The 288,358-nt window shown below is 41.6% G+C and overlaps 3 protein-coding genes, 2 long non-coding RNA genes and 1 pseudogene across 14 annotated transcripts; 3 read left to right on the plus strand and 3 right to left on the minus strand.

Annotated features, from left to right (window-relative positions):
* Positions 1–1,709: 1,709 nt before the first annotated feature.
* LOC125394221 (sequestosome-1 pseudogene) lies at positions 1,710–2,610 on the minus strand (annotated as a pseudogene).
* Positions 2,611–13,634: 11,024 nt separating this feature from the next.
* On the minus strand, positions 13,635–35,287 carry C20H4orf33 (chromosome 20 C4orf33 homolog). Of its 4 annotated transcripts, XR_015735765.1 has the most exons (8): positions 35,214–35,287; positions 33,200–33,328; positions 28,239–28,419; positions 26,388–26,448; positions 22,811–22,862; positions 22,523–22,722; positions 16,805–16,962; positions 13,635–15,613 (listed from the first exon to the last, which is right to left on the minus strand). XR_015735765.1 is itself a non-coding variant. In XM_087899510.1 (7 exons), the coding sequence occupies exons 3-7, from the start codon at positions 28,417–28,419 to the stop codon at positions 16,857–16,859; spliced, it is 600 nt and encodes a 199-aa protein (XP_087755636.1). In that variant the 5' UTR covers positions 33,200–33,328; positions 35,214–35,287; the 3' UTR covers positions 13,635–16,856. The 4 variants fall into 4 exon arrangements, 3 of the variants coding, with proteins under 3 accessions (XP_087755636.1, XP_087755638.1, XP_087755637.1); XM_087899510.1 differs by having other exon boundaries at positions 13,635–16,962; XM_087899512.1 differs by having other exon boundaries at positions 13,635–16,962; positions 28,239–28,442.
* A 142-nt stretch (positions 35,288–35,429) lies between these two features.
* Sclt1 (sodium channel and clathrin linker 1) lies at positions 35,430–146,198 on the plus strand. Of its 3 annotated transcripts, XM_085682418.2 has the most exons (22): positions 35,434–35,857; positions 41,099–41,166; positions 50,119–50,211; positions 51,162–51,220; positions 51,714–51,786; positions 57,405–57,460; positions 63,010–63,145; positions 65,793–65,915; positions 67,759–67,824; positions 72,664–72,734; positions 87,318–87,408; positions 89,875–89,966; positions 96,109–96,286; positions 97,895–97,993; positions 102,844–102,915; positions 106,881–106,955; positions 109,194–109,339; positions 114,650–114,842; positions 116,310–116,506; positions 141,299–141,377; positions 143,758–143,853; positions 145,902–146,198. In XM_085682418.2, exons 1-22 carry the CDS (start codon positions 35,824–35,826, stop codon positions 145,962–145,964), a joined length of 2,160 nt encoding a protein of 719 aa, XP_085538544.2. In that variant the 5' UTR covers positions 35,434–35,823; the 3' UTR covers positions 145,965–146,198. The 3 variants fall into 3 exon arrangements, 2 of the variants coding, with proteins under 2 accessions (XP_085538544.2, XP_048280641.3); XM_048424684.3 differs by lacking the exon at positions 50,119–50,211 and having other exon boundaries at positions 35,438–35,857; XR_014999338.2 differs by lacking the exons at positions 116,310–116,506; positions 145,902–146,198 and having other exon boundaries at positions 35,430–35,857; positions 143,758–143,782.
* A 13,649-nt stretch (positions 146,199–159,847) lies between these two features.
* On the minus strand, positions 159,848–222,327 carry Jade1 (jade family PHD finger 1). Of its 4 annotated transcripts, none has more exons than XM_085682417.2 (11): positions 222,307–222,327; positions 197,929–198,006; positions 188,401–188,486; positions 185,639–185,796; positions 183,706–183,893; positions 180,716–180,927; positions 176,951–177,118; positions 175,869–175,985; positions 172,407–172,928; positions 167,243–167,360; positions 159,848–163,529 (listed from the first exon to the last, which is right to left on the minus strand). In XM_085682417.2, the coding sequence occupies exons 2-11, from the start codon at positions 197,978–197,980 to the stop codon at positions 162,646–162,648; spliced, it is 2,505 nt and encodes an 834-aa protein (XP_085538543.2). In that variant the 5' UTR covers positions 197,981–198,006; positions 222,307–222,327; the 3' UTR covers positions 159,848–162,645. The 4 variants fall into 4 exon arrangements, with proteins under 4 accessions (XP_085538543.2, XP_085538541.2, XP_085538540.2 ...); XM_085682415.2 differs by lacking the exon at positions 222,307–222,327 and adding an exon at positions 214,787–214,919; XM_085682414.2 differs by lacking the exon at positions 222,307–222,327 and adding an exon at positions 214,437–214,735.
* A 7,451-nt stretch (positions 222,328–229,778) lies between these two features.
* LOC125394047 (uncharacterized) lies at positions 229,779–240,850 on the plus strand. Of its 2 annotated transcripts, none has more exons than XR_014999336.2 (3): positions 229,779–229,845; positions 234,057–234,173; positions 240,790–240,850. It is a non-coding gene; the product is annotated as an uncharacterized LOC125394047 (long non-coding RNA). The 2 variants fall into 2 exon arrangements; XR_015735731.1 differs by lacking the exon at positions 240,790–240,850 and adding an exon at positions 239,164–240,716.
* A 13,872-nt stretch (positions 240,851–254,722) lies between these two features.
* Positions 254,723–263,677, plus strand: LOC125393983 (uncharacterized). Its single transcript, XR_014999334.2, has 4 exons — positions 254,723–255,733; positions 257,018–257,107; positions 262,142–262,289; positions 263,356–263,677. It is a non-coding gene; the product is annotated as an uncharacterized LOC125393983 (long non-coding RNA).
* Positions 263,678–288,358: the final 24,681 nt, after the last annotated feature.

A 288,358-nucleotide genomic window follows, 5' to 3' on the forward strand; every position in this document is an offset into this window, starting at 1 on the left:
TTATAGACAGGGAAATTTTAGAAACAATGTTTTTTTCTAAGAATAATCTATTAAGAACATCCCTCCCTTTTCTGGATTATGCAGTTATCATCTCTTTGTTGAATTCCTCTTCCATATTTTGTACTGAGTTCTTTGTTTTATTGTAATGTTTGTATTCTCTTTGAAATAACTCAGGAGTTTATGTTTTCATTGAAGGATTTCATGTAATTTACTCCCACTGAAATGTTACTATGGAATTGCCTAGCTTTTTCATGTCTTTCATATTTGCCTTGGGACTTATGCATTTAGAATGGGGTGTTGGTTGGATTTTTAAAAAAAAAAACAGTGGTGTTTTTTCAGTTGAAGTCTTTGCAATATTTGCATCAGGTGAGGTTAAAGCATTGTTCCCCACTTAGATGGGGTGTAGCACAGTAAACAAACCCTAAACTTGAGTTCTAGATATTTGGCTCTATTTTTAGCAGTACTCCAAAGTCAGAACACTAACTGAGAAAGCAACCACAACTGATGGAGGCATCCATTCTGAAGATACAGTTGGTGATCAATTAACAATTTCCTCTACTCTAATAATTTTGGAGTAATAAAGAAACAGGAATATATAGTGTGTACTAAGGTATTAGTTTCTATGGGTAGTGATAGACTAAAAAGAACAAATCTGGTGGTTAGTATTAAGAACAGTAGATTAAAAAGTCAAAGAGGGAAAAGTAAACTGAAGAAGGGAGCAATAAAGATGAAGGAAGAATGAAGTCACTTGTAGCTAAAGGTAGGCTGGGGGTGGGAGTTAAAGAAAAGCAACCAGACCATCTAAAACTACCCCAGCACTCAAAGACTGAGGTAGGTAGACCCCCCAGTGCCTCTCCAGGCCAAGGCCATACATGTTCTTTGGTAAAAGTTTTTAAAAGAAGAAGAGGAGGAGAAGACAACATCGCTGCTCTCCAGCTACCTAGCTTCATCCTCGGGGATCATAGCAGTCAGTGTTTAAGGGCCATCTGCCACCTTCTTGCTGCTCATTTTCTTGTCTTATGCAATAAAATTATTTTAGACGTTTTCAGAGGTACTCCAGGTAAAGTTACCCCAATTTAGCAACCGTCGCTGCCACCTCGACTAGCAAGGAGGACGCGACACCGGAACTCTTCTTGCACGCAGTTTTTATTCAGGACCTTTTACAATGGCTTCTTCTCTTGTTTCTCTCGCTTCTCTCACTGGGCAAGCCCCTCCCAGCCCTTAAGTAGGCCTGGGTTGCCAACCCTGGATTTCCATGTAGGCGCTGTCCATAGGTCCACACACGCACACGCAAGCATCTTGCGATCATCGGGTGAATAAAGCAAGAGCCTGGCCTCCTCCAAATATGGGGTTGTTTACCCCGGAGAGCATCCGCGGAGGGGGGGGGGGGGAGCGGAAGCCAGTGCCATTCAAGGTGCGGCTCCACGCAGCTCTCCACAAGCAACCATTCAAAAACAATCTGCAATAAATCAGTATTTCTGTAAAACTTTAACAATTAGAAGTATTCACTCTAATCGCCAACATATTCCATTTCTATGTCTTAAATAAGACATTTATTGCGCTGATTATTATAAACATGGGATAAAAAGTAAAAATCTCAGGAGAATCTTCACAAAAAAGAATTATAATCATTCTTTTTTCATAACCTATTGTTTTTATTTGTTGAAAATAACTTTTAACAAAGAAGACACAGAAGGTCATCAGGCAGGAATTCTGGAATGCCGGTGCACTGCTGGCGCAAGAGCAAGTGCCCTGTGCCTCTGCAGCTCGCTGGCAAAGATCAGACTTAGAGAAGGCAGAGGATGCTCAGCCAAAAGTACATGGCTCTGTTCTCAGGAGGCAGCACGTGCGCTCTTGGAGCTCTCCCGTCAGGTCACTCTCCTACTGCCCTAAAAGGCTTCACACACTCCCACCTGCAGGCTCTGGAAGAATGCCAAGAAACTGGCCTTAAAGAGGCCCTGCTTCTCTACTGGATGCAACTACAAGACAAACAGGGTGGGTCACGGGGCTTGGGCATAAGCACTGTCCCAATGGCAGAGAGTGCTTTGAATACTGATTGACTGAGCAGCTGCGATGTCATAATTCTCGGTCTGTAGAAGCCTAGTGAGCAACCACCTTCATCAGAGAAGCCCATGGACAGCATCTGCGAGAGCGACTTGATCAGTCGAGGATCAGCCTCTGGTGGGAGATGTGGGTACAGAGCAGCTTCCTTCAGCCCTGCGGGTCCTTCCTGTGAGGGTCTACAGGGCTTGGCCCTTCTGATTCCAGCATCTGTAGAGACTGGCGTTCACCTGGGGACGCGTCCACTTCTTTTGAAGTCAGATATGTCCAGTCCTCATCTCCTGAGCAGTTATCAGACTCCATCTGCTCCCACTGTCCCACTGACTCCAAAGCGATCTCTCTCATTTGCTCTGTCAGAGACTGCGAGGGGCCTTTGCCTGCCTTGTCAGGTTTGCTGACTTCTGAAGAGCGGCTTCTTGTCTTCTGTGCCCATGCTGGAACTTTCTAGGGGGTCATCAGGTGGCTTCTCTCCCTTCGTGTTCCACATTAGTTAATGAATAGCTGCTTCCCCACAGGATTCAGAAATGACAAAAATGAGTCAGATACGTTTTAGCAAAGCATATCTATTCAGGACCTTTGCAGTACACTATAATATAAACTAGGATTAAGATAACCTTCATGTTTAATAATCTTTGTTTTTATATCTCTTATCGAGGTATGGTACTAAGTTTCACTAATTACTCTCAGCTTATGATTAATAATATTTACTATCCTTGGATGCATTTGTTTATTGATAACATGAGAGACGTGTGATAAATAACTAGTCAGAACATGATAAGACCAATATCATAAAGCCTAAGTCAGAAGGTAATTTATAAAATATATAAATAATTATTATTTTGAGATTCACTATTCTCTAAAAATGAGAACTTTATTAATCAAGAGAAAATAGTTACCTATATATTTGCATAAGTTTAAAAAACATTTTTAGTACAAGGCTTTAGTATTTAATATTTAGTATATTTAGTATTTAGTATAATATTTAGTATATTTAGTATATTTAGTATTTAATAGTTATATATTATACATTAAAATTGAAGAACTATATTAAATATCTTACATTTACTCGAAATTATTTGCAAGACTTCCTAGTTGTAAACCTTCTCTGTATGGGGAAGGTGTTATTCAGGCATAATTCTGACTCCTGGGAGCTTATCATTTAATTGGTAGATGACTGACTAGATAAGCTGACATTCAAAATTTGAAATAGAGCAAGAAAGATGTGCATAGAGAAAATTTTACTAAACTTTTGGAAAGGGTTTTTTTTTTTTTTTTACTGGCAACAGAGCGTCACATGTTGAGTAGAATGAAGTCATGTTCTAAGGGAATGGCTTTCATTCTTTCTCTCTATCATGTTTGAGCCAACTGCTTGAGTGAGATTTTAATTTACATTTCTCTATTTTGTGAGAGGAAACTGTGAAACTGTATTTTCCCGTCTCACTAATCATAACATAACTAGACTATGTGCATGGTTCTGAATGTCTTGACTTCTGCGTTATAGAAGAAAAGGGTAAAGTTCCCAAGTGTAGCACCTGCGCAGCGGGACAGTTCAGGCATCGGACAACGGGCTGGAGATTAAAGAGCACAAGAGACGTGGGTCATTCGTGAAGTGAGAATGCAGAATGCTGTTTATTCAAGCTTAGAGAAAGCCTTATATACCGAACTGCAGCACGGTGAAAATCCCCCAGGCAGGTGGGAAATAACCAGGCTCAAAATGGGGCAAACAACTCCCTTAAAGTTAACCACCAGGGCGGGCAGAGGGAATAAACAAATGTTTTGCCAGAAACTGCAAGCTATCCTCAATATGAACTGTGGGAGGAGAGGTAGACCTTTGGGTCCTACACCCAAGTTCCCAAAATTAAATCTCTCTGTCTCTCTGTCTCTCTGTCTCTCTGTCTCTCTGTCTCTCTCTCTCTGTCTCTCTCTCTCTGTCTCTCTCTCTCTCTCTCTCTCTCTCTCTCTCTGTGTGTGTGTGTGTGTGTGTGTGTGTGTGTGTGTGTGTGTGTGTAAATAAGATTAAGGGCTCAGAAGTATGTAAGTGATCACTCCGCTGAAAGACAGGTTATATTGACAGTTTTATGACCAAAAGTCACCAACAGAGGTTACAGAGATTATAGGGTTTATACTGAAGTGGTCCATGCCCTAGTCTTGTGAAAACCCTTGCCAGGAGAAAGAGTCATTGATTGAGTGGTAAAGAAATACTGTTTAATATAAAGAGAAGAAATGACCTCTGAGTCCAAGCTTAGATTTACCAAAGAGAAATTAACGTTCACAAAAAGATGCATACAAATGTGATTGGTAGCTTTATGTTCTGAGCTACAGGAAAATTTAAAATTTACTACACTAAGAAAACTTGGAGCAGATATATGCAATGTATTTTCGATCACCATATTTTCTGAGGTAACCAAATCAGCTCATGCACAGAAAGTAAAAGTTTGAATACTGAGTCTTGAAGAATCTGATTCTTAAGGTATAATGAAGTAAGGAACTGGCCAAGAATGAGGACTGAAAGAGCTACGAACCAGAAACACACAAGAGAATATCTACACCACTACAGAACCACCAGTCCAATGCAATGGCACTAAGTGACTGTGCTCTAAAGCTCTGAAACAGTCTTACCTTCCAAGCTGTCTCATATATTTTGTCACAATAACAGAGAGCTGACAAACACAAGACAACAGTGATCCAGTTTTCTTCTTTTGTGTGTGGATATCCTAGGAAAGGAACAGTCAAAGCATCCTTATAAGTCAGATTGTGACAAATATCTTGGCAAACAAACTAATATTTGCTCCAGAAAAGCCCTTACCTATAGGTTTCTTTCAATAGGATGTATTTAGTATACTTAAGGTTGTTTATGATGAAAAAGGTTAATAGTTACTTTTGAGAGATTTGTCTTTAAAACTTAATACATATGCATTGTGATTAAAGAATCATAAAGCATAAAAATGAGCCTAAGGTTGGGAAATCCTTTGGTGGGTAAAATCATAAGCATGATGATCTGTGTTTAGTCTGCAGAACCCACATAAAAAGACAGACATAGGAATGCTCGTCTGTAATCTCAGCATTCCTATGTGGAGATGGGAGCTGGAGAGAGAAAAGTGGCCAGAAGCTCATAGTCCATCTACTCCAGATTTGCCATGGCATATATGCATACTAACCCACTCATACACACACACACTCAAATAAAATAAAAGTATACATGTGTACTGAGTAAAATACCCCATCTGTGCTAAATTGCTGTCTTTATGAAGGATAATGGTTAAACTGACTCTTTATTCTATTTTAATTGGTTATAATAAATTAAAAAGTTTAGAATTTCATGAGTCATTGGGTAATAGGGCAACAATGGATCATTGTTCTAATTAAATGGCAGAGAAAGGTTTGATTCCTATTAACCCTCTTTCTTAATCATTCTTCAAGCTACCACATAATCTAGGTAGTTACTGAAAATACACAACATACTGTCAAGGACCAAATGAGGAGGCCTCCTCTGATTGCCTCCAGTGTACATACTGTTAGAGATCATGGGAAGTAAAAGAGGCAAGGAATGATGCTTCTCTGCACAGGGCAGTGCTTTCTATCGATGTCCAGGCATGTATCCACGGTATAAAATCAGTGTCCATTCACTGTTACCATAGCAATGTGTAAATTTCCTGGCAGGTTGCCGGGGTCTAGAGAGTGAGTGTCTTGCCCTGAATAACCATCAAAAGCAATTTAATGCACTATGCTGACACTGTTGAGCTAATTACATTCTTAGAAGAGGTGTTATAGTCAAGACGAGTTAAGGATTCAAAGAACCAGCTAGGCTCCATATTTATCTCAATCTGAGAAATTCTTGAAATAACGTAAGCTATTCTTTAGACTGAGAAATGAGTCATTCCCTCTCAGAGACCTTTAAGCCTGTATGAAGCTCAGATCTAAGAGTGCTGAGTTTTGGCAAAATCTTATTACTTCTAAAAGAGCAGTGTTGTGCTTTATCACAAGGTCATTTTTAAAAATATTTTTCTAAATCCTTGGGAGATAAAAGCATTGAAAGACTTACAAGAATGTTGGTACAGGAAGCCCCAAGATGACTTCATGATCCAGCTGCTCAGGTGGCCCTAGAATACCTGTTCTAGAGCGTATGCATATCAAAAGGCTGGGGGAGCAATCAAGTGGGACTTACCCAGCAATGTTCTCCTTGGTTTGGGATTTGAAAACTAACTAAATACTAAAGTTGCTCTTTGCAGTCCATTGAAAGATAATTGCTGTTGCAGGGAGTTGATAAAAGTGACTCTACAATCAAGTCAAATGATTCTAAGAAATATATCAGCCTACCCCGAATAATGGCAGGGACAGCATGTCTAGCCTTCTTACAGAGGAAAGCTACATAGATCAGTGTAGAAAGGTGCAGCACTAGGAAAGAGAATACGGCCCACGAAAGTTGATTCTATCATAGCTCCTCCATCTATGACTCAGGGAACATTTCAGAAGAGCAGGCAGAAAGATTGTAAGAGCCAGAACACAAGGAAGACTGCTATGAAACAGTCTCACCTAGAAATAGCTGTATAGACAAGACCGGAAGAATGCAATATCAATAGACATGCTAATATGGAACGTAGAAAATTTCAGAGGGAAGCACCCTAGATTAAAAATTATAGGTAACTAATGACTGCTAAGAGGATGAGAACTAGCATCTCCCAGGCTAGTTTATTAACCCCTTTACTAGAAATCCATCATTAAGTGGCCAACCCTGAAGCCATATACATACACACAACCAAAGTGGACTCAGCAGATAATATTTATATACTGTGCATATCTATAGGTGTATATATAATATATATTACATATGTAACAATAATAATAACAATAATAATAATGAGGCTATCAATTTCTGAGTCAAGGGCATGGGAGGGGTTGGGGAGAAGAGACCTGGGAAGAGGAAAAATGATGTAATTCTATTTTGAGTAAATTTTTTTTTAAAAAAGAAAAGAAACAAAATTTAGAAAAAAATAAACAGCAATTACAGTAAAAACAGTTTGAAGCTGTCTCCGTGAAGCCTCCAAGCTTCCCTTCCCCACAGGCTCTGGGATGTGATTCTTTCATGACTGATGCAAAGCATAGACCAAGAGCACTGATGGAGATCCTGGCTTGAGTCTGGAAATTGACAAATTGTGTGTCTTAGAAATGGGAAAAAAAATCCTCGAGGAGGGACTATGAGATAGTTCAGAGGGTAAAGTCTTTCCATACAGGCGTCAAGGCTTGAGTTTGAATCCCAACACCCATATAAAAGCCAGGTACAGCAGTGGCGTCTCTAACCCCAGTGCTGGAGGGGCAGTGACAGGTGGATTTCAGAGGTGAGAAACTCAAGGGCCTGCCAACTTAGAAAAAAACAGAAAACTCTAGGTTCCATGAGAGCCCCTATCTCTGTTGATGTCTGGTCTCCACTCGCATAAGCTCTGGCACATGCGCATTTTGTTTGTTTTGTTGTTGTTTTACTCTTTGGAGGGCCTGCCACCCAGCTCCCAAATAAATCACAAACATGAAGGCTTCTTCTTTCTTATGAATTCCCAGCTTTAGCTTGGCTTGTTTCTAGCCAGCTTTTCCTAACTTAAATTATCTCGTACACCTTTTGCCTCTGGACTTTTACCTTTTTCTATTTCTGTATACCTTTCTTTACTTCTTACTCCATGGCTTGCCATGTAGCTAGGTGGCTGTCCCCTGATGTCCTCTCTCCTCCTTTTCCCATTCCTTGATCCTTTCTTTCCAGATTTCTCCTCCTATTTATTCTCTCTGCCTGCCAGCTCCACCTATCCTTTCTCCTGCCTTGCTATTGGCCATTCAGCTCTTTATTAGACCAATCGGGTGTTTAAGACAGGTAAAGTTAACACAGTTTCACAGTTAAACAAAGGCAACATAAAAGAATGCAACGCATCTTTGCATTATTAAACAAATGTTCCACGGCATAAACAAACGTAGTACATCTTAGAATAATATTCGACAACATGCACATGCTTACATGTGCATGCACACATGTGCGCACACACTCAAGAATGCATGCAAACACAAAAAAAAATAGAAAAAAAGAGAAGGGCAAAGTCCGAAAATCTGGCAGAGTTAAGAGCTGTTAAGCTTTCAATGAGATAAGAATTGGGTGCTTGGTCTCAGAGGCTCTGCTACATATTTACCGTCTGTAGGCTGCTCTAGATGACTAAACCATAGAGAACTACCTATGTGACACTCAGATAAAAGAATCTCTCTGGGAATTAACGATGAAGGTAGGCCATGTGGACTTCAGTGACTACCTCTATAACGGAATAAGGCACCTGGGAGAGAGCACTTGTACTGCTAGGAATAGTATCGTTATTCAGAAATAGCAACTGTCCTGTAGTGTGTGGGGCATTAGCCTCTCTTCAAACCACATGGCATAACATATGTGTGTATTTCTTTACAACATAAAGTAAAAGAAAAGTTCGTGTAGGCATCAGTTTCCTAGAATTTGGCTCTCCTACAGATCTGATACTTAGAAACTTTGAGGGGCAGAAGAAAGGAAAGTTAGCTTTAGAAAAACTATGAGCTCAATTTATATGTGCCTCCATCAGCATATATAATAAGTTATACATATATAATAAATAATAAAATGTACAGCTGTAGATGAAACAGGATAGAGAATAATTGAGTTATTAATAGCAAAAGAATATCAAGTGATCTACACACAATGTGTGAACATTAATTCGCTTTTATAGAAATTTTCAGTCTTGGACATGTTATTTTAAATTCTGATGATGATGACAGTTAATAAACTTATCCTTGGTGACAACATTACAGAAACAATTGAAAAAATAATGAGAAATACCTAACACATCCAAGGCCAAGAGATAGTGACCATGATCAGGAAGTGGGCTGGGAGAGAGGAGTTGCAGCTGTCGGTCCCTGATGTTTCTACTGACTGGGGAGCACAGGTAGCACAAAGCACTCTAAGTAACTTCCTTAAGCTGGAGGTACTTGCTTTCTGGATTGTCCCTATCTATGGAGTGATTATATTAGTAGGGCTGTCCCTAGACTCAACTTATAATATGTATTTCACAGAAAAATATCATAAAACTCCTTTACAAATCAAAATGTAAAATGGGATGTTTTCAGAATTTGAAAAAATCCTTACTATGTGGAAACATGTATCCTTACTATATGAGAACACCTGCCCTTACTATGTGGGATCACCTGTCCTTACTGTGTGGGATCACCTGTTCTTACTATGTTAGATAACCTGCAAAACACATTTTAGGATTTCGTTTATTACTCTAAATCAAAGGGTATGTCCAATATAAAAAATAAAAGTTCATCAACTCTCAAAACATAAACCCATTTGTTTCATAATCCTAGCTTTAAATTTTGTATTGGTCATTTCTTTTCAGAACACTAGAAAATGAAAGGCTTTTAATACTGCTAAACAAAAAAGAGGAAGCAACATTTTGCCCTGTAAAAACAGCATTACATGGAATCAAAAACACTTTTGTTTAAAGAAGTATTGCAATTGTTATTGTGAGGTTTTTAAACACTTCTGAATTTTTCTAAGATACTTAGCGCTGCCACAATGGTGTGCAGTCATGAAGATAAAGTTCTTTTGATAAATGTCAGGTTCACATTACCACAGCGATTTTTTTCATATTGACAATATATTCAATAAATGAAGAGAATTAAGCCACCTTTATCTAACATTGCTGATTGTTCAATGGATAAAAGCAAACTCAATGCAACCTTGACATATGTAAGTCCAGTTATCTCTGGTTTATTTTGCTCAAGTTAAGTTTTTGAGCATCATCTAGAATGCTACATATATCGTTTAATTTTTAGCTTATTTTACTTTCATTTTCTTAAGACAAAATTAATGTATGTCCTGAGGAATGTTGACAAATACTCCAATTCATACAGTCATCATCTTATCAAATTATAAAACACTGAGGCTAATGTCTGGAGAAATGGCTCTGTGGTTAAGAACACCTGATGCTCTTCCCGAGGTCAGGAGTTAGTCACCCAGAATCCATGTGTGACTCCCAATCACTTATAACTCCAACTCCAGATTTTGTGCCCTCTTGTGACCTCAGGGGCACCTTACACACATCACACACACACACACACACACACACACACACACACACACACACTTAAAAAATAATAAATCTAAAAGTATAAAACATTTCAAACACCCCAGTTAACCCTTTTTTGGCAAATGGAGCCCTCTACTCTTACTCAAAAGAATTATTTTGATGTCTCTGTCAATTTAGCTCACATGTACACATATGTGGTAGGCACATGGGTACACATGAATGTGTCATGTACATACAACTACATGAGAAGATATGGAGTATATCATGTGGAAAGTGTACACAGGTACAAAGGCCAGATGAGAAGGTGGAGGGGAGTGATCTATCACTCCCTTTTTTATTTCCTTAAGAACAGCTTCCTTGCTGAACTTGTGAGGTTGGTGGTTGACAGGCCCCAGCATTCCTCCTGTGTGCCCACTACTCCTAAAGCTAGAGTTACAGGAATGGCCGCAACTGGCATTTGACATGTTGTGGTGATTTGAAAGAAAATGGCCTCCAAATGAGGTGGCACTATTAGGAGGCGTGGCCTTGTTGGAGTAAGTGTGGTTTTATTGGAAGAAGTGTGTCACTGTGGAGGTGTGGAGACTTTGAGGTCTCATATATGCTCAAGATACCACCCAGTGTCTCAGACCATTTCCTGTCGTCTGCACAATGTAGGACTATCAGCTATTTCTTCAGCATCTTGTCTGCCTGCACACCACCATGTGTCACATTATGATTGTAATGGACTGAATCTCTGAACTGTAAGAGAGCTACCCCAATTAAATTTTCCTTATAAGAGTTGCCATGGTCATGGTGTCTCTTCACAGCAATAGAAACTCTAAGACACATGTGTTCTGGAAATTAAACTTAGGTTCTCATTCTTTCCAGAAAGAGCTTTTGCCCCCTGAACCACCCCCCTAACCACAATAACTGATTCTAATATGACAATAATTTCTGGGTGTGATAGCTCATCCCTCTTGGGAAGCTGAAATATGAGGGTTGCTATATGACTGAGACCACCCTTTACTATTGTGCTGGCTAATCTTATGTCAACTTGACATAAGCTAGAGTAAAAAGAGCAATTGAGAAAATGCTTTCATAAGATTCAGTTGTAAGGCATTTTCTTAATTAATGATTGGCGGGGGAGGAGCCAGCCTATTGAGGATAGTGTCTATCATCCCAGACTGGTAGTTCTGGGTTGTATAATAAAGCAGACTGAGCAAGTCATGAAGAACAAGTCAGTAAGCAGCTCCCCTCCATGGCCCTTGCATCTGCTCCTGCCTTCAGGTTCTAGCCTTGCTGGAGTTCCGGTCCTGACTTTCCAGTGATCAACTATGATGTAGAAGCACAGTCAAAATAAGTCCTCCAACTCTCCCTTTTTTTCAGAACAATCTAAGTCGCTTTTAATCCCTCTCTATTGCCATACAATTTTAAATCCATTAGTCAGTTCCTTTCTCTTCCACCAACAGACAACACAAAAAGCTTTAAGGATTTCTAACTGGGATTGCACGGAATCTACAAATCAATTAAAATACATCTTAATAATATTTATTTTAATAAGTACAGAGGTTCTATACACTGTGATTACATTTACTCTTCATTTTTTATGTTTTGATTTTATATGTTATTTTGAACTATGAATTGTTTATAATAGACAGAAATACAATATATACTCATATATTGGCTGTGTTTTGATACAACTGGGCTAAACTCACTTTTATTTATAGAAATCTGCTTTAAATACCTTCATTTTCTATAAACTATAATAATTTTTTGTATTAACAATAAATGTTTTGCCTATACATATATATGTGTGTACCATGCATATGCCTGGTACTCTTAGAGGCCAGAAAAAGGCATCAGATCCCCTGGAATTGAATTTACAGATGGTGTGAGCTAACATGTGGATGTGGGTCTCTGCAAGGACAGTGACTGTTCTTAACTAGTGAGCCACCCCTCCAGCCACTAATTTCATTTTATTATTTAGTATATGTTCTTATAGTGCTAGAAATTACACTAGATTTTCTGACATGATGAATAAGTGTTCTACCACTGAGTCACATTCCCAGCTCTTAAATTATAATCATTTCAAATGTAAATAATACATTTGAAAATATTTTAATTCATTTCCTTATAATACCTGTCTTATTTCTAAATCATCCTGATGTAGGTGGGTCTTCTATCTATCTGCTGTTTCATTGGTTAATTAATAAAGAAAACTGCTTGGCCTGATAGGTCAGAACATAGGTAGGTGGGGAAGACAGAACAGAATGCTGGGAGGAAGAAGGCAGTGAGGCAGACGCCATGGCTCTCCTCTCCGAGATGGACGCAGGTTAGGATCCTTCCTGGTAAGCCACCACCTCGTGGTGCTACACAGATTACCAAATATGGGTTAAAGCAAGATGTGAGAATTAGCCAATAAGAGGCCAGAACTAATGGCCCAGGCAGTGTTTAAAAGAATACAGTTTTCATGTAATTATTTCAGGGGTAAGCTAACCCAGGATCCAGGCAAGAAAGCAGCCCGCTGCTCCTTCTGCATCATCCCTTCACTGAACTGGCTAGAATGTTTCACACAGGGTTAAATGAGAGAGATATTACGTGAAACTGTGTAAGTTTAGGAAGAGAACCCAACTTAAAATTTTCTATCTAACTGGAAATTAGGAGTTCATTAGACTAAGTATTAGAAACATTTGTTCTTTTTAGTTTTGTGAACAAATTAGGCAGTTTTCCCCCAGGTAACAATAAGTCTGATGGTAGGCAGTCTAGCTGTGATATAGAACACTACTGTGCTTCCTCTGTCTTCTGACAAAACTCTCCATGGGTTGTCTTCACAGTATCACACATACTTTGTAAATTCATAGGCAAGCAGTCGAAGGGCAAAGGATTAAAAAGTACTGACTTAGCTTTTATAAAAACTTTCTTCTTTCAACATTTTTCTTTTCCCCATTCTGGGATCAAATGAGGGTCTTGCACATTCTCGTTATACACTCTACTACTGAGGTATATCCCCAGATTGAATAACTTTCTTCATGCCCACTTAAGACCACATAACAGCCTCATGCTACTTAATACCATGGGCATTTTCTCAGAGACATGTCATCCATATTTGATTTTTTTATAACTTATAGTGTATAGTTACATAAACTCAGATATTAACACTTGATGTGACCTATTGATGCTACCAAGAAATGCCCTAAAAATGAGCTGCTTAAAGCATATTATTCTAACAGAAAAATTTTAATAAAGAATATGCTCCAAAATGATAAAAGTACAGTATACTAAATGAATAAACAAGTCACACAGCCATTTATCATCATTGTCAAGCATTTTGTGCTGTACACAACTGTGTTGTTACACTTTAATAAAACTGGCAGCTCTGTAGGTTTCTTTATATAAACATCAACACAAACACATAGTACACTGTGCTGTTAATATTACAATGGCTGTTATCACTAGAAAATATCACGTTTCAGCTCAATTAAAACTTTACAGAAGCAGTACAACACATGACATGTATCACATTTATTGTACATCTCACTGACACAAACCATTCCATGGCCATACTACCTACAAAGGAATCTGGAAAAATACAGAGGTGGATTGTTTTTGAGGAAATAACATTTCTAAGAAAAGCCTCTAGAAGTTCAACTTCTGTTACTAAAGAAGAGGAGAGGAGCTGGAGAGATGGAAAAGCGGTTAAGAACTCATGCTGCTCTTGTAAAAGACCTGAGTGCAATTCCCAACACCCATGTCGTCAGGCACCTCAAAACTGCTTGTAACTCCAGTTGTGGGGACCCATAGGCTTCTTCTGGCCTCCTGGTCTTCTGCATGAATGTAAACAATAACAAACACACATGCACACAAATAAATCTTTTCTTTTTAAATGGGAAGAGAGATGGCAAGAAAGTGTCTATATAAGTGATAAGCTTTGCCTTCTGTAAGTCTGGCCTCTGAGTTAATGATGTTGAGAAGGAATAAGTATGATATGAAAATTCACAGATCTATTAGAAAACAAGCTCTGAAACACAGTACAAAATTTGAGAGTTCTAGACCAAGAAATTTTAATTTGCATACACTAATTACACAGAATTGTAGATTTTACTTTGGCAGATTCATACATGTATACAATTGAAGACATTTTTATTCCCCACGTCTTTTCCCCCATCCTTCCCTTCTACTCAAATCCTGTCACACTTTTCTAATAACCTCTTGTCCTATATTCACACATTTTGTTTTCTATGACTTTCATAAATAAGAAAAAACAGGAGTTACTTATCTTTCAGAGTCTGACTTAATTTATTTCCATTTTCCTGAAAATGACATAATTTTGTTTTCTTAAAGCTGAATGGTATGTCATTTCTGTCTCTGTCTCTCTCATGCGTGTTTTCTTTAAATGGGAGGGGAGATGGCAAGAAAGTGTCTATGTAAATGTTAGACAGATACCTAGATGGATGCCATAGCTTGGACATTGGAAACACAGCTATACAGGTGTCTTTGCATTATGCTGATTCTGATTCCCTTGGGGATGTACTCAGAACTAGTAGAGCTGGATCATAGGGAGGCTCTGTTTTCAATGTTGATGAGGAATCTCCATACTGATTTAAACAGTTGACAGTGCTAATCCCCATGACTAGTGAATAAAGGCTCCTCCTCCTCCTTCCCTTCATCAGCACTTGTCACTGCTTATTAAAGATCCATTGTCCTAAGATGAAATCTCAATACAGTTTTAACTTGCATTTCCCTAATACCTAACGACACTGAGTTTTTATAATTATTAGACAGCTCTACAAACTCTTTTGAGAACTATGTAGATGACCTGCTTATTTATTGAGCTTTACTGCTTAGCTTTGTTATTTTTTTCTAAGCTCTTTGTATACGCTGGATACTAAGCCTCTGTGGGAAGAGTAGCTAGCAAAGATTTTCTCCCCTGCTGTAGGCTGTCTCTTCACTTTATTAACTGTCTCCTTTCCTGTACAGTTTGTTTTAATTTGATGGAATACAATTTGTTGATTCTTCTATTCCATAGACAATGGAGCATATTCCCAAAGTTACTGGCTATAATTACATCTTGAAGCATTTGCTTTGTTTTCTTCTATCAGTTTCAATGTTCCAGATCTTACATTAAGGTCTTGGGATTGATTTATGTACAGGGTGGGATATGAGGATCTAGCTTGAGTCTTCTATATGCAAATATCCTATTTTCCCAGCAACACTTGTAGTCCATTGGTCTACTGCTTGCTTTTGTGCTGATCCCAGAGAGCTGCAATAACAATAGCTCTAAAGTATAACTTGAAATCCGACATTGGGAGACTTCCAATAATGTTCTTCATACTTGGGACAACTTTACCTATTACAGGTCTTTGTGTTTCCATAGACATTTTAGGATATTGTTCTAATTGTCTGAATAATGGAATTCAAATTTAGAAGGTGATCAAATGAACTTCTAGATATCTCATTTTCATACGGCTATTTTCTCGATACTAAATCTGTGGATACAAGAACATGGAATGTCTTTTAATTTTCTAATTTCTTCTTCAACTTCTTTCTGCAGTGTTCTTTCATTATAGAAGCCTTTTACCTCCTCAGCAAGGTATGACAACTACTCTTCACTATGAGTTTGACTGGACTTAGAATCACCGAGAAGCCGTACTCCTTCAAAGAAGTTTGATAATGGGAAATACACCCAGAAGGTCCAAAGGTAAAATGAAAATAAGAAAGTAAGCTGAGCACCAACGTTCCTCTCTGTTCTCTGACAGTAGACACAATGTGACCAGCCACCTCACAGTCTTGTTGTCATGCTGTCCTCATCATGATGGACTGTATCCTCACACTGTGAGTCGATATGAAACCTCCCTTCATGAGTCGCTTTTCTCAATTATCTCATAACTACAGTGAGAAAAGTAATGAACAAGGCTTGTTCCTAGATATTCTTTTTGCTGTGAATGGGAGTGCTTTCCTGATTTCTTCCTCAGCAGGGTGGTTATTAATGTGTGGAAAAGCTATTATTTTTGCTTGTATGCTGATTGTGTTGTGTATCACTTGGCTGAATTGTTTATCAGATCTAAAATTCTGTTATAGAAAAACCCAAGCAGCTACAGCCATCTGGACTGTAACAAATGGTCTCATCTGGAAAACATCAGCTTATCCTGCAGCTGCTGGTAGAACACTCTGCAGTTGTGTCTACAGAATCGGTGATGTGGTTTCACTCTGTGGCTCTTTTTGTTGACATTTTTGTCTGCATGATCCATTTATGTGAGGGGGTACTGATTTAGTACTTTGGGATCTATCTTCAACCAGGAAGGTGTGGTACTTCAAAAATCAAATGAAGTTTTCTAACATCGTACTTAGAAGCATTAAGAAAATGTCCTTATCTGTAAGTAAAAGTATCAACTCTATTTCCAGAAATCAAGACCGTTTCATTTCTTCCTACACAGTAAAGATATCTAGGTAAATAATTCTTCTATCTCGGTATCTTAGCAGATATAGACTGTCTCATCAACTGAAAGAGATTACTAATTTCAAGGATGAACAGGATATTTAAGTAAAAATTATTTTATGTTACACATAGTTTCTATTTCTATGTTAACATATGCAATTTGACACAGAGATGCTACATTTCAGTGACCTCTGTTAAAATGTTTGTGGTTGAAATGTGTTTACGTATTTTATTAGAATACCTTAAAAGCACAGAGGAGAAAAGATGGACATGCTCGGTTATCTACTATACTTCTACACATCAGGTGTCTCTATTAGCCACATGTCTGATTCTGGCTGCTTCCATTCTTCTCCAAGCAGCGTGTTAAGACTGAAAGGCTTGAAATATTCCAGACGATGGCTAAAAGTAAACAAAGGAAGAAATGGAAGTGAATTATGTATTTGTGAAACCGTGGTCCTATAGAGCTATTTGTTTTGTCGCACTGATGATAGTACAACACTCCATTTTAAGGAATAACAAATGCTAGATGTATTCTCTGTGTACAATTTTCTCATTGTAGCTATCAAGTACTCGGTTCTAAAAACATTCACCCATATTTCAAAGCAGTCTTCTACAGTTCTACACATAGTTCCCTCACAGCTCAAGGGGAAAGTAAATATCAGCTCTCAAGGGGCTCAGTAAAGTGTCTGCTAAGTAAACATGAATTCAATCCTCAAAACACACATAAAAATGCCAGGTGTAGTGGTGCTGGCTTGTAATCCCCGTGCAGGGAAGGCAGTGACAGAATGATACCTGTGACTCACTGGCTAGGCAGCTCGTTCTTAGTGGTAAGCTCCAGGCCAGTGAGAGACCCTGTCTCAAATGATGTGGGCAGCATTCCGCAAGAACAGCACATGAAGGTATCTTTGGGACTCTATCTGCAAGGACACAAGTGCACGCGCATGCATGCGTGCAAACGCACACGCGCGCGCACACACACAGACAGACAGACAGACACACACACACACAGTCTAACTCATTTTAGCTGTAAACAAATCACAAGTTCTTGAATATGTTCTTAAACTTTGATAAATTCTGGTGAATAAAGGACAAAGACAGATGTATGTTCTTTCTTTGCCAAAGTAAAGGAGGCTAACAAAGAAGAGCAATAATCTTTTCTTTCCAGAAAAACCATTATTATCCTGAAGTGTTCTCTTTCGGCTTAGTGAGCAAAGAAAGGCTTTCATCTATGCTTCTGTAAAGCTCAGAGCTATAGGAAATCGCTCTGCCATCCTTCCTCCCTAGCCAGTGTGCACTCTGGGAAGGTACCAGCAAGTGAAAGGTAAGAGTGGCACAAGGCCTTGGTATGATGGCTTTCAGTGAGTGGCACCTAGATTTCTATTCCTGTCTGTGCACCTGGCCAGGGTGAACCAGTTTAGAGTAACATCAATAAATCCCAGAGTAAGATGCTAAGGATCAGCAGTGAAGGAAGAGGCAGAGAAAAAGAGAAAGAGCTGAAAGTCCTGAAAGAGTCAGGACTGGGGAGAAAGGAAGAAAGAAAGTAGATGTTTAAGTGTGTCAAGCAGAATGCAAGCATCTGCTAGCAGAAACGAAGGAAAAAGAAGTCAAGTAAAAGCAAGAGGAGTTAAATGTAGAGAAGAAATATGGTGTCATATCAAAAGGGTTAAAAGGCAGGAATGTCTAGCAAGCCTGGTGGTGCCCACTAGGAAGTCTTTGCTAGGCTCTGCTAAACATCCAGACTTTCCAGGGCTGACCACACTGAGTACATTAAGAGACAGACAGTAGGAACCAAAGATTGCCCTACGAAAGTACTAAGTTTTCCTCCTTAAGGGACTAGTCCTTGCAACAATGAATGAAGCATTCAGAAGGCTCTCTAAGAGCTATGACCTTCCTAGATGAAAGATTCAGATGCCAGGAGGCAAATAAAATAGGACAAGTGTTGAAGGTGCCTTGTCTTAAATACCTGCTGTCTCACAGGAGCCACGACCTCTGACAACCACTCAGAGGGCATCAATGTGAGTCCCCACAGATAACATAACTGTTAAAGAGGAATCCCTAAGCCACACAGTCTCCATCATATATTTACAGGTCATTCAAAATTACTTAATGTAGATGTCATTTACTAATTAAGAAATAATCTTATCACAAGCATGGTTACCTAGAAATGTAGTTGATACTCTTATTCTAATGAGGCAACCAAAAAAGCAGAGATATGACTGAGTACAAGATATTTAGTAACAAAAAAGAGTTCCTAACACCTCTAGCCATATCACAAAACACAGATCCCTCTGGCCACCACATTTAGGAAAAGGATCATAAATTAATTTGAAGCCATATCAGTATCTGATGTGGGATTCCCCTCTGTATGTTGTGAATATGTTTTATTACCATTGATTAATAAAGAAGCTGTTTCGGCCAATGGCTTAGCAGAGTAAATTCAGACAGGAAATCAGAACAGAGACAGAGAGCGAAAGTTGGTAGAGTCAAGGAGACACCATGTAGCTGCCAAAGAAGGACACACCAGAAACTTAGAAACCTTACCAGTAGCCACAGCCTTGTGGTAGTACACAGATTGACAGAAATGGGTCAATTTAAGATGTAAGAGCTAGCTAGGAATATGCTAGAGTCATTGGCCAAGCAGTGTTGGAATGAACATAGTTTCTGTGTGAGTATTCGGGTCTGAGAAGCCAGGAAACAAATGAGCAGCATCCATCTAAAAAAGTGCCCAGCGTGGGGCCAACATACATGGTCTGCCACCCATTTCAGGTCCGGGTCCTTGTACACCTGCTCAGGGTTAGAAGGAAAGTAGCTGAGAGCATACCAGCAGCTCAGCAGTCTCTGTCTGGGCAACCTGTCAGATCAAGTCTGCTAGGTATGCACAGGCAGGAGAGCATGGTGGATTCCTGCCTCTATACACAGAGATATTTCTAGGTTCCCAGAGTTCAGGCAGTGAGCACGACAGTCCCAGAGGTGGCAGTAAACGTACCTCCATCACAAGAGATGAGGGGTAAAGTCAGCATCCAGGGCTGCCACAACCAAACTGCTTACTATTTTAAAATGTTCCTTATCAGAAAATGATTTCAGACACACAACAGGACCAATTCAGACATAAAAGACTGATGTGGGAGTTCCCTCTGCGTGCTGTGATTACCATTAATGATTAAAGAGACTGCTTTGGACCTATAGCAAGGCAGAACGTAGGTAGGCAGAGAAAGCTAGGCTGAATGCTGGGTAAAAGAAGGGAGGAGTCAGAGAGACACTATGAAGCTGCCACCAGAGTCAGATACGCTGAAACTTTGCCGGTAAGCCACTGCCACGTGGCGATACACAGATGACTAGAAATGGGATAAATTAATATGTAAGAGTTAGCCAATAAGAAGCCAGAGCTAATGGGTCAAGCGGTGAATTAATTACTACAGTTTCTGTGTGATTATTTCAAGGGTCTGGGCGACTGGGAAAGGAACAAGCAGCCAAGCAGCCTGCTGCTACAAAAGACCTATAAATGGGACACAGTGTGTGTAAAAATGTAAGTAGGCTTGGGAGAGAGGAAAAAGAGTATAGACAGTTACAAAAAGAAATAAGTCTTTAAAGAGACAGTAAAAGTAATATAAAAGAGTACAGACAATCATAGATTAAAGAAGTAAAGAAAAATAAGCCACATAAAGATGGAAAATACACAGAGAATCTGGATTATGTATATTATTGTATTTTCTTTGCATTTTTTTTGACTGCAGAGAGACATTTGATTCTGAGGGGTGCTAATTTAAAGCAAGATATATTTAAAAGTATAAATTTGATTTCAAAATTTTGTCTAAGGATATTTTGCTTTGGCAAAGAGGTTCTGCTTTTGCTTCCAAAGAAGATGAGAACCTGTGGGTTCATTCCAGGTTAATGTGGTTTGATGGAGCAAGACTCCCCCAAAAGGTCTCCGTGAACCCTAAAAATACTTCACCCAACAAACAGCAAAAAGCAGTTTGGAGAAAATTACACCCAAATTCCAAAAACAATTATTTATAAATGTTTGTTTTCATTTAAAGGGAGATAAGATATAGAGATGATTACTTTGCATTGGTATGGACTTTGATCTATTGATACAAATTTAAGGTCAATTTTGTTATACTGTGTATATGTATTTCTGTTCTTGTTTAAAGTATTGTGTTTTTGTAGCTCATTTTAAAATGTAATGTATAATTAAGAAATTCAGATTATAGTCATTTACAATAGTCAAATTTGTAGTCACCTTAGTTAAAGATCTAAGATATGTAGAGATCTATTTTAGTTAGACAGATAATCTTTAAATCCTTCAAAGACCTACAGAATATGACATTTAAAATAGTTTAAGAGCTTAGACTTTCCTTAACAGTGAGACATGCCTGCTTCTGGCAGCTCCAATTACTTCAGAGAGGTTGAAGGACTTTGAAGAAACTACACTCAGAGCTTGTTTTCTTCTTCGCAAAACTGGCCTTTGGGCAAAGAACTGCCCCTGCTTCAACCACTGATAAAATGTATAATGTCCAGACCGGACAAGCAGGATACAAGCAGAAAGACTGCCAAACCTTTCTAAGACAGGGTAAAACAGTTTTTAAATTGTTCTTGCCTCTGAAAATGATTTGCCAGTTACCCTAGGCCTTAGCCAAAGTTGGTTGCTCCAACATTGCAAATAAGACTGTGGGCTGTGGCTGATTTCCCAGGTAGCCAGTTGTCTCTGTCATTTCTTGTCCCTTTTGAAAGTTGATTGATAGCACTTCCTGTTTACTCAAGTAATATTATTTCCCTTCTCAGGTCTTTGATTAGGTTGAAGACTAGATAGTCATAGTTAGTTTCTTCTCATGACTTAGCCAAGCCATTTTTAATATAAGACTTATAATATAAGACACCTTAGGATAGGACAACTATTGAAACATTTAGCATATGTTTCTTGCTTGATGTTGTTCATGCTGGTTGTAATTCTAATTTTTATATACGTTTTTGCCTCTTCTTTTCCCTGGACAATACTTGATATTTGTTCTTTTTTTTTTTTTGTAATTTTATTAAATTATAAAAAGTTTCCATTTACGCCCCTCCTCCCAACGCCCTCCCACTCCCCCCCTCCCTCTCCTCCTCCCTCTTTGTCCCCTAGGGAAGTCAGGGTCTCCTGCCCTGTGGGAAGTCCAAGTTCCTCCCCCCTCACTCCAGGTCCAGGAAGGTGAGCATCCAAACAGACTGGATCCCAAAAATCCAGTATATGCAGAGGAAACAAGTCCCAGTGTCATTGTCAATGGCTTCTCGGAAAGACTGCAGGCCAGCCACATTCAGAGAATCCGGCCACATTCATATTTGTTCTTATTGTATATAGTTTTGTATTAGGTTTAGAACTCTCTTATTTAGACAAAAGGGGGAGGTGCTATGGAAATTCCTTCATCCAATAGTCTTTAAGATACCGGCTCACTTTGGGCATAGCTTCACATACTATAAATGCAGTCCGCAAAGCATGTGCGGGCCTCTTAGCTGCTGGATTTGGTCCTCGTTCCTGGTGCATGCAGAGAACTACAAATCACTACTCTTTCTGTGAGTTTACCCCTAGATAAATAAACCTTTGTTATACTCCATTCCAGGTTAGTGTGAACCTCTTTTGTATGCCAACAAGTATCAGTTGATGTGCACTCACTAATTAATATTCTTCTTATATAATCATGAAAGACTAAGAGCTTTGCTGAAAGTAATGAGATAATCTATCATGGTCAAAAGTAGAGGTGCATGAGGGAACACAGGGCCTTTCATATGTACCCACACGTACCATCATCAACTGTGGTGTGTTACTGTGTGTTACTATTTCCCACCAGGTGGAGGTAGCCTTTAGTTCCAGCACTTGGGAGGAAGAAGCAGGCAGGTCTCAGAGTTTGCAGCCAGCCTGGCCTACAGAACAAGTTCCGCAGCAGCTTCTGTAGTTGGAATGTACCTCCACTTATTTTTTACTTACAAATCAGGCTTTTGTCCTTGCTGCAGTTCACGCTGTGGCACAGGGTAAAGAGCTTCATAACTTCTTCTATCATTTGATCCATGAATTGCAAATGAGTTGAATTTTGTCACATTTGGTGGAAAATAACTCCAAGGAAGAAGAGCTATGCCTTCCCAGTTTGTCTCCCCTCTGAACACTTTGAATGATAACTCAAGCTCTTTCTATGAGAGACATAAAAAGGCAGATTCAAACTTACAGATACACATGCTGTGCATTATAGGATTTGGTTCCATATGTTTGTTTACTCACTTTCCAAATATTTCTTCTTCCAGAGAGTAAAAGAACTAAATGTTGTCCATGTCTGTCAAAATTAAGATTCCTCATGAGTGTTAAAGAAAAACAATAGTAAGACTATACCTTTAGGGATCATTTCTATCCTCTATTACAGGGAAAACAACATTATCTTCCTTACTTTCTTCTCTATCTGTAATGTGTGTGTTTGTAGCTAAATTTCCAAATAAACAAAAAACTACAATACAATATTAGATAACTATAGGGAGAGCCAGTGTCTCACACTATTTAGAAATGGCAGCTTTGGAATTACTGTTTCCTAAACAACTGCTGACAAATCATAACATTTTGCTGGCTAACACTACTTTTCATATTCTTTACCCACTGCACAATCTCACTGGCCCTTGCTTTTCATATTCTCTAGATAGGAAATTATATAAAATACTTCATTTGGTTAGATAACACAACGTATGAAAAAAAAGATAATCATAATACTCACGGCTTAAAATAAAAACAGCTGTAACAACTGAAGCAGCCAAGAAAAGCTGGAGCTGATTTCCAAGTCCTAATCTAATAGCTTAACTAAAGGTTATTTCTGTAAGAAGCATTCTTGAGGCCCATTAGGAAGACAGAAAGCATACAATAGAGATTGGCCAGAACTAGTCAACAAGGCACAGACTTTAACCTATAGCTGTTTTTTCACACTGCTATCTCTGAACAGTCTGCACCTGTTTCCCAGCTTCCTACCATTTGTTCAGGCACCAATGCCACATCTCCAAAAAGAAGCACATCAGAGTCTCAAAAGGAAATTCTAATGGGAATGAATAAGTGGGATTATCGAAGTCTTTAAGAAGCAATGGATTGCATGTATTTACGAGAAGTAAATCTTCTGCCTCTGGAAGTCTATCAAACATTTCCACCCAGATGGTCCTTTGTGAGCTTTTGGAGGGAGCATTTTCTGCAATAAAGAACTCTAACAGAAGACAAGTAATGCTTTCCATTTTAAAATTCTCTGATTAATTTTATGCTTTTATGGGGCTTTAGGAAGATCCTAGAATTCGTAAAAGTTCTTGCAAATTAAAACAATGTTCTTCTTGCTGCTTCTCTAGCTCTTAATTAAGCAGGATAGGAATTGACTGCCTGAGGCAGAACCATGATTCTTGATAATTAACTATTCTGAGGTATACAAAACCAAACTACCCTGAGGATGCTAATTTTAAAAACTTTTATACACAATGGCTACCATGCAGTTTCTTAATGAAAAACTATTTTTTCCATGTATCCAATGTTAGACTGTCACTTCATGAAAATAATCTGATACAATCTAATAGAAGAAAACTGCAGGAGCCAGAACAATGGCTCAGCAGGAAGAGGAGATTGCTGCCAAGCCTGATATCCTAAGTTCAATTATAGGAACTTAGAAAGAGAGAACTTACTCCCGCACATTGTGCCCTGACCTCCAAATACATACATACACATATCTAAAATAAATGAAGAAGTGCTTTTCAAAAATGTAAGACAAATTTTAAAAAAATCTAAGCTTAAACTTGAGAGTTTTGGTAAATCTAAGTTCTTTGTTGTCTTTTAGTCAAATTAGAAATGTTTGTCTTAGCTTGTGGGGCAAAAGTCAGCACATAATAGCTAAAACTTTCCTACATTTCATAATAGCTTATAAGAACTAATCGTAGCTTTAAATAAAATATTTTGACATGCTAGTTGGAAGATAACATGAAAACATATCTACTTATTCTGATTTTTAAAAATAATAGCAGGCGGTCAGGTGGTGGTGGTGCACGCCTTTAATCCTGGCACTCAGGAGGCAGAGATAGGAGGATCTCTGTGAGTTTAAGGTCAGCCTGGTCTACAAAGCCAGTTCCAGTACAGGCTCCAAAAGCTACATAGAGAAACACTCTCTTGAAAAACCAAATAATAATAACAACAGAAACAACAACAACAATAGCAGGCTTCATGTGGTAATTTGCATCTTCATTCACAGAACTTGCAGGCAGAAGCAGGACAATTTTGTGTATTCCATGCTAGCCAGGGCTGCAAGCTTAGAGCCTGTCTCAGAACACAATACAAAACAAAACAAAAACAAATAACTGCATTTTTTCCATGTTAGAGTTAGCAAAAGTAAAACAAAATAAAAAAAGAAACAACTAACAAGTGGGAATCTAAATTTTGTGAAGATTAATTGGTGCTCAATTGTCAGTTTACAAAGGAATAAATACTACTGGACACTAATACTGAGAAATATTTACGTGACATCTAAAATAAATAAGCAGTACAGAAACATCTCATGTATTTAGAGCATGCTATAATTTAGATAACTGGTAAGCGTAAGTTTCCTTATTTTACATCTACTGAGGAGCAGAAGTCTGTCACCATGTAAAGCAAGTTCCCAAATAAATAGTTAAGCTCAAACGAAGAAACTCCAAGACAGTGAATATGTGCTTAAAGACAAGACAAAAAAAAAACAAACAAAAAAAAACCCAAAACTTCCAAAGATAATATTTTTACTGTGACTCTTGGAAAATTCAGGTATGATTTAAATTAGCTTCTTGGCATTAAATGAGAAAATGATATACTATATACTCAAAAGAATGAATGACTACTAAATGAATAAATACATGAATATATAATTATATAATATTTAAAATTAAAGTTCAATCATTCAAAAATCTAAAAGAAACATTTCTGTAAGCTAGAGCTATCTTCACGTGTCCCATTTTTACTAAAAATAAAAATTTTCATCCAATATATTGTGAACACAGTTTCCTCTATCTCCTGGTAGATTCTCCCCCACCCATCTAACACCACACCCCCTTCCTCTCTTTCTTCAGGAAACAAACAGGCATATAAAAAAAATCAGACCAGAATAAACACGTGTGCACATGAGCACAAGCTCCAACACACTCAGAGACACACACACGAACAAAAACAAAACCCATAAAAGAACAAAATTGGAAATCATAACATACAAGCAAAAGACAAGTAAGATTTTTTTTAATGCCCTCAAAAAGCAATAGGAGACAAAAAAAAAAAACCTACAAAAATACCATTGAATTTGCTTTGTGTCAGCCACTTACTGCTGAGCATAGGGACTGCCCTTAAATGTAGTCTGTGTGCCCACTGAGACTCCACTGAGGAAAACTAATTTTTCCATTGCAAGTGGTTGTGAATTAGAGATAATGTCTTTGTTAGGGATCAGAAATCTCCCTTTACTTCTAAATAGCTAATATATCACGGTGCAAACATATAAAGTAATGATTTATTCAGAGTATTTTTTTCTACTTTGTAAAAAAATTATCAAGTTTATTACTAAATCATTTATATCAATAAACCAAAAAAATCACATCAACATAATACACTCAAACATGTAGGATATGTGTGTGTGTGTGTGTAGAATACATATTATAAACATAAATTCTGAAGGTATGCATTGTACAAGACAGTATAAAACAAGATTTAAAACTGACTCCAGTTAATATGACCTCGACTTAGCTGAGCTTTACTACAACCATACTATTTATAACTAGAAAACAAGCATGTTCAAATTATGCAGTAATAGTTAAGATAAACAGTTTATACTTACGGACAAAGTTCAACTTCTAAATACTGCTCAGTTGTATCATTCAAGAAAAATGCTTCCACAACTTATGAAAATAAACAGAACATGGGAAATTTTATTTTGCTTACATAGTAAGTAATTTATTCCTTTCTAATATAAAGTGAATTACTAAGTTTTTAAATCATCATACCACTGCCAGTAGGAAACACAAAGTCTAGTGATGGTGAGACCACAGGGAAGTGAACATGTCTACACAGATGGACTCTGGCCCAGTTATCTTCCTCTTGGAATTTATCCCAAGGAAACAAATCAGACAATTAGAAAAAGAAGTTAAGTACACTTCTACCCATCATGGTATGACTCAAAAAACTAGAAATGATACATCTCTTCCTACACAAAAAATATTTCCTGGTACATAAACAGGCCACCTATTATTCAACAAAACTGACTGGGTACGTTCAGAATGCATACATTTCATGTAATAGAATACAATAGTGCCATGAAAATCGGAGACAGTGAAATATGTACTGGCATGAGAAGACTTCCATGATATTTGCAGGCTGGTTATAGAGCAGTAACTCAATGTATGAGCCAATGAACTGAATGTACATGAGATTTAAACTTGTGTGTGTATGTGCATGTGTGTGCCAGTGACTACCTGTCTACAGCATAGGCACAACAAATATGAAGCGTTGTGAGGATAGCATTGTAGCTCAGCAAAGTGCTTGCTACCAAGCCTAAGGACCTGGGTTAGAGCCCCAGAATCCACATGGTGGGTGGAGACAACCAACTCCCACAAGTCCCCTGACCTCCGCAAGCATGGAAATGTTTTTTTCACACTAATATTTTAAAACTAACTAAAAAAATACTAGTTTATTTGTAAGTGGTGATTTTTATTATAATTTCAGGGGTTTTTGAGCATTAGCTGTTTTAAAAATTAGTTGACTGTGGATGAAGTGCCTCTTTCTTGTAAATAGTTACAACTGCATAAAATACATGAAGGAAAACCCAAGTCCTTTTCTTTCTACATTAGTCTAAAACTTGCCAGACCTTTCCTATGCTTCTATAAATGATCTTACCTCTTAAGATATTTAAAAATAAATATGAAATCATACTTGAGTACAATTTGCTTTTTTTGCATTAAAAACTTTCAGCTGAAGGGTAAATTAAATTTTCATTTAGAGAAGTAACAGATCACTCTGGCTTAGGAAAAGAGTTTACTTCGAAGAAAGGCTCTCTGCTAACCAAGTAAATAAATGCCAATACACCGAGGGAGAAATCTTGGGGTAAATTCTTAATTTCTCTGTAATGCAGTGTTTTATATCTATGGGGATGACACCAAGAACAGTATTTCACAAAGAACCCTGCGTCTTGATGAGGATATAGCACAAGAAGGTCGGAGAACAAACCTGAAAGCATTTAATTTCCTGGAATGTCTTTTGGCCTTAATTTGATATGTGAGATTACTTGACAGCAGAAAGTAAATATTAAATCTCAAGCTGACATTGTTTCTCCAGTAAGTAACACACCCTAAAATTCCCATTAAGGAGGCTTGTAAGGTAAAGATGGTGATTTAAGTAGTCTTAAAAGACAGAACATGATCTCTTTTTAGAGCAAATGACGTAAGAAAGGAAGGAAATGTGGCAGCAACACAAGCATCTGGATTTGGGACTGCCATTTTCCTCTGCTCTGTTTATATGCTGGAGGCCCGCTGTAATGGGAGTAAAGTCAGAATGACAGATGGTCAAGATCAGAAACTGAACGTCAGTTGTTCAAAAGCACATTACTTCCTAACAGCGAGATAAAATAATAGCTCTCTGAGAGGTTATTAGAAAAAGATTTATGTTTCTAATAAAACACAGTACTTCTACCTACCTTCATAATTCCACAGTTCACTGAAAGGCTTTCCTGGTTCTCCAAGAGGAGCTGGAGGATCATTGAAAAACGGAGCACTGACCTCCATCTTCATGCCCTCGTCCCCTGGACTCAGCTTGATACACACTGGCTCATGCCTCACTGGAAAACCATCCCAAGTGTTTTCAATTTTAAAATCCATCTGAAGAAGCAAATTAAAACAAACTTGTTAACAGCATATAGCACTGCCCTTTACTTGAAAATTGCAATGCCAAACAAGAGACAGTTAGGCAACAAAATGACAAGAACAGGATCCTAGGAGTCATAAGGCCATCTGGGTTGTGACAAATCATGGAGCCAAGAAGATTTATGACTTTTAATCTTGGTGTTGCTGTTTATTTGTAGTATGCAAAAGTCATTGTAAAATGTTATGACTAAGTTCACTGCAGAAATTGTAAATGTACTAACTATGCGTGTTTATGTGTTTTCCATATTTAGCCAAGATTAATTCTTTGTGTAAAAATAAATATATCCATCTCATTAGTATACAACTTTGCTTTTTAACAGATGGCAACATTATATGTGTGTGTATCAGTTATCTGTAAATGTTATTCCATTTTCTTAGCATTTATTAATTGTACAAATGATGGGTTTTATTACGACATTTCATACATGTATATATTATATGCTGATCATCTTCAATCTATACTACCATATCTTGTTCTCCCCTCAATGTTCCCCTTCTTCTACTTTCAAGTATTCTACCTTCATGTATTATCTCTCGTTCTCTTTTTCTTTAATCATTGATAAATTAATGCATACATATTAATATATAAATCCTACCTGCTGAGTCTATTTAGTGTTGTTTATATATTCATACACGTTTTTAGGGCTCACTACTTGGTATTGAAAACCAGTTAGGGGGTTCATCCCTGGGAAAGATGACTCTTCCTCTCTTGGCAGTCATTAATTGCCTATAGCTCTTCAAAGAAATCAAATTGAAGACCCAAATATCAATCTACATACCAGTGAACACCTGCTTTTTGATAAGGAAGCCAGAAATACAGATTGGAAAAAAGACAGCATCTTCAACAAAAGAGAAATGTAAACATGAACCCAGCCACACAACCTTTGATCTACAATGATATCCTGCCTGTCAGATATGCTAGGGCAATGGGAGCACAAAGCTTGAGGCAGTGACCAATATGTGATTTGACTTAAGGCCCACTTCACATGATGGAACACATACCTGACTCTGCTTGAGTGGCCAAGAACAAGGTACCAAATAGGCCATGGACCAAGGGGCAAACTAAATACTGTAAGAAATACAGTGACTCCTCACAACATTCTGCTATACCCATAGATCAGTGCCTCACTCAGCCATCACCAGAGAAACTTCCACTTATAGTAGATAGGAACAAACACAGACACAAGGTTGGACAATATGCAGAGAGTGAGAGATCTTGGAACACCCAGTCTAAAAGGGATGTCTCCAAAGAACCTTTTCCCTCAGAGTTCTGAGAACTTTATGGAAGTAGAAGCAAAATATTGTAAGACCCAGTGAGGGTGGAAGGCACCGAGGAAACAAAGCCTCTAAGACACAACAGGACTGATGCTCACATAAATTTAGAGATGGTGGCAGCATGCACAGATTCAAGCTGGATGGGGTACCGGCTCTGAGATGGGGAAGTAGACATGATCTCACATCCCTAACCAAAAACCAACTGACAACTGTGCAGAAAGGAAAAATTAGTCTTCTCCATTGGAGTTTCACTGAGCATGCAAACTATTCTCAAGGACAGGCCCCATGACCAGTAGTAGATGATCAACTCAAAACGAACCTAACGGTATTTGGGAAGGTGTGTGTGTGTGTGTGTGTGTGTGTGTGTGTGTGTGTGTGTGTGTAGGTGTAGGTGCTTCTCAAACTTCTTATTTGTTGTTGTTGTTTATCCTTGTTTTTCTGTTCTGTTTTCTTTTTATTATCATTGGTTTTTGGTTTTGGTTTCTTTGTCTGCCTGTTTTCTAAAGAGAGAGAGAGAGAAGGGATGGAGTTGTATGGGTAGGGAGGCGGGGAGGATCTGGGAGGAGATGACGGAGGGGAAACTGTGATCAGAATACATTATACAGAAAAAAATCTATTTTCAAACGATAATGTATAATCTTGCTTACTTAACAATCTAAAGATAACATAAGCTCACAGACAACTAAACCTCCTCTCAACTCCCTTAGCCATTTCCTAAGACCTTACTGTCTTTCTGTTTCTTTGCACACAGGCCAATGAAATAGACATCTTAATTATCCATGGCCTTCCTCACCTGGTGTAACCCTCCCTGCCATTCTCTATTACACTGCACTGATCTAGTTTGATTCACACAACTAATACACATGTATTTATTACCTCACAGTCTAGCGAGAATGCTTGAAGTAGGAGCTATTTATATGTCAAGTGAATACAGCTCTGATGTCCACAACTTAAATTCTGAGTGTACACTTTTAAGCAGGAGAAACACACTGTGCCAGTTACGTCAATGTCTTGTTAAAATCTGTGTATTAATAAGGCATCTAAATCACATCCTTAAGGAAAAGGGGATAGTAAGACTGCAAGAGCCAGAAGTGATGGATACAGGAGCAGACCAGTGTATTCTGGACGTGATAGGACTGCTGTACTCATGAACTCATAGTAGCTGTGGCTGTGTGCAAAAGACCTGGACAAGACCAACTCTAGTGATATTTTGTTTGTAATATAACAAATAAAGCTTGCCTGAAGATCAGAGTGCAGAGTTAAGCCACTAGTTGGCAGTGGCGGCGCACACCTTTAATCCCAGCACTCAGGAGACAGAGGCAGATGGATCTCTGTGAGTTCAAGGGCACCCTAGGCTACACAAGATTGAATCTGTCTAAAAGAAATACAGAGCTCACACAAAGGTGATCCCAGTACTCTGGATTACATGCCTTTAACTCAAGCACTACAGAGGTGGATACAGGAGTGATAGGGCTGGGCAGAGAAAGGTATATAAGGTGGGAGGAGACAAGAGTTCAGATGCAGTCTGAGGATTCAGTCTGAGCAGTCAGTCTGAGGATTCATAAAGAGAGGATCACCCCTTTGGTTTGAGTATTGGTAGAGGTAAAATCTCTACTGGCTGCCGCTCTGCTTCTCAGATCCTTCAGCTTTCACCCCCTAATATCTGACTCTGGGTTTTATTATGAAGAACAATTAGAAAGCATGCTACAATCAATACATACAATATTTCAGCATGAAGGAGATAGGGACTCAAATGTCCCCAACCCCTAGCTGAGGAGCAATTGACAGTTGATGGCTTCTGGGAGAAGAGCTGGTTTTCTTTAAAGATGTGGCCCCTGGTACACTGACCCAGATCCAGTCATGGTCCTATACGCAGGAGTGTATTAGCAGCACAAACAAGATGCAGTGATTCTTTGGGGGAAAAAAGAAGGACATGAAGTTGGAAGGGGCCCAAGAGGCAGGAGTGGGCTCTAGGAAGAGTTAGGGGAAAGAGTATGACCAAATTCATTATATGTGTATAAAAAATTCTGAAAGAATAAATTATGATATATGCATGTATCAGTGTGAACATATTAACTATAGGCACGTGTTATATATAATGTATATGTGTAAATATGTGAACAGCCTTTAATGTATACATGTATATATGGACACAGCTGTAAGGGTGGCTACTGTGTAACATTCAGAAAAAAGACTAAGAAAGAATAATACTAAGGGAAGAGGCAAGACAGATGCAGAAAAGGACACTTGAGTCATCCAAGAATATAAAAGCTACTTATTTTTCTAGCCTAAACTCTGTCATAGGTGTGGGGGCGGGGGTAGAGAAATGCATAAAATTGTAATGGATAGTGAAGGAGTAAAACCTTGAATGAAGGTCCATGGCTCTGGAATGGCCACTCTAACAGTTTGAAGTTAACTGCACTGCAAAATAAAGACAGGGAGTGTGGCTCTGTATGTTTGAGAAGCTACATCAATTTGAGTTCATGACAGTAAAATATTACAAATGATAACTTGAGAATATTTCAGAGTTCAATTTAAGGATAAATGTTGTCAGAGTTTCTGTCCTGCCCAGTCCTATTCTGCCCAGTTCCCATAATCATTAAGTCCCAAAGAAATCACACAGAGGTCTACATTAATTATAAACTGATTGGCTCATTAGCTCAGGCTTCTTATTAACTCTTATAATTTATATTAGCCCATTATCCTTGTCTATGCTAGCCACATGACTTGGTACCTTTTTTCAGCGAGGCAGTCACATCTTGCTTCTTCTGTGGCAGACTCCACACCTGCAGAAAGAGCTTCCTTCTTCCCAGAATACTCCTGTTCTCATTGACCCACCTCTACTTCCTCCCTGGTTGTCCCGCCTATACTTCCTGCCTGGCTACTGACCAATCAGCATTTATTTAAAATATAATTGACAGATTACAATTGTCTCACAGATAAATCTCTTAACTCTTAAGTAGCACTATGATGAAACATTTACAGAGTCAGAATTAATCTTACTAGCCGTTCACCATCCCACTACACAATCTCACTATCAGTTGCTTTAGCTTTCTTAAGACAATGTTGTTAACCTGTAGTTTTCACTTTTAGTTCATCTTCTTCAATTGACACTTTAAAAATTCAATTGTTTTAACTTCTATACATGAAAATGAAAAGTGGTGCATTCACGTAGAAGACAAAAAAAAACACCTTAAAAACTTAAAAGAAAGGTTTTAAAGAATGTTTTTCTATAAAACAATCTCCAAGAAAAATTCCAAGTTCCTTTACTTACAAAAATAAAATCCCTTTTCTATAGCACATACTTCTTTCCAGTTTGTATGCTGCAGTGCAGCACACATTGCTAAAAGAAACCGAGAAGTAAGTCAGAGGAAGCCATGCCAGCTGGAGGCAGGGGCAAAGCAAACTGTCTTTGGTACCAGCGTCTGACAGACTTTAAAGAGGAGATGAGAGGACTTACCAATAGAGCACAGGCCTGGAGGCTCTTCCTTCTAGCCTGGCTGTGGTCTCTGGCCTAGGCCAAAGAAGAGAGCTCCCTCTTAGGCTCCACCCAGCACACGTTCTTAGGGAGGGACTTGGAGTTCTGAAACTGACAAACCCAAGTTTTCAGGGAAAATGTTTCGAGGTCACACAAACGCACATTTGAAGGCTTTTAATCGTACTATTGAAGTCTGGGAGTTTACTGCTATTATTTTGAGAGGGAGGGATAGTTCAGCATTACGAACATGAAAACATTTGAAATTGATCTGTAAATGACTGAGACTGTGTTAAAATATGTAACATAGCAACCCATTTATTTCAAGTAGAAACTAACTATAAACATCAAAACATTAGATATAATTTATATTACATGGTGATTAAAGGTTGTGATATTGAAATCATACTGGACTCAGATCCTTGGTATGATGAACTATCTTGAAACTTGCTTACTTAAACTACAATTTCCTATCTTCTTCAGGTTTATTTTGAGAATACTAAGTGTTTAGTGTCAACTTATTAAAATTAGTAGGGAAACCAGCCATTAATTTTTCAATGCATGGAAGTTCAAATGATTTGTGTTTGACTATGATCGTATAAAATCAAACAGTTTAAATGTAAACGTAAGTCCTATTTCACTATTGAATTCAGACAAAAAAAAACATTCATCATTTCTATATAGAAGTCACACTTTGCTTTTTCCATGCCAATATATTTTATTAATGCTGAATGTAAATATTAAACTTATAGCTACTTACTCAATGCCAACTTACAGTGCAATACAGGGTTCAAATGTAGGTAACTCTCTTTGAGGGGAGGCAGTGAGAAGTTTCATCAGAAAGTACTCTACACTCAAGAGGTGGAGCTTGCACAGCCAGTGTAAGGTATTACGTTAAGTTTATGACCACTAAAAACCAGACCAGGTTCAATCTTCACTTATTCAAAGTTAATTTAAACCCTTGTATGACTGCTACAGACATACACACATTTTAAAGCCATTCTCTTTAGAGGACCGAGGCTAACACTGTCTATGGTATTTTATGGTTACTTAAGTCATCCAACAGGAAGCCCAACAGAACTTCACCCAGAACATACTTTTGTTTTTGGTTTCTGTGTGCCTGTGGGAGAGTGTGTTTGCACCTGTGTGTGGACTGAGATTGAGGTGGGGATGCCATTTAACCTTTATTTCCACCAGGTATTTTTCTCACAGAACAATCTTATTAACACACCTGACCTTACTTTTTGAGTGTCTTGCTACCCTGGAATTTTTAGATTTGTCTAGGCTGCTGGCCGGAGAACGCCCCTTTCCCCTCAACATTCTGTCTGCACCTCCCTAGTACTGGTATTAAAGGCATACAGTGCCCTGCCTAGCTTTTTATATGAGTGCTGGGAATCCCAAATCAGGCAAGCACTTCTTAATCAAACCGAGCCATCTCAGGACCAGGACATATGTAATGAAACTTTATTTCAATGCATAAAAATATATCAATTAAAAAGGCTCTATAAAGCCAGTGATAGGCTACAAGTAAACTTTTTTTTGCTATTACTTTCTCCAGTGTGTGTGTGTGTGTGTGTGTCTTTTAAGCTCTATGGCTCAAACATACAACGTCACTTCTTAAAACTGGGAATGGGAATTTATCCGCCAAAACAAATTTTGCCTTTTCTCTTTTGCAAAATGTTATCCTTCCTCAGATTTTTAAGTACCTACAGGATTTGCAGGCTTCCCAGAATCCTGATTACGTGACAGGGTTAAATATCCGACAACAGCTCTCACTACTTCAAGACCTAGAAGCGACAGCTCGAAGCCGACTTGAGGGGACACCTCAGCCGCAGGACCCACAGCCCTCCCTGCACACGGCCCACAGACGCTTAGTGTCTGCGAAACCAAGACTTGGAGATCAACGAAAATATCTATCTAGTGCCTGCTCCTGTCACTGTTTTCGGTTTTCCTACAAAAAGAAAGGAAGAAAAAAAAAAATCAAATTGCGCCACACTACCTCCAGCACCCGCCACGGCACTGCGGAAGGCGCCAAGCCAGGGACTCAGCCCCTAGCGCGCTCAGGGATCCGCCCCGCGCCTGACAGATAGCCAATCGCCTGCCGGATCCCCAGGCGGCGCGATGACGTCGGCGCCGACGCTCGCGTGATGACGGACGCGGCGTCACCGTCTCCAAGGAACGGTCCGGGGCACCGCTTTCAAAGTCGCAGGGCGGGCCGAGCGGACTCGGCGGCGGCTCGGGCTTCCCCGCGGTCCTGGCGTCGCCCCTTAGCCCCGCGGGGACGCGGCGGCCGAGCCCGGTGGTGCCCACGTCGCCCTCCGGCAGCCCCGCCGCCCCGCCGCCCCTTCCCCCGCCCGGGTCCGGCCGAGCGAGCGGACTCTGACGCGCGTCGCCTGCCTTCGGCGGAGCTGCGGGCCGGGCTGCGCCGCCGCGTGAGTGGGATGCTGATGCCTCCGCGCCAGGGCTCGGCTGCCCCGGAGACCCCTTAGCTTTTCGTTTGCCCTCACATCGGGGGGCTGTTTTTATGTTTGTTAAAAAAAAATCTTACTCCCCCCCACCCCCGCGAGGAATCGATAAAGGTGATGAAAACTCCAAAGTAAAATCTCGAAATGGCCACAGAATTCGACTTACTGAGAGACCAAAGTAAGCGCCGTATTCCCTGATGGCAAATTCATCTGTAAGGTGGAATGTCGCTGTCGTTGACCTACTAATATGTTTTGGTTGTGGTTGGGTCCCAGCGTGGAAATATGTAAAAACTGCAAAGAGGTCCGCTTCACAAAATGCTCGGTGATGCACATGAGATTATGTATGTACTTAGCGAAGCAGAACCGCTGGTAAATACTCGTCGATTCCTTAAGCGTGCATAGTAGTCTGCTAGATCCGAAACTGGTTTGTGTTGCTTCTCTTGTGCTCGAAGAAACTCAGCGCTGATGGGCCAGGAAGAGTTTCCAAGTCTGCAGTAAAGGACCTGCAGGCATTGCTCTGGTCATTAGTTTAAAAGATGTGTGTTGAGCTGCTGTTTGATTACGTGCCAGGGGCTAAACAAACATAGCTGATGTCAGGATGAAGCTATTCTTGTTCTCCCAGCATGTAATTGGCAGAGGGAGATACATAAATCCCATAAATACACGGACGCGGCAGCAACTGCTAGCTCGTTTGCATCAGTTACCAAGGAGAGTTGATGGAATTATTGGGTAAATATTGGGATGTAAGGGAGAATAGCGGCTGACACCTGGCGCTGAACAAACATTGACCATTACGCCGTTATTAAACCATGGCCAGAGGAGATGCCGCTTGGACAGAGTTGGCATACCAATATGTGTTTACTGATCAGGACGGTTTAGGTATCCCAAGTATTTGCAGCGTTGAAGGGACTGGGAGTATGCTGTGTTTAAAGACAGTCTTGGACTGGGAGTATGCTGTGTTTAAAGACAGTCTTGTTAAACGTTGCCTTGAACAGGATAGGGAGGTTTATCGAGGAGGACAAGTCAGTTAGCTACAGCTATCATAGTTAAGAAGTGGCCTAAGGAGGATGTAAGAGATTGAAGACGGAGAGATTTGAAAAAAATGACGAGAGCAACCCGAGTTTTTTATCATAGACTAGAGGTTAAGGCATAATCTCTATATTTGTGTCTGTAAGTATATTGCTTAACTCCCATACTTCCTAAGTTCGATCCTGGGCAAAATCTTTGGCCTCCTGTCTGTGCCTTTGGTTTGGTTTCCATTGTTTTTCACTCGTGAATAAGAACACCCTCACTGTGTAGAGTTGTGGGACTTAATTGGAATGATACATGCCCTTGGCACGGTAACTAGTATATATTAAATGGTCTTCTCTCACTCTCTCCCTTTTTTCTCTCTCTCTCTTTCTCTCTCTTCTTCCCTCCCTTCTTGTCTTCTCCCCTCCCCTCTCCTCTACACACACACATACCATAACACCACAATAAAAGCATCATTTCATAGGTTTGAAGTGGGAAAAACCTCATTCTATAAAGATATATAAGTATGGCCACAACCTGATGTGGGACAGGAATTGCTTGAGTGAGTTTTGCTTGGTGGTGGGATATCTGAATTTTAGAAGATGACTTTTAGAAAAATAAGGCACCGTAATTCTTAGATAAAAATTGAATTCCAAATACTAGCAACCCTAAGTAAGAGAATTTATTTTGAACTGAAAACTGGATGGTAGTTTATTAAAAGACAGGTAGAGTGGAAGCAGACATTCTCCAACAAGCAGCAAAGCATTCTTGAAATTTGTGTATTCAGGGAAGGGAGCATGGAATTAATTGTAAGTTGGTATGAAGAGATGACAACCTGTGTGCCAGGTAAAGGTATGGCTTGTCCTTCTAGCCTCAGCACCTGCTGTGATGCAGATGATGCTGTCCATCCCCCCATCTGTCTCTGTGCTCTTCTGCATTGGCTTCTGTCAATCTGATTTACTTCTCACGCTTCCATTTGTTTTTCTTTTGTTCTGAGAAGATCTGGCCTCAAACAAGATACAATAAATCTTTATTTTTTTCAAAAATTCTTAAGTTTGCATCTTCTTATGTCTTCAGAATACAAGAGAATTTCTTTAGTAGATTTGAATTTTCTAAAAGAAAGTGATACGTTAATAAACTTTAGTATTACATGATACCACCAATGTCTCTAAAATACATAAAAGCAACTGGTTAGCACATTTGCATATTTATGTGCATTCATAACATACACAAAAGAAAACAAATAAGCCAAGTGCACCATTGCAAAGTGAAAAACTCTTGTAATACAATTCAGGTCAAGAAATGGGAATGGCTAGGACCTCAAAAAACTTAATCCCCCCTCTTCCTCAAAAATAGTGAAAGATAATCACTCTCTTTAATTTTATTCCTTAATTTTGTTTTTATGTGTGTTTTAGTTTTAAAAAGTAAGATCATGAACCATGTATTCCTCTGCTTCATCATTCATGATATTGTTAAAATTATCTGTATCATCACATGTACTAGAATTAGTTCATTTTAATTGCATACACACTTGGCCGTTTTTAATTCATCACTTTTCTATTATTTTGGTGGATATCTGAGATAGTTCCAGCTAATGGGCCATTAGGGATACTACTGTTACTTTTTTGTTGTTATTATGGTTCTTGTGCCCAGATACATACATTTTGGTTGGTTATACTGCAAGAATTGTCTTTATATTTAATTTTAAAGTTTATTGATTTTAAACTCCCATTAACAATGTATGGAAGTTCAGTTTGTTCCCCATAGTCACCAGTTCTCTGTGAGGTTGCAGAGGTGCTTGTGGAGGCCAGAGGCTGCTGACCTCTGATGCTCCCTCTCTCTCTCCCTCCCCCTCTCCCTCTCTTTCTCTCTCCCTTTCTCCCTCCCTCCCTCCGTCCCTTTCTCTCTCTCTCTCTCTCTCTCTCTCTCTCTCTCTCTCTCTCTCTCTTTCTTCCTATCTTTTTTCTTTCTTTTTTTAAGACAAATTCTCTGACTGGACCAGGATTTGCCAAATAGGCTAGGATGATTGATTAGGAAGCCCCAGGGATTTTCCGTCTCCACCTCCCCAACCCTGAAATTACAAGGGTGTTTCACCAAGTCCTGCTTATTGAACTCAAGTCTCTAGCCTGAAAGACAAGCACTTTACCGACTGAGCCGTCTCCCGGTAGCCCCTATTTTCACCAGCCTTGGATTTAATTTGTGCTAGTTTTAATTTATACTCCCGGTGTCTACTGAGCTATTAGTTGAACTCTTCAGAATATTTGTTTGTTTTGTTTTGTTTTTTTAATTAATTTATTTATTTGTTTATAAAAATTTCCACTTCCTCCCCTCCTCCCCATACCCTCCCATTCCCCCCACTCCCTCGCCTCCTCCCCCCCACTCCCTCTCCTCCTCCCTCTCCAGTCCTAAGAGCAGTCAGGGTTTCCTGCCCTGTGGGAAGTTCAAGTTCCTCCCCCCTCCCTCCAGGTCTAGGAAGGTGAGCATCCAAACAGACTAGGATCCCAAAAAGCCAGTGCATGCAGACAAATTCTCAGCTGATTAGAAGTTCTTTATTCTAGATACATTACCTTTGACCATTATAGATCTTAGAAATATCTTCTGTTTACGTTGTGCTTTTATTTTCTTAACGTTCTTTTTAATAAGTATGGTATAATATAGTCCAGTTTGTTGGTATTTTTATTTTAAATGTTGTCTTATTTTCATATTTGCTTGGATGTGACACCATGACCAAGGCAGTGTATGGAAGAAATGGTTTATGGGGCTTTCGGTCTCTAAGGGTTCTGACTAGCGCGGGGAGGAACCTGGCAGCAGCAACCATGGTGCTAGAGCAGTAGCTAAGAGTGCACATCTTGATCCACAAGCACAAGACAGACAGACAGACAGAGAGCCCACTAATGGGAATAGCTGTGGTTTTTGAAACCTCAGAGCCCATCCCAGTGACACACCTCCAACAAGGCTACAAACCCTGTCAGCCTGTGGGGACATTCTCATTCAAGCCACCTCAAATATTTGTTTTTTTCTTTTTTTGATTTAATTATATAATGTTAAGTCTTAAAGTTATAGAAGTGTTTCTTGGTTCTTTTCTATCAATTTATTTTATATTTATGTCTACAGTTCACTTGTAATTGATTTTAGTGAATAAGTTTAAATTAATTTCCCTTAGTTGTCCGCTTGACCTAGATCCATAAACAAAAACATAGCTCATTCTCCATCTACCCCTGCCCCAGTTCTGGAGTATTCCTTTGATCGTAACTTATTAACATGCATGTGTAAGTGTGTATCATTATATTTATGAATTATAGATACCTTTTAATTGGCAAGTTTTGTTTAGCCATGTGTATATTGCTGGTAGAGACCAAAAGAATGTTGAATTCCCTGAGGCTGGTGTTACAGACAGTTGTGAGCTACCATGAGTGTGCTGGGAATTGAATTCGGATTCTCTAGAAGAACAACTAGTGCTGTAATTGCTGAATGATTTCTCTAGCCCCTCTTAAAAATTTTCATTTCTTTGTGCATGTACTTGGACACATGCATGGCAGGGAGTGTGAGTGATTGCATATGTGTTCGGGCATGCATGCCTGTGTGCCTACAGAGTGCAGGCAGAAGCCAGAGTACAACAGGAGGGAGTGGTTCTGTTCTTCTACCCTGTTGGCTCTAGAGACTGAACTCACATTGTCTAGCTTGATGACAGGTGCTTTTATCTACTGAGCCATCTTGCTTTCCCAGTCTCTTTCCTGATGTGAATACAGATGTGACACATTAGTGAAAGCTTCATTCTGGGCCGTCTTTTTCATGGTCTCATGTCATTTCCATTGAAATTGGATTCTGTATTCTACAGTTTCTCCTCAGTATAGAATGGGTACTCTTTCCAGCTGACTTTAAGAATTCTAAATAACTGGTCCACAGCTAGATGTGGTGGCTTGTGCCTGTAGTCCTAGCACCCAGAAGGCAAAGACAGGATGATTCCAGTGAGTCAGGCCAACCTGGGCTACATGTGAGTTCTAGATTAGCCTGAGTGGAACCCTGTCTTCAAAAATGAAGAAAGGAAATAAAGAACAAAGATATGATGTGTACCTTCCCAATCCTTTTTAGTGATAACAGTGGGAACAAAAAACAATGGAGACTATGTTTCCACTTCTGCCAGAAGAGACTGAGAATTCAGATTTATAAAGAAAAGGATCATTTCTTTGTAGCTGTTCTGTACTCGTTTGGGAGTTATTATTTGGCTTATGAATATTAAAAAGACCTAGTTTTGCATTCCAAAATGATGTGCTGAAATTGATGATTCATCTTATGAGAAGCAATCTTAGAGACTAGAAATCTTTCATTGGATACCTTAGATAGTAGATGCTGTTTTCTTAGTTTTGCCAAAGAGACTTACTGAAATTGGTTTTCTCCTTTGTTTCAGGTGATAACCTAAATCATATTCTCAGGCAGTATCAAATTGAACATATTTTCCAAGACCCAAATATGCAGGTATGTGGAATGATTTAAGTGTAACAAACTAGATTGAAATTTGGTTGTAAATATATCTACTTCCTTATGAATTATTGATTGCAGTCAATACAAAGCCTCAATATAAATTCTACTTAGAATTGTTAACATTTGAAATTGCCTGTAATCTTTAAAATTTTGCTTATAGCTTTGATTCTTGTACGGGAAATTTTGATTTTGCTAACTCTATATAGTAAGTTCTTTGTCCATAGAAGTTGATCTTTTTTTTCTATCTTTGGAGCTAATGTTATATATGTTAAAGTATCTGAGATCCAAAATGGGAATTCATTCACGCTTTGAAACATATTAAAGTTATTTCTCAAGATGTGTATAACTATTTCAGTTCTTACAGATTATGATATTGAAAACCCTGGGAATGCTGGTTAAGTGTCCTGCTTGTGTAAGTCCCTGAGTTTGATTCCTGTCTCCCCAATTAAAAAAAAAACAGAAATTATGACTGAAATATAAACTAACACAGACAATAATATACATTGATTTTTAATGTTTTCTTCCTGAGGTGTTATTTACTTTTAGATTTACTTTAATTTTAGATTTTATCAGCAAGGTGAATTTATTCTGGTAAATATCTTACAACATAGGTCTGAAAGCTCATTTAAGCGGCAACAGCAGCAAAGACAGATTTTTGAAGCTCCAGCAGTTCCGTGGACGTTTACTGCAGCACATCTGCTGGAAGCTATAGCTGGTTTGATCCTGAATGTGTTTTTACCAGTAACACAGCAATGGCTGCAAGACAGCCATTAGAGGTGTCTGTATTACGCATTGTGATTGTAATTATTGGAAACCTCAAGGTAGCAAATGAGTGAGGGACACATCTCCCCTTATCATCCCAAAATATCCCTGCATTAATTCTTAGCGGGTGTAGGCTCTTTTCTACCTGTACAGTTTTTATAATCATATAACAGATCTTGATTCCTGTTCTTAATCTTTGTGGCAGAATATTGTTTCTGCCTCCTCAGTCCTGTGTAGTCCTCCATAGCTGCCAGAGTTCCATTACACATCTTGCTTTTCACCGTGCACTTTGCAGTAGTGAGAGAAGAGGTGATGTGGTAACATAAAGTGAGTGTTTATCTCCTTTCTGGCAGCCGTGCCTACATCCTTGACCATGTGTACTTCATCCCTTGGGGATTTGTTATCCTTGTAACAGCGATGGAGAAAAGTGGAACACAGTCTGCAGATTCAGACCTGGCGCCAGAAGTGGAGTGGTGAGAGTAGAGGGGCTGGGGCTGCAAGTAGAAGTTGTGTCTGGAAGTCCTAGTGACATAGTGGCAGTCTTAACCACAGGGGAAGCCTACAGCTCTTGAGAACCTTAAATCCTTTGTGGGATTTGGTGTGGCAGTGGCTCCTGCTGTATGGTAGCCTAGCATTGGAGAAGAGGGCAGTTGCATTGCTCTTAATATCAAAGAGCACTATAAACATGCACTACCTTTAGATGAGGCTACTGTTTGAGATGGAGCATTCTAGAGATGCAAAAATAAGGATCAGTAATAAGTCATGAAGCTAGTGGACATAGGGCCTGGTAGAAGACAGGCAGGAGAAGTGGCAGGGGCAGGGGCATGGGGAGTAGGCAATCATTGATGTGCTAATAAATTTAAGGAGCACAGTGCTCAGGCTGTGGAGGACATGACAGAAGATAGCCCTCAGCACCCATGGCAAGGAGTCAATCCTGTTGCCAGTGGTTTACAGAACTCGTGACTCTCAGATTACTTGGCCTCTGGAGCCATCTCACTGCTGCCTCTGGCTCACTACCAGCACCTTACCCTGCTGCCTCAGCTTCTTCCCCCCACATTGTGTTTACTGCTAAGCAAGATGTAAGAGCCAGAGAATGCTGTGTTCCATCTAGTCTCCCTCTCCTATGTAAAACTTAGTGGTCTTGTACTTTGCCAGCTTTCTAAGGTTACCCATTCTCCATTTGAACATTTGTCACCCTTTGGTGCATAAACTTTGGAGACTCTGCAGTTCAGAGAAATCTATCTAGTAGGTAATAAACAAAATGATGGAATAAGAATTTTATAGCATCATCTCTGTATAGTACATAGATTTTTATAATCATCCACAGACAGTATTAAGTCCCTTTTTAAGAATCCAAGAATCCAATAGAGAAGTTACAGCATACTGTAAAACAAAGTAAAACTAAATGAAATTGGAGATTAGAGGCATCCACTGTAGTGAAACTGTCACCTACCACATCAGCTCTCCCTCAACACAGCCTAATTCCACCTGTGGGTGGGAGTGAGAATGTAGTGAGTGGTCTCAGTGAGCAACAGGAACATGCCAGTAGGGACCTCAGAAATTTTAGAGAAAGGATTTGTGGCAAACATTCCACACCCGAGTCTGCATCACCACCCACCAAGTATGGACCGCGACTCCATACCTTCCACGAGCTGAGTAAGGTCCTAGGGGTTAAAACACAAGACGCACACACAGAGAGTTCGATTCATTCCCAAGAGGAGGAGAATGCTCGTTTATTCGAACTTAATCTAGGGTTAAATACTTTGGCCCCAGAAGTGGAGAACCTCCTCCCAGCCAGAGGGGGATGGGGAAACTGGCACCAAGTGAACTTCTCCGCAGGCAGGTGGGCGAGGGGTGCAGGGCAGTGTCAGACAGGTTGGAGGGATCTTGGCACCTGGGCTCTTCTGGGCAGGTTGAGAAATTACCATTCCAAAGTAATATAGAGCCCTAGGCTATTATACCAGGCTAGAGCAGAACAAGCACAGAACTTAGCAGGAAGCTTTAGCGGGTTGCCAAAACAGTCCTTGATTTGCATCCCAGGGAGCAAGGGAAGGCCCGGGCCTTACAAGGATTTGTGTAGCAAAAGGTGAACAAAATATACAAAAAGACAAACTGAAAGTTTTAGAGGTTAAAAGCTACAATATATAAGATTTGTAAAATGTAATTAGTCTTCAACATCAGACTTAAAATAGAAGTAATCTGTAGACTTGGAAACACCTAAATTGTCTTTTCAGAGGAATGAAAAAGAAAAGACTGAAGAAAACATTTATGGGACACAACCAAGAAAAATCATATACAAATTTCTGAGAGTCTCAGGAGAAGGATAAAAAGAACTGCAAAAGCTACTTGAAGAATTAACAAAAACTCATAAAACACCTAAGAAAATCTAGACATTCAGGTTTATGTTTCCAAAATAGGTTCAACCCTAAAATGGTTTGTCTAAGATATGTTGTAATTGAGTGTTCAGAAATTTTGTATTCAGAGAGTTTTGAAAACAGCAGCATTAGACAATGACTCACCATATACCAATTACAGAGATGTTGTCTGGATCTAATTGGTTTTAATAACAAAAGTCCAGAGTCAGATACAAGGGTTAATGCTGAAAGGTCAGAGAAGCAGAGCAGCTAGCCACCAGTTCTTAACTCTACAGAATCCTCAGACCAAAGGGGTGATCCTATCCCTATGAAACCTCAGACTGAATCCTGAGCTCCTGTCTCCTCCTCCCTTATATTCATTCCTCTCTCCACCTCCCTAGTGCTAGGGTTAAAGGTGTAAGCCACTACAGCTTTGCTCTGTGTCTCATTTAGACTGATTCAACCTCGTGTGGCCTAGGGTGACCTTGCCCACACAGAGATCCCTCTGCTTCTGTCTCCCGAGAATGCTGGGATTAAAGTGTATGTCACCACTGTCTGGCCTCTATGGCTAACTAGTGTGGCTAGCTTTGTACTATAATCTTCAGTCAAACTTTATTTGTTAAAGCACAAATAAAATATCACAATATTTCCCCTTTTTGTCTAAAATAAAAAGTTTATAACTAATATTAGAAAAAGTATATACAATAAGTACAATGAATATATATACAATATATACAGGCAATAAGTACATCGACAATATCTAATCCATTTGCATTTGACAAATTCAGAGAAAATACTCCATTATCTATCCTATCTTGATGAGTCTAAAGTGTTGTAGACTTTACCTGATTTACTTTTTATTCTAAAAAAAACCTATCTTTTTATATCTCTCAACCTTATAAACTTTACAGTTCTCTAGTGAGTTTCTTTTTTGAGTCTGGTAAACAAGAAAAACTATAACTGTCTAGTCTTCAACTCCCTCAGAGACCTGAGAAGGAAATAATATTAACTGAGTAAGCAGGAATTCCTGTAGAAGGAAGCGACCCAAAAAATGTAAGAAATGACAGAAACATCTGGCTGCCTGGAGAGTCACCCAAGTTCCTCTGAAACATTGGGGCATCCATTTGGGGTTTACAGGACTAGAATATTTGACAGACTTTTATGAAGCAGGATTTTTTTAAGGACTGTCCTGCATTGTCTGGGCAAGGTTTGGCAGTCACTCTCTTTTGTGTCCTGCTTATCCATTTTGGATAGCATACTGTCAGCAGTCGAGGCAAGAGCATGTCTGGACTGGACAACAAATGGTGCAGCTATTTTTGCCACAAAGAAAGTAAACTCCATGTGGAGTTTCTTTGATGTCCATCATCTTCTCCAAAGTAGATTGCTGCTGCCAGGAGTAGACATGTCTCACTGTCTTAAAAAAGAACTCATGTTATTAAGACATCTTAAATGCCTTATTCTTCAGATCTCTGAAGTGTTTGAAGATGACCCATCTATCTAAACTATATCTGTTTGATCTTGAAAATATACCTAACATGACTATAAGTTTGATTATAATAAGTAACTAATTTCTAATTTGCATTACCTTATTATCCTAAATAGTTGGTAATAATAACTTTCAAGGGCTAGAAATTTGCATTACATTGTTAAATGAGTTGTATAGGTACAATATCTTGAACAAGATTAGAAACATATGTACAGTATGTTCTAATAAAAATAATCTTAAATTTGTATCAATATGCAAAAATCCATATCAATGTAAAATATTTAAAACTAGTAGTTGCTATTTTGGTTTATAAGTAGATTCAATAATCTACCTTTTTATCCTATTTCTATATTACCCCTTTTTCTTTTCAGAGTATATTCAATAATGTACCCTTATATCCTATCATAATTATAACCTTATTTTCTTTTCAAATAAGAATCCTGAATCTAAACTCTTTTGTTCAGCTTTTTTCTGACCATTACCAATAACAACCTGTAACCAGCTACCCTAAACAATGACAAATATCCATAACCAATTGAATGACCACAAACCACCTATCCTACCTCTTGGGAATGTGGGTATCGTGTTCTAAAGTTTACTTTCTGCTGTCTGGGGGTGACAGCATCTTTAGGGGATCCTGAAAAGAAAAATTTCTGATTAGTTTTCAAGTCCTGGGAGAGGTATCATTTGTTGTCCAGTCTCTGTGTAGTGGGAAAGTGCAAGGCTTGTCTCAAGTCCTGGCTAGAGTAGTCTGTGAGGCTGGATCATCTTAGCTAGCCATCTCGAAATTGTTCTGAGCAGTTTGTGGTCCAAAGCCGATCTTTAGGTGGCATTTTTCAGTTTAGTGGTGTTATCATCATCCTGGTGAAATCGTCATAACTGTGGGACTCCATCATCCTTTTGGAAACCTCAGAGTTTGCTGTAGCATGGTCATGGTTCACTACAAAAAATGATAGAGACTCAAACACAAAATCATATACTGGAAACTAAATGAATGAAACCTTTTTCTAGAATTAGTTAGTACTCTATATAACCATTAATATCTTGAATTATATGTAACAATTAAATACGTATATTTAAATATATGTGTTTTAATTTTATTTAATATATATTTAAATATTTTAAACTAAATGTTTATATAAATCTTATAAGTTTTGTGAATATTTATACCTTAAGAAAAGCTTTAAAGAGTTAAAATAAAACCAAAGGATTATGAGATTAGTGGCAATAAAATAGTTCCTCAATTTGGTTCTTCTTCTGTTCCATATCAGGTGGCTCTTCTGACATGAGACAGAGATTTTGGATTTTCCTTTAACAAGCATGCTTGAGTTTAGAGAAGAAGAGAGCTACACTCCAACTCCAAAGCCAGCTTTAATTTTTTTAATTGGACTGATACTACAAAAAGAGCATTTGTATTATATGTCTGTAGAGAACAGAAGAAACAAACATTTAAAAAGATTTATGAAATTTTATCCTGTTGGAAATGTGATATACCAATAGATCAATTTACTCTTTTTTTGGGACATTTTTTTTTCTGGATAATTTGTCCCTTTTCTTCAGGTGTCTCATTTGTCAAGTGGTCTTCAAATTCCTTAGCTGAATACCTTTATTCTCCTGAAAAGACAGAAACAAAACCTTCCCTGACTGTAATTTTGGGGAGACTCTCTTTTGGCAAGTTGTATCTGATCAAATGAGAGGCATTTACTAGTCATATAAGTTAGTTTAGATTGAATGGTCACCCCTGATTGGTGACCTATCAACTCTTCTAATCAAGAAGTCTCTTGATTCATATCAAATCTTTATCAATTTTGATTCATGGTTTCTCCTGATTTTTTTTAACCTTTTAAAGCTGTTCTATCATACACAGAGTGTGGGATTTTACAGTAGGCAGTAGTTTCTTCAGTTGTCCACAATGACAGGAGCCAACTGACTTTGACATGGGGCCTGCAAGAAGCCTTTCTTTTTATTTTCACAGTAGATTCAATAATCTATCTTTTTATCCTGTAATTTCTATATCTTTTTTACTAAGTAGATTCAGTACTCCACCCTTATATCCTATCATATCAACCAGGTAGCGTGGGATGGTTTATTTCAAGTAGAACAAAGCTATCAACAAAGAATTTACTTGTCAAAACTGCCCATGAGAAATAAAAGAGATAAAGAATAGCTGAGAGACTTCATAACTCTCCAACTGCAACACTGATAACAGTTCATTAAGCTAAAGTAAAATAGCACTGGTTGTTACCTTGTTGAACTATGAAAGTAAAACTTACATACAAGAATATTTTGTTATTGGGACTGTGATATTTAGGTCACTTTTAATTCTTGTGTAGAACTAAAAAAGCAGAAATGCTAAAAAGCAACTTTAACTACATTTGCTTCCTGAAGAATACACATAAAAACAATAATTTGTAACTTGGAAACTTTAATTGTATGGAAGAGAATAACAATATAAACTTTTCGTACATCATTCTAAAAGATCAGTTATAAACACTCTGAAACAAGTTTGAGATGTTTTATGTATGCCTCATGCTCAATACAAAGCCAAAGCACTTAAGAGATACACAAATGATAGAGAAAAGAATCAAAACATACTTTTTATAGAAGTCATTAATCAGGGAGAGAAAGCAAAAGAAGCTGAGAACAAAGGAACGTCAAAACAGAAAATAGCAAGATTGCATTAGTAGTATTGACAGTAATTACTTGTGAAGTAAGTCTCCAGTCATAAGACACAGAGCAAGAGAATGCTATTTATAAGATAGTCAACTGTGGCTTTAAAGGACACTTACAAGTTAAAAGTAAAGGGAGGGCAAAAGTATCCCATGCAGATGAAAAAGACTGGGACTCTTCCCGCACATCCTGTTACTGCCCTGTGTCATGGACATCCTGTAGCCCTGGGTCTGCAGGACTGCCCACCCCCATCTGTGCGCCAACAGATCACAGATGGAGTGGATTTGGAGTGGGCCAACATTTAACCTCAGTTCTAGTTCAGCCCGCCAGCTCTCCCCTTCACCACCAGGGTGAGTTCTCCAGCCTTGCCCCAGCTGGTTACCTCTTGCAGCAGTGAGCAAGAGGTAGGGTCTGTCCTCACGTTTTCACATCCTCAGCTTCAGTTCTCCCACACCTACACCTTCAGGGCCAACTCTACTATGTTGTCCAGGCGAGGTGTAGAGGTCACTCTCCCGAGTGCTGCAGCTAATGAGGGGCAGGGATAGCTCTCCTGCCCTTATGACCTCTGGACCAGCTTTCCCATGAGGCAGAGGGGGCGGATCTCTTCCCTGCCCATGCTCCCACATAACAGATGAATAATGGTGACAGCTCTCTCACCTGCCTCAGGCACTGACTGGGCATCTCTCCCCAGGCCGTGCTGCCATTTGGCAGATGAGGAACAGGTCCAGGTCTCCCAAGCTCATGTTCTCCAGCAACGTATCTGTTCCCTGTCAACAGGATCAGCTCTGTTGTACTACCCAGAGAAGGTGCCGGGCCTGCTTTCCTTCTCTAGCTGGAGTTATTATAGGATGGGGGAGGGGCACATTTCCTCACCCCCACCACCACACTGCAGACTAGAGAGGCAGTACCAGCTGTGCCCCTGTCGTGACCTCAGGGGTGTGGCTCAGGGCTAGTTTTCAAAAAGAGTTGGGTCATGTCCCCCCACCTGCTGCAGGTGTCGAGGGGTGAGGAGAGGAGGGCATCTTTCCCTCACCCATGCTACCACCGTGGCCGATGGGAAGGGTGCAACCAGCTCTCCCGTTCTCAACCCCCACAGGATTGAGCTCACCTATGCCCCTATGAACAGTGTCAGCTTCACGGTGCTGTTCGGGCCTTCTCTTCTGAGTGCTTCTGCTGATGAGGGCAGGACCAGTTCTCCCTAGTGTTGCAGTCAGTGTAGTGTGAGGCTAACTCTGTATAGCCATATCCTCTCTTCCTTTCATGGTATCAAGGACCACAGACCGTGACTTCATCAGGGCTTGAACCTAGGCATGGACAGCAGCCCAGACCCAGACATCATCTGTCACTGTATGACTATCAAGCCTCCCACCTCTGCTCACTCCTCACCGCTCTTACTTCAGATGTGCCTGTGTCCACAGGAAGTAACCCATTCTATTCCCCTCCCCATAACACCGTACATTTGCTAACCATAACAGTGCCCCATCTGCCCTGCACCAGAAGGTGCCAGGCGGGCCCGGGATGCAAACTTTCTTATCTTCATGTATGCAGTATCTCTGTATTGGTTATGTCATTATACTATAGGAGGTCCCCAGGCAACAGTGGTTTGACACACAACCTTGCAGCTTTTGCTAATGTGAAAGTGATACACATTCATATCTTTTCTTGAATTAATAGGTGGTACAGTGCTCTCCCGTGATGATGGGCAGCAGCAGTGAGCCCAGCTTCTCAGCCAGCTCTATAATCACAAGGATGAACATACTCTGCATGGTCTGTGTTGCTCAGCCACCATGTTAGGGCAGTGTATTAAATGCATCTTCAGCTTTTCTCGTTTTCAACCTCAGATGAAATTGTCAGCCATCTTAAGCTAAGGAATATCTATATTTAATTGTGACTTAACAAAACGTTTCCATTGAGGAAAGTTGCCCAAATTTACTTATCACTATTTCCCGCAATCCCATGTGAATCCACAGTTATCTCAGAAAGAAGGAAGATTAATAAATACTTTTAAACTCATACATTGGAACTGCATTTATTTATTGTAGAAAAAGAGAAAATTAAATTCATCAAAAGAAGAAAGGGAGTACAACTTGACTGATGAAATATGAGCATAAACATTAGGAAAAATTACAAAAGTAAAAAGATTGGCTGTTAAAAAGAAAGTATGCAAATCATTTTCAAAGATTAAAGAAAATGGCTGTTACTGTTTGAGAAAACTACTGAATTTCTTTTGAGTGTTATCTTCTTCCTAGGACTTAGTGTATTCCCTAATTTACTCTAACATATATTGTATTATGTGGTGTTTTCTAGGTACATGGCTATATATCTGTTTATCATAATAGTGTCTCATGTTCTTCAGCCCTTGAATCTTCGTGACACCATGTTCACCAGAACTTTTAGCAGCAATAGTAAACAGCCTTGTATTGTTAATGAGCGTAATGTAAGCTTCCTTTGTTCACCACAAATGATGATAATTAGTGTTGATGGTTGGTAGATAGTTCAGCAAATAGAATATTTTTATAGTTCTAATTGGCCAATTTTTATCCTACATGGTTAAATTTATCAAATGCAAAATCAGCTTTTTCCTTTTTTCTTTTCTTCTTTTTTTAAGTTTTTTTATAAAGTTATAAAAATTTTAATGACATTTAATTTTAAACTTGTTTAAATTTTAACTAGAATAATTTGAGAAAACATTTTTAAATGACTATTTTCTTTTATAGACCAGCATGTCCAAAGATGGCAGAAGTGACGTTCTAGTAAGCTCAATAGATGACCAAAGGTAAAGTATTATCAGATATATACTATTATTTGCTTGATCATTGAAAGAGTTCCTTTAATTTAGGGATGTTTAGTTTATGGGTCTGCTGTAATTAAGCATTAATGGCATGCTATTGAGTTCTAGAAAACTGGAGTCTAGAAAACTGGATTATAATGGAGGATGATCTTACTTTCCCGCCCTGCCCCCAGGAAAATTTGGTATTATCTGGGAGCATCTTTGATGTGTTTACAAGTAAACCCTATAGAAAGTGAGGCTTCCTGTGACAGCAGCCAGAGAAGCCATGTGTCACCCGTCAGTGCCCAGACCTCTCCTCCTGCCCCTTCCACACAATCAAGGTTTTATTCCAAAATATTACTTGTGCTAAGGTTAAGAAAGCAGCAAACTTTGATTCCTACTAAGCACAAATTTCTATTTTAGGATTTATTTTACTTGTTAGATACTTAAAGTAAGTGGAACTGAATACACTGTAATTTAATTTTGTATTTTCCTACAGTTGTTTACCTCCTCTTATTGCTGAGTATGAGAAACGTCTGGAAGAACTAAACAGACAGCTGACCTATTACCAGGTATGAAGTCATAATCACCAAGCTTCTGTATGGCTTTACTGTGAGAAGAAAATATGAAAGTTTCGTTCATTTTTAAATCTGTATAGTTAGACGTTATCTTCAGTATTCTTTTAAACCTAGTATTTCATTGTTCTTGCGGTCTGGCAGAAGTATCTTTTTGAAGCTTGGAGCCGTGTCCTGATTGCATTATTATCTGCTTGTGTCTCTGTGCTCAGAACTGTCTCATAGCCTTTCATACCTTACCCTTACTCTGCTCGTACTTATCACTATTTACGGAATGGTTTTCCCCATTTTCAGATCTATGTCTACCGGATCTCTTTATCTTGTGTCTTTTAGATAAGATATTACTAACCTACTTTCAGTATAGGCTTGGATTTTAGTACATGTTTTTCTATTACTAGTGGAAGTTTATTTTAAGAATAACAGAAATACGCTCAGGAAGCTGTCTACAGGCAGATCTGTCTCAGGGTGTCTGAGACTAGGCTCATAAAAAACTAAAAATAATACAGGATTGTTATTTCAGTTACTCACATTTCAATTCCTTGAACTGGAAATTCCTCCCAGAAAAACAGTATAAATATTTCATTTTTATAAAAGGGTTTTTATTTGGTGGGTGGTAGGAGGCAGAGGCAGGCGGATCTCTGTGAGTTCGAGGCCAGCCTGGTCTACAGGAGCTAGTTCCAGGACAGGCTCCAAAGCTACAGAGAAACCCTGTCTCAACTCCCCCCCACACCAAAAAAAAGAGTTTTTATTTTTAAAATTAGCTTACAATGTAATAGATTTCCATATGGGGTTTTCCTACATACTATGTTTTTGTGTATGTAGGAAAACCCGAGCTCTCCTGGCTCTAGCTCCTAGCTCTCCCTCCATGTGTTCCTGTACTTTCCCGTAACTCCTTTTCCCAGCTATACACTTTGGCCCTAGTGTTTCCTTTTCTGCTTTTGTTGTTGTTGTTTTTCTCACTGTCTTCTCTTAAAGTTGCTGCTGCTGCTGCCACTGCTGCTTCTTTTTAGAATGTATAAAGAATTGTACAAATTAAGCACTAAAAACAAAGCACCAATCAAATAATCTTCAGGTCTCAAATGGAAGAAATACAAATGGAAGATAAATATTTAGAAGTATTTCTTAAGCAGAACTTCTGGGTCTCAGGCTAAACCCACCTGCTGACAGTGGCTCCTCCTTATTAGAACTTGAATATACTAATGATTGTATTTGGCTTGGATACCAGACTTCGAATCAGTTCACTGATGGTAAAGAAAGCAGGGTTAATTTGATGCAAATGTGAGAAAGCACAATAGGTTTGTATGAAAATAACCCCTGGAGACTGATTTTCTCAGAGGAAGAGATTCTGTGCTGTGCCTTATAGTATAGCACATAGTAAGCCTTGGCGACTTCCCGTCTCTGTTACAAAATACCTGAGAAGTAACCTGAGAAAAATCAACTTAAAGGAGGGAGGTGGGTTTTGGCAAATGGTTTCAATCTAGGCTACCTGGCTTTGAAGAACGAGAGAATATGGTAGCTGGAGAACGTGATGGAGGAGTCTGCTCAGTTCATGATATCTGGAAGCAGTGAGGGGAGAAGGGTGCTGTGACTAAATAAGCGCTTGGAGGGCATACACTGGTGGTCTGTCTCTGAATCGTCCATGAAGCTATGGATTAATTTGATGATAAAGTTAGAGCCCTTATGATGCAATCTCCTTGCAAGTTCCAACCTCTGAACATAAGCTTTCAAACCCAAGGGGCACTTTATACGCAACCTTAACATAAATATATATATATATATATATTTGAATATCTGGTAAATCCCAGGGCTTTTGGGAACAAGAGAGAGCTAAATTAATGTTTTTTACAGTATTATTTTTTTAATTAATAGATTAGTATATACCTTTACTAAGAGAACACAATGCTTTCAACTCCTAAGGATAAAGTTAGATATTTTCTTTGCATAAAGACTTCTATAGACTTTTTTCATTTCTGTCGAGGTTTATTGGGGTGCCAGCCCCCTAAACCTTTATCATCCAGAAGGAACACTTAGAGCAAGTGAAAATGGCTAAAGGGGTTTGATGGTGAAAAGAATGAATCAGCCATATGTAGTTCCAGTGTTCTCTCTTTCCATGTTCTCTGTGTCTGTTAATTGTTAATTGTGTCTGTGTGGGTATATAAACTGTAACCCACAAGGTTTCCACACAGTCACAATTAACAATTCTTTGGCAATAGTAAGGGTATCAGGCATGCATTTCTTAGGGCCAAGACAGATAAGGCTGGCAAAAACAAATACCTGTTAGCTTGAATGCCTGTTAGCTTACTTATGTCTCAGAGGGAGTATGGCTGTGGAACACCCAGGCATATCTGAAAAGGGTAAATAGAGGAAGGGGCTATGATCTCTAAGAGGGGGAGAGGGACTTTATGTGTTAAGCACATTGTGTGGTTAGGTAATGTAGAAGTTTGTAATTGATAAATGTAGAAAAAAAGGAAAACCGCAATGCTGTGCATTCTCTGCGCACTTCTGCTTACTTCCAAGGTAGCTGTGAACACAGCACACAGCGTTTGTGGTAACCATGGCAACTAGCGTAAACAATGGGAGGAAAGTGGATGGCACTTGATCCACATTTAACATTTTCACCAAATGCTTACTGATTAAAGGGTTTCTCTTAGTACTAGATCAAGGTGAAAAGCTGCCACTATGTAGTAAAATCGGGAGATTGCAGCTTCCAGCCCAGGGCTAAGTGGCGGTGCTTGTACCCCTGATGCCCAGGTGAGAAGGAATTCCTTTCTCTGGGGCTACTACTATAAGAACAAAGGTTTGACAGAGCGAACACTTTCACACCAGGGCCCCACAGTGTGGGAAAGGTCATCCAGTCACCAGTAGAGAAGAGTTATGCCCAATAATCCATTAATACACTGCTGAGGGTTTTTTTTTTTGTGGGGGGGAGACAAATCCCAGTATGGAAAAGGGGAACACTATAAATGACATCACAAGGGTTTTAGAGAAACGACAGCAACTATTCAAAAGACAAATATTTCCAAAGCTTTGAAAATTGGGTTTCCTCTACTGGAATACTCGTGATTCCCGTGGGTTGGCCTAGAGATTGCGCCAGCTGTACTCTCACGGTATAATGCTATACACCACAGCATATTTCCCAGTTTGTTTCTTTACAAACCTATAAAGTGACGGGGTAGAGCCAGATTCTGTTTCTGTATTATTATAAGACAATTCTTAAGTTAATTCATTTTCCATTCTTTTTGATGTGTTTTTTAGCTTTTGGCCATTTAAACTTAAACCAACCACAACAATGTCTTTTTTCCTTTAGATAAGCAATCAAAGATCAACAGAAGTCCTTTTTGTGTAAATGGTATTTTAGTTTTAGGAATAACAAATCTAAAGTTCCTGCTGACTGCACTTTCTGAATTGCTGTGATGATGTATTGTGTACTTCAGTTGTTGCTCCAGAACAGCTAGTTGTCTGGAAATTAAACTCTCTTAAAACCTCTTATCACCTATCTGGTTCCTGCGTCTCTTTAATGAGCTATTTTTCTGAAGTGCTTGCCTTAAATTTCTCATTTGGTGTTCTTACCGCCTGTGGGTGATTACTGACTTAGATATAGGAAGAAACTACACCAGAAAGTCCAAGAATCTTCAATGATAATAATAGTATTATATTTTTTAGAGAAAGAAAAAAAAGATGTCAGTATCTACTTCTAAGAATAGTTTATCTTTGCTCGCATAGATATTGTTAATAAGTAGAGCTAATTTTAAGAATTACAGATGTACTTGGACATAATGGCGAGTGCCTTTAGTTAGACTCAGGAGACAGAGGCCTTTGGATTTCTGTGAGTTGAGACTAGCCTGAGCTACATAGAGAGTGCAGAACAGCCAGGACTATATAAACTCTCAAAACAAACAAACAAAACAACCAACAAAATCTAACTCATTGAAAGAAAAAAGAATTACAGATATGACCATGAAATAGTACACCTTCAAAACAGGAAAAGCATGCTGTAATTCTATGTATAAAGATTCCCACCCCCACCTCACCAAAATCATGTATAGTAGGGAAATTTTGATGATATAAGATCTAAAATCTACTGTGTAGATTTTCTTTCCTTTCAAATAATTAAATATTTTTAAGTATTTTATGGTAAAGTCCTTGATGTGACTTATATAATATGCTTATATAAGAATATATATAATTCTTATAATTATATAAGAATGTTACATATAATATATAAGTATTCTATATAATCATTTGCAGTACTCGATATTTTTCAAGGGATACTGTCTCTGCAAATATGATCAATACTCAGTTATCTGGTAGTTCATAATTCATTTAGTTTAACTGAAATCCTGGCCTAACTAGAACTTGGGAAAAATTCAGCTTTGATGCCAATTTCATATTAAAAGGTGGTTAGTGATTTCTTAAGCCAAGCTGCTTTGAGCCTCTCTGAGTGGGAGAGAGACAGACTTGGAGAGCTGCCTGTTCACACATCTCTTGCCAGGTCGGCTTCAGGCTTGGCTCTTCTCCTTTACCCTAGAGTACCCAGTCAAAACTGATGGATGTATTTTGAGCTGAGTGCACCTTTGTTTTAAACATGTATTTCCATGGCCAGCTCTTATTGAAAACTGACTCCTTGTTTTTCCCAGTTTGCTTTTATTAAATTCCCTCTTCTTTCCCTTTGAAATGCTAATAATTTCTCTATTATTACCTCAGAGAAAATCAGTGAAACTTTCATCTCATTCTCTTTACAGTATGGATTATAACCTTCATTGTATTTTAGTTAATGAGTTTTTAAGTCATCTAACCTGCTAAATTATTAACCTTGTCTGTTTACCATAGCAACATTGCTTAGAACAGAGTTCAGATAATTACTAAGGGTGGTGAGGTAGAGAGTGAATAAGTGCTAAAGAAGACCTTAATATTCTTTTTTCACCATTCCCATTTTACCTCTTGAAGTAGGAGGAAATCTACATATTGATATGGGCTTCCCCAGTATAGATGAATTAATTAAGATATAAATTTAAGGTATAGTGATCAACTGGTTTTTTTGTTTGTTTGTTTTGGTTTGTTTTTCTTTTCTTTTTCTTTTTTCTTTCTTTCTTTCTTTCTTTCTTTCTTTCTTTTTTTTTTTTTGAGATAGGGTTTGTCTGTGTACTAGCCCTGGCTGTCCTGGAACTCACTTTGTTGACCAGGCTATCCTCAAACTCACAGATATTTACTTACCTCTGTCTTGCAAGTGCTGGGATTAGATGCATACACCACCATGCCCAACTCAACTGGTATTTTTAGTATAATGAAGTGTATCTTCTTTTGTTTTCTTGGATATATATTTTTAAATATTTCTCAATTGTTGCATAAAATGTTTTTATTTATTTACAATCTGTTGAAAATGAATGTTCTATTATGTTTGTTAATTATAATTAACAAACATGTTAATTATAATAGAATTAAACATGTCTATTATAATTGTTAAGCTATCTACATGTGATACTGCTTGTTAAATGTAATGAGTAAATTTTATCTGTAAATATCAAAAAGTCTTACTGCTTGCATGTGGATTGAGTACTAAATGGAGATCTAATTGTCTCGAAAATGTATTACTACACCGTCTTTTATTCTTGTAGAAACAGATGGGTGAGATGAAACTACAGCTTGAAACTGTCATCACTGAAAATGAAAGGTAAATCAATTAGCCAGTTGGTGAAGATCTTCTCCCAGTCAGAAGGTAGCCGTTTTGTCTTACTGATGGTGTCCTTTGCTTTACAGAAGCTTCTCAGTTTCAGGAGGTCCCATTTATTCATTGATTCTCTTATTGTCTGTGCTACTGGGGTTCTACCTAGGAAGTGGTCTCCTGTGCCTATGTCTTGTAGACTACTTCCCACTTTCTCTTCTATCTGGTTCAAAGTGGTCAGATTAATGTTGAGGTCTTTAATCCATTTGGACTTGATTTTTGTGCATGGTGATAGATATGGATCTACTTTCATTCTTCTACAGGATGACATCCAGTTATGCCAGCACCATTTGTTAAAGATGCTTTCCTTCTTCCATGGCATACCTTTAGCCCCCTTGTCGAAAATCAAGTGTTCATAGGTTTGTGGGTTAATATCTGAGTCTTCTATTCGATTCCATAGGTCGACTTCTCTGTTCTTATGCAAATACCAAGCTGTTTTCAATACTGTAGCTCTGTAATAGAGTTTGAAGTCAGGGATGGTTATACCTCCAGAAGTTCCTTTATTATATATTGATCTTATTAATTTGAGTGTTCTCTCTCTGCCGATTGATTAGTTTGGCTAGGGGTTTGTCAATCTTGTTGATTTTCTCCAAGAACCAACTTTTTGTTTCGTTGATTTTTTGTATTGTTTTCTGTGTTTCTATTTTGTTGATTTCAGCCCTCAGTTTGATCATTTCCAGTCTTCTACTCCTCCTGGGAGAGTCTGCTTCTTTTTTTTCCAGAGCTTTCAGGTGTGCTGTTAAGTCTCCAATATGTGCTTTCTCCGTTTTCTTTAATTGGGCACTTAATGCTATGAACTTTCCTCTTAGCACTGCTTTCATTGTGTCCCATAGGTTTGAGTCTGTTGTGTCTTTATTTTCATTAAATTCAAGGAAGACTTTAATTTCTTTCTTTATTTCTTCCTTGACCCAGGGATGATTCAGTAGTTGAGTGTTCAACTTCCACGCGTTTGTAGGCTTTCTGGTGTTTGAATTGTTATTGAATTCTAACTTTATTCCGTGGTGATTCGACAAGACACAGGTGGTTACTAATATTTTTTGTATCTGTGGAAGTTTGCTTTGTTACCGAGTATGTGGTCAATTTTCGAGAAGGTTCCATGAGCTGCAGAGAAGAAGGTATATTCTTTCCTATTTGGGTGGAATGTTCTATAGATATCTGTTAAGTCCATTTGATTCATTACCTCTAGTAATTCTCTTTTTTCTCTGTTGAGTTTCTGTTTGATTGACCTGTCCATTGGTGAGAGAGGTGTGTTGAAGTCTCCTACTATTAGTGTGTGTGGTTTGATGACTGCCTTGAGTTCTAAAATTTTTTCTTTTACATAAGTGGGTGCTTTTATATTAGGGGCATAAGTATTCAGGATTGAGACTTCGTCCTGATGAATTGTTCCTGTTATGAGTATGAAATGTCCATCTCTATCTCTTCTGATTGATTTTAGTTTGAAGTCAATTTTGTTAGATATTAGAATGGCCACACCCGCTTGTTTCTTAGGTCCATTTGCTTGGAAAACCTTTTCCCAACCCTTTACTCTGAGTAGATGTCTGTCTTTGTGGTTGAGGTGTGTTTCTTGTAAACAGCAAAATGTTGGATCCGGTTTTCATATCCAATCTCTTAGTCTGTGCCTTTTTATAGGTAAGTTGAGTCCATTAATATTAAGTGATATTAATGACCAGTGGTTGTTGATTCCGGTCATTAATTTTGTGTGTGTGTGTGTGTAGTAGAGTTTGTGTGTTTCTCTTCTTTGAGTTGTGGTTGTAAAGGGTCGCTAGATGTCTGGGTTATTGTAGGCAGTGATGGCAATGTTGGATTCCTTGGGTTGCGATTTTCCTTCTATTACTTTCTGTAAGGCTGGATTTGTGACTACGAATTGTTTAATTTTAATTTTATCCTGGAATATTTCATTTTCTCCGTTGATAGTGAATGATAGCTTGGCTGGGTATAGTAGTCTGGGTTTGCATCCATGGTCTCTTAGTTTCTGCAGTACCTCTATCCAGGATCTTCTGGCTTTCATGATTTCCATAGAGAAGTCCGGTGTAAGCCTGATAGGTTTACCTTTATAAGTTACTTGACCTTTTTCCTTTGCAGCTCTTAATCTTTCTTTAATCTGTATGTTTTGTGTTTTGATTATTATATGGCGAGGGGATGGTTTTTTTTTGATCCAGTCTATTCGGTGTTCTGTATGCTTCTTGAACCTTCATAGGAATATCGTTCTTTAGATTGGAAAAGTTTTCTTCTATAATTTTGTTGAATATATTTTCTGGGCCTTTGATCTGCAGTTCTTCTCCTTCTTCAATTCTATTATTCTTAGATTTGGTTTTTTTTTATTGTGTCCCAGATTTCTTGAATGTTTTGTGAAGAGAATTTGTTGGATTTGCCGTTTTCTTTGACCAGAGCGTTTATTTTTTCTATGGTATCTTCAGACTCTGAGATTCATTCTTCTATCTCTTGTATTCTATTGGTTATGCTTGATTCTGTAGTCTCCGTTTGTTTACCTAGGTTTTCCATATCCAGCAGGTTCTCGGTTTGTGTTTTCTTCATTGCCTCCATTTCCGTTTTCAATTTTTGAACTGTTTCCTTTACCTGTTTGATTGTTTTTTCTTGGTTTCTCAGGGTATCATTCACGGATTTACTTAATTTCTTCAAACTTTTTGTTATGCTTCTCATCCATTTCTATACTCATTTCTTCAAACTTTTTGTTATACTTCTCGTCCAATTCTTTAAGGGAGTTATTCATATCCTGTTTAAGGGACTCTATTGCTTTCATAATGGCACTTTTTTCCACTTCTTCTGGATTAAGGTCTTCAAGTCCTTCTATTGTAGGGTCGTTGGGATCTGGTGTTTTCATGTTGTTTTTCAGATTGTTGGAGGAGGTCTTGCCTTGGCGTCTGCCCATATCTTCCTTCAAATGCTCTCTGTTGGATCTTCTGGTACCGGATCAGGTTTCTTTGTTGGGCAGGGAGTTCACTGACAGAATGCCCACCTTTCCTCAGGCAGGCCATTGAAGCACAGGCTCTCCCTCCTTCCGGGATGTGCCTACAGCCCAGGCCCAGCGCTCAAGGCAGCTGAGCTGGGGAAATTTTATGGTCCCAGAGGGAAGGGAGAAATTTAGGAATTTGTAACTGGATGGAAGCTGGGATGGCAGGCGGGAGAGCTTAGCAGGGTGGAGCCAGCACTGCAGGTTGACCTGGGAGTCTATGGGGTTGGGGAAAGTCTGAGCTCCTCCTCACCGGGCCCCTGCAGCGGGCCAGAAGCAAACTCACCCCTCCGATGGCCCTCTGCTAGAAGTCAGGGCCCCTTGCTGGTCAGGAATGTCTCTGAGCAGACACCCAGTGCATGGACTCTTAAAGTTTGACTTTCTTTTGTTTGTATTCTTCCATATTATATAGTAGTTTATATTTTATTGTTATGTTCATCTTAATGTATTTGTGTTTAAATAAATTCACGTTGTTGTGGTTTTTTTCTGTTGCTGTGATAAACACCATAATCTAAAACAACTTGGGGAGGAAAGAGCTTATATGACTTAGAGCTCATAGTCCGTCACTAGAGGAAGCAGCAGAGGCACTCGAGTAGTTCAGACTCCAGAGTCAGAGAGTAAAGCAGAGATGGTAGAGGAGTGCTCTCATGGCATGCTCACTCTACTGCCTCATGCACCCAGGACCACCTGCCTGTGATGGGCACTGCCCTCTGTGGGCTGCCCCACAGGCTTGCTTACAGGACCAGTCTGATAGGGGTGTTTTCTCAATTGAGGTTCCCTCTTCCCAGAAGATCTCAGCTTCTGTCAAGTTGACCAAAAAAACTAAATAGTGTGTGTTCTTTAGAATTTTATAAAGTTCCTATGGAATTATATCTTAATTTTAGCTATAACATTTTGTTCCTTTAAAATTATTTTTATTCTCTTCTAATTTTGGAACCCTCTTATATTTATGTTGTGGATTCTTATTAAATTTTATAATTGCGTAAATTTTTAAATTTGGTTTAAATTTTTCATTCATTGTGTTTTTTTAATTTATGCTTTTTTAGCTTTAATGTTCTTTCTCAAAGTAATTATTGTTAAACAGACTTTTAATATCCTAGTAAAGAGTATTACAATGAATATTTTTCATTTACCAATATACTTAGGTTTAGCTTGATTTTTAATGTCCTGGAAAGACAGGACATTTTATGGTATAATGATACTAACAGGTCTGTTTGGATGCTCACCTTCCTAGACCTGGATGGAGGGGGGAGGACCTTGGACTTCCCACGGGGCAGGGAACTCTGACTGATCTTAGGACTGGAGACGAAGGGGGAGGAGGAGTGGGAGGAAAATGGGAGGAGGGAAGGAGGTGGAAATTTTTAATAAATAAATAAAAGCTTTGCTTTTCTAAAGGCATGTTGAACTGCTAACGGAAATCTAAAACCATGTATCTTTTGAGTTAATGTTAAGTGAAGCAGTAAAATAGTCATAGTTAATCTTTTTTCCCAGCTTGATTTGATTTAGAATCACCTGAAGACACGTTTTAAGGGTTGTTGTATCTGAAGGCTTATCCAGAGAGGGACACACTGAATGTGCACAGCAACATCTCATGAGTTCTGAACTGAATAAGGAGGGAAAGATAGAAAGCCAGAGGAGTGCTGGCATTCCCATTTCTTTGTTTTCTTTGATCTACTTGGAGTTGAGCACTAAGCCTTATACATATACTTCCATGGAACCACCTGCTCTATGCCTTCCCCATTGTAGTATGGTCTGTACATATGTACATCATAAGTCAAAAATAAACCATTAAGTCTTCTTGTTAGGTATTTGGTCACAATAACAATCAAAGTAACTATTCACAAATATTTGAGTGCCTCTTAAGTGTTGGGCATTTTCCATTGTTTGTTCTCACCCAGCACAATTCCTTCCTCTTCCCAAATAGTCTCTCCTATTTTTATGCCTTACCTATTTCTTTACAATCTGAATTTAACCTGGACTATTATCATGATGATATCAGGGTCCATTCATTTTGTTCCTTGAAGCTGAGTAAAATTCCATCTGCTGAAACAGACAGACAGACAGACAGATAGATAGATAGAGATATATAGATATTGATATATGTTGATATATATATATATGTTGATATATATGGGTTGATTCCACATCTTTGATATTGTAAATGCAATACAAATGGATATACAAATGTATCTGCTGTAGGTCCATCAAAATATATCCGCTGGAGTGGTGTAGCTGTTCCATATGATAGTTCTGTTTTCAGCTTCAATTAGTGGCTGCACTAAGTTACATTCTTACATCCTTGTCAACATTAAAGAAAAGTAACCCTGTCTCAAAAAAAAGAAAAGAAAAAGATTATATTTTTATTCACATAGTATTTAATGGTTATTCCTTCTGTTTTTATTTGAAGTCTACTTAAATGGTTTTGTATGAAGAATTTTGTGTGACCCATGTTGATTTAATGACCCTTCCAATGGTAATGACACTGTTGTTATTAAAATGAGTATAATGCTAACTGCTTATTGCAAAGGTTGCACAGTAAATTAAAAGATGCCGTTGAAAAGAAATTGGAAGCCATTCCCTTTGGCACAGAGATAGGAAATGACAGCTGTGCAGATGATGAAACCATGAGGAACCTTCAGGAACAATTGCAACTAGCCAATCAAGTAAGTGGCATATTATTTTTATTTACTGAGTTTAAAGTCATCAGAAATATGTGTTAATCCTTGTTTTACTTTTGATATTATAATTACATTATTACTTTCTTTTCTTCCCTTTCCTACTCCAAACCCTCCAATGTACTCTTTTTTATTCTCTTTCAAATTCATGACCTTCTTTCATTAATTGTTGTTGTATCAATATATGTTATACATATATACTCTAAATATAACCTGTTCAGTCTGTATAATGTCACTTTTATATATGATTTCAGGACTGACATTTTTATATAAATAACAAAATTTATATCACTTGATTTTTCTGTGACTTAAAACTTGTAGTAAATGCCCTATTATAAATGTATTTTCAAATATATTTTAATTGAATAATGTAACATTTGAATATTTTTGTCCTTTATGAATAATTAATGTTAGAAGAAAATTCTAAAAAAAGGAATAATCAGTAGTTTAATTTCCTTAAAGTAACATTTTTATATGTTTTCTTCTGATGCCATTTTCAATTTTCAAAGATTATAACAAATATCCTTCTAAAATTATACTTTCTCTGGCTTTTTTTCTTCCTTCATAGTTTTTAAAATTTCTGGTATTCTGTTTCCTGTGTATTTCATTTTTCAGTGTTACCATTTTTGTGAATTTGTTCATCAGGAAACTTTATCTCACTTTATAAATTTTGATCCCTGTGTCTCAGACCTTGTATGAGTTTGAATCTCTGCTCTTCTACTTTGTAGCTCTGTGAGTGAAAAGTCTTTGGTGCTCCCTATGACGCTGTCGAGGAGTGGTGGAGTCATTTCTACATTTTTCTCTTTTGTATTTTTTTTATTCTTTTTTCTAGGCCTTCCCATTTCTACATTTTTGAGTGCATGTTATTCTTTAGTAATTATTTTATAGAAACGTAAAATCCAATACTTATTCTGAAAGTATACTCGGTATGGACCAAAAATGCCTGTCTTTAAGCTCTACCTTCTCAGGAATACGACAAGTAATTCCTTAGCCTTCACCTGCAATGCCAAAGCTTAGACTTTAGAGACAAAGAATGTATGAGTGACTTTTCTCTTGTTATGATCAAGTGCAATGACCAAAACCAACTTAAAGAAGATTTATTTCACTTATGGTTCCAGAGAATTAGGCCCTATAATGGCAGGGAAGCCGTGGAGACCAGCATCAGGAACAGGAAGATGAGAGATCTCAACTACACACAGGAATCAGAGGCCACAAGCTAGAAGTGAGATAAAGATAGAAACCTTCAAAACCCTCCTCCAGTGATGACTTCTTCTAACAAGACCCATCTCTTAAAGTTTCTATAACCTCCCTAAACAGCACCCCAAACTGAGAACATTCTAATAACAACAAAGAGAAAATGTTTTGTTTTCCATTCTTAGTCAAAACTTGATAAGGACCCTAGGCGGTTGGTCTCATTGGGTTACTGTTAGCTTTCCTTAGCCTTTTGGTTTCAAAACAATACCTGGACCCCTTACTTTAGTATCCTACAGTACTTTATTGTGAGTTGTATCTGTCAGTATTTAGTCTACTGTAAATTAACAGGCTTTATTTTTTGAATAATGATATAAGCATACTTTGTAGCGGCCCTCAGCACAGGAATGACATGTCATATACTTTAGAAAATTCCACTGTGATGGCAAATGTCTTCCTAGTGTTATAAACATAATTTTGACTTCAACATCTTCTCTAAGTCTTAAACCCTGAGCTCCCTTACCATGCCTTGGTGAGACTCTATTAAAAAGTTAATTGATGAATTAAAAATAATCTCACTATAAAATGCCAAGTGAAGTAGTGTTACATTATATGTAGTATACATTTTGTGATTATAATTTTGCTAAAAGAAAAACTTAAAAAATTGTATCCCAGAAGTACACTTATAAAAATTGTATAGGCATGAAGAGAGTCAACCTTTATAAAGATGATTATATCCAAATAGTAGTGTTAATTAATTAGCAGGGCTAATACCTATAGTTCTAAGTAGGGTTTTATTGTTTCTGTTTTCCATATTTTCCTAGTTTTCTGCAATAAGCACTTAACTCTTTACAGTTGGAAAATCATATTGTACTTTCTCAGAAAGACTTTTTTCCTTTAGTAATACCAAGACTTAATTTGTACTTTTTTATAGAACAAGTAGAATAGTTTTTATATGTATTGCTGATAACATTAATTTTAGCTATTAAATCTAAGTAAAATTCCTAAATGAAATTTTAGTTTTTAAATTTGTTCTCTGAAATACTATTAAAATTTTTAAATCACAGATATTATTATAGACCAGTCACATGCCACAGAACAACCTTTCTGTCAGTGATGGACTACATATATGATGTTACTCCTTATGAATGCATCACCTGAGTGTAATCATTATAGTTTGTGTTGCGTATATCTGCTATGGTCACATAATGGTTAGACTCCCTAAGAGTACATTTCTCTGAAAGTGTCCCCATCCTTAAACAATGAGTGACTAATGTCTTTATATATATATATATATATATATATATATATATATATATATATATTCTAGTTTTACTTTGTAACTTTCTAAGAACCTAATAGTAAAAGAACGTGATCCATTTATACTATCATTAAATAGCCTGCTGATACTGTAATAAACTACCAATTTTTTGTTGCTTTATAGGAGAAAACTTGGGCTCTGGAACTCTGGCAGACTGCTTCTCAGGAGCTGGAGAATGTATCGAAACTTTACCAGGAGCATATGACTGAAGCCCAGATCCATGTCTTTGAGAATCAAAAGCAAAAGGTAAACTCAGGTTTCATGATTTTCTTAAATATTGGTCAGAAATCATAAAAATCATGAAAAGAAAACTGTTTTGGGAAGAAATTCCCAAGTCTTATGTTTTTTAATTAATTAACAATGAAATGTGTCTCAGGTGAGTAATCAAGGTGCCTCAGTGCTGTTGTGTTTTTAATGTGATTAGAAATAAAAGGTGTATTAGTTTGGGGAAGAAATATAAGATTGTTCTTTTATAAAATGATCTCTGAAGTTTTAATTGATTAATTTCCTACCTTTTTTTGAAACTTAATGAAAATTGGTCATTGAGTTACAGTTTTATCCTAGGAAGAAGGCTTAGTTATTGGATGTCTTCTGTCTAAAACAAGAGTGCTTTTACGTTAGCCTTCTAGCTTTTGATTTATACCTTTAGAAACAAAACTGTTTCATAAAGACCACCTGTCCCATTGGGAAAGCTGCCTTTGTTGATGGAGTTTCTGTCCCACCTGGTTCCTGTAATCGTCAAGTCCCAAAGAAATCACACAGAGGTCTATATTAACTGTAAACTGATTGGCCCATTAGCTCAGGCTTCTTATTAACTCTTATAACTTATATTAGCCCATTATTCTAGTATATATTAGCCACATGGCTCGGTACCTTTTTCAGCAAGGCAATCACATCTTGCTTCTTCTGTGGCGGTGTCAGGACTGCACATCAAGCTTTCCTCTTCCCAAAATTCTCCTGTTCTCCTTGACCCGCCTCTACTTCCTGTCTGTTGTCCTGCCTATACTTCCTGCCTAGCTACTGGCCAATCATTTATTTAAAATATAAGTGACAGAATACAGACCATTCTCCCACACCATGCCTTCATTGTTTTTCCGTTGGTTTTTTATTGCTAAGTACATTTGAGTACAATGGCCAGCTTATTCGTCTGAGCATTTTTGCCAGTCTTGAGGAGTATCTATTTAAATAAGTGGGTTTTCTTAACTCTGATTTGTTAATTCTTCAAATTAAAGTTTGTGAATATTCTTATCATCATAGTAAATTTCTGCCTGTATAATCATAATGACACTTATGTGATATTTTAGTTTACAAAATACCTTTTTATTTTTTATCCATGCTATGTTTTGAAATAACATATATAATCTGATCCATAGAACCTGTGCTTCTGAGATTTAATATAAACCATTTTTAATAAAAGTTCATTCTTCAAGACAACAGCTAAGCTCTTAAATTTTTATGTTGTTTTCACGTAAGATCATTCTTCTACTGTAGTTATGTCATTTAATTTTTTTGTAAATAACTTTACAAATTATACTTCATCTCTCTTTTCCTAGTTGCCTTTTCATTATTACTTTGTTATCTAACATGTTAACAACCAGTTCCAACTTTATGTGATTTGTAATGTTTGAAAGGACCATAAGATTTGACCAAATGGTTTTAAACTTGTGAAACATGGGAACTTTACAACAGTTGGCCAGTCAGCACAGTTTATCCTATCCATTTGGAGTGTGTTTGAACGTGTGGTTTCCAGTGTCATGCACGTACTCTCTAGGTTTTGAAATTTCTGGTCACTTAGCAAATGTTTGTAAATGTATATCTTTTATATCTAAAATAGTATTTATCAGCGGATAAATTTATAAAAATGATTTTACTTAAAACAAATTATTATTATTGCCATTACCTCCTTTTTTAAATTCTTTATCATTGAAGGTTTTTTCTTATTTATTTGACTACTGAATTCACATGATAGAAGATATAATGCTGATGTCATATAAATTTAAATATATGATTTTGGATCTGATTTTAGTTTTATTTAAAGTAGTATTTTATTTAAACAAAAAACGATGAACTCACCTTACTTTCCTATTAGGATCAGCTGAATAATTTTCAACAACTAACCAAGAAACTTCATGTTGCTAATGAGAACATAGAAATGGTAAGTGGAAATAACCATTTTCTGTACCTGATTTTTACAAATTAGAAACTGTATATTTATTTATACTTATTCACAGCAAAGCAAAAATCATGTTGTATTTATTAAAACATCTAGACAGTATCTTTTTTGGTTATCTTACATATTCAGTATGCTTTCAAGATATAACCAACAAGTATTTGAATTACATTCTAATCTGAAAACTATCTTAGGTTATTTGACAGGGTCTCTTAAGAATAGAGTTGTCTAGACCGTCATCTCCTCAAAAGTAATGCACACATCTAATCTTTAGTGTTTCTTACTACACACAGCCAGAAATATGATAAGAATAACATAAACCTGTGTTGAAGGAATGGTTTACTTCTTTAAAAGAAGTTAAACTAAGAGTGGTCTGCAAATTAACCATCAATATTAACCTTAATATATATAAATTCCCTTACATTTTCTAAAACAAATATAATTCAGGCTCTCAGTTCCACTTAGTCTCTATTAATTCTCTTATTTTCCTTTTGCTTTCCTTACCTCCTTGGAATTTTATTTTTTACTCATTGTTGGGTAATAGAATTATAGCACTCTGGGTGATCCCTCCCTTTGCTTTTCATTCTTCCCTAGTTACTCTGCTAATTCTTGCGAATACCTAAACAATCTCTATGCTTAAGAGTAATTATGTCATCAAAAGTAAGTCATCCCATTTTATTGCACTGTTTTATTATCCTTTAATCAAATGTCTCTTACTTATGCTAACACTTAGGAACTTGTTTGTACTGTTTTTGAGACAGACTTATACTGTAGCCTAGGCTGGCTTGCATTTACCAAGGCTGGCTTCAATCTCCTGACAGTCCTCTTGCCTCACTTTGGTTACAGACATGAGGCATCACACCTATGCTTTCTAATCGTAACTTGTTTGTGTGGTTTTTGTTTTTTGCTTCTTTTATGATATATTTCTGAGAAGTCTTAAAATTCAAGTAAATGCTTCAAGACAAAAGGATTTCTGAGTTCTATAATTAAGAGATGCTTTTAATAATATATTTGTACATGAAAACTAGTACTTACCTAATATAACAATTTTTTATCATTTCTCCCAGTGTATCTTTCAGAACTATGGGAATTATATAATCCTTTGATATTCCTACTGAAGATACATTACTGTTCTAATAACTCATAAATATTTTTAAGGAAAGTCATAGAAAAAGGATGTTTGAGTATTTATAGGATATATTAAATAAACCATTAAAGGTCGTACCTTTAATTCCAACATTTTTGAGACAGAGGCAAAGGCAAGCAGCTCTCTTTTCAGTTTAGAACCATGATTGTCTACATAATGAGATGAGACCTGTCTTTATAAAAAGGAATAATTTGTAGTGTCAGACCAGAACTGACACTATATATTGTATATAGTGGATGTCAATTAACTACTAAGCCATAAGACTGGCATTAAACAATTGTGTACAAATCAAAGAGCATTCAGAGCTTAGTTGCAAGAGCAAATCTGAATCAAGATCAAAACAAAAAGGAGCATGCCCAACAAATGTCAAGCAGTTCCCATTTTACAAGGTTGCTCACTAGGTTCCTGCAGATGCACAGTAATGAGTAATTTATGGTAAAGTTTGTTGTAGTGAAACTTGAGAAAGATGTCAAGAGTAGAAAAACCTGACTCCTTTTACCCACAAACACATTGAGTTAGCAACCCAGAACCCATTAAAAAGTTCCTGTCTCCCGGGAGAAGATGACACCAGACACAGTAAAACTAGTGAGTTGGTTTTGGTTGTTATTACAGGCATGGTTCCCAGTATAGCACCATAATATGATAAAATCAAAAATAAGACTCTGTAGCTCCCAGCCTCCTCCAAAGGAAATAAGAGATTGGTGTGCACATCTAGAGTCTCAATCTGAAAAGATTGACTTCCATCTTTGTAACAGGAGTTGTTACAATTCCTGGACAATTTGGCCACTGTGCAGAGAACGATGGTGTGCTGCTGGGACTAGATGTCGTTGGCCACCATTACCAGCTCATGAATGACAGCTCAGCTCTGACTTTCTCCTGCATGAAAGAATAGATCTTTGCATCCAGTACCCTGTCAGTCTTACTAGTCTTCATGCTCTGTCCAGTGCAGTGTGACTGCCTGAGGAAATGCGGGGTTATGACATAGACTGATGCATACCATAGTGCCTTGTCCGTCATCACAGAGCAAGTACACAAAAGCTATTGCTGCCACTCTCTCTAGGGGGTGGGAAATAGTCCATGGTTCCTCCGAAACCTGTGACTAGCTGCCTGGTGGAGTCCTCTCTTTTAAGGCATCAGTCTTTGAAGTTCAGTAGGATTCCACTTTTCTTTCGTGTCTTAAAACCAAAACAGTTGCCCCAAAACATGAAAAAACAAAGATGTTTCAAAGGAACCACATAAATCTTCAGAGATCAACCCTAAATAAAGGACATGGGGTTTAGATATAGATCTCTCTAGACATACTAGTTAGGGAAATATAAAAGTAACTCTTATTAAGATCAGTGAGGTCAATGAAAAAATTCATGAAACATGAACTTTGAACAAAGAGAACTTTTTTAATTCCAAAGACTATATACTAGCCTGACAAATTCATTTTAGGAGTTTAGATCAAGTGAAAGAGTAAGAGAATTTAAAGAGAGGAATTAAAATCTTAATGAATCTAATAAAAAATAGAGAATCAGGAATTGAAGATAAGTTTAGAGCTAATTGCTAATTCCTGGTAGCAGTTAGAGATAATTTTTAAAAAATGCCACAGTTTCAATAACTGCAAAACTGAATAATTTTTTGTTTGTTTATTCAAGTATCCGTAAACACTCTTTCCACTTCCTCCCCTCCTCCCAATACCCTCCCACTCCCCCCCACTAAAACTGAATAATTTTAAGGGCAAAAGAAAGAGCTAGGATTTAAAAAAAAAAGCAAATAGAGATGTATAAAATATGTTCATTATAGAAGAAAATCTACAAAAAGATATGGCAATCCAAAAATAGGAACCATTAAGAGCTTCAAATAGGACCACAAAGAATGTCTCCATGTCACATTGTCGTTAAATGCTAAGAGTACAGAACAAAAACAAAATAGTGAGAACTCTAAAAGCAAAATCCCAAGTTGCTCCTAAAGACAAACTCATTAGCATTACATCAGACCTCTTCTCTCAGGAGAAGCTCTAAGCCAAGAAAACATGGGTAAATAACTGCCAACTAAGATTATCAGCTCCAACAATGTTATTTAAGATCAATGGAGAAATAAAGACCTTCCAAGATCAACAAAAATGAAAGCAACACATGCCAACTAAGCCAGCACTGAGGATTAGATTTAAAAGATTCCAAAGCAGAAACGAGGAAAGAGAATCATGAAACCTAAGAATAATTTTCATGAGGAAATATGAACAAATAAGAATTAGGAATGAATCCTGCATGTTCAACTCAGGAAAAAAAAACAAAACCACAATCCTCTAGAATTAACAACAGCAAGCCAAAACTAGTCTGAAGAGCTTGTAAAGGTTTCTACATATTGACAAAGGGAACAATCCATACAGAAAATGTAACTGCCATTTATATGTGTGCAACAAATGTCAGTGTATCCAGTTTCCTAAATATTATCAGTAGATATAAAAGGATGTAATAATAGTGGGAAATGTCAGTATCCCACTCAATAGATAGATCATCCAGATGGAAAAGTTAACACAAACTTCAGAGTGAAATTATACAAGGGGCCAAATGGACTTAACAGATATCCCTTAGATGAATAGCTACAGGTGATTGGAAGCAACTTAGAGAAGGATTTGTCTTGCCCAGAAATGAGTACCCTAAATGGTTATCCAATCACAAGTGCCCATCCCTAAAAGACTATACATATAAGCAACAGTAAATAAAAACTCCTGATTGACTGACATTTAAGACGAATTTTTTAGGAGATAATACAGGACAGAATACGGAAGGGGAGGAAATGGTGTATTTTAATTTTGAAAGAGATTATAGAGATGTATAAGAGTAAAGGGGAGAACAGACAAATTATAACAAAAGGTGTAAATCTGATTGAAGCACTTTTTATACATGCAGATGTCATAGTGAAACCCATTTTTTTATACAGATGAATATTTTTATAATCCTAGCACTCTGGAAGCAGTCAAAAGGATGGAAAATTTGAGACCAGTCTGAGCTATATGGCAAGACTCTATCAAACTTTTTAAATTTACTTTAAAATAAAATAAATTGGGCCAGAAACATGAGTTAGCAGAAAAAAGGTAGTGCTGCCAAACTAAAGACCTGAATCTAATCCCTGAGGCCCGTGTGGTAGAGAGAGCTGATTCCCACAAGTTGACTTTTGACCTCTAAGTGCTGTGACATGTGCTTTCCTTCAATAAATATATGTAATTTTCAGTTTTCAGTTTTTAAGAATAAATCAGATAAATTAGCCATGTTTCTGGAGCTTAATCCCAGTAATAGACATAGGTTTTTGTCCCACCCGTGAACATAGGGTTTTACATTATTTATACCTCAGTACCATCAATATTGTCAGACTGTTCTACAAGAGTCAACATTCATCCCATAACCTATAGCATTTTTCAGTTTCCCACACTTGAAGATGAATCAAAGATCAGCCAGAGAAAGCCCTCAGACAGGAATTCAGGGCCAGGTAGTTTAGAAGGATCCATAGAAGTAAAGGTAAGAAAGGAAGAACCAAGCTTACATTTTAACCTCCAAAAAACATAGTAATTATTAAGAATCTTATCTTTTTTGTTCTTTTTTTGTTTTTTGCTTATATGCTTTTTGTTATCTTTGAAAATACTGTTCCTAAATGTTCTAATACTGAACGTTTCTGATTTGTTCTTATGGCAGACTAACCAACACTTCCTGAAAACGGTAACTGAACAAAATATGGAGATCGAGAAGCTTCGAAAACATCTTAGGTACTTTCAGGCATGAATTTTGTTTTTATTATTAATGATATTCATTCAGAGAAACTTCCTTATATTTCCATAGAGTTTCCTATCTTTTTTCTTCTTCCTTTTTACTAAACCTTTACCAGAAACATTCTGCATATATGAGCATCAGCCATGGGGAGACACTGAAAGCAGTCAATCAAGAGGTGACCCTGCCATGAAGGGATCGTAAGCCAGTGCTACAATAGAAAACTAACTCCTAGAAACATCTTCTGCTTATCTTTATCTTTCATTGGACTCTGCCTGAGGAACAGGAGCTCCAAAACCTGTTGTTTCTTAGCAGATAATCACAGAAGTACCAGTAGGGAGTGAGGAACTGAGATTGGGAAGAGAAGATATGCGTAGTACAGATAGGCATTGACTTCCAGTCTTCTTTTTTTCTGCTTTTATAATAGAACTTCAAACTAAAAGCAGTTTCCGAAAGAAGGGGTTTCTTTTACATGCTACCCTTCCATTGCACTGTCCATCACCAAGGGAAGACAGGGCAGGAAGTATTGCAGAGACTATGGGAGGAACGGTGCTTACTGACTTTCTGTCTCTGGCTAGCTCAACTACCTTTCTTGCACAGCCAGGGCCAACTGCCCAGAAATGGCACTGCCCATGGTGGACTGTGTCCTCCCACATCAGTATTAAAAAAGAGAAACCCCACCCAGATTTGTGTAAGGCCGGTCTGCTGGAGGCAATTCCTATTTTCCCTCTTCTCAAATGACTCTTAAATTATATCACAGTTGACTGAAAAGCAAACAACATAAAAGCAGTGAGCACATTTGTCATCCATGGAACACTGTGCACTTACGAGGAGGAATAAAGGGTTTGAGGTAGGATTGGAGATGGAGGGGTGCATGGCTGTGGATCAGACCCAGAGCATTGCAGATGCTAGGTAAATCCTCTCACTGAGCTACACACTCAGCCCAAACAATATGTAAAATTAAAAAAAAAAAACAGATTTCAAGATGAGTTTTTTATATTCTCTAGATTTTTCTAATTTATTGTAATATAAATTCAGAATATTCACGGGTAATTATCTAGAACTTACTGAAAGCTGCTGTAATATACTGTCCCCCTTCCGTCTCTGGTTTTGACAGGCCTTCTGACTAGTTTGGCTTAGGGCTGCCATTTGTCAGTTTACTTGTCCTTCTCAAAGATCCCACTCTGTCTCGTAATCTTTTGTGCTGTTCTTTTAGTTTTTCATTTCATGAATTTAAACTCTGGTCTTTATCATTTGTTTCCTTTTGCAGATTTGAAAAAAAAACTTTTCTAAGACCTTGAGTTTATTATTAGATTATTTATTTGGGATCTCTAATTTTTTAATGTAGACATTTGTTACGACAAAGCTCCCCGTTGTCACTGCTTTTTACCGTTCCCCCGGTTCTAGTATGCTGTGCTTTCATTCTCATTCAATGCTAAAAATGGTTTTATTTCCTTACTGATGCCTTTCGTGACTTCAAACATTCCTTTAGTGACTCAAAAATGTGTACTTTGCTGCTTTGGGGTGGAATAATTTGTGATGTCTATTAAGTCCATTTGATCTATAGTTTAACTCTAAAGTTTCTTAGTTATATTTTATCTGGATGACTTAGTTATTGATGAGAATGAAATATTATTGAAGTCACCCATTATTGTTTTTTTTAAGTCCGTTTGGCCTTTATGACCAGTAGTTTTGATTTATAATAATATTATAGTACTGTTGAGTACATATATTTTTGCAATACTTATATCCTTCATTGATATAAATTGACTGTTTTGGTTTGTTTTGCCTTCTTTTTGACAAAGATATTTAAACAAATACAACAAAATAAATAGTTAAGAAACTAGGAACATCTTCAAAAAACTTAAACAATAGTGACTAGGGAGGTGATTCAGTGGGTAAGATTTGCAAGCATGTGAACTTAAATTCAGATCCTAGCAGAGGTATAAAAAGCTCAGCATAGGTGTGCATGACTGCAACATCAGCACTGAAGCGGAGAAAGAGGAAAATTGACAAGAGTTTGAGACCTTTATCCTAGCTGAGAAAATGGGGACCTTGCTTTCTGTAAGAAACCAAGAATACAACAGGGAGCAATAAATGGAAAGATTTGATGGTCTCCTCTGGCCTCTACACGTGTGTGTGTATGGGGCAAATATATCTATGTACACACATGAACAAACACATGACATTTTACTCAGATAAGTAAGATTGAAGAAATAGAAAATTGCAATGATAGATTAAGAAATCTCAGCAAAGAAACAGAAAATCTAAAAACAAAACAAAATTGAGAACTACTACACCAGAATTAGAAGCTTCAATTCTTTGGTAAAAATATTTTCCCATATCTTTATATTTCAAAGTAATGTAAGTTAGAATAATTTGTTTAAAAGAGTGTGTTGTATATGAGACAGAAAGATTGAAAGAGGTATAGTAGTCTAGTGTCCCCTTGATAAAATAGTAAAATGTCAATTGCCGTGGAAAAAAATCTTATTGTTATTTTTAAGGGTGAGATTGATCAAATAAAACAAAACAGAATATATTCATGGAAGTGTACATATCTTTAACATTATAATTCAATAGGAAACTGTCATGTTGGGAATAGTTTCTAAATATAAGAAAGTTTTATGAGAGTTTCTCCTTCCTCATTTATTTTTACATAGGTTTATGGATTTAATATCTAAATTGAGAAGCAAGACTCCAGAGTTTTTGTAAATAAGATAATCTAAATATTTCGCTAGGAAAATATTTCTGTTTTTAATTTTATAGTTAAATTTAACTGGTACATTAAAACATGAATGTTGTACATATTCATTCAGTGATGTTTCTTGTTTTAAGTCATATACACATTGAATATGGGAAGATATTTCTAATTCAATATTTAAAATATAAACCAAAATAGAAAAAAATGATAAATAAGAGCCAAAGATAATTGGGCATAGACTGTGAGCAAGCATTTCAAAGGTCACAACATTCTGGAAAATGCAAGCTAAGCAATATAACTGAGGAGTTGCAGATTTGAGTGTTTTGAATTTCTTCTCAAAATTTGGTATATTTACTTATAATGAAAATACGATGAAACAATGAAATAGCTTTTAAGTGGAATTAAGTCTAAAAGCAAAATTAATTTATTTTGTGTATCTTACACTCAGAGTCTAAAAGTAGTTTAATACAGTATCTTTAGTTTACAAACACTTTTGCTAAAAGCTAGCACATGTGGTCAGGTGTAAAATGTTCCACGTGTTGCTTTGCCGTGGTGCTGAAAATGTTTATAATTTCTTAGTGTTTCATATTTCATAGTTTTGGATTAGGAATTCTTAACCTATAAACTGCCTTGCTCAAAAATTGATGTTGGGTCGGGCGACGGTGACAAATGCCTCTAACCCCAGCACTTGGGAGGAAGAGGAAGGCAGATCTCTGAGTCCGAAGCCAGCCTGATCTACAAATCCAGTTCCAGGACAGCCATGAATGTTACACAGAGAAACCCTGTCTCAAAAAACAAAAACGAACAACAAAAAAAAAGGTCAAAATGTAAGATAGAAGCTTCGTATGATGGCACACCCTGTAATCATAGCACTTAGTAAGTAGAGACAGGAGAATTTTGAGTTTGAGGCTAGCCCATTGTAAAAACCCATCTCAAAAAAGTCAATCTTTCTCTCTTTCTCTTTTTCTGTGTGTGTATGTGTATGTATGTTCATATACATATGCATAGATTCAAAGTAGAATATAATAATGAGTCCCTCTAGAATAGTATAATCCAACAATATATAGTGAATATATATAGTCTATATTCATTATAGACATTTTAGCTGTGGAGATGTATCCATATTTAGTATGTATAGTACAAGAACAAAAGATATATTACATATATTTATTTGTTTCTAAAATAAAAACGTTGCCTAACTTAGTTGATCATTAAAAAAAAAAAGCTTAAATGTTATTAAAAAAAAAAAAAACTAAAACGAACCGAAGACTTGAACTGTCTCACCCAGGGTTTCCCAACAGACTCAAGGAAGAGCCAAGTTGGAACTCATAGCTTTTTCAGGGTGAGCTGCTAACCCTGGCTTCCTGACAGTATTCGCAGCCGTAGAGAATCAAGAATGATAGTTGATTGGAAAAGAAAGGATGATGAGTGGGTTTGTTGATTTTTGACATCTGTGTGGAAGATTCATTTGGGTTTTGGACATTTGGTGTAAAGACTATGACTGAAGATTAAATGAGTTGAGAATGATAATTCTAGTTGTGGTTATCTGAAGCCTAAAAGGTCTTGAATGTTGCACTGCCCGTAAGTAATTTTGCCATAATATTTACCAATGGTATTCTATAGCTCAACATTAAGCAGTTCAGAGCTGTATACATAACGCTATGTATGCCTGCTTTTGCTGCCACAGATTTGAAGGAACATAAGGATAAGCAGATGCTTCATTCAGGGAAAGGATGTTGCTTTCAAGTTTGACAGATTCTGAATGATGGGCATATTGACATTACCAAAATTCAGTTTTGAAATGCTCTATAATACCATGCCAAGAAAAAGTAAATTAGAAATTCTTTAAACACATTTGTACTTACACTGAAACATAGTTTCATTTGTTGTCTGATAATACGATTCCAAAAACTAAAATCATGTGAATATATAATTAAAGCTTCTTTTGTTTTCCTTTTTGAGAGTTTTGTGATACTCTGCCATAGCAAATGAGACTATTCTGGCTGTTTTCTCAGAGCCTTCATTCGCCAGCTGTCCTTAGCCCTCCAGTGTAAAGTGCCCAGGGTCATTTTGCTGTTTCTCAAAAACCTCTTGCTTTCTTCTCTTTTCCTTTTGATTATTATTCTTTCTCGGAAAAAAATGTGTACACTCTCTGGCTACACTTGCTTTCTGCAGGAGGGTGTTCTTCATTGCACCAGAATTTTACTTTTTTCCTTGCAGATCTTCTTATCACTCACTCATTTAATTGAAATTTTATGTTATTTCTCTGTAGGTGCTTTTTTATTTCATTATATTTGCCTAGTAGCAAATATACTGAGCATAGTACGCTCAAATCCTGCATGTTGGATATGTCTTTGAAAGAAAGGGAGCCAAACATGGTGGCACACACCTTTAATTGCAGCACTGGGGAGGCAGACAAACAGATATCTGAGTTTGAGACCAGCATGGACTACATAGTAAGTTCTAATAGTGAGATCTTATCTTAAAATGTATATATTGTCATTTGAGTGTATCTTTTAGGAAGGATGGATTTTATCAGTGTAAAAGTATTTGTTCAAAACATGGCCCGAGTCTAGCATATGGGTTCATCATATTAACCTCTCAAACTTTAAACAAATATAGTTTAGGAAATTGAAATGAGGAATGGCCCAAGGTCAGATCGTCGAAGATTTGATGTCGTTCTGAGCAGACACGGACATGAAATAATACGCTCAAATTTTATTTTTGAAAGAATATTTTTGTAATGTAATTCTTTATTGATTCTTTGGGAAATTTCACATCATTCACCCCAATGCTGCTCACCTTTCAGTCCCTCTATATCTTCCCTTCACCCCAACAGCATCTCTCCCCAAAAGAAAGCCCCCCAAAAATTAATTGAAAACAAAAAAAAAACTCCCTCGCTCCTCCATTTATCCCACCCCTCCAACACCTGTTCACTCACCCTAGTGTCCTTGGCAGCTGGGGTGTGTCACCACAGTGTATCCTTACACAGACAGGCCCATCTGCAAATGTTCCTTGTAGTGAGTCATTGAACTGGTTCAAGACCTCTGGCCTCTGGCACACCATCATCACTGAAACCTCATCAAAACTGCTCTCAGATAGTCTGCTGTTGCCCTGAGTCATGGAGATCCTGCAGCTATCGTTCCGCACAGTCAATCCCTTCACATATAGATGGGGTAGATGTTAGAGTGGACCAACCCATGGCCCAGGAAGTGGGTTTGGGTGGTGATGGAGCTGGTCGGTCCTTGCCACTGGGACTGCCTCCCCTCAGGCAAGAGGTGGAGTCAGCTCTCCTGTGCCCTGGTGAGGGGTGCACCTCCCATGGTGGGGAGGGTCAGCTCTCCTGCTGCATCATCCAAAGAAGAGCAGGCCCAGTGACGGGCCCAGGCCAGAGCTCAGCATGGCGAACAGATTTCAACATGCATAATTCCTATTAACATAACATAGGCTGTGAACATCAACACAGACCCCAGCTGCAACAGTACCACAGACCCAGAAATGGCCCTTGACAGCAGCTTGGGCCCAGATGTCTCCATTGCCCCATTGGCAGTGCAGGCCACCCAGATCAGTATGGCCCTGGTGGCCGCATGGCCCTGAGACTCTAATGTGGTCTGAGATGGCTGACCAGACTCCAGACATCTACATAGCCCTTATTGGTAACACGAGGTACAGACATCAACTCTGTACCCAATGTCACCCTGGCCCCAGGTGGCAAACAGGCCACCCATGTCAGCCTGTTTCTCACCACTTTCACTTCTTCAGTTCTGCTTCTTTCCCTTTCTCTTTTGTTTCTTCACCGAGTATTTCCTCATTATAAGGGCACCTCCCCAGCCAGAGTCCCAAGGTGCCAGATGGGCCTGTATATTTAGCCGGATATCTTTAGCCGATCTGGACTGTAAGAACCCAGGCTGGCCCATGGGTGTCTTTGAAAGAATATCTTAAAGAAAGCACAAAAAAACAAAAGGAGGTAAGAATTAAAGCAATTTTTAAGTAACTTTATTTAAAATAATTTTAATTAACTGGATTTGACTTGGTGTTAAGATATGTGCCTAGCTTGTTCAGTGCCCTACATCTGGTCTCCAGATAATATATATTTTTAATTAATTTTAGCCACTCGTTAAAATACATTGATATTATTTTTACATGAGGAATGTGTGATTTTCTAATCAGTATTGACTGAGAATTGGGAGGTAGGTATGTAATTCAGTGATAGGGTTCTTATTTGACACATGCAAAGCCTTGAGTTTACTCCTTTGTATCACTCCCAAAAATTATTGTAGATTTAACAATATAACATGGTTTCTGAACCAGAAAAGGTTCTTATAAATTTATGGGTTATGTGACATGATCCTCCTATCACTATTTGACCATCTCATCCCTGACTTTTTCAGTAGTTTCTATGAGTGCGATACCATTAAGTTTTTCTTAACTCATTGTACTGTAGGCTGTCTCCATCCAAGTGGTCAGAAGGCCTTGAAACGCAATGGGCTGTAGACTGAGCTTATTGTTCTGTCTCCCAACCCTTTTTTCTGTTGGTAAATAATGCCATCCAGTTGCTGATTCAGAAGAGCAGGAGGCATCATACTTTGTTATGTTTCCCAGCTCTACATTTAAAGGGTCTCTCTTTCTTACCACTGTGTTGGCACTGCCCTTGCTGCCTCTCCCATGTGAGCCACTCACTCTCCAGTTCCCTCCCCCTTTTCTGTCCTTTTCCTAAAATACTCTTTCAAAAGAATTTTTGATGCTGCTGCTTCATGTCAGTGACTGCCCAGAATAACAGTCTTCTGACCGCAGGCCACGCCTCACTTCAGCTTTCTGAACTAGTTTCACTTTTCTGAACAAGCCATATTGTAGCTTGTTTTGCTCAAGTTTTTCAGATTGTCTAAAATTTCTTCCTTTAACAAATGTCCTCCCAATTTTAAAAGTTCAGCTCAAGTGTCACATAATTTTAGATGACTTTTTCTGAATCATTTTATTTCTTCCCTGTTGTAAAAGGAGCGGTGGGTGGGCCACTTCCCACAGCCCAGCTAGCTTAACCCCCAAAATAACCACATGGAAATTGTATTAATTAAACACTGCCTGGCCCATTATCTCCAGCCCCTTATTGGCTAACTATTATTATTATTAATTATTAATAATTAATATTAAACTAACATACTAGTTTAACCAATCCCCATTAATATGTATTGCCACTTAACTGTGGCTTACCGGCATGAGTCTCGGAGAGGAGAGCCATGGCGTCTGCCACACTGCCTTCTTCCCAGAATTCTGTTCTGTCTACCATGTCCATCTAAGGGCTGCCCTATCAAAAGGCCAAGGCAGTTTTCTTTACTCAACCAATGAAAGCAACACATAGAAAGAAGACCCTCCTACACCACTTCCCATTCAAAGCTCAGTGTGCGTCCTCTGTAGTAGAGTTGTAGGAATGTTGGTCTGTTACAGTATTGTTAACACTTTATTGTATGTAATTTGTCCATTTTCATCTCACCAACTTGTACGGTCCATGAAAGATGATAAGAAAATATTCTGAGTGATTAACTTATCAAGTTACATAACTAAATTGCCCTTTATTGAATTGATAAAATAAACCAATCTATTTTTATGAGTTTTCTATTTATGCCCCTTGCTCTAGAATCTTTCAGAGGCACAACTGCTTTTTTAGGGTTTCATTATTCAGAAAATCTTTGTATTATACTCTATATTCAGCTACTCAGGAATGGATGACTACATAGTGGTGTGATTTCCAAATGAGCACACCTACCTAATCAATCATTTTGATGTAGTAAACAGAAACATTGTACCAATAGTATCAGAAAACCTTCCGTTTTGTATTAAAGATCCACCTTTTAAGCTGTATTGCCCTTTATCTCTGTTTTATTGCCAGTAATCCGAAAAGTGATAAAGGTAAATGCTTAGTGCTGTCAATATTTATCTTGTCTTTTCTTAAGTTTATTTATTTATTAAAATTTTCCACCTCCTCCCATTTCCCTCTCACTTCTCCCTCCCTCTCCAGTTATAAGAGCAGTCAGGGTTTCCTGCCCTGTGGGAAGTCCAAGGCCCTCCCCCCCTCCATCCAGGTCTATGAAGGTGTGCATCCAAACAGACTAGGCTCCCAAAAAGCCAGTACATGCAGTAGAATCAAAACCCAGTGTCATTATCATTGGCTTCTCAGTCAGCCCTCATTGTCAGCCACATTCAGAAAGTTCAGTCTGATCACATGCTTGTTCAGTCCCAGTCCAGCTGGCCTTGGTGAGCTCCGATTAAATCAGTCCCACCATCTCAGTGAGTGGACACACCCCTCACGGTCCTGACTTCCTTGCTCATGTTTTCCCTCCTTCTGTTCTTCATCTGGACCTTAGGAGCTCAGTCCAGTGCTCCAATGTGGGTCTCTGTCTCTATCTCCATTCACCGCCAGATGAAGGTTCTATGGCGATATATAAGATATTCATCAGTGTGTCTATGGGATAAGGCTAGTTCAGGCACCCTCTCCTCTGCTGCCCAAGGACCTAGCTGGGGACATCCCCTTGGACACCTGGGAACCCCTCTTGAGCCAAGTGTTTTGCCAACCCTAAAATGGCTCCCTTAATTATCTTCTTCACTGCTCCCCTATCCACCCTTCCTCCATCTCAACCATCCCATTCTCCCAAGCTCTCCCCAATCCTCCCCTTCTCCCTTCTCTCTCCCCATCTCCCCTTACCCCCACCCCCATGCTCCCAACTTTTGCCCAGCTATCTTGTCTACTTCCAATATCCAGGAGGATAAATATATGTTTTTCTTTAGGTTAACCTTATTATTTAGGTTCTCTAGGATCACGAACTATACGCTCAATGTCCTTTGTTTATGGCTAGAATCCACTAATGAGTGAGTATATACCATATTCATCTTTTTGGGTCTGGGTTATCTCACTCAGTAAAGTGTTTTCTATTTCTATCCATTTGCATGCAGAATTCAAGATGTCATTGTTTTTTACCGCTGAGTAGAACTCTAATGTGTATATGTGCCACACCTTCTTTATCCATTCTTGCATTGATGGTTCTTGCTTTTACAAATAGTGCTGCTATGAACATAGTTGAACAAATGCTTTTGTAGTGTGATTGGGCATCTCTTGGGTATATTCCCAAGAGTGGAATTGCTGGATCCTGAGGTAGCTTGACTCCAGAGGCATTACCATCCCTGACTTCAAACTCTATTACAGAGCTACAGTAATGAAAACAACTTGGTATTGGCACAAAAACAGGTATGTTGACCAATGGAATTGAATTGAAGACCCAGATATTAATCCACAAACTTATGAACACCTGATTTTCGACAAGGGAGCTAAAAGTATACAATGGAAGAAAGAAAGCATCTTTAACAAATGGTGCTGGCATAACTGGATGTCAACCTGTAGAAGAATGAAAATAGATCCATGTCTATCACCATGCACAAAACTCAAGTCCAAATGGATTAAAGACCTCAATATAAATCTGACCACACTGAACCCAATAGAAGAAAGTGGGAAGTAGACTGCAACACATGGGCACAGGAAACCACTTCCTACATATAACCCCAGTAGCACAGACAATAAGAGCAACAATGAATAAATGGGACCTCCTGAAACTGAAAAGCTTCTGTAAAGCAAAGTACACTGTCATTAAGACAAAAAGGCAACCTACTGAATGGGAGAAGATTTTCACCAACTCTGCATCAGACAAATGCCTGCAAAATATATAAAGAACTCAAGAAACTAAATTTTAAAATTCTGAATAACCCAATTAAAAAATGGGGTACTGAACTGAACAGAGAATTCTCAACAGAAGAAGTGCAAATGGCCAAAAGATGGTCCTGTTCAACTTCCTTAGCAATCAGGGAAATGCAAATCAAAACAATTTTGAGATAACATCTTATACCTGTCAGAATGACTAAAATTTAAACCACCAATGATAATCTCTGCTAGAGAGAATGTGGAGTAAGGGGAACACTCATCCATTGCTGGTGGGAATGCAAACTTGTGCTGTCAATATTTAAATAAAATCCAAGACATTCTAAAACTGATCATGAAATCATTTATAAGTAAATGGTTTTATTGAAGATCATAAGAACTGATGATATAAAATGCAATTCTTGATCTCATGCTATCATATTGGATGTAATATATAAATTATGTAAATTGAAGTTTATGTATATTCATTGTGTTCATTTCTAGACATTTTTACAAATGCATACTTTTTCCCAAAAGTATGTGTGCCAGTAACTTTTATATACCATTTATTTTTAAAATGTACTTTTGCCAGGTAATGGTTTTATTTTAACTCAGATAACAGATTTTTCTCAGATGTTTCATGTTTCAATTTGAATAATATTGTGTCTTCTATTATAAAATGCTGTGGAAATCTGGAATTCATGTACCACTAGTTTTGATTCATCGTGTCTCTTGGAATCTCTCCTATGTGAGTAATGGCCTTGAGCAGATGTGCTTAGTCATAGAATTGCCAGACAGCTCCTTATGTGTTGGCAGCTAGCTTCCTGATCATAGAAAACGAAAACAGGTTCTAGGATGAGGATAGGGCTTGCCTGCCATTTTTCTGTCTCTTCACAATATTTAACCTTAATGTTATCTAAGGGATGGTTATATTATATGTTTTCTTTAAATTTTTATTTTTCTTACTCTTTGAAGAACAAAGACTATGCCATTTTACTTGTAGAGGACATGCATGGGTCATGAATAGAACTTGGCAGCAACTATTTAATATTAAGATTTCTTGTTTCAGGAGTTGGACAAAGGTAAAATAAAAATATACAGTGTTATCCATAAGTTCTAAATCTACTAAGAGATGACTGATTATTTAAGAATGTTTTGCTGATATTTAAAACTGTCTTTGGCAAATATTCTGCACGTTTGCAGCTATTTAGGCTGTGCTTTGGTCTAGTATGCTGTGTGAGAAGCATAGACTGTGTGCTCTGCCCTACATTTACATTCTGTTCCTACATAGCCTTAGTCCATTTCAGCTATTTAACAGGACCATAGAGTGAAATAGGTTCAAAACACTATAAAGTTATTTCTTTATAGTTCAAGAAGATGGCAAGGCCAAGATCAAGATACCAGCTGGTTCAATGTCCATGAGGGCTCTGGCTTACAAATTGCACCTTCTTGGTGCATCTTCACATGGAGGAAGGGGCTCCACTACCACCTCATCACCTTCCAGAGCATCCCACCTCCTGATACCATCACCTGAGATTGTCTCAGGGCTGGACTGTCACAGGAATTTAGCATGTAGGTTGTGAGAGCACGGGGACATTCAGCCAAGCAGCTGTTTACTGGTGGAGGGTTTTGAAAAGTTGCTAATTGCATGAAGCTTTGTTTTCCCATCTCTAGGGGAGATAAAATGCCCTCCTCCCCATTTTTCAGTGGGTCTAACACTATCTTAGAAGCTCATCCATTGTCCTTTAGCATCCAATCTATCTAGGTAGGGAAGTATCTTCTCATAGCATTTCTATAGCTATGCCTTGTATTCCTAAGGGTTAGTTCCCTTTTGCAGGGTTCTTTTGAATCCTCCTATGTCAGAACTTGCTGACAGTTCTCAGGTTATAGTTTTCCTCTTCCATCCTCTGAAATTACCTTGAAGAATCTGTTTATTTTACTTACTGTAGAATTTTCTCTTCGATTTTGTATTTGTTTCTGACTTTCTTCTCTGACCTTTGGGGCTACTCCTCAGCCTCCTTTGTCTTCCTGATGTCCTCATCTGACCCACTGAATAGATATTTCTTAAACTCCTATTACTTTTACTCAATTTTTCCTTTCCTAAAGTCTACCCTACCCAAGTTCATTAATATCAAAAATGTTTCCAAAATACCTATCTTTCATATTGGTCTCCTTTGGTGACCTCAAAACTTGAATTACTAGGTCAGCTATTTGGGGGTTTTATTGTTTTGTTTTGCCAGGGTCTTTCTTGGTAGCCCCAAGTTGACCTCGAACTCATTAGATAATCCAGGTTGGCATCCAATTTGTTATCTTCCAGTCTCAGCTTCCTGTGTGCTGGGATTATATTCATATACCACCTTACCTAACTAAACTTGGTATTTTTCAATAGCAGATACTCTGCTTCTCGGAGGAAAGAATATTTTATTTTAGGGAGCAAAGGAGATTTCTCAGTTAGTAAAGTCTTCCTATGCAAGCATGAGAAAATCCTTATAAAACAGACAGATAGGCAGGGTGCTATATGCTCATGATTCCGGTGCTGGGAAGATAAAGATGGGGATCCCGAGGCTCACTGGCCAGCCAGTCCAGCCTTATAGGAGAGGCCCAATACTTCTATAGTAGTAGATCTGCTTTAAAGAAATAGTGTGTGCATTTTAGCATGCACGGACACACATGTATGTGTCTGTGTGTGTTTTATTAAGGCTTCCAGAAATCATTACTCTGGGATTGTCCATACCTGAACAGTGAATGAGTAAAACATGAAGACGCAGCAGTGCTTATAGGTGATGTTTTCATCTTCTGCTTTGCACGCATTTATTTGAGTTGCTTTCCATCTTCTGTGAGCTCATAGTTCCACAAGGTAGAATCCATGTAGTATTAATTTTAATGCAATGTGATCTGTTAATATACAAGGAATTATTATTATTATAAGGATTGCAACTGGGATATTATGTAGACAAAACCAATGAGGACTTGACAAAGGAAAACTTTTAATTTGGTAAATGCTGAAAAATTAAGAAAAGAGGGAGAGACTTATGCAATAAAAATGGAAAAATAAAGTGTGTCCTCAGGAAGCACATGACTTTTATGTTCTCTGTTAAACCTCAACAGAGTACATGGGAGGAACTTCCAGATGAGACTTTGGGGCTGACTGATAGTGACCTTTTGTCCATATACAGCAGTATAGAATTTTATTCAAAAATAATGAAAACCAAACTTTCCATTTTGACTGAAAAATCTAGAAATAAATTTTAAGGTGGAATTTTAAGCCTGAAGCTGGGCCTGGTGACCCCTGCTTATAATCTCAACACTTGAGGGTAGGGAACGGAACCCAGGGATCATTGTTCAGACTAGCCTCTGGCCTTTAAAAATTATCTCAACAAAAAACAATAGGAGTTTGGGAAATCAGTCCTAGAAGTGATAATGGTGCTAAAGGTTGATCCATAAAAGCAGAGAGGAATACAAACTTGAAATTTAGAAGTTGCCTGATTACTTAAAATCAGATCAAAATAAGGAAAAGATCTATTAATAAGAGAATTTTTGTTCTCACGGCCGTTGGTCAGGTGGGTTTCATCACCAGTAGTAACAACGCTGGGCTCAGGATGTCAGTGCTCAGCATGCTGAGATTTTCCCAAAAGATGTTTGCTGTCTTATATTTAATTAGAGTTTACTGGGCTCTTTAATGTACCTTACTTTCATTGGCCAGTGACCCATGAAACAAATAGAAAAAAAACAACATAATGATCTTTCTGAAGGTAAGAAACCAAATTGCTATGGGTATTCAGATTTTACCCAGTTTTGTAATCATTGCTCCAGGGACTGATAGACATTCAAGCTTTAAGTTCATTCTCACAGAAGCCAATCAGCAGTATTTTTCTAATTAGATATTGAAGAAAGTATATAGTTAAATTCTTACTATACTGAAATTCTTGCTTAAAGATGACCAAATTTTTCTTAATTAAATGCATAAGATTGTTTGTACATTAAATGTGATTTGTCCAAATAAAGTATTTTTCATTATACCCCTCTATAATTAGCTATATTTTTCCTATTTGCTTTTACATGTACCTTATTAGCAATAAGAAAATTATTCCAAATTTACCTTTGGGATCCATTTTTAGTTACATAAACATTGGTAATGATTTTACGAAATAGAGATTTTGAACTTTCTAACATAACACATGAATTTGCTTTCTTCTTCAGGGAAGCCAAGTTAGATTTGAGAGTTGCAGTCACGAAAGTGGAAGAGTTAACTAAAGTGACTGAAGGTCTTCAAGAACAGATGCTGAAGAAGGTATAACCTTGGCAACTACTTATTTCCATTGACTAAAACATAGTGTGAACAAATCATTAAAATTACAATTTATAGTCAAATTTTGCTTAACTTATGCAGATAGAAGATAAACATCTAATACCATAGTGTATATTGTTTATTAAAGTTTTTATTGTCATAACAGGCTGATAAGTCATAGAGGACTTTAAAAACGGTATTGAGGAAATGTCAGGCTTTTGATTTAGAAGGATATTATTCTTAAAACTCTGATAGTTACTATCAGTATAATATCTAAGCCTTATTTCCTGATTTCTTAGAAATGTATTGTAGATTTCCTGTACTGATAGAGTAGTATAGAGAAGTATAAGAGCTCTCCCACAAATAATCTTTTTCAGACATGTAAAACATAAAATAGGAACAAAAAAAGTAAGAATTCCTGGATTTTAGATTTCTAGCCTGATGTTTCTTCCATTTGACTTTTCCAAAAAATAGCTTTTTACTGGATTAAGCACTCAAAACCAAAGTTTAGGACTACAAGAGCCATTCGCCATTTTAAAAGGACACACTGGCCACAAGAAGACCATGAAAGGAAAAGAAACCATTCCTCTTGTTCAGATTCTTTTTATTCTTTTGCCTGATAGCCAGGTTTCACATATGGAGAGTCAAGAGCAGACTGAAGCCTCACTCAGTGAGGTAGAAAGACAATGATCAAGTACATCCTAGAAATACGTATAAATTGAGCTTCAGAGAATATCTTACTTGAAGTATCTTATAGAGGACAAACCCCAAAGTTGGAAATTACAGAAATTAAATTTCTAGTATCAAGGAAATCACAGAGAAAGTAAACCCTACCTCTGCCCCATCTGGATTTCCTGCCCCTCAGATTAGGTTGGAGACACTCCATAGAACTTGCCCATATAAAAACAAAGGTAGAAATCAGCAGGAACTAGTCACAGATACCAACTGTCGTGCACTGTAGAACAAATTTCAGAGATTACTTATAAGCAAAGTTGTTTCCCACTTGAATAACACCTCGTTGTAGTCCATAATATCAGTCTTCAATATATTGTTGACCATAGCCAGTTTTCAACCAAAAATTGCTAAACAGGAAAGTATAATCTGTGCTTGAAGGGCAAGAATTGGGGGGGAGTAAGGATATGCCATCAATAATAGTTTTCTTTCAATGGACTTGGTTGTTTAATGTAGAAGACAGAGCACTGAGAATTTATGTTTAAGATGGGTTGGAGACACAAATCAGTAGTCATTGGTGTGTTATTTGCCTTGCGTGAAGGCAGAAAACATTCCCAATGTATGGAAAGTGCTGAACAGCTCTCAATGGGCTCTATATCCAGTGAAGCTGCATTTCAAAAATGAAAGCAAGACATTCCAAATAAGTAAACAATTCATTCTCGAAGACTTGGGTTTCCCACCATTCTGAAGGAAGTTTACGTAGTGCTTGGTTGGTTTGGTTTCGTGGGGTAGGAGATACCGGAACTCAAGCTGTGCTCAGACTGCTCAGTCACATGTCTCCCTGAGCCTGCCTTCCTGACACTCCCATCTGGAAACTCCAAAAGCTGGGATTACAAGCATGAACCTCCGTGCCTGCTGCTTTTATTTCTCCCTGATATGTTTGTGACTCCAATGGAAATAGTACTAGGTAACAACTCAGGTATAGGAAATAAATCACAACAAGTAGTAAGTCCAAAATAGTATTTCTTACTACTGCTTGAAACATTAATTTTAAAAGAATCTGTTAAGCCACACTTGGTAGATTGCACCTGAAATCCCAGCACTTGGGAAACAGAAGCAGGAAGACTGCCCCAAACTGAAGGCCTACCTGGTTTACACAGTGAGTTCTAGACTAACAAGACTAAATAGGAAGACACTGAATGGGAAAAAAACTTTTTTAAAAACTTTTTTAAAAAACAATGAATAAATTAAAATGATATCATTAAAAGTATTTACTATAAAGGAAGGCAAGCAAGGATGGGCAAGAAGCTTTTCTAGAAAGATGTCTTAAATAAAACCTGTTGATAGTTCAAAGCATCACTCTGTCAGGAAACGCCCTGTTACTTTGATAGTTCATGGGAAATAGTTAAGAGCATATTGTTAACAGCAGAGTGACCATGTTGGAACCTTTGCCTTGTTTGGCTGGATGTGCATTGGAAACACTGAAACATTGCCAGAAATCTACTTGCAGTAATCTTTTTGATTATGTAATATAATAGTGATAAAATTTGCCCCCAAACTCTTTGTACTATATGTGTTTACTTAACAAAGTGTGTGTGTGTGTGTATACGTATATATGTGTGTGTATATGTATATATATATATATGTACACACACACACACACATATATATATACTTGCATATTAGAATTCTGCTAACATAACTTGGTAGTCCACTGCGTTCATCCTGCTGGAAAGTGGCGCCTGTGTACTACATTATCAGATGCTTCAAGTAAGCTTCTGGTTCTCTGCTTTCTAGGATGAAGATATTCTGTCTGCCCAGGGAAAAGAGGAAGCATCGGATAGACGAGTTCAGCAATTGCAGTCAAGTATAAAACAGTTAGAGTCAAGGTAATAGTTCTGTATCTGTATGCTTCATATATGTGGAATATAGTAGAGTTTCAATTTTATTTATTGGAATGGGTATTTTATAAATGCCAAATCAAAACTGTAGCCCATTATATTATTATTATACTTTGAACATATGTTCAAAAATCATTTAGTTGGGAATAGTGGCTCAGACCATTAGTTCTATCACTCAAGAGATAGAGGCAAGAAGATTTCTGTTAGTTTGAGATAGCTTGGTGTACATAGTGAATCCCAGAATAACTCCTGTGTAGAGAGACTCTCTCAAAAAGAAAAAAATTCATTTATATAATGCATCTAGAGTCTAGATACCCAAGCATTGATTCATTTCAGTTTTGAAAGAAAACAAACACTTGCACCAAATTTAGACTAATCCTTTTTTGAAAACAAATAAACTTTTGGTTACCAGGACATTCTGTTAGTATGGTTACTAGAGTCACCATCTATAAAACCTGCCTCTGGATTTAAGAAAAAACAGTATAATATATAAATGGAAAAAATGTGCATACACACACACACACACACACACACACACACACACACACACACACACATTTATACACATACAGTTTTGTCCAAGCCTGGGAGAAATCCTCAGTCTGTTTCTGCCTTACCTAACAGTACTGCAACTTAAACAAAAGATGAAATTAAATCCAGAAGATAGGAATGTGTGAATTTAGCCATGGTGCCTGCAAAAGAAGATAAGCTTTTCCCCTGGTGCCAGGGCTTGGGTTTGCTGGGAGAAATACTTTGACCCCCGCCTGGTCTCCATTATGACCTCTGTTATAATGCTATAGCACCAAAAACATCTTCATTTTCAGTCCTCTTGATGTAAGCTTACAGATTTTGAAGTATTTCAAGGTTTTTTTTTTCTTTTTTAGAAACAGAAAGTCCTTCTGAAAAATGTTTAAAGTTTCTAAATCATAGTATCTGAGGAAATTTGATGATTCACTAAATCCTCCATAATTCTGTGTTTTAGCAGATAATACAGTTAAGGTCTAAATAACCAATGAAACAGCAATGAAAATGTCAGCTTTTAACTATTCATTAATGTTCTTAGGCCATAAACCCTACCAGAAAGATTATCTCTAAGAGCTGAATGCTGTAGATTATTCTTGCTTCTTACGTTAAGTCTGACAGGAAAGCCCTGTAGGCTGCAGATGGATCCTTAACTTTATTGTTACCCAGAAATCAAACTACCAGTACCAGTCTTTCCTATATTCTTAGAAATGCTAATCTCCGGTTGTTCTTCTCATCCATCACTGATCTCTCCCTCATGACCATCTTAAAATGGTGTTTTTGACAATCCTGTTGTGGGATATTATTTTAATATGTGTTCCATTCATTTATGCTATGGAGTATCTGTTTAATAATGCAAAGATGTGTTGCATTTGCTTAACCCTGTAAATCTGTGTTACTTTGCCTTACCAATAAAGAGCTGAATGGTCAATAGCAAGGCATATGCAGGCCTGGCAAGCAGAGAATAAATAGGAAAATCTGAAAAAAGAGGATTAAGGAGCAAGAAAAAGAAAGGAGTACTCCAGGGGCGAGCCACCCAGCTACACAGCAAACCCACGGAGTAAGAAGTAAAGAAAGGTATATAGGAAAGTAAAAACCCAGAGGCAAAAGGTAGATGCGGTAATTTATGAAAAGTTGACTAAAATTAAGCCAAGCTTAAGCCAGACTTTTATGAGTATTAATAAGACTCTGTGTTTTTATTTGGGAGCTCAGTGGCGGGCCCCATAGAGTATAAAAGTTATAAAAAAAAATGAAAACAACAACACAATACCATTTGCCTTTTGTGAGGGACATTTTTTTAATACTTTAGAACTGTGTCAATACTTATGAGATACCTAGTATTTCAGGCATCAATCACTAAATTCTAGCTGCTCCTCTTACCATTGTAACTGCCAAAAGATTAAATGTCAAACCTGCTTCTTATTGTAGACTACTGAACTATACAAAAGCATATCAAAATGGTTCCTGAGTTCTTTTCCTTAATCCCTTTTTTTGTACAAATTGAATAATATAGCTTGAAAATTAGATTGTAAACTTTATTTAAAGTGGAGACTGTATTTTTCCTTTTTAAAACTTAAGAAGTAGATTGTAACATACCAGTACTAAAATGATGTCTTATTTTAGATGTCAGTTGAGTATTCTTGGGTTAGTAGTATATCCTTATTTTAATATTTAAGCTATTAAATCATGGCTATAATTTATTTTAGTAAACTGATGATACATGCTCATAGTTCTGGTACTTCGTGTTTATTTGTGTAGGTACATATGCACATGAGCACATATTTGAGGAGGTCAGACGTCAGAATCAGCTGTCTTCCTCTGTTGTTCTCTACCTTATTTTTTGAGGCAGAGTCTCACTTAGAACTGTAGCTCCCAATGTGACTAGCCTGACTGACTGACAAACACCAGCTTCCTTTTGTCCTTGCATTCATAGCCCTAAGATCCTGAGACACTGCCACACCTCTCTCTCTTATATAGATACTATGAATAAAACACAGGTCCTCGTGGTTATATAGAAAGTCCTTTTACTGACAGAGCTATTGTCCCAGACCCCTGATAGTTCATATTTTTACCATAACACTCCTTTAAAGTTTTTTATTGACCCAAGTTAAAAATGATGTGATATTGATATATATATATATATATATTCTAAGAACTTTAATGATTTTATTTACTTGTAAATGAGTAATTTGGTTTAATAAAATTTTATTGTTGGCATATTCATGATAATAAAATTGACAATAATATGTCTGCCCATTCTAACTTTAAAATATACTGTTTATGCTAAGAATTTTGCCATTTAGGATTTAGAATAGCTAAAATAGGCAGAAAAAAATGGATATAACCCCTAAAGGAATCAATAATGATTATATCTAAGAGAGATAAAAAGAGGAGTGGTGAGCAGTTTTGTCTTTGATAGTTATGTTTTGGATGGCTTCAGGAAATACGTGTAAGGTATGTTTGGAATTCTTATTACTGTGCCTTCTCAGCAGAAATAATGCTGAGAGATCTATGAAAGAATTTAAATAAATCCCAGGAAGACTAGGTATAATTTTCCATGCATTATTTGGAGAAAAACTTTGTACATATGGGTGTTATGCCTACATATGTGTCTGTACACTGCTTTCCTGCTTGGTATCCACAGAGGCCATAGAGAGTATGAATTCCATTGTAGTGGAGTTGCAGATAGTTTTGAGCCACTACATGGGTGGTGGGAATCAAACCCAGGTCTCTTGAAGAGCAGCCAGTGCTCTTAACCACTGCGTCATGTTTTGTACCCTGAAGAAAAAGTTAACGTTCACTGGTGAAACCATTCACTCAACATGCATTGAGTACTCATTGTATACACTCAGAAAAAGAGAACATGCTGTCTTTAAGAACAGTGGTGTGAAAGTGACCTAAACATAGAATTTTCTGTTTGAGGTTGGAGGGATGTCTAAGCAGTTAGAGATCTTGTTTCCTTTACAGAGGATCCGAATTTAGTCCCAGCACCCACATTGGACAGCTCAGAACCACCTGTAACTCCAGCTCCAGGAGATTCGATGCCCTCTTCTAGCTGTTGTGATTACACATACACATAACCACACAGAGATATGGACATAGACACATAACTTAAAAAATAAAAATAAAATCTTAATTTTTTCCATTCAAGATTTTATTGGGTAGTCAAAGGACTCCCTATCACTGTAAAAACCAAAAGCACCAGACAAATCAGACTTTGCATTAGTAAGGATGATAGTAATGAGGAATTCTTTTTTTAAAATAGAGATTTCACACAGGCAGTTAAACAAATGAGGAATGGCTCTTACGGGAGACATCAGAACGAATCTTAGCATACATGAGTGCAGGGTTTGCCCTTTTCTAGAAAGGAATAGAGGAACTTTTTAGAATAAGTATGGAGGCACTACTTAAGTCCCTCTGTCTTCCTGGGATATGGAGCTCAAGTAAAGTCCAGCATTATCGACATAAGGGAAGAAGGAAGGCCAGGTCACTAGCGCACCTCAAAGAATAGTGATTGACAATGAGTAGGTGGACTATTCTGATCACGTAATAGCTGTCTGAATATCCTCTGGAAAATAAAGCCTTAAACATCTTCATAATGAAACAAGGTTTTCTTAGGAACTAAGCACTGTAATTGCTGACCTAAATTACAGCTCTCATATCAGAAATAATAAGAGTGAATCTGTTCTGAGCTAAATGTGAATAGCCATGACCTGGGAACACATTCCGATTACTCTAGATAGTATTTTCCAAAATAGAAGTGAAGTGGTTACATAAACTTCTGTAGTCATAAAACAGGAACCTGTTTTAATCATAAATGAAGGCATGTTATGAATGCAATGATGAGAGCAACAGGCAGGCTTCAGGTGCTGTCTGATGACATCCTGGGGTTTTTGGTTGGTGAAGGAAAGTCAGATATAGATCCCAGTCAGGAAGAGGTGTACAGGAGACAGTACAAGCACTGGGAAACTAAGAGGTCATGAGTTCAAGGCCAGCCTTGGATACATAGCAGACCCTGTCCACAGCATGAACTTCAGCTAATACAATCATAAGATAGAGAATTTGGACAATTCAGGAAGCTGTGAGGTATCTTCTTCGTATACAAGGAAGTTGTTCACTGCCTTTAGCTTTCCGCAAGGCAGCATAGCCATTCTTAGTTTCAGAATCAAGTTTTCTTTCCATTTTAAAGCAGAAAATAAAAGGATAATGAAGGTGAATAAAAATTTATGCTAAAAAATATCTAAATAGTTACACAAATAAAAAAGTACTTGAGAAAATATAATTTCCCTCGAGTTTTTGGGGGCAATAACTTTAAATTATCTTTGAAAAACTGAGCTTCTTTTTAAAATATATTCTATAGCTCTGCCTTAAATTGCTATTTTACTCCAAACACTTATGCTAGAATATTTTGGTTTTGTTGTTCTATTTAGATCTGTAATGTTCCATTGAGGATTTTGAAAGTGGTCATTAGTAAGCTATGAAAGATTAAATACTCACAGCTCATGAATATACATTGTATTTATGGCTGAAAGTCAAATACATGATTGTAATCTGTTATGCGTATAAGTTATCTACAACTCTGAACATGCCAAAAGACTTGTGCTGCTCTCAACCTTGGTCAGAGAAGATTCTTCCTACAGAAGACAGTGGTTACTTCACAGACTCATAACTCCTCAAAGTTCTGAGAATAGGTATTTATTTATTCTCAGAATGCTCGGCAGTAGGTAGAACAAGTATATAAACATCCCTACCCACCCCTACTCCCAGGCTGGGATAACACCACAGAGAAGGGGCAGAAAGAATCTAAGTGCCAGAGGATGAGGAGGTGCCCTAAAAGGTTGGCTTCTGGATTTGACAAGAACTGCTGCTGTAGTTGCCTACGCAAGACCTGCAGATGATCGAGCCAGTTTAAAAATCTAGCATGGAATGGAGAGGGACTCTTAGTGCCTCATCCCTAGCTGAGAAGCTAATGGCATTTGATGACTGCTGAGAGAGGGAAACTAACTGTTTTGGGGGTAGCCATTGGTGGGTTTTACCACATCCCAGTAAATGATCTTTCACACATTCCCATATGGGTAGCACAAAATGGACTTAGTAAAAGAAAAAATAAATATGAAATTAGGGGATAGATGGAGGACACGTTGAGGGAGGAGTAATGGAGCTGGGGAGAGCACTGGGAGATCCATATGTCGAAAATACATTGTATGCCTTGATGAAATCTTCCCAAAATTAAAAAGTATGGGAGCCATGTGACTTCTTCCTAGGACAGAGCCTCAGAATAGCACAAACAAGTTCTCCTGTGTCAAGGCCAAAAAAGACACCAAAAAACATAAGAGTCATCACACAATTGTAGTCAAATATCTTACCTCAGTCTCAGATCTGCTGCTCTTTTTATTCTTAATTAAAAGCTGAAGTTCTCTAGATATGGTTTACTTTAAAATGGAGTTTGTAAAAATCTACTTTTATCGAATTATAGCAAGGTTTAAATGAGAAATACATGTGAAAATAACAAGCATAATACCACCCTATGGTAGTGTTTAGTAAACCTCATATGCCATTTCTTTCCTTTAAAATATTTAACTTTCATATTGTGGTTATTAATTTCTAGATTGTGTGTAGCTATTCAAGAAGCCAACGTACTAAGAACAGGGAAAACACATTTGGAAAAGCAGATCAAAGAGCTACAAGCAAAGTGTAATGAATCAGAAAATGAGAAATATGAGGCTATTTCAAGAGCCAGAGATAGCATGCAACTCTTAGAAGAAGCTAACCTTAAAAAGAATCAGGTGAGAAAATGTGCAGACGTGTTCATAAGCAATGAGATCCTCACATGCCCTAACAAGAAAAGGATCATCAGCTACCAAATCAGTGCATGGAAACAAAATACTACACTTCCAATAATTATCAAATAATCATGCTATATTTTAGATGGTAAGAGTAATATCATAAAATATGCTAACATTAGTCATTTTTCAGAAATAGTATTTAGATATCAGACTTTTATATCCCCGAACCCCGAGTCACTCTCCTTCATCCTCTCTGCTGTCACAGTCGTTTACCAGCGTGTCCTCAGTCAGATGACTCTTACTCGTGTTGCTGCCCTTTGTCCCTGCACAGCTCCGCATCAAGCAGAAGCTTAATTGACACAGTTAAGTGCAGCTCAAAGACTAGATGGACTCGTCAACTCACCCTTTGATTTTTGTACTTTTCTGGACTATGCTTTGTTTCGTGTGCTGTTTCCCTATAAATAGGTATAAACAATAGAAGACAGAAATTAGATAATTTTGTAAAATGTTACTCCTTTTTTGTAGAACTCTTTATAGCATTAACGTGTATACCAGCATTTCTGAACTTTATAATATATGCAGAGTACTCCAGTAGGGAATGCACAGGGAATAAAGGAAGTATATTATTAAGGTTTCCTTCTTGAAGTGGTAGATTTTTCAAGAGAGATACTAAAAATGGAAATAGTATAAGTTGGATTTTACAAGCCTAGTTAAAAGGAAGCTGGATGAGGTGCCACATGCCTGCAATCCCAGCACTTAGAGGAAGTGGAGCAGTAGGATAATGAGCTTAAGGCCAGTGGGTCCCACAAAGTAAGACGCTGTTGGGGTGGAGGGGAAGGTATTATCTCTTCAAATCCAAACTACAGAAGTGCTGAAGTACTTATGCCTTTCAGTTAGTTTTCCCATCTGTGACTTAAATTCTGTCTCTCCACTCTTGGATTAGATTAATGTATGCAGTAGGTCTTGAGATACAGCTCAGTGGCAGAATGGTTGCCTGCCACCTGGACACCGAAAGGAGACACATTGTGCCTGTAAACTGTTCTCAATGCCCAAGTCAGATAGGAAATTTAAGAACAGGGCAAAGTGATTTGTCTTTACCCTCTGAAGCATAGTTGTGTAAACACTTATCAGATGTCATGTGGTGTGTAATGGAGAAAGGACAGGGCACCGTTACTTGGCTCACTTCAGTCCAAGTCAATAAATCCTTCAGAAGCTGACTACGGCTATTATATTAGTTTTCCTCTTGACTCATTTCTTAATTGCTAGAGGATTTCCATCTTGTGGTTGCTGGTTTAAAGTCTAGAATTCTCTTCCTTTTTTTTTTTTAAAAAAAAAGATTTGCTTATTTTTATTTATGTATAAAAAGAAAAAAAGTTCAGAATGACCCTAAGACTTTCAGTTGTGGAGATGAAAAAAATGGTGAGAAACTCTGCTAAGACTTAATTAGGAAAAGGTGGGTAATGCTGGGGAGATTGTTTATCATTCATTATTTATGTGAGATCTTCAGTGGAGGCATTTCGGAAATCTAGAATGAGACTCGGCTGTCAAAGGTTGTATTACGTTCCCAGTGAAATGTGATGTTTAACATGCCATGATTATCTTCTGAAGATTCTACTTGAAGAGAAGCAAAAAGAAGATGACAGAGAGAAAATGAAGAAAACAATTTCCCAGCTTATACAAGATGCTGCCATAAAAGCAAGGAAAGAAGTAAGGAGTTTTTAATTATACTTAAAATACAGAATTTAAGAATTTAAGTCCTAAGACTAAATGCAATTTAAATACTTTAAAATTAAAACCTTGTGCACTCACTCTTAAAGACTATGTGAAACTATGTATGTAAGTAATTAAAAACTGATGTTTCCGTCTTTTAAATTGAACTGCTGTGGTGTCGTTCAATACTACATAGTCTTTGACTGCAAGTGAGTTTTTTTCTCACCTATATTTTTCGTGCTCAGTATTTTTCCCCTTAATGGACTATAATTTCAAGTGACTTTTTTATTATTATTTAAAGACACAAAGTCAACATATTTGCTTTCAAGCAACTAAATAGTAGGTTTCATTTTATAAATCCATTGCAAATATATCCCTTAGAAATATTCTTAGTCATGCCTTATAAAATCATATTGGTTGAGAACAAGCTATGTATGATGTCAGTAATTTTATGAAATTATAATAGAGCTGAAACACCTGTTGCCTGGTATTCTTACAGTACCTTTTCGTCTTAAAATACATTGAGGTAGACAACACCACTGCATGTACCTTACTCCATCATTACCATGCTGTGTAGTTTCACAGCCTGTGAATCCTGAACCCGCTACGTTTATGCACATACACTTTTGTTACTCACAATTATCACACTACCTAAACAGTGTTTCAGAGCAAACCCTGTTGTTACATAATGTGTGATTGCACTTCATTACTTATTGAAATTAGGTAATTTCCCAAAGTAAAAATTCAAATTTAAGACAGAGTCAGACTAAAGTCTTTTTATTTTAATCCTTCCTGCAGGTACCTTCCCTATATGTTAGCTTGAGAGTATTCTAATTTTAGACTATAGCTTTCAATACTCTTGACGTACTTTTTTAATGGCTAATAATAAATATTGGTTGTTTTCATTATCTTTGTAAAACTATTTTATCAAAGTATTTTATTGTGTACTAGCATTCTAGGTGCATTTTTAAGATCAATTAAAATACATTGATTTTTAAGGCTGATTCAAGTTTCACTCATGTTAACCTATAAGTTCAGTGCATTTTTAAAAAGCATTGTAGTCTCAATATTTATCCTAAATATCTTTATAAGCTGTGGTATCTGTCACATAAACTCTAGGTATTTCCTATTTATAAGCAACCCAAGTGGACATCTGAGGCTCTTGTGTCCGTCCCTGGCCCTAGTTACCTCCCTATCTGTAGGCAGCCCAGGTGCGCCCCTGAGTCTGCCATGTCTTAACTGAACATATCCTCTTAATCCCAGACCTTTCCTTTCATGCATGTTCCTATCTGCTTCCCTAAAGCCAGCCTTCCCCTGCTATTCCAGGGATTCGGTGTGTTCCAATCATTTTATTTATTCTTTACCTTCTGTTGGTTCTACAATTATCAGCTTTTTATATCTAAACTTTAAAAGTAGTGCATTCTCATGATAAAGAGAAATGGGAAAATACTGGAAAAAGGAAAATTCAAATTACATTATTTTTAGCCTTTTCTTTGGATAGTCATTTAATTATTGTCTATGGCATATATGAAACGAAACTGCATATACATATATACATCCCCAAGCAAATATTAGAATCATGAAATTCTTTACTATCTACATCCTTATATTCCTGCAGTGTTTGTAATTTCAGAGGATAGGTGATATTTTGATAAATAAAGAATATATATTTATTCATATTGTATTTCTTATACAATAAGCACTGTAAATATTTATGTATATTTACTTCTGATTATTCAGCTCTAGCTGAAAGTATTTTCCTTGAAAATGTCTGTTCTCAATCATTTTCCTATTTATTACAATTGACAATTGCTTTGTCTCTATTTATTGACTATAGTAAATATAATGAGCATAATTTCGTATATTTCTGTTCTAGTTATAAATTGTACAAAAATGTGTCAAAGTTTACTTTTTAAGGACAATGACTTATCTCTCAGATATTTCAATTTAAATTTTTTAAATAAAATGTTGGCCAGTATTATTATTATTATTATATGGCCATTATTAGTCTTGTCTATTATTAGGTAGTTAGTTGGTATTTCATTTACAACTATCCTTTTATTCATAAAACTATAAAAGAAAATGTTTATTTAAAGAATATGTTTATATGTTTGTAAAAACCAAACTGGCTGTAGTGACACAGCGCACAGTCCTATCAGAGGGTGGCTGACACGGATTTGTGTGTTCAGACCAGTCTGGGCTACATAGCGAGAAACTGGAAAGAAAGTGGAAGGGAAATGCAGAGGGGTGGGATGAGAGAGATTTTAGTCTCTGTATAAACTTCCTCAGTCCACACTTCCATCAGGTCCCAGTGCTAAAAGTTCTCTATGAACCTTACATCATTGATAATATAGTCAAGGATAATACCTCAGAAAACTCTTTTCAGAAAATATACTTTGCTTCAACTGAATTTGACAGCATTACAAAATACTTAAAATATATTCTTATTATTGTTGTAAAGTTTCAAGTTAGTTGTATCAGTATTGGACACTAAAAGGAGCACAGTTCAGAAATTATGTCAGAAGACAGATACAAGTTTGCTTTTAAGAATTCAATTTATTAAATTTATTTATTTTTAAAAAAGTCTTTTCTCATTTTGCACACCAATTCCAGTTCCCACTCCCTTCCCTCCTCCTGTTCTCCCCCACCTTTCCCCCTACCCATCATCCATCCACTCCCCATAAGAAGTCACCAAAGTCAAGTACATTGCTTTGAAGGAGGATCAAGGCCTTACTATATCTAGGCTGAGCAAGGTATTCTTCCAAAGAGAATGGGTTCCAAAAAGCCAGTCCAAGCAGTAGGGGTAAATCCTGGTCTCATTGTCAGTGGCCCACAGTCTGCCCCAGCCACGCAACTGTCACTTGTATTCAGAGGGCCTAGTTTGGACCTCTTCTTGTTCTCCTGTTGTAAGGCCGGAGTCAGCTTTCCATTGCTATAACAAAAATATAAGAGATTTAACTTAGAACAAGAAAGGTTTATTTTGACTCAGAGTTCCAGTGGCTGTGGTCTGTGATTAGTTGATCCCATTGTCAGGGTCTCAGCAAGACAGCATATTATAACAGGAACACATAGTGGAGCCAAACAACTCATCACATAGCCAGGAAATAAAAGATAGGAGAAAAGGGAGCTGAGGTCCCAACAACCCCTTCAAATACTTATCTCATATGAGCAGAAGATTTCCCAGTAGACCTCATTTTTAAAGATTCTACCATCTCCCAATAGGGCCTTGCTGGGCACCAAGCTTTTACTAACTAGGATTCTAGCACTTAGCCTCCTCATCTGTAATGGAGGTAATAACTCATGGGGCTGCTGTAAGAACACATAAAGCATTCTGAACAGTACCTGCTGCACATGATCCTCAACACACGCTGTGCTCATGTTACTGACCTGTAAACAAACTAGAGTGATCCTTACTGTCCTAATTCCTGGTTTGTATAAAGTGTCAACAAATTATAACCCAAAGTAAAGCCTAAAATCGAGCCACTTACTCTGTTTGGCAGGTCTTCAAAAAGATAACGAATATTTATTAATAAAATAAAGTGCATAGCAGGCAATATTAAATGTATTCTAAGGAAAGTTTGTGCCATATCATTAAAATAGGTCTTTATATATGAGAAAGTTTCCAAAGGTTTTTAGATCATGAAAGTTTCCTGTTGATCTATATCCTCATCAATAATCCTCTTAGTCCTTTAAAAACCCTGAAAAACCCTTAGGAAAAATGATTGTTACAGACATGTTTATTCAAACTTTCCTTGAACCCTCATTTACTTAGCACTAGTGTCAGTGTACACTGGGCAAAGACCCTATAAAGAGAACATAAGAGCTGTAAAAGTTATTAATTGCATGTCCAGGGTATAACTCTGCTCTTCTCCTCCTTGCTCTCTGACACGTTCAGGGAGACTGCAGACACTGGTTCTCACACTCTTCTCTCACAGGCGCAAAGTGCTTCTCGGCTGTGTGACAGCAGCAGCACCTTCGAACCTGGCTGTCTCTCTCCAGCCGGGCATTCAGGAAATATGGAGAAACTGGAAATGCACTGTCCTCAAAAGTTTTAGATTGGGAGAATATATTTATTTTCATTTAAAAATTACTTAATGCTGCTGGGCAGTGGTGGTGCACACCTTTAGTCCCAGCACTCGGGAGACAGAGACAGGCACCTCTCTGTGAGCTTCAGGCCAGGCTGATCTACAGAGCAAGTTCCAGGGTGGGCTCCAAAACTACACAGAGAAACTGTCTCAGAAGAGAGAGGGTGTGTGTGGGGGAAATATTACTTATGCTATCTAAGGTAATGATTAAATTATTTGGGGGACATAATGTTAAAGCTTTTATGATTTTCTGGTTTCATTTCTAATAATGGTAAAATGCTAGTAAAAAAATCCATTATAAACTAAAGCTCTGTTTTTACAATGTAAAAGGATTTTGAGACCAAAATACTTTACAGTCACTGTCCTGAATATATCATCTTCTATCCTTAGTTCTCAATACCATTCTTTGTTTTACAATACTGAAAGTTCTAGAGCCTTATGTATACTAAACCAGTTCTACAAGAGCAGATCCTGTTCTGGTCTGGTCTGGTCTGGTCTGGTCTGTATGACTTGTAAAATTTAGGGTAGCATGGAATTCACTATACAATCCAGGCAGAATGAACAGAATCTCCCTGCCTCAGCCCATCTGTGTGCATGCTCACTACACACAGTTCATGACAAATTCTTAGATAAATCATATATTATATTCCTGTTTATCTTTTATGCCATAAAAGCTGTTTCTTTTTTAATAAAATTCACCATGCTAAGTTTTGTTAGTAATCATTTTTTTATTCTTTACCTAAATTGTGTCCTAATTCACAGGTTGAAAGCACAAAGAAACAGTATGAAGTACTGATTTCACAATTAAGGGAAGAACTTTCAGCTCTTCAGTTGGTATGTTTGAAAACCTTGTTAATATTTTCCTCCAAATATTGCTTGCTTTAAAGACCAGTATATATGTTATTGGGAATGCATTTGTTCCATATACATTTGTTAAGAATGACCTAGGCTAAACAAAGTAAAAATTCACAGAAATGTTTTGTGTTGTCTTGGCTTGTGGTAGATAAGGTCGAACAGGTAGCATTCATCACAATTCATTTGCTGTCGACAGAACACAGGGCCGCTAAACCAGCCAGCTGCAGCTCCTGTGGTATGCTGGGTGGATCTGAAAGGCCAGGAAGGAAGAAAAGTTATATATGTCAGTGGGAAAGAAGAAAGACAGTAAAGCTTCCTACAAATTAATAAATAAGGATGAGTAGGCAAAGGGGAGCAGTTAGGAAAGGAGTTTTTGTGTGACAAGAGATTGGAAATTTAAATTTAACTGGAAGGTTTAATGAAATTAAATGTAATGACTGTTCCCAAAAGATCAAAACACAAAAATTTCTAGGGATTAGAAAGATACTTACAACTTCACAGATACACCTGTTTTGAATCCTTCCATCACTTTTAATCTGGTATAAAATTTATCAATAGTTTTTATATTCTGATAAATAATGTGCATTAGTGTATGTTCAACATATCACCGTTTGTGCAACCATGCTCCTTCCAGGAAAATATCTCCAAATAGATTGTAACACTCCAAGGAAAGAGATTCCTAGCATTCATAGTTTTCCCTATTGCACAGTATATTTTAAAGTAAATAATCATCAACAGAATAATACTTAAATGCCTCTGAAAAATTACAAACCTTGTGGTTTACTTTACCAGACTTTATATGTAACAACCAGGAATGGTTACTTTCTGCTTACTTAGTTTCACTTGTAGTAATAATGATGTAGGAACCTTTGTAAAAGCAATGGGATGCAGAATGGCCTATTAGTCAATAATAATTATCCTAAATTCAAATAGTTATAATTCCCCAATTAAAAGATTCAGACTAGCTATAAATTTCTTTAAGAAACTCATCTTACTGGCAAAGACAGACTGGAAGTGAAAGAATGGTAATTGATATACCCAGTGAGTGAAATTGAAAAATAAGCAGGATGAAGTAATAATGAACTCTGACCTAAATAGCTTTCTAGCAAAAATTACACAAAAGGGATAAAGAAGACCACTTCATATTAATAAAGGGAAGAAATTATCAATAAAATAAGTAAAGAAACAGGACTTCCAGTTTCATAACTGACATCAGATGTACAGTGTGGTCTTTATAATGGACGACTTCCCCATTTCTTTCACATCGATGTTGAGTCTTCCAGACTAAAATTTGGTAAAGAAACTTCAGTGTTGAAGCACACTATAAATTAGTCAATGCACTTCTATAGGACACACAGTTTTCTCAGCAGCCAATGGAGTTTTCTCTAAAATTGTTCACAGTGTAGTCCATAAACAGCTCTTAAAAAGTACAGAATAAAGATAAGAAAACCAGCCTACAAATCACAATCCCAGAGAACCTAGACAACAATGAGGACCCTAAGAGAGACATACATGGATCTAATCTACAAGGGAAGTAGAATAAGACAAGATCTCCTGAGTAAATTGGGAGCATGGGGACCATGGGAGAGGGTTTAAGGGGAGGGAAGCGGCAGGGAGGGGAGCAGAGAAAAATGCATGGTTATATAAAAACAAAAAAATACAGAATAATTGAAGTAATTCTTATTACTTATTAAGTCATAGAATAGTAAAACTAGAAATGAGTAGCAAGGGAAATTATAAAAATAACCCTGCAGATATGTAAGAAGTACACCATTGAAGAAGCCGTAGAAGTTTAAAGCTTCCTAGAATCAGGTGAATATGGAAGTCCGTCTTGTGAGAACCTGTAGAATACAGCAAAGACAGCTAGTTCTAAGAAATGTGCAGCTGGTTTTCAGTCTCCAAATGAAAAGGTGTAGGCTATCTTTTTTTTAAAAAAATAATCTCTATTTTGTTTGAATAGGGACTGGTAAGTGTGACTTCTGTGCTATCAACTTAATATTTGCTAACCGTTTATAAAGTATGATTTTAGAAATATTTCACAAATGCCTGAGAAATTAGTATATGTCTAAAAGCAGGTATGTCAGTGGATATCAGCAAAACTTTTAATAAAATTTATAGTGTTCATTTTAATATTATAGTACAGTTTAATAGAACTAATATGATAGTATGTTAATCGTAAGTATTACAACTTTTCTGTTTCATTTTATTCATTTTTAACCCAGGTTAACCAAATACTGTTGGACCCATCATCACTTGATGTCAGAGAAATCAGATGGCTTATGTAGGGGCATAGATACATGCATAGTCATTCTTTTCTTTTATAGTCCACTTCCTGGATCTACAAGTATGATCCAGCTTTGTTATTAACATATCATCCTATTTTGCTTTCTATTGCTGTGATGAAACACTGACAAAAATCAACTAGAAGAAAGGACTTTATTTTAGTTTATAGGTTACAGTCCATTATCCAGCAAAGCCAAGGCAGGAGCTCAAGAGAGGAACCTAGAGGCAGGAAATGAAGCAGAGACCATGGAGAAATGCTGCTTACTGACTCTTTATGATTTATTCGGCCTGCTTTCATATACAGTCTAGGACCATGTGCCCCAGGGTGGCACCACCCACAGTTTGCTGGTCATTAATCAAGAAAATGCTCCAGCATAGACCTGCCCACAGGCCAGTCTGATGCAGACAGTTTCTCAGTTGAGAGTCCTTTCCAGGTGACTCCAGTTTTGTCAAATTGGCAGAGACTAACCAGCACACATATTTATTAAAATTACGTGAGTAGCATTATGAACATAGTAGAAGTCACCAGTTTAGCATCATAAAACTGCGATTCAGCAGGCAGAGAGACACGAGGGTTTTGAGATCAAGTTTGAGGGAAGCCTGGGCCATGTAGTGATGCTGTGAAAAACTAAAACCTTTTATAGATAAGTACCTTACTGTGTGTGTGTGATGAAAAACAAGTTTCCTACAAACTGAGTCCATTTTTAACAACAACAACAAAAATGTCACTTTATTTGTAACAGGGTTCAAAGTAATCAATTCTGACTAACAATTTAAAAGCTTGCTTTAGCCAGGCAATGGTGGCACGCGCCTTTAATCCCAGCACTCGGGAGTCAGAAGCAAGTGGATCTCTAGTTCCAGGGCAGGTTCCAAAACTACACAGAGAAACCTGTCTAGAAAAAAATTCAAGCAGTAAGGTAGACCTTTTGTATAATTATGAAAAAAATGAATATCACTCATAGTGTACTGTCAACAAAGCAGGTTCACAGTAAAACTATACTTATTCACAAATAAGTAGAAAAATAATTATGAAGAACTCACTGGTTGATTCTTATACTTTTAATATCTTGGCAAAATAATTGTATTGATTAGTTGATATACTTGTTGAATTACTAAGTAAAATGTTTGACTTGTAAAGTCTTTTAAGTGTCAATGTTTCAATGTTTTATACTAATGTTAATAGATTTCCCTAGATATTAGGTATTTTATAAAGAAAACTTGTTAGAACTTTGCACTTCCTATGCCAGATGCATTCCTTGGGATATTGTGACACTGTATGGTTCCTTTTGCAAGATAATTTGATAATATTATATGAAAAGGGAACCTGTAACATCCAAAAAAAATAGGCTCATTTTTTTTTTCTCCCATGAGTACCCCAGCCTCTACCTCTTACATATTCCGCTAATTCCTTGGTATCCTAGAGCTGAAGGCAACTTCTGAATTCCTGGGATAGGCCGCTCTTTGAGTTTGACGGTTCCCATGCCCAGTAGTTATCCTAACTTAGTTGTGAGTACTGTGTACTTACGTAAATCTATGGCCTTACTTAGTTGATGAGGCAACTGAGGTATTCTTGTTATGAACAAACCATTTCACTTTTCCATTTTCTCTCACCTTAATATTTTACCAGATATATTTATTTGCATTTTGACTTGATTTTACAGGACTGTGATGAGAAGCAAGGTCAAATCGATCGAGCCATTAGAGGGAAAAGAGCTGTGGAGGAAGAACTCGAGAAGGTGAGAAGGAGGTGCCACTGCCTCACGGCCACTGCGGGCTTCTGCATTGCTGCCTGCTCTGCTCCTCTGGCCTCATAAGTACTCTGGACAATGTCTTTACTCAACTATAACTGAAGTCTCACTTAATATTTATATCACCTACATTCATTTTTTTCTAAGAATACCCGTATTCTTTGAACTTCGCACTTCAAGGTATACCTTTCTTAGGTACCTATTTTTATTGCCTCATCCCAAAAGTAGTTTTCATTTTTTCTTCTTTTTTTTTTTTTACTTTATTCCAACTTACTGAGGCTAGACTGGAGTATGATTAGTATATATAACCAAAATATTATAGGATTGCTATGAATTTTACCTTTATGTGTGTGTGTGTATGCACGCACACGTGCACACATACACACAATGCGCACTCACATGTATCCACGTGCATGTGCAGGTGTACATGTGTGCACGTGTGTATAGAGGCCAGAGGTTGACATTGGTGACTTCCTCAGTCTTTCTCCACCTTATATTTTGAGATAGAGTCTCACTGAAACTGTAAGTTACCAACTTAGCTGGAGAGTTGGCCAGCAACCCCAGACATAACACAAATCTCTCACCCTACAGCTGGGATTACAGGCACATGCTTTCATAGCCAGCTTTTATGTGGATGTCTACACAACAGGCAGTTTACGGACTGCATTATTTCTCTGCCCCAGATTTTTACCTTTTAAGAATGTAGTAATTAGGGGGCTATAGAGATCAGTGGCTAAAGGTACTGGCTGCTCTTCCAGAGACCTGGGTTCATTTGCTAGCACCATGTGGAGGCTCACAACCATCTGTAACTCCAGTTCCAGGGGACCCAGTGCCCTGTCCTGACCTCTTTAACAAAATACACAACCCTACTTGCAGGGAAACACTCATGCACATAAAATACCATACTTTAAAAGAATATAATAAGTAGATAAAATACCCTAATGATATTTGAAATAAACTTCATCTTAAAAACTAGTTGCATGCTTTTTCATTAACAGTGAAGGTCCTGTTGTTGTAAAGTGCCTTGAGAAAGGGCAGGCAAATAGGAGCGCTTACGTTGAAGGTGCTGTGTTAGTGGCTTGCATAAAAGGCTAAGTAACTTACACAGTGTTAAAAAAAAAAAAAACACTAAGCAATGAAGTCAGGATTTGATTTTGAAAGGCTAATTCCATGGCATTCAAAGATTGTGATATAGCCATGTTGTCAAAAATCATGACAAAATCAGGTAGTAAGACAGTAATTTACAAAGCAGAACAGCTTCATTTTGGAAAATAAGCATATGCAAATCTGCTCAAAGGTAGACACTTGCAGATTTCCTTCATGTCATGTAAGTTCTATTTAGAATGCTGCCAGCTGTATATCAGACTTCAGGATGGATTTTTTTAATATTACATGGTCAAGGTTATAGCAGTGCAGTGGAAAACATAGAAGACATAGCAATTAATTCTCTATTATCCACACAGCAGTGAGCCAAGGCCATAGCACTGTAGAACTGCAGTCCCAGCAAATAGTGCGGACATACTGCTGTTTGACCTCTAAGGAAGGGCGGCGTAGCCTTACCAGTGGGACAACATAGGTAGCCCAGCAAAGCAGTCTTCTTGAGAGGACTGTTGGATGAACTGTTTGTCTAAAAATGTGATCTGGACCTCAGGGCCTGCTAGGTAGTTAACCTGTGTGGTATAAGAGGAGGCTCAGGCTCTAGCTGACCTGCCCCTGAGAAAGGTAACTCTGATCTTAGCTATGTTGTTTTCTAGGTAACCCAAAGCAAATTTCTAGAACTTTAAGATCTACTAGTTACACTAAAACACATTCTTATCTTTGAGTATTTTGGTAGAAGATTTTTTTGAAGAATATTTACTACATAGTTACTACACTTTTTTCTGTCTTTCTTTTTTTGATGTTTTAGGATAAAACTGGGGCCTTGTATATTCTTAGCAAGGGCTCTACCATTGAGCTGCATATCCAGCCTTACCACTAGTTGTTTTTAAATTGACGTTTAAAGCATTTTTTTAAGTTTTACATTTCTGTATTAGTGAGCATGATTTCAAATTTTTTAGTTGTCAGTTTATAACATTTCATTTTATAAATGAATCAATCATGGGTTTCTTTAAAAAAATCTCTTCCAGTAGGAAAAGGTGAACACACAGTCATGGCTATTTCTCAGCATCATGTATTTATTGAGATAATTTCTTCCTATAAGGTAATGTTTATAAGCCTCTTCCTCAGATTTACCGTGAAGGCAAACAGGATGAAGGTGATTATAGAAAACTGGAAGAAATGCACCAAAGATGTCTTGCTGCAGAGCGTTCAAAAGATGATCTTCAGCTAAGACTAAAGAGTGCAGAAAATAGAATAAAACAACTTGAAATTAAGTAAGTTTTCTTTTGGACTTCCTGCTAACATTTTAAGCATTCATATGGGTTTTGGTGAATTATTTACCTTTTAAGAGAACTTATAAAAACATCCAAATATGTTTTTTATAATTTATATTTTTATTAATTTTTAAGTTGGTGTACAAAATAATGCATTAGTGATAGCATTTTCATACTCATGAGCCGTACACTTGTCATTGGTTCCCCTCCCACACTGCCCTCATTTATGTCCCTTGCCTACTCTATGGTTGGTTTCCTTCCCACCCTAAATAGTCCCCGTTTCTGTTTCCTCTCCCTTCCCTAAGATATCCTCCTAGCACCCTCAGGGTTCCATTCCATCTTACATACACACTCACACACAAACACATACGCCATATATACATGTGGTAATGATTATCTTTCTTGGTCTGGCTTGCTCGACTTGGTATGATGATTTCCAGTTGCATCAGCTTTCTTGCAAACATCATGATTTCATTTATCTTTCTTGCTGAATGAAATGCTGCTGTATCTCTGTACATTTTCATTATCCGTTTGTCTGTTGGTGAACATCTAAGCTGGTTCCATGCCTTCCTGTCTATTGTGAGTAGAAATGCTAAGAATGTGCCAGTGTCTCTGTGGTATGTTGATTTAGAGTATGTGTATGTGAGTACATATACGTGTATATGTCTCCAACTTAGATTATATAGTGTTTTTTTTTTTTAATTTGGAGACTTCCATGCTGATTTCCATAGTGGCTGCACAAGTTTACATTTCTTGTAAGTAACTTAAGGACTCTTCCTTCCTTGCAGCCTTGCCAGCTTTTGTTTTATTTTCTTGGGTGAGATGGAAATCACAAAGCAATTTTGATTTGCATTTTCCTAATGGCTAAGGATATTGAATATTTGTCCATATATTTACTGACCGTTTATGGTTTTTGACATCTTTTTAGTTCATTAACCAACTTACTGATCAGATGATTAGTTTGTGTTAAGTGGTTTTGTTTCATTTTCAAGTTCTTTTATGTATTCTAGAATTTAATCCTCTACTAGATAAATTGTTAGCAAAGATGTTTTTACCCAGTCTGAAGCCTGGATTTCACTTATAGTTTATTTTTCAGAAACTTTTTTATGTCATGTAATCTCTTAGATCAATTCTTAGTATTATTTCTTAATAATAAGGCATTTTTCAGATAGTCCTTGCAATGCCTGTATTTTGAGGTATTTTCTGTGTGTTCTCCCCTAATGATTTTAAACATTATGAAGTCTTTACTTCTAATTGATTTTGTACACAATGGAGGAAAGGAACCTAACTTCTTTCTACGACATGTGACTTTCCCAGCCCCATTATTGAAGAGGATTTTTGGTTTGGTTTGGTTTTTTTTTCCTCTAAAGTATGTTTTTGAAACCTTCGTCAAGAATCAGGTGACAGGGTTTATTTATGGGTCATCTATTCAATTCTTTTTATCTATATGTCTGTAATACTTACATGCTGTAGTACTTACATGCTGTTTTTCTTTTTGTGGCTATGCAACATAACTTGAAATAAGATACTGTGATACTTCTAGCATTGTTCTTTCTGCTTAGGATTACTTTACTATTCAGTGTCTTTTGTGCTTCATGAAGTTTAGGATTTTTTTTTGTAGTTCTGTGAAGAAGGCCAGTATAATTTTTATGGGGATTACATTAAATATGTAGGTATATTACTAAGGGGATTTTTAGGGGAATTGTTTCCCTTATGTTTTCTCAGTGTTTGTTATATATTGGTATATTAAAAAGCTACTGGTTTCTCTCATTGACTTTTGTATCATGATGCTTTATTGAAACTGTTTATCAGTTCTCAGAGGTGTTATGTTAAGTTGTTAGGTTCCTTTTTGTATGACACCGTACATCTGCAAATAGAAATAACTTGGCTCCTTTGTTTTCACTTGTATCCTTTCATTATTTTCTCTTGTTGCTGCTGTAGTTAAGACGCCTTTCACTACTTTGAATAAGTGGAGAGAGCTAATACTTTGTCTCATTCCTGATTTTTGAGGAAATGCATGAAGTCTTTTCCCATTTACTATACTGTTGTCTATTTTATCGTGGTTAGCTTTTACTATATTGAGGTATGATTCTTGAATTACTGTATTTTGGGAGTTTTTTTATCAAGGCATTTTGAACTTTATTGAAGGCCATTCTGCATCTATTGAGATGATTACCTTATTTCCATTCTTGCATTTATAATTGTAATGTATTACATTTATGGATAAACATGTCAAAACATGCTTTTATTCTAAAAAGAAGCTGACTTGGTCATGTTGAATGTTCTTTTTGATGTGTGGTTGAATTCAGTTTGCAAGTATTTCATTGAGACCTTTTAGATCCTACTTCAGGAATAAAATTATCCTACAATTTCTTCTTTGGTAATGTCTTTATCTGATCTTAATATCAGATAATACTGACTTAGTTAATGAACTTAGTACCATTATTTCCTTTTCCATCTTATACAATAGTTTGAGGAACATTGGTATTAGTTCTTTAAACGTCTATAGAATTTAGTTTTTTAATTGAGAAAATTTTTATTACTGATACATTTTCATTACTACAGATCTATTGTAGTTATCTAACTTCTGGTTTAATTTTGGTAGATCATATCTAGAAATTTTTCTAGATTTTTTTCAAATTCATTAGAACATAAACTTTTCAAAATATGCCCTAGTGAAGCTCTAAAAAAATTTTATTGTGTTTGTTGTTGTCTCCCTTTTAAACTCTAATTTTATTACTTAGATCTTCTGACAACACACAAGCCCACAGAAATTGAATATTATTTCATGAGTCATCAAAGAAATCAGGACAGAAGTAGAAAATTTTTCTAGAATTGTATGATAACAAAAACACAGCATTTTCTCTGTCTTTGAATTAGTCTGGTTAAACATTTGTAAATGCTAGTTTGTCTCTGAGTTTATTGATGTATGTTGAGTTGCATAGTTGATATAAAAACGTTTTTCTAATATGCTTGCCATGCATGAAGTTTTTCCATGAGTATAAACAGAAGACAGCATTTTAGACTTCCTAGTGTCTTAGTTACCGCTCTATTGCTGTGAAGAGACACCATGACCAAGGAAACTTATAAAAGAAAACATTTAATTGGGGTCTTGCTTACAGTGTCAGGGGGTTAGTCCATGATCATCATCATGAGAAGCCTGGTGTCAGGTGGGCAGACATGACACTGAAGCAGTATCTGGGAGCTACATCCTGATCCCCAGGCAGGAAGCAGAGAGAAAGAGCACTAACTGGACCCGGTGGACTTTTGAAATTGCAAAGCTCACCCCCAGTGACACAGCTCCTCAGCAAGACTATTATGCCTCCTGATCCTTCCCAAACAATTCTACCAACCCAGGATTATGCATGCAAGTATATGAACCTATGCAGACCACTCTCATCAAACCACCACATTACATAATGATGCTTCTTTTCTGTGTGACTTCTTTAAAATTATGAATGAAATTTATTTAAAGGATTTCTGTTTTGCATACTTTCATACTGATTCTCCTCAGTGTAAATTCATTTTCATTGTTTTCACATCCTGCATATGGGTTGTGAGCAAGGAGAAAAAGCTTTTCCATATTTCTGACATGTAAAATCATCTCTTTAGAATTTTAAATGCCCCATAAAGGGCAAGTCCTAGTCCATCTTTACATTAGACTTTTCCCTAACATCAGTTCTTTTGCTTTGATGAGATGATGGGAAATCTCAAAGTGTCCAGCTGTCTCCACAGCCATGTGCTTCTCTCCAACATCATTTCTTCTGTCCTCCCGACCCACAGGAAAGCAGTGGGGCTTCCCATGCCTTCCACATGACAGGCTTGTTTTTGTTTTTCTCCAGTCTGTCTTTTCATGTATCCTCCGTGTATACTTGATAAATATTTGCTTATGATCACGTCATTCAGAGTATTCCTTTTAAGTGTGCATTCTCTTGCCCAACTCTAATTTTAGAAATGCTAACGTCATTGTTTCTCAAATTTCCATTAATCTCTAATGATCCCTCTTTTTTCCCCCTGTTTTGCCCTGCTGCTGCTGGTACATTATGGACTTCTGTTAGCAGGCTCACACATGGTTGCTTCTGTTGTTAATGTCCTTTTATGGCCAGTGCTTTTGTATGCTATTTCATTGAGAAGTTGATTATGGAAACTTTACTATTTAAAAAGAAAACATAGCTACATGTGTTATAGGAATGAATGACTTTATGTAGAATTAAAACTCTATGTTATAGAAATTAATGATTTCATATAGAACTTAAAACTTAGAAGAATGTTGGAAGAACTAGAAAAGCAAAAGTATAAATAGGACAGAGATGAAGATCAGAGCCGACTATAAGCATTGGAAAGTTAGGGTTGGAATAGAACCATAAGCTATGGTTCATGGTTGTAAAACTACCATCAGGTAAAAACTATTTGTGCATCTTAGGAATTTCTCTCCTTATCAGTTATTTTAACCAGTAATTGAGATGTTTGGCTTTTTATTTTGAAACTAAGTCTCATGCTATAGCATATAGCTTGGAGCTTACTATGTAGCCCAGGCTGGCTTCAAACTCAAGGTAATCCTCATGCCTCAGGTTTCCAAGTGCTGGGATAACAAGCATGAACCATCATGCCCAGCAATATTTCTATTAAGCCATCTCAATATTAGTAGCATTACTTATTTCCTATGACAACTAGAAACCAGAGTATGTTCAGAGTGACTGGTTATCTGGAATTGAAAGATGGAAATTTCAGAAAATGGGAATGAAAGTTAACAGTATATTGATTGAAACATAAATATTAAAGAATACCTGATCTAATAATCCATGGCTGGGAAAATTCAAGAAATCAATCTATTAATCTGTGCTAAAATAAGCTAAGGTTTTAACAGGAAATATGCAGATTGTTTTTACTTTAATTTGTGATGTGGTCAGCTGTTGTGTTTTTCTTTGGTACTAACATTAAGTAAAAGTTTGATTAGCAGCTACTTCATCTGCTAACTATTGGGTTTACATTGTTTTCTTGATGTAGCAATTCTCAACATTAGGGAAAAAATTGAAAAAAATTTCACATTGATTTTCTAAGTGAGTAATAGCAGGTCAGATTGTCTGTCCTTACTTAAAACTGTTAAATTAGATGATTTTTGCCTGGTTACATACATTTTGAAACCACATTAGACTCAAGTAAAAAGAGGACTGCGGATATAACCCTGGGCTCAATCTCCAACACCATGTTGAAGTGAAAAGAAGTAAGTCAGAATAGAAAAGTCTAAATTGTAAAATGTATACATATTGATCTTTTTGTTTTGTTTCATTTGTTTTAAAAAAAAAACAGTTCCTCAGAAGAAATATCACGTTCCCATGAAATGATCCAGAAACTTCAAACTGTACTAGAGTCTGAGAGGGAGAACTGTGGCTTTGTCAGTGAGCAAAGGCTGAAGCTTCAGCAAGAAAATGAGCAGCTGCAGAAGGAGACTGAGGATTTGAGAAGAGTTGCTCTGGAGGCTCAAAAAAAAGCAAAATTAAAGGTATTTTCAAAATGAGTTAAATGTATTCTTGGGAAAAATCAAGGTATAGAGAATATTAATTATAGTTCTAGTAAAACATTCTTCAGGTTGTGGTGTGTGTGTTTGCGTGTATCTGTGTGTGTGTGAGCGCACATGTGTGCACCTTGTTATCAAATAATACAAAATCCTAATTCAAAGTATTGACAAGTGGAACTTGGCAAGATTCCATAACCTGATTGTCTTCTCTTTATATATACAATTAAAAAATAGTTATTTTCTAAACACACAACAAACTAATCTTCCTGCCAAAGCAACTTAAGCAGCACTAGCAGAACTGTAGTTTAGACAGCTTTGTAGTCTGCCATCCTCTCTCCTCCATTAGCTTCCCAGACACTGAATTTCTTCAAGATCAGTCAGGATGTTCCATCAGTTTTCTCTCCGAGCCCCTCCTAGCTAGTATAAAACATCAACAAGAAGACTGCACAGGGCGAAAGTCTCATCTGAGAAAAAATCCTTGCCTTTGACTTTCTCTCCCCTCTCCTCTTCAGGCATGTTCAGGAGACACAAGGTGTTCCATCAGCATCTCTTCACCTTCCTCCATTCCATGACATTTTTGTCAGTGGCACTAGATGTGTATAATAAAGATCTTCACCTTCCAGGCTCACAGTGAGGATAAAAAGTATCATTGTTTTAAAGAATCATAAGATGTCATGTTATGACCTAATTCCTACCAACATGCAGTTATTGACTATTTTCTATTGCAGATATCCAAGACTGTGGGCATCCATAAGAGTATGAAATCTGAAATGAAGAAATAGTCATGTATCTTACAAAGATATTTTTACTCTTAAATATATGAAAAGGAAGCACATCAGTATAAAGCTACAGTAATTAAGACAGCATGGTCGACATTAGAATAATCATATTTATAAATAGCACAAAATAAGTTCAGAAGTAAATTTTGTTTTAATGATGACCTAATTTTGTAGCAAAGGCACACTGTGGTTCAAGAGGAAAAGAATTATCCTTATAATTATAATACTAGTTCAGTTAGATCCATATTTAAAAGATAAATGACATTTCATCATATCATATATGTAAATTAATTGTGCTACCTTACAGTAAAACATATGGGCATATATGGGCACACAGCTTCAATCCCAGCACTTGGGAGGCAGAGGCATGTAGATCTCTGAGTTCGAGGCCAGCCTGGTCTGTAGAGTGACCAGGGCTACACAGAGAAACCCTATCTCCAAAAATCAAAATAAATAAATAAATTACAGCCCATGGTAGTTGTGGTTTCATTAAAATATACACATATTTCATTTGTGGTGGAGACCAATTGTAAGTTTAACGGCTTTCTTGGGTGCTTCACCCCAAGGTTTCTAAATCTAATAAGCACAGTGGATTACTCTTTTTGTATGTGACATTGGCTGACACCACTCCTAGAGTTCTGAAAGGAAAATGACTGTTCCTTTTACTCCTCAGGTCAGTACAATGGAGCATCAGTTCTCAATAAAGGAGCATGGGTTTGAAGTTCAGTTGAGAGAGATGGAGGACAGTAATCGGAATGCTATTGTTGAACTGAGACATCTATTGGCAGTTCAACAAAAGGCAGCCAATAGATGGAAAGAAGAAACAAAGAAACTTACCGAAAGTGCAGAAATGAGGATCAGCAATCTAAAGTAGGTCCACTCTTAGTAGTTGCTTGATACTTGTTTTACAAATCAACAAAGTAAGTTTACTATTAATAATTGTTGAGCAATTGATGTTTTACAGAAGAAATGATTTTAACCTGTAGTTTACTGTTCTGCTCTGTTTTGTTTTGTTTTTTAATGTATAATTCTAAGGAGTGGGTGACCAGTCTCTCAGTAAAGTACTAGCAAGCATGGGGACCTAAATTTGATCCCCAAAACCCGCATTTAAAACAAAAAGCTTTGCTGTGGTGCCATGTGCACCATATTTATGGAGAGACAGATGCTTGGCCTCACTGGCCAGCCATCCTTGCCTGCTTACTTAGTTCCTAATCAGTGAAAGATTGACAAAAAAAAAAAAATAGTAGACGGCACCCATGGTTGCCCTCTGCCTGCACACATGGACAAACACACATACACACACATACTACACAACCAGGAATGGAAGTCCGGATGTTATGTTTTTATTCAGAAAATTTCACTGAAGTGCTATAAAATATTCAGCATGGGGCTGATGAGACAGCTCAGTAGCTAAACTGCTTGCGGCCCAATCATAAAGACCCAGATTCAGATCCCCAGCACGCAGGAAACAAGCTAAGTACGCTGGTGGTGTGCAGCAGCCCTGAGCAGAGGGCGTCCTGGGCTTGGCCCTCCCCAGCCAGCCAGATCAGTAAGCACCAGGTTCACCGAGAGGTACAGAGTAATTGAGGAAGACATTAGACGTCGACCTCTGACCTCTGCATGGACGCATACCTACACACAGAAGCATACATGTATACACTACACACACACACACACACACACACACACACACATCCTAAAGAGAAAGAAAACATGGCATTATAAATAAAATAAAGTACCTTGTTTTTATTAATTTAATGAATATTTCACATAATACAGTGGCTTGGGGAGGACACCGAAACATAGAATCTTACATGTATGTATTTAACACATGTAACATTTGGAATTCATTTGGCTTATAAAGCCTGAAATGTTTCCTCTCTGACCCTTTAAGAAAGTTTTCATGGACCAGCGACATGGTTCAGCCAGTAAAGGTGCTTGTGCTCAAGCCCAGCAACCTGAGTCCCGTCCCCGAGTCCACGCAAAGGTGGGAGAACTGACACCACATGTAAGCACTGACCTCGACCACTAGAAACACACCCCCCTCATGGGATTCCTCTGAGATATGTTGAGTTTAGGTTTCTCTTTTCCCAGTAAAGAATCCTAATGTTTACCCAGTAAGAATCTGGTTTGCATTAGGTCCTGGGCCATCATCTTAGGACAATGTCAGTAGCACTGCCATTATGCATGGGGGCGCTGCTTTGTTTCCTAACACCACAAAGTTGTCCTCTGCCCTACACACACTGTGGCTCATGTACATACATAATAAATAATTTTTAAAGAAAGTTTTCTGATGCCTCCTCAGAAAGAGCTTGAGATTGTTCCAGTGACCTGGGATGCTCAAGAGTTTCAAGATGAAACTGTTGAGTTTCTATCCACTTAAAAGTTGAAGTAGATGTTATGAAATGGACTGCAGAAAACCTGAAATTGTTCTGAAAAGAGTAAAGTGTGTTTTAAAAACAAACCATAATGGGTAGAGTAGTGCAAAGGTAGAGACCCATACTGCAATGATCCAAAGAGAAGAGGATGTAGGGTAAGTAGGATTTTGTTTGGTTTGTTGGCTAATTGGTTTGATTTGGTTTGTAGGCTTTGGGTTTTGTTTCGGTGTGAGGGTGGTATATAAAAGTTTGTGTTGAGGATGAGGGGGCACACACGCCGATGTGTGCCTCTGGAAGCAAAAACTTGGCGTTGGTGTCTTTTTCAGTCACTCTCCACCTTACTTTTAAGGTAGCGTTTTATCATTGAACCTAGAGCTGGTTGACCAGGGAACTGCAGTAATCTCCTGTCTGCCCCCTGCCCTGGGCCTTCAGATGCACAGTCACACCTGGCTCTTTACTAGGGTACAGGGACCCGAATTCAGATCCTCAGGCTTGTACAGTAAACACCTGCCCACTAAGCCATCTTCCCAACCCCAGGACTAAGCTTTCAAGGGTTGAAAATAACTGGTTTGCTTTGTGCCATGTTGAGTATGAGCTTCCCAATAGACACTTTAAGTCAGGCTTTTAACTGTTCTTAAAAATGCGGCATAAGAGGAAGGATTACAACAAGCTGTAAAGGTGAGAATCATTTGTTGTCAGAGGCTGTTTGTTCATTTTCAGCTGCCCTGACCTGAAATATTTACACAGAAAACTATATTAATTACAACATTGCTTGGCCAATGACTCTAGTGTATTTTGAGCAAGCTCTTACATCCTAAATTAGTCCATTTTTATTATTTTATATTGTAACTTGAGGTCGTGGCCTACCAGCAGAGTTTTGACTGACAACCCATGTCTTTTTCCTCTGGTGGTTACATGGCTTCTCTTGACTACACCTACTCTCTGTATTCTGCTAAGCCACTGGCCGAAACAACTTTATTTATTAACCAATAAAAGCAACACATAGCCAGAAGGACTTCCCACACCAATCATTAACATACACATTATGTTTAAAGCCTTAAAATAAGAATACTGTGAGTGTGCTATGCCAGAAATACAAACACATTTGTATCTTTCCACAATGTCAGAATTTATTAACAGTAAACTCACAAGCAATGTTAGTTTTATTGACTACAGTTTAGCAAATAATTCCCATTTCCTTCAGTAGCTGGCTATTCCAATCATCATTAACATTAACTCTCAGATCACACCTCAGACTTCACACACACACACACACAGAGAGAGGGAGGGAAGACAGGAAAGAGAGAGAGAGGAGAGACTGGCTGTGTCTGTAGACAGAGATTACAAATGACTACAAAAGGATTAAAGAGGCCACAGAGCTCAAAGGCTTTGCTAGAGGCAGAGAACTGGTACACATACAAAGAGAGCCACAGCAGGTATTAATAAGATATTAACTAGACCATTTAAAAAGCTTCTGAAGACACAGAGCCCCAGGACTGCAGGGTCAATCAGAGCTACATAGACAAGAAAACCTTCAAGGTGAGATACAAGATTGATCTGGATAGACGGGTGAACAGATGTGTAGATAGGAAAGAAATTCAAATGGGTCGCATTGAGCCCCAGCCTCAGAGACAGTGAGGAGTTCTGTGCCTGTAAATCCTATCAGACAAACACATACACACACACACACACACACACACACACACCACTTAGTGCTGAAATGTCGGGCCATCACCGATTGGTCTGGTGTATTTTGATAAGTTGTCAATCCTGGGTTGTTGGGGTTTTTTTAGATTTATTTATGTATGTATATATGTATGTATGTATGTATGTAAACAACATTCTGCCTCCATGTATGCCCGCATGCCAGAAGAGGGCACCAGATCTCATTACAGATGGCTGTGAGCCACCATGTGGTTGCTGGGAATTAAACTCAGGACCTCTGGAAAAGCAGCCAGTGCTTTTGACCACTGAGCCATCTCTCCAGGCCCTCAATCCTAGTTTTTTGACATGATTTTAACACACTTCTCCCTGTGCCAAATGTTATCAGTTTACTTTGTTAAATTTATGGGGGTACTTTTTTACTTGCAAGATTATTTAGCATGCCTCATAGTATATCAGGGACATGGATTTAGGCATGGCTCACCTTTCCCTGAGAGGGAAACCTCTGGAACTCCAGGTCAATTATAGGATATCTCTACTACTACACCTTTTCTCTGAATGATGACAAAACCACATCCCAGGTGTGAAAGGAGGTAAATGTCCTCCATGGCACAGACAGTACTGGCTCCAGTGTTCTGCTAGGTTTTCTAGTTGTTCGGTTTTTTTCATTCAGGCATCATCTGAGGATTTAAATATGCTATTTTCATCACTGTTTGTTTTAATAATGTTGAGGGGGACAGTCTCATGATGTCCCGCTTCCTAAGTGAAGAGCTGTTGACAGTTGATGATTTCTTAGGGAGGAAGAAAGCACACTTGGTTGATGTGTGTGTACTCCTGTACATATATGGGTAGTACAAATTGGACTCAGTGAATATTTTTAAGAACAAAACAGAAGACTTGAAGTTGAAGTGGGGTGAATTTGATCAAATTCATTGTATATAGGTATAAAATTTCACAAAGAATCAATAAAAATAATAAATATTTTTAAATATTCCATTTCATTTAGTACAGTGATCCATGTGTCTTGCTGCAAACTGGAGGTCACTTGATCATGTGGCCAGGCAGTGGCAGCATCTTGAAAGTTAAAATACACTGTACCTACAGAATATTATCAGAACTACTATGTTAAAATACACTGTACCTACAGAATATTATCAGAACTACTATGGGGAATTAATATCAGAGTCATTTAAACTAATGCCGCATGTATATGCCATGTTTTTGATTAAAGAACTTTTACAGTTAATCTTTGACTAAAAAGTATTACTGTGCTCTTGTATTTTAAATCTTTACCTTGTATGACATACAGTAAAGCTATAGATGCAGATCTGGGAAGGAAAGAAATGGAGTTTTTCAGTTGGTTGTATTCAGCTTCTTGAGTGAGCGGAGCACACCACACAGGCCCTCAGAGGTTTAAAATCCTCTCACCATCCTCTAGTCCTCTTTGTGCTTTCTGCTTGGGGTTCTACATATGAGCTCTCTGCTTTCTGCTCCAGTCACTGTGCCTGCTGCCACACTTCCCCATCATGATGGTGATGGACTCTTATCCCTCTGGAGCCCTAAGCCTCAAATAAACTCTTCTGTAAGTTGCCTTGACCGTGGTATTTTATCAAAGCCATAGAAAAGTAACTAATACAGTAACCTCAATTGCCATTTCATTGAGGAAAGAGAAACTGTCAAAAGAGGATTCTGGTTCGTGTTACTACAAATATATTCTTTGCACCTGTTCTCATCTTCCCTGCTGTCACAGTGCATGTCCAGGCCCCAGTGTAGGCCAGCCTCTCCAGTCATCCCTAGATTTCATTTTTGTTTTGTTATATTGCCTCCTTCTTGGAGTCCCAATTAAATATTAAGAATCTTTTTAAAATTAGTTTTCAATAAAAATAGCATATCACCAAGTAGTAGCTAAGTACACTGAGAGAGAAATACATAGAAAGACTCCATGAAATAAGAGATTTAAAACAAACTAACCAACCATCCAAGGAGCAGTCCTACTTAAATGCAATTTTAGCCTAAAATTTTATTTGGATATTCCCCTTCTGCTGCTCAGATAGTCCCAGATGTTCATATGGGTAACAAGCCTATCACCTGCCTATAAAGTTGAATCCAACTATGTACTTGAATCCAGGAACTCTGACTGGATCTTCATTTGTTTTTGTTTTTCTATTTCAAAGCTTTTCCTTTCTATCCAGCTTTAAAGCCAAGTCTTGTTTAAGTGACCTCCTAAACCCAAAATATGGGAGCTTAAATGAGAATACCCCTTTTAGATTCATGTTTGAATATTTAGTTTCCAGTTGGTGGAATTGTTTGGGAAGGGTTGGGAAGTGTACCCTTGGAAGAAATATGTCACTGAGGGACTTAGGGTTTCAAAAACCTTTTCCTGTGTACTATATGCCTCTTGCTTGAGGTTTGAAATGTGAGCTCTGGGTTATTCCTTCCACCATGCCTTTACTCTGTCATCATAGACTCTATAACTATAAACCAAACTAAAAGCTTTCTTAGCTGCATTTTCTAGGTTGCGGTGTTTTATCATAGCAATAGAAAAGTAATGAATACACTAAATTATCTAAAACTACCAAAGTTGTAGTAATGTGGTGATTTCTTTTACATCTTAGAAAAAGGGAGAAAAGGAAAAAATACATTTCTTTCATATTTGAGAAAATTAAACCCTCGGGGAGACAGAAACAAGCACATCTCTGTGAGTTCGAGGCCAGCCTGATCTACAGAGTGAGTTCCCATACAGCCAGAGCTGTTAAACAGAGAAACCCTGCCTTGAAAAACCAAAAAAGAGAGAATTCAACCACTTTCACATCAAACATGGGCAAGACTGTTTCGGTTTTTTTCTCTGTTTGTTTGTCTTATACATTTAAACTCGAGGGGCATTTGTTGGTACATTCTGGCAGGAAGATCAGAATTGAAGGTCATTCTTGGCTCCTTAGCAATTTCACAATAGAAACCTGGCCAATCTGACCCTGTCCAAACAAAAAAGGTAAAAAGAGCTGTTGACATTAACTCAACGCCAAGATACTCCTACTGGGAAAAGCACTCCTTTACTTTTTTTTAAAGAATGATTCATTTATGAACACTGCATCCCTACCACTCCTCTCTCTCTCTCTCTCTCTCTCTCTCTCTCTCTCTCTCTCTCTCTCTCTCTCTGACTCCTATTGTATCACTCCACCCCAGTTCATTCTCAAATCTACGACCTTCAATTGCTACTGTATTATACACACAGCTCTACAACCCACTGAGTCCCATTTAGCTTTGAATGTATGTGCATGTGTTCAGGGCTAACTATTTAAGATAGAACAGCCTCTGAGCTGGTCTCTAGAGAAAACTGATTCTCCCTCTCTGAGCAACCATTGACCACCTATACCTTTTCATCTGGGGGTTGCATATTGTAGAAATTCCCCTACCCATGTTGGTCCTACAACTTACGTTGTCATTACGTAGGTCTTCTTTAGGCATCTATGTTGTTGAGATTTTGTGAGTATAATATCCCTGTCATGTATAGAAGATACTGTCTTGAAGCATAGATCCTGGTCCTCTGACTTTTACAATCTTTCCACCTCTCCACGGTGTTTTCTAAAGCCTAGGCATAGCGATTGTGTTATATATGAATCAGTTGACATTTTGGTTGGAAGCCCAGGCTTTAACTGATGAACTCTTTCTCCAGCCCTTAATGTACCAGTTGAGAATGAGCACCCCACAGTCACTTACTCTCTGCATTTTGACCAGTTTTGGATCTCTGTAGTAGCCTGTCTCTTCAAACAGAAGCTTCTTTGATGCAGGGTGAGAACTCCACTTAATCTAGAGGTATATGGATAAGTGATTAAAATACAGTTAAAGGCTTATATTGATTTAGAAAAATGGCAGTCATAGGTTCTCTTCTAAGATTCAGTAACCTATCTAGCTATGAGTAGTTTGCTAGATTTACAATACTAGGCATGAATTCCCTCCTATTGAATGAACTTATTGTAAAAGAACATTTATAAACAATATTTGGGAATATTTTACTTCCTTAGAATAAAGAATTCTTTGTAATCAAAACACAAAACGTAAAGCTCCCCAAAAAGGAAAAGAGTAACTGACTTAGCCAAAAGTAAAAATGAAAACCACTATGAAGAATGATACTCAATAAAGACAAAAGACAAATAACATACTTAAAAAGGAAGCACAGGTTAATTTGCAAGAAAGTGGGTAGCCTAAGAGAAGAACAGACACACGCATGAACTGCCAGCTCTCAGGAGAAATGCAAAACACCTTTAAAGATCAACTGGCAAGTTCAGCCTCACTGTGCCTTGAAAAGAAACAAACCTAAACAATAATTTATCCAGAAAAGCTAGTCAAAATGTCAAATAGAGCTGACATCTAGTGTCTGCAGGTATTTAGAGAAATAGGAACAGGCATTGGAGAGGTGAACCAGCAAATCCTTCTGTAAGATAATGTAGCAGAACTTGTGCTAACACGCAGTCACACTCCTATCTCTGCAGTCAATCAGGCACAGTCTTTGACCATGGCTCTTAAAAAAACAAACCTACTTTAGTCTTATCTCCCATCAGTCTTCTCATATTATGTTTTGGCTCTGTTCTGCTGTCAGAGTGACTTTTCTAAGAAGTAAATATGCTCCTAACCCTGGCCACTTTATAGCTTTATTGTTGGTGTGTTCATGATTTTTTTTTCCTCTGCCTTACTTATCTGTACTCTGCCTCTCTATCTCTGGTATGTTCCTGTGTTTTAGCCACACTTAACCACCGCATCTAAACCAAGTGTGGATAGTGAACCCTTCTTCAGCAGCTTGAAAAGCCACTGGCCTGGAAATAATAATGATTTAGCAGAGACTAGGGTCCCTCTTTTTAAAATTATCAAATATATATATATATATATATATATATATATATATTTAAAAACAGAAAATGAGTGTTATGCCAAAAATTTTAAATGAGCCAATGTGATAATTGATGAGTGAATTCCTGTGTATGAGTAGACAAGGAAGTTTCTGTGAAGAAGTGGATTATAAGAAGGTTTAATGTATCCATATGAGCATTCCAAACAGAAAGAAGAGCTTGTTTGAAGATCCAGGATAGGCATACACTTGATTTGTTAAATGCAAAATAATTGTATGCAAAACGAAGGCAGAAAGCTAGATGATGAGGTCAGGTTTCAGCAGTGTGTTAATGCTAAGTTCAGAGACTCTTGAACTAATTAGGAGAAGGTTATTCATACTCATGGGCATGTATAAGATAATTGGCTAGGGAAGGTCTGCTGCTACAGCTTCTACTGTTTTGAACATGATTTTTCTGAGATCTCAGTCACAGGAGAAGAGGAATGGAAATGGAGTGTGAGTCCTTGCTGGCTCAGCTCACTTCCTCTTAACCTCCTTTGGCCAGAATCAGTTATATGGACCCACTGTACCTGTAGAGCACAGGAGTCTGGGCAGTGATGGACCACAGGTAATGTGTGTCTCAAGCCACAGACAGGAACCTGATTATGTAGGACCTTACTATAGCTATGAAAGAAAGCCATTGGACAATTTTCAAAGCTAAGTCACCTGATCTGGTTATTTTGTTTTCAAATAAAGCTCATTCTGGTGATCATGTGAAGAATAAGTGAATATCTTAGAAGTACCTTAGAAGGCTATTGGGAAAAAAACATCAGTAAGAGAGAGCATTGGTTTAGGAAACTAAATTAATGCAGCCATGACGGGAAACATGGACATCCATAAAACTTAAAAAATAGAAGTGCAGTGTGATACAGCTAACTCAGTAAGGAATGTGACCCAAAGGAAAGGAAATGTAATTGCTATAGCAAAGAGGTCCTGCACTCCCATGTCCCATGTTTGTTGAACATTATCCATAATAACCTAAATGTGCACAATTCAGATGTCCATAGGTGGTTAAATGAATGAATAAAAACTGTATGTCTGCTTGTTTGCATGCTCGCAATGGAATATTAATCTGGCATAAAATAAAAGTGAAATCAGTTGTAGTAGAATTGCTGGAAGATATTATATTAAGTGAAATAAGCCAAGCACAGTAAGGCATGTGAGAACTTGATATGTGAAAGCTAAAAGTGTGGCCAAGTGTAAGTAGATAATAGAGTATTGGTCAGTAGAGGCCAAGCAGCAGAGTGAGAAAGAGGGTAAAAGTTGAATAACAGGTACCATAGTGGTTGCATACAAGAGATAAGTCTCACTGTGTCACACCACAGTGAGGTCCACTATTCGTGTCTGAATTGTCACTCCCCAGCCCACAGGTTTTTGCACTTAGGAGTCAGTTGTTTAAAGCAAATAGAACAGTAAACTTTTCACATTCATTTATTTATGTACTTTGTGAGAGTCAAGGTATTTGTATGTAGATGTCAGAGAATGACTGGAATAATTTGTCTCTCTTACCATGTGGGTTCTAGGGTTGAACTCATGTTTTCAAGAATGTCAGCAAAAACTACTAATCACCACTGAGTCATATCTCAAGCCCAACAGTAAACATTTAAGGTTAGAATTTCTGGATTCTTATATGTGTTTAAAATTGATAGGGGGTAGTATCTCGATAAGAAAGGGAAAAACAGAATCATTTTGAGTCTTGTTTTAGAATTAGTAGATTCTTCTGATAGTTGAATATAGGATAAGAAGAAACACTTGCCCACACCTCTGGCAGAAACCTTCTACCCAGCAGGCCAGGCCACTCCAGCCAGAAGACCAAAGGGAAAACAGAAGCCAAGGAGGAAAACACCCATCTAACAAAGACAAACCCAGAAATCAGCACCTAGACTGGTAATCACTCTAACTCCAGATGCCTAAATGTCAATGTTAGAACACAACCAGCCATAGCCAGAGCAGTATGTCACCATCATAGCCCAGCCATCCCATTACAACAAGCTATTCTAACATAGCTGAAGCACAAAAAAAAAAAAAGACCTGAAGACCAACTTTATAAAGATGATAGAGGTCCTTAAAAAGGAAATGAATAAATCCCTTAAGGAAACTGACAAAAGGATAATTTTAAAACATGGAGGAATTCAGTAAATCCCTTAAAGAATGTCAAGAAGGCCAAGAAGAAAAACAATTGAAGGAAACAAAACTATTCAAGGCTAAAAATGGAAATAGAAGGAATAAAGAAAATACAAACTGAGGGGATTCTGGGGATGGAAAATCTAGATAAGTTAAAAGGAACTACTGACACAGCATTACCAACAGAATGCAAGAGATTTGGAAGAGAGAATTTCAGAACTGGAAGACACAACAAAAGAAATAGATACATGGATCAAAGAAAATGATAAATCTAAAAAATTTTGGACAAAAAAAATCCAGGAAATCTTGGAAACTATGAAAAGACTAAACCTAAGAATAATAGGAATAGAAGAATATTGTCATCTCAAAGGCTCAGAAAATATTTTCAACAAAATTATAGAAGAAAATTAACCTTAATCTGGACATGCCTATAAAGGTTCAAGAAGCTTACATAACACCAAATATATTGGACCAGAAAAGAAAGTCCTCTCGCCACATAACAATCAAAATACTAAACACAGAGAACAAAGACAGACTATTAAAAGCTGTAAGAGAAAAAGGCCAAGTAACATGTAAAGGCAGACCTATTAGAATTACACCCAATTTCTCAATGGAAACTCTGTCAGGAGGGCCTACACAGATGTGCTGCAGGCCTCAGATACCAGCCCAAACTACTATAAACCAGCAAAACTTTCAATCCCATTGATGAAGGAAAAAAGATTCTCAATGATAAAATCAAATTTAAATAATATCTGTCCACAAATCAGGCCTATAGAAGGTACTAGAAGGAAAACTCCAACCAGCCATGAAAACACAAGCAATAAACAATCTCACATGATTGTAACCCACAGAAGGAAAACATGTGTATGCACAGTACCAACAAGAACTACTACAGCAAAATAAAAGGAGTTAACAATCATTGGTCATTGATATATCTCAATATCAATGTCAACTCCCCAATAAAAAGACACAGACCAACAGGGTGGATGCAAAAACAAGATCCATCATTGCTGCGGGAGCTCCTTTCGCTCCTTCAGCCAATAGCCGCTTAGATACCAGCCCACTGGGGCATGGTCTCTCTCTCTCTTTAAAAAAGCAGCGGCTGTCCTCCACTCTCTCTCTGGCTTCCAGCTCTGCTTCCGGCTCCTAGACTCCTTTCCTGTTCACGCAGAGGGGCTGTTGTCTGGGACGGTAATCTGTAAGTTTTTTCCCCTTTGAATAAATAACCATTCTATTAATCATAATTCCAAACTGGTGTGGGATTGTTTGTGACTTACGCCTTCACATCATTCTGCTGCATACAAGAAATACACCTCAGCATCAAAAATAGACATTACCTTAGAGTAAAAAGTTGGGAAACAATTTCTAAAACCTATGTTCCTGAGAAGCAAACTGGTGTTGCTATTCTAATATCTAACAAAATAGACTTCAAATCAAAAATAATTAGAAGAGATGGGAAGGACACTTCATACTCGTCAAAGGAAAAATTCACCATGGTGATGTTTGAATTCTCAACATCTATTTTTGTTGATATTTGTACAAACATTTGTAAAAGAAATGTTACTAAAAATTATATCAAACATCGGCCCTCACACATTGACAGTGGGAGACTTCAATACCCCTCTCTCATCAATGGACAGTTCATCAAGACAGAAACTAGAGAAATAATGCAATTAACAGAAGTTATAAACCAAATAAACCTAGCAGATATCTACAGAACATTTCACCCAAACACAAAAGAATAATCCTTTTTCTCAGCATATCATGGAACCTTCTCCAAAACTGACCACTTACTCAGTCATAAAGCAAGTCTTAACACATACAAAAAAAAAAATGAAATAACCCCCTGCAACCTATCAGACCTCCATGGATTAAAGCTGGATATCAACAACAGAAAGCCTACAAATTCATGGAAACTGAACAACTCTTTACTGAATGACTGTTAGTTCAAGACAGAAATAAAAAAAAAATTAAATACTTACTAGAATTCAATGAAAATGAATATAAAACATGCCCAAACATATGGGACATGGTGAAAGTTGTGCTAAGAGGAAAGTTCATAGCATAAAGTACCTTCATAAAGAATTTGGAGAGACTTTATACTAACAATTTAACAGCACACTTGAAAGTTCAAGAACAAAAAAGAAGCAAAGACATCCAAAAGGAGTAGATAGCAGGAAATGATCAAACTGAGGGCTGAAATCAATAAAATAAAAACAAAGAGAACAGTACAAAGAATCAATGAAACAGAGTTGGCTCTTTGAGAAAATTAACAAGATTGGCAAACCTGTATCTAAACTAACTAAAAAAGAGAGAATTAACAAAATCAGAAACAAAAAGGGGGATATAACAACAGATACCAAGGAAATCCAGTGGACAAATTTCTTGATAGATATCACTTACCAAAGTCAAATCATAATGAGATAAACAATGTAAGTATACCTATAAACCCCAAGGAAAGAGAACTAGAACTAATCAAAAGAAAAAAAAAAAAAAGTCAGGGCCAGATTGTTTTAGCTCAGAATTCTACCAGACTTTCAAAGAAGAGTTAATGCCAATATTCCTCAACTTATTCCATAAAACAAACAGAAAGAACTTTGCCAATTTTATTTTATGAGGCCACAGTTACCCTGATACCCAAGTCACAAAAAGTCAGCAAAGAAAGAATTACAGACTAATATCCCTCATGAACATTGATATGAAAATACTCAAAAACTGAATCCAAGACCACAACAAAAGGATCATCCACCATGATCAAGTAAACTTCATCCCAGTGATGCAGGAATGGTTCAACATAGGAAAATTTGTCAGTGTATTCCACTATATGAACAAATTAAATTTTAAAAACCACATGATCATCTGATTAAATGCTGAAAAAAATCTTTGTCAAAATCAACCACCCACCCCTTCGTAATTAAAATCTTGTAGAGATTAGGGATACAAAGGACAGTCCTAAACAAAATAAAGGCAATACACAGCAAGCCAACATCCAACATCAAATTAAATAGGGAGAAAATTAAAGCAAGGCCACTAAAATCAGGAACAAGACAAGGCTGCCTACTCTCTCCATATCTAGTTAACATAATACTTGAAATTCTAACTAGAGCAAAAGATAATTAAAGGAGATCAAGAGGATACAAATTGGAAAGGAAGAAGTCAAAGTATCACTGTTTACAGCTTATATGATAGTATAAATATTAACACCAAAACTTCTACCAGGGAACCCCTACAGCTGATAAACACCTTCAGAAAAGCATCTGGATACAAGATTAGCTCAAAAAAAAAAAATGAGTAGCCCTCCTTTTCCTATACACAAATGATAAATGGACAAAGAAAGAAATCAGGGAAACACACCCTTCACAATAACCACAAATAATATAAAGTATTTTGGTGTAACTCGAACCAAGCAAGTGAAAGACCTATATGACAGGAACTTCAAACCTTTGAAGAAAGAAATTGGATAAGATATCAGAAAATGGAAAGACTTCCCATACTCATGGATTTTTAGGTAGGATTAAAATAGTAAAAATAGCCATCTTACCAAAAGTCTACAGAGTCAACAAAAGCCCCATCAAAATTCCAACACAATACCTTACAGATCTTGAAAGAACAATATTTAACTTCATATGAGAAAACAAAACCCAGGATAACTGAAACAATTCTGTACAATAAAAGAACTTTCAGAGGTATCTTCATCCCCGATTTCAAGCTCTACTGCAGAGCTAGAAAAATTTTATTACAAAAAAAAAAAACTCACATGGTATTGGCATAAAAACAGACAGGTGATTCAGTGGAATCCAACTGAAGACCCAGACATAAATCTATGTATGAAGACAAGACATAAATCACCTATGGGCACCTGATTTTTGACAAAGAAGCCAAAATTATACAGTGGAAAAAAAGAAGCATCTTCAACAAATGGTGCTGGTCTAACTGGATGTTGGCATGTAAAAGAATACAAATAGGTCCATATATATTACCTTGCACAAAATTCAAGTCTAATTGGATCAAAAACTTCAACATACAAACCAAGATACACTGAACCTGATAGAAAAGAAAGTGGGAAATAGCCTGAAATGCATTGGCACAGGAGGCACCTCCTGAACCGAACACCAATAGCACAGGCACTAAGATCGACAGTTACTTAGTAGGATCTCATGAAACTGAAAACCGTCTGTGAGGCAAATGCTGTCAATAGAACAAAATGGCAGCCTACAGAATGGGAAAACATCTTCACCAACCCCACATCTAACAGAGGTCCAATTTCTAAAATATATTAAGAACTCAAGAAAATAGACCTCAACAAACCAGATATTTCAATTAAAATATGGGGTACAGATACAAAAAGAATTCTCAACATAGGAATCCCAAATGACTTAAAATACTTAAAGAAATGTTCAACGTACTTGGCCATCAGGAAAATGCAAATCAAAACAACTGAGATTTCATCTTGCACCTGTCAGAATGGCTAAGATCAAAAACAGAAGAGACAACTCATGCTGGAGAGGATGCAGAGTAAGGGGAACACTTCCATTGTTGGTAGGAGTGAAAACTTGTACAGCCACTTTGGAAAAACCCAGAAAGTTTGGAATCAATGTACCTCAAGACCCAGCCACACCACTGGTGGGCATATACCCAAAGGATGCTCCTTCATACCACATGGTCACTTACTCACTTATATTCATAATGGCTTCATTCATAAAAGCCAGAACCTGGAACCAACCTAGATGTCCTTCCAGACAGAGAATGGTTAAAGAAAATGTGGTACATTTGCACAGTGAAGTATTATCAGCTGTTAAAAACACTGACATGAAATTTGCAGGCAACTAGAAAAGTTCATAACAGTGAGTAAAATAACCCAGACCCAGAAAACCAAACCATGGTATATACTCACTTATAAGTGGATATTGGCTGTAAAGGATAACAATTCTACAAACCACAGACCCAGAGAAGCTAAGTAACAAGGATGGTTCAAGGGCAAACACTTGGATCTCCCTGGGAAGGAGAACTAGAATAGATTTTGTAGGTGGACTAGAGGTGGGTGGGGATGGGAACAGGAGTTGAAAAAGAAGGAACACTTAGGGGTAAATGGTGATTTGGGACCATTTTGTGCATACTGTTGGTTTCTGTACTTGTCCTTTTGCAGCTTTCCAACCAAAAAATTACCTTTCCTCCAAACCCAACTGAAATCCCACTTTTTCTGTAGACAGCATTACAGTTGCCCTAAAACACTCTTTCCTTTTCCTGAACCCCCTTCTAGCCTACCTAGTCTTTTTATGTCACTGAACTGTAAGCTAACTCTTACCTGTTACCGTCAATGAAATTAAAATGTCTGTTCCTTATCATTGTGTTCAAGTCATGAACGAACAGCTGATACAGTGTACAGAATAAGCTTCTCTTATTCTGACTCCTCCCTCCTCTTCCTCTTCTTCCCAGTCTTAAACTTTACTATTTTTCAGACTTTAGGAATATTTTATGCATAAAATTAACACTTTCAAAGGTTTCATCTCTAATCTGTTTTTGAGATTAGAGATGCTCAATTCTGTGTTTATGTCTGAGTTTGTTGTGTATGTGTGTGTCTGTCTGTCTGTCTGTCTGTGTCTATGTCTATATGTAGTTGATTACAAAGCATTTGAGTCTAAGGAATTCATTTTACTTTCTAAAACATATTTTTTTGGCTGTACGTCTGTAGTGTTTGGCTACTATAACTTTTTTAAGTTTTTTTTTTAATTAACAGGATGAGCAGCAGCTGCAGGTACTGGCAGATTACAAATGCATAATTACTAAAAGTAGCTGAAGCATATTATAGTATACTTCAATAGAAAAAACATCTGGCAATGCTGTGTTAATTTGTCATGAGAGGATTTCAAAGAAAGCACTTACTGCAGCTGGCAAATCCATCATTTCCCTGAGATGAATAGTACACCTTTTGTTTTTAATTTTCTCACACATTGTTGAATAGAGCTCTTGGTGATTTAATCTTCAGTCTCCAGGAAGGGCTCTCATGTACGGGGCGGGGGGGGGGGGGGACTTTTCCTTTATATTGTGGTAACCACAGTTTACACAGCACCATCTTGTCTTAAACTGTGCCTCAATAGTAGTGATTGGAACAATTAGATTAACTGACTTGTAAAGACTTAAAAGTGTAAACCTCTTGTTTCCTCCTGTATGTGTGTCTGTGTGTCCACATGTGTGCAATGCATATGTGTAAAGGCCTGAGTTTGATCTCCAGAGTCTCCCTTGATCACTTTCTGTCTTCATTGGAACAGGGTCTCTGAATTGCACTCAGCTTGCCAGCTAGCTTAGCTAGCCAACTTGCTCCTAGGATTCTCTGTCTCTGCCTGTGCGGTCAGCGTGTCCACCCAGCATTTATGTAGGTTCTAAGGACCCAAACCCCAGTCCTCATGCTTGGCAAGCTTTTCGCCCACTGAGCCATCTCTGCAGTCCTGTTTCAAATATAAACCTCTTACCTAAAGGCATTAGGGAACTATAATGATTTTATTATTTACAGCATTTGTGGTATTTTTCAGAAGAGCTTTTTACACTGGAGGGAAACTTTGCTTGGCTCCTTTTCAGTACTTCCTCAACCACATCACTCAGTTACAGCACACAGCAACCTAAAATTGAAGTTCACTTAATATTAGAAATACTCTCAGCGTAGCATCATGGCACATGTCTTTAATCCTAGCACTCAGGAGGCAGAAACAGGTGATGTCTGTGAGTTCGAGGCCAGCTTGGTCTACAGAGTGAGTTCCAGGACAGCCAGAGCTATATAGTGAGAACCTATTTGGGGTGGGGCAGGGAGAAAAGAAATTCTCCCTTTGGGTATGGATTGGGATATCAGTTTCTAAGATAAAAACAAATATAAGGGGGCTAATTATTATAAAAATATTTAATGCTGACCTTTTAATTATATTATTATCATTTTATGTATGTGGGTGTCTTGCCTATATGTAAGCCTGTGCACCAAGTGTGTGCATGTTGCCCTCAGAGGCAGAAGAGGGCGATGGATCCTATAGAACTAGATTATAGATGGTTGTGAGATACTTTGTGCCTGCTGGGAATTGAACTATCTCTTCAACCCCAAATGTTGGCATTTTTTGAAATTATATTGCCTTCCAACTCTCTACCAAACATTTCTGTTGGTTCATCAGACTTGGTGTGTCACCCCTAGGCAATGTTTTTATCTCATCCTATATACTCAGTGTTTCACCCTGTCCTGTGTTTTTAATCTCATCCTATATGTTCCATTTCCATAAACGTTAATATACATCCCGTTACTCGGGTGGAATTCTGAGTGTCATCATTGCACCCTTCAGTCCACCTTCCTGTATCTAGAACCTGACATTTTTCTCCAATCACTGTACTTGAGACTATTAACATTGCACACATGGATTACTACTAAAACAACTGGATTCAACTGCAGTCTTTTTCCTTGTTTTTCTCTACTGCAATCAGCAAAATTTTTAGAAACTGGAATTTAATCATGTCAGTTCTCTTCTTAAAGAACATCAACATCTTCTCAGTGTATGCAAAATAAATCCCAATTGTCCCAACACATAAAATCCTTTGTGGCCTGTATTTCCACCTTTTTCCTCTTACCTCTATCCCTGCTCCTAATAACCACACTATAGCCCATTGATACTGAACCTCCTACAGTTTCCTAATGTATTGCCTTTTCTTTCCTCCTGGTCTATACACATGGATTTGATTGTCTATTACACACTTCCTTCCCTGCCATTGTTCATCCAGCTTCTATTTAACGTTCATATAACAGCTTACAAACCTGCTTCCTCTGGTGAGACATCTCTAATCCCCTGATTTTTCATCCACATATGTTCCTTAGCACAAGAGCATGTTAGCATATTTACTACCTACAGCTTAATCTTGGTTGATTTTTAGTGCTTCCATTTATTTATAAGAATTAACTTGATCTGGTCTTCTGTCTCACTAGCACTTCACAGAGTGAGGAGCATAACATAGTCCCATCTCAGTATCTATTAAATGAACTTTGTAATTCCCCCCAAGGTTATTCTAAGACAGACACTCAAAATTAAGTGCCACCAAGAAATTTTGCTCCTTTCTTTATAAGTTTGTGTTTATTCAAGTAACTTTTAAAAATAAGCTTCTTAGGAATAATTTTTGTTTAAAGGGTGAGGCTTTAGAACATGATTTTACTAGTTGTAGTATCCCAAACATACTTCACTATTAGGAGCCTTCTTTGAAAATGTAATCATTGGATTCTCATTAATTCTGATATGAAATCAAGTAGCTAACAACTTTGGGAAATCAGTCTGAAAATCTGACTTTTAAAGTGGAGTCTGAAAGAACAGAATAAATGAACTATACCAAAAAAGGCAACAGATACTGCAGACATGGGGGAACAAGAAGAAGGGCCTGTGGGAGAGAAGGATGAGAACAGGATGCAGTATGCTCCATAGCAAAGGTGACCAGAGCATACATCCGCTGTTGTCAAAATGTATTTACTTACTTTCAGTAAAATACCAAAGAACATTTCAAGTTAACATCCAAAGTGCAACAGGGGGAAGTCAGTGGAGGATTTGAATATCCTTAGGTTGGTTTTAAGACCTCTTTTATTTTTAACTTACGTGTTTTATATGCATGCATGTGGAAAGCACCAAAGGAAGGTGTCAGACCCTCTGGAACTGGAGGTAAAGATGGTTGTGAGTTCAGTGTAGGTGCTGGGAACCTAGGCCTGGCCCTCTGCAGCTGAGGCTTAGGTAGGAAGATGACAGGTCCAAGGTCTGCCTGGGCAACTTAATGAGCCCCAACTCAAATTCTAAAATACAGTAAAGGCAATGGATATCATCTAGTGGTTAAGTGAACTTGTATAGGCACACATGAAACCCTGAGTTCATTACTTAGTACCACACAATAAAAATTTAAAAAAAAATTTTGCTGAAATATTCAGTTTGTCAGTTTGCATATACTTTTATAGCAAACACATATTCCAAGCAAAAACCTGGACAAAACCATCTTAGAATTCCTAGGCTATTTGTGAACCCTTTTCATCCATCTTACATCTAATAATGTCAGAGTATTTGTGACCATCCCAGAATCCTCATCATTCGCACCCTGCGTTAGAGAGCTGAGACTGCGCAAGGGTGGACTGCAAACAGCCGAGGGAGTGAACTGTGGAAATCAGCTTTTGTAGTTTATTGAAAAAATGCTGGCTTGGTGACTTTACTGTCAGGTGTAGCATTATGCTCGGCATATTTCCTTCGTAGATAAGCATACTGACTTTGATTAATGTTACATGGTGTACAGAAATTGATATTTTGTAACATGTTTCTACATTATATTTTGTAAACCTGACTAGAATTTTGTCTTTTAAATATTAATTAGGTATATGATCTAAAATGTTTGAGACACTAAAAGGCTAGGCAGTTCCTAGTGAGCAATACTATAAATTATGATTTCTCATTCTTCTGGGTATACTTTTGATGAATGCTGTGACAGAAATTATAGAGAAATTGGGTATGAATTTTTTTCTTTTTATTTATTCTTCTCTCATACAATACATCCCGATGGCAGGCTCCCCTCTTCTACTCCTCCCCATTCTCCCCTACCCTCCTCTCCCCTTATCTGCTGCTCTTCCATTTCCCTTCAGAAAAACACAGGTCTCCCAGGGATATAACTAGATGGAGTTAGACTTGGCAAAACACCTCATATCAAGGTTGGATGATGCAACCAAGTAGGAAAAGGGTCTCAAGAACAGGCAAAAGAGCCAAAGATATCCCCACTCACACTGTTAAGTATTGTAGGGAATGAGCTTGTTGGTTTGTCCCGGCCACTCAGAACCAAAAATAATCACACAGAAATTGTATTAATTAAATCACTGCTTGGTTCATTAGCTCTAACTTCTTATTGGCTAACTCTTACATATTAATTTAACCCATCTCCATTAATCTGTATATCACCACAAATTCGTGGCCTACCCGCAAAGTTTCAGTATGTCTATCTCTGGCAGTGGATCCATGGCATCTTTCTGACTCCGCCTCCTTTCTCCCAGCGTTCAGCCTAGCTTTCCCTGCCTGCCTAAGTTCTGCCCTATCAACAGGCCAGTGCAGTTTCTTTATTCATTAACCAATAAAAGCAACTCATAGACAGAAGGACCTCCCATACCAGTTAAGGGTCCTACAAAAACCCTAAACTAAACAAGCAGAGCATATATACGGAGGACCTAGTGCAGACCCATGCAGTGTCCATGGTTGCCCTCAGTCTCTGTGAGACTCCTTCCCCCACCCCTCTTCCAGGGGGTTCCCTGAGCTCCTCCTAATGTTTGGCTGTAAGTCTCTGTCAGCTCCCATCAGCTGCCAGAAGAAGCCTGTCCGATGGTGATTGGGCTAGGCACTGATCTGTGAGTATAGCAGAATATCACTAGGAATCATTTCATTGAGCTTTTCCCCTTTGTTTTTTAACCAGTTGTGTTTGGTTCTACCCCAGACACATCTATCTTCCAGTTCCTGCCCATCCAAAAAATGTCAGACTGGGGATCCTTCTTGTAGCATGGGCCTCAAGTTAAAGCAGTCATTGGTTGGTCACTCCCATGAGCTCTGAGCTCCTATTGCCCCAGCTTACCTTGTAGGCAGGACAGACATTTTATTTGGTGTAGATACTCTTTAAGTATCATAATGTCATACAGAAACGTAAATGTCTCTCTGTGTGCCTCTGCAGACTAGACTTAAATCACCCCTGAGAGGTAAGAAGTTTTCTTTTTTCTAGAGTTTCCAGAGAAGAGATTAGATAGCTTTATTTGGAAAGTATTTATTTGTACTCAGTTCTTAAACTTTATTTTCAGTTTTTTCACATATAAAATTAGACCTCACCAGGTTGTCTTGACAACTAAAATAAGTTCATTTCTGAATGTACCTGAATTACCTGGCAGGTGGGGAGCACCGTGTGTTTGTTAGAATTATAACCACTATCATCATTATCTCTTGCTGAATGCTAGGTTATAAGCATATGAAAATGGCCATCAGTGTTGCTTGCAATCCAACAGAGCATGACAGATGGGCAGAGATAAAGACTTATAAAGACAAATAATTTAGTGTAAAAATTAATACTTTTACTTAATTACTTGTATTTTTGTGGTCATCAGTTTTGTGAAAATTATTACTGTCCATCATTCAAATAGTTGCTTTAAGTAAATGAATAGTTTAGTTGTCAGGTTACACATGGGTTGTTTTCTGGTTTGTGTAAAATGAATATTGACTATAAATGCTACTGTTTCGTATTAACCGCAGTTGTACTTCTTATTTTACACCCATGCGACTATGCATAATTTTGCCTTCATTATATTTGGCCTGGAAGACTGGCTCCTGTGGCCATTTTGATTTTCTTCTGTTGGAAACAGTGATTTTTAGGGTACATGACATTCTCTAGGTACAATTTTCTCTACCTTGTTGTCACTGCCAAAATAAAGGTTAAATATTTGAGTTTGCTGTGATGAAATCAGTGGTAACAGTTCCGACACTTCATTGTGAAGCTGAACTAATCCATCATTGAAGGGGTGTGAACACTGCTCTTCCAAAGTGCAGGTTTGGGGACGGCAGTACTATGACTACCACTGTTTGTCCCACATCAGCCTGTGATAAGTGGTCAGTAACTATTATTGAAACTGATTACGGATAACATGAATCTATCCTGACTTATATATTTATAACACATAGCTTACTAATTTTAACAGCTATTCCCTCAAATATAGTATACCTTAGGGATTTATTGAGCTCTTAAGCTATTTACATGGCTCATTTGAAAATATAAAAGCTGGAGCTATTTGTGGGAGTATTATTTTGTTGTTTAATTTTAAAAATATAAAGTTAAAGGACAAAAGCCAGTACTTAATTAACTATTTTAATACTACAAAATTGATTTGAAATTTGTTCTGACTCACTTCTTGTGTAGGCATGGAGGTCCTTGTGCTCATAGATAAGTACTAGGAGCACCCGGAATATTTACACACAGGGTTATTCCTCCAAGAAAAGGGATGTAATACCTGTGAGACAATATTTGCATTCTGTTCTGGTGACCTTTGTGGTGTCTTGTGAGATCACACCAGACCTTCCCCTAGACCCTCATCAGGAGCTTGTTTTTCTCAGTCAGTCTGTAGAACCTATCTTTATGGAAGGTGTCACATGTACTGTACAAAGTTTCAGTGTAGTCATGTCCAGTCTTTATTTAGCTTGTTTTGTTCAAGAGATGAATGTGTGCTTTATTATGCATATGGGATGAGTTATTACCAGAAAAGTTTTCACCAAATTGTACTGTGCTTAAAATATGGTTAAAATAGCCAGGTGGTGGTGGCACATGCTTTTAATCCTTGCACTTGGGAGGCAGAGGCAAGCAGGTCTCTGAGTTCAGGGCAAGTCTAGACTATAGAGTGAGTTTCATGACAGCCAGGGCCACACAGAGAATCCTTGTCTCAAAAACCATATGTATGTGTGTGTCTGTATACATACATGTATTGTGTATGTGTGTGTGTGTGTGCATGTGCATATGTGTGTGCTTAAACCACGCAGAGTCAAACTCCTAAAGTTTGAACTAATACCAGCCACATGTTAAACCAAACTGCCTTTTCCCTCCCATGTATCATTACTCTGCTGGCTGTGGAGATCACATAGACCCTGTATTCTTGTATGACTACATTATATCTATTCTCAGCTGAGACTTCTGAATTATGTTGGCCCAGGGCATTATAATGCTTGTGTGTTTAAAAAGATTATGTCAGACAGGGTGACACACACCTTTAATCCCAGCACTCAGGAGGTGGAGTAAGCAGATCTCTGAGTTTGAGGCCAGCCTGATCTATGTAATTGAGTTCCAGGCCAGCCAAGATGCATAGTGAGAGCCGCCTGCCTCAGAGGAGGAAGAGGAGAAGGCAACTTCAATTCTATACATCAGATAGCTTCAGCTTATGAAGCATAATAAATAGTGATAGATACCACACATGCACAGACACAAATACAATCTACTACATCAAAAGGGCATTTGAATATTTAATAGTTTGCAAGATTCGAACTCTTCCATGAGACAGTATGCATGAACCTTGGTTGGTTGGTTTGCTCTGCTTTTTGAGACAGAATGTCACTCTGTACTGATCTTCAACTCAAGGTGATCCTTTTGCCTTAACCTTCTGAGTAGTACTGTTATAATCATACTTGTCTCTGTGAGTGAATCTTAAGCATAAATCCTGTAGAAGCACAGTGGCTTATTCATTTATGACAGCTGCTAGGTTTAACAAGAAATAAGTTTATTTCAGTATCTAGTAACATCTCAAAATTGATGAAACTTTTATATCTTTAAATCGTTTTATTTGTCTTTTGTGGTAAAAACAACAATATATGTACATATATACATAAACTTATCATATGGTAAATTGTGATTTTTAAATTGTGAACTGATTGTTTATTTCTTTTATTGTATATTTTTAAGCCAAAGTTTCCTTTTGTAGCCCCAAGCTGGCCTCAAATTTGTGATCCTGTGCCTTAACCTCTAATGTTTGGCATTAGAACTATCACCAAACCCAGCATGATACAATTTTAAAGTTTTTAAGCATGTGTATTAGTGCCTCCCTCTCTGTCTGTCTGTCTGCACCATGTGTATGCAATGCCTGTAGAGACAAAAAGAGGACATTATAACCCCTGGAAGTGGAGTTACAGGAAGGTGTGAACTGCCTTATGTGGATGCTGGGAACCGAACCGAGGTCGTAGGCAAGAACAGCAAGTACTGCTGAGCTATCTTTCCAGGATATATGTATTTGTTTTTTTCAAGACGTGGTATCACAGCATATTCCCAGCTAGCCTGGAATTCACTATATAGACCATACTGGCCTCAAACTCACTAAGATTCACTTGCTTCTGCCTCATGAGTGCTGGAATTAAAAATATGTGTTACTAAACTTATCTGTGATATAATTTTTAATTGTAACGAAATATACATCATTTACATTTACCTTCTGAACCATTTTTACTGGGTTCAATAGGATCAAGTATATTCACAGTGTAACTACCCCAGAATATATGTGTGTTTATGTATTAGTTACTTTTCTATTGTTGTGACAAAACACCGTGCCCAAGGCAATATATAAAAGAAAGCATTTAATTTCGACTATGGGTTCAGAAAGTTAGAGTTCATAATGACAGAGTAAAAAGTATGGCACAGGAATAGCTGAGAACTTACGTCTTGATCCGCAAGTAGAAAGTTAAGAGGGAGCACACTAGGAATAGTGTGAGTTTCTAAACCTCAGAGCCCACTGCCAATGACACACCTCCTTCAACAAGGGCATGCCTCCTAATCCTTTCCAAATGGATCCACCAACTGGTAACCAGTTATTCAAATGTGAGTCTGTGGCCGCCTTTCTCATTCAAACCACCACATTTTATTTAAAAAAAAAAATGAGTACATTACTATTAAAAAAAAACTTTTGTTCAAAATATAAATGTCTCACTAGTAAAGATTTAGTTTACATTGTTTTATTCTTGTTTTCAACTTAAATTTTAAGTGTGTATTTTATATTTGCATATACTTCCAAACTCTCCCTTTTATGTTTATTTGACCAATTCTTAATTCTCCCTGCCCCTTCTCGGTTAATAGGAGTGAGCTGAGTCGACAGAAACTTCATACCCAAGAACTACTTTCTCAGCTGGAAATGGCAAATGAAAAGGTAGCCGAGGTAAGAAAATGACCCCTCCCCCCAAGGGCAGTCCTTTCTGCTGCAGCCTGATACGCACACTGTAGCATTTTAAATGCACCAATTCCAAATATTCTCTACTCGGAAATAACTACATACAAATAACCACAAACAATTACCCCTAAAAGTCCACACTTACTATACTGTGAATAAAAACGAATCACTAGTGATTCGTCTTTTGTCTACAGTAAAAGTAGAATTCTTATTTGTTGTTAATACTATAATTTGTACAGTGTATTAGAGACTATATACTTTAGAATCCTCTTTTCTCATGAGAATCTCTAAGATTGTTTTATGTACCTCTTCATTTGTTTTACTCTATCACAAAAGTCACATCAAAAATACTTATGTCTAATAGAATATACAAAAAATAATATTAAGATAGATATACCTTAGAATCATATACAAAGAAAGAGTTCCCATTTCTTTCCTTATGGCTTTATAAAAGTAATAAATTCTAGGTTTAGGACTTCCTAAAGTTTAATTCTTTATGTTCTAGCTTCAGATATATGTGGTAGAATTTCATTGGTGTATGGCCTATCTTCCATTGTCATCTACAAGAGACATAAGATCACCACTCTTGAACTTCATGGCATTGTTGGTATGAGACACTTAGAAAATAGTTAAAGATTTAATATTGAGATATTCCTTGGTATAGCTTCTACCTGGAAAAATTTATTGTAAGTAAAAAAACACAGTTTTCAGTACAGTATAGTTAATAATATTTGACAAAAAAAAACAAAAAAAATCAGATTTACCCAGTCTGCACTTTGTTTTAACCATTATGGTAAAGAATATAGAAAGATATATAGAGTCTGATTATAGATATCAAAATGATTATTGTAGATAATGGGATCTCTCCCTTAGTTTTCTCTTGTGTGTGGGGTACCTCTTAAAATTTAAAATTTAAAACTTAAATTTAATACTTAAACAACTTGGTTGTTTAGTACAGCTGATATAGATTTCTTCATAGATTTAATTTTCCTTTGGACACTATTAATTATAACAAGCTCATTTTAACCCTATGTTCTTTATTTCATTGTTACATGTTACTAGGCATGGCATTCACTCTAACCCCTTCTTGCTAGGACATAGAAAGCTATCTAGTTCTTCATAGATAAAGGGGTTTTTAGCCATTCCTGTTTGACCTTGTATTTTTCTGGATTGAGTTAAATGCCAGAAAACCTATGCAATCATTTTGTTTGTACAAAAATGTCTTTTTCAGATGCATTGTGCCAAGCAGGTAAGTATGGAAAAAGAACACATTTTCAGTTGACAAGTTGTTTTTAACTTGTTGAGATGACAATATGTAATGATGACTTGGTATTCATCTTATAGTTCTTGTTATATCATAATAATACAAACTAGGCTGTGTAAATAACATAAAACTGTGTCCTTAGTTTCCAGACGCAAGACAGTGCTTATAGTGTTAGCTTGGGAGACTCTTACCACCTTTCTCCCAGCTCTTGGAGCTCCAAACATTCCTTGACTTGTGGGTGGTGCTTTTTCTGTCTTCACAGTGTCTTCCATGTATGTATCTGTCTTTGTATCCAAATCTGCCATTTTCATGAAGACATCAGCCATGCAGTATGACCCACTTTAGTCCCCTTAACTTAATCTTCTACAAAGGTTATTTGCAAGTAAGCTCATATTCACAACTACAAAGGATTAGAACTGTAGCATCTTTGGGGGAATAGAATTCAATACGTGACAATGTCTAATAACCCTGTTGGCCCTAGTAGCGCGATGCAGATGCCTGGGGGAGCACACAAGAGTCACCCCAACTCTTTGCTGAGGCTGTGGTTATAAGGCCCAGTATTTGGCTTCTGTGGTTCTGAAGCAATGATCAAGCACAACAAGGTTAACAGACCAAAAACTCAAAAAGTCTTGTTTTCTTTTGTGATTCAGTTTGCTTTTAGATTTGTCAAATTGAGTCTTGAATGATATGGGGGAAGGAAATAACTTGGGGCAATGCTTTTCCACCTTCCCAATGCTTCAGTTCCTCATCTTGTGGTGACCCCCAACCATAAAATTATTTCATCACTACTTCATAACTAATTTTGCTACTATTATGAATCATACATGTAAATATCATGTAAAAATGGTATGCAGGGTATCTGATAAGCAGCCCTGTGAAAGAGTTATCCAACCCTCCAAGCACAGGTTGAGAACCGCGGACTCAGGATGAAGTAAAATCAACTGTGTGATATGGTGCTCACGCCTTGGAAAATGTAAATGTGGAGATGATGGAATCTTGATTTTACAGGTGGTTAAATGATGTCCCAGTTTTTCACTGATTATTCCATAAAACATGTCCAGATCACATTTGGATTTGAATTTGTTTTATATTTCCCCTTAAAAGAATGAAAAGTTAATTCTGGAGCATCAAGAAAAAGCCAACAGACTTCAGAGACGTCTAAGTCAGGCTGAAGAAAGAGCTGCTTCAGCATCCCAGCAGGTAGGGAACATCCTCATTATCCAGAGCTGACAAACAGCCTGGATCTATTTTTCATCTATGAAATAAATAAGCAGAGTTCCTCAGACGTTCCCAAAGAACTGATAGTTTGATCTTTACTCGATAAATATATACAAACTTAGTCTCCTTAGTACTTGCAGTTGAAAAGTTTGTATATAAAATAGACATCAGTATCCTCTGTCCGTACCTATATCTAGAACTACCATCTCTGGTAAAGGAGCTGGTAGCCAGAGAGAACTTTAACTGGAATTAAATGAAATAAAAATTGAATTGAGGTCGTACTAGCCAAATTTTAAGTGTTTGGTAACTGGCTAGTGGGAAGGTTGGAAAGAGCAGATATAAAACATCACTGTCTATACAAAAGTTTCTGCTAATGACAATTACTGGGCATAACATTCTGTCCAAAGTCAGGTACTTGTGTCTATATTTGAAAGTATTTTTCTGATGTTTCAAATTGTACTTTATTTTTATTTTAGGTTTTAAGTAGAAATGAAATATTTCAGGTACAAGTTACCTTTATTTAATGTACATTTGTATATAACTAAATAAATCAAAAATAAAATATAAAAACTTAGCCATTGGGAAGTAATTTGGAAAATATTTCAGTGGAATTCTAGAGTAAGTAAAGAGTAATTTCTCATAATGTACACACATACGAACAAAATGAGTCATTTCTTCTAAATTAGGAGCAATAACTCCTCCTTGTAGGAACGAATAGAGACAAGTTCACTGAGCATTCAGGCAATTGAAATGGATGGATAGATGGATGGATGGATGGATGGATGGATGGATGGATGGATGGATGGATAGATGGATAGAACGATGACAACAAAGTAAATTCAGTGAAACATACTATTAACTGACATTAGATATAAATGTACTGTTGCCATCATAGTATAGTCTTAGCTACTGATGGCGTGGCATGTTGCCATGTAGCAGCTGTGTTTTGTTGTTGTTCTTGTTGTGGTGGTTTGTTTTAGTTTTGAGACAGGGTCTCTCTCTCTCTGTAGCCCTGGCTGCCCTGTAATTCAATATGTTGACCAGACTGACCTCGAACTCACAGAGCTCCGCCTAGCCAGCCTTTCAGTCCCAAATGTTGGGATTAAAAGCACGTGCCACCACACCTGATTCTCCCTCTAATTGTAAAAGATTAAAATCATACAAATACTCAACAGTAAATGACCAAATAAAACTGTATTCAGAAAGGGAAAAGTTTGAAAATATTAAGAAAAATACAGTGAATCTATTATACAGTTATTTCTGAGACTGATAATCTAAGCAGTAAAGTAGATTCAGACTTTTTTAACTACCAAAAGGTGTGCGTATACTCATTTAGAAAATATAAAAAGAAGTATACTTCAAAACTGCAAGTAGCTGGAGATGGTAGCTTTTGCCTGTAGCTTTGGGACTGATGCTGGAGGACCACAAGGTTCAAGACTAGTCTGGACTGCATAGTGAGACCCTGTTTTAAATAAATAAACAAACTGAAGGTAGAGGTTGTATATGAAGACAGAACTAGAGCAAAGTATAGTTTGGAGAAGGAAACTGGCTTTATAGTATGTATTTTGTATTGTTAGTTTAAAACCTGCTTTATACTATGTATTGTTAGGTTTTTTATCATATATACACATAACTAACCCCAGTTACTACTCAAAGGTTACTTTCCTCCCTAGACTTGTTTAAAATCTGTAATGATCTGATTACCAGCTCTGCTTTGTATTTGCCTAGGCCAAATTTGTGTTTGAGACACTTTGCTGATTAACTTTTATACGAATGTTTTTTCACCATCTGTGAAATATAGGAATTCAGAGTGTCACTCTGAGCTATGGATTGTCATACTTGGCATGCATTTCTCTAATGTGAGTCAGACACTTCAAGAGTAAAATCGAATGATTACATACAAAGAGCTCTTCCAAGGCCTTCCACTTGGACTACCAAGTAACTGTTGGCTGTGATATAGCACGCTGTGCTTTGTTTTCTTCTTATACTCTCCACAGAGACCCCGTACTGATTGTTTATTTTGTTTGCAGCTCAGTGTGATTACAGTGCAGAGAAGAAAAGCAGCCTCCATGATGAATCTGGAAAATATTTAAACATATTCATAGTTCACTGACAGAACTGTAGAGTGGGAAAAGCTGTTGTACCAAAGTGTATTGACATGGAGAAGCCTGCGGAGAATGGTGAAAGCTTGTGTCATTTTGCACAAGCATTTTCCATTTTGTTTTGAGGGCTACTGGAAAGCAGAACACTGACAGCTTCCTGTAAGTAAAAAGTATATAATCCTATATTTGAGGTTCAGTGGAGAATAAAGCCAGCTGAGAAGAACACACTGCCTTTATCAATGTGTCTATTTTTAATTCCCTTTTTTTTTCCTTTGGGCGAACATAATATTTTCAAAAGAGGTTTAATAAAAGCTTTGGAATTTGATATTTCAGGTTCTAAGATTTGGAGATTTAATATCTCATTGTTATTCCTAAGTCATTTTGATAGTTCTTAAGATTCCCTATTTTACTATGAACTCATAAATGTAATAAATTATGTATTTTGTAAAATGATGTTGTCATGTATTTGAATACATAATTGTAATGACTCATTTTTAACTACATAGCTTTATGTATTTATAGACCTTGACAATATTTAAGCATTTAGGAGGGGGTTTTATTCTTTTCTTTTTCTTCAAAGTTTACTAATCAGATGGAGATCTTAAATTCTAAGGTTTCATAGCTTGAGTTGCTGTAGTCCTGCAACACTGCATAGATCACTATACATTCTCATTCTGGTTTGAGTTTCCTACACACTGGGATAGCAGACGGGTTTACATCTGAATAACCAGTTAGAAGGCTTTAATGTTTTCCAAATGAATTGAAGTCAGTGTGCAAATATCCCTGTATATGCATTTACCCTTAAAGTTTTGTGCTAACAAGGTGACATACTCATAGGAATCTTTGTCAAGGAGTTGAGAATTGAAGTCCTAAAGTCCTGAGAATGTAGGGTTTGCCTCAGATGCTTCCATGTTATGGCTAACAGCTTCAGTCCCTTCCACACCACTCTCCTCTTTCTTGTGCTGTAAACTTGGTGGCCTCCTTTAATTATGTTGGTACTTTAGCCATCCTCCCATCAACAAAGCAGGCTTGCATAGACTTTTGCATTCATATGAAACCTTCAGATTTCATATTTTCCTTCCTCAAGTTCTCTAACTTGAATCTAAGTGAACCCTTTCTTATTACAGTGTTCTTTCTTAAATAGTGAGCTTTTTTCTCTCATTGCACTTGTCAGTAATTGTAGTGAGGCGGCTGCGGGCAGGCCTGCTTTCATCCTGCCCAACTCCCGCACGGCTAGCTTAGCCCCAGAAATAATAACACATAAGTTGTATTCATTTAAATACTGCCTGGCCCATTATCTCTAGAGAGTTAGTTACTAACTAACTCTCATATCTTGATATTAACCCATTTCTAATAATCTCGTGGTAGCACCACGAGGTGTGGCTTACCGGGAAAGATTCAGCATGTCTGACCTGGTGGCTGGCTCCATGGCGTCTGGCTCATAGCCCTCTTCCCAGCATTTTGTTCTGTTTACTCCGCCTACCTAATTTTCTGTCCTATCAAGGGGCCAAGGCAGTCTCTTTATTGACCAATGAAAATAACACAATAGACAGATAACCCTCCTCCATCATTTCCCCTTTTTCTGTTTAAACAAAAAAGAAAGGCTTTCATTTTAACATAGTAAAATTACACATAACAAAACAGTTATCAAGCAAGAATTACAGTCACAATATTTATAACTATATCTTTATCATAATAATGGAAAACTATAACTATGACTATCCATTCTTTAACTCCATCAAAGACTCCAGAAGGATATATTACCTAAGTAAACAAGAAGTAAGCAACTTCCAAAACTCTAGAAATGACAGAGACATCTTGCTGCCTGGACAGTCACCCAAAGTTCCTCTGTATCGTTGGGGCACCCATCTTCAGCCTTCAGGCCCATAATATCCAGAGACATTTCCATGAAGCAGGAAATTTCAAAGGCAATTCAGTCACTATCTGCTGTGTCCTGCAGAATGTCTCGCAGACTCTTTTATGAATCAAGAACCTCGAAAGATCATCTCACCTTTAGGCAAGTTCAGCAGTCCTCTCTCTGTGGGTTCTCTGTGTCCAGTTTATACAACAGTCCAGGCAAGAGCAGTTTCTTGCCCAAATGGCTAACCAACTCCATAAGGAGCCTCTTCGATGCCCATCTTCCTCTTGAAGTAGATTGGTGCTGCCAGGAGCAGACATGTCTCATTGTCCTAAGTTATTAAAACATTAAATGCTATGTTCTGTAGTCTTTGAAAGACATGAAGAATGTCTCTCTGAAATATATCTATGCACATCTACAAAATCAAACTAACATTACTACAAGCTTGACTATTATTGATGATTATCCATTAACAACCTATATTTTTAATTATACATTGCATTTTTAAATGAACTATACAATCACAATACATCAATCAAGATCAGAAATATATATACATATAACAAAATTGACCTTAAAATCCATACCAATGAAATTATTCATATCTATATCATATCCCCCTTTAAATGTAAAGGAACATTTATGAACAATATTTGGGAATATGGACGTAGTTATTTCTCTCCAAACTTCTTCCTGCTGTATAGGGGCGCAGTTAATCAGGTCTTTCATGGTATAACCTGTCTGCAAGGTTCATCTCAGTCGGCAGTTGAGTGAAGAAATTTTTTGAGGGTGTTCACAGAAACCTTTCAGGAGGGCGTGGTCTGTCATACCATATTGGGATAGAAGCAATCCACAGGGTCTCATCCTCTGTGAAAACAAAAGAAGAACCTCCTTTCCAAAGTATCATATCCTTAGATCCAAATTCAGAAGTCAAGGTATTTTCAACATATCTATCTTGGATTAATTCAGCAGCATTTATAAACAAAAGTCTTTTAGCAGCTATTGCTCCTTCGTCAGCATTCAAACAATTCAAAGAGAGCATAATAACACACAGTATCAAGAGTCTCTGTGTATTTTCCATCTTTATGCAGCTTTATTTCAATCTCTATTTCTTTTATTTTTACTTTTAACTTTTGAGACAGGTTCTCTGTATATATCTTTGTCCTGGAATAACTCTGTAGACCAGGCTGTCCTTGAACTCACAGAGATCCTTCTGTCTCTGCCTCCCCAGCACTGGGATTAAAGGTGTGTGCTACCACACCTTGAACTCACAGAGATCTGTCTCTGCCTCCCAGGCATTGGGATTAAAGGCGTGTACTACCACACCTTGAGGTCACAGAGGTCAATCCACCTCTGCCCCTTGAAGTCACAGAGGTCAATATGCCTCTGCCTCCCAGGCATTGGGATTAAAGGTGTGTACCACCACACCCTATTTCTCCCTTTCTTTCTTTTTTATTTTTAATGACTTTAACCTTTAGCCTGCATATATTTTTAACATACTGTAAACCAGTTAGAGGTTTTCTTCATCTTTGAATCTCTCTTTACTGTTTATCTCTCTTTTTCTGACCACATGAGCCTTTAATTTACAAAGCAATATGGACAGCTGTGGCTTTGACAGCTAGATCCAGCTCATTCCTTAGCTTTCCAGACTCATGGCTGAGATACCAGCCACAGCTGTGTTCACTGCCACAACTCTGTCGTGTTTCAAGGTCCTTGCCAGCAAGCAAGCTGCATCATTCTGCTCACAGACCATACTCAGTCGGACTGCCTGCCTGAAAGAGTCAGAGTTTTCCCTGGCAGGACAGCCTAGAAAGCAGGCATTTTAAAACAGCGCAGCTTTTTTCCTGCTACGACTGAAAACCCGAAAAGCATGCATTCAGCTTTTCATCAACAGCATTTAAGTGTTTCGTGGCAGGACCTCTTAATGAGCTGCAAGGTTTTGCAGCTAAAGCTGAGTCAGGAAGCCTCCCTTAGATGAGAGTGCTTGCTTGCTCTAGCAAACAGAGCAGACCTGAGAAATTGCTGCTACCAAGAAAACATGCTTTACTCTATTCTTTCCCAAGCTTTCTCAAGCTTTCTGTGGATTCAGTTATCCACGTCTGGGCGCCATCTGGTGTGAGGCGGCTGCGGGCAGGCCTGCTTTCATCCTGCCCAACTCCCGCACGGCTAGCTTAGCCCCAGAAATAATAACACATAAGTTGTATTCATTTAAATACTGCCTGGCCCATTATCTCTAGAGAGTTAGTTACTAACTAACTCTCATATCTTGATATTAACCCATTTCTAATAATCTCGTGGTAGCACCACGAGGTGTGGCTTACCGGGAAAGATTCAGCATGTCTGACCTGGTGGCTGGCTCCATGGCGTCTGGCTCATAGCCCTCTTCCCAGCATTTTGTTCTGTTTACTCCGCCTACCTAATTTTCTGTCCTATCAAGGGGCCAAGGCAGTCTCTTTATTGACCAATGAAAATAACACAATAGACAGATAACCCTCCTCCATCAAGTAATTATAATTAACTGGTCTTTTTTTTACTTTTGGAAGGTCCTTGAGACAGGATAACATCGATTCTCATTCACCCCTATGTCCTTAGCACCCTGCTGAGTTCCTGGCATCTTCAAGGAGTGGAGTAACTATCCATAAACTTAAGTTTTAAGAACATGGTCATGCAGAAGGGGCTGTTTGTTAGCTGAGCTGAGGACTCCTCTCTGCATCTAACAATAACCTCTCCAGGTAGCTCTCTCCCTGAGTACTGAGTATTCTCCTGGAGGAGGATAAGCTGTAGAGTGAGTCTGTCACTCTGACCTCTGAAATTGCTAGTAATTCCTGTGTGGAAATGCTAGTGGAATCTTAACATCTCATGTACTGGTCAATCTTCACTTCATTTACAAAGACAGTACCATTTCTGTGAACTGTGTTTTAGGAGACAGAGAAAATGAATAGGAAAGAGAAAAGAAATTACCTAAATCTAAAATTGAAGACAACACACTAGTTCATTTTATTTATTCATGCATCTTTTATTATGTCTGCCTGAGAAAGAAAGGAGATGTGATTACTACTTCTTCCCTTTGTGTACAAATATGCAAATTGGGGCAGTCAGTAGTCTCTTAATTCTCCTCTGGTGTGAGAACTCCAACTACCCCACACACAGGAGAAAATTAGCAGCAATTGAGCCATTCAGTTATTCAACGGTTAAGATTTCCTAGATGCACTGTCTTGTTAGAGCAACTCTCAAACAAACCATAATTAAAATTATTTAAATTATTATATAAATTTGTTCTTTGACCATAGCACATTTGAGCATTTTTTTGAAAATAGCAAACTTAGGGGCTGAAGAGATGACTCGGCAATGCATGAGCACTTACTGCTCTTCTGAGGACCAGGTTTAGTTCCCAGAACCCACCTTAACTCCAGTTCCAGGAAATGGAACACCTTTTCTAACTTCTATGGGCACTTGCCTTTATGTGCACATGATAATACACACACAGAATTAAAAATAAAATAGATCCTTTTAAAACAAGAACAGATTTAAATAATATAAATGCAGTATTCATGTAGAAAATCCTCAAAAAATAAAAAAAATTGAATTAAAAGCAAACAAGCAAAACTTTTAACTGGGCACTATGGCTCACATCTGTAATTTCAACACTCAAGATATTGAGGCAGAAGGATGACTTTGCATGTAAAACCAGACTGGTTACATCATGAATTCTGACTGAGTCAGACTAAGCTATAGAGTGAGCCCTGTATCAAAACAAAAGAATAAATTAAAATAACAAAGAAAACGGTATTTGCGGAAGTAAAATAATAAATCTGTAGTAAACTTGTTTGTCAAAAATAAATTTGTTTGGGGGTTAAGAAATGGTTACACAGTTAAGGGCAGCACTGGCTGCTCTTGCAGAGGACCCAAGTTTGGTTCCTCATACCACTGTGGCTGCTACCAAGTATGTGTAACTGTAGTTTCAGAGGATCTGATACCTTCTTCTGGTTTCCATGAGCATTGCATACATGTAGTGCATAGATGTACATGCAGGCAAAACACCCACACATAAAACTAAACATAAATAAAAATGTGTTTAGTTCCCTAGCCATGTGAACATGCATGTGGTTTTAAAGGCAAAAGGTACTGACGGCGTTCTTTTACCAATCATTATGGCATAATCATTTGTGGTAATAGTAATACTCTCATTTGTATAGCAGTTGTTACTATCACTTGTATGAAGAGGAAAAATAACTATGTACATACATTGGAAAAGAAAGACATCTTGAAAGTAATTTTTTACAGTACTTATCACTCTTTAGCCTAAGAATTTACCATAAAACTTTGCAGTGGACTGTGGGTATTGCTCAGTAGAAGAGCACTTACCTGTATGCATGCCTAGTTTCAATCTCCAGTGCTGCTAAAAGCAAAAATTCCCCACATCCTCCACATTCCTACAGGCACTCCAGTATGCACACTATGACCCCAATCGTCCAGACATTGTTACCTTACTTGGTAACAAGTCAGAACCCTTCAGTATGGTTGCTTGATACATTTCCAGTCTGGTCTTTGCTGCTTGTACCTTATCCTAAGAACACCAAGAAAGACCCAGCCTTTTGCCTTGCAAATGTTCATTTATACCACACTAATCATGTTTCTCATATCCAATCTAATAATCCTGGTCAACAAGGAAATTGATAGTCTTCTTAAGTAACTCCCGGTAGCATCCTAGTAATCATGATTCATTCCTTTATTGTTTATTGAAACCATTTAATTTCTTTGATAAGGCATTATGGAAATTTTCACTCAGTATTTTTAGTTGATGGTAACCAAGTACTTTCTTGAAAGGAAAAAGTGCCAGAAGAATGTAGTATGATGTGTAAGGAAAACTGTTACCACTTGGATCTGTGAAAATAGAAACTAGTATCTCCTCTTATGTAAACTAATATAGAGAATAAAAAAATACTAGAGAAGTAACAACCACAGTTTTACTTACACCTAAAATAATTCATTGGAGAATTGTCTCAGATCTGTGACTATAGAAGGAGACTGCTCTTTCGTTGCCCTGCTGCTCAGACCCAATAATCACACAGAAACTATATTAGTTACAACACTGTTTGGCCTGTTAGCTCAGGCTTCTTATTAACTAACTCTTACATCTTAAATCAACCCATTTCTATTAATCTGTGTATTGCCACAAGACTGTGACTTTACCAGGTAAGGTTCTGTTCTGGCATCTTTCTCCTTTGGCAGCTACATGGCATCTCCTTGACTCCAACTTTTCTCGATAGATAGATAGATAGATAGATAGATAGATAGATAGATAGATAGATAGATAGATAGATAATCTTCAGTCTAGCTGTATTCTGCCCTGCTATAGGGCAGAGCAGCTTTATTCATTAACCAATAAAAGCAACACATCACACATCACACGACAGATGTGCTGATACATATTACTGGTGTATATTTATTGATAATATATGGAGTAGTAGGCATCTGTATTTATTATCACATATAATCCAACACTGCTACTTGGTGGTAATATTTCCTTCCCACTAATGGGAAATATTGCAAAGGTTAAATATTTGCCAGAGTCATTGGATTTAGAACTAGAATCCCTTACAGTCAGCAGCACGGCATCTTTCAGTTTGTAGTGTCTTTTGGTATTGATTCAGCAGCAGCCTTTATAAATGTTCTTGGTGTTTTGGGGATAGAACTCACATCAGTATCTGGGTGCTCTCTGAGGCTGATTAACATACCATTCTTTTTAGGTCCAGGTCCATGTTCTTCATCAAAAACACAGACAGTCTCTAGTCAAAAGTACATCACATTCCTCACAAGAACACCAGTCTGGTTCTTCAGAGCAAAAGCTCTGCTTCCCTGGTCCAGGCTTCTCATTAGTTTCCTTTTCTGCTGCTGCAATAAATACCATGCCCAGGAGCAGTTCAAGGGAGAAAGATGACTTTGGACTACAGTTCCAGAGGACTTGAGTTCATCATGTTGGAGACAGCTTGGCATGGGACAGCACCTGGCTGATCATGTCCTGATCCTCATACAAGAACCAGGGAGTGTAAGCAGGAAGTGAAACAAGGCTTTGAACCCTCAAAGCCTGTCCCCAGTGACAGTCTTCCTCCAATAAAGCTGCCCCTCCTAAAGGTTCCACAACCTCCGCAAACAGTGTTGCTAGCTACGCAGCAAGTGAGCCTGTGGGAGACATTTCTTCTTTAAACCACTACATCCACCTATGCTCATGATTTGTATAGATTTGGTCTTTTAATGCTATCCAGTGCCCTATTCATATTTTTTACTGCTTCATCTTTCATTCTCTAAGTATATTAATACCTTCTCTTAAAGCCCTCATAGTGTCTGTCTTCCACTTGGCCATTCTATTGATGACACTTTCCACTGTTTTTATTTAATACATTGAGATTTTTGTTTCTGAAATTTAAATTTGATTTTTCTTTAATATTTTTATCTCTTTACTAAATTCTTTTGTATCCTGTGTTGACTTACTTCAATTCAACTGCTTTTGACTGGTGTTCTGCTTCAATTTATTTAGAAGTTTATTTTAAACCAAAGTCGTCTTTGGTTTTGTTGAACATTTTTGAAGACAATTCTTTTGAATTCTCTGTTTAAGATTTGATCTAACTCATCATTGGAATGCATTACTTTGGAATTAGTCATCTCCAGCAGGAATCATGCTGCCCTGGTTTTTCATGTTTCATTTTATGTTTCTGCCTTGGCATTTGGGTTATCCGAGTTGTCGGTTGGATTTTTGTTGTTTCAGGTCACCCATATTCTTTCATTTGGTGTATCTGTGATGTTCAAATGAGACTCAGCTGTAGTACTGCTGACTGGGGGTAAGTCAGTAAACAAACCTCAGCTGTTCTCCGAGAGCAGAGTACTAACTGCAGAACTGTCACTACCAGGAGATGGAAATACAGCACAGGCGATAACAACCGGCACTGTTTTAACTCCAGGAACTGAAGAGGGCGTAAAGGAACAAGGATAGTACAGTGTGAACTACAGTACCTGTTTCCTCTGGGTAGGAACGGCAAGGAAATGAGCAGAGAGCATGACTGGAGTACTAGAGCTCCAGAGACAGAAAATACTCAGTAAAGGAGGAAAACAAGACAGCTCCAGTAAGAGGGGAAGGGAAAGAACAAAGTAAAGCAATGCATTGTGATAATTTAAAATGACCTCAGCGCTGAGGCAGGAAGGCCTCCAACTCCAACCTCCTGTGTCTGGAGCTGTACTTTGGAAAAGCTTACCGAAACCAAAGGACAAATGAGAATAGAGCTGTACTTTGGAAAAGCTTACTGAAACCAAAGGACAAATGAGAATAAGACAGGACAAGACTGGTCCACTGAAACATCATGACCAAAAGTAACTTGAGGAGGAAATGGTTTATTTCACTCATAGATCAAAGTCACCTCATCAGCAGTGAGGCCAGGATCCTGGAGGGGGAGCTGGTGCAGAGGCCATGAAGGAGTGCTGCCTACTGGCTTGCTCCCCATGGCTCAGCCTGCTTTCTTGTAGCACCCAGGACCACCATTTTCTCAATTAAGTTTTCTTACTTTCAGATGACTGTAAACTTGTGTCAAGTTGACATAAAAACTAGCCAGCATGTGGTGTAGTTGTTTGGGCTTTTTGTTTTGTTGTTTTGCTTTGCTTACGTGCCACTCAGCTTCCAAATAAATACATGGAGACTTATTCTTAATTATGAATGCCCAGCCTTAGCCTGGCTTAATTCTAGCAATTTTCTAACAAATCAACTCATTTCTCCTCTTCTATTTTTTGCCTCTGGACTTTTTACCTCTCTTTATTCTCTATGTCTTTCTTCCCTTCTTACTCCATGGCTGACCGGGTGGCTGGCCCCTAGCATCCTCCTCTCTGCCTTTTTTCTCACTCCTCCCTCCTCTCATGCTTCTTCTAATTATTGTCTCTGCCTGGCCATTGTCTTTTTATTTATTTATTTTTTTCTATTTATTGTCTCAGCCCTGCCTATCCCTCTCTCCTGCCTAGCTATTGGCCATTCAGCTCTTTATTAGACCATCAGGTGTTACAGGCAGGCACCAGTAACACAGCTTCACAGAGTTAAACAAATACAACATAAAAGAATGCAACACATCTTTGCATCATTAAACAGATATTCCACAGCATAAACAAATGCAACACATCTTAAACTAATATTCCACGCCAGCACACCCACTAAATTTAAATGAGATATTAACTACGGGAAGGACATGAGTGAAGGAAAGAGCACTGTGCAGGTCCGAGGTCTGTGTGTCATCTCTCACCTAGACTCAGGTGCCGTGCCTTCTCCCTGCTGACGATATTCTCCACTGACATTGCCTGGGCGCCCAGAGGGGCCTCTGCCTCAGTGTCTACCTAGCCCACTCAATAGGGCTCTTTTTTTAATGGCCTCTTGCTACTTCTCAAGTAAAATGTGGGGAAAGCAAGCTTCTCTGTCCTCGTATTTCTGTTATTGAAAGTGCAGGGTGGGTTTCCTGAAAGCTCTATCTTAAGCAGAAGTCCCCATCCTCTCTGTTACTCACTGAGAAGAAACCATTTCTCGGTCAGATTTGAGCCCTCTTGAGTACACACTGAACTCTCTCCAGTTTTCCTAAGTTTCCCTCCTTCCACTGCTACTGAAAGCAAGGTTTTTCTGTTGTCATCTACTCACAGACCTTCCAACAGTCTGCTCGTGCATGTCATTCACCTGCCATCTTCAAGAGACTCAAACCCTAATCTAAAAGCCCTTCATTAGTACCTTGAAAACTTCCCTGAGTGTCTTTATATCTAGTGTAACTTACTTGATAGTTCCAAACCTAGATAACCAAAGTATCCATATCCTAAATACAAGGCAAGTGGGGGAAAATCCTACTTTTCTAAATAAAAAGAAGTTAACAATTCAAACGCTGAAGCTGGAGCAGAGCCACAGCTAGGGAGGAAAAGAAGGAAGTCTGCCGTTGAGGATGCTCTGTGGGGAAACAACAGAGGAAAAGGTGTGCTTCATGAAAAAATTGCTTTACATTGGAAGTAATTCTGCAGTTAGAACCACCAGATAAGGAGGTAAAAGAACCAACTAGCCCACACTCGGCAGACGCAGTATGGAAGCTCATCCTGGCCAAGCCAAGCCACTGCGAGACTGTCAGAACAGACTGCCGTGTTTAGCATGGCACTGCCATCCACTCTTCTTTGCTGTGCTTCTTGACTTGGCACTACTTGTTTTTGTTTGCTTGAGACTGCCTCAAACTCAGACTTTCAGCTTCAGCTCCTTACTGGGTTTACAGACATTCACAACCAGCAGCACTGCTCACCCAGTTATGGAAATGGCTAGGTTTGTTGTGCTTAATATCACACAAAAAAATGTTGACTTGGAGATTTTTGAATTATTTGAATTTAAAATGTCAAAACAATCCTCATATTAGAAACTGATCTTAAAGAATTTTATCTTCCAAGCATTGTTCAACTAGAGAATTATTCTTTGCATTCCTAAAAGCAGTATTGTTTTCTCTCTTCATATGTGCATTTGTTTTACCATAAGTATGTATGTTACAGCTACAGTAATTTCATTCTTCCTGCAAAAGGCAGATCTTAGTCCCTAGCAGACTGGCCTTATCATTTCATGCTTATAGTCTCCTAATGTGCAAATCCAAAGCTGTTGATTTTACTAGATATGATTTGATGAAGTAAAGGTCACATATATAAGCCTGTTATGTCCTCAAGAGCATGTGAATTGTTTTACGTGAACTACTTTCATATTAAGAGCAGCAGAGTCTGGAGACTTTGTTTTCCAGATCTCACCACAGATGGTGAACCTCAGTTTCCTCATTGCCAAAATGAGAACAGTGCCTGCCCAAAGACTCAACAAATCGGTATACGTAATACAGTCCAGTGCTTGCCACTTGATAAGCCCAGTCTAATTACCAAGTCTGGAGGCTCCTCTGAAAGCTGTACAGAATGACAGAATCTGCCATTTGGAAGTTGTTACTGTGGAGATAGCATTGGCAAGGTTACAGCTAATTAGGGGAAGCGGTTCATTTCAGCACAGCGTGAGTCAAGGAAACAAGACTAGGCTGCTGCAGCAATCTAGCAAGAAATGAAGAACCCTGAAGAGGTGATGGAACCACAAGAAATGGAAATTGTTGGGGTGGTAAAGACCTTGAAGAACAATGGGCCATTGAAGAAAGCATTCACAAAGGATTCCCAAGGCGCTGCTGCCTAAAACAAGAGAGAAAAACAGAATACCCAGACCTCAAGCATCTGTATAATCTGAGAATTACTCCCCCTTGAGAAAGCAGTACACTCAGTAGAATTCAGCTGCATGGAGAGCAGCAGAAACCAAGGAATGGACAGGACAGAACAGACTAGCTTTTAATCTTTTTCAGAGACAGAGCTCTCCAAACTGTGGCACAGACTAGGCTGAATGTCTAATGCAGTTCTAAGCACTAAAGAGAAACTGGAGGAAAGGTTTCAGTGTTGCAGTTAATGGCAGTTTGATGCAGATGGCAAATGTTTCAAAGGCAGAACCATTTTCTCCTTGATTTGGGTGGAAACATGAACTCAAATCCCAGCTGCCACATTTCCCATCACAGATTACAGAATTGCCAACACTGGGCCCTTCCTTTGGCTCCTGGGGACTTAATTTCCCCAGGGAGCTATTGTGACTATTCAACTTGAAGACCTTATAGGAAGAATCACAGTTATTTCTCTCTGGAGTCTTAGAAGAGTGAGCAACATGGAAGTAAATAGTCACTAAGGAGGACAAGGAGAAATAAACAAAGGTCTAGCTAACTATTGACAATTCATGTTAGAAGACACTCTTAAAAATTATAAATTCAAGTAGAGAAGTAATGACGGCTTCTGATCATAATCTACATGGGGATGTGGATGCTACATCAGGCTTACTGTTCCCAACACAAGGGTACATTTGACTGGACTGATTGTGTAAGTCTGTTCCCACAGCAAATATTCAAAACTAAAAATTAGGAGGCACAGTTTTGCCAATTCCCAATACTATGATCTTAGACATCTTTTTTATGGAATGTAGGTCAGTTCCTCTTATTTGACCTACTGTTCCAGTGTTCTGTGCTCAAAGGGATTTAATGAAACCACTCTGAAAAAATGTTAAGCGCTTCATATCTTATAACCTTCAGGAATAACATCAGCATGGGCAGGTTCACAAGTCACAGCAGATTCCTGGAGTATCCTAACAATGAAAAACTACGGGTTACCATAGTTCAATGCCTAGCACATGCTTTGCAGAAGATCTTTCTTTTTTGGTTTTTTGAGACCAAGGTTTCTGTAGTTTTGGAGCCTGCCCTGGAACTAGCTCTTGTAGACCAGACTGGCTTTGAACTCAGAGATTCACCTGTCTCCGAGTGCTGGAATTAAAGGCATGCGCCACCACCACCTGGCTACAGATCTTCTGTAAAATGCTCTAAATAATACAACTCCAGTAAAACACCAAAATCTTGGTCTTTGCAGCAGTAGAGATGAAAAAGTCGGGTCTTGCACATGCTGGACAAGTGTTCGGTCGCGGAGGCACACTCAATTATGTCTTTTAGGGTTGTTGTTTTTGAAGAATTGAGGTAATACCTAATGGTTCTTCTTCCTCAACCTCCCAAGTTATCTTGCCTGGCATCTGCCTGAACTCCTAACTTGGGAGGTTGGGGTAGGGTAGGAGGCGTAAGCCTCTGAGCAAAGTGAGGCTCATGAGGCTTAGAGACTTGGTATGGTTATGTGAAGAATAAACCACAGCTCAGCCTTTAAACCTAGTCTGCGTTACTGTAACAGTTGTGTTAGATCCAAATTATATCCTGGAAAGAGCTCAAGGTGTGCATGGAGGGGTGGAGGAGAATGGACAACACACAGGGTAACTGTGAGTCAGGGTCTAGAAACCAGCCCAGTGATTCTGTGTCCTCCAGGTAGGTGTGTCCCCTACAGTTCTCATTCTCCATGTTAACAGTGAGACAACAAACCCACGGGAAGGACCCTTAACCAAAAGCAGATTAACAGACCACTTTAAAAATGTATTGCAAAATGTACAGCATTTATTCACATACAGACAAAAAGGCACAAATTCTACTAAATAGTTCAACAAAAAAATACAGCTGTCTTCAACTAGTTTTATAAATACTTTCAAAAAGGGGGGTAGAAATAAATACAGGATTGGGCCATGTAATATAAAATAGTCATCTCTACATATACTTTGTTTAACTTCTGATTTTAACTCTTCATGCACCTTTTTTTTTTCAATTTTAGCTGAATGGACACCAAGCTAGGCACATAGTGAAAAATCCTCTGTACAAGGTTACAAATGTAATGACAAGTTTGTCCGTCTTAAAATAATTAAGATTTGTACACAACACATAAAACCCTTCATTTAAATTTTGTGTTTATAACCTAACAAATGACATTCCAGGCAACTTTACAAAAATTTAACTAGCCTACATTTTGACATAATACATTGATCATAATCAAAGGTATTTCTTGGTCAGGATGCACAAGGAAGATTAAAAAGAACAAACAAAAAGCTCTGTACTAATAGAATGCAAGTGGGTAGGTGGGCTGTGGCTGCCATGGCCGTCTCATACAGAGTTCCCAGCATGACATGAAACTAACTTACAAAGCTATCGTTACACTGTCAGAAACCGTGCTCTATACCATTTGCATTTCAAAGCAGTAATAAAAAGTGTGGGCTTTTCTTTTTTGTTTTGTTTTTGTGGGAGAAATTTTTTTTATTTTTTTATTTTGTTTTGTTTTTTGGTTCAGCATAACTTGGAACATTTGAAAGCTTTTCAACCTAAATGTGGGGGAAAACAGGTAAGGCATTATTTTTGCACAAAACTAGCATTCCTAATAGTGCAAATGGATCTGGTGCCTCTTAAAGTGGTGAGAGGCGATACACTCACTAGATTAATTTAGATTTTCTTTCTATGGCTTCACAAATTATTCCTCTATAAATTCTCTTCTCACCCAGTGCTGTTGCTGTACTCAGAAGATAATTAGATAAGAGTCCAACCTTTTCCTGGATCCAGTAAAAGGTTTTTGCTTATATGCAAAACATATAATTTCCAAATTAAGCTACAAGCGAAAGTATAACTTGGACTCCTAAGAACCTTCAAATACCGGTAGCAACAAGCTCATCTGGGGACAGCAGTCTCAAAAGGAGCTCCACAGCTTAAAAATAGTCAATCTAAAACCTGGGTCATCTTTTCCCCGCCCCTGAATTAGCTACTACAATGTACTTGAGAAGTTAAGACTTGGTTTGAAAATGTCGTACATACAGTGGATGCATCAGATCTGTCATTTGATCATCTGATAAAACTTGCATAGCAAGATGGAATTCAATAAGCCTTTTCTGTTGTTGTCATCTGGAAGACTTGAAAGCTTCTACAAACTCAAAGCATTGCTCCTTAAATATCAGAATGTCCCTGCCACATGGAAACAGATGCATAAATGAATCAGGAATCTGAACATTGATATTAACAAACTAAGGGTGATTTAGGGGAAACTGGGCTTATTCCAAATGCCCTTACATCTAAATCTCATTGCTATTTCCTTCTCTTAAATTTGATTCACAACTACATTGAATGCCAAAGAAAAAAACAGGACTTTAACACTATCCACTTGTCTGAATACATACGCACTACATGAGTGCAAAAACAGAACATTGTACTCAAATTTAATGCTAAATTTATTATTGCTGAAAATTTACTAGTTATTGCCATTTGCAATTCGAAAGTCCAAGTTACGAATAAGAGTTTAGAACTCCAACTCCAGAAAACCTATTCAAGGGTACACTGACTTTCCTGTATAGCCTTGGTCAACATAAGAGCTTGACGCAACATATTGCCTTTCTATTGTTCTAAAATATAACCTGTTTTACCTTTTTTTGTTTGTTTTTTTCCTTTTTGCTTAAGGAATCCGCTCATTTTGGAAGCCTGGATTCCCCAAATATGTAATAATGGTCGACTCTGGGAAGTCAGAGTCACCAGAGTCTGACGTTCATCACTTGAACTTGAATAGTCATTGTATTATTGGAAGCCAGATGGTCAAGTACTGGCAGTAGCCAGGGAAATCCCAATTGGGTCCAAGGACCGGCAGCTACAAAAGAGGAAGGTCAAGAGGACTAGTAACACTTGGGCCTCAGCTGCCCTTTCTCACAGAACCTTTTCAACATCCTCTCCACCCGCCCTATGTCCACAGCCCACTCGGGGCCTCAGGACCTGCTACACAGCAGCTCCGATCTGTCCCTCCAGCCTTCCATCAGTGCCTGCTGTGTAAACTCTTCCCCTGGATGCCACGTGTGCAAGATCCCAGTGTTGCTGAAGCTTCTGAGTCCCAGCTACTCATACCAACAGCCTGGGAGCCAAAATGCTGTCAGCATTTACCATTCCTAGAAAATAAGCTTTGTGGGCTATAAATAGTAAGTGAAGGCTTCTATAAATAGAATTTATTCATAACACAGAATTCTATCTGATTCTGTACTCAGAGTATCCAAGAGTTTGTGCTTTGGAAAAAAACGTAGAGGGCAGTAATACACGGTGCCTCTCAAGCCTGGCCTCTAACGTTGCTTCATTTCTAGTGTTCAGGTTCTAATCTTAGTGTCTCGTAGTTACAATCTACTCTTCTGTTTGTTCAACAAGTTGCAAACAACACAAACTTCTCACAACAATGATTTATAAACGACTCTGGAAAAATTCAATCTGAATTGCAAGGAAATACGTTTGTGTAGCTCAGAAATAATGGGATTTTGCTTGCCCCCGTGTCAGACCTCTCAGCATGGCCAGCAACAAGCCACATGCTTCCACAGCGTCTGTTTGATCAAGAGGCCAAGATGCTTCTCCTGATGATGTCTGTCCTCCTGTTGATGGTGCTGCTGGCATGAATACATTTCTTCTCCGATGCCTCACTCTCGGAGTCACTCATTTCCCCATCAGGAGCGTACCCATCGTTCTCACTGTCGGATCTTAACCTGTTCTTTGCCCTTTCCTTGCCTGGAACTCGGCCTAAACCCAGGTGGGGGCAGTCTGAGTGCTGGTGGCAGGCCCCCTCACGGGCTTCTCCTTGCTGCTGCCGTTCCCCCTTCTTTGGAATCCGGAATCCTCCCCAGCTTTTCACTGGGCTGGCGGGTGTTATAGGCACTTTGACTAGGGAGCCATTGCACTTGGGCACAATCTCCTTCCTCATGCCAGGTGCTGACTGCCCTATTCCAGGGGAGGTGGCAGCTCTTGTGTTGTCCAGATGCCTCTGGGATGTGTCTGTGGACCTGAGAGGCTTGTGACTCTGTTTAAAAGATTTGTCCTTTAAGTCTCCTTTAATGAGATCACAATGAAAACGATTGTCTCTTCTTTTCCCATGGTCTGGTGTCACCACACCGTTTTTCTGTTGTGCTGATGATATGAGACGTGCTTCCGCAAAAGTCTTTTCAAAGCTCAGAAAGTTCTCTGCAACCCCCAGCCCCTCCCTTCTAGCACACAGATCTGACTGCTTTAGCAGGGTCTTGCTCTCACTCCTAGGACTATTCTGCAATGCATCTCGCTTATGGGACTTTTTCAGCGAATGGACCAAGGAAGTACTACCCATTTGTTTCCTGAAGAACGCAGAATGCCACTTCAGGTCCTCTATCTTGGGAGCATTGGGACCCACAGAAGGACTATTGAATAAAAGCATGTTCTCCAGTGAGGAGGAGCAGGAAGAAGGCACACCTACAAACAGAAGACCACAAGGGAAAAATTACATAAGCAAATCCAAAAGAATAAAGTTCTAGACCTGAAGCATCATTACACAAACTTCCCACCCAAGAGTCACCAGCACTTTGTAAAAAAAAAATGTGTTAAGACAGGACCTGATTCAAGAATCTGCTTTCCATCTAAGTAGTTACAATACGACATTTTTCCCAAAACCACTAAGCTTCCTGAAACTGTTAAAGGACAAACAAAATTCAAAGAGGACCTGATTTTCAAAAGGGGTATTCATTCAGAATCCTTCCAATGGCTGCCACTTGCTCTACCTGGCTGCACAGCAGTGACTACCATCCACCAGTCACTGCCCACCACTTTCCTCTCTGAGACTAAGCAGAGCCTAAGTTTCTTTCTTCGAAGGGTCGTTGAGGACAAATACATGTAAATGTAGAAACTGAATAAAGGTAGGTGTTCACAATAATTCTGGACATGAAATATTTTTTAAAAGTTCATTCATATGCAAAATCTATTGGGTTCAAGTTGTCATCCAAGTTGAAGATAAGTTAATCTTTTATGCAAATCACAAAATTTAAGTTTCACAGCTTAACCTAGTAAAAGCTTATATTTTATGAAATATCAATTCTCATCTCTTGACACTTCCTATTTTTTTCAACTTTTTATTTTTATTTCATGTGTATGGGTGTTTTGCCTGCATGTTTGTCTGTGTACTACATGGGTACAGTGCCTATGAAAGCCAGAAGAGAGTATCTGATCCTCTAGAACTAAAGTTTATTGTAATAGGCAATTGGGCATTGCGTGTGGGTACTGGGAGTCAAACCCAGAGCCTCTCGAACACTACAGCAGCCAAGTCCTTTTAACCACTGAGCCATCTCTCCAGCCTGACCCTTCAGTCTGGTTGTTTTTTTTTTGTTTTTGTTTTTGTACGTTAGTCATGACCCATCAAATTTATCTCATACCCTCAGACTCACCAACCCCAGTCTGAAAACTGCGGGTCCCTAAGGATCATGTTTCTGCAAGAGTATCAAGGCCTGCTACAGAAAAGCAGTTCTCCATTGTGTCTCCTGTTAAGGTAGGAACCACCAGAACGGGGTTCAGCTGCAGTGTCACAGGAGCCCCACAAGACAGACTTACTGTCCATCTGATGGAAGCACAGCAACACAGCTGAGGTCCTTCTTACAAGCTGTTGGCTTGGAAATGCCTCCTTCCTCAAAAAACAATCACTGGAGTCTATCTTTTGATAGCCACATGTGAGGTGGGGTTTTTGTCTGTTTTTACTGAAATACCATAGCAGGAAACAGAAAAGTGAAGAAGGCCCAAGGCTGTCTGAACTGTAATATCTATCAACTGGACTTGGAGCCCATGTCTCTCAAAAGTATTTAATGATAGGCCTCCCATAAGCATCTCCACCGAAGAAGCTCGCATTCTACAAAACAATCCTACTTGTTCCCAGAATCACAACAGTTTGAGCCATGAATTCTAAGAACACACGTTAAGTCATGGTCCTCTCCCTTGAAACTGTCTTACCACCAGGATACTCTAAGCACCAGAGTCTAGAAATGACATCCCATGGAGGAGCAAAGTCGTTTCCAATGACCACACTCATCACGCAACTCAAAATGAAGGGAAAATAAGATCTGTTTCTCTTTTCTGTACTTCTGGGGTTTTGTTTTCTTTTCTTTAAGCATGTAGCCTGGGCTTACCTAGAACTCATAACGTAGTCCAGACTGACTTTGAAATTTTGGCATGCCTCCTACCTCAGCCCCAGTAGGCTTAGATTGCAGGCATGCTAGGCAGCAGCAGGAATTCTGGATCAATCTACCTTACAGTTCTATAACCCAAAATCCATCCTAACCTTGTGAAGAGCATTTCATTCGCTCACCCAGTACAAACCACAGCCAAAATGCAAGTGGCTGCCTGTGATACCCATAAAAAAAGGACTCCTTTAAAGGCCACACGAAAACCATCCTTTTTGGTAACAAATTCCACAGCCAAGTACCAAAAGCTGGTAGAACTCTGCAGGATTCACTACAGTAACCATCCCAGGCACCACCAGCTTCCAATGAAGAATGAAGAGATAAGGGTGGCCTTAAACGATCTAAACTGCACTGCTTTTACCTAAGAAGCTGTACTTTGAAAAACTTAACATTCACAGTTTTGCAACTAAAGTTCAAGTTCCAGGAAAATGAAAGACATTTGGTACTTGGTCCCTCTGGAAAATATTTAACTCAAAACAAGAACATGTCTAAGTTAACATAAGAATGTTATTGAAAATTCCCCTCAGCTAACCAAGTTATCTCTGGCCACATGTATCTAACTCGAAGCCAGTTATCCACAGTTTTGAACAACATATGTGTTGTTTTTATGTCATAGTTATCTAGAGAAAAGACCACAAAATCAGGACAGGAAGAGTGAATCAACTGTGACTCAGAACACAACTGAGTGTCAGGGATGCTGCTGCTGTAACTTAAAAGGGCAGTCAGTCAAGGCGGAGTCACCCATCCTCCACTGAAGGCCTAAGCCCACCTGCCCCTGACTCGGGACTCTGTGTGGAACTACTTCCCAGGACAGACTCCCTCCATGAAACTCGTACATTACCTACTTCTTGGGACTGGTCACCATAGAAAGCACCATATAAAGCTGGTGCTAAAAGCACACTTTAGAGGTCAGGATTCTACACCAGAGCAAATGAATTCCAGAGTGAAACACTTGCCCAGCATTACACATGGTCTCCAAGTAACTGACTCTCTCTCTGGTAGAGGAAGTATACACCCCACCATTTCTTACCCTTTTTGTCTGGCCAGAGCAATGTAAATAGAAGATACTGAATAAATGTCCAGCACACTAGGAATTTTATCTATACCTTCAGAAGTCCACTCTACGTGTTAAGGATTGAGTGTATGTGGTGAGTAGTCTTACATCTATTTACATGTTAGGTCGACCCTTTGTAACTAGCCCCACGTTTATCAAGAGCACTTAACTGTGTTCTCACTTTCTGTAATGTTCTGATACTTACAAGAGGTAGCTTGAGATAGCATCCCCACTTTACATGAAGAAATTGGAGAGAAAAGTAGGGTTTACAGCTTGCTTCCATCTGGGCATGCAGGGAGCTGCTACAGGTCTCAAACCCTATTTAAGGCCGAATTCAGCTCTTTCCCTATAACATAGTGCCTTTACTATTTAAAGATGTCCTGATGGAGATGGGCCTTCTGATATGTGCTATTTTCATTGGTTAATAAAGAGACTGCCTTGGCCCTCTGATAGGACAGAAAATTAGGTAGGCGGAGTAAACAGAACAGAATGCTGGGAAGAAGGGAAGTGAGGCAGACACCATGGAGCCAGCCACCAGGTCAGACATGCTGAATCTTTTCCAGTAAGCCACCACCTCGTGGTGCTACACAGATTATTAAAAATGGGTTAATCAAGATGTGAGAGTTAGTCAGTAACTAACTCTCTAGAGATAATGGGCCAGGCAATGTTTAAATGAATACAGTTTCCGTGCTATTATTTCTGGGGCTAAGCTAGCCGTGCAGGAGCCGGGCAGGATGAAAAGCAGGCCTGCCCGCAGCCCCATCACTACAATGTCCTTTAAATATGAACAGCTGTACTACTTAAACTTTCTACAGGACAGATGAAAGAGCAACTGTTTTCCCTCAACAGCAGTGTTAAGGCTGCAAACCCCTGCCCTACATTTTGCCCTTCTAGGGCTTAATGCATACCTGAAACTCTTTCTTGCTCCAAGAGCTTAGTGTAAAGACTGAAAATCTGTTCCTGGACTTTGCACACAGATCGTTTAATCTTTTCCCTGCGGGTCACCATGTAAGTGAGGTTCCGAACCTAGAATGTAGAGAATAGAGATTCTAAGTGAGCAATACAGTAATGATACTTCAGTGCTTTCAGTTTTCTTTTACCTGAGACATACTGGCCCTCCTGGGGCCTTGACAAACATTTGAAATCCAAACGCGCTTTAAGCATTTGACCCTACCACTAGAAGGAGTCTGTCTACTTCTTCGGTGTCTGCAGCAGCCACGGAGTGGCACTGGGGGAGCAGCACAGCAGAATCCAACCCCTCCCATCCAGTTTCCAGTGTAGAGGACTTGCTGTCTTGTGCCTGAGTTCTGCTTACCATCCAACAGTGTCATCCCAGCAATCTTACTGTCAATGGATGTAGAGTCCAGAAGCAACCTCCCTGCGCACTTTTATCAAGCATCTTCCAGGCCAATGGCATAAGAACACCCTGCACAAGGTTCTGTGGCAGAGCAGATGAGCTGCTTGGTCCACTGGATACAACTTTACAAAGCCAGCCCAGCAGTGCAGTGTATTCCAGGGAGGTATGCTAATACTGTCCCAGTATCCCCAGCCAACCTATGAATCTGTGGATCATCATTTAAAACTGCTACTAACCTCATTCTAGTTCATTTGTAACTAAAAGACCAAGTGCTGAGATTCTCCACTCATATAAGACTGCTTCAGATGATGTATACATTCACTAGTTTGTGGTCAGTAATCTTCCATAATCAGTTCTGCCTACTCTTAAAGTCATCATCACTAAGTACAAAATGAAAGAATAAAGTCACTAAACCCCACTGATCCTTTGGTCCTAACGTCTCCTGGTAAAAGTAACTAGACTGGCCTGATGGTGGTGCACGCCTTTAATCCCAGCACTCAGGAGGCAGAGGCCGGTGGGCCTCTGTGAGTTCAAGGTCAGCCTGGTCTACAGAGCTGGTGACAGGACAGCCAGGGCTACAAAGACAAACCCTGTCTCAAAAAAAACAAAAGGTGACTAGATAGCATGGGTCTGGAGGCAAAATGTCAGCTGCAGGCCACTACTGAACAGCTGAACCTTTCTTCAGGAAGATACCCATAAAACCTCAACAGCCTCAGAGGCAGTGGCAGTAGTGAAAAATAACCACACGCTCCTGACTGTCATCAATGGCACCCTAAACATATGTGCTCCTTTTGCGCAGTCTCTTTGTGTAAAAACTATAAATGCAAGTTCAAAGGTCATCGGCTGCTTCTCTGACACAAGCCATGCCATTTTGCACACTGGTTATGCAGACACCCCACCACCATCAGGGTGTTTTTCAGACCTTTCTAAATCCCCCCAACCCCAGCTATGTTCAAGGCAGTCCAGTTTACACAAGGACATGAGACAGGAAGGGAAACACTAGCAGGCTCTGCTGACCCTGACTGATTCACTAATCAGGGTCTTCCTCTCTTTCTACATTCATCATTTGCATTATTAATGCTGTTAAAAATAGCCTTTGATTAAAGAATTCAAAAGGAAATCACTCTCCTTGTCTTAATGTCATTGGGCCTAGCAAACTCTGATAGCCACAATTCCAGGCAAGGAAATAAGTGTTCTTTAGAGAAAACATAACCTACGTGGGGCTAGAAATGACTAAAAGAATATTCATTCTCTTTGATAAGGAGTATTCCACCCAATGAGATTATGAGTGGAAGCTCAAAAAGAATCAAACCTAAATCCTCATCTCAAATTCAAAACTGGACAGTACACACAAGGCAGCTTTTACATAAGTATGATTTCTGGAAACATGAAATGGGCATTCTAGTTTACACTCATATTCACCTCAGATAAATAGCAGATACATCTCAAACTTGACCCATGAAAAGTCAAGGGATCTCATCTTTGGTGGCTTGTATGCCAGGAAAGATTTTACCATGGCCTCGAAGTGAGAAAAATCTTTATTTCCAGAGACCTCTGATGAACTTCTACATAAACCCACAAAGCAAAAGGGCCATGTTTCTCAGCTGGGATTGGTAAGGCCTGATTGATCCAGCTCCAAAGTAGACCCCCTCAAAAAAAAAAAAAATTCTTGGCAAGAATCTAGAGAAGTTGACTGATGCCACTCAACCAAACTTCCCCAAGTCACCTTCCCTAAGCTGCCAGCAGCAGAAACCCAAACCCCATCGCATCACGCCCCCTGATGCCAGGCTAAATCCAAGTCACGCTTTCCTCTTAGAGCTAGTCACAAGCAAAGCTGATGATACCTGATTCCAGTGTGCACTTTAGGTTTCCAGAACGTTCCTATCGTATCAGGAATTGCATCCTGAGAACCACCAGCCTAACATCTAGGAGGAGCTGTAGTGGGCTTTCTGTTTGCCACACCAATGCCTTGTATGTATTTTGTTCAGCGGACAACTGTGGTCTCCGATGAGTTTTCGAAAGTTCCATCCCACTAAGTGACAAATGTATAGAACTGTCCCCCAGGACCTGACGCCTTTCCATACACGTACAGAGAGTACAGCAAGAGGAGGCCTTTATCCGAACTAGCACTCAATTTCTGAGCGAACACTGATTGCCTCTTCCTAGAGAGATGCAATAAATCTCCTAGTTAGGTGGTCAGGAGTCCTGTAAGAGCGAGGTGGCAGCCTTGGGAACTTGTGAAGTGCCACTTGTCAAATCACCAACCATCTTTTCTCTTTCCAGTGCCTCCTGATAGCCATTCCTGTCATCTAACTTTCTGGGCTAGAACTGGTACCCAGGTGTGGCAAGGCCCCCCCAAGGTATTTATTTGCCAGAAAGAGCAATTAACATAATCACTGAATCACCTGCACTTCTAATGCATGCTACTCACTTGTTCTGGGATGACCACATGCCCCGATTCCAGTCACCTGTGTTAACTGGTTCTCGCGTGCCAGGCGTGTACTGATAGTGCCTAAATAGGCAGATCACTAACTTACTGAGAAAACCAGTCCACTGTAACGTTAGATTTTTTTTTCTTTTGTCATGCCTGCCCTGATGAGCCCTTGGCCTGATATACTCGTTTAAATTGCAAAGCACTACACAACTCTCCAGGGCCTGGCATAGGCTTTAGCGTTTTCAGACAGCCCTCATAGCAGATGAGGAAAACATAACTTTTCATTATAAATAAACCCTTTTAAACTGACACTGAATTCATTAAAAGTTTAGACTTTTTAATAATAAATGTTAAGTAATGCCACCCACACACACATACACACACGCGAGCGCACAAATCCTGATTTATTCCCTTATACATCATAGGCATTATTCTACTTAAAAGCAAAATGACGACTCCAAAAAAAGTTCAGAATTTAATTATAACTGTATGTTAATCTCAGTAACTTAAATACAGAAAAAGAGTTAGTACACCACAAGCATTTTCTACACTTTTATTCTGTGGTGATTGTGAAACAAACACAGTCAAAACATGAAACATCTCGTCCTTCACTCCCAAGGACTATCTGGCTCCGTGCACCCCAATTACAGCAGTTGTTGGGTGAGGACAGTAGCTTCTCAACAAATTCCCAGTGACCCTGAATCCCTCTCTCAGTAACATACCACAAATGCATGTGGTTCTTTGCACTAACCACCAGGGGGCGTATGGGAGCCTCACCGACCTGCTGCTGCCTCCCCTTAGCCTAACACCAGCCACCTTACCCAGAATCCTAACAAGGTCTAGAAAGGGACATCACAAGAAGCCAGCATTGGATGGTGTACTAAAAGGGCCTCTAATGAGCACTTAAAACTACTTTCACGACTATCCCATCTCTAACAAGGTGGTGCAGGCCTCTGTGAGAACTGATCCTTATGGCTAAGTACATCTGCAGTCTCTCCCTGCCTACACTCTCATTTCAAACCATCTATGAGTCAGAGTCTCTTGCCGAGCAGGTGATGAATCACTCCTCTCTAATAAATGAGGGGCTTGAGGGAGATGTGTGTTAACCGTTTCAGGCCACTTGGGTGCCTTTCCGCACAGGCTGCTTCAGGCCAGAAAACCTGCCTCCCATCTCTGCCACACTAATGAATTTAATAGGTAGCTAGCAGTCAGGGGAGTAGGTGCAAGAGGTGCTGAAGACACATCTCCAATTAGTAAGCCTCAGTCAAAACTACCTAAGGGAGCTGGAGACCCTGGGGAGGACAGTCCACTCCTAATTATTCCTGCAGCAGGAAGAGAGGTCCAAACTGGGACTCCAGAGGTAATAGAGAGTGGGGGAGGCACCGAGCAGCAAAGAGCTGGGGGAAGTGCCAGCAGCTGAGGCTCCAGGCATCCAACAGCCAGTAATCGGCAACCCGGTAGTGTGATAAACACGTATGTCTGTATATATATATGTGGTATCTATGTACTGAGACCGCTAAGGACTTCACAGACAGACCCAATGCCCCTGTGCACCAGGAATCACATCCACACGCACAGACATAACCCCGACAGGGATGCACACACGCACAAGCACACACACTGTATGTACACAACCTCTGTGATGACTTAGCACCTCACTGCCAAGAGTGTCTTCTGTAGCAGGTGTGTGTTTAAGTCCGTGCACACACATGAGCACCCAGAGCCTGCTCTGCACTGCAACAGAGCTGGGAATGCCCCTGTGAATTAGCCTAGAAGAAGATGGGCCAGTGGGAGGCAGTGCTTAGCTCTATCTGATGAGCCCTTCATCAGTCCTTAGGAAATATCCCCCAGGTTGAACAAGAAATTCCCCTACTGCTGACCCCTCCCCCATAAGTCAGATACATCCCAGTTCTCAAAATCAGGCTGTAAACAATGCTGAGTCAACCCTTCGGTCGTGTTCCTGGTGCTCAATTCCCTCCAGCGCTACAATGACAAGGGAGCGGGGGATGGAGGTATGCCCCATCTGATCTTGCAGAACAGTAAAGATTAATGGGACAGTATGTAAAGAAAAATAATCACAAAGCAGCTCCCACACTGGCAGTCTTGCACACTGCAGTGAGTTTACCAGCCCATAAATATGTTTAACCAACACGACCTCATGCTGTAGTGTGTACAAGAATCTGAGAGTAATGACTGGCTATCATCTCTCGCTCTGGGCAAGTGCTCGCCTCTGTACATCGTCTTCTCTAAGCCATTATAAGGTGTCAGTGTCAATTATTACCCTCTCCAGGTCCTGCCGCAGGTGCGTGAACAGCTGCAGCCTCCTAAACAAGACATCCTGCTCCCGCTTGGCTAGATTGTCCTCTTCATCTTTCTTTGGAGTGATGAGGGGCTTGTTGAAGTTGACCTTCCTCTTCAACTTCCAGTACTGGTACAGGAAATCCACTACTTCCTCGGGCAGTCGCAGGGCCCTGGCCACATCCAGCAGGTTGACGAAGGTGTAGAACTCATCCTCCAGCTGCTGTAGCTTCTGCTTGCGAACACTCACCCGATGGGCCTCCTCTCTATTCTGCTCCAGACTGGCAAAGGGCTCCAGCGGGCTCCCAGGCGAACACTCGGGAGCCCCGTTCTCCTGTGCAGCCCCCTCACCCAGGTTCTCCTCGGGTTTCCTGTTTGAGCTGTGCTTCGGGCAATAGGACTTGAATTTGACTTCATCATTCTCTGCCAAAATGGTCTTCATCTCGAGGCCGCGGTCAAAAGCACAGGTCACGTGGAAGGCGGTCCGGCAGTTCTTCACAGAGCACTGCAAAGATCACAGGAAACCGTTATGAAGCAGCAGCAAGAGTCCCTAGTGCTGGCCGCCACACATGACGACAAAGCACACTCACTGCGACGGGAAAGCTTAACGAGGATCAGCAGGGAAGGGAAGGCAAGGATGTCAGAAATAATGCAGGCAAGGCTGAGAGCCCAAACTACAGCACTAAAGTCTCAGGACGGGGTGGGGCTTGGTGTACAACTGCCCCTGGAGGTGAGCGTGGTACAGCCCTCAAAAGACATGTGTTCTGTGTACAGAGTAAACTCTGAGGCACTAATCTAATTCTCAAAGACTTAAGCTCACGTAGTTTTATAAAAAATGTGACTAGGAATCTCCTCAACACATACATTCCGGGTCAGTTTTAAAAGACTCAGTCCCCAGTGCAACCCCTAGCTGGAAAAGGTCCCAACTCAGGTAGATAAAATGCAAACAGTCTTCCTGCAAGCAGCATCCAGGATCACACCAAAGAAAGGCAGAATAACAGACAAGAATCTGGCTCAAGAAGGATGGAGAAAGGTCTCCCTGTTAGTACAGAATCACCAACCACTACAGAGGCTCCCTTCCTGTGGGGCCCAGGGAAGTCAGTACAGCCACAGCGCTCAGGCCTCATCAAGATGCAGGGAGCACCCTGCTTCTTCCCCGCCTGCACAGGGCTACAATTTAGTGCCTTTGATCCAGACACAAGCCTCTGGCCAGCAGGAGAAAAGTGATTAACTTCACCCGTCTGATCTCACTGAGCAAATCCCTAGAAAGAGGTACCTCTCGGAGGCTAAAGCCAGTCCCTTAAAAGCAACTGTATTGTGTGAGGCCAAGGGGTCCCTGGGGCATGCCAGGGCTGCACAGACACCAAGAATCTTGTGCTCCGGGACAGCTGAAAAGCTTAATTAAACTCATTCAACACACCCTGCATCCCGTAAGCACAGAGAGCAGAGACGGAGCTGGATCTCCCCTCATCATTTCAGTATTTAAGATACAACTCGGTGCCAGCCACAATCTAATCCTTTACTATAAAAATCCAGCTCCTTCACCGCCCCCACTTCCAATCACCTAAAATATATGCACCAAGATTAAGCTGTACCTTTATAAATAACCTTAATTACAAGAAACGTGTGAAAGCAGCTCTGGTGGCAGAACACACACAGACACACCTGGCCACTATCGTGAAAAGACACTACTTCCCCAGCAGCATGAAGCCAAGTGGGAACAGATGACGGAGACACAATCTGTGTTTGGCTTAAACTACACTTAACCCAGGCATTCTAACCTTAAAGAGAAATGAGCTGCAGAAGAATATTTATACAGGACTTTGACAAGATGCCAAATGGCCTTCCTCTGGGGTTTCCTATTCAGGTTGACTCAGCAAACAGATGTTACAGAAACATAAACCAGAGTCTTCCCAGCTGCAGACATTTTGGAGAGGAATTCTTTTAATAAAAATCTATTTTGTGAAGATATGAAAAGTCATCAGCCTTCCTTGGCCCCTTCTCCAGATTAATGCTCTGGGAAAGGAGGTCAACGGCAATAGGAAAGTCATTATGTCGTCTCTCCTTGAAAGACGAGCAGGGCTCCCAGCTGCCTCTCGGGAAACGTCAGAAGAGCAGCTAACATGAACATGGGGACAGCCATTTCTCAGGTATGCCACAAGCAAGTGTGCATACGTGTACGTTTGTGTGTGTGTGTGTGTGTGTGTGTGTATCACACACCTGCACAATCACTTGAATCCTTTGACCTTTCCTCTATTCTTTTTGCCTAACCCAAATCTCAAGTCAGAGGCATTTATCATTTTAGTTTGCAACAGATTCTACTGATACGCAAAAAAATAAAAAAATAAAATAATAATAATTAAAAAAAAAAAAACACCCACAACTTTAAGGTCCCAAAGCCAAATCCGCTCAGGCGCCCTATGCCGGCCCTGATACTCCTATGATTGTTTTTAGATGTCTGAATCCCAGCAGAAACAGTAATAGTGGAAAGTAAAACCACTTTGTGCTTGTTTAAGAAAAAGAAAAGAATATAAAACCACCAACCGGTGGTTTGGGTACCTTGCTCAGAGAATGACTGATCGGTCAAAATATAACCTATTCTGTCAAATAAAGTAATTTGTGTAGAGCCAGAACCACACTTGTCAAGTTCATGTCTGTGCCCGGTATGCTCTGAACTGGAAGAAGCTGCCCAAACAGTGTTTCTGCCCGCACAACCCCCCCACCCCAGATTAAGAGATCAGGAGAGACAGACAAACAGACAGACAGAATATCTAAGGCATATTTTGAGTCAGGCTTCACCTTTAAAACCCCCAGCCCCACACAGCATTCCAGGCCTCAAATCCTACCTGACTAGATATCAACAAGTCCCAGAAATCAATTCTTCAGTTTCAGACAATAAGAAGACACAGACAGCACAGATACCATTTTCTCTTGCACTCACCTACCTGTACCTGAACATGCAAATGTGATCAGCAATTTTATATGGCTCTCAGTAGTCCAGACTGTATTCAGATCAAGTAACATTTCATACAAAGAGCACCCAGGGCAGTAGCTTGCTCTTACCGTCCACCCAGCCAGTGTTCCAGGGCTCGTTTCTCTCAGTGCAGAAGCATTAGCCTGCCCAACACCTCAGCTACTGGCATTCCCAGGAGGCAGTGCAGAGGCCTTCTGGGTCTGAGTGATGTAACGTGACTAAAGTAGGAAGGCAGGCAACTCTCAGTGCCACAGTCAAGGATTATCAGGCTCTTACCAGGAATTGTAAAAAAAAATTTACAATTGTGGAAAGAAGTGGACACTAGGCTTCGGGCAGGCAAACTGGAACTGCCTCCCAATGGGTTCCCAGAAAAGCTCCCCTCTCCTAGATGAGGTGCAAACCCCACCCCACCCTATCCCGCTCCCTACCTCACAGTGGAGGAAAACAAAGCCACTCTTACGGAGCTGTTACCTGTATGGAAGCCCCAAACTTCTCATTGCAGAGGCTGCACACGAGTGCCCACCGACTGCTGGGGATGTGAGACACCTTTGTGATGGGCTCCATCTTCTCAGGGCTGCCAATGCTTACCTAGAGAGCCAAAACAGCAAGATGGATCCGCATGGTTCAGAATCCTAACCCAGATGTGAGGGCTCATCCTCCTGTGACACCAGCACCCCAGTCTATAAAAACCCATCTAGGCGTTCCCACTGCTTCCCAGTGTCTGAGGCAGACACCTGTCTTCTTATGACACAGTGGACCAGATCTCTAGACTGACAAGTATTTGTCACAACTAAAAATCCCCATTTTAAACCATGGAGTGAGCAAATAAGCAGACTATACTTAACCATATTCCATCAGAACATATAACTATAGTAAAAGAAAAAAAATCTACCATGCTAAACATGGTATTGTCACCCCAGTTCAGCCTGGACCATTGAACCGCAAACTAGTTAATACCAAACCAATGAAAACTCAATGTTAATCATACCCAGGCAGTTTTCCTCTGGAGAAAAAAAAAAAATCACACCAAATCACATACCAAAAATACTGGAATTTGAATCACAAATGATATTCTCATCACAAGCCATGCAAATTAAATTAGTTAAGGTCTGGGACTGGAAATAAATTAGACCAGATCTGAAATTAACAAGGTTGAGGCTGAGTAAGAATTTTAATAAAACTCACAGACACGTGACCAAGAGCACATAGAGTCTGTCAAAGACAGACTGGCAGGGGCAGTAACTTGGCCACCCTCAGGATGTGGCCATAAAGGTGCCAGGCCTGGCCCTGTGAGTGGTGTCAACCATGTGAGGGTTCCCAAAATAGCATGGTGGGGTGATTTTGTGGACACCACCAACCTGTAGCCCAAGCCACTGCTGCCTCCAACAGCCCTTCTACAGACCCCCACATGATGCTCAAGAGCAGTCTAGGGACAGAGGTGTGTGGGATCCAGCAGCTCGACTGCTGCCAATGAGCCTCTCCCACCCACCTGCCCAACCCCAGCTGAAAACCAGGACCACGTCCACCAAGATGCTATCGAGGAGCAGACTTACCTCAGGGATCCACAGGGCACAGCTGACGTGGACCCACTTGGTTCCGCTGCGTGTGGGTTTCATAGCTCCACCCTTCTTGGGACATAGCAAACATTTTGGCTGAACCCCCAGGGCACATGTCCGGCACAGCCAACTGCCCTCTGGCACCTTGAGGATTCCATAGCAAGCCTGTAAGGCCACAACACATCACCAAGGAAGGAAAAGAGAAAAGACTTACATTGTCTATTTGATTTTTGTCTATTTACTTATTTACTTACTGTTTGTTTGTTGTTTATGTAGCTTTTGCCTACATGTATGCCTGTGCAGCACATTTTTGCAGTGAGTGCCTGTAGAGGGTATTGGATCCCTGGCATTAGAGTTATCGCCGGTTGTAAGCTATTAAAGTGGGTTCTAGGAATCAAGTCAGTGTTCGTATGACTGAGGGGTCTCCCCAGTTCCTAGTAATTAATTTAAAAACCACATAGGAAGATTTCCACAGAACCATCACCAAAATAGACAAGGAAAATGCCAGTCCTCCTCCCAGCACTCATGTGCCTGAGCTCCATGCTTACTGAGCACAGGGAGTCCCAAAAGCTAGAGTAACCACGGGTACAGAAGAGACTCATCCATAGGAAGTCTCCAACCACTGCGCAGCGTGCTCCAGCTGGGCTGCGAGACAGAGAGGGTACACAAGACCTTTCCACCTTCATGATGGCGCAATGAGGGACGGAGAGAGGACTACAAAGCCCCCAAGAGTCACGGGACTGCTGAGATGCGTGGGAAACCACCTGAGGAGCTTCGCTGCCCAAGCTAGACACGCTCCGCCAATACTGTCCACGTGAACAAACAGCCACGGGAAAACAAGACCCTTAAAAATGAGAATTTGGTTTCTCTCGCTGATGTTTAAAACAAAGCCTGTTTTGCACAAGTTGGCAAAATTACACAAGACAGCACAAACTGCAGAAATCAAGGCTTTTACAACTGAAGTCATTATGCTGGTTTGAAGAGAGAAAAAGCACATGTTTCAACAAGCAGAGCGAAGAAACAAACCACAATGGTACTAGGAGCGCAGTCAGAGAGTCCTTTACAACGCAAACTGTTCACAACTTTATCCTCAAGTGAACTGGAAGTCAGGAAGTGGAGTCACGGGGACACGGCTCTATTTCTCCAGACAGAGAAACACAACCGCCATGAAATCTGAATGGCCAGGACACAAGACAGGAAACCACAGGGAAGAGCCGAGCACAGCAAAGGAACACGAACACTGCAGCCCTGGCCATGAATAAGCCGCTGTCAACAGTCTACTGGACAAAGAGATTTTGTAAGCAGACCTAGACAGTCTATGAAGAGGCTTCAAACACTAAGGTTCTGCACCAGACATTCTAGAGTTGCCTTTGAAGAGAGAATTTCACTTCCTGGAAAGGCGTATCTGTCCTAATTAAGTATGCCTTCAAGACAAATCATGGAGGATTTCACCAAAAGAAAAATGAAGTGAGCATTAAGTGTGTCAGGAGAGAAGAAACCGAAGCGCGAGTAGCAGGGCCAACTGCCTGCCACCTACGTGCTGAGGCGCTGGCAGGCAGCCCTGATGTCAGCTTACACTTCTAAAGCGCAGGGCACTGATGCGGGAGAATTATCTGTATTCTGTCAATCATATTTTAATAAAACGCTGATTGGCCAGGCAGGCAGTATAGGCGGGAAAGCCAGACAGGAAGTAGAGGTGGAGCAAAGAGACTGGGAGTATTCTGGGAAGCAGGAAGCTCCCTCTGCAGTTCTGCCCAGACCACCGGAGAGGAAAGATATAAGCTGCCCAGCTGAGAAAGGTACTGAGTCATATGGCTAACGTAGATAAGGATAATGGGATAACATAAGTTATAAAAGCTAATAAGTAGCCTGACCTAATGGGCTAATCAGCTTTATAACTTATAGAGATCTCTATATGATTGATTTTTCTCTGGGGCTTGCCGGCTATGGGGTACCGGGTGGGACAGAAACCCCAACAAGCCAGCCATCATGCTACAGGCACAACTAGATTCCGGGCAGAAACCTTATAATAGGGCAAATGCCAGAAGACTGCAAAGTCACTCAGGTAAATGAGAAGTACCAGCCACAGTGTGGTCACAGGCCCCATCGTAATACACTGCCACCACGGGGACTCCAAAAGCCAGGGACACTCGAGATACAACATGACTAAAGCAAAACATGACCGTCTCAAGACTCCTGTGAAGATGAGCTGAGGCAAGTCCTCGGTGAGGCAAATTACAGAGAGGGTGATGAGGATCTCCAGGGTGTGGGCGGGAGCATGTATGGTCTCAGCACGCACGAGGCAGAGGCAGGCCTGTCTCAGTCGGAGGCTATACCCATCTATACACTGAGCTTTGGACCAGCCAGGGCTATTAAAAAAACGATAATGTAAGACAAAAGTTCAGAGGTCACCCAAGCAACTCTTCCACTTCTTCGAAGTTTGTTTTAAATTTCAGTGTCACTGATGGCCTCAAAGAAAAGTACTTGAGGACGGCTTTCTAAATCACCAAAGTGCACGGTACACATGGCCCCACACAAACCCACATCACTTCATTATTGTAGCAAAAGTTAAATAAGGAACTTGACCAGGGAGACCAGTGGTTAAAAACACTTCCTGCTCTTCCAGACAATCCAAATTTGGACCACAGCAGCTCACAACCTATAACCCCAGCCTTAGGGAATGCACATTAAAATAGTAATAATAATAAATTAATAATAATAATAAATCTCTTAAGTTAAATGAGAGGTAAGAGGCCCTACATCTGTGAACAAGCTTCTTAAACGACCCAGTGGCCACCCTCACTGGAAGGAAAGACAGTAACAAGCAACCACCACATTCTATTGCCATCTTGAAATAAAGCTCAAGGGCAGGGGCTCTTGAGTTAGATGGTTCAGCAGTCAACAGCATTGGCTGCTCACATGGAGGACCCAGGTTCAGTTCCCAGCACCTACACAGTCTTACAATCATCCATTAATTCCAGTTCCAGGAGACCCGATGCGTTCTTCCGACCTGTGGGCACCAGGCATGCATGTGGTAGACACAGACATACCGTGCTGGCAAAACATCCACACACACATAAAATTAAACAAAATCTAAAATGAAAAACAAAAGGGGCGCTTGACACTCCTTCAATAGCTGAGTTTATACATGAACAAATATTAATGCTATGGATTATCCTATATCCCCAAAAGATACGGTCAAGTCTTCACCGCTACCTGAAAGTCACCTTCAGCCAGTCCCTGGACATGCGATTACTTGGAGTAGAGTAAAACCACACTGCTGTGGGCAGACACTGAGTCCTACAGGCCTAGGGACTGTCTACAAAGACAGCCCTGGGGAGACAGACGCACAGGGAAAACAGCGGGAGCACTAACGTTTGCTACAAGCCAAGAACAGCAAGGACTGACAAGACTCCACCACAAGCCAGGAAGAGACAAGGAAGAACAAAACTGAATGTTCCCGAAACAGTTCCCGCTCTTTCCAACCACCATTTATGAAGTTTAGAAAACTGATGGAGAGATTAACCACCTCTTCCAGGATTTGTTTTCTGCGGAGTTCTCACTTGGATCCTAATGCCTTCGGGTTGTAAAGGGAAAGACCTACCCTACCCCCAGGACTGGGGCTGGCAATGACATCCCTAAACCACAACTGTGGGGATGCAGCCTCATCTGGAAGTGTCCTGGGCTCCAGAGAGCACAGGCTGGCTGACAGGTTCACCCCAGAACCCTAGGCAACTTCTCTGTGGGCTTTGTCCCCCTTACCTGGTGCACACAGATGTTACATTTGTCACAGAATACCATCTCGTTACCATCCTCGCCATCGGGTGACTGGCAGACATCACAGACAACGTCTTCATCATATTCAATTCCCAAGCCCTCTTCTGTCTCTATGGCATGATTCATATTGTCATAGCATCGCTGTTCAAATTCCTCCAAGACCCTTTCCATGGTGTACTCGTCCAGCTCAGGCATCCCTGAAGGAAAACACCAGACACATCCCTGTCATCAAACACTGGCATGTTTAAACTCCTAAATAAAACACAAGTAAAAGAAAATCAGAGTGCCAGAGCGACTCAAACCAATCCGCAGATAAACACCTCCAATCCAGTTTGTTCCTTATGGAAGATAGGGGAAAGAAGTAAAAACTCAAAACAAGCTCAAAAGCATTCTAGGGTATAAATACACGCACTGCTAAATGCACACTGTTGCTATGACACTAATTTAACTTAGAAAGCCAGGACCATATATTATGGTGTTTGGGTTTTCTTGTTTTGGTTTTCAGGGTTTTATTTTGTTTTGTTTTTAATTTTCTTTCTTGCTGCTTAAAACAGTGCCCTGAAGCAGATTTCACACCAAACTCCCAAATGTCTTTAACTGGCTCATCCCTCTCCGCTCTGAATTCACCAACCTGAAATGCATAATCATTCCATCAGATAGAAATCAGATCCAGGAAAGGCAAACAAGAGGAAATGTCTGGAGCAAAGAACTCAGTTCACTACAAGTCAAATTAAATGCAATACACTTCTACAAGGGCCATCAAACACAAGCCGAGGGCACCAGGGGAAGGCTCTGAGGTCAAGAGCAGCTAGTGCTACAGCGGAGGGGCTGGGCTAGGTTCCCAGCACCGTGTCAGGCGGCTCACAACTGTCTGTCTGTGACTCCAGATCCCAAAGCTCTGAAACCCTCTCTTGACCTACGCTGGCACCTGCACACACCCACACAGGCACACACATGTAAATAAAATAAAGCCTTGTAAAAAGAAAAGAGGGGGGAAAAAAGAAACATGAAAGTGGTTATTGTGGCCTTAGTAATGAGAAAAGAGCTATTTCCTATGTGCAGATGTTCTCCGAATTGCTGATAAGGAAAACATGCCCTATAAAGAAAGGCGTTCCAGAGAAACACGCAGGAGCCACGCCTGGTGTCCGAGCTCCTTAACGGTACTGGGTCTCAGGCCAGCAGGAGCTGTATTAGGAGACCTGGAAGGGGGTGGGGCGAGCTTAAAAGGTGGGGGGGATATAATCTGAGCCTAAAACTTATAGGCATCATTGTAAAATCAAAACCATCACACTTTGGGGTTTTAAAATTTTGCGGATGAGCTGGAAAGGTAAGTAATGAAGAACAGCTGATGTGCTGTTCTTTCGGAGAACATGAGTTCAGGACCTAGTGCCAACGGAGGGCAGTTCCCCACCACCTGCGACTCCCACTTCAGGGACCAATCCCCTCGAAAGGAGCACCCACATGCACGGATGCCTATATGCTCCCATGTGCGCACACACAGGGAAGTGCTCTTATGGGAGAACATAGAGAATGCATAGTGGTAAACACTGCACACATCAGGGAAGCAAGCAATCCACAGGGCGCTTTTCACCCAGTGCCTAGCTTGTGGATACTCCTAACTTTATTTTGCCTTCTAAGAAACCTTTACCATAAAAAGTCAATAGTGGCTGGGACAAACATCTTTAAACGGGTGTTCAATGTGTATCAAAGGATGATTTATTCTGCCAAGTCAGTTTATCTTGTCTAATGCCCCAGTTTATCTTGTCTAATGCCCCAGCCAAGTGAGTTCTTACAACTCAAAGCACTGCAAAGCCATCTCTCGGCTGAGTCTTTGGATAGGACCCTGGACTAGATGGACACCGACAGCCAGTCAAATGCTTCACACTGTGTTTTGAGCGGTTTTAACAAACAGTGTAAAGCATCTGGCCAGCTCAAAAGACAGAGTTGAATCTTCTAACTGGCATACTATACCACTCAGATATATATACCACACCTAGTATCACTCCCCAGGGACTTCTGAACAGATTCTACCACAGCCCCAGGCTTACTCCTGTTCTGACCACAAATACTTAAAGCAGGGAACAAGACCAGGAACACCAACTTAGTCAACACACCTAAGACCCCAACAAGTAGGAAACGCCAACATTCACAACTCAATCCTACCCAGTCCCATTCAACTGGCTGGTGAGCTCAATGGCAGGGCAAGCTGCTAGCGGAGTCCAGGCTGAGGCCGGCTCCATGGAAACAAACTTCAGACAGTTGCCCTTCCAGCCCTGAAGTCAAACACACACTGACTCTTTACTGTGTGCTGGAGAACAAACAGCCCATGCCATCCCGTCCCGACCCTGCTTCCTGAGCACTGATGTAGTCATTCACACCAAGTTCAGTGTGTCAGGACAAACCCTCAGAGCAACCGTGGGAAATGACGGCTGGAAAGTGAGGGGACCTATGTGATCCCAGACTCCACACCATGAAACGCCAGTGCAACAAGGAGAGACCATCGGAGTGTGCTCTCAGCTAGGGGCACACCTCACTCAAAGAAAGCCAGAGGAGTATAAAGAGGTAAAATCAAGAGGGTTTGGAGCAAGCTTTACAGGCTCACTGAGAAGCAGCAGGCTGCAGCTGGGGAAAAGGTGCATTACATCACAACAGTAAAGCATGACCGGACCTCCTACTCATCTCCCAGGGTGCGGGTTCCTGGATGGTAAACTCAGGGAAGGGAGCAGAAAGGGACAGGAAGCCAAAACAAGCCGGGCTTCCCCCCACTCGGCCCATGGAACCATCCCTCATCAGCCCACCAGTGCTCTGGGGCCCCAAGTGGACTCTGCATCTCGTCACCGAAGAGCTGGCATTCTGAGATGACGAAAATGGTTGTGCCTGGGTGGGCTTCGGGCTCTCACAGGACTCCAGGAGTCACTACAGACAGAGGCAGCCCCTCCTTCAACGCGAGCTAATGTAATAACACACAGTCTCACCCATCTCCTTAAACTCTTCGTTGGTTAGCTCCAGCCACGCGGCATCCATATCGTTGAGGTCATAGCGACATACGCTGTCCGCCAGCGACCGGATATCAACGTAGCCCAACTCTGGAGGCTCAGAGGCAGATGATGCGATGTACTTCTTAGGCCTGATGAACATGAGAGATTTCTCTTCAGACACAACCCTGTTTAACAAGAAAACAAGTAGCCAGATTACTTTTTCTGCCACGGACAAGAAAGTTTCCGTGGCCAGGAACAACTTCCGCCTCCAGTCCTCAAGGCCAGAGCACCCCCTATGCTCAGAACCACTATGGACTTAAAACTCAAATATCAGGCCTGGCAGTGGTGGCGCACGCCTTTAATTCCAGCACTCGGGAGGCAGAGGCAGGCAAATCTCTTTGAGTTCGAGGTCAGCCTGGTCTACAGAACAAGTTCCAGGACAGGCTCCACAGCTACAGAAAAACCCTGGTTTGCGGGGGAGGGGGGACACACCTATCACAACACCCTCACCTAGAAATCTTTAAAGGCCCTAGAGCCAGAACGGAAGCAGATGCTACAGTCTTCAAAGCTGCTCCTCCCTAGCACACATCCCTACCCTACCCTCATCTGTGTCTCCACACCCCACGTTATGTCCATAGTTGGTTTCTACATTCCTTCCCGTCCATCAGGCGTGCTCATTCCCCTGAGGTTGTCAGAAGCACACAGACCTCACTGCGCTGAGTCCTCAGGGACAGAGCTGGCAAGAGCAGCCACAAGCTGTGCACAGCCCATGCTGCAGGCCACAGGTGACAGCTCGGAACTCTCACCTTCCAAAAGACTAAGCGAAAACAGTGGGTCACTGCAATTCCTAGGAATTCGGAGAGCCGGAGCCCACTGACCCCATGACCCCAGCACGATTCTGCCGCAACCACTCTCACAGCCTGCTCACGCCTAGAGAAGTGCTTCCCAGCTGCACCCGAGCCCCGAGCCCCGAGCCCCGAGCCCCGTAAGGAACAGTGCAGGGACAGAGCAGAGCGGGAGCAAACCAGTTCTGGGGCGCAGCCAAGGGCTCTCAGCCCGTTAGAGCGAGCGCTGCGGTTCCAGGACTTCCACATCTGCTGTCCACCATGTGCGCTCAGGCCGACAGGGTGCCCAGTGCTTATAGGTGTTATCACCCTGAAATTGGCGGTGACTCTAGAGGTGACTCCTGGTGGCCACCTACGCCTGCCTAGCCACGGTGGACTATAAATCATGTGACATCCATCAACATTCCACACTTCTCTGGCATCCCAAACTGATGACAATCAAATCATTGTGTCTAGGGAGACATGGAGTTAGGGCCAAGAGGTGAATTTAGTCTACACCTGTCCATGGTAAAAGAGGCTATTTCATATAGGAAGGAGCCAGTGGACGCTGTGGCAGCCAAGCCAACAGAGCTATCGGCATTCTTATCCTCTCGGAGGCCACAGTACACCAAAGGGTGATGGTGGGGCAGAAATCATACCGGCACACCAAAGTCCATCTCAAAGGAATGGCAAGGAGGGCATGCTGTGAGGTGAGCCATGTGGCAGGAGGTGAGAGAAAGCAGCAGCATCCGGAAAGAACCCGTCCATAGCAGAACTAGTCAAAGTCCTCATCTGAGACACGGTCCAACAGGTCTCCTCACCCCTGTCATCTCCTAAAACGCAATCACCCACGGCTACTCTGAGTCACATGAAATGTATTCTCTAACATGCCTCAGACCTTCTGTTCTCCAGTCCGAGAGAGCAGCACCTCCCGTGAGCTTCAGGGCTCTCTGACTCACCACCCTCGGCGCCTGAACTGTGTCTTCTACACCTCTACCTCCTGTCAGGCCTAGTGTCACTGCACCGCTGACTCGGGAACTGTCTCCTCTCAGCCTCCTGGTTTGCTGAGAGGAGCAAGCATGGTGGACAGGGAAGCATGTATCTACCTGGCCACGGGCTGCGGGATGGTCCCCGGGCTCACAGGCACCTGGACCCCTTTCTCCCATTCCTGTCTCCAGGGATCCGCCAGCACGTAGTAGTCATCGGGGTTCAGCTGGTAGGAGTCATGCAGCTTCATGGCAGTGATCAGGTCAGTCCTAAACACCTGGGAAGAAGGAAGGGACACTGGCATTTGATCTGCATTCATTTCGGGGCACTGGCCGCTGCAAGGTAACCATGGAGCTACCCAGAACAAGGTCACTATATCAACGCAGAGTAAGTCAGTCCTATTACAGAAGGCCTTCCCCTGATAATCCTTTCCCTCGCCTGTTCCCTCAGTCACACAATCTGAGGCAGCAGTGACTGTTATCAATCCAACCATTCCCCTCTCTAAGACCTCTCAATTCACCAAGGGCCGCTGAACAGAGGCTCCCGGAAATTCTCCAGGGAACATGACAAGTCACCCGCGGGTGCTCTTTGGAGCCCATGTTTACAAACAAAACGTCACTAGCCAATTAAACCTAAAGGCAAAACCTAGAACCACCTGGTAGAGGTCACTACCTTCGTAGCTTACTTGCCAGCCTGCCCACCTCCCGAGGGGTTAGCATCTAGGGCAGACGGCTGATGAGAGCAAGGGCCTCGTTTGCTAATGCCAGGCAGAAATGCAAAGATCTGGGAGTGAAACAACAGGTCACTATGACAAGTCAGAGGATGCCCAAACTTTACCCAGGAAGCAGTATCTGGAGAGACAGAACCTAGCTTCACCGCATGCAGGACTCAGTGCACGTGTCCATCTACCAGGAAAGCGCCCAGCTCATCATGAAGAAACAGCGGAGAAAAGGATACTGAAGGAAGGGCAGCCGCCACCTCTGCTCCTCTGCGGACTCACGGGCACTCGGCATCCACATCGAGGCTGACAGACAGCGCAGCACACCCTGCCTGGCAGCCAGGGCTACACAGCTGCTTCCCCTCCAGCCTTCTCCTCAGCCCACGCATCTGAGCTGCACAAGGAAGCCCTGACCTTGGCATGAGCAGGCCCCACCTGATACGAGGTGCAGCGTGAGCCTGAATCTGTAGGCTTTCCTCCATGCACACAGCCAACCGTCACTCCCTCACTCGGGACAGGAAGCTTTCTGATGCTGCTAAGCATGAGTGACATGGTTCACCGGCTGGCTTTTCAGGATGGCTATCTCTTTGAGAAACCTTTTCTGAAAGCATGAGGTAGTGGCTAAACAAAAAAGGCCACTCCTCTGGCTGTCATTTTCGACACTGGACTTCCCCCAGGATGACGGACCTACCTGCTGCAGGCCCACCAAGCAACAGACTGACTGTACCTTCTGCAAAGATCACACAGGACATACCCACGAGACACAAAGCCCTTGGACCTGGAGCTAAGGTTAGTACCACCCCACCCCAAGGGAAAGGCCTTCGGGGTCATACCCATGAGTCTATACCCTCACAAAGCAAATCAGGTAAAACAGTCCAGCTGGGCTACACAAAGAAAAAGAAAAAAAAAAAAAAAAACAAGCAAACTCTCAAAGAACGAAAATCACACTAAGAAAGGAGATGAGAAAAGGCAGTTCCATTCCTACAGACCCAAAGCTCAGGTGCCAGAGTAGACCACGGAAAGGACAGAGGAACTGGAAACCTTTGCATAGGAAGCACTTTGCTCTCAGGATTTTACACGGACCGGGCAAGGACAGAGTACCGTGCCTGCTGCTCAGAGGCTCCGTCACACTCCTCGACTGAAGGGACAGCAGGATAGTATGGACATCGAAAAGGCTCAGTATCAGTTACAGCGGCAAATCAGGATTTAACAAGACAAGAAACTACAGCATCAGAGATCCCGATGCCATGAAAAATGCAGTGGGCACTGAATGTCAAAACTGACACACCCGCCCACCCTGGAAGAGCTTCCCGGACCCAGTCTCTACCACTGTCTGGCAGGTGACTCCATCACCAAGAAACTCCTCTGCTCCCGGACAAAGTGGTCTCCAGTATCAGACGGCCCCCGAGGAACACATGTCACAGAATGGCCATTGCGCTCGCTGAAAGCCCACTGAGGCCATCCCACAAACAGCGCAATGCCAAAGGAAGCTTCCCACAGCTTCCCCTGAAAACCCACAACAGGCTGACACCCTGGCTTTGAATCCTGAGCATGGTGAAGAATGTAGAGAGAAAACAGCTCAGGACAACAGGGCCTCAGACAGCTAAGGCCAGCGGGAAGGCACCTCTAAAACAATTTTAGCGAGGAAAGGGAACAACAAAATGTAGGGCGCCGGGGAAACATAAGCCGTGAAACACACCGGGAAACAGGGGGAAAGCCTTAAGCATAATCCCCAGAACAAAACTTCCAGAATTACGTTGGGTTGTTGCCAAATAAGCCACAAATTCATGGCTCAAACTAACTTGAGGCAGGCAGTGACTTGGCAGCAGCTGAACCTGCTCATCTCCTGGCCAGAGGAAAAGTTGTTGGGAGCCAGCAAAGATGGAGGGGGAAAGGAAAAAAGAATACAATTAATAATAACAGCTAACATTCACTGCGCACTACCTACGTGCCACATGCTCCGCATGTATGAGCCTCCATGTATTAGACCACTTACTCCTCCAGAGACTCCAATGAGACACACATCTGCTTCTCACCATCTTCCAGGGTATAAAGTGGGGCAGAGGTCAAGTAACTCGCCCTGACCTGCCCATCATGAGGCAGGCAGGAGGGCAGCAGGTTTGCATGCACACATGAGCAAGGCAAGCAAGCATTCCAAAGTACCTCAGAAGGCTTTCGGTCTTCATGTCTAGAGCAGGTGCTCCTCCCATGCTGGGATCGAGAATGCTGGGACCACGTGGTGGACAAGCCTAAGGAAACAGCCAAACAGAAACCGTTATAAATACGCACACACACACGTGGGATGAGTGTCTCCGTGGTGAGGTGGTAGCTGCGTAAGTGTGAGGACCTGGTCCAGATCCCCAGCGCCCTAAGGAAAGGCTGGCATGGTAGTGTGTGTAAGCAGGGCCAGGCAGCCCACCTAGCTTCGGGTCTAGCAAAAGACCTTCCCTCGAAGGTAAGGTGGAAAACAGAGAGGAAATCATGCCCTCACCAACCTCCGGTCTCCACATCTGCCCACACGGGTGAACATATCTTCACACCCATGCACACAGAGCACACATGCAAGAGATTGTGCCAGTCACTGGGGTGTCAGGGTTCCACCCCCACGATTAACCTCCAGTGACAACCTACAAAGCCATCCCCTGGCCCTCACAGGGTTCCTTCCTTCCTGTCAGGCCTAAGGCAGTCACAGTAGATTCCTGTGTGCAGGATGCTCCACCCGCCTCAGGTACGGGAGGGAGGGAGGGAGGGAGGGAGGGAGGGAGGGGGAGGGGGAAGGGGAGGGGGGAAGGGGAGGGAGGGAGGGAGGGAGGGAGGGAGGGAGGGAGAGAGAACCACAGTATATATACTCCAAGGGTGGAGGCTGTACCAGACACTGCTACAACAAACTAGAAAACATCCCCTAAGTCTTCAGCCAAGTATCTAATGGCAGGACACCTGGGCTCGACCCAAGGCCGTGCCTGAAACATTAAAAGAAGAAAGTATGCCTCCACAGGGAACAGCGATCTCGCGTTCCCTAAAAAGCAGAGAACTTCCACACTTACTGGGCCTCTGTCTCCGGAGATGCTCAACCCTCTCCAACGGCTCCTTACCGGGAAACTCAGGTATCCTAGGTGCCACCCGGACTGAGCAGACTGAGCACTCCCAGGGCCTGAAATTTCTCTGCAGCACTGAGAGCTCCTCCTGCCTAAAATTCCCCTTCCACCACACTGCCTTCCGTCCTGGGGTCCTTATTCTCTGGTTTCTCCACTTCCCGGAGTTGAGTCTCTAAGCAGAACACCTGGCTGAGCCTGTGAGCTACATTCTTAGACTAAGTTCCCCCTGGACTCACAGCTGACCCAGGGTAGCCCTGGTGGCAGACATCAACTTCTCAGTCATTCTAACATCTGCCAACTCCGCAACATAAAAACCAGTCCAGACTTCGCCTGAACTACTTCTGCCTCTTCAAGCCCTCCTGAGACCAGTCCACCACCTTTTCTACTTGAGGTCAGAAATCTACAAGTCATCTGGATTCCCCTCCTTCCTGCTCACAATCCGTAGCCTCTCGTGCCCCTGCCCCCACCCCCACTGACGCTGCCACTGCTGCCTCCTGTTGTCTGTCAGGTGGATGACCACAGTGGCTTCTGCCCGTGGGCGCACAACTGCAGCCAGAGCAGGCACAGCGCTCCAAACCACCTTCACTTTTTGCCTAACTTACTGATAACTCATTCCAGCCTCCTGTCTGTAGCTACGGCATGCACTGAACAGAAACTGACAAAACCCCAGTGTTAAAAAGCAAAAGCCCATGAAGGCCACCCCATTTTACTAGTGAAACCACCTGTTACTCAAGCCCTTACGGCCACAGAATCTACTAGACAGACACAGAGCCTGCCTCACACAGATCCTTCACATACGCCTCTGATCCAGTTCTTAATGACAACTAACAGGGATTGTGGGCTCCAGCAAGGAAGGTCTCTGAGCTACCCCTGAGTACCAGTTCAAGGCCTATTACTGGGTCACCTAGCTGCTGTCACTTCTGTGACATTCAGTGGCTACTTCTGGTTAAGCAGAAGTAGAGCTAGTGTGTAGCCTAGCATCCAGGGTTTGCCTAGCATCTCCAGGTCCTACGCTACAGTCCCAACTCCACAGCACTAATGGATTCAACACTGGTACTTACTCAAGTCAATAATGGTACTTACATTCAAAATGAATGGGAACGAACGAACACACACACACACACACACACACACACACACACACACACTGGAAAAAGTGTGGCCACACTGGGAATGAGGCCAACCTTCAGAAATTCTAAGGCTGGTCATCACAGAGAAAGAAGTGGCTGGGTGGTTCCCAAAGTTCACAGAAGACTCTCTGTGGACCAGGGCCTTCCTCTAGCAAAGGGGTTCATACACCTTCCAACCCCTAACCCTAAGTATATACAGGTATATAAAATAGGCATAAAACCTAAACATTTACTAACGTTAAACCAAAAAAATTCATCTTATAAACATCTATTAGCATAATTTTTTCTATATTTATTGACAAAAGCAAATTTGCATGCTAATAAAATGAATTTTATTTTATGTAAAGAATTAAATTTTGGTTGAATATTTGATATGCCAGAGCACAGAGAATCTACATTTTTCATTATGATCAGTATTTTAACTTTTTTCTTTCCCTTTCTTCTTGTCATTGCACATTTAGAAACCTCTTACTGTTGCCGAATGTTTCATGACCCCCACATTCAGTTACTTGTGGGGTTATAGCTCACTGTTTAAGGGCTGGAGAGAGGTGGCTAAGAATGTTCTTGCAGAGGACCCAGACTCAAATCCCAGCACCCATGTGATGGGGTCACAACCATCTGGAACTCCAGTACTGGGGCTTTGAGCCCTCTTCTGGCAGGCACTCATTCATATAGTACACAGACAAAATACCTATACAAATAAACATTTAAAAAGAAAAAAGAAAATATTAAAAAACAACACAATTCACTGTTTAGGAAGCCATACCCCAGGAGGTCCACAGACTGTAAAAGAGAGGGGCCCAAGTATGCATGGGATCCCTAGAAAGGTCCGAGAGATGGACAGAAAAGGATGGTCCCTTCCGTTGTTCTCGGTGGTGCTGGGGATGGAGCCCAGGACCTGCATGTGCTGGGCAGGTGCTTGAGCCCAGCCTGAGCCCTCGCTTAACTCTGGAAAGAGGTATCATCGGGAATAAAACAAAAACGAAAAGCTTCCAAAAGAAGCATTCCTTTGTTGTACTTTAAACACAGCCCTAAGACAGAAAGGGAAGAGCACTGAGAATTCCAGAGCCAAAGGAGAAACACAGCATCCGTCTGTCCTCTCTCGGGTCTCTCGCTCCTGTCTTCTTGCGAAGGCAGTCAGCACCACTCCCAAGCAGTCCAAGCTTCCACTGAAGTTTATCATTGTGTGGGCTCAGAACACAACAACAGCAGGAAACTTTGCAAATCTTGAAAATCTGCTACAATCACATTTGCTTTTAAAATAGACACCCAAGGCTGCTACACGCCTGGTATCCCATATTAACCAGGAGTAACTCCAGCCTGGAACCCCATACTAACCAGCAGGACCCTCTTACTTTAGCTGGTGTCCATCAGTATCATACAAGAATGAGAACAAGAAACATACTATCCTATAAAACTTATTTGCAGAAGGGAAGACTGGAAAAAATTAAATTCAAATTATCACTGACATAATATTTTCAGCAGTTCATTTACTACAACTAAGAAAACCCCTAGCTCTAGGTCCTCATAAAGGAAACTTCTCTTTGCAGCAGACAGACCACTACAGAAAACCACAAATGCCAAGTTGCTGAGCCTGATCCCAACTGATAAATCTACCACAAAATTCCAGAGCATAAGGCTCAGGGAACACTAGAAGAGAGGGCAGGGAGACTGTAAGAGCCAGAGGACCAGGGAGTTTGCGCTGAGATTGTCTCCTGTGTCAGACATGACAGTCTAAACACTGTTGTGGACAAGCTGAACAAGAACAAGAGACCTGCCAGTGTAGATGGGAAAGACCACGCGGCCTCACCCCTACATAAAGGTCTGCAGGTAACTAAAGGAGTTCGTGGAGCAGTAAAAATACCCCAGTGAGGAGCACGCTGATAATCCTATACCAGTGGTCAGCCCAAAAACATCATACACGGAAGGCAGTATCACAGAGACTGAGCGGGTTATATTTACACACACACACACACACACACACACACACACCAGCAATGAAGGAGGCCACGGACTTGAAAGACAGCGCTGAGCAGGGGTACATGGGAAAGTTTGGAGGAAGAAAAGCGAAAGGGGAAACTATTACGATCTAAAAAAAAATAAAAATAAATAAACCCAGAAACAACCTAAAACTCCACCACCACACTGTAAAGAGACAATTATGACACATCCCGTCAATGAAACACTAGCCAGCAACAAAAAGGAACGCATCATAAACAGATGGGTGAGAAACACTTGCTTCATGTGTCGTGGATAAATACTGAAATAATTACACTGAGTGTGAAGCCCGAGCAGAACAGGTACAGTGCACTGACGGGAAGTCGGAAAGAGGAGGACTAATCCATCCTGACAGGGGGTCAGTGGGTGCCTGGGGCCGAGTCGGAGGGACAGATTCTTTAGATTTTGGTGACACAATACATGTAAACACAGCCAGACCTCTCAAGGCACACACTTAGATATGTGCAGCTTGCCATCAGGAAACTATGAACGGGCCATCACCACTAACACAGCACGGTTCTTGGTGAGAAAGACTCAGGCCACCTTCCACACAAATCCTAGACTTCAATGGGGATCCCAGTGAACAAGGGGAACCTCCCTGTCCAGCATCTCTGCCTGAGGCCTCTTCCTTCTGACCTTCCTGTTCAACACAAGTCGCTATTTTACAGAGCATACACAAGCAACAGTGCAGAGTTTGTAAGAGTTCAACTCAGTCGGTATACACACACACACACACACACAGAGACACAGACACACACACACACACAGAGCAAATCCTCAGTAAACAGATTTTTGAAAAGTAGATAAATTTTTCTACTTAAAATCTTGTTCAGGGAGTCATCGGTGTTGCTCGACAGAAACTTCGCCTAGAGCTGAAGATGGCAGGCGCAGGGTCACACTCCTGTCCGACCTAATATATATGTTTGTGAGCTCCCAGAAAATGAGAGCACAATCAGCAGCAGGTGGGTGGGGCTGCTCTAATGCAGAATGCCTGTACGTCCACAACACATTCTGACAGTCAGAATGAGTCAAGCCACTAACTACCTGGTTAGTACTACAGCGGCACCCTTCCCTGAGCCACACTCTCCGGGCCTGGGGTGAGTGAGTTTGAAGTGGAGAGTGTCGTTAAGAGGACGTTCCACTCCCCAAACAAGGGCAGCTGAGGAGCTTGGTGTGCTGGCGCAGCCGTCCTAGAAACGAAAGGGACTAAAGCAGGAGGACCTGAAGTTCAAGGCCCCGCTTGGGTGAGACTTCAAACTCCAGTCTGGAATAACTTAGTCAGAGTAATAGTAATTATTTCCATACTTCATTAACTAAACAGTTAAGGCATAAAATACTTTCAGGAGGGGGCGTGTCACGCAGAAAGAGGAGCCTCAAGGTCTGTAGGTAACTCATGGATATAGCAAAGACAGACAGGGCATCTGCCAAAACCAGCAGTGACCACGCTGAGCCAGCGCTTGGCTCTGGACTCACATCCAAACTGCTGATAGCTGAAGGCAAGCTAAAGAATTCCATCAGGCATCTTCACTGCTACCAGCACAGCACTTGGAAGGTGGGGTCAGGAAGATCAGGAGTTCAAGGTCATTTGAGGGCAGCCTGGGCAATCTGAAACCCAGTCTCAAAATAGAGGCACAGTAAGTAAACTTTTGTTCCCTTTTCAGCTTGCCTTCAGTAAGAAGTAATGATCTTGGCAATAACGTCTGAAATTATGGCCACTCCCTGAAAAGAAAAATGATGCCCAAAGCTAAGTCCTCTCTATTGACAAAACAGTTCTGTCACACTATCTCAAACACTGAAAGAATGGAAGGGAAATAGTCTGTCTTTTTTACTATCCCCAGCTCCCACCAGGACAGAGCATTTGGGGCTAGCACTGTTACAAAAGGCTCCAAGATCACAGCAGGCAGCAGGCCATGCCTATGCAAGCACCAAGCCCCTTCTGCTCCTGCCAGACACTGCCAGCACACCCCTTTGAAAGATTAAAAATAGCCCTGCTAGCTTGCCCTGGAGCTAACATAACGGGAAAGCCTCAAGAGTAAATCTAATGCACACTGCACGCCACCTCCCAGTTTTTGGATCAGTTGCGTGTAATAAGCTGTTCCGGCTCTGGGCTAGGCCCTACCATCACCACTAAAAATAAAAGGTAGGGGAAGATTACACTATGCAAGAAAGGTTCTGGAAACGGAGACCGTGTTCACACCACCACAAAACACAGACTAGGAAAGCCCTCCCCACCACCCCAATGGAGTCTCCATGTCTGAGACACACTTCTGCCCTTTGAAGGAAAACGATTCAACAGGTAACACAGGTCTAGCAATACAGAGTGCCATGGACCAATGTCACAGCATCAGGATGCAGACCTAGCACATTGCTCCTGGGCACATAAAGCCATGGTCACATAAATTCTCCATTGAAATCACAGACAGCGTCAGACCAACCTGTTGTCTATGCTGGGAGAGGACCCTAACCTGCCACAGTTCCTACAGCCAACCTCTATTGTCCAGTCTATCCCCACCTTCTGAAAAGCACAGGCCTGACAGTATTCCATGCATAGTATTTAATTTTTTTTTTACTTATATAAGGAAAATGTTAGAGATTAGAACTATAATTAGTCTCTGACAACCATTAATATTCCTGCCCAAAATGGGATATTTTATTCTAATTAGTCTCTGCAGATAAAATGAAATCTTTAGAAATAATGAAACTAACTGGTGGACCCTAGTCCCACCTTTGCCACTCTCCTAAGGGCCGAGGACCCGGGTGGAAGCAGGAAGTTACGGGCTTGCTTCCCCAGGCCACACCCGGGCACAGGGTATAACTTCAGACTTTGGCTGGGTACCCAGTCCCAAGAGCCCAGCAATTACAGACAGTGCCTACCAACACACCAGCACTGTTCCATCCAACTGCAGGGATGGGCCTCCAGGGCAGCTGGAGCAAGACCAACAACCATGAAGACAGCGGATGAGGGCTCCCACCTGGCACAGAAAAAGCCCATCCATCCCCAACTGTAAATACCACACTGCTATTCCCCTGGGCCAGGCCAGAAAACAAAGCAATGGCCTCCAGACTCAGAAGCCGGCAGGCCCCAGCTATGCCTGTGGCTGGTGCTGTGGCCCCATGCTGACGTCTGCAGCTGTCTCTCCTCCACTTGGACGTCCTGCCAAAATCCCAGTCAGGCCTGCAGGCTGGAGAGGCTGGGAGGTGGCCACTGTACAGACCCTGTTGTAAACAAGAGTCAGGACAGAGAAAGCTATCACAAGATGAGCAAGACCAAAAGATGCCACTGCCACCCCCAGCCCCGAGTGTGTACAAGGAGCGGGGTCCCAGTGCAATGAGTAGCTTGGCGGTAGAGGCCTACACATGAACTAGCTGCCAGGGGAGGAGGGGGGAAGAGTCAGAGCTGAACCCTGCAGATACCGCCGTGGGCCCTGGCACTCAGTCAGAAATACTTGTTCACCACTCTCACCGCTCACCATAATTACCAAGTCACCAAGCCTGACCAGACAGCCATAAAGCGCCACCAGCTACCGTATGTTCTATACTGAACTCACTGCCTGGTAAGAATTCCAGCAACTGTCATTCCTACGCCCCACAACCACCAGCAGACTCCCATGTGCAGCCAAGAGCTGGGCTTGGATGGCGTGCTACCTTAACCTCCCAAATGAACAGACAGGAGCATAGTAGGAGAAAGGAAATGGTGCATCGCAGGCAAGGTCTGAGTTGGGGATGGACATCTTTTAGTGTGTGTGTGTGTGTGTGTGTGTGTGTGTGTACGTGTACGCATACACACCTGCCACACATATGTGTGGAGGCCAGAGGACAACTTATAGGAATGGGTTCTCCACCCAGGTCTCAGTGATGGAATGCAGAATGCCAAGCTTGGCAGCGTGCGCCTCGACCACTTTGCCAGCCCTGGGCATACTTGTGGTGGGAATTTTCTAAACTTAAAAAGACCAACTTAAAAATAAAAGAAAGTTTCAGGACAAGAATCGCGTACAAAAGTAGACGGGAGCAGTTTAGGACCCTTCAATAGGTGTCACGGTCAAAAAAAGAACGCCAAACTTTTACCAGAGTAGAATTAGGAGCTGATGCTAAGTTGAGGGCCTCACACCCAGCTTGGTGGTCCCAAGCTCACACAGGTGGCCTCCCGGGCCTGCCTGCACAGGAGAACCTACACAGCCCCAAGGAAATAAGAGAAAAGCCCTCGTTTGGAGACAACATCCTTCCTCCCCTGATTCCCTCTTCCCCTTCACAGTTAACTCCCTTGCTTGGCCCAGACGCCAACTCTTCACTTTCTCACCCAGCTGTCAGACCTGACCACAGCTCACCTCCACACCAAAGCTCTCAGTTCTGTGCCCACCGCTCCACGTCTTTCCAGACAGCTGAAATCTGCACGGCTGCCTCAGGTCTGTGGTCCTCCCACCTTCTCCATGGCTGTCCACGTGGCCCCCACAGCAGCACAACCATGCTCATGCTGAGCGCCTGAGACACCAGGCGTTCGAACCGCCCTAGTTGCCCAAGGCTTTCCGTCCCTGGGACCTGCCCGAACACTGTCTCCTCCCTGGGTCTTCCCAGACCCCCTCTCTGGAGTCCCTACAATCCACTTCTACAATCCACTTCAGCACATCATGAGGGCTGTGTGCACATCAGAGCTGTTCTTAACGTCTGAGGCAAAGTGCCTAGAAAGCAGGCCTGGCTCCCTTCCCGCCGCACAGTACAGCAAGTTTTCTTTCAAGGCTTCCAGAGTTTAACGTGTAATGTCAAAGCTAAGCTAATGGGCTGGAGTGCAGGCACTGAGTTAGGTACAGAATCCCCTTCTGCAGTCTGAAGGGAGCGCTTCTCTCGGCAGACTGTTAGCTCCTCAACACAGACACTGTGTGACATTTATTTTGACTGCCTGGAAGCCAACTAACTCCTGGTTCTCAGCTACACTGTGAAAATCTGAGGTTGCCAGAGAGGCGAGATGCAGACAGTGACAGTATTAAACACCGTCCTGTTAGACCTGGGAGAGGGCAGGGACTCGTGTGCCATCCACGAAGAACCTGGACTTGGTACCCTCGCATCGCAGTGGGCAGTCCTCCATCTGCCCTCGGAGCCCCGGGCAGGTTGAGCTAGTTAATAATTACCTGACTTTGATTAAGTTCCCTCTTCATAGAGAGCAACGTGAGGTACCATAAATGATGTTTAATGAAAACAGATACACCAGTGGCTCTTGGAACTGAATTCTTCTCCCTGGATAACACACAGGAAGCCTGCAGAAGGCCTGCCTGCCGTCAACCTTTGCCGGCAAAGATCTGGTTACAGCCCTGCGGCTCCAACACACTCAGATGTGTTTCTCTCCAGGCCTTGCCTTTCTCTGACCTGCTTGATATGCAAAGGGCCTTGGCTATTTAAAGCATCATATTAAAAAATCATGGTTTTACACTGACCCAAACCCTAGTAGGCTCCAAGAACAACAAAGCAGGACTTACTGCCATTGTCGTCAGAATCCTCACTGCTGCTGGGAAGGCGACCTCGTTTCATGATCTCCCCGGGAGACAGCAGGCAGTCTGCAAAGCAATGAGACAGCACTTAACCCAAGATGGTAACACGCGATCAGCAAGTTGTGCTTCAGATGGCAGCCAGGATGCTGCAAACAAAAGCAAACACAGGGCCTCGAGTAGCATTTGAATTGCAAACAGTGAAAAGACCAAAGACACATAATTAGCTGAAATCATTACCAGACCAGGTTAAGAGTCGGGGGAGGGGTAAAGCCACATGTGGGCAGGTCTCCCAGAGGTGCCACCCTGCCCTCCACAGTCCCCAGACATCACAACTACTCAGGAGTCTCCCCAGCCGTGACAGCGAGCCCTGCAGAGGACAGTCCACAGCAAGGAGCAGTCTGTCTCCCAGACAGATCTACGCTCTGTGTGCATATTGGGGGGCAGGGAGGGGGCTGGGCCTCACACTTTGTTTATATCATGCACTGGGCATGATTAGGCTTCTTCTGTTAAAAATGAACCCCAAATTTTGCTAGCATGAACTAAGTAACAACTTGTGGCTCTAGACAGAACCTGTGGGGTAACAGAGAGACACACATGCCATTTCCAACAGCTAGAACTGGAAGGGGCAACAAGCTTCAGGAACACCCATCCATCCCAACACCTCCCTTCCGCTCCTTCACAGTAACCTCTCCAGGGTCACCCCGGATGGGAAACTCATACTCCTTATTACCCAAGTCTTTTTGGGACAAGTATGAACAAGTTCAACTACTCAAAGACCAGGTAGCACACACCACACACCATACACACAGACACACACACAAAAAGAAAAACCCCAGGCCACCCAGCCAGCCCTCAAACTAGCAAGGCCTCCAGCACATATCAGGCAAGAAAGATACGGCCTGTATGAGAGAGGGCAGTGGGCAGCAACTTCCTGGACAGTCACTGACCTTGGTACAGAGAAGTCACACTCTTCCGACAAATCTAAAAGCTTTTCCAAACTAAAATAATTGGTTGTCTTAGCATTTGTGGGGCCCTGACCCTACTGCCAGATCAATGACTCCCCAAGAAAAAAAGAGAGAACTTTTCAAGCCTGAAGGACAGCAGCCCTTCACCTACCCATCCAACCAACCCTCCTCCTCCAGACCTGGCATGAGGTTTGTTTCCAGGGAACAAGTGAAGAGTAGTGGGGACGGCCGCAGCCCCACAGCGAGGTGGTGACTAAAACCTAACGCTCTCCTCTGAACAGACCTGTGAAAGGGCAGAGAGACCGAAAACCACCGACTACAGGGGACCGAAATATGCCACTGCCATCTAAGGTTTATTTGGGTTTTCCTCCTCGCCCTACCTGACCAACCGCAAGATATACATTTCCCTTTTGTAAAGCAAATTCCACTTATCAAAGTGTCCCACGAAACGGTTCTTATTCATACACAATCCTCAATTACCACTGATTCCCGCTTCAAGGCCATCTTCCCACAGCTTGTCCCCCTCGGAGTCCAAACCCTTTCCCTCTATTCAGTCATCTGACAACGGCTGCCCCTCCTAAAGAGCAGCACAAGTAGCCAGAGGGAAGCTTGGCGAGTAAGTACGTCCCGCTGACAGGACGGAGCTTGTCCCCAGAGCCCACCAGGGGCTGCTGGCTGTCATCTGTAGCTCTGGCTCCAGCCTCTCTAGGTACCTGCACTCAAGTGCTAACACCCACACACACACCCACAGGCCCGTAATTAAAAATAAATCTTTGAAAAACACAATAGCTTATTATCTCCATAGCTAAGGCCTTTGGGGTGGTCTTCACTTTTTTTAATGGGACATACACCACCCCCACACACAAAGTTTATTTGCCTTTATTCCTGTAACTTCTGTTGTTAACCATTCACAGGCTCCCACGAAGTGACCCTGAGCGGGTGTTGAGTTTTTCAGACTGGCACAGGGCAGCAGCTTCCTCTTTTGGCATGGACCCACAGGGTTCATTCAGATATTTAGACTCCTGAACTTTAGTGCTATACTTTATATGTTCCTCCAGAAAAATTCACCCAGTTTAGGTCTGTGGGCTTTTGTCTTCTGACTGATTCTCTACACCAGTTAGAGGGGACTTTAGAGCTTGTAGTACAAACATAATTTCAATACTCACAAGCCACATGACAAGGCAGGGTTCACTTGTGATCCCTGTGAGCAGAGACAGGAAGACCCCATAGTGCTCCCTGGCAGGCCAGTCTAGCCTCAGTGAACCCCAGGCCAGTCAGTGAGAGATCATCTCGAAAACCTAGAACAACCCTAAGGCACACGTGTGCCATCACACACACCAGTAAAGGCATCTACTGTGATTACCAGCAGGCCAAATGTAGTCGAGAGCCACCTCCACAGACATAGAGTGAGTCACAACCCCAAGATCCACCCATTGGGTCTCCCCAGAGAGATAGTTCACATACACACAAACCTGCAACCCAATCCCCACTTGAAATGACTGTTTTCCCTGCCACCCTTGTGCGACAGTCACACCCCATGCTCCCCTGGGCACAGAGACACAGGACATATGCCTCATCCTCCACAATGGCTTCAGCTCCCCAAAGTCTAAGACGGTGAAAAGAATTTTCCTTTTTTTCTTTCTTTTTTTGCTTTTTTGTTTGTTTGTTTGTTTGTTTTTTCGAGACAGGGTTTCTCTGTGTAGCTTTGGAGCCTGTCCTAGAACTTGCTCTTTAGACCAGGGTGGCCTTGAACTCAGAGATCCACCTACCTCTGCCTCCCCAATGCTGGGATTAAAGGCTTGAACCACCACCACCCCAGAAAGAATTTTCTAAAAATTGAAAATTACCACCTAAAGGAGGGAGTTGTTAAGTAAGAGAGAGACACAGCCCATCAGACCAATGAGGACACAGAGAATCTGAACGCCAAACCAACAGGGCAGTAGAGTGCTTGCTCCTTCTTCACCAACTCAGTCAACTTCTGTTCACGGACCAGCTTGGAGAACTCGGAATCACCATCCATCAAAATGCCTTCCTCCCAGCTTTCAGATAAAGCTCCAAGCTAGACTGAATTTCTGAAGTTCAAGTAAAATTAGTACTCTCCTTCTCATGAATCCCACTGTTATGCACCCTGAAGACCCTGAGTAAGGGAGCTGAGAACAGAGGCTCTGCCTGGGGTGGGGGTTAACGTTCAGCGAAATTCCCTCCTCCGTGGCTCTCGTGTACTTAATCCTTGACATCAGGCTGATTCATCTCACCCAGGGTTACTTACTGTATCCGAAAAATCAAAGTCCGAGTTACTATCTTTAGCACACACAGGAGCCTGCATGTTGCAAGCATCTGTCCACTAAAAGCCGGAGCAAGAAGGAGCGTCTGCGTCATCGTCCCTGACACGGGGGCACTGGCTGATTGCTACCTACACAGATGGTAGGGAGCTAAGTGATAACCAACTGAAGGAGCTCACAAGACCCCGGCGAAAGCAGCTGAGACACCTAACAGCAGGCGAGGCACCCACAAAAACCTGAACAGGCTGGGGGGGACGGGGGGCTTCAGGGAGCTTCGGGCCTACTGAATGAACACAAACAACAGAAACCCAGCGCCCTAAAGCTCAACAGTGAACCAAGGACAGACACCCAGGTGAGAGAGCCAGAAAGCAGCTCTGCATGAAGACTCAGGACACCATCTCCACACAAGACTTTAGTGTCTTCCTTTACAACAGAAATCCCCTTTTCTTTTTGTTCCACTTAGCGTGTGTATGGGTGGTCTGTCTACATAGATGACTGTGCACACGTGCATGTCTGGAGCCTGAGGAGATCATGAGAGTGAGAGAGGACAGGAGGTCCCCTGGGACTGGAGTTACAGGCGGCTGTGAGCCACCAAGTGGGTGCCGGAACTCAAACCCAGGTCCTCTGGAAGAACAATGAAGCCATCGCAACAGCTCCTAGACACTCTTTCTTATTTACATGTGATTGCCAAAGTTTATTGATTGACATTGGGTAACTCTGTCAAATCCCCCTAGTAAGGATTTCAACCACTACCACGGTTTGAACTCATCCTTGCTAGTCTGTGAAGTGACCACAGCAGGAATCTTGCAGTGAGAGAAGACGAAGCCAAGGCAAGAATGGCACACAGCCCAACTGAGGAACAAGGAAGGGTCAGAGTGAAGCCCTCGGAGGGAACTTCGGGAATGCAGTCTAGCTAAACCAACCTGGTAAGATCAGGGCAGAAGCCCAGGCTGCAGCTAGTGCCCAACACAAGGGCAGGTGACTGTCACTGACTGACCGAGCAGGACTCCATTTCTAGTTTATGTGTGTGATGTCTTGCTTACATGTATGTCTGCACACTGCTTGTATGTCTGGTGCCTGAGGAGGCCAGAAGAGGGCGTCAGATCCCCTTGGAACTGGACTCAAAGGCACTTGTGAGCAGCTGTGTACATCCGGGAATTAAACCTGGATGTAGTGTGTAGTGTGATTTCTGATTGTCTTTTAAAAACACAAAGTCAGGTATTAGGGTGTGAAAGCTGAAAGACCAGAGAAGCAGAGGAGCCAGCCACTGGTTCTTACCTCTTCTGAGTCCTCAGACCAAATGGGGTATCCTGTCTCTGCAAGTCCTCAGACGGAATGCCCTGAGCTCCTGTCTCTTCCCACCTTATTATATTCCTCTCTGCCCAGCCATATCCCTGGCTGCCTCCACCCTCCCAATGCTGGGATTAAAGGTGTGAGCCACCACCACCTGGCTCAGTTTCTCATTGAAACTGCATCAATCTAGTGCGACCCAGGGTGGCCTTGAACTCACAGAGATCCGTCTGCCTCTGCCTCTTGAGTGCAGGGATTAAAGGTGTGCGCCACCACTGCCTGGCCTCTACATCTAACTGGCGGTTCGCTCCACACTCTGATCCTCAGGCAAGCTTTATTTGTTACAGCACAAACAAAAATTGCCACACCTGGGTCCTCTGGCGAAGGCAGAGCTCTAAACCAACGAGCCATCCCTCCATCTACCTTCTGTCGGGTTGGTTTGTTTGTTTTGTTTCTCAAGACAGGGTTTTCCTAGTCTGCCCTGGCTGTCCTAGAACTGTCTCTGTAGACCAGGCTGGTCAAGAGCTCACAGAGATCTGCCCGCCTCGACTGGGATTCAGGGTGTGCACCACCACCCCCTGACCTATCTGTTGGTGTTTCCACGAGTTTAAATTAGCACACGGAGCAATGGATTACATTACGGCCCTTCCACACTTGGGCCGTTACACTGTTTTTATTTCTCCCCCTCTCGCTCTATTCTCCCCTCTCCAACGGCCTTCCCCTTGCTGGCCTCCCTCCTCCCTCCCAGCCTCCACTTCTGCTTTCATGACACATGTATTCCAGTGGCCTTTCCTCCCCTACTTGCTCAAGATCTCTTCCTTCAACCGGACTGACAAGGACAGAGGAAGCACTCCTGCCTACCAGCATACAGTGTTCTTCTGTGTTCCCCAGTGTGTCCCTGAAGATCACAACATCTGCTGAATAGTGACTGTATTTTCCCCCTACAATGCCACCAAGCCTGACTTAAAGGGATTTGATGTCCAGGAGCCCAGACAGTCCAGCTGCTGTGGGAAACACACAAACTAGATTCAAGCACCAGGCAGTGGGCCCTAGAATCAGCATTTCCGGGAGAGCGCGAGAAGTCAGGTTTCAGTGAGAATACCATTGGTCCTTCCTAGAGAGCAAAGGAGAGGTAGCTGGACAAAGACCTAGCTGGACCACTAAGCAGCCATCCAGCATTTCTGTTCTCTGCAAGGGGAGATGTGCCAAGATTAACTGGCCAGCTGCGGTGGGCACTCAGGACACCAATCCCCTCTGTCACGTGGGCTAAACACAGTCAAACCTACACATCAATTCGAAAACTGCACCGAGGAGACTACAATGTGAACCAGCTGTGGACGGCTGCCCTTCTGGATGGGGCAACCCCAGACGTTACTGTCTGCACGATTAAGAGCAAGGTCCCTCAAAACCTTCAAGCTTGTGTTCGCTCTGACTGAACTGAGGAAGTTGCCAAGCAGTGAAATGAAGACCAGCAGATGATCGACCGGCCCTAAAATAGCTCCAGAACCGGAGTCACTGAGTTCAGTGGCCGCAGGGTGGCCCCGGGGACAGAACAGAAGGAAATTTACCAAAGATTAAGAATGTGGAGTGTGTTTGTTCAACACCACTCCTGGGAAAGGGACTCGCAGAAGAGACAAGCCAGCCAGGACTGGACCGAGCAAAGACCATTTATCAAGCCATAAACTCTAGGGCTCTAATAAGGATCACACCCCAGTGATTTTACTATGTTATGGCTCATATGCAAAAAGCCTGCCTTTTTCCGCAAAGCATCAATTTTATGCACTGTGTCTCCATTGTTATTTATGTCACCAGCAAGAAGTTCCAGAAGGTACTCAATTAAAACCTCCACACACTTCCTTAGCCACCCTATCACCCAGTTCAGCACTGAAATTACCTCCTGGAAAAATGGCCGAGTTTCCGCATACGGCCGTGGCCTATGCTCACCGGCTTGCCTACCTTACTCACCTTGGGTATCCAGTCAACCTTTAACTGAAGAACTACCTAGTATGCTAGCATGAAACTTATTGGTGTCCTTCCATTCTGTCACTAAACATACTTTCCTGAGGAATGTACTTTCAAATACCCGGATACCTCACACAAACCCGAATCTTGTCAGCTCCTCTGTTTGCCACAATCACACACTTCAGTCTAACTTGACAACTGACTCTCAAGATGCAACAGTGAGCCCCCAAAAGATTACCTCGTGTTCTCCCCCCAGGTCACCTTCTTCTGTTCTGCTCTGTGTACAGCTTTCCAAGCAACCAGAAGTGCAGTGAAACCTGTCTACCTGCCCCCAAATTCATGTAAAAGAAGCCCAAGTGGTATCTGATCTCAATTTTTAAATCAAGAGCATAAAATATCCAAATTACCAAAATTAATCCAGATGCTCAGTCTGATACAGGGTGGACAGCTTACACCGTATTTCCCGTTTTAGCCAAAATGAGAAGCCGGAACAATCAGGAAGTTAGCTAGACTCTGGTTCAACTTACAGGCACTGCAACCTAAGTATTTCAACAAAAATAAATGAGTTTTTTAAAATGTCACATAGCAAACTTTAAAGAAAATGCTGCCCAAGGTACTACAGGGTCTTGTTATAGAGCTGATGTAAGCAATGAATACGTTCTCCAAAAGAGAACTCTGACAACTGAACTTGTACCTCTAGTATCTAGTGATGCAAACATTAACTAACACCTCCCTGCAGCGGTAAACACCAACTCACGTGGATTCTTTACCAATTAGTTTAAACTCAGATTTGAAAAGCCAGAAGCAGCTGGGAGAATCTTAAAGAACGGGTAAATGCGTGCTCCACGGCAAACCACAAGCTGCTCCCACTCACCAGTTCACAAATAATCAATCAGGCTTACACCTAAGACACTTGCGGCCCCCAAGGTCTATGAACGAGCACTCTATTAAGATTCAGAACCAAAGCAGGAAAGAAAGGAGGCTGAAACAAGGAGATGTGAGTTCAAGGCCAGCCTGGGCTACATAAGGTAGAGTTCCAGGTTGGCCTCCTGGGCAATACAAGCAAAACTAAAGGGGTGTGGGTAGAGGGCACTCAGTAAGAGCAGCTGTGACAGAAGCACTGAGGGTTACTGGGGCCTTCGTGCCATGATATGTTTTAACTTCATTTAACACCAAAGTCAATGGATTCGCACCCAAACAACATCAATCTTCTCCCTGGCCTCAACCTTGATCTTCCCTGACCTAGTTCGGGCTTCAGGGCATCCCTTCCTGTAAGACTTACTCACATGTGGAAGGATGTGATATACGCACTTAAAACAGGCAAGCTACGGGTGGAAAAATTCCATCAGGAAAGAGTTCCGCTTGCACATAAGGGAGACAGGTAAAGGATACAGACAATTCCTTATGCCCAAAGGCAACTTCAGAAGAACGGAAAAGGGTCTTGGTGGTTCGGAGAGTGAGGGGAGGTGGCCAGTCGATTCTAGACAGAAAGCACACACACAAACCCTTCCGAAGATGGGGCACTATGGGCTTCTCTCCAAAGAGCTCATGGAGGAAAAGCACAGAAGAAAAGTTTAATTTTCCAGAGCATTCAAAAGTTAGCACTCCATTCTGCCGAGGTCTGTGAACCAGGTTCTAACACACAGGTCACGCTAGGAGATCACCAAAGAATGACGTTTTAGGCAAAGAACGAAAGAGCCAAGGTAAGGGTGGGGAAGGATTCCAAACCCATTCCTGCACTCTTGTTGGGATAAGGCAAGAGATACAGTATCTACGGGGTAATTTCGACATTTTTAAATGCTCCAACAGATGTTCTTGCTGGGGTGACACAAAGCAGCCTCTGCAGAAACCAAGCTCAACAGCTACCGTCAATTACGCCTTGCAGATTGACATGCAGCTGCTTTGAGAATCTTTGGTCGTTGATTAGAGCCGACTGTCAAATGCGATCCGTTACCATTAAGGAGGTTAAAAACCAAAAACCTTGACAGCGCTGTCCTGAAGGGAGCAAGAAAAACTCGCAGTGTGTGTCCCAAGACACAGACAGCACATTTAGCAAACACGCACTTCACATCGCAAGTTCCACGTGAGAACAAACATTTCATCACAATTGCACGCCGCGCTGTGATGGGCTACAGAAACATCAGATGGTCGGAAAACCTCGCAGAAGGTCTGCAAAGCATGAGGCTCAAGCAGAAGGCCTCTCGCAACTACACAGCTACAGGGAAGCTCCCAAGAGAAACTGTAAAGCCGTAATTGCAGAGCTGACTTGAACTCCAGGGATTAAAAATGGGGTGGACTCTCCCAACTTGAAAGACAGCACACAGAATCCTGGAGAGAGCCCACAGCGGAGAGAGAATTCACAGGACGAGGGCAAAGGCACAAGCTGAACCAAAGCCCCCTTGCTGGGTTGGTGGGTACACCTCCTCCTGGGCCCTGGACCCTGGGCTTCCTAGTTTCCTGGAGGAATGCTAGGTAACAACTGCCTCCCTAGAAGACTGAAACCACATTGTATTCTCAGGGAGCAGACAAGTAGAATGAAATCCAAACAGCAACCTGTCAAATGAAGCATGGCTCCTGGCAAGCTAAGGTAAGGTGGCTGCCACTGCCATTCCACCTAGCGGAGCACACAAAGGCAGAGCTGGAAGCACACATCAGGAGTTCCACAGCCCTAGCCACCGCAGGAAGCGAACCCCCAGAGCAGAAGGCACCACCTCCCTCTCCAGAGGAATCTAATCAGATGCTCGCTGCTCACTTGGGACCCCTTATCCACGCAGGTGGCTATGCAGGCACACAGCATCGCTCAAGAGGGACACAGGAGCCTAAAACCAGCACTCTTTGGAGTACACCGATGCCATGTTATGGAATGGAATATCACTCCAGTCTGAAATTACACAATGAAGTCAATTAAGGGTAAATAGGGGACTGATTGACAGGTGACAGATAAAGGAAGGGCCACCCTCAGACTAATCAGCTCCCTCTATACTTATCAAAGTTCTTTTTCTGAGACAGTGTCACGTACCTCAGAAAGCTCTCCAACTCTCTAGCCTCAGATGACCTTGACTGTCTAATGCCCCTGCCTCCGCCTCCTCCGAGTGTCGAGATTACAGGCACAGCACTATAAAGCCCTTTATGTGATGCTGGGAACCAAACTCAGGGTTTTGTGGGTGTGAGGTGACAGGGAACCTGTCTTACTGTAAGGCAAAGGTCAACAGCCTGTTGTAGAGCTTGGATTAGGGATTGTTTCCAGACAGCTGAACGGTGAAGGAGAAACGATACAAGATTCAAATTGCTGTCCAGGTGCTGTTCTCTAGAGCTGCTCGGTAGCTGTCCTGTGACCCGCCAGCCCTTCCTATCAAGCAGCAGGCTGGCAGCGTGGTGTCTATAAACATGGGGTATGTCTGGTTAGAGCAATCAATTATCAGACGCTGGGCAGGGAGCTTACAGATTGAATGAAGGATCCAACACGCTCAGCCCTTCTTCAGAGGCCCTGGACTTACAAACAGGCAAAAACCAAACCCGAGGATAGGGCGAGCCGCTGCAAACCAGGGGACACCCAGAAACGCCATGCATCTCCCTCAAAGGCAAACCCTGCAGGCCTGCTTGGAACCGGTGGACTCTCTGTAAGGAAAAGTCTCCAGCAAACTGCTTATCTGATTTCCCAGCTAAGAACAGAAAAGCAAGCACTCAGACAGAAGAATAAGGGCAGGAGAGAAGCCTACAAAGTCACCAGAATGCAAACGCTTACAGGGATCCTGAGTTCCTAAAAGAACATACACAAGTCTGTTCTTTCTTCCCTTTCAGGGGACTCTGGAGGCCACAGGTTGCAGCCGTCAGCCCCCTAGTCCAAGCTTGGAAAGAGAGCCTTGTGTAACTGAGAAAATTTAAACTCCGACTGAGCGTACTATGATGTGCTGAACAGACGCAAACCAGGCACTTCAGCCTCAAGAAGCCGCTAAGCTGGCTCTGTTTCTTGCCCTTTTACCCTGGAGATAAAAGTTACCCAATGTATTCCTCAACTTGATGCACTGCCCGAAACCTTCCCTCTGAATAACTGCATCACCTGTCTCGGTTAAGGGAACCACTAGCGTGGGAAACATCCGACGTACAGTATCGTTTTGTTTACTCCAACTGAGTGCGTTCAACAAGAGCAAACTACGGCTTTAATTTCCTCGGCAAATAGCCCAGAAGAACCTAAAGTTTTAAAAGAAACTTAAAGGGCAGGGTGGAGGCGATGGGATGAGTGTTTATGTACGAGACTGAGCTCCTACCCAGCACCCAAACTGAAAAGTAATCTAAGAATAATTCCACCTCTGTCTCCATCACCCCACTACATCGCCACCTGAAGAGCCTAAAGCAAACAGGCAAAGAAGAGCAGCAGGAAGTGTGGTTGGTGTTTTGGGGCTGTGGTTTTAGCACAGAGGCAGAACACCTGCTTAGACCACAAGATGCCCAGGGGCTCTTCCCCGACACCGAAGAAAAACCAAGCCTGGTCTCTGAACATCTGCTGACCGCACAGTACCTACCGCTGGTCTAGTGCCAATACAGGAGCAAAAGATGAAAATGCAGCCCCTCCCCCAGGACCGCGCTGTCCGCTCCAAGTCTAGCATTTTCGCTTCTGCTGCTTGGGTGGGTAAAACTTCCTCAGTAATCACTCAAGGTCTTGTGTTAAGTGTCTTAACAGGGACTCTGTTGAACTTGAGGGTCGCATTCAGATGCCAGGTCAAAGGGCCTCTAGGGCCAAGCCTGAATTTAGAAGGCAAAGTAACTCCCAAACTGCGACACCAATTTACGCCGCCCCCCCCACTCCCCCCCCCGAAAAAATCAAACACCTTCTTCGCAGACATAACTTTGTGCAGAAAAATGCCTGAGAAATGACAAGAGGTTTTCGACCAAATCTCAGTCCAAGATATAGTCTACAAACATAAAGGTACCAGGGGCTGGGAAGGTTTCAGTGTAGAGTACTTAGCTGGCATTCCAAAGGCCTTGGGTCGGATGTCCAGCACAGGGGAAAAAGAATGAGATGACCAAATGGCAGGTGTCAAACACAGCAGTCATCCAATCCTCAGACTTCTCTGCAGAGCCTGGAGTCACACCATACTAAGAGAAGCACTGTCCCAATGAGTTGCCCACCCAGCCCTAAACTTCTAGATGCATGACCGGAATGAAGAGAATTACACATAAAATTTCCAGAGAAACAAAGAGTTACACTTAAACTACTTTGCTAATGCACGTCGTTACGAGGTTAATATGTTTTATGAAAAACACCACCAAGCAGACCCCAGTGCCTTGGGGGGGGGGGGAGGGAGCAAGGAAGGATACTGCACCTAATGCCCACTTCCTAAGGTTCACCCCAAAAGAGGGAAAGTCTTTAAGATGTTCAGTGTTTCATCAAGCCAACTCATTCAAATGTTGCCTGCCACATCCCAACAACCTTCAGAGGCGATCCGATCTGTAAAACCTGTGGGGAAACTGGCTTACAGGGCAATGTCTGACAGACCACTGACTGTAATGTCGTAGCAGGTGCCCTTAATACTATAAACCACAAGGAACAATGCACGCGTGTGGGGGAGGCTGGGAGGATAGCTTAGACAGCACTCAGTCATCTACTTCCTCCTCACTCCCAACAACTCCTGACAAGGCCACAATCCCCACGCAGGATTTTCACACTGGCTACTCCAGCCGCCTCACAGCTGAAAATTACGACAAGCCTTTACCTGGGCCATCTGAACATATACACACCAGACGACCACACCTTCTCTCAAGTACTTTTCAAACACATGATTTCCAAATCTAAAATTCCCAAATTACAAGGATGACGTCTGAGTTGACAATTTTAACTCAATTAACTTCACGGCCAAAAGGTTCGCCTTGCTCAGTATGAGGCATTTTGTCAAAATGTTAGGTCCAGACGCAATGAATGGTCCTTCAAGGCCCAGTAGATTCAAAAGGGCTGGACTGGCGATAGAGCAGAATCAAGGGGACTATGCCCTGATGACCAGTGCAACAGCTTACTTACCAAGTTAGCAGATGGGGAAAGCGCCTTTGCAGGCACGCATGGAGACCTTGCACTCGCTCGCTCACACACACACATACATCCTGGTCGTGACTCTTGGGTGACTGCCAAGTGTCCTATTCCTCAGTATTACCACCACCATCCAATAACTTCTTGACCCAAGGGCTCTCTCTCTCTACCACCTGTGGGGCACATGAAGTATCTCCATGTTTAGTTCGTAGCATCATTTGGGCTGGATAAGCTTTGCTTCAAAATGGCAATTCCTTACACGCCCTTCCTTGTCCACTGCCACTTGAGATGACTTTTCCGGTCTACTTACTCTTGCAACCTTGATATTAAAGTTTTCATAGGCCACAAAGCTTCCAGTGAGGAAGGAGAAAGGCTTCTTCCTTCCCTCCTGTTGCTGTGCTGGGGACTGAATCTGGGAGTTCATATAGTCTACGCGGGACAGCTTAGCTAGAGTCCCCACCCCAGCTAAAATCCCTGTGCTAGGAAGCAGCTCTAAAGCAGAAGGAAAATCAAGTCCTACGGCACATTCTGGGAACGACCACTCCGTGGGGAAACTGGTACATTAGCTGGAAGCTATATCTGTTCTCGAAGATGAATTCCAAGTCAAACACATTTACAAAAATATGCAAACTTCACAAAAGGGCATACCACCAAACATTCCAAAAATGGTCTTTGTAACTTCAGTACTTGATAACAATACCAGACTCCCGGGGGGAGGGGGGGGGGGGCAGGGGCAGGGGCAGGGGCAGAATCTCGGAGGGCAGAGCTACAGTCACATGCAGGCAACCAAGCTCAAACTCACGTGCGGTTGCACATTCTGAAGAGGTCACTTAAGACATTTAGGATAGGTCTGAATTTAAAGTGAGTATAAACCCTAGGTGCTTCTAATCAGACGCAGTACATCCTTCTTTCATCCACATTTTTCTTCTGTGACAGCACCCTCGGTCAACCAGTCCTACAATATAATGTAATCAGGATTTTTAAATATGTAAAAAGGTGATAGCGAATGGGACTAAAACCTTTGGGGTAAAAAGACTACGACGATTGTGAGTTGCAGAGTTATGTCGCCTCCCCAGAAGATGTGGTGACTATGAGCAATCCTGAGCGTGAAGTGAGTGTCTTAAGTTCAATGAACCCTTCCCTTCTCCAGGTAGATATCATTCCATCCTAACTAGTGTGATCTAACCACCGATGAATCACTGCTTACATAGGCTTTCGGGAAAATTATTCCCTGTGTCTTGAAACTAGTTCCTTAGCTTTGAAAAGCACTAGCCTTAAGCAATATGCAGCGAGAAAGGTGCCCTCCACGGCAGGGAGCCTACAACGGAAAAACACTTCAACCTCGGGAAGCCCTTTGGGAAGGAACAGAACCCCACAAACTTTCTCGGGAATGGGGACTTCTTCCACTTTCCTAAAAGCGGAGCTTCGTGGCCCAGTCAATACTAACATTTCACAGAAACAAATTTTAAATCCCCTCCAGGTCCGGGTCAGCCCAAGGGCGGAAGACTTTCGCCACCACGTTTTTAGAAAGACACCTAAAGCTGCTTTGAAACGGGTCTCCCAGAGATGACGAGCTCTCTCTCACTGGTTTCGAAGGCACATTTAAATCGCCCGCTTTTTTGTTGTTGTTTCCTCATAGCAATTCACCAGCGCCGGGAGTGCGGCCGCCCCCGCGCGCCCAGAAGGGGGAGCCCGGGTGTGAAGCCCGAGCGGGGAGCCAGGAGCGGGGAGCGGGGATGCAGAACCCGGGAAGCCGCGGGCCACCGTGGCGGTCAGACTAAAGGTCTCGGATATGGGGGACCCCAGGCCAGGGAATGAGATCGGAACGCGAGACCCCGAACCCAGTACTGGGGTGTCGGAAGTGGGGAGGCCCGCAGAGGGAAGCTCTAGGGGTTGGAAAGTGGGGGGTATGGGGGAAGGGAGAAAAGGGGGCCTCGGAAACAAGGGGTTCAGGGCCCCGCACCCTGGCTAGGGAAGGCCTAGGTATGGTGGGAAAGCCGACTAGAGACCCGGGGTGGGGCGGTGAACCGCGGGCATCCCGGCCGCCCTCCCGCTCGCCCGGCGCAGGGCCCGGCACCGCGCGGCGCCGCCCCCTCGCGCTCCCGCTCCTCCCGAGGTGACAGGAACAACAGCGCGGGAGGAGGGGAAAGTAACTCCGGCCCCGGTGCGGGGATGACACCGCCTCCCCGCGGCGCAGCCGGCCCCGCGCCCGCGCCGCCGCCCTCGGCGTTTGAAAGTGGCCACCCCCCGCCGCCGCTCCCGCCCGCCGCCGCCAGCTGCACCAATCCGCTCGGCCCCAGTTGCAAATCAAATGCTCCCTCGCGTCCGCACGCCACTTGCGCCGCTGCAAACGGCTACGCTGTCCCTCCCCTCGCTCCCCGCGGGCCCGGGGAGCAGCAGAGCGGCGGCGGAGCAACGCGGCGGGGCTCGGCTGGCGCTCCCGCCCCCAGACAGTTCTGGAAACTGTGGATCACCTCTGTCACAGGAAGCCATCCGGCGCGCAGGGCGGCGCGCAAGCAACAAACAAACGCCTGCGGCCGCCGCGGCGCGGGAACAGGGACGGCGGCGGGCGGCGGCCACCCTGCGCCGCGGGGCTTTGTGCGGGGCTCCGGCGTGGGGACGGGGCCGGGCCACCCCCGCGCGGACCCGGAGCGCCTGGGACCGTTAGGCGACGCTCGGGCCGCGGCTGGGAGCCGCCTTGGGGCCGCCGCCCGGCCCCGTCTCTACGCCCGCCGCCTCTCGCCCGTACAGGAGGGCGGGCTGCAAAAGTTGGCCCCGGGGCCAACCAGCACCTGCCCACGTGCCGCGTAGGCTCGTGCCCCGGCGTCCCCGGTCCCTTCCCCCGCCGCCCGCGGCCGCCAGGTCACCTATTACCGGTGGGAGGGGAGCCCGGCTGCTATTTAAACGCCCGCGGAAGTTGAGGCACCCCCACCGGCGGTGCCGTGCACCTGCCTCCCGCCGCCGCGCTCCGCCACTTTGAGCAGCAGCGGCGTCCTCGGCCCCGCCTCCTGCCCGAAGGCGGGCGGCGCGGGGGGGGGGGGCGGGTAGGAGGTGGAAGGTATCGAATTTCTCCAGCAAATGGGACCGTTCCGAAAGGATTCGGTTCTCCGGTCAACATTCCACATTCCATCCCTCTCCCGCATTTGCAAACCCACGCCGAGCCGACCCGGAAAGCCTACTGGCTACCAAACAACAGCACCCAACTCGCAAACACACTCACAGGCACCAGACACGTGCACCGGGAAGATTTTGCAACTTGCAGTCCCGGGGTGCACACCGCATGTGCATGTGCACGTAAGGCAGCGAGGAGACCCAGAGACCCCACCCCCACAATTTGCAGATGGTGCCAAAGGTTGCAATCTGCAATCCGTTTTAAGTTCATGATTAAAAGGTACTTTGCTTAACCGATGAAGTCCTTTCCAATTTCACCGATGAAGTCTTTTTACACTTTATAAGCAGTCTCGCTGGAAGTAAAAGGTCTCATCATTGGAAACCCATTCTGGAAAAATCTAATTGCCAAGCTTTCCCTTCGCCCCCTTCTCACTGCCCTTGAATTGATGCAATGAATATTTTGGACATGCGGTGACGCGGTGACAAGAACCAGGGCTGCGGCCACTTCACACAGCTGTAACCCCTCACACCTATGTTTGGAAAAACATACCCTCATACCCTCCTCCCCCCCCCCAACACACACATACACTGTCACACTCTGGAATCATATATGAACGCGAACCTGCGCTCTGCCATAACCATCTTGTCTACCAAGTTGCTACTATGCTTTCCACTTTCATACAGCCTAAAGGCACTTTGGCTTTTTTTTTCCCAAACGTATAAACTAAACTGGGTTTCTGCTGCTGAAAACGTTTGATGAATCACCTGAAAAACCTCATGTTCTTCGCACATGTAAAAGGAAAAGCTCTAAGCTTTCGCCCTCCTCCGACTAAAAATAACAATTAATAATAAAATATAACTTACTGATCCGACACCGATCAATTCTCGGGCTCCGCGGCCATCCTGGCCTCGTCGCCGGCCCCCGCCCGGCGATGCCCAAGTTGCTGGTGGGATAGTGCCGCGGCGCGGGCGGCCACCTCCTCCCTCCGCGCTACAGATCCACAGCCCAATCTTTTGGCGCCATATTAATGACGTACTATATTATTTCCACTAGGCAGCGACCTTCGGCATTACATTACTCCCGAGAACTCCCGAGCAAAGCAACAAAACCATCAAATATGGCTGAGCCTCTCGGCTCGTCCTGCAGCTGCCGCGGCCGCGGCCTGAGACGCGCACCCCGACCCGCGCGCCCCCGCGCCTCCGCCCCCGCGTACCTGCTGCGCACGGGCTGGGCCTCCGCGGGCTGCGCGCCGTGCCGCATGGGTCCGGGCCACCGAGGCCGCGCGGGGAGCCGGGCGAGCCCCTGCTGTCGCCCGCGCGCTCGGCCGGCCCGGCGCGCCCAGGCCCTCCCGGTCGGGCGTGCGGCTGGCGGCGGAGGAAGCGCGGGGACGCAGACTCATTTCTGGGTCACTGCTGCCACAGGGGGGAGCACTTTAATCCCCAGCCAAAAGGAGAGGGTGGGGGACGGTGGGGCGGGGAGCCGCTGGCGGGGGCTCGCTCCCGTTAACTCTTGGGGTCCTGACTGCAGCCAGCGGGGCTCGCCCCCTGCACCCACCTCGGGAGCCCCCCGGCCCTCCAGGTAGCTCCTGGCAAGGAGAGGGGTTTTAAATCACCCCCTCTAAACTGCTGTCCCAGTTCCAACTCCGGGCGACATGCAGAAATGCATTTCTTGCAAATTAGTTTTCAACCAGGTCGATTACAAGCGTGGCTATTAAAGCATATAGTTTGGGTGAAATGTCTTATTTTTAGGCTGAATAACAAAATAGTTGTTTTTGTAGTAACAGGTTTGAAGGAATCCTGAGTTCGAATGACAGTTTTAGGCACAGGAAATCCATTTCTGGAAGGGGTTGAACGCCAGCTTTACCTAAATCTGTATTGAACTCATTGCAAATTAACGTAAATACACTAAAAGCAAGCCATCCTCTGTCAACTATCACTACGTTTAGGTTACAGAACATTCTGGTCAGAACCAGACATTGACTCCTTCCAAACAGGACTGGGGCTAATGCTAAAACTCGAACTTTCCACCAGAATAAAAGCAGTCGCCAGAGATTCATGTTGTTATATATGTGTGAAAATGAGCGGCTGTTCCTTTTTCACATACTACAAACTAACTTTTACATGGAGAATAGTTATGTTCATGGAAAACCTGAGGAAATACACATATATCACATTCAACATCCAAAGGGGGGGGAATACACACTAAAACTCCCATTTAGTAAATAGGAATGATGATTATTAATTACAAAATAGGATATTGAGCCCAAAAGACACATTAATGCACTGGGATCATAATTCTGAATAAAACAGGTTTGATTCGCAGTCATACATGCAGAACATCATAGCCTGATAAATGGGGAAATAAGTCTGCCTTTCCGTTATTTTCAGGAAACAAAGGAAAGCAGCGGTAATCCTGAAAGCCTGTGTGCTCCTTTCTTCCTCTCCCATTTCCTTAAGAAGACGTGTAAAGACTCCTGTGCCCCTTCAGTCCCATCAGAACAGGTGAGGCACTGTGAACTAAAGAAGACTGGAACCCTCACTGGTTCTGAGCGGCCTACAGTCACTGTTCAGCACGCTCACACCAAAGATCCTGGATCTGGTTCTGCTCCACAGGCTGCTCATTTGGGGTGGCCAGGGAGCAGAGTTGAGCTTCCCTACACCTCACTTCTTTTCTTCTGGGTAATAGCTTGGTCCTTAAACTGGAGATAAGCTGGGCCTGGTAGTGGAGACCTGTCATCACAGCTACTTTGGGAGATGATCATGTTTAAGACCCCTCTGGCCTATAGGGTTCAAGGCCAAGGCAACTCAGTGAGACCCAGTCTCAAAAAGAAAAGTAAAAAGCAGACAGGGAAAAGGGACAAAAGGAAAAAAAAAAAGAAAATGAGATAACCCAATGGGAGTACAAGGGTAGGCTTTCAGGGTGTCTATGCCCCACTACCATCTCTATCTCATCATCTCTTCATGACAAAATGATTGCAACCATTCTAACTTACAGCTAGCCCTTACTCATCCTATAACAAATAAATAAATACTTTTGTCAGGCAGTGGTGGCGCACACCTCTAATCCCAACACTTGGGAGCCAGAGACAGGTGGATCTCTCCAAGTTCGAGGCCAGCCTGATCTACAAAAGTGAGTGCCAGGACAGCCAGGACTGTTACACAGAGACACCCTGCCTCGAAATAATCAAATAAATAAATACTTTTTAAATCCCTCTGTTTGGTGGCCTGGAGAAATGGCTCAACATGAAGAGCATTTGCCCTTGCAGAACCCTGAGATGTTCCCATCAACCACCTCAATTTACAACCATCTGTACTCCAGTTGCAAGGAATCCAACATTCTCTTCTGACCTCCATGGGTATTAGGCACATACATACAGGTAAAACATACCATACGCATAAAATGAATGAATCTAAGAATATTTTTAAGATAAAATATAACCACTGTTTTGCTTGTTTGTTTCTTCCTGACAGATCTCGTGCCTAAAACATCAGACAATAAAATCAAACTATATTAAATTAGTACAGGACCAAAAAACGTAAAATGGCACACGAACTCCCCACAACGCAGAGGCTGTGGTCAGAACAATTATGACAGATTCAGAATGCTGGTCGGGGGCTGGAGATTGTAGCTCAGTTGGAAGTGTGAAGATAGATAGATAGATAGATAGATAGATAGATAGACAGATAATAGATAGATAGATAGATAGATAGATAGATAGATAGATAGATAGACAGACAGATAATAGATAGATAGATAGATAATAGATAGATAGATAGATAGATGATAGATAGATAGATAGATAGATAGATAATAGGTAGGTAGGTAGATAGATAGATAATAGATAGATAGGTAGATAGATAGATAATAGGTAGGTAGGTAGATAGATAGATAGATAGATAGATAGATAGATAGATAGATAGATAGATAGATAATGCTGATACACATCTTCAGTCCCAGAAATAGAAGCAGGAGGATCAGGAGTTCGAGACTAGGAGACTAGCCTGGGATACTCACCTGAGACAGTACCTTATGCTATAAACAGCCCTGGCCGGGCAGCATGAAGATCCCCACCAACTACTGTAGCACTCAGACTTAATTAACTCTTTGTTTTGGCCCCTGAGATGATAGCAGTTTTATCTAAAGGTCTCTTTCTTCATTAACATTTGATGATTTGATTGGGGGGGGGGGGACAGGGAGGAGAGAGATACCGGGTCTCACTGGGTAGCCCTGGCTGACCTGGAACTCACTGAGATCCTCCGGCTTCTGCCTCCCCAGAACTGGAATGGAGCTATGCGCCACCACACCTACCTAATTTGATTAACAAGCTTACAAAAGAAAGGAAGAAACGGACGACAACTTGAAACCACAAGGAACAGGTTAGAAAAAACGTTTTGTCATTCGTGGCCAGAGTCGGCATTTCATAAAATAATAGACATCTCTTGCCATCATCCTACAGAGGAAACTCTCATGCAACCAACTGCTTTCTAAGCTGGGAGAGGCAGTGACAAGGTTCGCTCTGAGCAGCACAGACAGCGGTGGCCGGGAGTAAGTAAGCCTGTAAGTGCGAAACTGACAATTAGGAGAATGAAACTCACATTCCTTCCTGCCACTCTCCCCTTGCCAAATCATCCCGATTACCGCCGCCTAGTCTCTGGAACATTCTGTTAATTCCCTCTGTATTCTATCAGATGGAGGGGTGTTCAAGAAAATTGCTCCAAAGTGTGGTAGAAACCCCAAGACGCTGCTGTCTCCTAGCGGGTCTGTTTTCATGGGGCAGTTACAATGCCCTATGCCTCTGGATTCCTAGCCATACACAGCTCAGCCACATGATTCCATATACATGATTTTTTTTTTTTTTTGGTTTGGTTTTTCGAGACAGGGTTTCTCTGTGTATCTCTGGCTGTCCTGGAACTCACTCTGTAGACCAGGCTGGCCTCAAAATCCACCTGCCCCTGCCTCCCTGAGTGCTGGGACTTAAAGGCATGCACCACCATACCCAACTATTAATGGATTTTTTTTTTAACAAAGTAAAAACTTGGATATTTGTATTCATATTCCCGATGAAGACAACCGTAAATAATTAATCCCCTGGATACTCGCTGGGTCATTTCATTTGTACACTTCTCCTCAGGTCAAGAATTGAAAGGCCTGGGCAAGAAATGAATTGTTCATATTTCAGGATAATGCAGCCTGGCGGCAGACTTTGGACCTGGCACTCATGAGGCCCTGGGTTCAACTCCCACTACTACCAAGAAAAAGGCACTGTTTGGATTTGAAATGAGTCCGTGCATCCTCGTTCCTTCAGGGGAGAGAATGAGAAAGTCTTACAGGCAAACACCCTCTTGTCCATTGGTGCGTGCGATAATGCAGAGATTTAAAAAAAAAAAACAAGGTCAGTCTTAGAATGGGTTGCAGTCTAAAGATCATCCATATATTTTAACTTTAAATTTTATTTGTATCTTAAACAAATGTGTTAAAAGGGATTTTTAAGGATAATCTTGACCACCACATGATTGGCAAGGGTCACTATGTTAACCTGTTTGGATGATATTACATGGAGGAGGGCTCTATTTTCATAGCAGGGTGAATGTATAAAATTCTTAACAAGTCAAGAACCATCTTCAGTTCCTGTCTAAAATCTAAGAGAGGAAGCCGGAGATGGTAGGGTGAGAGATTGTTCTAGAGTTCCCTGGCTGGCCTAGAGGTGAGGTCCCCATTCCTGAACAGACTATGATCCCTTCACACAGGTCGTGACGGTTTTCAACCCATGGAAAGACTGACTGATAAGCTCTTTACCCACCTATGACACTTTTGTTGGTATTGGTACCAACCAGTTTTTCCCCTCCTCAAGATTTTTCTTTTTCTCTGTTCTCTTTTGCCAGTTTTGTTGTTGTGTTGGTTGCTTTCATTCTGCTGTGTTTCATGGTTTTAATACACTATGTCAAGATGTGAAACGCTTAATCCAGCCAGGTAGAAATGTCCAAGGCTGAGGGGGTCCAAAGTAAGAAAAGTCATCTATTATCTATAAATATCATAGAGCCTTGAAACTTCAGAAACATGGAGTCAAATTCAATCACAGATGTAACTTCTGTAAACACTGCCCGTTTCCTGACATGGGAATCATGCCAAACATCCCTTTCACCATCTCCTTTGTGCAGCCTTCGACCATGTGGTTGGGGATTGCTAACTGCAGGTCTTTGACCACCTCTGTCAGTACCTTTCTCTGCTGGACACCTCACGCTCCCTGGACGTCAGCCTGTGGAAATGTCTGGTATGTGTATTGTCAAGCTCTGCCAGTAAGTTCCAAAGCCTTTGGGTTCTTTTTATCTGAGGAAGGACTCCAGCCCCATCCATCTTTATCTTCATACTAGAAAAGGCGACCTCTAGCCAACCCTAGAATCAGTAGCACTAAGGACTTGTCCAAAACCCATTCCTGTCGGTCCAGCTCAGACCTGACGATTTAGAAAGTAAAATCCAGCCACCTACATGGACAGAAGTCTTGCTGTAATACTAACGCACTGGCATTTCAGAAATCTTCTCTCTCTCTCTCTTTTTTTTTTTTTTTTTTTGTCCCGAGACAGGGTTTCTCTGTAGCTATGGAGCCTGTCCTAGAACCAGCTCTTGTAGACCAGTCTGGCCTCTAACCCACAGAAATCTGCCTGTCCCTGCCTCCCGAGTGCTGGGATTAAAGGCGTGCACCACCGCGGCTCAGAAATCGTCTCTTGAAGCCGGGGATGGTGATGCACCCCAGTTACTCTTGCCCTTATAAGGCTGAGGCAGGGGGATCGTGAGTTGGGAGCCAGACTGGATGACACAGAGAGGAACCACTTGTGTGGTTCCCGCCCCCTCCCCTCACATTCTAACCAAGTGTTTTCGAATTCCTCAGAGGAAGACGAAGGTCTAGAATTCATCCCCAAACCCCAGCCTAACTGCGGATAGAACCCAGGGCCTTACCTATGTAAGGAAAGCACTATGCCTCCGGGCTACATCTTCAGCCCGATTTTTACTTTGGATTCTGAAATGGGCTCTCATGAAGCTGCCCATGCTGGTCTAGGGTTCACTCTGTGGTTCAGGCCTTGGCTTTACAATCCCACCTCAGCCTCCACAGAAGCTGGGATTACTACACACACAACACCCAGACGAACATTGATTTATTTCGTGAACCCTGGGACTTGAGGACGGAGAAGTCTCAAATCAGGAAAGGAGTCGTCAGGAGGCCCCTACTAGTAACAGAGGAAGGGATCTGGTGTAGCAGCGGATTATGGTTGGGAGACCGAAGGCAAACCAGCCTAGAAAAAAAAGGCATTGCCAAGAGCTCTAACACTACCAGTACCTAAGCCTCTTTGGAGGAGGCTCTGACACGGAAGGTTCCCGGGTCACTGTAGGGTGCTCATCGGGGAGGAGCGGGGAGCAAAGGACAGATAGAAGCAGCTGAATCCAGCTAGAGCAGGGCTTAGGCAGAGGTTTCCCAGGTAATGGGCCCCTCCTCCCACAGACTCCTCCCATAGGGCCTCCTGGGGTCCTTTTGAGTCGCCACCCCGTGATCTCTCTTGCCTTAACCGGAAGACTCCATTTTCTCCTTTTCTTCCACAAAACACCTTAATGGTCTGAGCCCACTTCATTAGCAACTGAAAAAACAACACAGGTTCCCTCTTTTCGGAGGAAGGGCTAGCTGGGAATAGCGATCTCCCACTAGCTTGCTTGAATGTTAATGGTGGAACAGACTTTTTTCTGTGATTGTGTGTGTGTGTGTGTGTGTGTGTGTGTGTGAGAGAGAGAGAGAGAGAGAGAGAGAGAGAGAGAGAGAAAGAAAGAAAGAAAGAAAGAAAGAAAGAAAGAAAGAGAGCGCTTTCCTGAAGCATCAGGTTGGACAAGTGAATATCAGCATTGAAAAGAAGTTGGCCAAGACTGAAGACTCCCAGGCCTTCAGGAGCCAAATAAGTTCCTTCCTGTGCTTGACAGATTGCGTTGAGCTCTAAGCTAAGGGCCTACGGTAGCAAACTACAGTAGCAAACGAGACAGGTAAACCAGGCCCTGGCAAGCTTCCGTTCTTCTGCAGAAGAGTCAAGTCTGAGGCTCCCACGTGACAACAACCTAACCATCTAGACATTCAAGATACCCACAAAACAGATAGGATGAGAGTGGTACCGGAGGGGACAGCGGGTGCAGAGTTCCAGCACAGAGATTAGCAGGCTGTGGCAGTAGGTGGCTGAGATAGATCATTAGAAAGAAAAAGAACACGGGGCGTAGGCTGGACACAGCCAAGTAAACAAGTTGCAAAGCTCCACGGTGGTCCTGAGGACTCTTCTGGACAATTCAAAGATATTAGGGTTCCTTATGGCTGACTCTTGACTAGAAACAGCTCTGGAGAGAATCGCGGGGCCGGAGATGATGGGCCCTGCTTGCCTATCACGCGCGAACCCCTGTGTTCCACCCACCGCTCAGCAGGGGCCCAAGGCAGGAGCATCACCAAGTTCCATTTCATCTCAGCTCCAATGCCTGCTCCACCACCTGAAACTCAGAAACCTCGTCCCAAAAGCTTGGTGGGAGCCAAGGGGAGAGAAGAGACAGGGAAGGGAATTCCAGACCAGTGCGGACTGATAGAGAGGGACGATCACTGTGGTTCCAGGATACCGTCTTTATCTCCTACCTCAACCATCCCGGAAGCCACTCTCATTTCCCTTGCCAATTTACCCTTCTCCCCAGGACCCTTCTCGAAGTTGGGACACCTACCTCAGGACTTTGAGCAGAGCCTCTGGCTTCCTCGGAGGTATTAAGCCCCTGGACAGGACAGTCTTCTGCCTTTAGTGCCCTAAGTACAGGTGATCTTCCCTGCAGGCGCCTTCCTCTGGTCTTTCCAGTCACGGTGGGAGGAGTTGACCTTTCCACACACCACAGCACCCACCCGCCCATCCCCGTGCAAGCGAAGCCCCTCCCAGCCGGCCTTCTTGGCCTCCAACTCTACCTTGGGCTTCTCTGGCTAAGGACTCCTTGCGGATACATTTGAATACAATATGGAGCAGAACAGCCCCTCCTGCTCCTTTCCAAAAGAACTGTGGATCAACCACAGAGAGAAAGACACAAAAAGAGACAGACAGACATTCTAGGTAAATCCCAGGACAGTCTCTTTGGCTTAGGTTGTTGGACCTCACCAAATTTGATACAGTTGTTCATTCATGCCGTTTTCCCCCCCTTTTTTAAATTTAATTTTGCTGTCTGTAATATGTAGACAGTTCTCACAAATTATTTTTTTATTGTTTATTTATCCATTTGCAGAGAGAGGGTATGCATGTGCCGTAGCAGGCATGCAGAGGTCAGAGGACAACTTGAGTCCTGCCTCACTGGTTTGTCCCTGTTTCTTGAGATGTTGTCACCTGGTTTCCCCAGCACCTACATTCCTGTTTCCTCCCCGACCTCTCCGCTGATTCCCTGGCCAAGCCTCACACAGGAGAAGAGACGTTTTGAAAAATCTCAAAGGAGGGGCCATTTTGATTGAGATATTTTATAAGAAAAAAAATGTTTGGCTGATGATGGTTATAATGGATACAAGAGAGATAAGAAAAGAAAACATCTGGTTAAAGATTATTAGGCCAGTCAATCAGCTCGGCAGGTAACTCTAGCTTCCCAGAAGGAGTTCCCCGTCTTATAAAGTCTGTCAGAGAACGGTTCACACACTTTATCAACAATGCTAATTGCTTCCCAGAAGGAGTTGTAAATTACATCACACACAAAAAGCTTCTCTGTCCCAGACCAAGTTAGAGCCCATTTTCTTTCTCACCCTCTTAAACGTTAGCTTCCTTTAGGAGTCTATCCTAAGTCATTTCCCTTCTCGGTGAGATCTCCCAGGATTCTCCCAACACCAACTTCATGCTTGACCTTCAATTCATGCTTTTCTTTTTTTAAACTTTTAAGTTTAAAAAAAAGAAAAGGATTTTTTTTTTTTTTGGCTTGGGGGTTTTGTTGTTGTTGTTTTGGTTTTTTACTTTTTTGTTTTGTTTTGTGTTTTTTTTTTTTTTTTAACGGTCTCACTATCTCTGGCTGTCCTGGAACTCATTATGTAGACCAGGCTGGCTTCAACTCACAGAGATCTGCCTGCCCCTGCGTGCCCAGATTATAGGGCGGGACACTGGACACTGGGCTTATTTCTTATCTTCAGCGACGTTTTCTTTTCTGATTTTTTTTTTTTTTTTGAGACAGGGTTTCTCTGTGTAACTTTGGAGCCTGTCCTGAAACTCGATCTGTAGATCAGTCCGGCCTCGAACTCACAGGGATGTGCCTGCCTCTGCTTCCTGAGCGCTGGGATTAAAAGCGTGCACCACCACCACCAGGCCTTCAGCAGCAGCCTCTTCACACTTCTCAGCCTACCCTAAACAGAATTAATCTTACTTCCGCTCATGTCTCTGTATCGCTTCTCTGTCTCAGTTGGTGAGCCACCCTCCGAAGTTTTGAGGCTGGATAAAAGGACACGGGGACATGGGGCACTGGGGAGGGAAAGAACTCTTTAACTTGGTATCTATTGCAGACTCCTGGAAGAGCAGAAAATCTCCTGGTCCAGGGAACAGAATGTCTGGCCCAGTTAGAGACCTGACCTTGCAGTTGGGCTGGTTCCGTTAGTTTCTAGGACCACCTCTACAAGGTAGCTCACCTTAAGCCGTGCTAGAAAAGTAAGTAGAATAATTAGTCCTTTAATAAGCTACTGCACTTTCCTTCCCAGCATCTCCTACCTTAGTGCAGAAGCTCATGGACCACAGCCACACAAGTAAGCGGTCATGTCCGGCCACTTCTCTGAATTATCGGGAAAAGTGTTAACTTTACTTCTTTCTGTCTCTTAGCATGTTTTCTCCATCCCTCTGGGCTCCCTGAACCCCCAACATTTGGACTTCCTGATTTTCTCTAAAACACGCCTTCCCGTCATGGGGCCCATGAGCCCATGTGTCTGGCCTCCATGCCGGCTTCAATGAGAGAACCCTCTGCAGGCAGCTGCTGAGGTTCTCAGCTGGCCTGTCCTTGGGTTTTTTTTTTAAAAAAAAAAAAAAACTCTAACAAAATTGTCCCCGAGCTTCCATTTGAACCCGTTCTTAAATTCTTTTATCGCTGAGACTGAGAACCACCAAAGACCTGGTTTTCCCTGCACCGCTGTCACCAGCTGAGAATGGAGAGCTCCGACACCATGGGCAACTCTGACGCCTAAGGCCTCTCTCCCTTCCCATCTACAATCTGCAGACCCCAGGACTTTTCACCAGAAGCTCCACTTCCAGTAGAAACGGCAGGTCCTCGTCCCTCTTGTGCAACCCTGCCGGCTTCTGGTTTTATCTTATCTTGCTGTAATCCTACCCCAGGCTCCTCTAGAACCGCTCTATAATCTCAGTTATCGCTAAAGGGCGTAGGGACAAAAGAAGAGAGGGGGCCCGAGAAACCTGCTGAACAATGAAATCCCCAAATCCCAAACCTGTTCATAATCACTGCTGGCCACTTGACCAGGGCTCCTCACTCAGCTCTCGGGGGTTCCTTACTCTCTGGTTTTAATAAATTCCAACTCTGCTGTATGTTGTTTTGTCTTCAAATTCTATCAATGGTTTGACTGAGGATCAAGTTTTGCTTAAGTGGAGGTCTCAAAAAGAACTCAGTCCTGGCCAGCCCTGGTGGCACACACCTTTAATCTCAGCACATAGGAGGCAGAGGTAAGCAAGTCTCTAACTATGAGGCCAGCCGCATCTACATAGTGACTCCCAGGTTGGGCAGGGCTGCATGGTGAGACCCTGCCAAAAATAAATGAATGGATGAATGAATGTAAATAAATAAGAAATAAAAAATAAAATAAATAAACAAACAAAACCCCATTGCATGAGCTGGAGAGATGGTTCAGTGATTAAGGACACTTGCTGCTTTTGCAGAGAGCACTTGGCTTCTGTTCCACACAGTGGCTCACAAGCATCCATGTATAATTCCAGTCCTAAGGATCCAATGTGCTCTTCCACCCCTCATGGGCCTTATGCATACGGTGCACATGCATACATGAAGACAAACACACACATAAAAAATACATCTTATATATTAAGAAAAAGAAACCTCTGCCACTGATAAACATAAGGGCCAACATGTCAGCACTAATGTTTGTTTTTCCAGTGCCTCTTCCTCTGCACCACCATCCAACCTATCATTAAGTCACAGTCAAGACAGCCCTCCTCCCTCTGTCCCTACAAATGCCATCAGCTCAGTGCACTTAGCTGCCTGGCTACCATGATTCATTCTCCTATTCAGAAGTCAGTATGATCTTTCTAGAACAAAATTCATGCAGTTTTATCATTATCATAAAACAATTGGCATTTTTGGGCCTCATTACTTTTCTGATTTTTGTTATTGCTGGTTTGTTGAGTATTTTTGTTGTTGTTGTTGTTGTTGTTGTTGTTGTTGTTGTTGTTGTGACAGGATCTTCCTACCTAGCCCAGGTTGGCCTCCAACTTGTAGTGATGGCATCACAGATGCGTACTGTCACCACGCCTGCTTTCCTTGTCAGAGTCACCTTAAGTGCAAAAAGTCCAAAGTCCCCAACAAAGTCTTCAGGCTTCTCTTTCTTTCTTGTTCTTGTTCTTTTCTTTTCTGGAACTAACTCTTATAGACCAGGCTGGCCTCGAACTCACAGAGATCCGCCTGCCTCTACCTCCCAAATGCTGGGATTAAAGACATGTATCACCACCGCCTGGTGAGGGCTTTGCTTCTCAATTCTTGCTTCACCTTGCTCACCCTTTTCACTTTTCTTCAGTCCCATTCTTTTAGAGCCTTTGCCGGTTCTCGAACCTGAGATAGGGCTTTCTTCCCTATTTACAGACTCCTCCCCTAGTATAATTCACCCCAGCCACGACAGAACACCTGGTCCTTCTCCCCAACTGTGCCCTTCTTTAGGCCTCCCTGGTACTCAGCTGTGTTTCTGTGTTTGCATTTTCCTCCATGCAGGTGATGTTTATCCAGGCCCCACTCTATTGTTTATTCAAGGACTTTGTCGCCTGTGTCCCTGGGCCTGTTGGTAGGCACTTAACTCTTTGAAGTGAAAGGGATGAATAGCAACTGTATTTGTCTAATTGGCCTCTGAAATACCTTCAATAGGACTCTCAACAGAAGCCCACGCCCACACTCTTGGGTGTGTCCATCTTTTCTGCTGAACAACTCTTTCTCTTAACCCTCAATGCTTAAAGCAGATAGATAGATAGATAGATAGATAGATAGATAGATAGATAGATAGATAGATAGTTGGATGGATGGGATATATAAAGATACTTATATATCTTTTAAATCTATATTTATATGTTATATATATTTTAAATATATATTATATATATAATCATTCATTGTGCCTGTGTGAATTTATGTGCTACACATGAGCACAGTATCTAAGGAAGCCAAAGGAGGACCTGGATCTCTGGAAATGGAGGTATAGAGGCAGTTGTGAGCATTTTTAACTGCTGTAAGCATTTTTAACTGCTGAACTATCTGTCCAACCCCATAAAGCTTATACCAAAATATCTTCATGAAAGCTGGGTGTGGTGGCGCATGCTTTTGATCCCAGTACTCCAGAGACAGAGGCAGGCAGATCTCCAAGTTCGAGGCCAGCATGGTCTGCAGAGCTCATTCCAGGACAGCCAGGTCTGTCTACAAAGAGAAATCCTATCTCAAAAAGAGAAAAACAACAACAACAACAAAACGATCTGAGGAGTATCTATACACACAACAGAGTGTTATTCAAGCATGAAGAACAAGCGCATGTGGTTTGTGGGAAAAGGGATAGAACTGGCGACGCCGTGTTGTCTGGGACTGGGCTGCGGGGAGACACAGATAAGAACCGCCACCAGCAGCCTGAGGGGTTCCTCCGCTAGAATAAAGGTGGATTCTTGTCCTTGCTGGAGAAAAGAATTCCAGGACGCGTCCTCATGAAGCACCTGGAGACTGAAAACATTTTAACCCAGATCTCAGCACAGAGGTTAATAGGAAGGTACTTGGGAGGGATGGGTGAGCAATCCCCAAGGAGAGCCACACTTGTGCCATTAAGATGTGAGCATCCCAAAGGAGAGGCGCTCTTGTCTCCTCAAGATGACCTTCTGTAGGGTTTTGACAGCCTTTGACGACTGTGATTATTGTGCAGCTCCTAAGGGGTGGTACCTGCTCGGTCTCTGTCGATCTCTGGGTTTACTGAGTGGCTCCTAGGCACCTTGGGCGGAATTACAATCTGGGAAGAGGAAACCAGGGGCCACCAGAGTTACACAAGCAACCTAGGCCACGCCCTTTGACTGGAAGAGGGTTTCTGTTGAGTTGCCTAGAAAATTGCAGGTTCTCGGGGAGAGATGCCTGAAACAAACACTGTTTGTGTTAGAGTCCTTACTCCCAGCTGCCTAAAGGCTTCAACTAGCTTTGGGGGTGCAAAACTCCATTCCTTCCCCCATACCTCCATAGGTTCCCCATCCCTCTGTCCCGCTTTAGTTCAAAGCAAAATAAGCCAGACCCAGAAAGTCAAATACTCCATACTTTCTTTTATTATGCAAAAACGTAAATAAAAAAAAGACAGGAAGGTAGAAGGTGAAAGATATGGGAAGGTGGGAGACGGAACAAAGAGGGTAATGGGCGATTATGATGATCAAAGTGTGTTATTTACATGAGCAAACCGTCATAAGACACCCATTATGTTTGGCATGATAAGTATGTGCTTTTCAAAAGACGTTTTTTAAAGTCTCTGACCTGAAGAAAGTTCAACAGTGTTGTGAAAGTCACACTAAAAAGCAGAAAGGTCACTGCAGCCTCGGTTCTTCTTATCATTTTGATGCAGGTCATAAAAGTAACCCATGAAGGCGGCATCTAATTACAGTAGGAAAAGATTATGGTTCCCTGTCATGCTACATGTCTGTAACCCCAACACTTGGGAGCCTGAGGCAGGAGGATTGGTCTTGAGGCCAGCCTGAAAAACATGTAAGACCCTATTTTAAACTATAATGGGAAAAGGCCAACAAACAATAAAAACTCACAGGAGATTATAGCTTTCATTTTTATTTGCCTTAGGACATTTTTTTGGCATTTGTTTTTCTTTTTGTCTGTGTGTGGGAGATGGGCACTGAGTGTGCCGAGGCTTGGTGTGACAGTCAGGAGACAGCTTGTGGGAGTGAATTCTCTCTTTCAGCCCCATGAGTTCCAGGAATCGAACCCGGTTAGACTTGGTGGCGGGCACCCTTACCAGCTGAGCCATCTTTCCAGTCCTCATTCTTGTTTTCTTATGTCAAAATAATAATGAAAATCACCAAACAGCTATTACCAGAAGACCATTCCCGTTCCTGTCCTGTGTCTTTGGTGCATGCATGCACAGGCGTTGGTTTAAACAAATGAAGTCATTGTAATTCTGGGTTTTAACAACTTAATTTATCCACTGGTTGAGCTTCAAGGTTATTTTTTGCAATTATAAAGAAATGCCTTTACAGCCATATAACCCATGAAGCAATTTTGTTTAAAATTGTATTGACAGTATAATATTCCACCATATAAACGGAATTTGTCATGATTCCTGATATTTTTCTTATTGGCATTTATAATTTTCTAAGTACTTATCTTTTTACAAATAAGTATTTCTATTGCACTTTTTTTTTCTTTCAAATGACTGACCAGTTTTAAATTCCTTGGAAAAATGTAAAACTCTGTGTCAGAGGGGATGAGGGTTTTTGTTTGTTTTGTTTTGTTTTCTATGGTTCTAGGTTCTGTGATCCCAGGGAGAACGTCCCACAGGCTAGGCGAACAAACCCTGAGCTAGGGAACCGCATAGATTCCCCAGCCTTGTGTTTAAGGTTTTGCAAGATTTGTTTTCCAAATTGTTTTTTGCAAACTACGTTAAAGGAATGTGCTATGCCAGCTGGTAACAGTGTCTGCTAGCCAGGCCTGGTGACCTGAGTTCAATCCCCAAGACCCAAACAGTGGAAGGAGAGAACCCACAGCTTCCTTCTGACCTCCACACACATACCAAAGGACGGAGACATACCTTCAGACACAAAATAAATAACCAAGTAGGCAAATGTATAAAAATGTTTAATTTTTCCGTTAGACTCCCAGTATCAGTATGTTAGAAACAGGTTGAGTTTCCATAGCATAGAGCTACACCCTGAAGAGGGCGGGGCACGGCATGCCCACAGGAGACCCATGGTCATGTAGAGATTAGGACAGAGGGGAGTGTTAAACGTTGTAACACAAATATGAAATGAGGTTGACTGGGTAAGTTTCACGGAGGAACTGGATTACCAAGAGGTAAGGAAGAGAGAGAGGCGGCTGGGGAGTTGGCTTAGTGCTTAAAAGCACTTGTTGCAAAGGACCTGGGTTCGATTCTCAGCACCCACATGGAGGCTAACCACCTCCTTGGGCACCAGGCACTCATGTGGTACACAGACATGCATGCAAAACACTCATCCACATAAAATAATAAAAATAAATCTTAAGAAATATTGAGAAAAGAAAGAGATAAAGGACTCTGGGGAAAGAGAGTCGTGCCTGGGGTATACTCATGGGAAGAATGCTAATGGTTAGTCGTTATTATTTTCTCTGTATTTGCCCGACAATGTGCTGGACTTTTGTTCGTTTGGGTTTGGTTCGAGTTTCTTGTTTGTTTGTTTGTTTTGTTTTTTGAGACAGGGTTTCACTCTAGCTTTGGAGCCTGTCCTGGAAGTAGCTCTTATAGACCAGGCTGGCCTCGAACTCACAGAGATCCACCTGCCTCTGCCTCCCGAGTGCTGGGACTAAAGGCGTGTGTCACCACCGCCCGGCATGCTGAGCATTTTACACACAGTATTCCATTTACCTCTCAGGACAACCTTGTGGAGTGTTATTATTTTTTATGAAGATGTGTGTGTTGTGAAAATGCGAGGTTCAGGGGCTCCAGGGACGCACTAAAAATCACAAGGCTGTTTTGAGATGGCATGAGGTGTGATCCAAGGCAGTCTGGCTCCAGAGGCCGCGTTCTCAGGGACAGCACTGGACTGACTCACTCCGTAGTCAGAGTCACATGATCAGGAGCTGCGTGCACAGTGTGATATCAGTGACTTGAGTCAGCATCTCAGTGGCTCTCTGAGAAAGAATGGAAAGACAGAGTACTCCACAGACTATGACCTATTTTAGAAAGCAGGGATGTGAAGCGGGACTTAATGACTAATTAAAAATATGTAGAAGCAAACTTATATAAAAGTGTTCCCATAGTCCATATGGGAGGCACGAACCTTAAAGGGGGAAAACTTTATTTATTTATTTCTGCCTGCCTCTGCCTCTGCCTCTGCTTTCCAAGTGCTGACATTAAAGGTGTGTGTCACCACTGCCCAGTATTAAAGGAAAAAATGTTAATGTATCGGATCTCTCAAAATTAAAACTTCTGCAAAAAAAGGAGAGTAAAAATATAAACTACGGATTCGTAAAAGTATTTCTGAACTGTCAAGTCCAACAAAAGTCTCCTGTGTAGAAGGGGAAGAAAACATGAGGTTGATAATGGGTCAGTTAATAGAACGCTTGCCTCAGAGGATGTGTACCTGTAACCTCAGCACTATAGGAGGTGACTTATAAAATAAAAGATACAGTGGGAGGGTGTTGGGAGGAGGGGCGGAAATGAAAACTTTCATAATTTAATAAACTTAAAAAAATAAATAAATAAAAAAAAGAAATAAAAAAAAATAAAAGATACATAATTTAATGTGTGCATGTGTGTGTATGTGTGTATGTAGGAGTAGTGGTGATATACATACACACATATATACATATATAAAATACTATTAAACCCTGAACAATTAAAACAATTTAGTTAGAAAACTAAGCACAGGCACATCCCACAGAGAGTGTTTCTCAGGCAGGCAAGCCCATGGACGGATGTTCAGCATCTTCAGTCATCAAGGTACAGCGCAGACCAAACCCCAGTGAGATGTCGCCACAAATGACAAAGATTAAAAGGTGACAGCGTCATAGTCTGGCAAGGCCGGTTTTTGCCTTCTCAAACTGGAGATTGAAAGTCTACAACCAGGGTCAGGGCTGGTGTGGAGAGAAGCCTTCTTTTGTAGACTGCCAAGTTAGGTAGCAGTTCCTGGCAAGATGGAAGGGTTCATCCCACAGGGAGGTTTATTAAGACAAGACGTGAACAACTCAAAATACCTTCAGCAAGTCCTTGAACGTTCAGTCCTTGAAAAAAGTCACTGATCCCCTTCCTCTTAATTGTGGTGAGAATGGAAAAATGGTCCTCTGAAAAACACTCTGGCAGTTTCGTACAAAGTTAAAACAGGTCAGCAAGGTGACCTACAGGGCAAAGCACCGAGCTGGATGGTCAGGGTTCAATCCCTGAAGACCTACAGTGTGGAAGGCGAGAACCAGTCTCTTGCAAGTTGTCCTCTGACCTCTACCTAAGTTCTATACATGCATTCTCCACCACCATGATAAATAAATGAAAAGTAATAATTTTTAAAAATTAAAATATGGCAAAGTCAAGTAAGCAGGGCCTAGGATTTGCCCTAGTGGAAGGATGAAGATTTGGTGAATTTCAAGGATGTCCTGAAGGTATTTTGAATGTTTACTTCCTGTCTAGCATGCTCAAGGCCTAGGCTTCAGCTACCAGAACCACAAACAAACAAATAAATGCAACACATAAACAAACACAAACATACAAATACCATATGGCCCACTAATTACACTTCCACATTTACCCAAAAGACAGGAAAACTAGCATTTCCTATAAAAGCCAATAGCGAATGTTGGTAGCAGCTTTATTTGTAATAGACCCAACTGGAGGCAACCCAGATGTCCTCCAATGAATGAACAGTTAAACAGGCCATACTAACACCACAGCACAGCCGTCACTCGGCAGACACAACCCGCTCCCGTGTGCACATGAGTCTCCAGAGCTGTGTGCGGAGGGGAAAGGGTACCCAGAGGTTCCATACGCGGTGACTGCCTTTACCCAGCACCGTAGAAATGACAAAATTGCAGAAAGGGAAAATTGATCAGCGGCTGCCGGAGATAACGAGGGAATCTAGGCCAGAGAGAAGGCCGTGTGGCTGTGAGAGCGACGTGAGAGACCTTGTAATGACCAGGTTTCCATCAGTCCCGACTGTAGCCATGACACCATCCCAGCTGTCACATTGTACTGTAGTTTTGAAAGATGGTACTCTGGGGGAGGCTACGTGGAGAGTCCACAGCACCTCCCTGTCCATGTGCTTCTACAGTCCCATCCAAATCAGAATGGCAATTAAATACACACCCACTAAAATTGTCCTAGGAAGTAACTTAAAGGGTAAAGGAATGGCCCAAGGTCAGTCAACAGAGCCAGCATCTGGCCCATGGACTGCATGGATGCACTCTGCTGAGACCTCTGTCCTGTGGGAGGCGAGCAGAGAGTTCTGCGCTAACAGAAAGGGGGCAGACGGAGTTGCGCAGGTAGAGGGAAAAGAGGAACTGAAAATGAGGGGAAACACAGAACCCGTTACAAACACTCTGTCCCAAAAAAGGGGGAGAGGGAGAGTGCCTCTCTGTGGTAGAGACCACCAAAGACTTTCTGAGGGCAACAGGAAACTCAGGTAAACTTTACCTAATGGGATTTCTCCAGTCCAGTCCTGGGGATTCCACCCTGGATGCTCTCCTGTGTTCCCAGAATCCCATTCACCGATGGGCCTCCCTAGGCAGAGCAAAGCCCTGGTGTTGCTATCCAGTCTGTTAACTGCCTGACTTCCCATTGTGGGTCGAGCCTACCGGGCCATGCTGCAACATTCATCTCAGCTTCAAAAACACGAGAGGGGACACTGCTGGCGAGGATCCAGGGGTAGGCAATGAATTCTGTGTTCTAGAAAAACAGGCAAAAAGAACTATTTTCAACTTGAAAGTAAAAGCTGGCAGGAAACCAACAAAGCAAAGCCCTCTGGGGCAGGTGTGGGGGAGGCGAGCTGGTTAGTTAACCTCTAGATCTCGAAGGTGGGCAGATTCCACTAAAGCAAACAAGGCCCCTTTAGTTATAAGAGACTTAGTTACCATCCAAGGCCAAGAATACAAAAATATTACGTAAAGGCCTTGCTCAAGTGGTGATTCTGCAACTCAAGCATTGCGACTTAAAGGAGACAAAGGCAGAAATGGTGCCTATTTAGACAGTCACATAGCATAACAGCAAATATTTATTGCATCAGGCCCTGAATTTTCTTTTGCACCGTGAGAAGGGTTGATGCTTTTTGAACATCTGTGTCTGAGGAAGCACAGAGCCAAGAAGTCTCACGAGGGGATGGAGGTTCCTTTGTGTTTTCCTCGATAAAATGAGAAACTTCATTTAGGTGTTCAGCTAAAACCAGAGAATTCCTAACAGCTTAGTGACAGACAGTCGAGGTCACTTTCCTAACAAAGCACAAGCAGCAGTAGATACAAATAAAATTCAAGGGTAATCGTCATCATCATCCTTGCTTTATTCGATCCTCTCTTACACCTCTCTTGTCTCCCTAAATTATGATCAGGAGAAAGGCACACAGGAGAAGAATCAGGGAAGTGACCAGGCACAGTGATATAAACCTCTAGTCCCATCATGGAGAGGCTGCAGGAGACCCGGTGACTGGAATCGGTACAAGAAATCGGTGAGTGTGTGTGTGTGCGCGTGGGTGCGTGTGTGTGTGTGTGCATGTGCGTGTGCATGTATGTGCGCACAGGCTTGTGCACGTGAGCACACATACGCGCCTGCGGGCACACACATGCATGCAACATGGGAAATCCCAGAGAGACACGGAGAGGGACAAGGCAGAAATAAAGGGATTCAGCTACAGGGAATGCCAGGGACAGCCCACGGCCACCCAAAGCTAGAGAGTCCTTCCTGCGGGATTCAGGCAGGATTAGGGGTGTGTTGACACCTTGATTTTGGACTAAAATAATTAATTTACATTAAAAGGAATTAATTACATTCTTTTTTTTTTTCGAGACAGGGTTTCTTTGGAGCCTATCTTGGAACTAGCTCTTGTAGATCATGCTGGCCTCCAACTCACAGAGATCTGCCTGCCTCTGCCTCCCCAGTGCTGGGATTAAAGGAGTGCGCCACCACCTCCCGGTTTACGTCGGCTCTTTTGTCCCTTTTCAAGTCAGGTTCCCTGCAGGCCAGACTGGGCGGGAAACTTCTGTGTGACCTAAAATGACCCTGAGCTCCTGATCACCCTGCCTCTGCTTTCTGAGTGCTGGGACCACAGGCCAGTGCCAAACACTTAGCTAAATTTATATTATTTTAAGACAGCAAGTGTGAGGCAAATTTTGTATTGCAGTTGGTCAAGAGGCACCCTGTCCTCTGTCCCCTGTCACCACCACCCCCACACACCCCTGCATGGGGACTTGAACCCTGGGCTTCCTGTTTATCAGGCAAGCATTCGTGGCTGAACCATAATCTCCAGTCCTTTTTTTTTTTTTTCTTTTTGTTCGCTTTTATTTTGAAACACATCTCACTAAGTTGTTAGAGCCAGCCTTGAACTTGCTCTGCAGCCCAGGATGACCTAGGATTGTGATCCTTCCATCTGAACCTCCTAAGTAACTGGGATTATAAATTTATGCCACAAGGCCTGGGTTAGTTAGCACCTTTTTAATAGTATAAACAAGCAACAACAATAAACCACCTTCAATTTAGGTTAAGGAAAAAGGGAAATTATTACGATAAAGCTTTTACCTTATTTTAGGGCACCCAAAGGCAGAAATGCCTCTGAGCCCTGTGACCCTCTCTCTTTCTATCTGCTTCATCATTCCCTTCTCCTTCTCCCCTACCTCCTCTCGCCTCTATTTCTCAAGACCAGAGCATCAATAGATCCGGAGTTTCCCTTTGGTATCCAAAGAGACATTGACTGCCTTTTCTCATTCGCCTGTTAGATAAGAATTCTCCCAGCATTCACTGGTTAGCAGGTGTGACCATGTCGTCTAGCAATTCTCACAGAAACCACTGGCTGGAAAGGAGAAGGGAAAGAAAGACCCTGCTCACCCCCTTCAAAGCCCAACTCATGATATGTAAAGTGAGTTTCAGTGGATGTATAGAAACGTTACTGCTGCATCTTGGACCCGGTGTGTGCAATTCCTCTTGTGCCCCAGGACTCAAACCATACCTTCAATGACACAAGATTGAACGGCCTTCTTCAGCTACCACCCCTGGGCTTAGATCTTAGTGCCCAGGGGAATGATGTGGCTCCCAGAATCCCAGCTGTTCAAGACCATGGGAAGGAGGAGAAGACAGTAGTGGTTGAGGATGAAAGGGCCTGGACCACTGTGGTGGGTTCGCTTTTTATCCAAGTTGCTGAGGAAGAGCCTAAAGGCTGGTGGCTGAATAGACACTCCAGATCTTGGAAGAGAAAGTTAAGAAGAAACAAAGATCCCTTAAACACTTAGGCCCCTTCTTAGGAAACAAACCAAAAGTGTTATTCAGTTGGAAGTTTCTGGACTTAGGACTTGCCTCCTGGATTATAGAAGAAAACCTTAGACCACACCAGGTACCTCTGAGGTTGGGGGCTGGGGAAGGAACAGAAGGCCCTCAGGAGACATCCCAACTGGGAAGTTATAGTGGATTCTAAAACCTAAGTTTTATCTAGGGGTCTTGGACCCAGGCAACGGGCAGATGCTAGGTGTATATGCAGACATCCGCCACCTCAAATCCAAGTCACTCCTTCCTCCAGACATCACAGACTTCCGAGACATCTATCTGCTCCAGAAAAGCAGCACGGCCAGAGGTTAGACCTTGAGGGAAGTTCATAGCAAACTGCAGAACTCCGTGTGGGGCTCTGCACCCACTATCAACCAATAACTGGGTGCCCTCTTGTCTTAAGTGACTGACCATACTCTGGCACCTTTTATGCGAAGTGTAATGAGCTGGCACCTTTTATGGGAAGGGCTCTGCAGGCTTTCACTATACTCTGCTGAGTGCAGCCACAATTAGTCAGTCCTGTAGGTCAGTTAGGACTCCCTTGGACAATCAAACGACAATAAAAGACAGACCGTTATGACATGCACTTGGCTGTTTTTGGGAGAGCAAGCGCCGTGCTATAAGCTGGTAATGAGGCAAGTGTCTCACTTATTACCTACTTGGGGCACCCTGCTGATGAGAGGAGGGAACCACAGCAGCCAGGCAAGGGAGTGGCTCCCTGATTCCCCTCCCCACTCCCTTGGCCTTGGTATCAAGGAGAGTCAGGCCAAGCTCACTCAGTCCAGGCCTAGAACATCAGTGGAAAGAACTCCTCCTCTGCCTCTCCCCTCCTAGCAGGGTCCCCTATAGCTCAAAGTGTTCTACTCAGTACATAGCCAGGATGATGCCTAATCTTCTGCCTTCATCTCCTGAGTACGTGCATGGACTGCAGAGCTGGGGCTCAAACCTAGGGCTACAGGCATGCGAGGCAAGCACTCTATTACCTAAGCTCCAACCCAGCTCTCAAACGTACATGAAAGATTATTCGTAAAAGTGAGAAGCCTGGCCACGAGAGTTTAGTTCCCAGGATCACATGGTGGAAGGAAGGAGAGAACCAGCTCCCAAAAGTTGTCCTCTGACCTCCACTAGAGCTCTGTGCACCCTTCCCCCACATATAAAATACATAATCTAAAAACAAACTTTAAAAACACTATTCAAAAGTTGCTTGTAGGCAGGTAGTGATGCGCACACCTTTAATTCCAGCACTGAGGAGGCAGAGGCAGTCAAATCGCTGCAAGTTTGAGGTCAGTTTATTCTATGAAGCAAATTCCAGGACAGTCACGGCTTCACAAGGAAACCCTGTCTCTAAATACCTAAAACCAAAACAAAAACAAAAAAAATCAAAAAACAAAAACAAACAAACAAATAAAAAACGTTACTTAAACTTTTTTATTTCAAGATAGAGTTTCTCTGTGTAACACCTCTGGTTGCCCTGAAACTTGCTTTGTAGACCAGGTTGACCTTGAATTCAGAGATCCACCTGCCCCCGTCTTCCTAGTGCTGGTATTAAAGGCGAGCACCACCATCTCTTGGCTGCTTTTTGTTTTGTTTTGTTTTTCAGCAGTTAGTGTTTTTCTCAAATATTTACTATATATTTTTTAAAAATCGTTTTTATTCGTGTGTGTGTGTGTGTGTGTGTGTGTATGAATGCCACATGTGTCCTGGGTGTCCATGGAAGCCGGAAGAGGGTCTCAGAGCCGCTGGAGCTGGATGCGCGTGCAGGTTTGAGTCTGAGGTGGGTGCTGGGAACCAATCTCCAAGGCTCTGCAAGAGCAGCGGGTGCTCTTACCCGCTGAGCAGTTCTCCTGCCTGTTACTTAGTTTTGAAAAGTGTCTTTTAACTTTACGAAATCAAAACCCTAGAGAGTTTTTCTGTTACGTTATAAATTAAACATAAATTTTATAGATACGGCTAAATTTAAACAATCATTTTAAGAGGGCATTTGATTGATGTTTGGTCACGTTTACAAATTCCCTTAATTAGCCTACTTTAAATATTTTAACTGCATTTATAAATTGAATATATTCAATTTATTTTGTTGAGTACTTCAGTTGCGTGACTAACAAATCTTCACGGAGTACTTAAGTGATTCATATATAGCCAATAAATTAATCTTATAAATATGTTAATCTTACATTCTTACACATGTCTAATATTGCACTTACATTTTGAAATAGTTCCACTTAAAATCACAAATGTAAATCGATTACTTAGATTATGCATTTTAAATAAGGGCTGCATGTCTAACATATTTCAAGAGGCCATATTCTTTGAAATATTACAAATACTTAAATCACTAAATATACAGATTTCTTTATACAAAAATACCGTTAATACAATGTGTGTGATTTACTTAAATATTTATATATTCATCATAAACCCTACCAGTGTTAAGAAAAAGTTCTTGCTTTTTTAAAGTTTATTTTTCAAGTTATTTTCATCTTGTTTGCCAAATTGGTTGAATTGTTCATTAAACCTGGAGCCACAGACATATGGGGATATTTTGCTCATGACACTATTGCCAGCATGGGGTTTTTTCTCCCCTCTTCCCCTCCCCTCTTCTCTCCTCCCCTCCCCCCTCCTCTCCTCTCCTCCCCTCCCCTCCCCTCCCCCTCCCCCTCCTCTCCTCTCCTCTCCTCTCCTCTCCTCTCCTCTCCTCTCCTCTCCTCTCGTACCTTCCCCCTCTCCCCGCTCCCCTCCTCTTTCATCTCCTCTCTTGAGACAGGTTTTCACTTTGTTGAGGCAGACTTCAAACTTGCAACCGTCTTCCTGCCCCAGTGTCCCAAGTACTATGATTGTTGGCATGTAACACCAAGCCTGGTCCACTTGTTCTTGGTCTCTTCCCTCCCTCCCTCCCTCCCTCCCTCCCTCCCTCCCTCCCTCCCTCCCTCCCTCCCTCCCTCCCTCCTTCCCTCTCTTCCCCCTCTGTCCTCCCTCTCTCTCTAACACGGTCTTGTGTATCCTAGACTGACCTTGAGCTCAATATGTGGTAAATGGTAATTTTGAACTTTTCGTTCTCCTGTGTCACTCCCTGAGGGTTGGGATTGTACCCAACAATCTGTGTGTGTGCCACCAAGCCCACTTTCTCCAGACAAGTATTCCATCAACTGAGTTATACTCTTTATTTGTTTGTTTTGTTTTATCAGCAAAGCTGCCTAGGCTTTTATTCCTTAACATTTCAAGACTGTGTCCATTAAATGCAAGCAAAACAGGAAGAAGTATTGGCAGGACAGGAGAAGTGACGTATCCAGAGGGTCCTTACTAAAGATGTTGCTGAGCCGTAGAAGGTCAACAAAGTCCCAGCCACAGAAGCGTCGAGAGCATGGACGAGGCTACTTGCTGTGGATAGCATTTAAGTCTGTCAGCTTATCAAGTGTACAACATTTCTGTCTTGTACTCTTACTGTGTGGCAAACTTAAAACCAACAGGAGTTACGGGCAGCCTCTGAAGGGATAGATCCCCAGTGCCTCCCCCCCCCCCCCCCCATCGTCACTTCCCAGGTGAGCCCACATTGCTGATTGGATATTGTGGGAGTGACCGTGAATTCTGAAGTCAGGTCATAAATGGCACTGCTGCTTCCATCTTGTATCTTAAGTCACTTGCTCTGATGGGAGCTGGCTGCTAACACAGCCCTGTGGCATGGTCGCTGAGGGGTTGACTTCTCCGACCCACAGCCAGCAGCGGCTTGCTTGTGACTCACCAAACTGGAAAGCAGATTTGAGAGCTCTAGACAGGCCTTCAGATAACCACATCCCTGGCCCACATTTCAACAGTGGTCTCCCAAGAGACACTGACTCAAAACTAACCACATTTATCTCCTTGTCCCCTCACAGAGACCCCCAAACAATAAAATTCTTTCAAAGTCCTTATCTATAGGACTGTGTATCTGTGTACATTTTGGGGTACATAGGAATGAATAGCTGATGAATGATCACACAGGGCTGCCTAGAGGCTCAAAGGGCAGAAGCTTTTGCCACCAAGCCTGTGTTTGAACCCTAGGACCTATGAGGTAGGAGAATTGCAATCTGTTTCTGACCTCAAACACACATCAAGGCTTGGGACAAGGGGGCCATAGTGATACCCACACAAGCACTGCAGCATAGGGTGGGAGGAGGGCAGGGGCACATCTACATATGCGCTATGGCTTCTTCCCACCCTAAAGTCTTTCACTCTTGTTTGAGTTGGGTTGGTTTGGGTCAGAGTCAGTATAAGTGGATCTGTCTGGCTTCGAACTCACTATGTAGCCCCAGCTGGCTCATGCTGACAGGAACTTCTTGCCCTCAGTACAGGTATTCTAGTACAGAACTCTACATATTGCTCTCTTAAAAACAAACTTTTTTTAAAATTTGTCCTTCCTTCCCTTTTTCTCTTTCTTTGTGAGTGTACAGTGCCTCCGCACATGTGTGGAGGTCAGAAAACAGCCTTCTGAAGTGAGTTCTCTCCTCCTGCCTCCCGGGCTCCGGAAACGAAACCACCAGGCCCCAGCGCCATCTTGTTGACCTTCTTTTCCCGTTCTTTCTCTCATAACGGCCCATAATTCTACAGAGACACAAAATTACACTGAATCCAGTATTTTACAGACCTAAGTCTTGTGACTGATAGTCTACTGGCCCATCTCGTTACAACAGCTCCCACTTGACCAGATTAAAAGTTTGTCTTTTACTTTATTCGATACATTTTTGTCTTTTGACTATGTGTTTGTCTGTGTACCAATTGTGTGGTGAAATAATCTTTTTTTTTTTTGCACACTGTGAATATGTGTTCTTGCGAAGGTGCCGACTTTCAGACAGGAGAGAGAGAGAGAGAAGAAGAAGAAGAAGAAGAAGAGGAGGAGGAGGAGGAGGAGGAGGAGGAGGAGGAGGAGGAGGAGGAGGAGAAGAAGAAGAAGAAGAAGAAGAAGAAGAAGAAGAAGAAAGAGGAGGAGGAGGAGGAGGAGGAAGAGGAGGAGGAGGAAAAGGAGGAGGTAATGAATCTAGGTGCAATAGAGATGTCAGATGTCACAGAAAGGAAACAGGAGGTGTAAGATGGAAGGAGAGGTAAAAAGCCAAGGGGCCAAACGTAGATTAATATAAACGGGCTAATTTAAGTTATGAGACCTAGTGGGACAAGCCTAAACTGTAAGCTAAACTTTCATAATTAATAATAAGCCTCCATGTCATTTGGGGGGAACTAGCGCACCGCCCCCAAATTCCATGCACACGCTAATGTATCAGGTGCCTGCTGTTGTGGAGTATCTTCCGCTGCCTCAGCCAATAGTCGCTGAAGCACGAGCCCACAGTGCAGCAGGGAGCATCTTCCGCTCCGTCAGCCAATAGCCGCTGAAATACCAGCCCACTGGGGCGTGGTATATTTCTCTTTTAAAAAGAGCCACAGATCCCAGATCAGGCCCTCTTGGTTCCGGCGCTTGGTCCCGGCTCCTGCTCCAGCGACTATTGGCTGAGGCAGCAGAAGATACTCCCACAACAGCCTGCAAAGGCCAGAGAAGAGCATAAGATTCCCTGGGACGTGAAATGCACATGGTTGTGAGTTACACATGTGGGTGCTAGGTTCACTGGAAGAACACTTAACGGCTCTTAACTTCTGAGCCATCTCTCGAGCTCCAGGAGTTTGTATCTGAGGGGGAAACGTCTTTGCCAGAAATCTGCTGCTAACATGGCCGTAAGTCCAGCCGCTGTCACAGCCGTCTGCACGGTAATGAGGAGCTTTGGAAGACCACCAACGCCAGCCACATCTTTCCAGTAATCTACAGCACTGTCAATGACATCATCATCTATTATTAGGTTGCCTATGCCAAAAAGTTAAGAGACATTCTTTTTCAAAAAGGCTTTTTGTTTTGGTATGGTTTTTCAAGACAGGATTTCTCTATATAACAACCCTGGCTGTCCTGGAACTTGCAGGGCTCAAACTCAGAGATCCACCTGTCTCTGCCTCCTGAGTGATGAGAGTAAAGGTGTGTACCACCATGGCCCTGCTCGAAAAGTTTTTATTATCTTTAAATTATTAACTTTTTGTGTGCACGTCCACAGGCCACAACACATGAGTAGAGGTCGGAGAATACTTGAGTGTTCTTTCCATTGTCTGTCTCTTTCCATTATGTGAATCTCTGGGGTCAAACTCAGGTCGAACAGGCTTGGTGGGAAGTGCCTTTCTTTACCTGCTCAACCATCTGGCCAGTCTTCTTCTTCTTCTTCTGCTGCTGCTGCTGCTGCTGCTGCTGCCGCCGCCGCCGCCGCCGCCTCCTCCTCCTCCTCCTCCTCCTCCTCCTCCTCTTCCTCTCCTTCTCCTCCTCTTCCTCTTCTTCTTCTCCTCCTCCTCTTCTCCTCTTCTTCTTCTTCTTCCTCTTCCTCCTCCTCCTCATTCTTCTCCTTCTCCTCCTCTTTTCAATACAGGGTCTTATTTAGCCCAGATACAACTTTGCTATATAACTGAGGATGACCTTGAACTTCTGATCTTCTTGCCTTCCACCAAATTCTGGGAGTACAGGGATGTACCACTATGCCTAGAGTATGTAGCACTACTAGAGACTGAACCCAGGGCTTTGCGCATCTGAACTAGCTCTCTCTCACTGAGCCCCAGCCCCAGCCCATGAATCGTCTCAACCCTTCTCTTCTATGTCATCATCAGTGGCCTTAGGTGCTCTCTCCAGAGCATATCCCCAGTCCAGGACTATCCCTCTGTCCCTCTCCCCATGGCTCTAGAGCATACCTTGTCAGGGCTATGACCTTTCTGCTGAAGTACTGTTATGAATAAAATGGCTGGAAACAGTCATACAAGTCTTTAGGTGTTTCATTTCTCCTAGGTAGCTATCTAAGATGCGTTACCAGATCCAGTGGTAAATACCATATTTTATACAAAACCACCAAATGGTTTTCCAAAGCAGGATTGTCGTTTCTTATCGTGTCCCCTCAAGCAATACATAATAGCTCCAACAGTCACATGTTCTTTCTAGATCTTGGTATTTTGTTTTGTTTTGATTTGCTTCATTTTAAAAAATTATTTATTGTGTGTATGCCACAGCACACATATGGATGCCAGAGAACATGTTTGCACTTGCCCAGGGGTAAAATTCAGTCTGTTTGGCTTGGCAGCAAGTACCTTTACCCAGTGATTCACCTTGGTGGCTCTTCTAATATATATATTTTTAAAGTCCTCTATTGAGGGAGGCTGCTAGTACATTTCCCGACTGCCCTGACTCAAAATAGTCATACAGAAACTATATTATTTGCAATACTGTTTGACTAGTAGCTTAAGCATATTTCTAGCTAGCTGTTATATCCTAAACTAACACATCTCCATTAATCTGTGCATCACCATGAGGTTATGGCCTACTGGCAAAGTTTTGGTGGGCTCAAGCAGAGGCGTCTGTCTCCTGCGGGTGGCTACATGGCTTTCCTCCAGCTCCACCTACTCTCTCTCTCTCTCTCTCTCTCTCTCTCTCTCTCTCTCTTTCAGTCTGGCTTTATTCTGTTAAGCCATTGGCCAAAAGTAGCTTCTTTATTAACCAATGGCAATAAAGCATATTCACAACATACTTCACCTCCCACGTCAGTCCTCTTGATAAACTAGTTTTTTGTTTGGTTTGCTTTAACTTTGGGTTTGGTTTTTGGTTGAAGCATATATTGAAATGTTCTTATCCTAAGTATACAATGTGGAGTTCTGATGGTCATTTGCAGGGATGAATTAAGATACAGAACATTTCTGCTGCTCCCAAATCCCCAGCTATTACCCTCTGAGGTAGCTGTTGTTACTTGTCAACAACTTGACAAAATTCAGAATCACCTGAGGGATGGGCTTCTGGGTAATTGAGGAGATACCATTCCTTGGCAGGGTATCCTGAATTATGCAAATGGAGACCCAAGAGCTGAGGAGGGCCCTGGGTTTATCATTCTCTCTGCTTCCTGTGTGGGGATGCGATGTGACCCCCCAGCTTCCTGCTCCTGCCTTCCACAGGAATCTTCTCCACCACGAGGAACCATATTCCCCTGGGATCTTTCTCCCTTCAGTTTCTTTACTCAGAGAATTTTACCACAGAAACAACAACAGAAATGAAGCAACTTCCCTTTAGCTGTTTCCCGCTAGAGACTTCTGCCTTAACTGCATTTTTGCTTTTCTTTTTCTGTCCCTTTTCCTTTTCCCTCCCTCCCTGCTTCCTTCCCTTTCGCTCTCATTTGTGTGTTTGTTTGTTGTTGTCCTATAGCAGGCTGCAAGCTCTGGAGTTATCTGTGAGCCACCCAGCCCCAAGGCCTGACAGCCTCCCCTCTACTCAGCGGAATGGTTTTGGGTTCCATCTATGCTTTTGCGTATGTCAGTGATTCTTGGCTTTTGCTGTGCAGTAATATTTTACTGTATGAGCCTGATATGTTTGTTTATTTGCCCCTTTTGCCGGGGGCTTCACCTCACTTTTGCTTTTTGAGACAAGGTTTCCATATACAGCTTTGACTGGCCTAACACTCCTTGTGTAGCCCAAACTGGCCTCACATTGGTGGCCGTCTTCACGTGTCTGCCTCCCGCGTGCTGAGATCACGGACTTGCACAATCACGCACAGTGTGGCATTCACATTTCGTTACTAGAATCTCCTTCCTAGGTGTTTCACGGAGAGACGTGAAGGCATGTGCAGTATGTACCAAGCCTAAAGACCTGAGTTCAATCACTATATCCCACGAAATAGGAGAGAATCAACTCCTTTGTCTAATTCTGTGATCTCATACTGTGTGTGTGTGTGTGTGTGTGTGTGTGTGTGTGTTTGTATGCTGATAGGTAAGCACACACAAACATACATTCTCTTTAATGAAGAACAAAAAGAATAGTAATTTGCTTCTCCTCTCCTCTCCTTTACTTTTCATTTCTTTGCCTTTTCATATGGCGCTGGGTTTGAACCCAAGACCTCATGCTTGTTCTCAAGTACACAACCACTGAGCTGTTTCCGGCTGCCCTATCGCAATCTGACCTTCACAGGGATGCTAGAGGGATCTTTTAGGTAAATTACTCAAATCTCATTCCTCTTCTGCTTAACACCCGTTAGTGGCTTCCCTTCCTGCCTAAAAGGAAGAAGTCCAAGCTGCCTATTGCGGTGAGTAAAATCCAGACCTCTGGAAGTCTCAACGTGGCCGCACAGGGGACTCTTCAGGGAACTTTTGAACAAGTGAGCTGGGTGCTCTGGAGGAGGTCTGCGGGCCTCTGCAGCTCCCTGGGAGATGCTCACAGGCCTTGGCATGTGTCATGGCCCCTGGCTTCCCTGCTTTAACATCGCCTCACAGCCCCTCCTCCCGGCCCTCTGAACACAGAGACTCCAATCCCCACATCAGGGCTGCGCCCTCACGGATCTCTCTTTGCTGTGCTCTTCAGATCTTAGTGTGACTGCTTCTTTCTTGTGATTCAGGCTCAGCCGTTGCAGGCTCAGAGGGGCTAAAAGCCATGCGGTCACAGTCGCGGGGCGCTTGTCCGCCTCTCCATGTCACACCTGCATCTATTGTTGCTGTGTTCATTTTTTCCCCCTGGGTCTTTCTCTCCAGTAAGAGGATGGATTTGCCCTCCTGCTCACTCTGGCACCTCTAGCATTTACAGCCATGCCCGCCACACGCAAGGCCTTAATCAATGTTTGCTGGCAGATGTGTGTTTGGACGGGATGTGTGTTGCCCGGCAGGAAAGCAACCATCCAGAAAGGCTTTTCTATCTGTCTTTCCCCTGATGTTCATGTAAGACCATTAATTTTCTGGAAAATGGTGATTCTAGCCTTAGGGGAAGAAATCCAAGTAATAGAGCTTGTTAGATCTTGAAGAGGAGAGATATTGCCTTTAGTTCACAAATGAATGGGGATTTTTGTCATTGTTGGTTTGTTTTGACAGCTAGGGTCTCATGTAGCCCAGGCTGGCCTTGAACTTGCTGTATAACAGAGGAAGACCCTGCTCTTCTGAACTTTCTGCCTCCACCTCATGAGTGCTGGGATTACCAGGGTATGCCACCATGCCTGGCTTATTGATGTTGCAGATCACACCCAGGGTTTTGTCCATCCTGGTTAGACACTGTACCCACTCCCCACCTTGGTCTCTAATGTCTTAGCTTTGGTTCCAGCTTGATGCTTTGTACTATTTTTGTTTGGCTTTGTTTCTTGGTTAACAGTGATGGCTTCTTGGAGATAGGACTGTGGGACATTAGTGCTTCATTATCTTCTCTCTGCAGATTCTCTTTATAAGCAAGGCATGTGTTAATGCGATATTTTAAGAGTTTAAAGTACTCGGGAGGCAGAGGCAGGTGGATCTCTGTGAGTTCGAGGCCAGCCTGGTCTACTGAGCTAGTTTCAGGACAACTAGGGCTGTTACATAGAGAAACCCTGTCTCAAAAAACAAAAAACAAAACAAAAAAAAAGCAAGAAGAAAACAATGAGACAGAGTGGAAGACAGGAAGGACGTGGGAGAATCTGAAGCACTCTCTAAATACCAGATACAGCACTAGGTGTGTCTCGGATCCATTTACCCATCACAATTTTATGTGAAATATATGTAACTATTTGTATTTCACAGGTAGACAGACTGAATGGGGCCTAGGAAAATCTTGCTTTCCTTCTGAACATTCCTATCTCCTTGCTGCTCTCATTTATAAGAGTGAGCAAAATACACAAGGCATGGATGGCATTAACAATGGAAAAGCCATCTAATGAGAGAACGATTAATCAAAGATTCGGATCGATCTTGTCGGGTCAGGACATGGAGCTGAAGCCAGCAATCAGACCAGCGCTCTGGGTAAAGGGAAACTCCCACAGTCCACAGGCAGCTGCTAAGGTTGACAAAGACAAGGAACTGGTTTGGCTGGAATTTGTGCAAATACGATCTTGTGGATTTCGCTGGCTTCTTGTCCACGGTGAGACAGCCAAGGCTGAAAGCGTGACCGGGATAATTCTGTCATGATCATCTTTCATGATGGCCCTCTTCTGATATTTACTTTCAGTGCAGTTTTTAAACGCCCTCTCCCCTCTTCATTTCTATCCCATCTGGTTATCTTTCATCCCCGAAAGCAGATTGTTGCCGATACTAAAACTAATAATTTAACAGCCTTAATTTATTAAGTGTTCATGCTAGCTAAAATATTTACCATATCTCATCTGCCCCCCGGAAGAACACTAACAAAACAGATATAATTGTTTCCCCTTACTTTGTAGATGAGAAAACCTAAGGTCTAGAAAAGTCTAAGCGACTTCCTTGTGACTGAGGGGCTAATAGGCGTGTCCCACTCAGAGGTGTGACTACACAGTCCTGTCCTTGTCCTAGGCATTCTTCTGTTCTGCTCTGTGGCCCTCAGAGCTTCCTCTGCCCCCTGTCAGCGTGCCTCATCCTGTGCTCAGGTGTCACCAGGAAACACAGGCAGCTTCAACTGGCAGCCCCGGTGAAGCCTACAGCCGCTAATTGACAGCTGCTTGCTCCACAGCGTGGCCCTCCCCACTTTCTTCCTTGCTGGAGTCAACCTTGCTAAGCTGCAGTGGAGGCTGGACATCGGCCCAAGCCTGGCTCCTCTGAGCCAAACAGGATGCTCTCTGTCTTCCACGAATAGTTTGAGTCCTGGGAGGGAATCAGCTGAGGGTTGCTGAGGAAGGATCATTTAGCCTCTTCCTCTTCTTTTCCTTTTTTCCTGACACGGGGTCTCATATATCCCAGGCTGTCCTCCAACTGACTTTGTGGCCAAAATGACCTTGGATTTCGGATCCTCCTGCCCGCATTCCCCAAGCGCTGAGATTACAGGCACGGAGCACCACAGCAGGTTTAGTGACACGAGGGACCAGACCTAGGGCTTCATGTGTGCTAGGCCAACACTCTCTCAATAGAGCTACAGCCCCGGCCTCCATTCAACACAAGAATTAATTAATGGTTAATGTCTCTTTCGCCACATGTCTGTGCATGATGTTAGATGAGATGGCTCTCTTGAAACATTTGACAATTTTCAAAGTATATGATGCTTCCTGAAACCAAACTGTTGGAGATCTACTACCTAGTTCACACCATGCCCAGCCCCCCACCCTCCCTTCCACTGTTATTAAAGTAGTTTTTTAAAAGGGTTTTCTACTGCTTGTCTTGTTACTGGGTACTTTGGGGAGTCACCTTGGTGGTTGCTAAGTGATATTGGAGAAATCAGGATCTCAGTCTCATTAGTCAAAGAATTCTAAGATGGACTTAAATGGAAGCTTGAGAATAATTTTATTAGCGTTTAAAAGAAAAAAAAATCTCAGAGCAGACAAGATACAAATCTCAACAGTTTCTGGAAGGAAGATAGTGGAGAAGAGAAGGAGGAAGGGAGCCAATGGATTTGAGGGAGGTTGACAAGTAAACACCCGTTCCACTGCAATAGGCAGCCACGTGGTGAGAAGAGGGGCATAAGAGAAGGAGCAAGAAAGCCCAGAGTGGACGGCTTCTTCAAGATGGAGAGGGATGGAAAACTGCCCTCCTGGGGGTAGTCCTGTCCTCCTGAGGGTGGTCCTATCCTCCTGAGGGTGGTCCTATCCTCCTGAGGGTGGTCCTGCCCTCCTGGGGATGATCCTGCCCTCCTGGGGCTGTTCCTGCCCTTCTGGGGGTGGTCCTGCTTTCTTGGGGTGATCCTGCCCTCCTGGAGGTGGTCCTGCCCTTCTGGGAGTGATCCTATCCTCCTGGGGGTGGTTCTGTCCTCCTGGGGGTGGACCTGCCCTTCTGGGGGTGGTCCTGCTTTCTTGGAGTGATCCTGCCCTCCTGGGGGTGGTCCTACCCTCCTGGGAGTAATCCTGTCCTCCTGAGGGTGGTTTGCCCTCCTGGGGGTGGTCCTTCCCTCCTGGGGGTGATCCTGCCCTCCTGGGGGTGGTCCTGCCCTCCTGGGAGTGATCCTATCCTCCTGGGGGTGGTCCTGCCCTCCTGGGGGTGGCTCTGGCCTCCTGGGGGTGGTCCTGCCCTCCTGGGGGTGGTCCTGCCCTCCTGGGGTGGTCATTGTTCTCCACCCAGGCTAGAGATTTCATCTTCCATCCCTTCTTCTGCGCAATCCATCCCAAGCGGGCACAGGAAGCGGCCTTTGACTCTCGGTGGAGTTTACCTTGACCTTGTTTGTCCAAAACCCCACTTCCCATAGCGGTTATCTGCAAGTACAGTGACTACTTGTTCATTCAGTGTCCCCACAGGACAATGAGCTCTTTCAGGACTAGGGTGGCATCTTTTTGCCTTTGTCTTGGTGGAGGCCAGCATCGTAGATGATCACAGTGTGGGGAGCTTCAGTGCGCTGGGAAGGCTTTCCTGAAGACACTAATCAATTAACTACTCTTAAGAAAATTTGCTTCTGGTGCGGACTCTATGTTTGGAGGCATTTGCTTCTGCCTGGCTGGACCCTAAGAAAGGATGTTAAGGATGTTATGTACCCTTTTACCACCTTTTACCACCCTCAGCAGAGGGTGATTTAAATCTTCCTTCTGCTTTCCGAAGTCCCTTCCTTTACTTGGAGCTGCGATCCTGGCGTCAAGGCCCTGTTGCTTTATTCCCAGCTCTGGGATTAATTTTGCCAGTTGCCTGCTAAGAGAAGCCAACATCGACTGTATGTGCTTTGTGCTTTGTGTGTTTCATGTGTTTGTTTTTGAGGCAGGGTCTCTCTGCATAGCTCTGGCTGTGCTGGAACTCACTATGTAGACTAGGCTGGCCTCCAACGTGCAGAGATGCACCTGCCACTCCATGTAACACCACACCCGGCAGATGCTGTGCGTTTTCGCATCCCTTCTTTCATTTTGGATAAGGATAACAGACAGTAAAAGCTTAGCTGCATTTTGAGGAGCCGTGCCTGGCATTTAAATATGACCTTGTGCCTTGTACTGTGTTTGACACAGTCTCCAGTCTGCGCACATACTAAGAGGTCTTCAGAAGTGTGATGATTAATATTGATTGTCAGGATTTAGACTCACCTAGGCTACAAAGCCCTGGGAGAGTTTGTGACGGTGTTTCCAGAGAGGTGTAACGGAGGTGTAATTACTACCTGGAATGTGGGTGGCACCATGCCCTGAGCTAGGGTCCAGAATGGAAAGTGCTGAGTGGCATTCATCTCTCCCTGCTCCCCAGCTGTGGATGCAGTGTGACCAGCCGTATGCTCCCGCCATGGTATTTTTCTCTTCCACAACAGATAGACTGTGTCATTTCTTAAACCATAAGCCCAAGGAAATGTTCTTCCTTGAGCCCCTTTCCTCAGAACAACAAGAACAATAGATGTAGAGAATAAGAAGGCAGTGAGAGGCGAGAGAATAGGACCATCCATGGGCAAACTACCCCAACATTTCTCCATTGCTCTATCACCTCAGAGAAGACAAGGAAATACTAGACTGGCGAGATGGCCCACTGCCACTATAAACTAGGCTCACAACCAAAAAGAAAAATACTTCCCTCCTACCCCTGAAGCTCCTTACCCGCTGACTGTCACTGTGGAGTTCCCTAGCCTAGATTTTCCTATGGATAGACTCAGGTCACACATTGTTCTACACAGTCCAGAGAGCGGGCTATGATAGCCATGCATTCCATTTTGAACGGGTGACCAAGCAAGCGGAATTAAAAGCATAAATAGCAGCAGATAGAGAGCATGATCAAGCTGGAAGGTCACAACCAATCAGTAGGAGCAGACTGGGCAAGCTCTGTTGAGGGTCAGGCCAGACTGGCCAATCAGCAGATCTCCTATAACCTCCCAAGCTGGGGAGGCTTGAGGTCATGTTTACAGCAGCAGGCATGAATTCCCTCCAGCAGAACATCCTCAGATCTGTTCAGATAGTAGTTGATAAACCCCATCGCGTTCACGCGATATGTACGGTGGAACATCTTGTCCGGAAGGTTGCAACCAACATGCCTTGTGTCTTCGCAGCAAGGTCTCACCATCTCGTTCTTCCGGCGGGGGCAGCTGTGGTGATTTGAATGAACGTGTCCCCTAGAGGTTCATGTATTTGAGCACGTGGGCCCCAGTCGGTAGTGCTGTTTGGAGATGTTTCAGGAAGTGTGGCCTTGCTGGAGGAAATAGTCTTGAGTCACGCGTCCAGGGTTTAAAGACTCATGGCATTTCCAATTTGAGTCCCATGCTTCATGCTTGGGTCTGAAGATGTAAACTCTCAGCTCGCTGGTCCAGCCACACCGCTTGCTGCCACGGCTCTTCAGCGCAATGGTGATGGAACCCCAAGCCCAAATAAACCCTTCCTCCTATAAACTGTTTTGGTCGTGGTGTTTATCACAGCAATAGAAAAGTACCAAATACAGCAACTAAGAGCAATGGCTATAATCTGTATTGTTTTAGGAGCTTCAGGAGGTTCCCTGACCAATAACTCATAGGGAGGTATCCCACCTCCGACACTGAGATTTTCACTTAATAATCTGTGTTGCCTGGGGTGGGGGCAGGAACACTATGTGCCAAAGCGTAAAACTCAAACTCCTTTTTAAAAAGTGTACGCCTGTGTACATGTGCATATGGATGCCTGCTGATCCTCTGGAACTGGAACTGCCCAGCACGCATGCTGGGAACCAAACTGGGAACCAAACCCTGCAAGAGCAGCAAGTGCTCTTAACTGCTGAGCCATCTGTGCAGCCCCAAAATTCTCTCTTTTTTTTTTTTTTAAAAAAATTGCATGCATATTTAAAGACTTTAAAAATTACATTTATTTATTTTGGGAGGTACGTTCATGTGGGGGGGGTCAGTAGACCACTTTGCGAAGTCAGTTCTCTCTTTCCATCTTTGTGTGGGCCTGGGGATCCGACTCAGGTCAATGGATTTTCCTGGCGATTGCTTTATCCCTTTGAATCACCACACCAGATCTATTGTTTTTATTTCATAAATTTCATAAATATGTGCATGTATGCATGAAGGTGTGCACATGTACATGTGTTTGCGTGCCTGTGGAGACCAGAAGTCACTCTCCACAATTTATTTATTAATTTATCTATTTATTTTTGAGGCAGGATTTCCTACTAAACCACTGGATTCCAGGGATTCTTCTGTCTCATCACGCCAGAACTGGGATTGCAGATGTGTGTCACCATGCCAGCTTAAAAAAAAGTTGTTGTTGTTGTTGTTGTTGTTACTTATATGCATGTCTCTGCGTTTGTATGAGTGTAAGTCATGTGTATGAATGTGCCAGAAGAGGCCAGAAGTGCACCTTGGATCCCTCAGAGGCAGAGTTACAGGCAATAGTGAAGCCGTTTGATGTGATTGCTGGAAACTGAACTAGGGTCCTTTGGAAGAGCAGCAAGTGCTCTTAATGGCTGAGCCACCTCTCCAACCCACACCTGGCATTTTATGTGGGTGCTAGAGATCGAAACTCAGGTTCTCATGTCGTGCAGCCAATTGAGCCATCTGCCCAGCCCCACGGATGGCATTTAGTCTCAGTCGGAGATTAATCTCCCCATACATTCACACTGGGCAGTATCTGGAGATGACTCTTTTGAACCAGTGTGGTGCTCACGTAGAGACAGCTCAAATGGTGCAGTTTTCTAGTTCTGCCCACACTGAGGAAATACCAAGATGTCACTGTGCTCCACCAGGAGTTTCTTCTAGACCTTTGTTGTTAAGCCCAAATGTTTCTTGGGTACTCTGAGGATAGCCACCAGCTCCTTGTGAAAGAACGTTAGAATGGTTTATTTTCATGAGTGGAGACTTGCCTCATGGCTAGCAGTTTTGAAATTCTGCTAAAATGTGCCCCAAATATGTAGATCAAAGTATAATTCTGATCAAAACAGTTTTATTTGTCAAAATTCGCCCCTGAAACTTTTCTGAAACAGTACACATTATTTCCTTAGCATCTGCTTTCGTTTTCTTTTATACAAACGAATTTAAATTGGATTCCTAAAATTTCTTAGACATGGGCAGTAGATTTAGATCACTTGGTGGAGTGCATGCCTGGCATGCACAGGACTTGAGTTTGATCCCCAGGCCTGCATACTCCAGGTACTATAAAAATAGTGAGTGATACTTGGAATATCAGGACTCAGAAGGTAGAGGTAGACTGACCAGAAGGTCAAAGTCATTCCTAGCTACCTAGTGAGTTTGCAACTAGCTTTGACTATAAGAGTTCCAATCTTAAAATATGAATGAATAAATAATAAATAGATCTTAAAAATATAGAATCTTGTTATGGTTTTTACCGGACACTGCCTTACAAATCAGGAATATTTGTTGTTATTATTTGTGTCTCTTCCTCCACTAGATTACTCTTTCTTACGTGAATTTGTTTGCCCTGTCATTTCTTGTGTCTTCACAGAGCAGATCTTTATCAAACACGTGTATTGGTTGTTAGGCCCTGTCAGTAACTTGAACACCTGCATCTCTGGTCAGGAACGGGAACCCTCACACCGGGACAGTTAAGAAGGGAAATAACAGACTGTGGATCTCCGGGACAGAATAAGGACACAAAGGATGTGACATACAGAATCCATGGCCAGTCTTTCACCACCCAGGGGTCCTGGAGCTTCCCGTCAGTGATTTTCCCTGTGTGTCTCCTTCTTTGAGCTTCTTTGAGCAGATTTTTTTTTTATTGTAGCATTTTTATCCTCTGGGATCATACCGTACAGGTGTGTGGTTTGGGGGACCGTGGGAAGAAGTGAGTTTGGGAGACAGTAAAGGCTGGACCATGTGTGACCTCACAAAAAGGCCATTGGAGATTAACTCACATAAACTCGGGGATTATTTTTAGTATCTCTCTTTGGAGGTATGAGATGGATCATGGGGGGTTTGTACTGAACAGGTTATTATATAAGTGCTGAGCTGCAGTTTGGTGGGTAGAGTGTTTACTTGGCATGCATGAGGCCATGGGTTTGACCCTCACCACATGAACTGAGTACGAGTCTGTAATCCTAGCATTTTGGAGGCGGAGGCAGGAGAAACAAAAGTCCAAAGTCAACCTCAACTACATATGGAGTTGGAAGCCAGCCTGGGACATGTGAGACTCTACCCGAAAAAAAGAAAAAAAAGGAGAAAGTTATTACAGCTCTTGACTACATCAGCACTGTGGGAAAGTATATGAATTAAAATACTTTGAAGAGAGGACTATGGACTGGGCGAGGGGAGGAAACGAAGGAAGAACCAGCCCAGCTCAAGGCTTCACAGTGAACTGCTGAGTTCTCAGTGGATAGTGGGGTCTGTGCCCTCAACTAGATCAAAGTCTGCAGCACAGCCACGGATGCTCCACGCGGAAAAGTTCATCTTCTCAATCAGGAGAAGTAATGTCAGGTTGAGAAAAGATAAGTGTTCTCGATACTTCTCCAGGCCTCTCTCTTCTCCAGGATGTGTGCAAGATGAGACCGAGCATCAGCCTACTGACGGGGGAGATTTGATCTGGAGCATTCAAATAGGAAATGGCTGCTCAGAGGAAGCTTCAAATTTCTTTCTACTTGAAGAAGCTGAATTGCGAAAGCTATCTCTGTCCTGCTAATCACCAGGTCCAGTGTGAAGCCAGCCAACTTTAGAGTTAGTTAAAAGAGGAGGCTAATGACTCGGCTCTTTCCGTAGCTCAGTCGCGGCAAGCCTGAACTCCCCAGACGTCGAGCTGCACCTAGTCACTCAGTAGTTAGTTTCTCCAGTGTCCCCTGACTTGTGGGATCTGTGTGTAAAGGGGTGTGGCCTGGGGCTCAGTCCAGCAGACTGACTGAAAGCTTCACTATCCAGCCCAGAGCCGACGTGGGGGGCGGGGGGCGGGCTGTGAGCAGACCCATCCAACGTCATTCTTGACGGTAGCAGTGTAGGGGCGACCTGGACTCCCTGGGAGATCTTGATCGGTTCAGCTTAAAATGACACTGATTATACAGAAATCTTTTTTGAAGCTTGTTCTTCTGCGTCAGCCCTGAGCTCCCTTCACTGAGTAGGGCAAGTACTTATCTTAGAGCTAAACTTTTACCACGCTCCCTATTGATTCAACGTTGCTGATCAAACGCCTAAGTTGGTTTTTTTTTTTTTTTTTTTGATTCTGCTTTGTACTTATTTTATCTTGTCTTTCAGAGCCTCAGATTTTACCAAACAATCATTAGTTACCTTGGGTCAGCAGATGTGCTGCCTGACCCTGGATTATAACCAAGTGGCTTTCTCTCCGCGTTTCCTCAGAGTTTGTTCTGACGGCTCTCGCCCCCACTAATGTCCACGCTCCTTCCCACGCACGCGCGGGCTCTCTGCTTCCCTCCATCAGAGCGGCGCAATTCCGCCAGGCCACTTGCTCCTATTCAGTCAGGTACTTTGGAGGTAATGAAGTCTTTAGGGAAAAATAAACAAAGGAACCGCACCGGGTTGATGTCAATGGGCTTGTTTAACTATTTAAGGCCTCATCTCCAAGTGTAAGTGTGCGGCGGTGTATTTTGTAAAGGAACGTTTATAATCCATTGAGCTTTCCGAACAGCCCTCTTGCCTATTAAGCCTGCATTGAGAAGTGCGTTTAATTTGCCAGAGTAGTTGGTTTTTTTGGTTTGTTTTTTTTTGGGGGGGGGGTGATAATGACAGGACTTGCAGATTAACTTCAGTGACTTGGCAAGGTTCTGTAGCTAATAAAAAAAAAAAAACTCACAGGAAAAAAAATTGTCACATTCAATTGCTTCAAGGTTCTTCATGAGAGAAACATTAAACAAACCTGAAAGGCCGGTTTCCAGTCCATGGCAGCACAGGATTAGGTACTTAGGGAAAGAAACCATGCAAGTGGCACATGACCCAACACCCCAAGAATTAAAGGCATAGTTCTCTTCCTCGGAGACTTGAACCTTAAACCACAAGAACAGGTAAGTGTCGTTAACTAGACGGTATACAGTGCAATTGTTTTTTTGTTTTTGTTTTTGTTTTTTTTTTTTTGCCAGCCAGATTATGCAGCTGTTTGTTTCGTGAGTACCTACTGTGTGCACCGGTTGTCAGTCTAGGACCAGGAGGAGATGGAGTCCCACACAGATAATCCTCCCTCAACACTTTGCTCAAAGACCCCAAAACGTAGAAACCCTGTCACTTCAGACTGATTAAAGCACCTTTCTAGTCGCGTGTGGTTGGACTCTGAGGGCTGTGAGGAAATGTGTCCTCGGCCACAACATCGCGATGCTACTGGCACCAATGCACCCCACCCGCTGGGGAGTCTCCTAGAGGTCAGTAAGCTACACACTGTCACTGCATTACCTAATCAAACCACTAACACAGCTTCCTTCTGCTTTAGCAAACCCAGCTGTTCCCAGCACCCACCGGGACGTAACCCCAGCTAGGGGCGTCAGATTCCTCTTCTGGCCTCCATGGGCACCCTCATGTGACATACTCGTACATAGATACATACCTGTAAATAAAAATAAATCTTAAGAAAAGGACCAACATTTATTATTAAAGAGGAAATTATTTTCACCAAATACATAAAAAGGATACTTTTAGACTCATAGGCACGTTGAATAGTAGTCCAGGGTTTCCATATCGCTTGAGCGTCACCCTAGCTCCGCCAGTTACTGCCACACTAACGTGAGAGGTGACAATTAATGGTCCAATATTAGTATATTATTAATACCTAAACTCGATATTTACTTAAATATTTCCATTTTTTTCCTGTTTGACAAATGTTCTTTCTCAGGTCCAGGACCCTGCATTGACCTGAGTGTCACAGTCTCCCTAGCTCTTCGAGGCTATGACGGTCCCTCAGACTCTGTCTGCTTTGGATGATGTTGGCAATTCTTTTTTCTGCCTCTTTTTTACATTCGCTTATTTACTTGGAGGGTGGGCCGGCCACAGTGCACACAAGGCAGCCAGAGGACACCTTCCTTTTCAGGACCTGGTTCTCTCCCACTATGTAGGTCCCAGGGATTGAGCTCAGGCTGATGGGCAGCAGCGGGCACCTCCACCTGCTGAGCATCTTATGAGCCAGATGTTGGCGCTTTGAGGAGCACTGGTCAGATGTATTAGCAGGTACTCCACTGTCGGAGCTTGTCTCACAACCCCATGATTAGAAGAGGATTTGAGGTACGGGGATAAGGGTCGCTGAGGTAATGTGTGCCAGTATTTATTTGTGTGTATGTTTGTATGCTTGTTTCTTCGTCTAGAGGTGAAGTTTCGCTGTTGCGCTGACAGGACTTCATTCATGAACTCAGGTGACTCCCCTGCCCCAGCCTCCTGAGCACCTGGAACAACAGGTATGCGTTTCCCACCATAGCTGTCTACAGCACTGTGTACATTAAGTTAGATCCTGGTTTTTGTTTTTTGTTTTTTTTTTTTTTTTTTTGCCTGGCAATGGTTTTGTTAACCCCTTCTATACTGTATTCTTTCTTTGGTTGTTTCTCTTGATTTTCTTCAGTGCTGAGAATCAAACCCAGGTCCCCACATTAGCATTGAGCTAATGTTAATTAACTCCAGCTTCCTGGAAAAGTTTATGGCTAACACTAGCTGAGTATGCACATGGGCTATTAAAGACTACCACTGTGTAACAAATCTGGGTTACATAGTGGGCTCCAAATGGAAGGAAGGAAGTGAGGAAGGGAGGGGAGAAGGGAGGGAGGTAGGGAGGGAGGGAGAAAAGAAGGAAAGAAGGAGGAAAGATTTGAAAAATAAAGTCTTGGTCGAGGCAAGATGGGGTTAAACTCAAGCAGGTTCACACCAGAGCCCCAGGTTTTCCCTTGTTAAATAGGTTCTATAGTACAGAAGGGAAACTGAGACCCAGGGAGACATAACAGTTTTCTAAGTTGAAAAGCCAGTCATGGCAGCCCAAACCTCCAGGCAATTGGTTCAGTTTCTAGTGTGCAGTTGGGGTGTCTTTCCACAGTCCCTTCTGTGACAGGAAGTCCTAGCAAGGGAGGTGTGGGGGTCTGTGCTCCTCTCACGGTGGGTGGAGTGTTGCTATAAATGATTTGTATTCTTTGTAGATTATCCATTTCTAATATTGAGATCGAGCCATAGAAGAGTTTTGTTTTGTTTATTATGTTTTAGGTACCTGGGTCTGGTTTGTTAAATCTTGTGATGAAGGTGTCAATCATATTGACTCATTCAAAGATGTTAACTATTTCTTCTGTCTACTTCTTACCCTTACCCTTGTCTGGATGTAGAAAGATGAGGTAATGCTGCTCCTCATCTCCGGGTACATTATCATCATCAGTCTGTGCAAGCAACTGCTTTAATTTATGTATTCCTTCTTATTCCAATATTCCATTTGGATGCCTTCTTCCTGCCCCCAGAACCACTGCAAATACCATCATACTACCATTTGGCTTCTATGTATTCTTGTGTGTGTGTGTGTGTGTGTGTGTGTGTGTGTACATGTTTAAATGTGTGTGCATACACCCATTCAAAGGCCAATGGCTGACACTGGGGTTCTTCCTCCATCGCTCTCCACTTTATAATTATTTTTTCCTACATTAGTTTTTGAGACAGTGTTTCTCACCAAACCCGGAGCTCACTAATTCGGTTAGACTGACTGGCCAATGAGTTCTAGGGATCCTCTTGCCTCTGCTTTCCGAGTGCTGGGCTCACCCATCTTTATTTGTGCATGTCGGGAGTCGAACTCAGGTCCTCACACTTTTGAGGCAAGCACTGTACCAACTGAGTCATCTCCCCAGCCCTTGTGTGTATTCTTGAACAATAGGTACTGGTTTGGGCTCCGATTTTCTTAACTGAAATGATGGGTGTATTAATCCTTTCAATCTTGTTTCTCTTAACTGTGTATTTAGCATCTGTACATGTGACCGAGTGTGCCCTGGTTCCCCATCTTCCACCTGTGGGCCGGTCCTCTGGGTATCACCTATCACTCTCAGATGGTGTCCATCTGTCCACGACCACAAATAACCCTGTAGTAAACACCCTGTGTGTGTCTCTGAGTGGCTCTGTCTTAGAACTTCTCTGAGATGCCTATCCAGGAACAGAACTGCTGGATCCCAGAATATCCTTATACTTAATTTAACTAAATAGAGACAGATTGCTTTCCCAGAATACACCAGTCTGCCTTCCACCGGCACACATCGCCACCAACACTTGGCATTAACCAGCTAATTTTTTCCAGGCTACTTGGTATAAAGTGATACTTTGTGATTTTTATTTTAATTTCTTTAGGGTTACCCTTCAAGTTCTTGATTTGCCTCCATATAAGTTGCCTATTTTAGTCTATGTCCAGATTTTTCTTTAAAGTTTCTGTCATTTTGTCAATTTGCGAGATTTTTTTGTATATTCCAGATAGTCATCTCTTTAGAAATTGGTGTGAGGGAGATGTAGTCTTTACTCTCCATTGCTTTTTTTCCCCCCACTTTTAATTCTAACTCTTAGATAACCGAATGCTTCAGTATTTATGTTTTGGAATCTTGTTTTAAAAATAGCTGCTTTTACTAAACAGATTCTTTTCTCTACCATATAATCTGAATACTCTCTCTACCCCTCCCAGTCCCTCCCCACTTCCTCTCCCATCCAGATCCACTCCCTTCCTATTTCTCATTAGCAAGGATCAGGCTTCTAGGAGATAGCAACAAAACATATGACAATAAAATATAATAAGATAAAATGAAAGCCATCATATCAAAGTTGGATAAGCCAAGCTAAAAGCAAAATAAAAGAACCCCAAGATGCTGGAAGGTGGTGGCACGTGCCTTTAATCCCAGCACTTGGGAGGGAGGTAGGCGAGCTCTGTGAGTTCAAGGCCAACTATCCTTCCTTCTTTGGACAGGCTAGCCTTGAACTTTTTATGGAGTTGAGGATGACCTTTGAACTTGTGACGCCCATCACCACCTGAGTGTCGGCATCACAAGTGTGCACCACCACACCTGTTTTATAAGGCACTGGGTTGGAAACCAGGGCTTCCAGAGTGGTAGATAAGTACTCTACGAACTGAACATCCTCTCCAGTCCCATATTTGAAATCTTTTAATATTTAAAAATTAAAATCATATTCTTTACTTATTCCACACAGTTTCTTGTATTTTCTATTGTTAATTTTATTAGTAAAATTTTTATTTATTTTACAATTGCACTTTTTACATTCCGGTGTGTAGGTTTAGGCAGAGACCTCGATGGATTTTCCCTCAGATTTCCCCAAAACTGTTTGCTATGCTTTCTTCTCATTTTCGTTTTGTGTAGCCACAAACTTAACAGCACTGACCGCCTTAAACTGGTGTGCTATGGTTCCGCTGCAAGATGTATCAGGAGGTTATTTCTTAGAATTCTGGGGGTGAAAATCCAGGGCGGGTGCCGCAGATGGTGTCTGGTTTTCTCACCATGAGAACCTGTGGCCAAGGAGGAAGAAGGGCTTTCTTTCTGCTCTCTTTCGCAGCAGCTGTGCTCCAATTCATGAAGGTTCTTCCCCTAATTGCCTAAAGACCCAAAAGTCCTTGTCCCCTAATAGTATCACCTTGGGGGTTCATCATTAACACAGGAGCTCTGACCGCTTTAGGTTGTTCCATTTTTTTTTGACTTGTTTTTGTATCGACCAACCTTGCCTTTACTACTAAGTCTTCTTTCTAATTTGAAGGTTTATTTCTATTCTCTCTCTCTCTCTCTCTCTCTCTCTCTCTCTCTCTCTCTCTATGCATGAGTGAGTGCAGGTGTCTGTAGATGACCTAAAATTGTAGTTGGGGGTGGCTACAAATTCCTGATGAGAGCGTTAGGAACCCCACTCAAGTCCCCACTCTGCAAGACCAGCAAGCACCCTTAACCACTGAGCCATCTGTTGGGCCCCTATTAACTCTTCATACACCTACTAACACCCCTTTGCTCTTATTTTTAAAAATCAAGCTAGATAGTCATGTATCTTCTTCATATAAATTCTAGATAGACTTATCAAGTTCTTAATGAAATCCAGCTGCATATAAGCTTAGATTTATACTGGGTGCATAGATACAATTAGAAAGAACTGACAGATGTAAATCATGGCTCTTTTTTTTTTTTTAACATACTGACTTAATAACAGAACAAACCTGAGGTTCTTCTCTCAGAATCTGGCCGATCCATGCTATTTATCTGGCTATTAATGAGCTAGGATGTAATTGAATTGTAAAAATGGATAGAACGGCTTTCCAAATGCTAAGTGGGTGGCAAGGAAATCAGAAGTCAGAGTCATAAAAAGGCATTTATTAAACTCATAATTATTCATGTTGCTATGTTAGATCTTGTATGCTGAGGGGGGGCTCCGTGTGTGTATCTCGGCTTTGAGAAGCTTACACAGAAACAATGCTGAGCGGACGAGCATGCGTAAGATTCCCCACTAATTAGGGAATGGAATGTGTTGCTAGCACACAGAGGTTCAAAGTAAGTGCCTATTAGGGGTGAGAGGATGTGCAGGAAAAGGGGAGCAGCCAGGGCAGAAGAGGTCTTCAAGGGTCTCACATTTGTTTGTACTTCAAAAATACTAATTCAAGAATATACAGAATCGATTGCTATTTGTGTAACTAGGAATGCATGGGACCTCAGGAGTGTACTTTTTTCCTGTGTGTGTGTAACCTGCACCCGGAAGAACCCAGAAAACTCTGCAACATGGTTTGTTTGCAGAATCAAGAAGTAATTGTTTAGAGCAGGAACAGAAAGAGGGAGGAAAGCTTCTTACCATGTACACTTACATTTAAGAAAACCAGAGATCATGTAAATTAGTCAAAATTAATTAAATGAAACTGTCAACTTGATGGATATTTAAAAGAAAAAAAGCTTAGTATATGGTACACATCTGTAATTCTAGCCCTCTGGATGCTGAGGCAGGAGGATCATGAGTTTAGCATGAACTTGGGCTGCAAAGTGTTTTAGATCAGTCTGAGTTACCTGGAGATACTTTATTCTCCTAAACCCCTGCCTCCCCCAAATAAAACAGGAAAAAAGAATAAATACATAAAATGAAACAAAAATTCTGGATACTTATGATATAGAATTAGAATAAATATTTACTTGTATTCTGCACTGTAAATCGAGAACAGTACAATGGTGTGTGTTACAGAACCCAAAAATCAGCCATAATATCCAAGCAAAGCATCCATCACTAAAAAAGAGGGGCCCAGTCACCCTCCTGCCCCAGAGGACTCTGTTGTTTAAAGACTAATCACGAGGTGGAATCTCAGGCGACTCCTCCGCATGCTGAGCCGTGAGGTGTGCTGGGAAAGCATGCCCAAACAGCCTTTTTCTCTGCTCAGAAATGAATACACAAAGTCTAATGATGGAGGATTGGTCTGTGGCGTGTAAGAACTGATAATCACGCACCTGTCCCAGCAGATTCATCGCCAGTCATTAAAAGATTCCAGACAATTCGCTGTACCTGCCAGCAGAGAGCCAGCTTCTCCGCAGGCTCTTCAGGGCTTAGAGGGATGGAGGTTCCAGGGCCTTATCCTTGGCTCTTCCTGGAAACCTGAACGCTGTACGGGTGAGCCTCCTCTGAGTGACAGGTGAGTCCTGACTTGGTTTGCGTCTCTGGCTGACATGTCTGCTGCTACCAGCCCAGGTGACTCTGCCACATCATCTTGACATCTCCCTGCTCTACATGCATCCCAGGACTCTCACGTCACAGTCTCCGTTTCTGCACGGAAATTCTTCCAAATTAACATTTGCATATTGACTTCTAAGCTCGCTCACTTAATTCCAGTATGCATGTTCTGATTTCTTGGGATCTCAGAGGTTAACAAATTCTCTTCCTGTTCTTTTTAAAAACTCTAAAGCCAGGTATGGCCCATGCCTGTAATGCCAGCACTTGGGAGGTGGAGGCCGGGAGAGCGGGAACAGAGACTCAAGGCTAGTCTGGATTGCATGTGAGTTCCAGGCCAACCTACGGTACAGCCTGAGACCCAGGCTCACAAAATAGAGGAGAGAGGATGTAGCTGAGGTGCTGAAATGCTTACCTCACAAAGCACTGGCTCAGCTCCCTAGCACTAAACTGGTTCTGGTGGTGTATGTTGGCAATCTCCTCTTAAGAGGTGGAGGCAGGGGAATCAGAAGTTTGAGGTCATTCTTAGTTACATAGCAAGTTTGAGGCCAGCCTGTACAATTTGAAGCCTCATGTTAAAACAAATAAGAAGGCAAACAAAACACTTTAAAAATAAAAGATATAATACTTATAATTTACACATGAATCGATTTTCTCTGAAAACTACAATTTAGCAATTTTTAATATCCTTTATTGCTCCTGTTAAAAATCATATGACTTTTGAGTAGCCCTCATTATAACTTTATTGGAATCATGAATGTAAGGAAAGATTTATCCAAAAGGATGTATCATTATATATACTAATGAAAGTTAGGCACTTCAACGATGTATTTTAAGAACTGAGGACTTTCTTCTGTTGTTGGGATTGCCTCATTGTGGCTTCCCTTTGGTTTCCCCCTGTTCATAGCGGATGAGATCAGATAGAAATCTTGGGATGTGATTACAGTCAGATAAAATGATTCTAAGTTACCAACTTCTTTAATCTCTTCTTTTTCCTCCTGTGACACAGGAGGATTAAACTGTACTTAAACCCCGATTGTTGGGTGAGGTGGTACACTGTAGAAGAAAGTCGGTCAGCTTACCCAAGCCAAAGTTGCCTTGCCCAAACCAGGCCACAGGAGCATGCATGGCAGGTACTTCCTGAGCCAACCTAAGGCCTGCTGCTACGCCCAGAGGCTGCTGATTCAGAGACACCTGACCAGAGATGCCAGCGAGGGAAGGACAACACAGCTGAGAAGGCCACCTGAGCCAATGGGACCTTGGAAGGGGTTATATTATTATTATTATATATTATTATTATATATAATAAACCAGCTGGCTTTTGCTACTCACCTGACTCCCGATGTTGTTGACTCCACGCCTTCTTGCTCTCTCCCCCAAAGAGTGTCTGAGCAGGGTGGCCCCCAACAGCCCACAACTGTAATTCTACCGTTTGGGAAGCTCAGGCAGGAGGGTCACAGAATCACAGCTTTGAGACTGGCTGCTACAGATTGAGAGGCTGACGACAAATACACAGGCAAACGTACTTGCTTGAAAAAAAGGTAACAATGATTTTGTAAAGCTTCAAATACAACAGCCATTAATTTCATGAACAATCCTATAGCCATTACATACCAGAAGATTAAAAAAAAAAACCAGCAACAACAAAAACCCTACAGGTAGGGGAATGGCTTGGTGTTTGTGGCCAAGCCTGACAACCCAAGCCTTGATGACCTGACTTTGATCCCCAGGGTCTGTGTACCCGGTGGAAGGTGAGGACTAACCTAAGTCGTCCCCTCACCTCCATAGGTATATAATCACACACACACACACACACACACACACACACACACACACACACAAATAAATAAAAGTAATTTTTTTTCCAAAAAGGCAAGCAAGCAAACAAACAAACAAACAAAACCCAACAAAGCTCTAAAGAGACAACCTCAACTGAAATACCAGTCAGATCTCAAAATGACCACTTGGAGCTGCAGGGCCACCAGGGGTAAAAACTCTGCCCCTCTCATCTTTTGTTTCATCGCTTGGAAAATTGGGCTTGAAGTGAACGTGCTCTCCATCTTGCTGACAAAACATGGAGGGATGTTAAAGTAGTTTTGGCGTAGTAATATTAGATATATAAACAAATAGCTATTTGTATCCAATTAAATCATCTGGAAGTCAACTAACTGAAATATTTTATACCTACTGTCCCCCCCTCCCCACTTTTCCTTCCTTCCCTCGCCCTCCTGGTTCCCTCCCTCCCCCTGTGGAAGAACCCTGATTCTTTAGGAATGTATGTTGTGCCCTGCATTTGTGTTGAATCTCAGCTCCCCACAGAAAAACCATGACTCTAACCTAAGCCAGGTTTCGGCAGATGACACAGGTCATTCTCCCCTCCCTTTCTCTTCATTGCTCTGATTTCTTGCTTCTCATCTGTAGCCAGATGTTACTTAGGTGATAACAAACAGCAGGTTTTCCCAGCAGGATCATGAGAGATCCAGGCATTGCACCTAGTAATGGTTCCAGGAAGCTAAAGAGAGACAAGACTGTCACCCGGGAACACAGCAACACAGAAGCTCCTTACAGGGAGAAATACATTGTGACCTCACCCCGAGAGCTCCTCACTCTCCTCTTGTGACCCCAGAGGGGTCAACACCAAGGAAAGAACAAGCCACCTGGCCTTGGAGAAAATGAAGAGACCACAATTCAGAGGGAAAAGGAGAGAGGCTGTTTTTCTTAAGAGCAAGATTTGACAAAAGGGGTAGGTGGATGAGAAGGGAGAGAGCTTCGTCTCCAGGGAGAGGCGTGGGAGGAAATGTTATGCTTGGTGGGCGGCAGTTAGCAGGGTTCCACTTGGAAAATGAGAAATAAAGGGCAGGGATCTGGGGAGACAGCTGGAGCTCAGCAAAGTGCTTGCAAGCATGGGGATCTGGGTTCGATCCGCAGAGTCCGCATAATGAAAAGCAGGCTGTGACAGCAAGCACTTGTTAGCCTAGCATTGGCGTGGCAGACAGGCAGACGCTGGGGGTTACCGACCCATCAGCTTGCCAGCCTGAGCCTGGTGAATTCCAGTTCAGCACCCGAGGAATGACTCTGGAAGTTGTCTTCTATTCATTACATGCACACATGTATACACACACACACATACACGCACACGCATGCATGACTTGCACACTAACACATATACATACAAATACAAAAAAAAAAAACAAAGGCAAAGAAAAGCATCCAAAGTCAAATGAGACAACCAAAAATCAAACTTCACAGACTTGAGAGGGGAAATTAAGCTTCTCTTTCTGTTTCCGCTTCCTGTAACATTTGAAAGAACAAGCCAGGGCCGTCTTGCTGACATTTGTCCCTTTACCCTGTTTCCACCTTTTCTGACATTTATTTCATTCAACTAGGCCACAAGTCACCCTCCTAGGCCCTTGCCAAACTGTCTTTTGAAACTTTGTGAAAGCCTCGTCCCTCCTTGAAACCAAGTCCCCAGGCTGCCCTGTAGGCCATACAGCGTTCCTCTGTCCCCACACAGCCAGGCAGAGGCCAGCAAGTTGCAACTTGGCTCCCAGGTTGGGGCTAAGGGCTCAGGTTACTTCCTCATGTGGCCCAGTTGGCTGTGCTTCCTTGGGCAGCAGCAAACTAAATCGCTAACCCAGCCAGCTGTCAAAGCTGCCCATGGTCAAAGAGGTCCCAACTCCCAATATAACCCAGGATCCTTGCAAGGCACACCTCGGACAAGACTAGCTCCCCAGGCTCTCAGGGGTGGGCCAAGGTCATCGTCCCTCAACAAAGGCTCTCAGTCCCGGCTACATTTGAGTACTCTGCACATACTAGCTGGACTCTGGAAGTTTCCTTGTACAGGAAGATTACAAATTGTCCTCCCCCTTCCTTTCTTGCCTGCAATGTTCTGTTCCTCCCAAGCCTTCAGTGTCCTCTCTCCCTTTGATTTGAAGCTGATAATATTTCCTTCCTCATGGTGGTTTTTATGGATTAAAAGGACTATAAAAGTTTCAAACAGATACAATTGTCATAGAGTGTAAATTTCCCAATGAGTCTGTTGCCTAGCTTCACCGGGTATCAACAGAGAGCCAGTGTTGATTTTTTGTTTGTTTTGTTTTTTGAGCTATATCCCTGTCTATAATGCTTGGTTATTTGAAGAAATCTTAGGCCGTGTGTTGTTTCACTGGTCCATGATTTAGTTTTATGTTGAAAGGGTAAGGCCTTTTCTTAAAAGACAATTACCATACCCTCTTCCCCATGACAAAAAAAATTCAGTCTCCCCTTGCCTCTGAGCTAGAGATTGAATTCAGGGCCTTGAACATGTTGGGTAAGAGCTTTATCACCAAGCTAGAGCCCCAATGAAAGAACGGAATTCCTTTAAAATATTTTTCATTTGTTCCATTTTATCATTAGTTTTGTGTGTATGATGAACATGTGGGGTGCATGTGCCCCCGTGTGTGTGTGTAGGAGACAGGGTGAGGGTGCGTGTGCCCCGGTGTGTGTGTGTGTGTGTGTGTGTGTGTGTGTGTGTGTGTGCGTGTGCGTATGCGTGTGTGCAGGTGACAGGGTGATTTTCTCCCCTCCCGTCTTCACATGGATTCCAAGGATCAAACTCAGGTTGGCAGGCTTGCATCTCTGGGTGGCAGGTGCCTTTATCCTCTGAATCATCTCATTGGCCCAATATTTCACTTCCTCATACCTTCAAATGTGTGTCTGTGCTGATTCAGTTGTCTGCCTTGCTTCTTTACTGTTCTCGATCGCGGAGTAAGATCCAGACGTTCCATTTGAGTGACAGGAGTTTTGCCAGCCACCCTGCCCCACCTTCTCATTGTTATTACCGATTCTCCTTTTGCGTGTGTGTAAAAGTATGCATGCACATGTGCAGGTCCATGTGGAAGCCAGGGGCCAATGTCAGGAGTTTTCTTCCATCGCTTCCTCACTTTTTGGAAATCAGGTTTCTCCATGAACCTGCAGCTCCATGTTCCTGTAGATCCATTGGCCAGTGAGTTCCAGGGACAGTCTGCGTCTGCTCTCCCAGGGCCGAGAGGACCCATGCTGCCAAAACAGCTTTGACATGGGTGCTAAGCATCTATCCATGTCCCCAAGCTGAACAGTCTACACTTCACCTACTAAGCCACCTCCTAGCTCCTTTTGCTCTATCTCCCAATACTTTTAAACTTAAGAACTGGTTTTCCTACTGAGTTTCACCCAGGCTAGATTTTATTGATTCTATCCTTACAGCATTTTACAAACTTTTAAGATTTATTTGATTTTATATGGATTAATGCCTGCATGTCTGTTTGTGTATTATGTGCATGCCTGCTGCAGAAAGGGCATCAGAGCCTCTGGAACTGGAGTCATGAATGCTTGTGAGCCACTAAGTCCTCTGAAGGAACAACAAGAACTCTTAACCCCTGATCCGTCTCTCCAGTCCCATTTTCTAAAAATAGAGCATAGTCTATAAGAGACCCGAGTGCTCACCCCTAAACTGAATACCCTTACCAACCCCTCTCCTCACCAAGGCTCAGGGTGGGGTGCAGAAGGGAGATAAGAGCCAGAGGAGGGGAGAGATGCGATAAAATGTTGTCTTCTGGACCCAACGTGTCGCTGCAGCAGCCATAAACTACTTACAGCAGCCGTGGTGACCCGGACAAAACCTACACAAGACCAAGTCAACCAGAATTCAGTCAAGATGGGGAAGGTGCCCTTCAGGCCCCATCCCTTGCTGAGGAATGTATGTATGTATGTATGTATGTATGTAGCTATGTAGTAGCTGCTGGAGGAGGTAAAATCACTCATTTTGAGGTTGTGGCCTCTGATAGGTTTTCCATGGTCTTGTGGGTGGCCCCATACCCACCCACATATGGGCAGCACTAATTGGACTTATTGGGTTATCAAAAGAAGAGGAATGAGAAAGAGAAGGAAAAAGAGACAAAGGGGAAGTTGGGAGATAACACGTTGGGAAGAATATAGAATGAGCGCAAGGGGGAAAAATGGGAGATGGGAATGATCATATTTCACTGCATATTTGTATAAAATTCTCAAGAATAAAGAAAAACTATTTTCCAAAAGGAAACATACTCTATTATATTAGTATTTTCTGTGAAATATGACTAGAATCTTAGGGCCTCACCAATATTTATTGTTGCCAAGGTGACTTCGAGGGTGATGTTGCATGCACTGTCGGGGGCACGTGCCATTCATTGGTTTCTCCAGTGACATCATCAGTCACAACCTAGAGTCAGCGGTTAATTAAGAGCTATAAGTGCTGATTTAAAATAAATTGTTACTTTGTCAATAGCTGGAGTATTTTTATGTATCCTGACATGTGGATCCTGTGGAAGGCTATGGTAAATTCTTAGTTCTTCCTGTTAAGTGAGTTTGAAATTAGCCACTTTCCCTTACAGGTCTTGAAGATGATGGATAGATAATCTCATGTGTCTGCGTTTGTGGAGGTAGAGCTCTCATTAGAAACTAAGGAATTCAAACGTAAATTTTGTTTATTAGCCATGAGATCTGGGGCGAATGAATGAAGAGAGGATTGCAGTCATCCACATCATGGACAGAGGTGTCAACCCTAGGACTCTGCGCAGTGCTGGGGGTTGAACACGGGCATCGGAAAAACACGCTCCCCTCGAGCTGCCTCCGCATCCTTCTTCCCCTTTCTATTTTGAAACCGAATCTAAGTTGCCTTGAATTCATTCTGGATTCCAAGCAGGTCTTGACGTTCTAGTCCTTCTTCCGCAGCCTCTCGGGGAATGTCACCAGCCCCGGCTGATACAAATCTTATTCCTGTCGTTCTCATTGTCCCATCTGTTATGTCTACGAACCAACATTCTAACCCTGATGGGCAGGTGGGTTTTGCTATGTGCTTTAGAAACTGCTGTCTGAGCAGCCTGACATTGTCTGTCCCCCAGCCCCTGGGCTCATCTAGATAATCTGAGATTTAGCCCCCAGATAATAGGACTTTTTTTTTTAAACCCCATTTTCTCAACTCATTGATGACCCTCTTAATTCAAATCCAAGTCAAAAAAGCTCTTTCTTCTGGAGTCAGAAGAGCTTCAAGTAAAATTTGGTCCATATATTTCACTAAGCCTGAAGCAATGTTTAATTTGTAGGTGAATATTTCTGATGTATCAGGTCTGGCTGCTGTCTGAATGCCTACAATTTGTTTACAGCATCATCTGAGAAAGAAACACAGGCAGCAGTAATCAGGCCTTCTCTTGGAGCCCACAAAATGGCGGGCAGCTCTACGCCTACTGGCTTCATAGATGCTCAAGTCTCCAGCAGGAGTAATATTGAGGTCTGTTCACCAAGAGAGTCTTGCCCATCAGCTTATAAGCATGGTTGATTTTTCTTCCTGTAAAACTGTTTATAGAGATCATCCCACACTTTCATAAAACCTCAGAGATCCCTAATGCAAACCACAACACAGTAGGTCCCTTTAGGTGACCTGCAAACAGCATAGGCACAAGAGTTGCATCCAAGCATGTCTGGCCTTGCTTTGTTCCTTGTAATGTGACCACTTGTCACTATCGTTAACAAGGTTGATTGGACACCACTGAAATGGGAACAACCTGGGTTATGGAAACCATATAGAACAGAACCTGCAATTTCAATGGTCTTATGCCTTCAAACTAAAATTATCAGCCAATGGAAAGACACACACAGGCTGACACGATCCTGTGAACCCTGATTTTGATGCACAGGAATGCCTTAAATAAGAGAAACTTTAATCTAACCTTGCAGCAGAGGGACCAGGAAAGAGTAGCAAAAGAAAGACCCAAGAGAAAAAAGGAGAGGAAATCCCTTAACATAGTAGGGTGTATTCATAAAGTGTGCTATGTCTGATTTAGACTAGAGGGAAGCAGAGGAGGAGATGGATTGTCTTGCTCCGTGTTTTATTGAAACACTCTAAGAGTACAGCAGCAGTGGGAAACAGGCGGTGCGAGGAAACCAAAACAAAAGTCCAGACGGTCTGCTCATCTCCCTGGTGATGTTTGCTTTGGTCAAGTTATGGCGGCGAGGGGAAGGGACTGCGGGGGGGGGGGGGGAGAGGACGAGCAATCCCCAGTCAAATTTAATGGCACCTTGGCAGACCTCAAGTTGGCAATTTATACACACACTTACATGCAAGCACAAACACTCCGCTGCCCTGGATTTTTTTTTTTTAAGTGAGGAGCGGGTAACTTACAGAGAAAGCCCACATTACAAAGACTTCATTATTTTACAAAATATGTACCAAAGGACATTTACTAGTGCTCTGAGTGCTATTATCATAAATAATTAAAACGCAACTATTCTTCTCTGAATAAATGTGTAAAGCACACTGGGTTCAGAGTAGCGAGCTTTCCCAACCTAGTGCTTTGTACACTGGGAATGCAAGAACCCGCCCAGCCCATTAAAATCATACCCGGGCTTCTTCCGTGGAGCCTTTCTGAAGCAGATTTGGATGGGGTACAAGCACTTAGGGTGCCAATGTCCTTTCTTCTAATTGTTCTTTTTCTCTTCAAGTAATTATTTATAAGAAAATGAAAATGTTTATAGACACCTTTTAGTGAATGAGTCACGATTGCATTTTACACAAATACTTTGATACTGAGTTCAAAAGCCTGAGTGTTAAGCAACACAGCATTTCTCAAGCATCCTTGCCTATTGTGGAAGCCACTGTTACTGAGAGATTTCCTTCTAGAGTGTTCCAAAGAACATAAACAAAGAGTCATCCCAATGTGTCTAGAAGGATTTCTTAAATGTCCTTCAACATAGTGCCTATTTGCTGGGAATCAAATCCAGAGCTTTGACCACAATACATGAGTACTCTACCACCTGAGATAACCCCAGCCCTACATACCATACTCTCAATACTACTGAACATTAGATGCCTAGTAACTTTCTGGGCATGCTTCCCTGTGAGTTCTGGGGGAACCTAAGGCTGGCTGAGGAACTTCTCTAGAATTCTAGAGTCAGGATACACATTAGATGTTTCATTGACTTATGGACTTGAGCGTTTAGGAGGCAGATGGATTTTAGGGATCCCAGCATCCTCGAAGTCTCAAGAATGTGATTCTTGGACCTGAACACAATTCAAAGGCAGCTTAGAGAAAACCCAACCAAGATTGTAATTCTGAGAATCTTTAAACAGAATCGAATGAACCCTTTGTTCATTCCTCCTAAAGTTTTGTGCTTGATGGGAATTTGATTAGGAATTGAGGCTGTGATTCCCATGGCTGAACAACTGAGGAATGTACTGTGCATTTGAGCAACCACCGTACCCAGGGGAGGCAGGATCCTCAAAGATGCCGGTCGAAGTCATGTCAGCGAAACATCCCCTCCCGATAGGTTAGAATAGTAAACAAACAAGCCTTGCCTTCAGAGATGACCGTGTTAGCTACCTTCACAGGTGCTGTTCAAATCCCCGACCAAAAGACTCGGGGAAGGAAAACTTTTGTTTTTGGCTTATGTTATGGTTGTTTTCAATGACAACTTGTCACAAATTAAAATTACCTGAGTAGAGAACCTTACCTGAAGACCCACCTTGATTGTGATCTGCACCTTCTGGTAGTGGCCCAGGTAAAAAGGGTGTGGCAGGAAAGAGATCATTGTATCCACTGGCCTTCCCTCTTGCCAGTAGTTGCTATGCCATGTTCCTGCCCATGACGACGATTCCTTCACCGATGCCAGAGCTGGGTTTTCCACATTCTCATTGTAGACGAGGGATCATCTGCTCTCCAGGAATCTTCCATGGTTTAGTTGCCGGCTGACTGCTGAGGTAACTGCTTTGTGGCCCTACTGGTTGTTCCCACCCCGCAAAGCGAGACCTTGTGGGACTACCATGACTGCTGAGGCACCCAGCCTCAAGGGATGAAGCAAACTACCAGACTCTCAGCTCTCAGGTGTGATTTTGCCATTGTGACTAATTTACATCTGAATAAATTCATATATATGTATCTACTTATATTTCTCACTAGTCCTGTCCCTCTAGAGAACCCTGGCTAACAGCTCACAGTCTGAGTACGGCACACTACAGATGGCAAGATACGGTTGAAGGACCAGCGGTAGTGGAGGCTGTGTGACTGAGGCGGTTTGCTCACAAGGCATCCACAGTCAGGAAGCAGAAAGGATGGATGTGGGAGCTCAGTTCCCTTTCTCCTTTTGATTCAGTCCAGGACCTTAGCCCACATGCGACGCTCACACCCACAGTGACTCTTTTCATTATAATGAACCCACTCTTAAATGCCCACACACACTCCTGGAAGCTTGTGTCCCTGATAATTCTAAATCCTACTAATCAAGGTTAATATCAAGGTGCCAATCAAGATTAATAATCACAGTCCAAAACTGATTTTTTTAAAACAGTTCATTTCATTTTAAGTGTACGGGTATAAGTTTTCCTTGTATGTTCCTCTGTTCACAGCGTTTGTGCGGTGCTAAGAGAGGCTGGAAGAGGGCGCCCCAGCCTCCGGAACTGGAGTTACAGACAGTGGTGAACCGCCTTGTGGGTGCTGGGAATTGAGACTACAGTCTTTGGAGGAGCAGCCAGGACTCTTAGTTGCTGAGCTGTTTCTTCAGCCCCTGTAAAGGCTTAAGCTGCTCCCAGTTTTAACCTCATCAGTTCTCCACGTCTCATGAGCTGCGGTTATCCCGGGCTTGTGTCTTGCCCTTCCTCCTAAACCGCATCACTTGCCACCAGCCGGAAAACATTGGACAGTCTCGGAGCTTCGAACATGTGTGACTTATTTCCGAATCTCTGTCCATTCTTTCTACTCTAACACAAAGGTCTAGAAAGATAAGCAATTCTGAGAGGTGTCCGACTGGAAAATGGCGCAACCGGCCTCGTTTAAAAGGTAACAGCTGACATTAATTGCTCGGTATCTTTCATAAGACCTTCTGTGAGCCAGGTGTGGTGGTGCCACCTTTAATCACAGCACTCGGGAGGCCGCTGCGGGCGGATCTCTGTAAGTTCAAGGCCAACTTAGTCTACAAAGCAAGTTCCAGGACAGCCAGGGCTACACAGAAAAACCCTGTCTCAAAAAACAAATAAAAAACAAACAACAACAATAACAACAACAACAACAAAAAAACCCAAACAAAAAGCAGAAAAAAGATGGTTTGTGATCTATCTCAGTATGGATACATATGGCAAAAGGTGCCCAAGCAGAAAAGCAAGGCTTTGAAGGTATATAATTAGAAGTCAAAGTACAGGCATGGTGAAATTTTAGATGTACTGGAAAATCTTAGAACAACTCAACCTTCTCCACCTTCTCTTCCCCTGCTCCTCTCCCTCTTTCTCTTCCTTCTCCTCCTCCCCTTCCTCTCCTCCCCTGCTTCTGTTCTTTCACCTCTTCCTTGTCCCCCATCTCCTTCTTCTGGTAGGCTGTCTGTGGTGGTACAAACTTCTGTCTAAGCTGCCACTGTGCAACCCAGGCTGGAACTAGTAATCCTCCTGCCTCTACCTCCTGAGTGCTGCTGGTATTACAGATGTGGCCTATCACACCCAGCTCCAAACTTTCTTTTAATTTTTAATATCACATTTATTTGGGTGTATTTGTGTGCACATATATACATGGGCACATGCACTGTGGCACGCATCTGGAATTCAGAGAACCACTTTTAGGGGCTGGTTCTCCTCTTTACTCTGTGGCTCTCAGGATCAAACTCAGGTCGAAGCCCCTTAAGCCATTTCATTAACCTCAACCTCCTTTTCTTTCCTGGTTCCTCCTTGACTTTACCGCAGTGCCTGGAAGCGTCCACCTCCCACCTTGCGATGGGCATAAGCAGTTAGACATTGTGTGGCGCTTATTCGATCACTCCCCATCTCCTTCTCAGGTAGACGGAGAGAATCCAGCTATTTTCTGTTTTGTGAAACTCATGCTTGCCCTCAGAACACTTCTCAGTCCTTTCTAGAGAGCCACGATCAAATGCTGGTGTTCGCCTTTGAGAAGAAGCCTGCTTGCTACTCTGAAGGTAAAGCCTTCGAAACAAATGAAATGTCAGACACATTGGGATTCTCAGGCATTAAAAAACCCCAAACTAGGCATTTGCATCAGCTGACTGTTGGACCTGATAAGATGTTAAAAGGTTAACAGAAAGGAAGGGGATGACAGAACATGAATTTGGAGCAAAGAGCAAAATATCTTGAAAAAGGGAAGAGTCAGTTCCAACATGAACATTCGCTCCCGGTGCTGTCGGGGGCGGGTGACAGTCTCCTAATGTGGTACGTGTTTTAGAATGAAGATAATCAGCCTTCAATTCACTTGTTATCCTTAATCAGAGACCAGGGGATGATGAGTATTTGTGACTATTTCAGGTGTAGCCAGGAAGGAGAGATCAGGAAGTGGTTTTCTTTTTAAAAACTTCCTGTTTTTACTTCCATGGTTTGTTCTGTTCGACAAGCGAGGAAGGGAAGAAGTTAGTTGAAGGGCAGACTTAAAAAACAGAACACTGTGCCAAAAGGTGAAACGCTCACTATAAACCCCAGTGAAAATCAAGGAACATTAGCCTAATAATCCCAGCAACGGGCAGGGCTGAGTCTCTCAGTGCAGTCAGAAGACACCAAGGCTGCCATCTGCATTCTGGGTCAGGGCACAGTACTAGGATTTGTCTGTCCTGAGGTCAACTTGTCATGTCTGTTCTCCATGCTATGTTTTTTTAGTACTACGAATCTAAGGCCAGCGAGCCTCTACCTCTCAAGGGAAGCCACAAGCCACAGATTCAAACACTTTTGACAGGAGACATGTGCTTGCTCATTTCAAGGAGTGTAGCCAGCTGAACAAACCACGCCTTCCCAGGGGAAGGGAATATCTTTCCTGAGTGATCTGTGTTTCAATTATTTCACGCCTAAGGATGACTTCATTCCTGAGAGACATGTGTTAGGCATTTGGTGACCAGGACATCAGATCTCGGGATAAGACGGGCACACTAAACGGTTCTCTGGTGTGCACCTTGACGATTTGTCTAAGAATTCTCATTCCCTGATCACTTACCACTGACCATTGGACCCCACTCGCCCCTGCTTTGTTAAGGATTGAGCCTTCCTCACTCCAGGTGTGTGCAGCTGCCTCGGTTTACACAGGGTTGGGGATCAAACTCAGGGCCTGAAGTATGCTGGGCAAGCACCCTACCAACTGAGCTACACCCTCAGCCATACTGGGGTACTCTTGCTCCCTGCAGTCACCCTGAGTAAAGTCTCATCTTTGTTAAGTACCAAAGTAGTTAGCCACTAGCCATAGTTAGGATGCAGTGATGTGGCTAAGCTCACACTTGTCCCTAGGCCCTGGAGAGTTCCCCTGTGTTCACACGTGTTCCTTTGATGAGTCTGTCTGACTCCGTGACCATCTTCCCGAGATCCCTTTGATGAGTCAACCTCCTGAGCTGGTGAGGCAGATCACCGTGGTATGCGTTGGGGGACAGATTTAGAATCCTAAGGTGCTGAGTGTACTTTTTGCTGTTGTATCTATTGGGCCAGAAGTCGTGCCTGGCTCTTCATTTCAAGCAAGGACCCACTCCCTGAATGCTGGGAAGCCTCTGTGTTCTGTTTGATCTTGGTCCCCCCACCTTGGGGGTGGAGTTGGGGGGAAGGGGTACAGGGATGGGGGCACCTCCCAGACAGAGACTGCTCTTAAACTCCGCTCCGTCTCTGCCCTGACTATGGCACTGACTCTGTACCTGTCCATCTGTCCCTCCTTCCCTTCTCCCTCCTGCCTCCCTATTCTGACCCTACCCTCCCCATCTTCCTCCATTTCCCTCTCTGTCTTTCGCTTTCTTTCATCAGGGTCTCTTCCTCTTCTCTTTATCTTCCCCTGTCTTTCCTTTCTTTTTGTTTCTTTCTTTACCACCTTTGGCCTCCTTAACTTCCTTGAGTCCCGTGGTACACCCTTTGAGTCCTGTGGTGCATCCCTTGAGTCCCATGGTTGCACCCCTTGAGTCCTGTGGTGCTCCCCTTGAGTCCCATGGTGCACCCCTTGAGTCCTGTGGTGCTCCCTTTGAGTCCTGTGGTGCTCCCCTTTAAGCACCTACTGTTTGCTTCCCACTACTCAACCACAGGCCTTCCTTTCCCATACCATGTCCTCAACTCACAACAGAGGCTACAGCTTTAGCCTCTGCCCCCAGTGGGGCCCTCAAGGCCCTTAGGGACCTCTGTAAACCACTCTCTGAAGCTGCAGAGGGGAAGGAAAGTGTATCTTAGACGAACTTTGGAGAACATGCAAACTGCCACTTGATCTCCCTCAGCCTTTGCCACAGCTTTTGTAAGACTGCAAGAGAAGAGATTCCACAAGCGCCTTCTACAAACACTTATAGAAAACTTGAGCCCTCTACTGTATACTCAACCTTAACACGTCCCATTTGCCAAAAACATAATTCAGATAAAAATATAAACTGGAGCAGAGACGAGTGCCAACTATTTTTTTTATAAGTCAGTAAGTTGGGTATTGTTGTAGTTAACTGATTCATGGCTGAATTTTAGAGTAAAGCTATATGAGGTCTCTATTTGCATCTCTTTGAATGTGTGTGTGTGTGTGTGTGTGTGTGTGTGTGTGTGTGTGTGTGTGTAGGTTATCTGTGCATATTTTTAACCTCTAGATAGTATTATCAAGTTAATTTAGCTGTTTTATTTAAACATACTTAGACATAAATAAGTGTTTATAAAGATGGAAGACGATCACAGATCTCAGAAATACAGAAACTAACCAAATGATTTCCAGTTCCACATGTTTTAAGGGGAATCTTTGATGAGCCAGTTTGGTAGTATGGGTTTAATACAAGTGGACCTGCCTTCTACTTTTCAGGATTAACCATAACGCGAGCATTGTGTTTTTATCCCCATGGAGGTTCCTGAGGAAGTAAAGGAATTTCTAGCAGGTGTTTAAATATCTAAAGTATGAATTTAATTTTGAGACAAGTTCACGGGTAGAGATATAGAAAAGACAAATTCTTCTCTTTCTTCATGTGTGGCAGCCGTAGCAGTGAGATAAAACTTCAGGTGTTTGGCCTATGTAGGCTTTAATTTTGAGCATATTTGCCTGATCTGTATGTGTGGTAAAACGATAATTAATAGATAGTATGAGCAGATGACTAGTCGAGGTCAATGACAAGCTTCCCGGATGTTTCCAAACTCTTCTTGGTAACTTGGAGCCTTAGAATCATGCTTCGTCATGATAAGTAACAGATGTCCACTAAACAGCCAGATTATTTATAAGTAAAACAATTTTTGAAAGAGTATTTATTTGTTATCTATCTATCTATCTATCTATCTATCTATCTATCTATAACTATCTATCTATCTATCTATTTATTTATGAAGCAAAAGTCTTTCTACATGTCCTAGGCTGGCCTTGAACTTAATATACAGATCAGATTGGCCTTGAATGTTTGGTAATTCTGTCTCTGCTTTCCAGGTGCCGGGTTACAGGCTTGAGCCTGTAACAAGTTGAGGCATTTGTTTGTCTTGAGTCTTTTGAGACAGAGTCTCAGGTAGCCAGCCTGGCCTTAAACTTACTGTGTGCCCAAGAACTTGGAACTCCTGATCCTCCTGCCTCTGCCTCTTAAATGCTATGATTATAAGCATGAATTGCCATGCTTGGCTTCTCATTCTTATATGGAACCGAGAGAATATTTTCAGCTGGATCTGCTAGTAGACGCCTTCTTTTGCCACATTGGAACGCTGTCCTGTGAGGAAGTGTGTACCTGTAAACATCATGAGATGCACACGGTCCTTAATCTGCTAGTCTGTTGCAGAAGGGCTGGGTTGTAACAAAAGACTCACAATTTTCACCACCTAGTCTTTTTCCGTGAAAAATTATCATTGACATATGTAAATAAAAGTCCCGGAAAAAACAGAGGTGAAGAGAAATAGCTTCACAGGAAAATCATTCAAAGAAAGAAGGGCTTATTTCTGTTAAAGAGAAAAGAGAGTAATTTTGTCCTAAATCAAAATGACTGGTTGTCTCACAGTGAGAAAGAGGAAGTGTAGGACAAGGCCTGGATGCATAGCCAGTGTGGGATTTTGGAAGATATTATTCTCGTGGGGCCAAAGGTCACTGGGATTGGATGGATTGATTTGTAAGGTTTTCTTTTTAAAGGAAAAACTCCATCAAACAATGGTGCAGGTGGACACAGAAGAACACAGCTGTATTTAGTTTTCTCTCTTAAGATGATGTTTCCTTATGTCTTGTTTTTTTTTTTTTTTTTTTTTTTTTTTTTTTTTTTTTTTTTTTCTCCTGTTGCTGTGATTAAAATGCTCTGGAAAAAAACAACTTAAGGGAGAGAGGGGTTGTTCTTGTCCACAGTTCCAGGTGACAGGGCCGCCAAGCCACAGTGGCAGGAGCCGGAGCCGGCTGGTGACACTGTATACACAGTCAAGAGCACAGTGCAGAGAAGGACTACAGGCTTGAGCCCGCCATGCTTTCTCCCCTCTCAAATAATTCAGAATTCTCTGCTAAGGTCTAGTGCCACCCACAGTGGGCAGGTTTTCCCACTCCAATGTAATCAAAGTAATCCCCTACAGACATACCCATAGGCTAAGACAATCTGAAAATTTCCTGTTGAAAGTCTCTTGCCAGGTGTTTCTAAACTGTTTGAGTCGGCAATGAACACTGACCAAGGCACTTTGTATTATTGTTGTTACTTTTTTTTATAAAAAAATCTTCCTAGGACTTATTTTTAAGTTTGTGTGTATGTATGCGTGTTTGTGCATGTGTGCATATGAGTGCAGTGCCCACAGACTCCAGAAGAGGGAGATAGTTCTCCTGGATCTGGAGTTACAAGCAGTCTAACATGGGTGCTGGGAACAGAATCCCGGTCCTGGGCAAGAGCAATGAGCTCTTAATCACTAAGCCATTTCTCCAGCCCTAACTGGTCTATCATTTTTATTTATTTTATTTATTTTAAGATTTGTTCATTTTATTTATTGTGTATGAGAGTTTTGTTTAAACGTTTGTCTGTGTACTAGGTGTGTGCCTGGAACCCATGGAGGTCAAGAGAGGTTGTCAGATCCCCTGGAACTAGGGTTATGAACAGTTGAAAGTCATCATTTAGGTTTAAATAAATTTTATTTTTAAAATCATATTTACTAATTCTCTCTGTGTGTATGTGTGTATGTGTAGGTCAGAAGAGAGTGTCAAGTATCTTTTCTACATTTCTCTGATTATTCCTTTGAGGCAGCGTCTCTCCATGAATATGGGACTTGCATTTTCTCTGCTAAGTCAGAAACTAGTAAGCCCCAGCAATCCTCCTGCCTCTGCCTGTCTGAGAGCTGGGATCACAGGAGTGGGTGCTGGTATCCAAGTTCTAGCTCTCATGATTACACAGCAAGGGCAAGTACTGCTGAGCTATTTCTCTAGCCCCCAGAGAGATTCTTTGAAAGACTACATTTGGTTTCTATGTTGTAATAAATAAGAAAAGACACATCTTCATCTTCTCTGGGTTATATTTTATAACCATATATTTCAGAAATCATATGATTTTCATAGATAATTAATTTTCTTATTGATCATTATGTATTTATTCAGTTTCATATTGCCAGTCATAATTTTGAGTTTGTAGTTGTTAGGTCAAAATGTGTGCACAGTTTAGCACTGTGACACATGCCTATTGTGGTCCTAGATATTAAGAGGTAGGAATGAGGCTTGACCATTTCGAGGCCAGTGATCAAGGCTGGGTGGATTTGGTGGTGCACACCTTTAATCCCAGCACTCGGGAGGTAGAGGAAGGCAGATCTCTGAATTGGAGGCCAGTCTGGTCTACAGAGTGATTCCAGGACAAGCAGGGCTACACAGAGAAGCCCTGTCTTGAAATTACTAAAATTTCTTATTTTAAAAAAATGTTTACTTATATATTATAAGAATAGAAATAATTTGCCTGTATATATGTTTGTGTGTCACATGCATGCTTGGTGCCCCAAGAGGCCAGAAGAATTCATTAAATCCTCAGTAACTGGAGTTACAGATAGTTGTGAGCCACCATGTGGGTGCTTGGAATTGAACCTGTGTCCTCTGGAAGAGCAGTCAGTGCTCTTAACCACGGAGCCATCTCCCCAGTCCCCTAAAATTTTCACTGAAGACTCTCTCAGTAGATCTTTAAGCATGACCGTACTAAAAGTTTTGCCTGCCACACAGAGTTACTATTTTTCTCTGATTAGCTCCTGCAATCAGCTCTGGGCAATACTCCACAAAAAACAACTGCCAGCCAACTGGCAAGGTGGCACACGCCTGTAAAGTCAGTGCTCAGAAGGCTGAGGAGGTAAACGAGGAGTTGTGGGCCAGCGCGAGCTACTGCATACAGAGTTCCAGGCCAGCCTGCTCTACGGAGCGGGCTGCTGCTTTCAAAATCTGGGGCTGTTTCAGAGACTCGAGCAGGGGAACCTGCTGGGAGCTCGGGCTGCTGCACTGCCAAGGCTTCCAGCTCCAGCGAGAAGCTGAGTCATGAAGCTGCTGCCTCGAGGTGGAGTAGAGCAAGCCAGGGGTAGCTACCCTGTACCAGACAACCAATCAAGAGTGGTCACTGCTTTTTGTTTTGGGTATTTCCCAGGTCTTTGGTGTTTTGTTTTTGGGGGGAGGGATATGAGAACATTTTTTTTTTTCTCTTAAGCTATCTATCTATAACTCATGGCAATGATTTTACTTTTGTAAACAGAAACGAAACCCAATTTTTTTCCTTTGCTTGATCCTTTCCAAATTCAGAAATTCTGATTGAATATTCTTATTTCCATGGTAATCTTATTATTTGCACAAGTTCAGGATGAACAAGTCCCCTTTGTGACAGAATGCAGCAGAAAAGGGGTAGGACATGGCCACATGGTTTTAGTAATTGTTACTGCAGAACTGGGTGAGGTGACCTTAGGTTAGGGTCACCTCCCTAGAGCAGCTCCCAGACAAAGCCCCAAAAAGGATCAGAAAGGTTAAGGGAGTTTAAAAAGTGCATCGCAGGGGGAAGGGCAGTGTCTTCCCACTAGGCAAAGAACACAGAAGCAGCTAAGAGCAAAGGAGAGAAGGAGTCTTAAGCCTGGTTCTGGCTTCTTGCCATGGCTTCCTAGTGTCAAAGGGCGTTGTGTGTAGTGTTTGTGTGTGTCTTGCACGTAGAGGCCAAAAGACTCCTTGCAGCAATCAATTCGCTCTTTCTACCAAACTCGGGTCATCAGGCTTGGTGGCAAGCATCTTTGACCACTGAGCCATCTCTCTGGTCCTACATTATTTTTGAGACCAAACCTGGAACTCACAGTTCTGGTCATGTGGGCTGGCCAGCCAGCTCCAGGGATCCTCCTCTGTCTGCTTCCCCAACAGTGGGGTTACAGGCACAGGTAACCTAGTCCAGCTTATACATGGTTGCTGGGGATCCCAATTTAGGTTCTCACATTTGCCTAGCGAGAATTTCACCCAATGAGCCTCTCAAGAGGTTTTTAAAAAAACATAATCTGAACCCTTACGAAAAGTACGAGCCAGGCAAACTAAAAAGTCAACGTGGTCCTTTGCTGTCCTTGTTTTATTAATGTAGTGATCAAGCCAAATCGAATTAGACCAGATTATTTTGTAAACAGAGTATCAGGGTGAAGTGACCACAGAGAAATTTTGTGTGTCACCAGGAAATTGTCCCTGGGCTGTGTTGGGTCTTCCTGCTTTGAAGAAGAGGAGGGGTGGACAGAGGTTCTCTCCTGGACCGAACCTTACTCAAGCTTTGCCAGGCTCTCTCCAGCAGGCCTTGACCTTGGTCCTTGTCCTGCTCTCATAGTTTTAGGAACTGAGTTGAGTCCTTTTAGAGGCCATCTGACTCCCTAAATTCCTCATCCTGCATTTTTGGCACCTGATGACTGTGGCCCACCTTCAACAAGAATCTTACTGAGTCAGTTTAGCTATGATGCCTTGATGTAATTTTCCACCCCGTGGCCTCTCTGTCCACATCGGCACTCTGCTTTGGGTTATGAATTCTGCCCTTGTTGTGTTTGGATGGGAGCCCAGTCTTCTCCCCTCTTGTAATAATCTTGACACCTTTCGCAGAGGTTCCGAACAAAGTCTTTTTTACATTTAGCATGTGTCAATATTTTCTTTAGCAGGACTTTGGGTCCCTAACCTGCAACTCAGCACACCATGTACTATGCTAACCTCCATGACTACCCCACAGCAGGGAAGTGACAGGTCTCCGTGCTAGGAAGCTCAAGGTGCCTGGACCAGGGTGGAGAGGGCACTTCAGAAGCATCGGAGCATATGCCATTGGAGGACATCTGCATACCAGCATGGAAAACCCACAAGGGTCAATGGCAGTGCAGGCAAAATAAAGGAGCCTGAAGTGTAAAAACAAAGGCAGAACGAGGCGCTTGTTCTGGAGCACATAGGGTAATCTTCTGAGAACTTTCCAGAAATATTGAAAGGGAGCCTTAACGGGAACTCATTTTAAACAGAGGAGTCAGCAATATTTTAGTTTCAAAACGTAGGTTTACTTCCTATGCGCTGCTCTCTGATGCTGAGTGTTGCAGGCGTCGATTGCCCATCCCAAAGAGGTGAACGTTGATTACCATCACGGTCCCAAAATGCAAAGAGAGAAGACATCTACTGCTGCTCACTACCCTGAAAACCGAGCAGACATGCTGTCTGGGAATTAGCAGTGGAAGCACCAGAACCTGGACAAACTGAGCTTCATACTTCATGAAATTCAAACCTTCTAGGGAAGTGTTCTACCACTGAGCTGTAAACCCCTCCCCAAAGCTTGAAAATTTTTTGCACCGAAGTCAAAACGCAAACTATAGAATGGGGGAAAATATTTGCAAGACTCAGGTCTGATAGGGTATGTATATTTAGACTACATTAAATACGTAAGGGAGGGGGGAGTTAGCGTTTAATGGTACAGAGCTGGGTGCAGTTGATGAGATGCTCCAGAGTGTTCCAGAAATGAATAATGGTGACGGCTGCACCAATGTGAATGTCCTTAATGCCATCAAAAATTGGTTATAATGGCAAATTTTATGCTACATATGTTTTACTACAATAAAAATGCCAGAAAAATCTAACTACTCCAAATCCTGAATTTATTAACTCAATAAATTAGGAGATGGTTATTGAACTATAAATGGATTTGTCAATTTTAAAATGATTTCCTTTAAATTGAATTCTTTCCTAGAGCTTTATTGTCTCTTTACAAACCATTAAACACTTATTAAAGTATTCAGGGAGGGCAGAGATGGAGGAGGAAGTGGGGAAAAGCAAACATTTAGGGACCTTTCCCAAATGATGCCTGTTAACAGGTTTCTTGAGCATTTTGTTTATAGAGATTGAACAAATGTTTCATTTGAGAAAATCAGTCCCTAGACGTTGTAGAGTAAGTCAGGCCTAGCAGTAAATGCCTGTCTGCACCGAGCATTTTAGACACTGTGATTCTGTACCCCTAAGTCACATCAAGTGTGTATCTTCTTCAACGATGACTTTATGGCTATGTAATCAAGTCAGGAAATTTAACTCAGATGCAGTTCTGTACAATGTATATACAGATTCCCTATATCTCCTTCAATGTAATTTATAGGAAAAACAATTCTCTTTCATGTCTAGATTTTGACCCAGGACTTTTCATTGCATTCGGTTTCCATGTTTTTAAATCTCTTGTCTCTCAGAACTTCAATCTTTCATGACAGATTGAACAATTTTTTAAAATTAAACTTTATTACTTATTTATTTATTTTGACATACCAATCCCAGTTCCCCCTCCCTCCTCTCCTACTGCTCCCCGCACCTTCCCACCACCCTGCCCACCTCTGCAGAGAGGTTAAAGCAACAAAGTCTGTCCTATGACCTCGTTGAGGCAGGATCAAGGCCCTCCCCACCCCCACCCCGCCTAGGCTGGGCAAGGTATCTCTCCATAGGGAATAGATTCCACAAAGTCAGTTCATGCATTATGGATTAGGGTTAGATCCTGGTCCCACTGTCCGTGGCCCCGCATGCTGCCAAAGCCACACCATTGTCACCTGCCTTCAGGGGGTTTCATTCAGTCCTGTGCAGGTTCCCCAGTTGTCAGTCTGGAGTCTATGAGCTCCCACTAGCTCGGTGGGTTGAACAGTTTTAAATTGTGCAGGTCAGTTACAGACCGGCTTTTTTTGGGGGTGTGGAGGCTGAAGTTTGGAGCACAGGCCTTGTGCGTGTTAGACAGGCACTCTAGCACTGAATTATATCAGAATTGCAGTCTCATTGTTTATTATTATTTTAATTGTGTGTGTTGTGGGGACATGTGCCCACAGAAGTCAGAGTGTGAGATTCCCCGAAGCTGGAGTTGCAGGCAGTTGTAAGCCACCTGATGTGGGTGCTGGGTCCTTAGGAAAAACAGTATGGGCTCTTAACTTTTGCGCCATCTCTCCAGGCCCCCCTCATTGCTTCTTATGACTAGTGTCTGTCTGTGTATGGATGAGTAGACCTCACAGGTCCCTCTCAGAGCTTAATATCGGGGGACTCAACATTGGTTTGTCCTTTCTATTTCAGCTGGGCTAGAGTCTGGCAGCCCCCCCCACACCCCTTCATGTTACCACTTTTTTATTTGTTATTGTAGTTTGCAAAGGAATACTTGCAAGATTAGGTCATGTACTACATAACTTAACCCCAAGGGTTTTTAGCTTTTATTGAAAATTCTGCTGGAATTATTTTTGTAATAGTTTTGAAATGATACATTTTCCAATCCTATCCTCTCTTTGATTGTGTTAAAGATTTACTTTAATCTTAATTGTGTACATGCGCGTGTGAGCGCACGTGCACAATCATGAGCTTGTGTCTGGATGGTTATGTTGCACACAAAGGCAGGTGTCAGAGGAGGCTAGAGACACTGGATCCCTGGAGCTGGAGCGGTAGGTGACCGTCAGCTGTTGCAGGCTGGTGATGGGAATCCTGCTTGAGTCCTTTGCAAGAATGTCTGAGCTCTTAACCGCAGAGTCACCTCTCCAGTCCCTTTATTAATGTTGGGGATTTTAATTCTTCTTGCGTATGTGAGTCTGGGTGAGTGTATGTGAGTGTGAGAGTGTGTGCATATGTGCACGCTGAGTTCAAAGAATCACTGTGTGAAGTCAGTTCTCTCTGCCTTTCAGTGAGCTCTGCTTATTAAACTCAAGTTGCTAGGCTTCCGTGACAAGTGTCTTAATCCCTGAGCCCTCTCACCTGCCCTTAAATGTTATTTTATATAACAGCAAATAAGTACATTCTTTATATATGTCAGAAATAAACATGTCCTACTCCTGTTAATATACAAAAATATGCTATTTTTTGATCTCCACAACCAACTGAACAAATATTTGTTTTCTTTCCAAAAAGTTGAAACTTCTTTTGAATACAGTCATGTGGATTACACTACTTAACAGAAGGAAGCCATGTCTCCAAGATACATACCTAGAGGGCGAAGAGAACATTTTTCTTTCTTTTTCTTCTGAAGGGAACACTTTAAAGGAGTGTGACTATGGATGTCCAAGCTGAAAAAAGGCTCCACTCGCTAACAATGAAAGATTACCGAGAAAAGAACCGGATCGGTGTTCAGTACTTAACTCTTGAAAGTTTATTCTAAAAGCTAGTTTAAGGGGCAGGAGAGGTGGTCCAGGGGTTGAGAGTGTTTACTGGTTTTGCAGAGGACCTTGCTTATTTCCCAACCCTCACATGGTGGCTTACAACCACCTGTAGCTTCAGTTCTAGAGGGTCGGATGCCTCTCCTGACCTCTGCAAGCTCCTTCACACACATAGTGCACGCACACACACACACACACACACACACACACACACACACATTCTAAAGATCGTAGGGCTGTCAACCCTGTCTATCCCTTACACGTTCGTTCCTAGGGTTGTGCTAATGTTACTTCTGCTGAAGGAAGCACAGACATTTGTCACACGCAGCTCCCCCTTGCTGGTTGTCACCCTGTTCTGTTGTCTCCCCAGCCACATGTACCTCCAGGGTCCAACCAATGGTCCTCAGACAACATTCATGCCAGTCCTCCTTCTACTGTGCCATCCTGCCTGTGCTCCAGCCATGCCAGGGTTGGGGGAGGTCTTGGACAGCTGTGATCTCTGCCTGTCTCCTGGAGCAGCCAAGTGACCACGGTAGTTAGTGTTGGCAGGTTCTCCTTCCAAACAGGTAAGTGGCCACCACAGTCTCCACTTTTCAGGTTCTTCCATCCCAATTACTGTAGTCAATTTTGACTAGGAAATTCTCTCTTCTGAGGTCTTGAATGTGGCCACTGTGTTGTCCTGACCTCTATCTACACTGTGGGAAAGCATCATTAGCAAATACTTTCCTATAAACGTTCCTTTACCACATAACTTCCAAAACATTTTGGGATATATTTCAATATGATTAAAAAATATAAAAGGCTTTGGAAGTATAATTTTTAAAAAAAAAAAGTTTAAAATGGAGATGATGAGATTGATCTCTGGCCTCTACTTGTGAGAATGTGCACATGCATCTACACACACACACACACACACACACTCGTACATGCACCCATCCACACATACAAATGCATAAACACAGATACGAACAACAAATAAATACAATTAAAATGGGGCAAATGATTATGCTTTCCAGTTGCTTTAATCAGGTTCATTTTCTTTCCTCTTTAAATATTTGAGAGTGCTGAATATTTTTTTTTGTTTCCTATCCTTGAGGGCTGCCTAGACACTGGCCCAGAGAACTGAGGGGTCATTACTCACATAAAGGCAGGCTATAGTAGTTGCATATAATAAACTTGAAACATCTTCAGAAGCTGACCCTGCAAGAAAAACCTTATTAAGGAAAACACCTTACCTCAGTGGTTCTAAACCCTGAGACTGCACAATAAACACCTGGGGCCTGTTCAGCGCTCAGTTCCTGGCACTGGAACCACCTTAACTTGCTTCTCTCGCAGGCAGGGAGTTTGCCCTAGCATGGCCAGGACGCTAAACCCTCCAGAGATTCTAGCGTGCAGTGGAGTAAATGGGTAGAGAGCTTTCCCTCTCTCCTCCTCCTCCTCGAAGCAGGTTCTCATGTATGCTAGGCTTGTCTAAAGCTTTCTAAACAGTCTTCCAAGTGCTGGGCATGCAGGTGTGCACCATCACGTCCGGTTTATCTGGGGCTAGGGATCAAACCCCAGCTTCTTGCTTTTTGCATGCTAGGCGAGCGCTCTACCCGCTAGATACACGCCCAGTCCTCAACTGCACTTCTCTTTTTGCCATAAACCCACATCACTTTTCTTACCCCCAAATCCTTGGGATTTGGCTCAGGGCTTCTCTTTCGCAGCTGTTCCCACCTGCCCCACCTCTCCCACGCTCAGAGTTCTTCCTGTAGGGTTCACATAAAATAAATGTTTCCATTTCTCCCACTTCCTCTGCTGCGAAGAGCCCCTTCCATTTTAAGAATTACGGTGCAATAAATGAAACAACAAAGTGCACACTGCAAAGCTATAAATATTATGAAGATCTTGGTTAATTTTTCAAATGCCTGTTTATCAAAATATAAACAAAATCGGACTTGTTAGTTTCACGTCCGCCCTCTATTCTTTGACGGTATTAGGAAACACTTCTCTGCCCTTCTGCTATTATTGTTTGCCAGACCTTAAGTTTGCCAAGAGCCTCCATCTTCCAATTAGAGTCCCCAAACTCCCCATCTGGTTTTCTTCTTTGAGGTCCCGAGGATTTCACTAAGGCGAATGTATCGATGCATATATTGATATGCATATGCATGCATGTACACACACATATGCTGGTTATACATAGCAAGGCATTCAGCTGCTGTAAGACTCCAGAGGAAGCGGTTTATGTAATCTCAAACTTCTCAGTTTTTGTGCAGGAGAAATCAGCCCATAGGTCCCTGCTGCTGTGTGCTGAAAATCATAACATGCAAAATGATGGAATAAATACAGAGTTAAAATATAAGCCAGTGGGATATGCTTTTTAAAAACTTATTAAACTTGTTCGGAAATGTGATCAGCAGGGGTTGAATTGGAGGAAATGGAAGAGAGGGAAGACAGAGAAATAAAATGACGGCAGTGATAACTTCATCAGTAGTCACAGTGTTTTCTACAAATGCTCCTAACACGCAACATGGAT

This window comes from Myodes glareolus, chromosome 20 (genome assembly GCF_982192425.1).
Source record: "Myodes glareolus chromosome 20, mMyoGla1.1, whole genome shotgun sequence".
In the NCBI taxonomy this organism is placed as follows: Eukaryota; Metazoa; Chordata; class Mammalia; order Rodentia; family Cricetidae; genus Myodes; species Myodes glareolus.

Excerpts from the sequence above, each read along its gene's own strand:
- C20H4orf33 (XM_087899510.1), bottom strand. The coding sequence starts at position 28,419 with ATGGATTTTAAAATTGAAAACACTTGGGATGGTTTTCCAGTGAGGCAT. Across the intron at positions 22,863-26,387 it reads TTAGAAGTTGAACTTTGTCC|ACATGGACAACATTTAGTTC; the intron begins GTAAGTATAAAC and ends TAATTTTGACAG. Across the intron at positions 22,723-22,810 it reads GAAGAAGAAATATTTGGAAA|AAAGAGCTTGAGTTATCATT; the intron begins GTGAGTAAACAA and ends TGTCTCTCATAG.
- Sclt1 (XM_085682418.2), top strand. The coding sequence starts at position 35,824 with ATGGCCACAGAATTCGACTTACTGAGAGACCAAA. Across the intron at positions 50,212-51,161 it reads GGATGAACATACTCTGCATG|ACCAGCATGTCCAAAGATGG; the intron begins GTCTGTGTTGCT and ends TTTCTTTTATAG. Across the intron at positions 89,967-96,108 it reads ATAAAACAGTTAGAGTCAAG|ATTGTGTGTAGCTATTCAAG; the intron begins GTAATAGTTCTG and ends ATTAATTTCTAG.
- Jade1 (XM_085682417.2), bottom strand. The coding sequence starts at position 197,980 with ATGAAACGAGGTCGCCTTCCCAGCAGCAGTGAGGATTCTGACGACAAT. Across the intron at positions 177,119-180,715 it reads GTAACATCTGTGTGCACCAG|GCTTGCTATGGAATCCTCAA; the intron begins GTAAGGGGGACA and ends GTGGCCTTACAG. Across the intron at positions 163,530-167,242 it reads GGAGCAAGAAAGAGTTTCAG|GTGTGCCTTCTTCCTGCTCC; the intron begins GTATGCATTAAG and ends TTCTGTTTGTAG.